The sequence below is a fragment of the Arvicola amphibius genome, chromosome 15 (genome assembly GCF_903992535.2).
Source record: "Arvicola amphibius chromosome 15, mArvAmp1.2, whole genome shotgun sequence".
NCBI lineage: Eukaryota > Metazoa > Chordata > Mammalia > Rodentia > Cricetidae > Arvicola > Arvicola amphibius.
Window position 1 is genome coordinate 40390591 of NC_052061.1, and position 288358 is coordinate 40678948.

The 288358-nt window shown below is 43.9% G+C and overlaps 3 protein-coding genes and 1 non-coding gene across 5 annotated transcripts; all 4 read left to right on the forward strand.

The window, feature by feature from the left end:
• Positions 1 to 3233: 3233 nt before the first annotated feature.
• Positions 3234 to 16729, forward strand: Nudt7 (nudix hydrolase 7). Of its 2 annotated transcripts, none has more exons than XM_038313127.2 (4): positions 3234 to 3350; positions 5958 to 6111; positions 12046 to 12204; positions 16067 to 16729. In XM_038313127.2, exons 1-4 carry the CDS (start codon positions 3259 to 3261, stop codon positions 16427 to 16429), a joined length of 768 nt encoding a protein of 255 aa, XP_038169055.1. In that variant the 5' UTR covers positions 3234 to 3258; the 3' UTR covers positions 16430 to 16729. The 2 variants fall into 2 exon arrangements, with proteins under 2 accessions (XP_038169055.1, XP_038169056.1); XM_038313128.2 differs by having other exon boundaries at positions 12046 to 12144.
• Positions 16730 to 69548: 52819 nt separating this feature from the next.
• On the forward strand, positions 69549 to 227116 carry Vat1l (vesicle amine transport 1 like). Its single transcript, XM_038312235.1, has 9 exons — positions 69549 to 69775; positions 92334 to 92463; positions 96755 to 96970; positions 131548 to 131690; positions 142145 to 142248; positions 144153 to 144208; positions 149012 to 149206; positions 224910 to 224993; positions 227018 to 227116. Exons 1-9 carry the CDS (start codon positions 69549 to 69551, stop codon positions 227114 to 227116), a joined length of 1254 nt encoding a protein of 417 aa, XP_038168163.1.
• On the forward strand, positions 169461 to 169522 carry LOC119802357. The gene has a single exon (XR_005283376.1). It is a non-coding gene; the product is annotated as a U7 small nuclear RNA (small nuclear RNA).
• Positions 227117 to 272569: 45453 nt separating the features above from the next.
• Clec3a (C-type lectin domain family 3 member A) lies at positions 272570 to 282248 on the forward strand. The gene is made up of 3 exons (XM_038312215.1): positions 272570 to 272684; positions 278519 to 278602; positions 281857 to 282248. The coding sequence occupies exons 1-3, from the start codon at positions 272570 to 272572 to the stop codon at positions 282246 to 282248; spliced, it is 591 nt and encodes a 196-aa protein (XP_038168143.1).
• The last annotated feature ends 6110 nt before the right edge of the window (positions 282249 to 288358 follow it).

Consider the following 288358-nt stretch of genomic DNA (forward strand, 5'->3'; position numbering starts at 1 on the left):
TTCCCTCATGGTCAAACACATCTAGTTCGCAGGCCGTTTGTCTCTGGGGTGTGCTGAAATACACGAGTTCAGAGGTCAGAATGATGTAGCCTCAAACCAGAGCTCTATGACCTCAAGCTCGATATTTTTATTTTCTCATCAGCAAAGGGAGGGTAGCAATACCATTGTAGAAATAACCTTATTCATTGTGCTCTGATGATTTTTTTCTCGCGTGTGTATGTGTGTGTATGTTGTATATGTGTATGTTTGCATGTGTGCCAGTGTAGTACAGGTGTAGGTGCATTTGGTGCCCTGAGATTGATGCAGGGAATCATACTCGACCATCTTCTACCTTATTCATCAAACAAAGGTCTCTCTCAATCAAACCCAGAGCTCATTGATAGTGTTAGTCTTGCTAGTGGTCTGGTAACATTTTGTCTCCACCCTCCCAGGTGAACCACTTTGCCTACCTGGTATTTATGTGGGTTCTGGGGACCCAAACTATGGTCCTCTGATGGAGGAGAGTTATCTGTCTATGTTACTTTCATTGGTTAATTAATAAAGAAAACTGCCTTGGCCCTTTAAGAGAACAGAAAATTAGGTAGGCGGAGTAGACAGAACAGAATGCTGGGTAGCAGGGTTGGGGAGACACTTCAGGCAGTCGCCATAAGTGAGTCACCATGATTCTCCTCTCTGAGATGGACGCAGGTTAAGATCTCTCCTGGTAAGCCACACCTCGTGGTGCTACACAGATTACTAAATATGGGTTAAAGGAAGATGTGAGAATTAGCCAATAAGAGGCTGAAACTATGGGCCAGGCAGTGTTTTAAAAGAATACAGTTTCTGTGTAATTATTTCGGGTGTAAAGCTAGCCGGCGGCCGGGCGGCAGGAAAGCAGCCCCCCCCCCCCCCCCCCGCTTCCTTCTACAGTCCTCACTATCAAGAGTTTCAACCAATGAGCCTTCTCCCCAGCATCCTGCTCTGAGAATTGGCACTGATGTGCGTGGAGTGCCATTATTGATATTACTAGGAGGCTGTGGTGCTCTTGGGTCGAACCCTCCCCAGATTCTCCTGGTAACTGCCCAGAAAAACCCCAGGGTGCTGATTTAGTGCTTTTTAAAAACCTTGGGAATGGGGGTTGAGGAGTTGACTGAGCATTTAAGAACACGTATTGTTCTTCCAGAACACAAGAGTTCAGTTCCAGAACCCACATCAGGCTGCTTATATGCCTGTAATTCTAGCTCCAGGGGAATCCGATTCCATTTTCGGCTTTCACAGGTACCTGCAGGCCCGTGGCACACATGCATACAGACTTACATTTATATACATAAACAAAATAAATCTTTTAAAATCTTGGGAACTATGGTACACCTGTTCCCTTAGCCCTAATGTGACTCTCATGAGTCATGAGTATTCTTGTTTTTATGAAGTTATTCTTACATCAAAAATAATAGACATGAATTATAGTTTACTACACTGATCCAAAGATGAACGTAATTCAGTTTTGATTCATTTTTATATAATGCTTAATATTACATTAAATCTTTAGATTTTAAGAGATGAAAAGAAAAAGAAAAAAGAAGTATAAAGCATGAATCTGGGAGGTGGGTGTGGGCTGGAGGGAGGGTCTGGAGGGAATAAGAGGAGTGTGGGAGGTAGATATGATCTAAATACATTGTATTCACGTATGAAATTATGGAAAAATATATAATAAAATTTAAAGTATATTATTAAGTATATGTGTCAGACACTATGCCTGCCCCACCCTGTGAGTCTCAGTTCCCACCAGTGTTCCTGGCACACTCCCTTATCTATCTCCATGTCAGTTGGTGGCACACACACTCCACCTTCCTTCTAAGCTTCTCCGGGCTTCCCTCATCTCTAGGCATCCCTCCTCCCTGAAAGCAGGTTCAGCCAGAAGACCTTAGCATCTGCCTACATTTGTTGAACTGCCCCCCTCCTTGGACTCAGCAGGTGTGTGCCTCTGGGTGGAATCTACCTTGCCCGGGACACTGGAGACACCAATACTGCCCATGGGAAACCCACATGTGAAAACCCCAGCTTTAGCCAGGAGTGAGGAGCTCAGCCTTGTTGTGGAAGCCCCAACTCTCCACCCAGCCACCTTTCTCCCTCCCTTTAGAGACCTCTGGCTTCTCTGTGTGGCTGTTTGTTTCACAACCCTCTATTCCTCTATTCCACGGATCTTTTCTCTGTGTGATCTGCACCCAGGAACTGCAGGTAGGTACTCAACGCTGGCCATCAGACCACTCTCTGCTCACATCTGAAGGAGATTCAACTCTCCTCTTGCTTCACGGGTGCAGAATCTTGATTTTTTTTTTTTCTTTCTTTTGTCCTCCTGGCCTGACTGACCATGACCTCAGAACAAGCTATCTGCCTCAGCCTCTCGGTACTGAGTTACAGCTGGCTCCACCATGCCTGGCATGCATCTTCACTTTAAGAAAAAAAAAATGTTGTAAAGGCAAAGGACAGATGCACGGAGACCGGGAGGTGAGTGAGATGGGAAGGCATTAGGTGAAATCCACAAAGAATCAATAAAAGGTTTTTTTTTTTTTTTTTTTTTTTTTAAATGTCACTGGGCTTGCAAGATGGTTCAGCAGGTAAAAGTGCTTGCCTCTGGGCCAACCTACCAGAGTTCGATCCCCAGAACTCACGGGGTGGAAGGAGAGAACTGATTCCTGCAAGTTGTCCTCTGACCTACGCGCATGCGAAAGCACGCACACGCGCGCGCACACACACACACACACACACACACACACGCGCGCGCGCGCGCGCGCACACACACACACACACACTGACACAGACACACAGAGACACACATAGAGACACACACAAACACACACGTGCAATTTTTTTCTTTTATTCACTGGTTTAGAGAAGCCCAAGCTGCCAGAAGCAATCAGTTTTAGTGTATTCAGCAATTTAAACCCTGTCAACTTGGTCTTAACATAGAGTAGGGAACCCCGATGGCTCCTTGGCCTGGAGAGGGAGGGAGGGTGGGTATCGGTGGAGGGGAGGGGAGGGAAGGGGGAGGAGAAGGGGAGGAAATGGAAATTTTTAAATATAAAAAATAAACCATAAAAAATAAATAAATAAACCCTGTCAACGCCAACTTCAGACCCAACTCCGCCCCGGACACGCCCACCAACAGGTCCCGCCCCTCCCGGGTCTGGCACAGTCGGGCTTCTTCCTAGGGTCCCGCCTTCGGCGTCTCCTCCTAACGTAGTCCCCGCCCCTCCCTAACCCAGGGCTAGGACAGTTATGCGCACGCGCATGAGAGCGCTTTGCTTCCTGAAGTCCCCAGCTACTAGAAGCAAAGGAACTGCAGGGCCGATGTCGCGACCTTGTGTCAGGTAAAGTCCTCCGGCTCCAGACACTGGAGCCTGACCTAGCCGGGTCCTGATCACTGCCCAGACCCGAGGCTAACAACCTGCCGAGCCATACTGCCGTTCAGGCTCCTCGAACTAGCCTCCCGGACGGCCAGTTGGGACTTTGCTCCTTCCTTCTGCTCCTGGGGACAGAGTAGGGGTTTCACCTAACAAGAGTCTCACCCAGGCAGCAGTGTCCTCCTGCCCCTAGGTCACAGAGCTTCCTTTTTACCAACCTGTGTCAGCCCAGTAACCTGCCTTCCCACAGCAGAACCTCAGAACCCCACGATGGCCGGACAGCCAAGCCATCAGCCAGACGGGGGTTCAAGTTCTTGCGTGGCTACTTACACTCATGATCGTGGTTCTTGCTTAAGGCACTGCTTCCAGCCTGTGCTCACATGATCCTGTTATTACCTACAGGGCTGTCCTGAGAAGTAAACACAGAGTGGGGGTGAGCCCTGATCAGAGCTGTTGCTCCTATTTTAATGGTGATAATCTTGAGACAGTTTCTAGACTTCCATTCTTTCCTGCTTCCTGTGGGCAGTTTGAGGGGTTCCTTAAAAGCCTCCTTGGGCAGAGTTCTTCCCGCCTGGCTAGCTGTCTTTTCTGAATAAAGGCCTGTGCACTGTGTGCCCGCTTTCAGTGACTTTTTTCCAGGACATGTAATGGGTTTGCAGGCAGCACTCTGCCACGTGGAAAGGGCAGGGGAGGTTGTGAGACTAAACCAAACATCTCCAGCCAATAGCTTGTTAAGGATGCACTAGTCATTAACAGTCACAACTGAGCGCCCCTCCCCCCACCCCATCCCCATGTGTGAACCGGCCACTTTATCATCAAGACTACCCTCAAACAAGTTTCTGGTGAGGACTCTGAGGCTCCAGGAGATGATGTTATTATTGTTTTCCGTATGTAGCCCAGGTTGGTCTCAAAATTTTGGCAATCCTCCTGCCTCAAACTCCCAAGCACCGGGATTACAAGTGTTAGCCACCACACCTGGCTCCACCCATTTTTGAGATGAAATGACCCCCCGACTGACCCAAACAATCTGCTTCTGCGCAGTCACGCTACAGACTGTTGAAAGCTGACGGCCACTTTCTGCGACCGCCATGACGAAGTCGTCCTTCCGGCTGTGTATGACTTAAATGATAGCAGTTCCTCATCCTCTCTTGGGTCTGAAGGCCAGTCCTTAATCAAGGTGTCTGCAGCAACCACACTCAGAAGTCTCTGGGGCCACTTAGTTGCCTCTCCCGGCTTCTGGTGGCTTCTGGTGGCTTCTGGTGGCTTCTGGTGGCTTCTGGTGGCTTGTGGCAGCACTCTGGTCCCCTTCTCCGTGGGAGTCTCTCTGTAGCCTCTTCTCTTCCTTCAGAGACACCCGTCGTTGCCTTGGGAGTCCTGCCGAAACCCAGTCTTAACTACTCACATCTGCAAAGTTCCCCTTTCTGAGTAAAGTCACATCCCCAGGTTCTAAGTTGACATGAATGGGGCCACTGTCCAACACCCTGTGCAGGCCAGCAACACAATACGCTTGTCTGAGGAACCCAGAAAGAGCTACAAGAAAAGGCTGCCGTACGTGGTGAGGAATCTAAACCTTTGGCATAACCGGCAGTAACGGTTCTCAAAACACAGTCCCTTGGGCTGCCACAGAGGCTGCATCTTGACTCTGAAGTTAGATCAAGGGCTTCTTCTCAGGTCTCCTCAAAGTCTCTGAGCCATAGTGGGGGTGGGGTGGGTGGGTATATCCTGCAGAGAGCAGCCTTCTGCCAGATTCCATGGATGTGTGAGTTTGGGGATTACTTTTACAGGGCATCTGGGTTTGAGAACATGGCAGAAGGGCCAGGCAAGCCTCATAGAGACATTTTAACATGCCTGTCCTATTTGTGTGCAACTATAGTATTTCCTTCTCCAGAGCACTAGGGGCAGAGCCAGGGCCTCCCACACTAAGCAAAGGCTCTACTACTGAGCTACATCCCAAGCCCTCTTTTTATTTCTTATTTTGAAATGGGGTCTAGAGTTCAAGGTTGACCTTGAGCTCACCACTCTATATCTCCAGGATGCCTTGAATTTGTGATTCTCCTCCCTCAACTCCCAAACAGCTGGGATTATAAAGAAGCCCAGCTTACTTACAGATGTCAAAGTTCAACTATTACATGATGGGAGAAATGTCTTACCATACATAACTGATTTGGTTTGGGATTTTTTTTTGGGGGGGGTAAGGAGTTATGTATCACAGGTAGGCCCTGAACTCACCGTGTTGCTGAGGATAACCTTGAACGCTGGGTCCTCCTGCTCTTATTACATACATGCCTCACCTGGCGTACACTGAATTTTAAATTTAATTTGCCTTTCTAAGTGAACTTGTGTATGCAACTGTGGACTTGGTGCTTTTGCCTCTCTCATTCTTGCCAGCAACATGCAGGTTAAGTGCTGTGATTTCTGCCAGGTTATTGAAACACTATAATGAGACTCAGAAATGAAATCCAAGGCGCACATTCCCAGCCACCCCCCCCCACACACACACACATAGATCAGCAGGACCAGGAGCTTCCAGCCAGAGCTCTGTTTACTACAACTCTTGCCCTGTCTTCCTCTTAGAAACAAGCTGATAGACGATGCCAAGGCCCGCCTGAAAAGGTTCGATGTCGGGACCAGATATTCCCATCTATCCGCTAATAAATACTCTGTCCTCCTGCCGTTGCTGGTCAAAGGAGAAAAGCTGTACCTTCTGCTCACTGTCCGCTCAGACAAGGTAGGTGACATCTTGGGGACATCTAAAAACATACTTCTGTCACTTTGTCCCCCTTTCAAGGCTGCCATTTTCAAGTGGGAACTTTTGAAATCATGGCGTTGGAAGGATAGGGGAAACCATGGGATGAAATGAGATTTTGTTTGTTTGGTGATTTTTGAGATACAGGTTTGCTCTCTAGCCCAGTCTGGCCTTGAATTCGTGACAGTCTGCCTGTCTCTGCCTCCCAAGTGCTAACTTAAGTTTTAGTATTTGGCTTCTCTTCCTGCCCTCTCTTGGTGTGTACATGCGTGTTTGTCTCTCTGTCTCTCTGTCTCTCTCTCTCTCCCCCTTCTCCTCCCTTTCCTCTCCATAACTCCCTGAATAAACATTTAACATGTAAAAAAAAAAAAAAAGTTTTAGTATTTGTTTTTTAAGTGTGTGTGTGTGTGTGTGTGTGTGTAGACATGTATATTCCTGAATACAACCTACTTAGTCCATATTATGCTACTTATACATGTTTTAAGGGCTGTCCTTTGGTGTTGGATAACCAGTTGATGTGAGCTTCTCTAAGGAACGATTGTCCCCCCCCCCCCGACCTCAGTACCCCTTCGTTGCCTGTAGTTCTTTGTGTAGGGTAGGACCTCCTTCCTCTTTGGCATGTCTATTGGTGTTGTCCTTGTTTAGCTCATTATTTAGGCCATCATGTTGGTGACAGTTTATGAGGGTGTCCTTGTAATGTCAGAAACTACACTGTTGTTTGAGACAGTCTCTTATTGACCTGGGTCTCACCAAAGAGACTAGGATAACATATATGAATGTAATAACAATTGATGCAAAAAAGCCATGAGTTTGAAAGAGAGCAATGGGGGATTTATATGAGAGTGTCTGGAGAGAGGAAAGGGAAGGAATAGATGACGTAATCCTATTATAATCTCAAAAATAAAATAAATAAAAAACAAACAAAGCAACCCAGTATAGTTGGCACCTAAGGAATGGTGTCTAAAGTTGACCTTTGGCCTCCACATGCACACGTAGCTATGTGCACCCACACAAACACATGTATACCATACAGACAGACACACAACTTACACTCTTTACAGGGGGGGAAAGATCGTGAGCTCTCATGCCTAGGTCGAACTCTTTCTGATCCCAACAGTCTATGAAAAGTTGGTTTTTAAAAAATGCACTTGCTTGTTTCCAAAACAGTAGAACCCTTTCTAAGAGCAGAGTTCTCAGGAATTGAAAAGGTTCTTGTTCCCTATTAATTGGAGCCAAGGCGGAAGGCCACTTGAATTGAATTGGCATGCTCTGGGGTCTTTTTGAAGGGCTTTCAAAACATATTTTAAATCAAGTTCGTATTTTCTATCAAGCCAATGAGTCCTTGTGGGTGTCCCTGTCACCAGCTACTGTAGAATTGAATGTGCAAACAATAAATCATATTGTAGAGGTAAAGTAACAGGTTTTTTTTAAGTCTTCTGTAAGACAGGCTTCTGTAGACAGAAAATGGACCAGCCTTCCCCTCCCTACTCTTGCATCTGTCACCAATGAGAAGATGTGTGGGGCCGTAACTGCCAAATCAGATCCCGTAGAAGTCTCCACTTACGGCAGAGAGGAACTACCAATGTTTTCCAAAGACTTACCTAGGGCTGGTAGCATAGCACAATGGCAAACACTGCCCTAGTAGGCACAGAGCCCTGGTTCAACCCTCAGCACCACAAAATGAAAGAAATGAATGAATAGAAACAAAAAGCTTGCTAAAGTGGAGTCTTTGGCTATAGCAGCTAAATAAAGTGCATAATAGCCTCAGTCCTCTCAAACCGCTGCAACAGAATTCCTTATGCTGGATGGCTTATAAACATGAAACATTTCTCATGGCTGTGGGGGCTCCGAAGTTCAGTATCCAGGCATCTGCAGATTGAGTACTCGGTCCTGATCACTTTCTAACTTGTGGATGATGGTTTTTCCCTGTGTGCTCACAGAGTGAGCAGAGCAGTTGGTAGGCTCTAATCTCATTGATAAGGGCCTTGCTCCATTGGAATTTTCCAAGAGCCTCATGTCCAAATGGCATTACCTTGTAACTGAGGATTTCCACATTTAAGGAAACAGACATTCTGACCAGATCGGGCTGCTAGCTTTCCTTAACACAGCTCTGTCAGTCAATCCAGGTGCTCAAAACCCCAACAGGACGTCTAGGTTGAACTCTGAATATCAAGAACCGACTTTAGGGTCTTTCATTACATCCCCTTGCCTGGGACCAAGACACGGCTCCACATGCTGAAGCCTCAGCTCAAGGAACCGCCCTGTGGTTCTAGCAGGTGCACACTGCCGTGATCTTTGCACAGAGCGGGCAAGAAGCTGACCTAAGAGTCCTGCTGAGTCAGGCTCTCGCGGCAGATGAGTAGAGAGGACACTGGACAAGGTGTAGGTGAGGGTGTAAGAGAAAGTGGGGTGGCCACTTCAGAAAAGAGAATGGTGAGGGCTGCATCTTTCGGGGACGAGAAAGGAGGAAATTACCAGGATGTCACACATGGAGAGACATTGCCCTAAAATCAGAAAGAACTGGCGTCGGAGATGTGGGTGGAGGAATCGGGAAAGAGAGGGCCCTGTTCTTCTTGTGAGTGAACAAAAATTAATGGAGATGTTGAGATACATGGCACCGATGGTGATGGCTCTTTAACCATACTATGTTTTAGCAAGCTCATATTTATTTATTCAAATTTATAATAAATAAACTACAAATTTATTTATAAATTTATATACAGTGGGAGTGTAAATGTGGGCATTTTGCATCACCACCTATGTAGGGGAGCTAGAGGACCACTTTTGAGAGTCTCTTCTCTCCTCCCTTGTTATTGAGACAGGGTCTTTCTTGGTCTCATCTCCTCATTCCCCAGCTATAGAGTCCAGCGTTTTGCTCTTTGAGCTTCTCCCAGGTTGTCTCAAATCTTGCAGAATGATTGCTGACTAGTAGAGGAAACTTAAGCTTCTGGACCGCTGTCCTGTCCCTGCATCCCGTCTAGTTGTGAGAATTCTGAGGTTGCAGACGCATGCCATCACATGCAGCCTTGTGTGTGGATTCTAGGAATCAAATTCAGATCGCTGGGCTTGCATCGCAGACACTTCTCCCGGCTGAGTCATCCCCATGGCCCTAGAGACTCTTAAATAGATGGTGTGCTGATTAAGAACATGGCCTTTAGAATTAAACTCCAATTATAGCTCACTGTGTGAACTTTGTTAGGTAACTTAACCTCTAGGTGTCTTACCCTTTCTGTGAAAGTAGAATAATAGTAACCTAATGTGGTTTGTGTGCCCATTAATAGAGATCACTTATGATCTATACAAACAGAGGAATACTATTCAGCCATATTCAGACCTGTAATACAACATGGCAAAACCTCACAAACAAGATGCTGAGAGATACAGATGGTTGTTGTTGATTCTTTTACTCTTTACTCCTTTGAGAGGTCCACCACCCAGCTTGTTTCTTAACCGGCTTTTCTTAAATTATCCTGACTACCTTTTACCTCTGGGATTTTATCTCTCCCCATTTTTGTATACCTTTCTTTACTTCTTTCTCCATGGCTTGCTGTGTAGCTGGGTGGCTGGACCCTGAATGTCCTCCTCTCCTTGTTCTCTTACTCCCCCCCTCTTCCTCATTTTTTCTTCTATTTATTCTCTCTGCCTGCCAGCACCACCTATGCTTGGCCCAGCCTTGCCATTGGCTGCTTGGCACTTTATTAGACCTTCAGGGATTTTAGACAGGCAGAGAATCACAGCTTCACAGAGTTAAACAAATGCAGCAGAAACCAAAGCAACACAGCTTAAAATAATATTCCCCAACAGACGATCACACGTCTTGTGACTTCATTTACACGAAATAATCAAACTGGAAATCCACTCGGACAGAAAGCAGAGAACAGGGAGCAGAGTGGGGGGAGCTTAATGGGTGTGGTTTCCTCTTGGAGTGGGGAAAACACTCTGAAATATTAGGCATGGTTATACGTCATTATGGGTTTATTAAATGTTCCTGAATTGTTTGTTTTAAATTGGTTAATCATATTTATTTTACTTCATTAAAAATGCCTTAAGATACAATAACTTGTAGGCTTGGGATGTAGAACAATTGGTAGAATGCTTGCCTACCAAGTGCCAAGTCCTGGGTTTGATCCCCAGACTGCCTAAAACAGGGCATGGTGGCGCAAATCCCAATCACCGCACTAGAGAAAAGGAAGCAGGAAGACCAAAGGCTCAAGGTTGTCCTTGACTGCAGAGCAAATCTGAGGCCAAACTGAGACCCTGTCCCAGTGTTTTCCCACAAATCATAACAGCTTGCAGAAAAATTCCTGTGAAGCACATTCCCTGAATGTGGTTGGCACCCATAAAGGACTTAACAAACACATCTGTCTTTATAGTATCCTATAATGTTGTCTTTATAGTATCCTTTTGTTTAGTGTCTGTCTGTGTGTGTGTGTTGATGTTGTCTTTTAGAGGCATGTAGAGAAAAATTAGAGTTAATGGAGGTTCTCGAAGTTATTAATGTAAGGGGTGTGTGTGTGTGTGTGTGTGTGTGTGTGTGTGTGTGTGTGTGTTTGCATGCTTGTGGAAGCCAGTGGTCAACTCTGGATGATTTTCTCAATCACTACCTTGACATTTCCTTCTAACAGTTTGAGGTGGGGGTGGGGAAAGGACCCTTTATGTACTGCTGGTGGGAATGTAAATTAGTCCAGTCATTGGATGTCAGTTTGGAGGTTTAAAAAAAAAATTAAAAATGATATTCCATAGAATTTAGCTCTTCCACTCTTAAGTATTTAACCCACATATTTCAAACTAACAAATCACAGAGATACTTTTCCATATCAGTGTTCATTGAAGCACTGTTTACAATAAATGGAATTAACCTAGGTGCAATGTATATATGTTTGTGTGTATGTACATATATGAAATGTATATAAATGAAATGAAAATTGAAGGAAATTGAAGAAAAATAAAATCATACCATGTGCAAGAAAATAAATGCAACTGAACTTAATCATATACTGTTTTTCTTCGCTTGTAGTTCTTACATTTTATATAGACACATGAAATCATGCATATATGTGATATAAAAGGAAAAGGAAAACTGCTTAGGGAGACTAAGGGGACTACTAGGAGAAAAGAGAAAAGGAGACAGGGGGCACAGGGGAATTATTCTCCACATATAATATAGACATATAAACATTTTAAATAAGCAAAAACATCTAAAATATATCAATGAATTGAAATTAACAGTATTTTTATGAACATGTGAGTTTGCCAGACAACATGAGCCTGCATTCTTAGGTATGTTTTCTATGCAGTATTATTTTTATTCAAGTACATAAATTATTTATAAAGTTAAATTATTATTTCCTTCATGGATATTTTCATGTTCTATATGTACCAAATGTTATATACTGAAAAATCATAGCTAGCGGATGTGTGGCGAGATATAAAAAGTGGAAGGTATATTACATGAATAAATAGTGAAGTTTAATTTGATGTTAATATTGAGTACAAATATTTTTATAGGTTTATGAACTAGGAAAAGACTACGTAAAATATCTATTTCAGATGGGGAACAATACAGAGAATTTTCTAAACAGACATTCCCTAACCTTTGTAATAAAGTTATTAGTGTAAGATAAATTTGTGTATGGGGGTGTGTGTGTGTGTGTGTATGTATGTACGTGTGCACGAGCCTGCTTGTGCAAGCGTGCACGCACACCATGCCACTCATGTGAAGGTCAGAGGATAACTTTTGAACACCACTCTTTTCCTTCCACCGTGTGGGCTTGGGAGTTTTTTGTTTGTTTGTTGTTTTGTTTTGTTTTTAGGATTCAAGGAAAAGCATATCTTGTTGAGTTAGTATTTGTTGAATGACTACATAGTTCTCAAACCGAAATCTCACTTTATAACTCTGTTGTGACAATCCCCCAGCTGAGACGGTCACCCGGAGAAGTCTGCTTCCCTGGAGGAAAGAGGGACCCAGTGGACACGGATGACACAGCCACTGCTCTCCGTGAAGCCCAGGAGGAGGTGGGGCTGCATCCCCACCAAGTGGAGGTGGTCTCTCACCTGGTGCCATATCTGATTGATGTAAGGATAGTCACCAGCCCTTCTGAGCTCCTAAGGGATTCTACGTTGGTTCACACGTAATTCCCAAGAGCACTATGCACAGAACCAGGATAACTGGGTCCTTGTGTGGACCTTGTGTGCCCTTCATTGAGCTCTGTGGCCTGGGTAAGCCCCTCTCATTCCATTCAGAAAGAGGGGAGCTACCTCAATGATTTTCAAGCTGGGGGCCACGGAACAACGAGTGTACTCAGAATTGCCCCCACTCGTGTTCAGTTCACATGTACTTTTCTCCAGTACACATTTATTTTGAGAATTCAGTTGAAAAACAATATCCTATCATGCAACATACTAAATGTTATCTCTTTGGAGGGGAAGGGGCCCAGTGTTTGCTGTTTACTCTAATGTCAATCGTTTTGGTGCACACCTTGGGATAAGGAGCCTTCTCGTCAAAGAACTAGGGGGCTTTTTCTCCTCAGCCTCATCCGCATTTGATCGTCAAATCTCTGTGGCGCTTGGGTCTGTGATTATTTCCCACACTCCATCTTATCATGACCCTGGCAGATTTAAGCTCTACTGGACGTCCTTCAATTCAGGTACCTCCTGGCAAAGGTCTTCATAAAAAGACTTTATTTTTATTTATGTTTATGCAAGTGTTGGTGAATGTGCCCTCAGGATCCTTCAGAGGCCAAAAGATGGTGTCAACTCCAAATTGGGAGCTGGAGGTTATAGGCGGTGGGGAGCCACTTGATACAGATGCTGAGTACTCGAACTCCGGTCCTCTGCAAGAGCAGCATGTGCTCTTCATAGCTGAGCTAGCTCTCCATGCCCTGGGCTCTCGTAGTTAGACTAGGGTCACCATTTGGGAGGACAAGATCATGTGACAAGCTGTCTAAAAACTGTCAGTGTTTGTCACCACATTCCTGTGTGAGTCAGGACCTTCTTACCAGATAAGCCAAACAGCATCTGCAAACCTGGAGCTGGAATAGCCGGTTCTCATTGGCTAGCAAAGTCACTGTTGTGCGAACAGACTTTAGGATTCACTGGTTGGTTTTAATCTATGTATCAGCATTATTTGATCAGTATAAATGTACGATAGCCCTTTAAATTCATGCCCAGAATGATGACAGATTAGTAGTCATCTGTTCTCATGGCCTCGATCCCAGCATCTTCCATGGTTAATGCCTGACACAGCTGTGGTGTGTTGGTCACAACTGGGAAACAATGTTAGAACATTATTATGGAGCTAAACCCACATGCTCTTTACTACTTTTCCTATTGTCTTCCCTTCTGCCCTTGACCCCATCCTGCACACCAGATTGTGTTGTCGGCTCTCCTAGTCCTTGTGACAGTTTCTCCTACTGTGCTCATTTTGACTGTGCCTTTGGTTCAGCATCCTTGAGTGTGAGTGTCTCTGATATTTTCCTCATAGTTGATAAATTTCCTCATTGGTGCCATAGTTTGGGTGAGGAACACCACAGGATAGTGTGTCCTTCTCATATAACCACAGAACTAGATAGAGATATTTTAAATGTTCTCTGCATTGGAATTTCAGGCAAAATGTATATTATAAAGCAATACTGCCACCAGTGCCTAACAGTTGGAAAACCGGAGGGTTAGATTGTCTTCTTGTTCCATTTTGCTTAAAGTCTCAGTGGTACTGGGTTGTAAAAGGCAGTGAGACTGAGCCCATCCTTCTTCGTGGAGAATATTTGAAAAGTAGAAAGGACACCTTTTGGAAAGAGTCAGTATGGAACAAGCTGGTGACCTCTCCATAAATGCTTGCTGAGTGTGTGTGTGTGTGTGTGTGTGTGTGTGTGTGTGTGTGGTGACTGAGACAGACAGACACGTGGAGAAGAAATTAGAGACAGAGAGAGAGAGACAGAGAGACACACAGATACAGACAGACAGGGAGACGTGGGGACAAAGAGAAGAGAGCATGAGAGGGGGCAAAGTGGCAGCTGTTTCCTCTTACTTGCATTTTCTAATGATCTGATTTTCAATTAATCCCTGCAAATCCTCCAACACGCTTTAGGAAGTTTAGAACTCCATTGACTCGTTGAACTAAAGCAGTTCAAAGTCTCTCAAACCAAGGTAGCTTCGTTTCCACAATCCCAGAAAGTTAATGAATTGTATGTGGGTGGTGGGAATAATGGAGTTCACAGATGCCTCGGGCCGCTTTCTGCTCGTCTTCAAAGATATCAGCTAATCAACTAATAGGGCATGGTGGTTAATTTTAAATGTCAAATTGCCACAACCTAGAATCACCTGCGTGAATTATCTAGATTAGATCGGCATGTGTGTGTGTGTGTGTGTGTGTGTGTGTGTGTAGGGGCATTTCAGTAGTTAATGGATGCAAGAGTGCTCAGCCCAAGCCCACTGTGGGCAGTACCATCCCCTAGGCAGGGTGGTCTTGGGCTGAGCCAGCAAACTGCATCACCATGGTTCCTGCTTCACTCTTTTGGCTGTGAAGTGAATTCCTCGCTCAGAAGTCATGCTGTGTGGATTAGTAAGCAGTCCCTCCTGTGGGTTCCTGCCTCTATATCCCTCACTGAAAGACTGTGAGCTAGGACTCTGAAACAACCCTCTCTCCCCAAAACTAACTTTTGGTGACTTCTTTTTTATCACAGCAATGGAAATGAAACTGGAACCTAGAAGGGAGATTTAGCTCAGTTCAGAGTTCTGGAGGTTTGAGCCCATGGCTAGTTAGCTGTGCTTTGGGAACTGTAGTAAGGTACCTCATTCTGGCATACCCTATTGGGGGGTTCCCTTGAGGCCTCTTTGTCCATCCTTCCCTCCCACTCTGCGTTTCTGGTATCCAGCAGTTCTCTGGGTAACTGGAGCTAGCTAAAGCAAGATGTCACACATAGAGGGGCAGAAGTGTTACACGGTCTCCCTGTAAAGCTGTCCTCCACCGGTGGCTGCGGTTGAGCCTGAGACCCTGGCTCCGCATCTCTAGCTGGAGTGTACTCCACAGCACCCTGCCTACTTTCTTCACCAAGCTGTTGCTCTCCCCGCAAAGCCCCTCAACAGTTTCTCCTCTAGCACATTAAGAAATTGCTTGCACCTCAATGCTCAGCTCACTATCATCTGCTCTGGGAAACCCATGACCTCCAAGAGTGAGCCTTTGTGCAAGACCCAGCATGGCTGGGACTCTCAGTGACCTATGATCTAAGATTTATTACCCTATGGCTATTTATGGTCTATGTTCCCCTTGTCTCCTCTCTAGGCAAAGATTTGTTATTCACCATGGATACAGTTAATAGTCTAACCTGAGTCCATTCTGAAACCCTCTTTGGCTGCCTCCCTCCATGAGAGGTCCCCACGGGTCTGTATAGCCTTCTCTAGACTCCCCCCTCACTGTGTACTTCCTTCTGGCTTACCCCAGTGTCTTCCTTGTGACCCAGGAGCTTCAAACTGGAGATTGCATCTATGCTCAGTCCCAGCCTCTCTTGCAGGCTTTCCAGTAGATAGACCTGAAGACGCTCCATCCAGCAGAAATTCTGTCATTTTGCAAGCATTCGTGCTCATAAATAAAACTATCTCTTCACAAAACAAATATGTATGCTACAAAAATATCATTTATAAGCAATGGTATGGCTTACAGTTTTGTGTATTTCCCCTAAATACATGCTGATAAGACATCATACCTGTTTTTACCAAGAGGAAAATGTGTATGACATCATTCCAGATGCCAACACAAGTGGAGCATCTCTGTTACATGGGGGACAGGAAATTGTGTCAGGAACACCCCTGTCCCCTGGTTCACCTTGTCCCATGTATCATAGCCTTGGTCTTTCCTCTCCTAGCAGCGACAATGCATTTAGTCTTGGAATCGGTCCATTGCTGCACTTCGTAATACGTGGATTTTGGTTTCTGCTTTCAGAATGATGCACTGATAACCCCCGTGGTGGGTTTTCTAGACCACAACTTCCAGGCCCAGCCTAATGCTGATGAAGTTAAGGATGTGTTCCTCATGCCTTTGGACTATTTCCTGCACCCACAAGTCTACTACCAGCACCACTTCACACACTCTGGCCACCATATCGTGATTCACTGCTTTGAGTATACAGACCCCGAAACTGGGGCGAAGTACCTAGTCAAGGGAATGACTTCAAAACTGGCAGTGCTGGTTGCCTTAATTATCTTGGAAAAAAGGCCCTCCTTTGACATTGAGTTTGATCTCAATGACTTGATACCGTCTTGCGAAAAGACCTTCCTTCGTAGATTTTCTTCAAGCAAGTTGTGAAGACGTCAACACCCGAGAGAACATCCCAGAGGTTCCGGCGTGAGCTTCTCTGCTCAGAACAAGAATGTCAGCAAGTGGAACCCGACAGGTGTGAACAATCTTCCTGCAGTGTGCACAGAAAGGGTCTTCCTGCTTTCCAGGTGCCTTAAAAAAAAAAAAAAACTAAAACACTAAAAGTCTTTCAAAACTGGAATATTGCTTTCACAGGGCAATATAATTTTACCCACAATGCCAATATCTGTAGCTATTTTAGGGGTATCTGGCACTTAGTAGGCACTTAATAAATCTTTGTTGAATATATGACTGTGCAATGCTTATATTATTTTAAAGTATTTAAAATACATTTTACATCCATCATTTGCCATGATAGAAATTTCTGGCTAACCATTCAAAGCTACACAGGTGGGACAAGGGAGATAACTCCACCAACATAGTACCTGTCTTGCAAGCATAAGGACCTGAGTTCAATCCCCATCACCCATGTAAAATGACTCAGGTGGACATGTACATTTATAATCCCAGAACTGGGACACAGGACCAGGAAGCTCTGAAGCTTACTGTTCAGGCAGCCTACCCTCCTTGGCAAGTTCTAGGCCTGTTTGTTTGTTTGTTTGTTTGTTTGTTTTTAAATGTTGGCCGTGTCTGAGGAGCAACACCTAAGGTGGTCCTCCTCTGATCTCCCACACATGTGCACACATGTGTACACACATGCACACACTTTACCTTCCCTTGATTCTATGACAGTAGAGTTTAAGATGGGACAGCAGACCCCCCAGGACCTTTTGCCATTAAATGGGCCCCTGGGATTTAGTTTGGGGTAATGTGATGTAGGGGAAAGATGACTTTGCGGGTCACATTCAACTTAAGAGAGAAGACAGATCTCCTGGAGCCCCACTTTCTGTCTTCCATGAGCTACAGCACGGACCAACCATGACCAAGTAGATGCTGGGAGGCCTGGCTATCTCTGTGCTCCACAACATCACAACATGGACAACCCCCCCCCCACACACACACACACATGCATGGAAGGTGCACTGTCTCTACCTGACCTTATCTGGAGACTTTCTCTAGGCCTGGATGCCTGACTTATCGCTACTATGACCCTGGATGCAGTTCCCTGCAGAAACTTTCCCCATGCTACCCATATGGTAATTAGACATGTAGTGGGAACATTGCAATAGGTCCATGCTTCTAGAGATGATAACTGTGACTTGTACTAGGAGCTTTCTGATAGGAGTGTGCTGTTTAATGCAAATTAGGTGATTCCCCAGCTACCACCCCCAATCCTATATATTCCCCCTGCTCTGGAATAAAGTTGAACAGACGGACTGAAGCTGACTCCCAGAGAGCTGACTCTGTTGTGCTCGCGGGCCATATAAAGCTCTCTGTCATTGCTTCTGCCTCTATCCTCATGGACCGGTGGTCAACAGGCCATGAGGAAAAAGGGGACCTCCCACAGGTAAATGAAGAAATTTCCTAAGGGAACGGCAGAATGCAAAGACTGGTCAGCTCCTGGCTCTCCGAGTGACTCTGTGAAGCAAATTGAGCAGTTGATGGAGGTCAGTGATGGAAGCCAGTAATAAAATCCTGTCATCTTTCTGATTGTAATTTTGGGCCCTTTCATCGCAGTATTGCTACAACCCTAAATAATATACTCTAATACTTGAATATGACAAGATGAGTATCCGCCCAAGCCCAAGGGATTGCAAGCAAGATTGACATCCCAGCTCTGAATCTTGATGTGAAAATTCTGTGAGGTGCACAGAATGTCATAGGCACAGGAGGAGGCAGGTAGCAGACACCCAAGCAGCTTAAACAGACAAGCAGGTGAGGCCTATGTGCCTCCAAATACATCCAGCCATCTCCCAATATGCCGATGGCTAATAAAACACCAATTTCCAACACAAACCCTAAATCAGAGAGACAAGCATTCCAAACTGCCTTGAGATCTACTGCCTTCTCCATGGTCACCGGCATACAGCATGCTTCAGTGCCAGCAGGGATTTCTTTGTTTAATTAGGATATTAACGGTGCCAAGGTCGGAGAGGCTGGTAGGTGAAGCCCTATAACCACAATGCTACGATGCTAATTTCACATCCTACTGAGTAGTATTATTAGATTTTCATAACTATAGCTGGAAACCTGATGCCCACACTAAACAGCGCCAATCTGTGAGGGAAGTGTCCATTGCTGCTGAGGTTTATTTCTCACCCCCACCCCCAAGCTGGCAGAGGCAAATACCCAGTCCACTGCTTTATGCCCATAAGTGTTTAAATGGTGCAAATCTGGATCCAACCAGGAAAGCAGATGTTGGGTGATCACCCCCATTAACATTCTGTAACTAGCCCTGCATGAGCAAGCCAGCGCCATTTCTGAACAATCACAGAGGCATTTGCAAATGTGTATTTACAATCTGACAGCAGTGTAATTGCTGGGAAGATGCCTGACCTCTCTGGCGGTGCAGAAAGCCTCCCTTCCCACTGTTTGTGGATGTGAACTACGCAGGCCTCGCCTGCTTTCTGGAAAGAACCGGGGCAGCTGAACTCTGCAGCCTGAAGACACCACAGTTAGAGGCTGGCTCTTCACTGAGAGCTGCATGATGGTGCTTGTCTTTTGTTAATTACAACTATGTTCAGGGTTCTAATTAAATATCCATTCTAGATGAAATCAAAAGAAGGTGTTGGGGGCTGGAGAGAGAGCTTAGTGGGCGAAGTCTTGCTGGGCAAACCTGAGGACCTAAGTTCTATACTTAGAACCCATTTGTTTTTAAAGCCAAGCGTGGTGGCACTGGTTTGTAATTTCAGGGCTAGGGAGACGGGAGCAGGCAGAGCCTCCTGAGGCTCACCAGCAACCAGCATAATGAAATGGGCAGACTCCGAACCACTGAAAGACCTTGTTCAAAATATAAGGTGGAGGACTGGGGAGATGGTTCAGTTGGTAAAGTTTTGCTGCCCAAGCATAAGGACCAAGTTTAGACCCCCAAAATCCATGTAAAACTTGGGCATAGCAGGTACAGGTTTGTAATCCTGGTGCTGTGGTAGAAGCAAGTGGACGCCAGGGGTTTGCTTGAAGACCTTCAGGTTTAGTGAGAGACCACCAAAAAATAGAACATTAGTGATTACAAAAGACATGCTGAGGTCCATTCCTGGCTATCCACGTGCAATCATGTGGGATGATTGCACCCGAACACACATCATCACACCATGCCCATAAACACACAAAGATGGATGGCAATCACATAAGAAATGATGCTCGAGGCTTTCCTCTGTCCTCCACATACATGTGCCTATGTGTGAACACATATACATGTTGCAGGGAGCCGCTTGTTGGTTCCTGGCTGCTCAGCAGCTCAGACCCAAAATAATCACACAAAAACTGTATTATTTAAATTACTTCTTGGCCCATTAGCTCTAGCTTCTTATTGGCTAACTCTTACTTCTTAATTTAACCCATCTCAATTATTCTGTACATCACCTGAGGTCATGGCCTACCAGCCAAAGTTTCAGTACATCTCTCTCTGGCAGCAGCTTCATGGCTTCTCTCTGACTTTGCCCTTCTTTCTCCCAGCATTCAGTTTAGTTTTCCCTGCCTACCTAAGTTCTGTCCTATCAAAAGGCCAAGACAGTTTCTTTATTAACCAATGGTATTTACAGCATACAGAGGGGAATCCTACATCACACACACAAGCACACGTGCGCACACCCCCACACACAATGGCAAGGTGCAGATCTCAGAGAGTCTACACTGCTACTGACCAGATCAGACAAACCTCAAGTATAATAGCAGTCACGAGCACACGCTGCTGAAGACCCTAAAACCAGGAGGACCTTGCCTTTCTTTGTGTATCCTGTCATGATTGTAATAAGAACCATCGGTTGAAATTGATGCAGACACAGAAGAGCAACCTTGTTTGCCAAGTTATGGAATGAGCCAATGTACCCATTGACAGATGAATGGTCAAGGAAAAAGTGGTACACATTAAACCGTTTTATCTAGGCACACAGAAGAATGAGATCGTGCCATTTGTGAGAAAATGGGTGAACCTGGACCGTGTAACTGTTAACAGAACTACGATTCAGAAAAATGAATGTCATGTTTTCCGTCATGTGACTCTCATGGGAGTGGAGGGGCAGGGATGACATAAAAATAGGAAAAAAAATAACTAATACCTGGTTAGTTCTATGTCAGCTTGACGTGGGTAAAGTCATCCGAGAGGAGGAAACCTCAACTGAGAGAATACCTCCATAGAACTGCACTACAGACAGGCAAGCCTGTGCGGCATGTTCTTAATTAGCGATTGATGGGAGAGGGTTCAGCTCATTGTGGGTGGGGACACTCCTGGGCTGGTGGTCCCAGATTTTATATAAGAGCAGATTGAGCAATATCTTCAAGTTCCTGCCCTGTTTCAGTTGCCGCCCTGACTTCCTTCGATGGTGAACAGTAATATGAAGTTGTTAACAAAATAAACCCTTTCCTCCCCAAGCTGCTTTTGGTTATGGTGCTTCCTCATATCAATGGAGACCGAACTAAGACAGGAGAATATTTGGGAACAGGCAGGGGACTAGGAAGAGAGGAAGGGGACTGGGTAATGCATTCCCTTCAGGCTTGCCTGTCTGTAGTCCAGTTTCATGGAGGCATTTTCTCAGTTGAGGTTCCTTCCTCTTTGATGACTTTAGTTGCATGATTGGTCAGAGAAAGTCATAGTACATTTAAACAAAAATTGCATTATGAAACCTGTTACTTCATGCAATAAGTATGCATTAGTCTTTTATTTGTTTTGTGTGTGCATGTGTGTGTGGTTTTGTTTTTGGTGTTTTTTTTTTTTTTTTTTAGAAAAAGATCAGAAAATTAGTACCTCAGACCACAATTCTTGAAGAAGGCACTCATTGGCCCACCATGGTCCCATGCCAGAATTCCAGGACTCTGTGATATGCAGAGTCCAATGTGTACTGTTCAGATAACTCAAAATATCTCCTGTCTCCATTTTCAGATTTCATAAGTGGTTCTTCCAAGAAGATAGCCTCAACTCTGTATTTCTATAGCCCACAGCACTGGGAAAGAAGAGGGTAAGATACCAAGTCTGACATTAGGATGCTTAGGAGTGAGTACCACCTCCATCAGCACCAGTCCATGACTTAAGCTTGTTTTCCATTCCCTGCCGGCTTCCCTACAACACAGGATGAGCGTTCCATTTAGGGATGATGTCCTGGTTGACTTCTCTGTTGCTGTGGGAAAAAAAACAGACCTAAAGCAACTTAAGGAAGAAAGGGTTTGTTTCATCTTACACTTTGAGGTAACACTGCATAACTAAGGAAGTCAGGGAGGGCAGGAACTCAATGGAGGAAGCTGGAGGCAGGAACAGAAGTAGAGACCATGGAGAATCGTTCTTACTGGATTGATCTCCATGGCTTGGGAAGCCTGAAACAACTCAGGACTACAGGCTTGGTGTGGTACTATCCATAGTGAGCTGGACTCTTTCCACATCCATCATAAATCAAAAATGCGCTCTGCAGACTTGCCTACTGATGGAGGCAGTTCCTCAACTGAGGTTCCATTTTCCCATATGACTAGCTTGTATCTAACTCGCACTGATGTCAAGGTATTAAATAAACCAATATACGTGGGATTCGGAAGTTAGTCAGTAATTACTTTCTGGTTAGCTACTAAGTATGGCTGTTGTTTTGTGGTCATAGGGTTAAACCCAAGCTTTCATGCTTTCTAGACAGGCACAGAACCATTAAACTACATCTCCAGCCCCACCACATTTTGCCCAGGCTGGCTTTGAAGTCATCCTACAGTCCAAATAGGTCTTGAACTTGCCATCCTCCTGCCTCAGTCTCCAAAGCAGCTAATTATAGTATTGCCATAGCTATAACATAAAACAATAGCAATAATCACTGTTATTTCTCTAGTTTAAAGCTGCACCATTTTTTCCTGCACTCGGGCTTCTAGAACTTTCTCGGTGCAGAGCCCTTCAGACCTCAGTAATTTCTCCAAGGTTCGTCTAGGTGAAAAAAAACAACAAAATACCACATAATAGTTGTGTCTATTCTACAACTCCACCCTAACAACTTCGTAGAGATTTATGTTCTACTAGTTTGACAGCCATTTGACAAGGTGGCCCACACACACTGGCAGAAAACCACTGTTTTCCATTTCAACTTTAACCACAGGGGTTTATTACTTACAAGTCAACAGAAGGTTTGAGTAAGTGGTGTCCTGTGAGGGGCAGAACTCAGATTGGGGATGCAGTGCCAGCTTTCAGGGGACTGTGGCGACGACGCTGAGGTGGGTGGCTGAGGGGGTGGCTGAATCCTGGCCAGTGGGAAGGTGGTGCTGATAACGGAGACTAAGATTTATTCAACATAGATAGTAATCGTCACTTCTGTGTCCCTGTGACAAAACACCTCACCATTTAAGAGAGGACAGATTTGTTTGGGTTCCTGGTTTCAGAGGGTTCTAGCTTATTGTTACAGTGGAGAAGGATGTGGAGAATGCTGGTCCAGGCCAGCGCAAGAATATGACGGATGCTGTTCATGTGAGGGCAGATAGGGACTCAGGAAGAGCAGGCATGAAGGGGCAGTTGAGTACAAACGCCACTGTCCCTCTTCCCTCCCCTCACACTGTGATCTGTTTCCTCCAGGTAGGTTCATGCTCTCCTGAAATAGCACAACTGGCTGGGGAGTTAGCATCCAAATAAACCTGTGGATGCTTACATGCCCAGCCTTATGACTTTATAACTTTATTGAACCCTTACACCATTTTTTTTATATAGCAACTATCAATATGGTGCCTATTTTCTGATGAGAAACTGCTAGTAGGTTATGGCCACAGAATTCGTGACGAGCAAAGCCAAATTTACAACCTAGATGTACACATTTCAAAGCTCATGTTCGTTCTATTCTGCTCACTTACTCCAAGATGAAGAGGGATGTGAAGGTTAAATTTACACTTCTCCACGTGTGTGAAGGAAACACATTGAGATGCTAACGAAGCAGAGAGGGTGTGGAGGTGTGGGTTTTTTTTTTGTTGTTGTTGTTTTTTGTTTGTTTGTTTTTTTGCCTAAATCATGTCCTCCAGTTTATTGCTGGCATTGCAAATGGTGAAATAAGTAATTAGCTAGGGTGGTTTTAATTAAAATGGAACATACCAATTAATAAAGGCAGTGCTGGCATACTTGCTAATTTCACATTTTATTCATCAGAGTTTCAGTTAAAGAACAGGGATGGGCTCAGGGTTAGAGAGATGGCTCATGGCTGGCAGCAAGGACAGCTTCTGCAGTTGACTGAGTTTGCTTGCTAGCACCTACACTGGTCAGGTCACTACTGCTGGCAACTCCAGCTCTGGGGCATCTGGTACCCTCTACAGACACTTTCATGAACACACACACACACACACATACACACGAGAGGTGGGAGGGAGAAGGGAGAGGGAAGAAAGAGAAAATTAAAAATTAAAAATATTTAATAAAAATGAACTGAATTTGAGCGGGGCGGTGGTGGCGCACGCCTTTAATCCCAGCACTCGGGAGGCAGAGGCAGGCGGATCTCTGAGTTCGAGGCCAGCCTGGTCTACAAGAGCTAGATCCAGGAGAGGCTCTAGAAACTACAGGGAAACCCTGTCTCGAAAAACAAAAAAAAAAAAAAATGAACTGAATTTGATGCAGAGAGGATGGAGGGTAAGGGGGAAGGCTGGGAAAAAAATCCAGAATCAGGGGCATCTCTCCGATGAGCGAGAAGCCTAGAGCAATGGAAACTCTCAGAAATCTATGAGGTTGACCTTAGCTAAGACTCATAGCTATGGGAGATATGGAGCCTGAACCAGCTATCTCCTATAATCAGGCAAGACTTTCAGCGGAGGGATTGGGACACCAACCCAGCCACGTAACCTTTGACCTACAATTTTCCCTGCCTACAACATAAACTGGGTTCAAGGTAGCACCGAAATTATGGGAGTGGCCAACCAACGAGCTTGAGATCTGTACCATAAAAGGGAGCCCACCCCTGACACTGCGTGGAAGGCCAGAACCCAGAGGCTGGACAGTCTAGAGACCTAGCATAGAACCAAACATGACTGGCAAAAAAAAAGTCAACGAAATGATTCCTAATGATATTCTGCTGTACTCTATTGCCTAGCCCAGTTGTCACCAGAGAGGTTTCACCAAGCAGCTGATGGATACAGATACAGAGATCCACAGCCAAACATTAGGCTGAGCTCAGGGAATCCTGTGGGGAAAAGGGAAGAAGGATTACAGGAGCAAGAGGGGTCAAGGCCACCAAAAGAAGACCCACAGGGTCAACTAACCTGAGCTCATAGGGGCTCACAGAAACTGAACCGAAAACGAGAGAGCTTACATTGGACTGACCTAGGCCCTCTGCACATATGTTAGAGTTGTGTGGCTTGGTCTTCTTGTGGGACTCCTAATAGTGGAGCAGGGCTCTGTTGACTCTGCTTTTGGGACCCCATTCCTCATACCAGTTGCCTCGTTCAATCTTAATAGGAAAGGAGGTGCCTAGTTTCCCTGCAACTTGATATGCCGTGAAATCTTCCCCCATCCCTTAAACAATGGGATTAAATATCTCCCGAGTAGTTGTTCCTTTTACCTTCATCGCCAGTGGGTTTACTGAGAATAACATAAGGTTTCAGTGAACTTCTGGACGGTTCCTCTACCACCCATTCCTGGTTCTCTTAGATGACCCGTACCAAGGGTTCCTAATGGGGACAACAGCTCAGGTCATCCGTGTGCACTTTAGCTGCCTCCCCCTCGTGCACAGACTTCATTGTGCTGTTCTGCACAGAGTATGACACACTCCATGTGTCGCTTTGTTCTTCTAGCCCAGCCCCTCTAAAAGGAAAGATTTCCATGCTGCGAGGACCCTTTGTATGACTTCAGGTTTATGTCAACAGCAAACCTAAAGGTCACTCTTGATTTGATGACCAATGGCCTGTGACTTCTTTGGACTTTCTTAAATCACTGCTCCAAATCCATTTGATTTCTCCGAGACGTTGAACTATACCAGAGACAATACATGCTTGAGAAAGGCTTTAGAGTGAGTCCAGCCAGCCAGACTTGGAAGGTCAGATGGTCAATAATTGGAGCTGTGTCTCTGCTCTAAGCCGGTAGTTCTCAACTGGTGGGTTGAGACCCCTTTGGGGGGGGGGCGTCACATATTAGATATCCTGCATGTCAGATATTTATATTATGATTCATATCAGTAGCAATATTACAGTTATAAAGTAGCAATGAAATAATTTTATGGTTGGGGGTCCCCACAACATGGGGAACTGTGTTAAAGGGTCGCAGCATTAGGAAGGTCGAGAACCACTAAGAGTCTAAGCAGTAGTTGCCCCGTTAGAGATTCTGCCACATAAGTCTGGAAGGAGAAGATCTATTTTCTGAAGCAATGTAAAGTTGTTCTTTTTAAAGTCTCACACTCAAGTCCATAAATTTTTATTTCATAGGTGTGGAGTTGGTTTGCCGTTTCCTTGACTCTCTTCCCTCTTCTCGTATCTCCAGATGTGCATCCTTCACTTCAACACGGCGCCGTTGGCATGTCTGTGGCATTTTCCTTTTCATATATTATTAACATAAAATTTTAAGTTCCTGATTATTTTTTATCTCCACTTAACTTCCGTGTATTTCTTGACTCTGGGCTCATGCCATTTCTTCGCACCATCCCTGTTTCTCTTTTACATCCGCTGTATTTCCCAGGCCCCGGAAGGCTTTCTGAGAAGGGAACTATATTTGTTTCTGCTCTGCTATCAATTTGTACAGCCCTGCATCTGACTGAAAAGAGTGGCCGCCTTGCAACATTTTGTGAGTGTTCTTTCTTTTCTTTTACTGTTTATGATTTCATTCTTTCTTTCTTCTTTTTTATTATTGATTTTATTGAGCTCTACATTTTTCTCTGCTCCCCTCCCTGGTTCTCCCCTCCCCTTCAACCCTCTCCCATGGTCCCCATGCTTCCAATTTACTCAGGAGATCTTGTTTTTTTCTACTTCCCATGTACATTAGATCTATGTATGTCTCTCTTAGGGTCCTCACTGTTGTCTAGGTTCTCTGGGATTGTGGTTTGTGGGCTGGTTTTCTTTGCTTTATGTCTAAAAGCCACTTATGAGTGAGTACATATGATATTTGTAGTTCTGTATCTGGGTTACCTCACTCAAAGTGATGTTTTCTAGCTCCAGTCATTTGCCTGCAAAATTCAAGATGTCATTATTTTTTTCTGCTGTGTAGTACTCCATTGTATAAATGTACCACATTTTCCTTATCCACTCTTCAGTCGAGGGGCATTTACATTGTTTCCAGGTTCTGGTTATGATGAACAAAGCTGCTATGAACATAGTTGAGCACATGTCCTTGTGGCGTAATTGAGTATCCTTTGGGTATATATCAAAGAGTGATGATCCTTTGTCTTGAACAAGGTTGTTTCCTAATTTTCTGAGAAATTGCCACACTGGCATCCAAAGGGGCTGTACCAGTTTGCACTCCCACCAGCAATGCAGGAGTATTCCCTTTACCCCACATTCTCTCCAGCATAAATTGTCATCAGTGTTTTTGATCTTGGCCATTCTTACAGGTGTAAGATGAAATCTCAGAGTTGTTTTGATGTGCATTTCTCTGATGACTAAAAGATGTTGAGCATTTAAATGTCTTTCAGCCATTTTAGATTCCTCTGTTGAGAGTTCTCTGTTTAGGTCTGTACTCCATTTTTTATTGGATTATTTGTTCTCTTGATGACCAATTTCTTGAGTTCTTTGTATATTTTGGAGATCAGACCTCTGTCTGATGTGAGGTTGGTGAAGATCTTTTCCTATTCTGTAGGCTGCCATTTTGTCTTGTTGACAATGTCCTTTGTTTTACAGAAGCTTTTCAGTTTCTGGAGCTCCCATTTATTAATTGTTTCTCTCAGTGTCTGTGCTACTGGGTTATATTTAGGAAGTGTACTTCCCGTTTTCTCTTTTATGAGATTCAGTTTGTTTGGCTTTATGTTGAGGTCTTTGATCCATTTAGACTTGAGTTTTGTGCATGGTGATAGATATGGGTCTATTTTCATTCTTCTACATATTAATATCCAGTTATGACAGCACCATTTATTAAATATGCTTTCTTTTTTCCATTTTATATGTTTTGTTTCTTTGTCAAAAATCAGGTGTTCATAGTTTTGTGTATTAGTATCTGGGTCTTCAATTCAGTTCCATTGGTCCTCCTGTATGTTTTAATGCCAGTACTATAGCTCTGTAGTAGAGTTTGAAGTCAAAGATTGTAATGCCTCCAGGAGTTCCTTTATTGTACAGGATTGTTTTGGCTATCCTGGGTTTTTTTGCTTTTCCATATGAAGTTGAGTACTGTTCTTCCAAGGTCTGTGAAGAATTTTGCTGCTGTGGGCATCCATTCTTCTGTGTTAGTGAGTTAAATAATTGTTCCAGGAAGACACATCAGCATCCTAGCTCTGGGGTCTGTGTGGCCTTACTTGAAATCAGTCTTTTTGAGTGTAATTAACTTAAGAATCTTGAGGAGGGTCCCAAGTTCAGTAACTGTCATCTTTATGAAAGAAAGAAGAAGGAGCCTCAAGACCCTGGGAAGAAAGTCACGTGAATCAGAGAATTCCAAAAGCCAGGAAATTCTGGCAGCCTCCAGGATCTGAAAGTGGTGACCCCTTAGGGGACTTGGAGAGACTTAAGTTGCTGCTGATGCCTTCATTTCTGACTTCTGGCCTCCAGTATGGAAAGATTATGGATTTTTGTCATGTGAAACTACAGAGTGTGTATTAACTTATTAAGACAAACTGTATGTTCACCTCTCTTTCTTAAATAGCTCCCCATTTATTGGTGCAGCTTTCCCCTCTGTCTTGGGATTAGCAAGGAATGGGCCTCTGTTGACAGTCTAGAGATTGGCATGCAGCCTAAACTCAGTTAATCAGGTTTAATGCCAAGAAATCCTCTTGGGATTAGAATCAAGTGGCACCAGGACCTGTTCGCCTGATGTCTGGAAGAGACAACAAAGTCAGTGACCAGACTGGCCAGAGATGGCAATCAGCAGTGTGTTCTGAGAGCCTTGGGATCTCCAGATGCTCTGAAGGCCCAGGTATTGCCATGGTTTCCATGAAACACACCTGCCTTTTAGGGTATAATTCCCAAACATGCATGCTTAAAAGGATTTGTAGACCTTTCCTCAAAACGCATATATGTAAACAAATACTCATGTGGGTTCGGTAAAACATGAAGAGAAAAGAAAAAGAAAGGCTAAATATAAGCAATGGAAGGACTGACGTCAGATGCTAGGCGTGAGTTACGAAAGAGGGCAGGAAGTTGAGATATACTCAAATGCTTCAGGGCTTCTGTTTCTTCTAATGACTTCCAGGCTCCCTTGCAGCTTCAGTGATTCTTGCTTTTGCAAGAATCATTTTATTTCCCTCTTTACATCAAAGTCAACCAAAACTCAAGTTAGAGACCACTTCTTCTTGATTTCATTAATATGTTTTTATGTAATTCAGTGACTTGAGTTACAGGCACAGGAATATTATCAGAAATTTATATCACACTACACAAGAATAGAACTTGAACCTAAATGTTTCATTTCTCTCCTTAAGAATGTCCTGCCCCAGATGAATGCTGAGTCCTGGTTGGGCAGAAATGATAATTTACTCTTCTCTTTTCTCTCTCATTTATGTCTACCATGAACACCAGACTTATTTCCTTTGAAAGACTGTATCTGTTTGAATCTGGTGTCTCATGTCCATGAGGCTTCATCTTCTGCATCCAATAAGCTTAGCAGCGAGTTGTCCTGACATAGGATAGGCATTTGTTTGTGTTACAATGGTTCCAATTATATTTTTCTCACTCTGCTGGATGTTTCCTAATGAAACGACAAGGGTCAAGTGAGGACAGGCTTATGCCAAAACCCATGGGCACTGAATTGGAAAATAGACTTATGCAAAATACAATTTGATGTGCAAATATGTATTTTTTGAAACAAGGTTTCCTGTGATCCAGGCTGGCCTTCACATCTCCTATCTATATTCCACTGCAAATCTGTTTATTCTGCCTGAAATTCATAACTAAATTAATCTCACACCTCCCATTCCCCTGCAGCATCTTCTCCTAGGCCCCACCATATTCCCACCTATGTAACTAAAGGTGACTTGAACCCCCTGAGTCTCCTGCCTCCACTTCCCAATGGCTGGGCTTATAGGGATACACCATCACACCATTATCTTGCAAAGAGAGAGCCTGAGCCTAAGACAAAGTAATGAAACACATGATAAACATAGGTATGAGGTTTGAAAGAATTTCCTGCGGTGGAGATATCCGGGCATCTGAGAAGCAATCAGGGGAGGGAAAAGGCAATGACTTTGTGAAGGAGACTTGGGGCAGAGGATGCAGGTAAGAGAGGGACTTGAACATAAAGAATTGATGCCAAAGAGTAGCGAGGGCAATTTTTAAGAGGAGGTAAGAGAGATAGCCTTGAGACAGAAAAACGGCACTAGGTTTTCAGGCAGAGCAGGTGGACCTTGCCTCTGGTGCTGCCCATTAATAAACTCTGTGACCCTGGAAAATAAATCTATGCTCTATGGCACTGGACCTAAGGCTCATTGTGTATAAAGTTAATCTGCAGTATGCCGTCTCTAAACTTCCACTGAAAGCCCATTCTGGATTTGCTCAGCTATATTTGACTACATGTGGGTGTATAGGCAATTGCGCTTAATGGTTTACACAGGAAAAATATGACCAAGACCAAAAGAAAAGAATACCTCTTTCCCCTGCCATTTGAAACTAGCAGTATGCCAAGGGTTTATTATATAAAAATACCATTTGGTGGGGTTAATTAAAAATCCTGACATTCAGAGCAGGGATTTGAGGCAGGAATGTGCAAGTCTGGAACTCTGGTAGCATTGGACGGCCCTCTAAACGTTGGCTCTTATTAAGTATAGTGTTAGGCATTAGGAAGGGGACGTTTGGAGGCCAGTGTTCCAAAGCCAAGTGCTGTTTGGTTTTGCACATTTCGTTTGAATTATAGCATGTTTAATAGGATTTAGCTGCGGTGCCTCTGCTTAACAATCTGTTTCCTTGGCAATGCAATCCCCAGTAGGGCAAAGGGCATATGGAAAGCACGGGCTAGTTGGTAATTTAGTAAGCAAAATAAAGAGGAAAGAATTTCATTCAATGTACACCTTTGTATCCTTGATCCCCCTGCACAAGAAGAGGAAAAGGAGGGCAGTATTAAGTTTGTGCTGGGTTCTTAATAAATGGAAAGCATTGTTGGTACTAGAAAACATTTTTATATGCTGCTGAGTGCTGTAAGAGACACCCAGACAAGTTATTCTATTTGTCTTCAAATATTCACCAGTATTCGTTCTGTATCTCCACATGCATTTCCCCCATCAATTCCGCCTCCGTGTCTCCTCTCTCCCCTCCAGCACAAGTTCAACTGCAATTCACCCACGTGCATCCTGTTCCTCCCATGCCCCAGTGGCACCTGCTCAATCCCCTCCCACCTGGACCTACACGTTTGCTAGCCTTCCTTCCCCAGAGCCTGCTCTTCTTCCCTGCACTTCATACTCCACTCAACACTCTGGGCCATGTGGCATCTTGTCACGCCTTGTGCCACTCCTGGGACGGTTGCACAGAAATGAAGTTTGACCTGTTTCTCCTTCTTACAAAATGTCATATCCTTGACCCTGCTTACCTCTGCCTCTTCCAATCTTGCTGGCCTCGTTTGCTCCTCAGCACTTTTGCAGTCAGTGTCCCCTCTCCCCAGAATGCTCTTCACTCATGGTTGGCACTGTCTCCTCATGTCAAGCATCAATTGTTTTTTTTTTAATTTTATTGATTTTTATTGAGCTCTACATTTCCCTCTGCTCCTCTCCCTGCCTCTCCCCTCCCCTTCAACCCTCTCCCAAGGTCCCCATGCTCCCAATTTACTCAGGAGAGCTTGTCTTTTTCTACTTCCCATGTACATTAGATCCATGTATGTCTCTCTTAGGGTTCTCATTGCTGTCTAGGTTCTCTGTGATTGTGATTTGTGGGCTGGTTTTCTTTGCTTTACATTTAAAAAACCACTTATGATTGACTACATGTGAAAATTGTCTTTCTAGGTCTGGGTTACCTCACTCAAAATGATGTTTTCTAGCTCCAGTCATTTGCCTGCAAAATTCAAGATGTCATTATTTTTTTCTGCTGTGTAGTACTCCATTTTGTAAATGTACCCCATTTTCCTTATCCATTCTTCAATTGAGGGACATTTAGGTTGTTTCTAGGTTCTGGCTATGACAAACAATGCTGCTATGAACATAGCTGAGCACATATCCTTGTGACACAGTTGAGCATCCTTTGATACATACACAAAAGTGGTATTACCGGGTCTTAAGGAAGAATATTGTTTCCTAATTTTCTGAGAAATTGCCACACTGGCATCCAAAGGGGGTGTACCAGCTTGTAATCCACCAGCAATAGATGAGTATTTCCTTTACCCCAACATTTTCTCCAGCATAAGTTGTCATCAGTGTTTTTGATCTTGGCCATTCTTACAGGTGTAAGATGGAATCTCAGAGTTGTTTTGATTTGCATTTCTCTGATGGCTAAGGATGTTGAGCATTTCCTTAAGTGTCTTTCAGACATTTTAGACTCCTCTGTTGAGAGTTCTCTGTTTAGGTCTGTACTCCATTTTTAAATTGGATTATTTATTTTTTTGATGACTAATTTCTTGAGTTCTTTGTATATTTTGGAGGTCAGCCCTCTGTCTGATGTGGTTGGTGAAGAACTTTTCCTATTCTGTAGGCTGCCATTTTGTCTTGTTGACCATGTCTTTTGCTTTACAGAAGCTTTTCAATTTCAGGAGGTCCCCTTTATTAATTGTTTCTCTCAGTGTCTGTGCTGCTGGGGTTATATTTAGGAAGTGGTCTTCTGTGCCAATGCTTTCAAGTGTACTTCCCACTTTCCTTCAATGAGGTTCAGTGTGGTTGGTTTTATGGAGGTCTTTGATGCATTTGGACTTGAGTTTTGTGCATATTGATAGATATGGATCTATTTTATTCTTCTACATGTTGATATCCAGTTATGCCAGCACCATTTGTTAAATATCAAGCATCAGTTTTAACTATACAATACATTTGTCTATGCTGAGAGAGTCTTACTCTGACATCACTCTATTGTATGTATATGCACATTTTAATTTCCTATATTCTACAAATCTGTTATTTTGAGTACTTATTCATGTTTCCCTTTATTGCTCACCCTACAGGACAATCTCCTTGAACAGGGCAACCTTTCATTATATTTTATTTTCTGTGAAGAATGTAAATGATCCTTAAATGGAAAAATGAGCTGGAATTTATTTTATGAAACTAGGTCAAAGTCATTTGCAACAAAGAAGCAACTCCTTATAATATTGAAATCTTATTAATAATTAGGGTAAACATTATTTCTTTACACTATGGCTTTTATTCTCACTCTTTAAAAATATATTAGCTGGGCCTGGTTGATATTGAAGTTGGGCTTTCTGTTCAGTTCAGTGGATCACTCATGTGACAGGCATGAGACGTGACTAGTCACTGGATGCCATGTTGACCCATTTAGAAAAAAAGTGATTTTAAAACAATGAAACATTTGTTTAAGGAAAAGAGTTTTGTAATTTGAAAATGTCCCTTTTCTTTTATTTAAAACTCTATCAAATATTCTATTATAGTGTTGTTTAATATATAATCTGTATTGCTATACATAAAGTTTTGTTTTAAAGTAGATATTAGCTAGATGTGGATGAACCTAAGAACTCCAGGGCTTGAGAAAGCTGTGGCAAGAAGGATTAGCACAGATCAGAGGGTGGACTTGGCTATTCAGGGTGGATGTAGAGGCAGTGTGAGCCCCTACCTCTAAAAGCTAAAATGATAGATAGATCATTCTCTCCAACTTGGGCAGATTTTATAACCTTTTGTGTATCATTACATTTTATATTTGTCAATGCATTTTTCTTGAACCAAAGATATTTAATTTATCCTCAGCCTTTGATCCTCCCTCTCTATTTGTACACAGTGGGGAAAACCAAAGACATCAAAGAACTTATGAAATGTTTTTTTAGAATTACAGAATATAGAAAAACCAATGTACCCATTATTGTCAAGTAATTTTTTGTTTGCTTTGTTATTGCTATTGTTGTTGTTTGAGATGGGGTTCTTTGTGTAACAGTTCTGGCTGTCCTGGAACTTGCTTTGTAGACCATGTTGGCCTCGAACTCACAGAGATCCACCTGCCTCTGCCTCCCATGTGCTGAGATTAAAGACGTGTGCCACATCTCTGGCAGGTAATTTTATATGTATCTTTGTCATTGGAAGAATAGTTGCCAAACTGCTAAACATTCCCAAGACAGGTCCTGGGATCATAACTGTCCTTTATGTTGTTTGGGGCTTAGTGGGTTTTTCTCATTTCCCACTTCCTCATTTTCCCAAAATGTTTATGCATTGATTTGATAGTCAGAAAAAAAAAAACTTTTAAAGACAGGAATTTTCAAATGTTAAAATACAGAAGGTCTTGGTATTTGAGTATGAAAGACAGAAGTTCTAACCTCTAAATTTAAAATTGCATAGCCATACATTCTGGGAGAAACAGTGCAAAGTGCAGGTTTCTGAACAGTGTGCAGTGGGGCTTACCATTCCAGTACTGTACCTGAGATCATAAAGCAGCTAAATTACAAAGCAGAGCAGCCTGGGGAGAGAGCTTACTTGGTAGAGTGTTTACCCAGCAAGCACCAGGCATTACAGCAGGCCTATTGATCTGGGATTGCAGCAATCAGAAGGTAGCATTAGGAATATCAGAAATTCATGGGCATCTTTTCCTCCACAATTAGTTTGAGAGAAGAAGCAGAGCGAGTGCTAGATCAATGTACATTATTGCGAATCTCCATCCTCCGTTATCTTCTTTTAGATGGCACTTGAGAATGGGCGTGGCCCGAAGAAGGCGTGCGCAGTCACCTGACCCATGTGGGCAGAGGAAGAAGGTCTTTAGAATCCGTGTTCCGCTGAAGTATGCTCTCCAAGTTTGCTGTTAGCAATCTTCAAAACAAGAAGAAATGCCTTGGAAGGCAACGGTTCTGATGGCTTTTTTAGTCATAATATTTTCTCCAAGTAATCGCGTTTAGCCACAGTGTAAATGTTGGTATCAGACACGTGAAGTGGTCAAGCGTTCACTTTATCAGATCTGTTCCTCTAGAGAAGCCCTCTCACAAAATGAAAGGAAACAAGAATTCAAATTCCGAATCCCGAATTCTCAGCGCCTGAATCCAGCTGAGGTGAGCAATTGTTTCACACATGGCTTTGTCTGTTTGGGTAACACCATAATGGAATTATCACGCATACGATCCCATGCTTCTTTTGTTCTTCGTCTTTCCTTGCTCCTTACCCATCCCCAACCACACCGTGGTACTTCACTGTGTCTTCGGTTCACACCTCTGAAATATAAATTGTCCATAAAGGAAAGATCTGAGAAGTCTGGGGCTTTCTGTGTGCAAAAATGATGCGTGGAGCAGAGTTCTTCCTCTCCGGAGTCTCTATTTTCATCGGTTAGTATACATGGGACAGAGCCATACTCTGAGACCGCAAATTGACCCCACACACGGTAGGAACCAACAAAGTCCAGGCATGTCAGAACTTAGAGGGGCCTCAGCTACAAATCGGTTATGAAGAGAACACGGGTGCCTAGGAGAATATCCGTCGAGGAGAACTATCAGCTCTGGGTAGAACCTGGGAGTAGGCAACACCTGTGGTGCAGCAAAGACTGTGTGGTGCTGGGAGTTTTCTCTGCTGCTTTGTAGACCCAACCTTAGCGGGTAAGTATCTTCCTAGAACTGCAAGTCTGAGCCCCTGAAGGTTCTTGTTGCTGTTCCCTTGTCTTATTTCTGCTGCTCACTTGCCTCAAGCAGTGTTGATGTATAGGCCAAGACCAGCAGCCCCTAAGACTGGCTCATTAAGAATGGAAACTTGAAATTATGAAAAGCGTCTGGTCTGCTCCTGTGGTAGAGTAGCTACATCTGCCGTGCGTGACATGACCGCCTGCATCGTGGAGAAGTGACAACCTGTAGAATATGGTGGCCCTGCAGTCCTGGCAAGGAACTTAACAGCTGATACCAGTACAGCTGATAGGAATGGTAATAAAAGCTGCTAACACTCCCTCTTAGGAGGTGGGGAAGGGCAACAGATCCTCACCTAGGATTCTAGACCTGCCCCTTACTGCACCTAACCGTACTCATCGTGGGAAAGGATGTGCCGGAGAACAGAGAAGGTGGAAGGTTGGCTGGGGGTTTGCAACCTTTGTCCAACTCTCCATAAACTGTCATTGTGCAGCCGTTGAGAGCGTTCGGCCATACAAGCTGCCTTTGAATCATCCAAGCAATGGCAAATAACCTCCTACACATGTCTGTTTAGCAAGTGGGGGCTTGGCTGGACCCTTCCTTCGGTCTGTTGGTGCCTTGGCTGGGATGAAGAGATGTTGCATCTTCCCAGAGAAAGCCATGTGACAGCTTGACAGTTTCAAGTGCCCTGATCTGAGCATATGAATTTAGAGTGTGACTAATTACGAGCGAGTATTTGAAGAAAATATAATGACTAAAGAGTAATCAGAACCTTTGTTGCCCAAGTAATTGCCTAAGCTAACACAAAACATGGAATGCATGTTTTAATTCTGCACATGGAACAGGCAACTGTGTGTCCCCGATGTCCTCTTCCACCCACTGCTATTGTAAAATGTGGTCTAAAGGGAAACAAAGAACAAACAAAATGAACAGTAATGTACATTTACGTAGTGCTTCGCTCTGCGGCTTCATCCCCTCCCTGCTAAACTCACTGTGTAGGCAAGAGTTTTCTTGTATTTCTGATCCGCTTGCCTTTACCTCCTGGGTGCAGGGATAACAGATGTGTGCCAATATGTCGGGCTTATGCAGAGCGGGGATGGCGTGCAGGGCCTTGTTCATGCTCGGTACATTTTCTGCCAGCTGAGTTCTTTCCTCCACCGCCTCTGGTTCTTAGTTGTTCTTATAATCAGGTACAAGACTGAAACAGCCCTATTGCATGCTGTAAGGTGGCTTACCGAATTTCAATGTTTCCCCAGGGGCATAAGGTTATTCAAATGAGGATTGCTGTTGCTAAATATTTAGTTTCTTGCCGGGCGGTGGTGGCGCACGCCTTTAATCCCAGCACTCGGGAGGCAGAGGCAGACGGATCTCTGTGAGTTCGAGGCCAGCCTGGTCTACAAGAGCTAGTTCCAGGACAGGCTCCAAAGCCACAGAGAAACTCTGTCTCGAAAAACAAACAAAAAAAAAATTTAGTTTCTTTTGGCCTCTAGGGCCAGGGACTCTAAGGACCAGGCCCCCTTTGTCCCTTACAGATACCCCATTCCACTGATATTCAAGTCCCTTATATAGGATTATAGAATTTGCACTTCATCCACCCAGAATCTCACAAGGTTTTTGTTAGAGTACTTACAACATCTGGTGACAGTCAATTTTAACTGCCAACTTGATCCAACCTGGAACCTCCGGCCAAGAGAGTCTCAATGAGTGTTCGTCCACTCATTGACCCATTGGCTCAGGGTCCTGTCTTTGGGGGATTATCTTGATTCTGTTCAAGGATGCTTGGTTATTTAGCTTGGTCTTTGTTGTTTGTTTTTTGTTTCTGTTTTGTTTTGGTACAATTCACAACCACCTTCTTAGGGGTGGTTACCACCTCTAGTGGGCTGGGCCCTCTCACACCAGTCATTAATCGAGAAAACAACCCACAGACCCAAAGACTTGTCTATAAGCCAGTCTAATGGAGGCCCTGTCTCAACTGAGATTTCTTCTTTGCCAATGACTCTAGTTTGTGTCAAGTTGACAAGAAAACTAACCCAGCCCAGAAGCCTCGAACCCAATGCATGTCTCACAACACCGCTGTCTGAGTTTCTTCTCCCAGAACCCAGTGCGGCTTGCATAGCCTCTGCGGTGGCAGTACAGACATGTCAAAGGAAACCATAGAAGTGGGGCGCTGCTCTGCCAGTTAGCTCCGAGAATTCTAGGCCACACGAAGTTCAGAAGACCTCTAGGGGTGATGTGAAGAGAAAGCAAAGCAAAACAACGAGCAGACGACAGAACAGAAACTGCCTGCCGAAGAATTCTCTCCTTTCCTCTCGTCACCACAGGCAACCTAACAAGGGCATCAATTTCATCTTCCAGTTAATAGCACATCGAGAGATAAGCTCACTAACGCGCTTTTTCATTTGGAACTCGAGACCGTGGATGTTTGCAGGGCACACCGCACAGCTAAACTACTGCCTCTGCTCAGCTTGTCCTGAGAAAATAACGTTGACTGTTCTTACACTGACGTCATCAAATAAATTCTCTTGGCTATGAAGATTTACTCGGACCTCCGGGATAGCTGAAAGCACACAATTAAATTATCTCAGTCTACTCACATTTTGCAGCAAACCATTCCCATTTACAATTTTCACCCTCTTGCTCTGCTGCTGAATCTGGCTGAGTTAATGAGAAATGAACCATGCTGTGTATTATTTATTCCTCAGATTATCCCCCAAACGCCCTAAAGTTTGATCAATAAAAATGAAACCTTCAAGGGGCCAACATTTCAAAAAAGCAATACTAAAAGCACTTGGAAGATACAATTCTCTTGGCTGATTTAAAGTCCAAAGAAATGAATCCACCCTCCCCCTTCCCACTGACTTATCCACAGAAACGGTTCTCCAAGGGGGATAACGATGAACGGCAGCAGACTCCATTTTTGAGAATCTGCCAGTTCAAGTGAGGACTCTGTTGATACCACAATGCTCTGAAGTAGGGAATCATAATCACAGCCACCAGTTCTGAAGACGTACTGGTACTGATCTAAAGCATAGATACACAGATTATTGCCCATATCCTGATTAACAATTAAAGTTTTATTAGCGTACAGTCCTGTAAAGTCAAGAGTTGCTACAGGACTTTGTTCCCTGAAAAGCTTAAAACATGAAAAAAGCCTGTCAAGTTTCAAGCAAAATTATATATATTTACTATCTTCAGTTTTGTATCCACTGAGGGGCCCACCAGGCTTCAATGGATAGTTATAAACCCCTGAACACATAGATGATACAGGTCAAACCCTCTGTGTTTTGGTCTGGAAAGATGACTTAGTGGTCAAAGCACTGGTTGCTTTTTCAGAGGACCTAGGTTTGTTTCTCAGCACCCACATGGTGGAACTCCAATTCCAGGGAATCTGATCCCATTTTCTGACCTTTACAGATACCAGGCATGAATACAGTATAAACACACGGGCAGATAAAACACACATGCAGATAATATAGCTAAATCTTAAAAAACTCTCATCGGTCTCAAACCAAAATAAACTGTCAGAAAGGGACTTGTAGGGAGAAGGGGTTAGCAAGACTGGGAAGGAGACCAGAGAGAGTGGGAAAATTACAGGAATATGAATGTACTTCAGACAAGTGTGAAGTTATCAAAAGGCAAATTCAATTAAGAGTTTAAAATGAAAAATATATTATTATTACTGTAATAAAAATACATCACTGTGGATGTCAACAATAAAACTATTCACCATCTGTCCATTAACTGAAAAAGCTTGCTAATCTCTCATCTAGATGACTTTCTAGACTTTTTATATTTCACCCTTAGTACTGGAGAGACGGCTCAGTTGTTGAGAGCTTACTGCTTCCACAGATGATCCAAGTTCAGTTCCTACCACCCATATCAGGTGGCTCACAGCCTTCTGTAACTCTAGTTGCAGGAGGTCTGGTGCCCTCTTCTGGCCTCTGTGGGTACTGCATAAACATGGTGCACATAAACTCAAGCAGGCACATGCACATGAAAAATGCTAAATATTTTCTTTAACCTTCATCAACACCAAAAGATTGTAAGATGCCTTTGTCATTCCTGTTCTACAAATGGTAGGGAAAAAGGCAGAGTTCTAAATTTCTCTAAGGAAAGGAAGAACTCAGTGCACTTCTTACTAGTTGTAGAATTTACACACTTAACGAATCTGCAGTGCTTTCTCCCTAAAGCTACTACTCCATGGCCCTTCCTCCCTTCCAGGTAAGATCTGCTGCCAGATATTCTTTTAATTCAGGCTGGGGAACCAAAATAGGAGCCTCCATCAGGTATATTGGTAGGCAGTGAGTGGCATGTAGGGGGAGCTAGTGGGAGGGAGGGTCCTTCTGTATTCCATGTTGTATAAATACCAGCCATTAGTCAAAAATCCTACCCATGACACAAGAGCTTTTCTGATCAAACTTTGTATTTCCTTTCTCCTGATCTCTGAAAATCTGATTAATTAGCTTGGGAAAAATTCAAGAATATCCCTATTGTTTCTATGCTACAAAACGTGTTGGTATGCTCTTTGCCTCTGGTGTGAACCTTCTTGGTGACTCATAAGACGAGTGAGTTCATCACTAAAATTTGAAAAACTTTATTATTGAAGACCTACTAAGTATGAAATTAAGAGACACGGGTATGATAGGCTTTACGATGCCACTCATCCAAATATTCAATGGCAAGCTGCTAATCCTTCAAGGGTCTATACCTTCATAACTTATTGAATCCTAAGTGTTTTCTAAATGTCCTTTCTTCTAATTCTATTAACCTACAGCTTTAGGGATTTAGTTTCTAGCACATAAAATTCTGACGGACACAGTCAAACCATGGCACAGGACTCGGCAAACGTACTTAAATTCACTGTCTTACCCTGATGCAAATAAGCCCAATAATCCATAAGGACCTATGGCACACACCTGGACTCTGAGAGGATCAGCTGTGGGTTCGTTCTGGTCTTTTATCATTCCCTCTGCATTAACAGAAAGATTCCCACACTACAGATGAGGACACTCACTAAGGCCACAAAGCTGGTGACGAGTCAGGGAGTGAGGTGGTGACCCCCCCTTTTAAACAAGTAATGCTTTAACTCTTCTATCTGATTCTGAACCTGAGTGCTCCCTGTCTTGCTTCTGTTCCTTTTCCTTGGACTTCCTAAATGCCTTTCTTTTCTATGTTTGTGAGATGTTCCTCAGCCAAGTTTCTAGAACCACATTCCTCGTCTGGTGTCTCCTCCCTGCATCTACAAAGTTACCAGCATAGAATGTGGCTTCAGGCTTTATACCTCTCTGTTACTATGGTAAGTACATACACTTGTGATTGAATGCTCTGGACTCCATCACTCTATGTAGGCTTTTAAACCTATCTGCAAAATTCCTCATAAAGTATCTTATGGGTTCCAGTGGTTAGGATTTAGCTCTTAGGATACAAAGCATGCATCGCTTAGGTCCCCAGTTTGGCACTTAGCTGATTGAGATTTTATGAATTTGGTGGGTGTCACAATTAATATATTCCCATCTGGAGATGATGTCATGGAAAAAGAAAGTAAATAACTTCACTGTAATCTATCATAATCCAATATTAACGAACATACCCCTAAGGTTAATTTCCAATGGACAGAAGTAATTAACCTTAAAGACTCCACAAAGGAGGAGAGCTGAGTTCTGAAAAACAAAGGTGATGAGAAACCTGGCAAGTGACCTCATCCTGGAGAGATGGTCCAAGAAGTGAGAACTGCTGTTCAAAGCAGCATCAAAGAGCACAGCGCTTGTACAAAGGCCACTTAGGAAGCCGAAGGAATCGGGAGGGAGAAGGTAGCTGCAGAGCCAGGGAAATCAGACTCACTGAGTCCCACGAGGAAAGGCTTTCGACATCTCCCTGAAGAGGCTGGGGGTTCATTCTGCAGATAATGAATAACCATTAGCAGGTTAAAGTTGGGGACCAACAAAACCAGAGCCGTATGGAAGAAAGACCATTCTGGTGGCAGCCAGGGGGGCTGTTCTTCAAAAGCTCAGCACAACTGACTTAACTTGCAGCTTAGTGCGTAGGTGTCCCGCCCAGTCTCTCCTACACACACCATCTTTGAACTGCTGGAAAGAAGGAAGAGAAGAGATGCCACTGTAGTCTGAGTTAGAGGGACAGCTATTCAGAAGCAACCAGAAAGCCCGTTGCTATGTCAATGCTTTTTAAACAGAGAAGGAGAAGGGGTACCAGAATGAAAGGGCATGGGAGCATCTACTCGGCATGCCTGGAAGGCCCTTTGACTCCTTCATGACAAATCGGGTCTGTTCTCTGCTCAGTGTCTCCAAAACTAGAAAGTCTGTGCTGGTGGGTAATCATCTGCCTGTGTGATGGATATCTCTAGACAGTTTGGAAGGTGAGCAGGACTCAGATGCATAGGCCTGTTCAGTCCTTCAGTTGTCTGAGATCAGAGGACCACTGGTTAATGCAGACAGGCAGCCTTGGCTTCTCCTGTCTTGTTAAGAGACAGAAATGACAGTGACTGCTCAGTCACTCACTACACATGCAGCATTCCCTTCACCTAATCGTTACTCTGGCATCAGGGCTAGTATTTTTTTCCCACCTCAGTGACAAATCAACCAAAAATACCTCGCATAAACATCTTCAGGGAGGAAGGATTTGCTTTGGTCCCCAGTTTCAGAAGGCCCAGCCCTTCCCAGGAGGGAAGGCATAGCAATTAAGCTCATTCACAGTACATCAGTGCCAGATCACGGGGCACCGTCTCTTTTGTCCCTCTTTTATTTCTAGACCCCAGTGCATGGGGTGGTGCCACTCATAGCCTAAGTAGTTGTTCTCTGTCAGTTAAATGCACTCTGGAAATGCTCAGCATAAAATACATGAGATAGACATTTGGCTCAGGGGAGCTTGTTTATCTGGCATATATGAGGCCCTGCGTTTGACCCCAGCACCACAAAATCAGTTAATAAAATGTGAGATACTTAAAAACCTCATTTGTATATCATAATGCAGGTTGTACCTCATTTACATACACACACATTTTTATAATGCCATATTCTACTAATATTTCTTGGCAGCATTTTCTGCTCTACTCCTTTATACTTTATTTTATTAAATGTGTCTGTGGCTTTTTCCAGCATGTTGGTCATCGTGCAGTAAACTGATCTAGTTGAAGCATTAGAGACAGTATGGCTGTTCCCATTGTTTTATCAAAGCAACTGAAGACTAAGTGACATGCTCGGAGCAAGACAAATTCTAGTATGGCAAAATCGGCCCTCTTTACCTTGTATTATACAGTCGCAGGGCCTCTGCTGGTAGGGATGATGCCTCAGGACAGCTAAAAAGGATGACAATGTCTGTTGCAGTGATTTAAAAATGCTAACTCCTTTTGTGTGATATTTGGTCGCACTGTGACACTCTAAGGCTGTTCGATAAAGTTTACCTTGAATCAGAGGCAGAGCCAGCAACTAGGTGACCAGAGAAGCCAGGAATTTGCATAGAAAGGATGCACCAGAAGGAAAGGGTGGGGACCTGGGTTTGGAGTTTCTTTTTGGTTTTGGGAGTGAAGAGTCTTGGGCCAAAAAGAAGGTCAGGTGGTTGCTCCTCGGCTTCTCTGATCTAGCAGGTTTTCACCGCTACATCTGACTTCTGAGTCTTTGATGGCAAATAAAATAATAAAGGCTTAGTCTAAATCTACATATCATGGCTGAGGCAGAACTGGTGCCAAGGGACCAGAAGGCTCTCCGGGTCTCAGTCTGAATGGCCTGTAGGGCACTGACTGTGGGGCTCTGGGCCTGTAGATGATAATTAAAATATCAGTAGATTCTTGTGCAGCATTAACTGACAGAAAAACATCAAATACCTTGTCTCCACATACTTAAAAGTGACTTCAGTATGAAGTAAAATTTCACATGCCATTAGTATGACATTTATCTTTTTGGTATTTATCTTAATTTTAAGTGTATATCTGTTAATGCGCATGTATGTTAGCACAGGTGCATTGGATCTCACTAAGCTGGATTTAAAGCCAGCCATGAGATGCCCCATCATGCCCCACGTCAGATCTTCTGCAAGAGCAGTATGTACTCTTAACAGCTGAAGCATCTCTCCAGCCCCATTGTAGCTAACATTACATGGCTAACTTTGAGCCAAATAAAATGTCACATGCTACCACATTCAAATGATAGACACACGAGTGCCCAAGAGGTGGTATATAACACCATGCCACCTGCACCAAATCAAGCACAGATGTTATTGCACTTGCTCAATTTTCATCTCTAAGTTGAAAATCAAAATTTAATCCATTTACTCCACTTTCTATTGGAGACCAGTGAGTTACTAACACCCATCCACGTCGATAGTTATAGTAAGGGTTAAAAGTGCAGAAGCCAAAGGTAAAGCTGTAGAAATGTCAATTCTTTGCTTGTTTTCCATTCTCTAAAAGTTCACTTTGCCAAGAGGCTGGAAAAAATGCCCCAAACTGTGTCTTTTTATTCAGGAAAACACACATGAAAGTCATGATCTTTGTGTTAAAAAAAAAAAAGAGACCTAACACAATAGGACACTGGACCAAAAGGGGGTTTAAAAACGAAACAACAACAGCAATAACAAAAAATAACTTCTTTCTTCCCAACAAGGCCAATGTGACTCTCTTGTCACCCAACGGACCAGCATCTTCAAGGAGGAGTTGGTCCCTACTAAGGGCACCTGAGCTGTCTGTGCCAAACCCTAGAGGCCCTAATCCTACAACCTTCCAGGCAAGAAAATCAGGGAGGCTTGACAGAAAGTGTCCTTGGTTGGCAAAGTTTGAGTCTCCATCCAGGCAGTTAGTTTTCCCAGAAAACACACTGCTGCTGGAGACCTAAGGACCAAGAGGGCAGCAGATTCGTGTAACGGGGGACAACAGAATGGGGAGTCCAGATTCCAATGAGGAGGGTCACTGTAGCAGACAGACCGCTGGGTCACTGTAGCAGACAGACCCTAGGTAGGTATTGGAGATGCCAGAAGATCTGTACTATTCTTTGTGTTCCTCCACTGTCCTCACCTCCAGTCTCTGCTCACACAGCCCATTTCCTGTAACGCATCCTCCAAGGCGATCTTCTCTATAAACGTGTTTCTTACCAATATTGGGCCTTTCTCTGTCCCTTCTCCCCTTCCACATTTTCATCTCATAGCCCTTCTCTGGTGCTTTCACTCAACAGAAATCTAATTTCCAAGATTTGAAACACACGAAATTCCACAAGCTACATAGTTGTTAAGGGAGGGAACACAGTCTTGAACTGTATTCCACACCTCTTTCTCTGATATGAGGGAATTTCTTTTTTTTTTTAATTTCTTTTTTTTCTTTTATTTTTTATATTTAAAAATTTCCATCTCCTCCCCTCCTCCTCCCCCTTCCCTCCCCTCCTCCTCCCCCTTCCCTCCCCACCTCCTTCCCCTTTCCTCCCCTCCCCTCCACCCATACCTTCCCTCCCTCCCTCTCCAGGCCAAGGAGCCATCAGGGTTCCCTACTCTATGCTAAGACCAAGGTCCTCCCAACTCCCCCCAGGTCCAGGAAGGTGATCGACCAAGCTGAGAAGGTTCCCACAGAGCCCATCCATGCAGAAGAATCAGAACCCGGCGCCATTGTCCTTTGCTTCTCAGTCAGCCCCCACTGTTGGCCACATTCAGAAAGACGGGTTTGGTCGCATGTTCCATCAGTCCCATTCCAACTGGAGTTGGTGATCTCCCATTAGTTCTGTCCCACTGTCTCCATGAGTGAACGCACCCCTCACGTTCCTGACTTTCTTTCTCATGTTCTCTCTCCTTCTGCTCCTCATCAGGACCTTGGGAGCTCAGTCCAGTGCTCCAATGTGGGGCTCAGTCATTTTCTTCATCTATCGCCAGGTGGAGGTTCTATGAGGGAATTTCTTAACCACTTGGCCAGGGAGAAGCCTGAGGTTAAGACGCTGACCTTCAAAGTTGCAGGGCCAGGACTCAGTCCTGGCTCCAGTGTGAAGATGCAAGGTGCTTCTGGGTTCATCTTTAGCTTATCTAAATCATGGCATCTTGGAGATCCTGGTGTCATTTATTTTGGATAAGGATCAGAATTATATTATCTTCTTCCTGCAGGCTCTCCTTCCTGAGTTAATAGGACGGGCTCACTGAACTGAAATACCAATAGTCTTCCAGACTTAGTTTCCCTTTCTTGGAATTGTTCTGAGGTCAAAGGAAAGACTCCTAGGATCGTCTGTGGCAGGACGGTGGTCAAAATACTGTGACTCCCACCCTTCACTGGGCAAGAAGAACCCTCCTTCTTCTCGCTAATTCTTGATTGCTGCCTGTAGGCTTCATGGTGTCCTTCAGACAATGTGACAGGATGGTCCAGCGGATAAAAAGTGGTTCTATCATGGCCCCCGGGACCTCTGCAAAGGTAGGAGAGAACTAAGTTGTCCTCTGAACTCTACACATGCCATGTCACTCACGTCGAGACACACACACACACACACACACACACACACACACACACGCACAGAAGTCTGAGGCGCTCAGGACAAAGCATATCTCCCATGGTGGTCCCGAGAGCTGAAGTGAATGACACCCAGAGTCATCTCACAGCTGGTGGGGAGCGATGAGGACATTGAGGACAGGACCCACTGCATCCAGGCTGGGACTCACCCCACACCTTCCTCCATTCATCTGTTCTCTTCCTCTTTAGCTGAAGATTTAGAGAAAGCAAGTTCTCTCCTTTCACTCTCCTAAGTTCAAGGAGGTTTTAAAATTGATTTTTAAAGTTGGCTTACAAAGCAAGGCATTTCATCATGCCATTTTCATCCATGTGTATCGTTTTACTTCAATCACATTTACCCCCTTTCTCTTTCCTCCATGCCTCGTTGGTCCCTTTGCTTGAGAGAAAACATATAATCTTTAAATTTCTGAGTAGGGTTTGTTTCATTTAACATCGTGATCTCTAGTTCCATAAATTTTCCTGCAAGTGACATGATTTAGTTATTATTGGATGAACTCTACTGTGTATATATAATTTTCTTTATTTTTTCGCCTGTTGATGGGCTTCTAGGCTCAGTCCTTACCTTGGCTAATACGTCTATCACCACAACAAACTTAGATACGCCAGTACCTCTGTGGGGTCCTATCTCTTCCAGAGAGTGGCATCGTATGGCAGTTCTTCTTAGACCTTTTAGGGACCACCGTACTGATCTCCATAGTGGCTACACCAGTGTAAATTCATATCATCAATATGAAAGTACTTCCTTTCAAAGAAAAGCTTTTGTCTCCAGTCTCTCCCTTTAATATACCAACTTTGCCAAGCTGAAAAGCCTTTGCTCCTATGTTTCAAAACATCACAATCATGGGGTCAGACTACTCTTGCCAGTCAGCCTTCAGGGCAAGGTAGGGCCAGAGCTGGCACAACAATTCCTCTATATGCAAGACACCAGGCCTGTGGTCTCATGAGAAACACTGGACCTGGGACAAAATTCTCACATTCTACTCTTAGTTCTAGCATTTGCTTTGTACCCTGGAGTTAGGAGGGATTTGTGTACATTTGTGTGCGTGTGTCTGTGTGTGTGTATACATCTATCTGTCTGTGTACTGATGTAAATTTGATACTGCTAAAAGCCAAGACCCCATACTTTCAAATACTTTTCATATATTCTTAGTGTTTGTGACTATTTTATGTGGTGGGCTTGGGATTTGATCTAAAGTTAGCTGAACTCTGGGACCTATTCTCTGCTTGTATTTGTGAACTTTGCCACGGGTGTATCCCACCTCTACTGTTATTTTTTTTTAAAACACAACTACCTATTTTACTTCACTTTACTTATTTTGAGACAGAGCCTCATGTATTCCAGGCTAGCCTCAAACTCACTATATACCTGAGAATGACCTTGAGTTAATGATTCTCCTGCCTCTACTTCCAGAGTGCTGGGATTACAGGTGTGTATCACTCAGCCCGTTGTGCAGTAGTAGGGATCAAATCCAGCATCTTGCGCATGCTACATAAACACTCTATGAACTGTGCTACACCCCCAACCTCCCAAATACATTTATTCTTAAATGAAAAATATATTTCACTATAAAAGGAAACCAATGTTGCCTGCCACCAAAGAAGACAAAATGAGAAACGAAGCAGTACCATAAAAACATAACAGTTATTGCTGCCCACTAGTATGAGTTCCATTAATCAAAAACTAGGCAGTGTTCTCTACTGGGGAAGTCAAGTAGAGTTCAATGAAGAAACCATTAGCAAAGCTGTGAGCAAGGCTAAAGGACCCTAACAAGGAGCTGGCAACAGTGGGTGCCATTATCTACAAGGCTAGTCTTGGCAGATTTAGCAAATGAAAATATCAGATGTCTAGTTAGTTGGAAATCCAGAAATATATATATATATATATATATATATATATATATATATATATATATATATATTTCTGTTCCATATACTATGTAGAACCTAGTTATATTAAAATGACCAGTGATTTATTTGAAATTAAAGTTAACTAGTTTTCTAGTGCGTTTTTGACAACACTTACCCGGATGTGAAGAGAGTAGGTTAGAAAGAGCAGGAACTGTTGTTACAGGGAGGGAGAGCTGCCTTCTGGATGCTATAGCCTTCCTTAGGAGCCAGGGAGAACCTAACTGGACAGGGTGTGCAATGGTAGCATGCATCTTGAACTCTCTCGTCATCTAATCTTACAGCTGTCTGCTGGCATTTCTAATTATTTAGACAATTCTGAAACTAGTGAGTAAGTACACTTATTGGTCTATTCCAATTATTTCCCTGGAGACTGGCCTCCTGGGGGAGAAGAAATGAGTGTTACCTTGAGGGCAAATAGGAGATTCTCCCAAGCACCTGTTGGAGATCTGGGACTGAAGCCTCATCTCTCCTGGTTCTGAGTTGCCAGCTGCCAACTTGACACTTTAGCCTTCACTTAGTCAGAAGGCATAGAGGAAAAATAGAAGTATCTAGATGATGAAGTGTCGCCTAATGCCAGGACAAGGCACTGCCTAAATCACTGTAGACACTGTTAAATGTATATGTCCCACACTGGGAAGCCTATTTCAAGGCAAATGACATCAGGGATGGACTTAGGACCAAAAGATATAGAAACTTACCTTGGATGAAAAGCTCAAAATGTCTATTCCCAACCTCAGAAATTAAGATTAAATATAGTAGTCTCATAAATAATTTTTTAAAATGCAAGAATGTCCGTGATAGCATTGTCAATATTCTCTATCAAGACAGGACCTGCCTCTGTATTTTCAGAGCCCAGCTTCCCCCTTCATCTTCTAACTTGGCCCTACCCCCACTGAAGAGTCTGCTACATGGCAAATCTCACATCTGGTAAGTACTTGCTAATTACCAAAATCCTACCTGTATCTATTTATTGTATTTCCATTTCCCAACAATTCATGAGGGAAATAGAAAAGGAAAATGTCAAATCGACACTTTACAGTTCTAGTGTAGTGGTCTAAAATCAGAGTGGACTAAATTAAATCCTGTGTCTGCCTTTTAGTAGCAGATAAGCCTAGGCAATTTGCAAAGTTTTCTTCCTGTAGACGCCATGCCTTCATCTGTCCCCATTGGTGTCTGTGATTTTCTGCCTCCTACAAGATTAATATCTGCTACTTAAGAAGAAAAACTAGTTAAATTCGTTTTTGAAGATGAAAATCTGAACAGCAGATACAGGCTCTTAGGAGCATCTTTCCCTTGCTGCAGCTTACAGTAGACAAAGAAAGCCAGTGTGGAACAAGCCCCATCTTCAGACAGGAAGCCAGAGAGACTGGGTTGGGCTAGCTCAGATGTTTATGAGAACCCTTACAGAGATCTAACCATGATCCCATGAGAAATATTTCTTCCTTTTGAGCCATGAGAGGGAACATCTCCTGCTGCCCTAAAGAGGTTCTACTTTACACAGCCTCTTAATGGTTCCACACCTCTTCTCATTACACCATCCTGAGGACCAAGCTCGGAGGACCAATGATGTCTAAACCAGAGCATCAGACTGTACCTGCTAGAAGGCTACTTGAAACATGGGAGGAGAAGCTTTGAGCCTTTGGGGGTCATTACTATTCAAATCACCACAAAAGGTCTGCACAGTCAAGGGAAAGGAAAAATGGGGTAACACTTTAGAAACAAACCAAGATATAAAATGGGGCGAGGGCTCTAGACTTCTTCCTCATGCCTTGACTTCCTTCCAAACACTGTCAGAGGGTTATGGTTTTCTTTTTTCTTTTTCTTATCTTTTTTTTTTGTTTTTGTGGTGGTGGTGCTTGTTTTTAAATTGTTAGCCAAATCAGTAATAAAATGCAAAAGTCCCTTTGATCACCAATCTAATTAATTCACTTTACTGATCTTGATTTTTCTTCATTTCTTTTCTATGTATTTAAAATAAAATTTCCCCTCCTAACCAAGAGATAAAATTGAGTTGTGTGAATCATAAAACTTGCTGTCCTAACTAGCATTAACTGTCAACTTGACACAGCATAGAATCACCTGGAAAAGAGTCTCAATTGAGTAACTGTCTTTATCTTGTTGATCTGTGGGCACATCTGTGGGGGATTGTCTTAAGAAGGGCACAGCCTCCTCTGGATTGCACTTTTACTAAGCAGGTGGTCCTGGGCTCTATAAGAAAGATAATTAGCCATGACCAAGCCAGCAAGCCATGTTCCTCAATGATTTCTGCTTCTGATTCCTGTTTGAGTTCTTGCTCTGACTTCCCTAAGTGGCAGACTATGACCTGGAACTGCAAGCCAAATAGACCCTTTCCTCCCCCAGATTGCTTGCTTTGAGTGTTTTCTTCACAGCAGCCAAAAGAAAACTAGAGCACATGCCAGACAAATGCCCGTGATGGCTTCATCCGCTTGTTCAAAGACATTCCTGGGTGTTTGCAGACTCAACCGCAGATTATACTTTGATCGCTCTACTTCCTGAATTTGAATAGAAGACTCAAAACCAAATACCAAAGGTGGGTATTTCAACTCTCTCAAGGAAAGTGATTTCTGTGACCTTGAACTTATTGTAGGTCTCATTGTTGCTGAGGAGTGCCACCCTTCAGAAAATATAGAGGAGATATTTGGGAGCCAGGTATATATCTCAGTTTTGTCATGGAACTGCTTTGTGGTCTTAGGCAAGAGAGTCAGTCTCTCTGGATCACACACTCATCAAGTTGGGATAAAATCTTCCTGAAGGGAGTTCTGTAGAATGAAATGCAATAGCATACAAGAAGGACAGATGAATGTAGCTCTAACAAAGGGGACAAAAAATGTCACTTTCATTTCTCTGCATAACATCCAATCTACCAACAGCCATCCACATACCACAGACAACGAAAAATACAATCTACCTGCCGCACCATCCACAGGGGCTGCATCTGTGAATTCAACCAACTACAGAGCCAAAAGGTTCTTTGAAAATAATGACATCCACCCTTAATGCATGCAGATTGTTCTGTTGTTGCCATTCCCTAAACAGTATGGTACGGTCTATCTGCTTGTATAGCATTTTTACTGCATTAGGTACTAGATGTCATTTAGAGATAATTGGGAGCTTATGGGAAGCTCTGCCCAGGTAATATACAAATGCTATACCATTTTATACAAGGAGATTGACCATCTGGGAATTTCAGTAGCTCTGGAAAAGTTTAGAATCAGTTCTACACAGATACTGAGGGATGAGTGTGCAAAACAAAAGAGGGGGTGTGGTAGAGTGATGGCTCAGCGGTCAATGGCTTGCTGCTCTTGTGCAAGACATGAGTTCAGGACCAAGTACCCATGTCAGATGGCTTACATCCTTTTGTAACTCCAGCTCCAGGGGATCTGACTCTAACCTCAACAGGCACCTGTACTTATGTGGTGCGTATGCACACGTGTGCACACACACCCACGCATACATTTTACCAAAAAAAAAATGAAATCTGTGTTAATTCCCCAGACCATCAGAATGACATGAAATTCAACCGTCAACCCCCCTCTTACTGCTGAAAGTCTCAGAGACCCCCAAAGCTCTGACTCATTATTCGGGATCCTTCTGGTTTTGGATAAACCCTTGAAAGAGGAATTCTCCTGATGTTTAGATAGGTTAAGAACTGTGGAGCATGGGTCTCAACTTTATTAACAGCTTCCTTCCACAGCCATTTTCTTCTAACATCTGTCAGTCCTCCGAACACAAAGAGCTAAGCAAGGTCACCTGTCATTCATGGAATCTGGGTGTCTCTCTCAGTTTGGGACACGTTCTCAATGTCCAATCTGAGCTGATTGTGTCTATTCTCCAGCCGCCCAGGATTCCAACTTGAGAACCCTTCCTTCTCTAGGAACATTTTCCACCACGATGGAAATATCCAGGCCAACGATCATAACTCACTGGTGTGATTTAGTCTACCTTAATACGATAATTGCATTCATTGTCAAGACTAATGACTAAATCAGAATAAACTGGGGCACGTGCATATCTGTGTTACTAGGCAGCCACCAAAGAAATGAAAAGAATCTCTGTGCGGTGATTACTGAACACTTTTGAGCAGATATTATTGTATAGAAAAGCGAAGCCCAGGAGAGGTAGGCACAGAACGCTACCTCTTAGGGTAGGAGAGGAGAATAAAGAAAACGTGTCTATACACATGCTAATCTTTTCAGAAAGAAACACAAAGGAAAGACACAGAGCAATAAAGTTGGTTATTCCTGAAGGGTGAGTGGGAGCAAAAGGGTAGGAGAGGCAGAGAAGGGCGACCACTCATCTAGTATACCTTTTGTATAGTTTTGTTTCCTGGGGATACATTAATGATCAACATACCAAAAATAACATTAAGATTGTCACAGATGAGAAGAGCGGTATAATCGTCAGCTTAACATCGCTTTCCTTACTAAGGGTCAAGGTGAAATGGTTTGACATGTGTTCAACGGCTTTATTTATATTTTGGTCAAAATGTATCCTGGAACTCATGCCTTGCTCAGGGCTAAGGGTTCCCTATTCTAGTTTTATTTCCACTGCTGCGATCAAATTATCCTGACTAAAAGTGATGTGAAGGAAACGGGGATTTATTTCAGCGTGTAGTTCCAGTTTTCAGCCCATTACTGTGGGAAGTCAAGGCAGAGACTCAAACTGCTGGTAATAGCACGTCAACACAAAGTCAAGAGCAGGGAGAAATGCAAATATGCTCACTTGCTTGGTTTTACTCAGCTCAATTTCTCCATTTTTAGACAGTTCAGGACCCAGGGAATGATGTTGCCTACAGTAGGCTGGATCTCTGCTTAATTAATACAATCTTCCATGGACGTGCTCAAAGGCCAACCTAATGTAGACAATTCCTCAATGAGAATTCCCTTCCAGGTGATTCTAGCATGTGTCAAACTAACAAAGCTAACCATCACACTCCCTTTTCTTCAGTTTGGCAACAATTCCACGGCAAGGTAGAACCTTCCATCTAAGTCTTGTGGATCATGACTTATCACTACATATTATAAAGTAAATTATAATAATAATTTCCCTTTTGCAAATTCTCTCTAGTCCCTGCCTCTTTAGCTCTTGGAATTTTTAACTCTTTTGTCTCTTTATCCTAAAGGAGAAGGGAGAGTCACTTTTTGTTCATTAATTTCCCCTAGAAAGGGCAAGCCCCTAGAATGGAGACATAGGTTCACCTTGGATCCTGACCTGCCTAGGTTAAGCCCCTCCTCCCAAGCATCCAAGAGAATTTGGCTTTTTCTCCACCTTGTATCCTATTGCTAAGACACTATTATTATTATAATATTTTTGTAATGGCATTATTAAAGGAAGAGAGGAAAGGCAGAAATAATCTCAGCCCATAAGTTAATGGTTGTTGGTACTTTAAACCAGGCAAACTAAACTCTCATGCCTCTGCCTCCTGGAAAAACAAGCTATGGGCTTCTGAAAGCCAATTTGAAGACAAAATTCTGGTCAATGAAAGCGAGGATAGGCAGGTACTCCTGAAGCTCACTTGGGACCTGTGTGTCAGCTGGTGTGGTCCGAATCATACAACCTTTGAACAAGCCACTGAGCTGGGTCAAATGCACTGTCTAGAAGTACATAAGCTTTTATTTGTTCTGCCTCTTACAAACAGAGGCTGTATTGATATGAAGCATTATATACTACAGAGGACACAACAGACTCAGTTGGGAAACAGCACCTATAAAAACACTGCACATACTGCAACTGTTTGCTTCTTTACTAAAAACCACTTTGGGGCCAGGAAGATGGCCCAGCAGGGAAAGGCCCTCGTTACCAAGCCTGATGGCTTAAGTTTAATTTCTACAAGCTGCCCTCTGACCTCCAGATATAACCATGTCATGTTGCCCTCTGACCTCCCCACATGTGCCATGTCATGTATATACCTACACATATACAAATAAGTATAATTTCTAAATACCACCTGCTTCTTTCATCAACATAGCTAGAAACAGAAGAACTTTGTGGGAATTTTTCCCCCTTAAAACATGAACATTTGAAAATAATTATATTTAAATTGTTGAAAAATGAAAAAAAAACACAAAAAAGCATGAAAAAAATAAAACAGGACTCCAAAATATAGCTGCAAATAAGTAGTACAAATATCTGCAGGCATGGCCTATTGTAGGAAAGATCATATTCTTCCACTGATAATGTTTTCAAAGGTCCTGTGGTTTCAAAATATATGGACACACACAAAAACCAAAGCTCTTATTCCTACTCTGTGGTTTGGTGTATTTTAATTAATATCGCAAAGAAGATACTTGGAGCTAGAATGATCACGCACACCTTTAGTTGTCTCCTCAAAATAAATAGCTTGCTCGGTGCTGTGTTAAAAAATCCTGTCTTTTTGAGGCTTTGGTTTCATTTGCCCAAATTCCCTTCCCAAAATGCTTCTACCTCTTGACACCTAAAAAGGTGCCCCTATTTTGTGGATTTGTGGATTCTTTTTTTTTTTTTTTTTTTTTTTTTTTTTTGGTTTTTTGAGACAGGGTTTCCCTGTAGTTTCTAGAGCCTGTCCTGGAACTAGCTCTTGTAGACCAGGCTGGCCTCGAACTCAGAGATCCGCCTGCCTCTGCCTCCCGAGTGCTGGAATTAAAGGCGTGTGCCACCACTGCCCAGCTTATTTTGTGGATTTTTAATCCACAGGCATAACCACACTAAATAAGCACTACCACCACCACACACACATACACTTTCATGCTTAACAGCAAAAGAAGTCAGCACTTCAATTTGCATGCATTTGAGCCCGCTCTCTCCTGGTTCGTCATGCATAGAGCAGTCTTAAGTGGAGCCCTGTTAAGGTGTTGGTCTTAGGCCTTTTCCAGGTATTCAGATTGTGATGTTTAATCTTGGTTATCAGCTTGATCCTCTTGGGAAGAAGAAGCCTCAACTAAAGACGTTCCCCCCTCAGGTTGTCCTGTGACCATGTCTGTGAGGCATTCTAGGTTGCTCATTTATTTTGGAGGGTCCAACTCACCACTGGGAATGCCATCCCTACTCACTGGGCTGGGCTGTATAAAAATATATAGCCGAGCAAGCCAGAGGGAACAAGCCAGGAAGGAGTATTCCTCCACGATTTCTGCTCCAAACTCCTGCCTTGGCTTCCCCCAATGATGGTCTAGAAGCTAAAAAATGAAATGCAGCCTTTCCTCCCCCAGTTGCTTCTGGACATAGTGTTTATCACAGCAACAAAAACCAAACTAGGACAGGGATGGACACACTTGAGCTTGGCATGACTGAAAAAGACTTACAGTTCCAAGCATATGCCTCATTATGACATCCCATGTTAAGACTCAGAGGCCCAGAAATGCAGATGGAAAATCATCCCAAACAGACTCTACAAGCCATCTGTTTCTAATAGCCTTCTTGTGGGAATACTTCCTCTATGATTAGAGAAAGGTTGGCCACATAAATTTACCTGAAGCCTGTGATTTTCTTTAAAATTAATAACATCTTCATACCTTTCTTTTCTTCATTTGACATTAAAATTCTTTACTTATTTTTGGTTTTTGAGAATTTCATACATCGGTACTGAATTTATATGATTTTTGCTCCCTTCCCCCTCTATCTCCTCCTCTGTCCCCCAGCTCCCTCTCACAAATTCATGATTGCATCTTTTAAAATTATTATTATTACATATAGATGCCAGGTAGATAGATGATGATAGATAGATAGATGATAGATAGATAGATAGAGATAGATAGATAGATAGATAGATGATAGATAGAGATAGATAGATAGATAGATAGATGATAGATAGAGATAGATAGATAGATAGATAGATAGATAGATAGATAGATAGATAGATGATAGATGGTAGATATTAAAAAGACAGCCTGCTGAATCCATTTAGTGCTGCTTATGTATGTATGTGTTGAGGGACCTACGAGGCATCCCCTTCTCATATTGACGAGTCTACTGGTGTCAGTGTACTGGTCTTGCTTAGGTAGCCACACTGTTGATTTTGTGGATGCAGCATCTTTGTCATATGTAGAAGCAGCCTATCTTGCATATCTTGCAGCAGATGCCCTGAACCTCTGGCTCTAACAGTTTTTCTGCCCCTTCTTCCAGGATATGCCTCGAGCCTTAGGTACTGTTTTATAGATTATCAGTTGAGCCGAGTGGTGGTGGCGCATGCCTTTATTCCCAGCACTTGGGAGGCAGAGGCAGATAGATCTCTGTGAGTTCGAGGCCAGCCTGGTCTACAAGAGCTAGTTCCAGGTTAGGTTCTAAAAAACAACAACAACAAAAGATTCTCAGTTGGCAAGTTGTAGCTTTCTGTAATGGTCTGTCTGCTACAAGAGAAGCTTCCTTGTTGAGGGGTGAGATCTTCACTTAGCTATGAATATGAGGACGGGTGTTTAGAACACAGTTGGAAACTATGCTAGTACGGAAGAGTGGTAATTGTGAGTTTTCCTCTAGGATCCATTACCTTACCAGCCGCAGGTGTTTGACTATGTTTACAGTGCCAGACATAAATTTCCTTCTGCTGAGCAGGCCTTGACCTCCCCCTACAAGAAGTTCTTCTCTGTTAACCAAAGTCAATGAAAGCAGCTGCTTGAACAATCTTAGCTAATGGATGCCAGCTTTATTTACAGAGCAACAACTGTGGAAAGCCAAGATATTGTTGAGGATTCGCCTAGCACTCTTTCCTCTGTAGAACTTGGTATTCATATTACCACTATGATCAAGTCCGGTTTGTACCACTGTAACTAAAGAGCAAAACCAAAAACAGAGTCTGGGTACTGTTGTAATTTTAAAAAAGCAGGGTGCGAGAGAAAGATGCCATGCCACAGAGCTCAGGTAGAGGGGTTTTTCATTAGGGGAAAGTGAATGGGAAAAGGGGAGGAGAGGGGAGTAGCAGGAGAGAGGAGAGGAGAGAGGGGGAGAGAGAGAGGAGAGAGAAACTAAGAATATATACCCCAAGGTCAGGCCAGTACGGATGCTAACAGGTATCTTATAGAGTAATTTAATCCACAGATTCCTAGCTCAAAATTCCAAAACCGAGTACTCTCCTCAGTCGTCCTCCCCTGAGGGTCCCCTTGATTGTGTCACAACACAGCAGAAGTGGACAGGGAGAAGCTGAAGAAGCAGGCAAGGAAGCAGCCTTGCTTTATAGCATCCATGTCTTGTAAGAACTGGATCACAAGAGACCAGTATGGATGTGTGATGAGGCTGTGTCTCACTCTAGTTGCTGTCCAGTATCCTCGCCTCTAAGAAGCCTCAAGACCTCAACCCAAGCACACTGGGACCCATGAGCCCAGCACGTGAAGCTTTAGGGGAACACATCCAAACCATGTGTGAATCACAGTAAGCCCCTGGTCCTTTGCGTTTACAATCCCCGGGTCATTTCTTCAAATTTTCCTGCAGAGTCCCAGCAATCCCTGGGATTCTGTGAGCTTCCCGACATCATTTGTCCCAATAGAATAAATTTACTTTTTAAGGCAGGGTCTTGTTTGGGAGCCCAGGCTGGCCTCAAATTTCAGACTCTACTCTCTCCACCACAAACGTACTAAGGTGGCAGACATGTGATGCTATGCTTGGCTCTTCTTTTTCCATTTCTTTAACCTTACACCCATACTACAAAAAGCATCTACATGCTTTTTGACAAGGAGACCAGTATCCTTGTCAATACAATTTCTTCAATATATAGTAAAGAACAAACAGCATCTTCAACAAATGCAGCTGCCCAACCAAGACAGTCATGTGTGGAAAAAAGAAAGTAGGTGCTTTTTAAATTTTATAATACATATGTATGACTGCGTGCGGGCATGCCACCACACAGGTGTGGAGGTCAGAGGATAGCCCAAGGGTGTTACTTCTCTCCCTGTTGGTCCTGGGCATTGAACTGAAGTTATCAGGCTCAGTGTTTATCTGCTGAGTCGTCTCACTGGCCCCCACCTTTTTCAATGAATCTTTTTCTTTAAAGTGTCAGGTCAACCAGTTTTAATTAAGAGCCTCGTTTGATTAAAATTAAAAGTTAAGATACTCCATTATATTAACAGATCAGAGCTTAGCCCAATTGTCATCAGAGAGGCTTCCTCCAGCAGCTATTGGGAGCAGATGCAGAGACCCATACCCAAGCATTAGGCAGAGCTCTGGGAATCCCTCTGAAGATAGGAAGGAAGGATTGCAGGAGTTAGGGGTGTCCAGGACTCGAGGAAAGCAAGGCCCACAGAATCATCTAAGCCAGGCTCATAGGAGCTTACAAAGATGGAAGTGGCAATCACAGAGCCTGCATGGGCCTGTGACTACATCCTTTGCATATATGCTGTGATTGTTTAGCCTGGAGTTTTGTGGGACTCCAAACAGTGGGAGTTGAGGTGTTTCTGACTCTTTTCCCTGCTCTTGGGACCCTTTTCTTCCTACTAGGATGCCTCATTCAACCTTGATAGGAGAGTTTGTGCCTAGTCTTATTGCATCATCTTGTTATACCATGTTTGGTTGAATCCCCGGGAGGTCTGCTCTTTTCTGAAGGGAAGCAGAGGAACAGTGGATTAGAAAGGGAACTGGGAAGAGTGGAGGGAGGGGAGGCTGTGGTTGGGATGTATTGTATGAAAGCATAAGCAAAAATAAAAAACTTAAAAGTTAAGACAAAATGGTGTGCTTGGGTTCAGCGAAAGCTTCATAGCTAGAGAAGAGATTTTCGGCAGCAAGCAGGTGTAGTTACCACAAGATCTAGCCACATGGATTTCAGAATAATTGGCCTCTTGATAGTCAGCATATTTGCACTGTAAATCTTCATCTTGTTTGACCAAAGTATGTTAGGCATCGCATCAAGGTATCATTATTTCGACTTGCGCTGTGTTTTACTGCTTTGAAAATGTAATATTCAAGCGTGTTTTGCTTCTTAGCACAATCTGTTAAGAGCTATAAGCATAAGAATATTACAGTTGGTTTACGCCTGTACAACTGCTACAGCGATAATAACAGTTTAAATCAATACACTTGGGCAAGTGCCGTCCCCTTCCAGCCTGCGTTCCCCTGTACTCAGTGCACCCCTGGAGCTGCTGGCTTTGAACACCGGCTCCACTGCCTGCCTGAGGACTCTGGTGATGGGAATCTGCTTATTCTACCAGGAAGGCAAGACTAGAGTTCTAAAAACTACCCTTCTCTTCAGAAAGCAATGGTGAATACCTGATAAAGCCATGGTCCTCAACCTGTGAGTCACGACCCCCTTGAGGTTGACCCATTCACAGGGGTTGTGTATAAGGTATTTGTATTATGATTCACAACAGTTACGAAGTAGCATGAAATAATTGTATGGTTGGGGGGTCACCTAAACGTGAGGAACTATATTAAGGGGCCCAGCATTAGGAAGGTTGAGAACCACTGAGAGGGTCATCATAAATATCCCAGTTTCATTAGTGGCCATTTTGGATCACTCAAAAGCCTAATCCATACTACCTTCTGGAGATCTCTAGTAGAATCAAGAACCAGCCACCCACTTGTCTGAAAATGTGCCTGCTTCCTATTTTCTTTTATTCCAGATCTGACTTCTCCACTCTACTACCAATGCTTCTTGGGACCCACCCCAAGTCGACTTGGCCTCTACTGTTTGCTTTAAGGGAAACCTAGACCAAGACAGCTGCCCAGTAGTCAACACTACCCCATACTTCTACATTCCCTATGTGCAGCTGGCACAGCCTACCTGTATTTGCTCAGACCTGTCTGTCATACCAGTAGACTGACTTGCTAACCTGAGAAGCAAAGGTACAGGTAGCTGCCAGGAAAGCAACTCAAAGAGGGGAAGTAAGAATGTCTGATGCGTTAATTTTGGGTCACAGAGCCCCTAGCAGGGACATGGAAGCAAATGGATTTTTTTTTTTTAATCCAGGACAGGGGTTTGCTTTGTCATGACTCTGGAATCCTCAGGGTCGCACCACCATTCCAGAAGAGCTTGTCATAGCAATCTACACACGCTGTTAAATCAAACACTATAGACAGTTAGCTCCTGGGACTCTGAAGAAAAGTCAGCATCACTAAAGCCACACCTATTCTTGGAAGGTTCATGGGGTCGATATCCAGAAATCCTGAAAGAGTAGACCTGTCCCTTCTCCATCAGCTCAGAAAGCCCTTCTTCCCAATAAATGTATCCCAATTAGAAGCATTTGATTGCATATTGAAGAAAGGGGCTATGGTAGCAACGTGGGTGATATAGATGATTGATTGTTGATGTTTGTGTATTGAAAACCTCATCCCCGAGGTGATTGTATTGGGAGGTGGCTCTTTGGGGGAAGTGACTAAGAGATCCTCCTGAGTGGAGTGACTAACTGTGAAGGTTAGCTTTTTATTGACAACTTCTCATAACCCAGAACAACCTGAAAAGATCTTCAGCTGAGGAACTGCCTGGATCAGGTCGATCAGTGGGCAAGTCTTTGTGGGACTGTCTTGCTTATTATTTGAGGCAGGAAAGCCCACCCGGATGCGTGCAGCATCCTTTCCTCACGCGCTGGACCCTGAGCTGAGCAGTAGTAAAGAAAGCCGGCTGAGCAGAAATGGCTGAAAAGGAAGCACATGCCCATTTTATTCATTCCTCTCTCGACTGTGGATGTGATGTAACTAGTTGCTTTCAGTTCATGCTTTGATCTCTCCTCTGTGGTAGACTGTGACTTGGAATTATAAGCCAAATAAACCTTGTCCTGCCCTAGGTTAGTTCTGGTCAGAGTAACACAAATAAAGCTAGTGCAGTATCCTTATAAGCATTACACACAACATCCTTCTCCCTCCATCCTTCTACCCCAGAAGGAAGACGTTAGGGGGCCCCTGCTATGAAGCAGAAGTGACCTTCAATGAGTGTCGAATATGCAGCCACTTTCATCTTAAACTTCCAGCCTGAAGAAACATGATCTTTCATATTGATAAAATAAGCCCACTCAGCTTACGTTTTTCTATAATCCCAAACTAAGGCAACAGCCAGAGTGACTCAGGCTGCCTGGAGATAAGCCTGCTCAGCAGGGAGCTGTGTGGAAGCATGGAAACTTGCAAACTACATCATGTATGTACCTTCTGCCCGACACTGCTGCTCCTGGCTTAGGCTAGCGTCACCCTTTCTCCATGTACCACATCCAACTGCCTGCCTCGCTTCCCCTGTGGGCACAACTGAATTAAATCCTGAAGATAAAATAATAACTTTGCTTATGAAGGCCGAGGAAATACACAGGCCCACACAACAACGAAACTCCAAGTCCGTATCTTAAAGGCTGTCTCTTCTCAGAAGGGCAGTGGCATATTAAATTAGAATATGTCTTTTGATTTCTTGTCCTCTCTGAAAATATGAACAGTTTCTTTAAAAAAAAATGTTGTACGAGATGATTTAGGAGCCTTGCAACAATCAGCTTCAAATTTTTCAAGTGTCTTGAGTGGGATAGAAATGAAAGAAGCTTTGGAACTTATCCAAAGGACCAACAGTAGTCCAGGTTGGGGACACTCGTAGCCTGTATTGTCTTATCCATCACGATCACTTCCCATCAGTGGCATTTCTGCAGAGCGCCTTTGTGCCAGGTCCCTGCCAGTATGAGGACTGATAGGACCTCGAGCCCTAGGCTGGAAAGTCCCTGGAGCATCAAGTAGCCCAAGCAGCTTCTTTTGCCAACCAGAACAAAGACATTTCCAAGCTCATATGGACAGAAGAAAAAAAAAAAAACCAGAGTCTCACGTTCCCAGCATCTGAGGTTCTGTGGCTCAGAGTGAACACTTTTAACCGCACGGATGTACTAATTATTTCCCACTGAGAAGGGTATTTAGCAGCCTCTCTCCCTTCGTTGCCTGTGATGCCAGTTGTGACAAATAAAACATGTGCCCAGGCGTTGGTAAATGACCCAAGGAACAAACTTATCCCACCTGAGAATGATGGGCAAAGACCAGGGATTGCAAAAGGAAGCCATGTGGGCTAAATTTGGCTCACAGATAACGCTGTGTTCATCCGATGTTATATTCATAAGATTTTATAAATTTGGTACGCTTTGCATAAAAAGAACTCGATTCTTGTGAATGTCTAAACGCTCTGGCAATCCTAAACTCCCGTCCTTACCTGCCAATGGTGGCCGTTCGAGTCTGAGTGAGAAAGGTCCCCACAGGCTCGTGGGCTGAAGGCTTTGTTCCACCTGGCAGTGCTATTAGGGGAGCTGAGGAGGGAGGGCCTGGCTAGAGTAAGTGAGTGGGAGGCCAGGAATGTGCCGCGGAAGAGTAACCTGTCCTTTCTTGACTCTGCCTCCAGGTCACCGTGGCGCTGAGCAGCTCTCTTCCACCAAGACGTCCTGTCAGCCCACAGCTCAGAAATGGAGCCAGCACACAGAAGGCTGGGAAGTCATAGCAAATTCTTCCTCTAGAATACTTCTTTTCTCTTTGCTATTTGTCAAGCAACAGGAAAATGGACTGACACACCGAGGTCAGGTTGAGCTGATTTTACCCACCCCCATACCCCTGTTTGTCTCAGTCCCTTCCACTCCCCACTGCAAGAGCTGTGTCATTTGCCTCATAAGCATCCTGGTTCCAAATTTAGAGTGAAGTGTTCTCGAAACTCTTTGGCTCTGTTTTCTCTTCATAAACCTCTCAGAAATCTGAGGGCAAAGTCATGACACCTTCTTGTTGCCCTTCCATGGAGTCTGATTCTGAGCAAATACTCACAAGTAATTACGGCTTCATTTACCCAGAGCGCCCTTCCTCACATGGCACCCTGAGTTTGCCACCCTTGTGAACTTCAGTGGAAAAGGCCTGGAAGTTAAGGATGCGTGGATGAAGCTGTATTCCACAGCCCTAGTTGGGGGTTCAAGAATCACGCTGCACTAGGCTCTCAATCTACGCTAAAGAAAGCTGCCTCGCTGCACTTGACCCCTGTGTCCCCAGCTAATTCGACTATAGCCTCCCCTTTAACCCAGCATCCATCAGGATCCTAAGAGACCATGTACCACTCCATGGACTTCAGCAAAGGCTAACTTGGAGCCCCAACCCTTCCCAGTTAAACACTAAGTGAAGTAGTAGAAGGAATTTCTATGCAGGCTTTCCCCAAACTCAGACATCGATTCGGATTGCCTCTCTTAAATTTCCCTACAAATCTGGAAAGACAGCATGATCAATATACACATTTTGCGAATTAAACAGTAAAATACACACATACAGGAGGAGGGAGAGAGGGAGGGAGGGAGGGAGGGAGGGAGAGAGAGAGAGAGAGAGAGAGAGAGAGGAGAGAGAGTGATCATACGAGTTTTACCTGTGGTTACATGGCCAGGAAGGGGTAAATGAAACCAAGACTGGAATGTACAACCTGATCAACTCTAGGACCTAGGTGCTTTCCTTCTGTTTACCTTGGCCCTGTATCCTTGGAGCATCGCACCATGCGGTTTATATGTCATTCCCCAGAAGGAAGGCACCGGGCCCTGTTCATGAAGCAAGTAGAAAGTATTTATTATGCCTTAATCAGCTATTGTGTGTGAGAAATGATAACTTGGAGCTTGTCACGTATCTCATACAGTTTTTTTAAATGCTTGCAAATTAGTTATCTGATTCTCATTTCATGTGCAAACTGTCTCAACATCTCTGAGCCTAAAATTCACACAGGTGGGAACTGGAAACACTGGGATGTAAATGGTGTCTGTGATCAACGTCAAGTGATCAATGTCCATATTTTACAAATTGGGAAATGAAGCAATACAGATTAAAAATCTTGCCCTGGGAAGCTGGCTCCATCCTAAAGTTCCGAACACCAGAGCTCAGATACCTCCATCTGTAACTCCAGTCCTGAGGGAGAAGACAGGTAGATACCCGGAGTTTACTGGCCAGCCGTTCTAGGTCCGTGTTCAATGAGTGGCATTGTCTAGGGAAAAATATTGAGTGAGGAAGACATCACACCTTGACCTCTGATCTTCACGTACATGCACATGCACCTGCATGCAATATACACACACACAAATATAGATTTTTAAAAAGAAAGAGTGAAGGGCCAGGGATAGAGTTCAACTGTGAGGAGCACTTGCAGAGTGCTAAGGGGACCCACATTCGATCGAGAACCCATATTGTGGTTCACAATCATCTATAACTCCAGTTCCAGGGGAATCTGATGCTATTTTTAAACCTCTGTGGGCATGAAACATGCACATGGTGCACATACCTACATACAGGCAAAACACCCTCACATAAAAAATAAAACACATAAATCATCCCCCCCCCCCATTTTTCTTTAAGAAATGTTAAGGAACTTGGCCATAGTTACACAGCTGCTTTGTTCAGTGCATATTAAGAATGTAGAGACTTGATAGCTGGACCGGTGGAGGGATAAATGACTGACAGATGGTTGAAAAATATTTCTTGCCCACTTTATGTAAGCTCTGTGAATAGGAGGTACTTGCTAAAAGACAATGTGTGGGATTCCTGTCCCTGAAGGATGTTTCCCATCTCCCAGAAATTAAGCCGTTTAACCTCAGAAAAGAAAAGGCCAAGTGTGCCCATCTCGCAGTCTCGGCTGTGTCCAGATATTACAGCTTCACACGGTCATGACTCTGAGAAAAAGCCAACAAACTGGATACTGGCCAATAAAATAATAACAGAAACAGCACTCTGCAAAAAACCCTGGCTCAGCTCAAACCAGACATGTCAGGGAAATAAGAGAGCCGAGGTAGCTGTAGGATTGTTCACCCAAATATGTAGTGTAATAGTCTGGAAAGAAAGAGAAAGAAAGGAAGAAAGAAAGAAAGAAAGAAAGAAAGAAAGAAAGAAAGAAAGAAAGAGAGAGAGAGAAAGGAGGGAGGGAGGGAGGGAGGGAGGGAGGGAGGGAGGGAGGGAGGGAGGGAGGGAAAATAGTTGAATTCAGAAAAGAATTCTCCCCAGATCTGGTTTCTATTGGATCAAGAAGTCAAGGTTTTATTTGCTTCTGAACCTGGATTTTACATCCCTAGTCAGTTGCCATTATTCACAATGATCTATATCAAAGTACTTTGGGGAAACACATCTCTACACAGCATTTGGAAGAGGCAGACAGCATTATTGTGTGATAATTCATAGAAGAAATCACACAGTCTCACACTAGGGGGAAACCCTCCAAAATATGCAGAAGGGGAAAAAAGAAATCACTCAAAAATCATCTTATAGCATGAATGAGGTTTCAAAACCATAAACTGCTTCATTTGAATTTCCTCACCTGGTTCTATGTGGTGTATTCTCCTCCACACTTGGCCCACCATGTTTACCAAGCAATACAAAACAATCAATAAAAATCATCTCTCCATAGACAATAGTTGCTTGTGAATAAAAGGGAAAGAAAGCAGGTAAAATGGTCCCGATTTTAATCATTTCATGATCTGATAAATAGAGACCTAAAGTGTGCTTCTTAGGACTAGCACCTCCAAGTTATGAGAAAAGAATAGGGCTTTCTTATTCATTTCCTTCATTAAACTGCAACTGAATACTATGGAGATAAAAACATGAAATAGGACAAAATATATCTTTGGGACTGGAGAGTAGCAAGCAGTTATGAGCTACTATATGGGCTCTGGGAATTGAACCCCCAGTTCTATACAAGAGGAGTAAGCACCCCCTCCCACTGAACTATCCCCCAGCCTCTATATATCTTCCTAAGGATGCTACTGACCTCCAATGGGCCAGAATCCAGTCTACTTTAGTCACACCCTCTTGTAGGGTTTTTCCAGTAAAGTGACAGAGTCCGGGGAGAAAGTTAGAGCTCAGTTATTAGTGATAAGGGGAGAGATGATATTGGGAGTAATAGTAGGACCTTCCTCAGATGACCCTATGGGACGGTAGATGGACTGTATGGGGAATAAAGAGAATTTCCAGGCTCCTTTGCTGAAGTACATCACTTAAATAAGTTTGGCTCCTGAGACTTGATGCTATTTTCCCCAAAATCACTCCAAAACATGTTTTCTTAAATGCTTATTTATTATTTATTTATATGTATGTATGTATGTATGTATGTATGTGTGTCTATGTGCATACATGACCATGTGAAGGTAGCTGTCCACAGAGGCCAGAAGAAGACGTGAATTCCCTATAGCTGGAAGGACTTATGACTGTCTGAGGTGGGTGCTGGGCACTGAACTCTGGTCTCCTGAAAGAGCAGCAAGTACTTTTAACCGCAAATCTCTCCTCTGTAAAACAGGGATACTAGTTCCCAAGGCACAAACTTATCCTGAAGAGCACCTATTGTGATTTATGTATAGCAAATTATTCTAACGGGATAGAAGATGCTGCAGTGGAGTAAACCTGATTAAAGAGTGTATCTGGATGCACTGATCACCATACAAGTGGTGTATTCCTCTAGAAACTAACGGAGCCATTTTAAATTATTTAGCTAATCATTTATAAACTAACATTAATATTGTCTCCATTTTATTTCCTATATACTTTTACCCTCTGAATTAAGAAGAATTTGTTTCTAACCTAAATCAATATACAGCAATTGGACTAGACTGTTAGACTTCACCTGACGCTCTGTTCCTCTCCAAATGATTTAAATTCTCTCCCCCATCTTCCCTCTCCCTTCCCTGTTCCTTCCCTCCCCCACATACACACACATGCACTCACACAGACATGCACACACTCACATACACGCACCCGCAGGAACGCATGCACAGTGTGCTCTTTTCCCAGAGCCATTTACAGTTCAGAGCTGAGTGCAATACCCCATTGTACCAGCCGCCGTACAATGACAATTTTTGACATTTCCCTTTTTGGTAAGGTGCTTCGCAAGGGAAGCACTGAGAGAATGTCTGGAATAACCCATATACGACAAATAAAAGCTGACTTATTGTTTACGTGGAGATCTGCCAGCACAGCTCTTGCCACATTCTACTGGGGAGGAACCACGTTACAAATGCTTACTTACGTTGTTATATAGGACTCAAAGGACAGTATTCTTCTCCAAGTAGCTCAAGGTGTGGTGTGTCCCTTCTGGGTTGTTATCATTGTCAGCTGTCTACCAGATACAGTCTAGGGTTTTTGTTTTCTTTTTAAACAGCCAGAAGACTCACTTGTAGGGAATAATTATCTTCCATTTTACACACTATATAAGACAAACACCATCTCCCAAATACGCAGCGTGTGAACTACAGCATAGGTTTACTACCCTTGAGTCAAAGAAAAATGCTTAGAAAGCAACACAAAGGGCCTTGGTGAAACAGAGATATTAGAAGTCCAAGAAAAGAGCAGGCTTATTTAAAAATGGCACCGAGTAATCTTAATCAGGGGCAGAACTGATCTGATCCAGTTCAACAGACACACGTGGTGAGATGCTAGGAACATGAACCTGGAGTCAGTTTCCTACCTTGTCCAAAAGAACTGAGGTATTAGATATGCCGAGTCACTAGTGACTCCATTTCCTTTCTGTAAGGTGGAAATGATCGTTTTTACCTCACAAGGTTATTCCCAGAATCAAATTGTATTATGCAACGTCTGGAAGAGCAATGTTATTAACACCGAAGTCCCTCTAACTCAACGCTACTCTGTGCGTCGAGTGACAGCCTCCCACGGAAGCAGCTGAAGTTCTCAGCCTGGAGAGCCCCTCTGCCTTGATACCTAGGGCAGGATAGAGCAATCCCCTCCAGGAACAGCTCTTGGCCAGTAGTTCACAGAGTTTAGTGAGTAAATAACGACTTCCCTGCTTCTTGGATGCGACAACTCTGGGATTTATTTCATCCACAATGTATCCCAAAGGTCTCCCGTGGTTTTAACCCCATCACCCGTGGCGGTAATTTGCTCTTAAAGGCATCCTGTATTGGCTTCTAGCATTTTACTGCCTCACTTCCCTAATTTATAACCAAAGCTTCCCGGGATTACCTCCAAAATAAACCATGGGCATTCCAACTCTTGTTCCAGGATTGAATCCGGCCTAAACACACTCTATTTCACAATATGAAGAGGGCTCTTAGTTGAGTTTGCGATAAAGTTCAGTTCACTAAAGGGGACTTTCTGTTCTGCGTCCATCTGCCCTCTCCCTCCCATACATAAGCATTGCCTCAGGAGATACCTGTGCCCTTTATATCATTTCCCCATGCCCGTGCGCTCATCTCTAGCTGCTCTCCACATTTCCAGGGGCTCATCCTCTCACCCACAGCCCCCTCATAACCAACATTAGCACCCCCAAATGCAATTCTGGCTTTTGTATCTGAAGCTTTTAGTGGTTCCCTGCATGATTTGTAATAAAAGTCACGTTTCAGGGACCAGCCTCAAATGTTGCTTCCTTGCTATACGGCATTTTCTAAATTAATCATTGATGGGGGAGGTTCCAGCCCATTGTGGGTGTGCCATCCCTGGGTTGGTGGTCCGAGGTTCTAAAAGAAAGCAGGCTGAGTAAGTCAAGAGGAACAAGCCAGTAAGCAGCACTCTTCCATGGCCTCTGCATCAGCTCCTGCCTCCAGGTACCTGCCCTGTTTGTTTGAGCTCCTGCTTGGACTTCCCTCAGGGATGAATTGTTACCTGGAAGTGTAAGCTGAAATAAACTCTTCTCCCAACTTCCTTTGGTCATAGTGTTTCACCATAGCAACACTGACCCTAACTAGGTCAGTGGATATGGGTGTTGGGTCTTAGGAAGACAAAATGTCACCTAAGACCTCAAAAGTAGAATTTACCTGAACTGAAACATCCATCTGATGAGAAATCGTATCTCTTTCCTTAAACCGCACAGGTCGACCAACTCTTATATCATCTTTTAAGGCAGCACAAATGACATGCCTGGATTGTATCTGTAGTTTGGGTTATTTTTTTTATTTTTTGAGAGGTTCTCACTATGTAGGCCTGGCCAGCCTGCTCACTATGTAGACCAGGCTACCCTCCATCTCTCAGAGATCCACCTGCCTCTGCCTCCCAGGTGCTGGAATTAAAGGATTTGCTCCTCCAGGTCCTGCAATTTTTAATTCTTACTCGTTTAGACTCATTGAAACAGGGTTTCTCTGCTACCTCCATTTCCCGAGTGCTGGGACCACCCACAGGTGCCACCACACCCTGCTGGAGAAAGTACACATTTTTCTATAAACTTTCAAAACAAAAGACAGGGTGTGTGTGTGTGTGTGTGTGTGTGTGTGTGTGTGTGTGTGTGTGGTGTGTGTGTGTGTGTGTGTGTGTGTGTGTGTGTGTGTGTGTGTGTGTGTGTCTTACAGGAGGTTCTTGTTCTTCTGGAGATCCCAGCAGGAACCAGACCTATTCTGAGACCGAACTGCTCAAAAAAAAAAAAAAAAAAAAAAAAAGCATAGGTCCTAAGAACTATCATAAGGAAGCCTCAGGAGAAGTCCAGATGGAAAAGACTGGTCCTGGCTTTTCAGAGCCCTGGTTGGGATGGATCTCTAAGTTCCCGCACCTCCCTGCCGTTCCACTCAAAACCAGCAGATGGTAAACAGCCCAATTTCCCGGCTATCCCGCCTACCACTGCCTACCCGCGGGAGAGGAGGCAACCTTGTCTAGCGGCAGCATCCTCCAGGCCCAGACATTCATCTCTGTCCATTTCAAGGCGCCAGAGTCTGTGCCGTATATACCCAAGTATTGAGCCCACTCCAGGGGTTGGGGTGTCCAGGCAGCCGCTATTGGTGTGTTTTATTCAAGAGTCTTGGGGAAAATCCGTTTTGAAGGTTGCGACCAAGAGCCTGATTTGGGACCCCCACAAAAACTGGACTTGGGGTTTGGTTTGGAGCAGAAGGAAATGTGAGGGCGGGAGGTGGGGCGCGAGGGCGCGGCTCCTCTGAGGATTACGGCGGAGGCGGTGGACCGCGGCTCCGCTCACAGAGGTTGCAGCCATTGCTCTGAAGAGCATCCCACATTCAACAGGAGGAACCTGCGGGAGAGAAGCCGCGACCCCCCTCACAGCCGCAGCCTGTGCGCCCCGCGGCCCCTCGCGCGCCATGGCCAAGGAAGGCGTAGAGAAGGCGGAGGAGACGGAGCAGATGATTGAGAAGGAGACCAGCAAGGAGCCTGCTGAGGGCGGCGACAGCTCCCACCGCCTCGGGGATGCCCAGGAGATGCGCGCTGTGGTGTTGGCCGGCTTCGGCGGGCTCAACAAGCTGAAGCTCTCCAGAAAGGCCATGCCGGAGCCACAGGACGGCGAGCTCAAGATTCGCGTCAAAGCCTGGTCCAGTATCTACGACTTTTTGGGTTTTCTCTCTTTTGCGCGCTGGGCGCTCCGGGAGTGGGTGGGAGAATGTAGGTTGGGGATCCTGCCCAGGTACCCAGTACCCACAGGCAGTGAGCGCCCACTCTACATCCACACTTGGCTCTCAGTGCTCCCCCACCCCCAGCGCAAGCCAGTGGAGCCTGGGGAGGATGCTCAGAGGTGGCCCTTCTCCCCACATCAGATGTAGGGTGACAGGAAGGATAGTGGCTCCCAGGACTTGAAGTCCTGGAAGATTGCGTTGTACCCCTCTTGCAGGACAACTCAGTCAGCTGCAACACTGGGAGGGACGTAAGGGTGGGAATTGATCGTTTGCGTGGTTTAAAAAATAGCAGTCGCTGTGTTTGTACTGTTCCCGGTGCTGGGTTTTTTTTTTTTTTTTTTTTTTTTTGGAGTTTTACATATGCGATCCCATTTAATACTTCCTGAGACCCAGTAAGTCAGGTACCCAGCTTTAGAGGTGAAAAACCGGAGACTCAGAGGGAATGAGTGACCTGCCAATATCACTCAGATGCCACTAAGTGACCTGGCTGGGACTTGACACTTGATCTCTTTTTTCACCTCTATGCATCCCGATGGGGCTGAGGACAGCTTTCAAGGCTGCGTGCCCCACCCCCACCCCTTGTCCGTTTCTTTCCCCGGACTTAAATGAGGAAAGGAACTGAGAATCAAGAGCCTTAACCAGTCTCTAAACTGTGGAAGGTGAGGCCAGGGATGCCGTCTACCTACCCCCCCCCCTCACTCCCCACCCCTACCCCAGACCCATACTGCATCTTCTGCTTTTCCTTGTGGCTGGGAAAATCAGATCGTGTTCTTTAGGTACTCCTGAGCTGCTCTCAGAAAGAGCCCACACTCTAAGAGACTGGGGAGATGTGCCTAGACCAGCTGGGATTCCTCTTAGTGTACAAGTGTGAAAGCTTTCACACTTGGGGGCACTACACCACCATGCCGCTGAAGTCAAGTGGAGTGGGGACTTCCGGAACTGCTCACTACACTCAGCCTCCTATACTAACCCCAAATCTTACAAGGGCTGTTGGCTGGGTTTCCTAAGACCCTGGGGTTCCTACTTCATAGAAACAGCAGCCGACTCAAACCTCCCTAGGGTTTGATCTGGAAAGAAGGCCAGTATCTGCCAACCCATCTAAGGGCAAGAAAAAGGCAAAGCCCTCCCTTTGGCCCCTTCACCACCTTGACAGCAGGCAGGCTTTATTTGCCAGATTAGGAGGCAGCTGAGCCATGATCCACGGTTAGCTCTTCATACATGAAACTGGTCCTGCTTGGCTTTAATCACGGTTTGCAGGTTTCTCGGGTGAGGGGAGGAATTCAGGGAAAGAGAAGCTTCCAGCCAATCTGGGGATCTTGTACAGTTCTTTCCATTAACTCTTGGGAGGCCAAGGTGATTGATCCCAGCAGGCAGAGGTTTTACCTGCCCCTTTCACCAATAAATGAGCAGCATCCAGCCGAGTTGACACAGCACATTTTCTAAGTAAGTGGTGGTTGATGGTAAATGAATTGAGGGGGTAGATTGGGGGAGGGTTGTGGGGGGTCATCATTTTTCTTTTATCGTTAATGGAAGACCACCTACCTAGTATAATTAAACCATATGTGAATAACTCCTCCTCCTTAATGACCTCATCAAAAACATTATGCAGCTATGCACAAACATTTATACACAAGTGTGTGTGTGTGTGTGTGTGTGTGTGTGTGTGTGATTTATGAACTTTCATTCACACTGAAGATTGAGGACTAGGATTCAAAGATATATGAAGAGAGTAACAGGGCCACAAATTCAAGAAAAGAGCTTTAGCTGCAGTCTGAGTAAGTCTGTGTTCCCCCGCCTTCTGCATTCAGTAGCCCTGTGCGCACTACAAGGAAATGCCTGCAGGAGAAGGGACATTTTGAAGTAATCTCAAGATGAAAGCCAGAAGGTGATTTTTTAGAGACGGACATACAAATCTGCTCTTGAATGGAGCCACACACGTGTATGCATCCACACACGCATGCCCACATGCATACACATGCATGCCCACATGCACATTTACACATATGTATACACACATGCATGCTCACACACACACCATACACAAGCACGCATGCACACACACATGAACACGTGCACATTTTCACGCAGGTACACACACACATGAGCACACACATAAGCACAACTACAGAAGCCCTGCTTCTTCAGAAAGCCACACAGACCTGGTCTGGACTTAGACCATAGTATGGGAAAAAGCACCAGATTGATTTTTTTTTTTCCTTTCACCAAGCGAGAAGCAGAATTAATCAGTTTGCAAGGCCACCCTGGAATAGCTAGTGGAGATGGCCTGCTGGGCCTGTCATCCTCTGCTGGGCTGGGATTGGCTGGCTAACCAGGCCCATTGATTATAAGTTTCTGCCTTGAGAGCAACATGACTCATTCCATGTTTTTATGAATCAACTGAGGCCTTGTGGCTGAAGGTCCCCCTTTCATCTGCTCTCAGTTCTTAATGGAAACCTTTTTGTCATCAAATAGGATGTTCTTTTTTTTTGCTTGGAAACAAAGCACAGCACATCTGAGCTGGTACTATTTAGACCTGGGACAAGGGCTCAAGTTGGTGAGTCTATAATTATAAAAGAAAGAGCAGGAAGAAAAGCTTGTTTTATCTCATTTACCCTCTAATGCACTGATTGGTTGGGCAGGTATTGTTCGTACAGAACAAATTGGGTATTGAGGACATTGGGTGACTTGTCAAAAGTGTCACACAAACAGTAGTCAGGATCTGGATTTGAGTGTCCTCGGGGCCTCTACACTTTCCCTTTTATTCTGTTTTTGTGACCCTCAGAAATACCGCAGGAGATGTGATTGGCCTCTCTAGACCGTGACATCTACAGCTGTTTCCTTTGTTTAATACATATGGGTCCATTGTTCTTCTTATGTGCGACTACGGGGACACTTTTTGACTACTCCCAGAGCAATATTGTTGGTTTTTCTGGAAATTAAAGATGTGTTCCAGTGCAGCTTAAAAAGAGCCACTGCTTGTCTCTGTAGCATTGGAAGGACAGAACGTTCTGCCCTCTAAAAAACTGTCAGCTGATGGGAGACCCATTTCACAAATTTTGCATGAAGTGGGTGTGTAACAGTAGGTTTAATGCCCAAGCAGCAAATGAGTGTGTGTGTGTGTGTGTGTGTGTGTGAGAGAGAGAGAGAGAGAGAGAGAGAGAGAGAGAGAGAGAGAGAGTCTGTGAGTATGTGTGTGAGGAGTGTGTATGAGTATGTATGTGTGAGTGTGTGTGTGTCCTTTGAAGACAGGTGGACCTGAGTGTATACTTAAGCTTCTACTCCTCCTTCTGTGTCCTTGGTGAGCTTGTCTCACTTTCTACAAGCTTCCCAGGGTTCATCTGCAAAACATGGACGGTACAATGACCCTTGTGGTACCAAGAGGACCAAACCTGAGTTCTAGCTCAGCTCGTTCCTTGCTAACTGGATACTATAGACCAGGCTCCTTGGGACCAGAGACTAGTACAGAGAGTCTTTTGCAAGCAGTTTACTGGGGAAGTTTGCAGTCAGGGCAAAGAGGGCAAAGCAAACAGGCCAGGGCAGAGAGAGCTAAACAGGCTATGGTCTCCGTGGGATCCCTCTGCAGAGTCGGTTCCTCCCAAGAGCAAGAAACAGGGTAAGCTTTTTGGCCACTGGCTGGGCTGCTAATGGAAGCGTGGGCTCTCTTAAGCAGAGGTTCTCATACAATGGAGTACAGTTCTCCAGGAAATTATGAATAGCCAGCATCCCCATGAGGGTTCTAGATGAAGCACAACCTCGCTCCTTGGTTGGCATTGCTGATTAGCTACCCTAAACCTAAACAGAGGACTGGTTTGTATAGTGGGGATGGTTGTGATGCCTCCTTGACTAGTACTGTACTGAAGTTGAAATGAGGTCAACCACGCAAGCCCTTTATATATAATTAATGGCTAATAAATGCTTATTGGTTTTGGTTACCCTCGCATCACTACCTTATGGAGTCTTATTATTCAAGCTAGAATGGTTTTGAAAGTGAAATGATTGATAATTATGCTGGGATAGTGGGGCCCAATTGGAAGGATCCTAGTCAAACCAGGGTATGTTGCTCTCCTACCTGATAAGGGTCTGATGACCTATGACCATGTTGCCATCATGTCTTTTGAAAAGGAGCTGGCAAGGTCTGAGGCTGGTTGGAGGTCTCTAGGTTGAGCTGTAGGAATGTGTTTAAGTGGCCATTAACAAGCCTTGTCTAGTTTGTGGCTCAAATTGGCTTGTGGCGGAAAGTCACTAATGGATTGGGGACATTTATTTTCTCAGAGTGATTTACAGCAAGAGGCCATATGAAACTGTTGGAAAGAGACCAATTGGATGAAAAATGGCTCTGGCTAGTCATGGTCCCATTGGCTGATCTAAAAATGGGCTGAGGGCAGGCCACCCCAGAAGCAAGCCAGCAGATGGGTAGAATTCTAATATGTCATAAGGGCAGGTAGGAGACAGGGGAGGAATGTGCACTCACTAAACAGTTGTTATGAGCCAGAAATTGAGTGCATATATAGGACAACAAGGTCAATGTCACTGACTCTGTTTTAAGGAAGACTTGTCAGGACTTCAGACTTCTAGGTGGAAAAGAGATAGAACAATTCCAAGTCCATATTGCTCCTGGATTCTTCACTTTGGGGAGCCAGAGAATAGAAAAGCATAATGATAAAGATCGAGAGAGGGAGGAGGAGGAGGAGGAGGAGGAGGAAGAGAGAGAGAGAGAGAGAGACAGAGACAGAGAGAGAGAGAGGCACAGGCAAACCCATAACATAATGGGTAACATAGAGAAAGCACCATGAGTGGTTTTTATCCCTTTGAGACAGAACTGATAAGACTCAAAATTGTATACTGTCTACCCCCACATGGTGTTTGTATTTGTTCCACTTCCATTTCCTCTATGCTTCCGAGGTACAAGATACCTTGAGGATAAAGTTACTGGCTGGTACCGCTGATAAAGACCACTCATGCCGATTAAACCTCAGAACCACTCACGGGAGTGGAGCTCTTTCCTTTGCTTCCTCTGACTAACTGGCCACATTGCAAACTCTGACAGCTGGAAGACAAGATGTCCTAAATTAGTATAGCACTAAACTGTCACTAGTGAGGTTGACGGGATGAAATACAGTCAATGACATGCTCTGAGTTTGTGCAAGTAAGCAAATGGAGTCCATGAGGTTTAATGACACAGCTGTTCATAAAACTGAGAAATTATGCTTAGAGAACTCAAGTGCCCAACTCGGAAGGTGCTCTGACATGGAAACTGGGCTACAGAGTTATGAATCACACTGTGTTGAGTGAACATAGCAGGGTTTGACATGGAAAAGGTGATGCTGTTCTGAGTCATAGTTAAGTCTCCTTTGGTAATGAGCAGACACAGCTCGCTAGCTCAGGGGTCATTCTCAACTACTAAAGTTTGTGTTTGTTCATTACCTATATCCTTGCTAATGAGGACTGGGGACAGTGACGGTTCCTGTTCACCCAATAATAGAATGGAAATTCGATGGTCGTTCTGTTTTGTTCTGTCTGGAGACAGGTTTCACTAAGCATCCCAGGCTAGCCAGGAACTTGCACCCCTCCTGCTTCGACCTTCCAAAGTTTAAATATGTGTGATCATACCTAGTGTAGACATCTCTGCCTTCCAGCAATCTGAATAGGTAGCAACATAAAACTGTCATTTATCTTTTCTCATCGCTGTGACCAATGCCTGACAAAAGCAGTTGAAAGGAAAAAAGGTTTGTCTTGGCTCTGAGTTTGGAAAAATAGTCCGTCATGGCAGGGAAGACATGCGCACTGACTGGAGAGTTTATGGTGGTGGGAGTTTGCAGCTGCTCACATGGTGTGGATCAGGAAGCAGAGAGTTTAGAAACGAGGTTATAGTCCTGAAAAACCTACCGTCCATGACCCACCTCGACCAGCCATGTGCAGACCCCAAAGGTTCCACAACCTCCCAAAATAGCCCCACCAGTGGGACGCTACATATTAAAACACATGAGCCTATGGCAGACATTTAAGATTTAACCTATCACACAGTGGCTCATCTATCACATGTTCAGCCCCATTATTTTAACTCACTGTTTATAGGGAACCATCTTGTCCCTTTGAGACTGTTTTGATTTCAACTCAATAGGGACACTAGGCTGATCCTTTATCCTTCCTCTCTCTCTCTCTCTCTCTCTCTCTCTCTCTCTCTCTCTCTCTCTCTCTCTCTCCCCACATATATTCCTTTCTTCTTGCTCATTTTTACATTATGATTTAAAAAAAAAACAGCAATGGTCATCATAGCATAGCCCAGTAACAGAAGCAGTAACTGAAAAACTTTACAGTGGGTGGTGAACAAGATTGAGAAATTAAGATCTGTAGTCATCTTTTATGTCAAGTAGGATTCATCCAACTGGAAATAGTTTCACTGAAATAAAAATGAAGTAAATTGTAATTAGCTTGACAATGCTATTTAGAATGTTGTAACTTGCTAAAATCACTAATCCTGTCATAACTGTGATTATGTTTTGGTAGCAAGTATATCTAAATTTTCTGGGAGTCAAAGTTATGGAATTAAAAATAGTTTGGGAGCAAGACAAAGTACCTGAAGGAAGAGCTGGAAGAGAGGCCAATGAGTCTACTCAGAACGAGCTTGTTCTGACCTACGGATGTGAAAGAGCACTTGGATAGCATTCATAAGGCTCTGTTTCAAGGAGGAATTATCAGTCCATTCATTCACCCTTTAGAAAGTACATCTGGAGATGGTTGGTCAACGTTCTTTGGTATGAAAGCAAGGATAAAGATAAGCAAGAATCAGTTTTACCCACACAAGGTACCTGAGCTTTGGTTACAGGCAGCCACAAGTTAGTATTTTGCTTTGCATTTTGTTGGTCACATGCATTTAAGCATGAACTTAGTGCTTGCTTTACATACAAAATGAAGATGAAAGCTTGCAATATCTGACTAATGGTAGCTTTCCATAGACAGCAGAGCTTAATTATAGAGACACTAGTCAGAAACCAAAGGTATTTCATGATGGCACGGGCAATAATGACTGGCAGTTGTGCCCACCATGCCCCCTACTTGCAGCATCCTTTTGGGATCAAAGTTCATTAGGCACATCATCTTTGGATTCCATCCCCACTCTGGAAGGATGGTAGCACAGGAATTAAAAACCATATTTTCCGAGAGGATAATGGGACTCAAAAGTTAGGTGGAAATGCTGAGAAACTCTTGTGGATATGAGTTCTGATTCTAACTTCACCTCACAGTGATTGTTTGATCCTAAGCAAACAGAACTTCCAACTAATCCTGGCAATAATGCCCGATTTTAGGTGCTAAGAAGGTTGGAAGAGTCTGTGAAAGCCATTGTTTGAAGTTAATTTTCTCATTGCTATGATAAAATACCTAACAACAGTCAAATTAAGGAAGAAATGTTTCTTCTGGCATACAATTTGGTAGGATGCCTTCCATCGTTGTAGGGAATGCATGGTGGTAGGGTCAGGAAGCCAGCTGGTCATGTTGCAGAGGCAGAATGAACAGGAAGTGAACCCATGACATAACACCTCAAGGCCCACCCCAAGTGCCCACCCACTTTTTCCTCCACCTTCTGAAGGTTCTACAACCCTCTCACACAGCACTCTTAGCCTGGACCAAGTGCTCAAACACATGAGCCTTTGGGGGAATATTTCATATTCAAACCATAGCGGCTCTCAAAATATCTTGCCCATAATAGGTGTTCAATAAAGGTCATTTTTCCTTCCTGAGTTTCTCACATTTGAATTGCTGTCTCCTGGTTTTGATCCACATTGGCAGCAAGGAGCAGGAAGTTGACTTTTGATCCTTATTCCTAGAGTTGGAAATAGACCTGGCTTGCTCTATGAGTACCATCACCCTGGCCCTTACATAGCCATCCATGGGTAATGGTAGAGATTCTCTGACAGTTGAGTATGCATAGACAATCCATCTTTGAGAGTGTGGTTCACTCTAATTCAAAGGATTTCAAATCCCATGACCTTTGGGTGGATCAATGGCATCCAATGCTAACAACAAAGCTCACCCAGGCACAGAGAAACTGTACCCCCAAGTTCCTAGCACTTCTCTTTACTGAAATGAATTCTTTTGACATCTTGGCATTTGTCGTAGAAGAAAAAGTTTAATTAGAAGCTAGAAGAGACTCTTCATAGGAAAGGGCAGCAAGCATGTAATCTCAAATTAGTTCCTCTGTGTGTGATCTCATACAGGAAATTGGTTGGAGTCATGGCATTGAGATTTTATGTTTGAAGGCTCGGGAGAGAGCATCGATGCTCCCATGAAAGGCTCTGCTTCATCTCTGAATGTGATATTGTCTTCATAAGAGCATGCAGTCCGCTTCTGCTTTTAATCTTCTTCTGCCAGTGACCCCTGACTCTTCTAGTTTCAACCTCAGCACTGGCTGGGAGCAGGGTAAGCCAGATAGCACTTTCCCCAACAAAACCCCGTTAGCAAGCTAAAGCACTGGGTCTTGTTACTCTCAATTTTCTAATTGAGTGTGGTCCCCAGAGCTCAATGGAAGATAATCATCCCTTATTCGGGGAAGCATCATGATTCATATCTTAGAATGTCACTGCGTGCAAGCCTTTGGTTATAAATATGCTATATTTGAAGTGAAGTGGGCGTGGATGTAAGCCCTGCTTCCAATCACCTTAGAAACTTGCATTAACTATGGGATGATGATAGACTTCTTTGAAGCCTCAATTTGTTCATATGTAATAATGGGTATAACAGTAGCAATGGGGGACCATTTTTTTGTGTATGTAAGGTTAAAAAATAGACGATGGTGGCTTTGGGGGTCATTCAGTTGGTAATGTGCTGGCAAGCCCAAGTCTGAGGACCTGGATTCAGCCCCCAGCTTTCAGCATTTATGAGGAAGAGCTGCATAGATGCTCAATGGCCAGCCACTGTAGCTTACTCACCAAGCCCGAAGTCCTAGTGAGAGACTCTGTCTCAAACAACAAAACAGCCAAGTAACACAAGATAAAGTACACAACACCTGGAAAATGTTACCCAAGATTGACTTCTGGTTTCCATACATAGAAGCATGATGTGGATATCTACCCACACATGCCCCCACACCTACACCCACAATGTACACACACACACACACACACACACACACATAGTGTACCTAAAGTACTTAGCAGTGATACTGATGTATGCAATATTTGTAGATTTAATGATTTTCTGAGATATATTTATGTGTCCCAAAGACATTATTGGTGTGGGAGAGATGCAAAAAAAAATACATTAGAAAGTCCCCCAGTAATCCATAAAACTCTGTGTGTAGTGATAGAGATAAAACCTGGGACCTCACGCATGCTCGACAAACGAAAGCTTAATCATGATGGAGCTGCTTCCCTAGCTCCTCAGAAGGTTTTCTGGATGGAGCCCACCATTCAGACACAAAGTGTCTCCCCCCCCCAAAAGGTTACAATATCCTAACATCAAGAGTAGCCTAGAGCCTGGTCTACAAGAGCTAGTTCCAGGACAGGCTCTAAAAAAAAACTACAGAGAAACCCTGTCTCGAAAAACCAAAAAAAGAAAAGAAAAAAAAAAAAAAAAGAGTAGCCTAGGCAAGAGGCACCAAGAATAATTCCTGAAGGAAGAGCAAAGTGAAACCCAGACATACCGTGTTCCTACTGCGCACTTGGGCCTGAGTCAAGCTTAGGAACCTTCAGAGGGGAGAGCAGCCTGTTCCTTCCTGACCTGTGCCTTTGTGTCTCATTTGTGCTGACCATTGTGATGGGCCCCTGCTCTTCTCGGCTCTGCTCTCTTCCTTCTTGCCTTTTCATACACTCCTTTCACCTGAGCTAGCTCCTGCAATGAGCTTCCATCTTGAGACTGGCAGAGGTATCAACCTTGAGATTTGGCTGCCTGGTACAGGTTTTAGTAAGCTCCAGGACAACAGAAAAGGCTTTTCTTCTGATTTTCAAGCAGCAAGGAAAGAAGTTGATTGGTCATTGCTTAGCAGCCTCTAAATCTCTCTCTCCACTAGTCCCCGAAGGGATAAAGAACTTAGGCTGTATTTACGTCTCTCATACATTGGCCTAGAATAATAGGACTGTGTGATTAACAGCTCACTTGGAATGTGTGTGTGTGTGTGTTTATGTGTGTGTATCCTTATGTGAATGTATGTGTAGGGGGGAAGAGGTAATAGATATTCCAAAATCAATAGAAAACACTGCAGAAGATATGAACAAGAACCACAAAGGATATGTAAACTTACACATGCGTGTGTGTGTGTGTGTGTGTATACAACTAATTTTAAAAAAGGTTGGGGTTGAGATTGTAGGTACACACCACCACGCCTCACTAGGACAGACTGTCCATGCAGGAAAGATTGGGGAGATCAGAGAAAGGACTGGAATGGCAACCCTGTTCATTCCATTTTAGGCTCTTAAAATTCTTATTTCAAAGTTATTAAACAACATAAAATTAAGACTTTCATACCTATTTAGTAACCTTGGAAATTCTAACACTACCAATAACCAATTATAGACCAAGTATGGGCTTGGTTAATATAGACATCTAATAAGTATTCACAGGAGAGACAAATAAATGATTGACTCTAATGGTAATAAATACAGCTATTGTAACATCTAGTAACACATTCAAGATAAACGTAGCTTTAAGCTTCCCTCCCTCATCAATAAGAATCTGGGTCTATCTAGCATTTTTCCCAAACAAGAAAGGTCATCTCTCCTAAGACCTGCAGCTGGTGGATCTTTGAGTAAGGACTGAATGAACCCCCGTGGAAATGTTTTCAGGGAGTTTTATTTCTTCTTAACACACCGCGTTACCTTGGAACCCGAAGTTACTTCCCTGCTCTCTAATAACTACCTTCTCTGGGCTGTGACTTCTGAGAATGCTCTGTAATTTTCTCCCTATTGACCTCTGTGTCCACCAAGTGTTGGAGACCAGGGTTGTCAAGAGAACCCCGGGGGCTGCCTCTGATAACTGTTATTCCGGGAGCACTTACTCAGGTCTCCCTCAACGCCTGTGTATCAAGAATGGAATTTGGAAAGAAACGGTATTTCTACGACTCTGTCTCCATCTTCCTATGGACACGTTAGCCCCCAATCCCCACTCCTCAATCTTCAGACAGTTGGGTGTGTTTCCTATGGGGTGTTGTATGGGTGCTCAGAAATGTAGTTCTCCTGTTTTGTCCTTTTAATTATGACCTTTTTCTGTCACCCTATTTTGTCCCAATTGTCCCTGAAGCATCTAGATCATACATCTATTTGTGTCCAACTCCCACTGTTTGAAAATAACTTAAGAATGCTAACGTCATTTCCTTATCATTCATGCATTAGTCATATTATTACTGTATCATTACTAATATCATAAAAACCTCATGGAATCCTTTCTTTGTGTCACAGACACTATTCTGAGCATTCTGTAGCGATCTCTATGACACCAGATTAAAAAAAAAAAAAAAAAAAAACGAGATCAGAGAGGTGAATGAATTTGTTCAGGATCTGAGCTAGGGATGGAGATCAGGGGTAGAATGCATCCTTAGCATGGAGACCTTGAGTTCGAATCTTAGCACTACACAATAAATAAATAATAATCGCCCAGACAATAAGACGGAGAGCTTAGTTTTAAGACGAGTGTGTCTGTCTCCAGCATCCAGTCTATCCCTCTTTATGCACCTATGATTCTCTGGCCTGTCATAGGCACTAGCCCCTGAAGTGGGAAAGCAGCTTGATTGGTAGCTAACACAACATCCATACATCATAGCTGTCTTCATTCGAGCCTAGATTCTTAGGCCCATTTCTTTCCCCTCAAGAAAAGGTAGGTTTAAGGAAATTGATACACAATGGGCAGTGCCCCGCCCCATGCAGGTAGTTTGCATTCTGGGATTCATGTGAACTCTCATGAGTCTCTCTCAGTACACTCTCCCTAGCTCCCTCTTTCTTCTCCGAATAGTTACTCATCGTCTTTGGTGGGAGAAGAAAAGCAGGCCTTGCCTAGGATCAAAGAGAATTGCTTTTTCATTTATCTCTGCTACCTCTAGTTCAGTCAGCTAATGGAGAGCTATTAAGCCCACCGTTCCTATGATTGGTCTGAGTGATTTTGTAATTGGATTCTTTTTATCCTCCCAGCAAAACTCACAGAAATTGTTCCGTTTGGGGATTTTGTCATACACTCTGACTCAACCTTCATTCGGAGCTGGAGATGCTTCATGCAGGGGCCGATGCATCCTCCGCACTTCCTGAAACAGCAGCTTCAGTTCTGAGGGCTTCCCTGATGTGACCAGAGGAACAGCCAGCACCTCTGGGTTGCTAGGAAATAGCCAGCAAAGGCCATCATCACCTCCTGCCTCCTCCGAGCAGCAAGGTCTGTGCTGTCAGCCAGCCCCTTGGTTCCTTCCTTGCACCGTTTGCTCTTCTTTTCCTAGTCACACTCGTTCCTTTCTTCAGCAAAGCTGGGCTCGTTCACTCCTGAATGAAGAGCAGACTTCTTACGTCACTGTCGCTGAAGGCTGTGTCAATCCAGCGTTCTCTAGAAAACAAGTAAGCTGGGTCCATTAGAGAGACAGAGAAAGGTCTTGAAAATAATGTTTTCCTGTTGACGTCCCCAAATGCCTCCTGCTTTCTACAGATGATCTCCGCTCTCTTCACACTCTGCTCCCTCACCCTCTTCTTCTTCCTCCATCCAACTCCCCATATGTGTATTTCCACGAGTGTTCATGGATACAAGACCTTGGTACAGAGTCTTCCTCTCTTCTCCATCATATACATTCATTCATCCATATATTTATTTTGAGACAGGCTCTCTTACTGACAAAGAGCTCCCCAATTTAGCTATACTGGCTAGCAAGCAAGCCTCGCGCCCCTTCTGTCTGCCTCCCTGGTGCTGGTATTACAATGGTTGCCCTGCTCAGCTCTTCACAGAGGTCCTGGAGATCTGAGTTAAGGCACTCACGCTACGTGACAAGCAGTTTTCCAGCTGAGCCATCCAGATGTTAAACTCTCTTCTTGCTGTCTGGTCTTTCACATTCCACTTTCCAGGGGTAAACCTTGGCCCTTTCCAACGCAGTCAGTGCAGAAAGCCTTTGATTTGCTTGGTTCTCCTCCTTCCCGTTACCCCAGTGTACACCCCAGGCTTCAGTCCAAGCAGAGCTGAGGGATAATTTTATTAACCAAGAGAAGAAAGAAAAAGGGAAAACCAGAAACTCTCAGATGTCTTCCCATTTGAGTCTCTAGTCGGAGAAGTGTTGTTTGCAAGCCTTTGATGTACCCCGTGCTGAGCATTTTTTGACAGACACACTTCTAGAGCTGCTAATTATCCACAGGGAAGGCAGGAGCATCATGATCCTGCTACTGCCTCATTTTTAGCATAGTTACACCTAAATATTAATGAAACAACATTTGAAATTCCGTTCTTTAGTGCTAGGGTTTGAATCTGAAATGTCTCTATCAGGCTCATGTGTTGACCCCTTGGTCCCCAGCTGCTAGCACTCTTTTAGGAGGTTCTGGAAGCTTCAACTGGTGGGACCTAGATGGAAAAAGTCAGTCTCTTGGACTTTATGTTCTTAGTCCCCAGTTTCTTGCTTCCTTGCTTCCTGTGTGCCATGAAGTGAACAGCCTTCTTCTCCGTGCTCCCACTACCATGCTAGCCTGTCTCTCTCCTTGCCCAGAATCAATGGAGTGAGAAACTGGGGAGTGTGGGGTCTTAAATGTTAATCAAAATGAAACATTCCTCCTCCTAAGTCAGGTATTAGGTCACAGCTACCATAGCAGTGACTACTGTATTCAGTCACGGTGACCACATTTTAAGTGTTTGATAGCCACATGTGTGTCCCATGGCTACTATCTTGGCTAGCCTGTTCCCATCACCCTGGGAAGATACAGACACAACTGTACTAGTCCTTACCTCTCTCCATTTGTCCTACTGTTCAACAGTTTTCTTACACATCTTTCTCACCAGCAGCAATGTCTTGGGACATAACTGCCCTACGACAGCAAAAGTGGACTGTTTCTATGTGGGACTCTTTGGGCCCTCTGTGGCTTTATGGAGAAATCAAGCTGGGGTCGCTCTGAACCTTTTCCCTCTCCATGGAGAGGTGGGCTAGGGATGAAGGGTTTGAAGAATAGAGGCGAAGAGCCTGCCCAGCCCATTCCATCCTTTGAGATACACCCACCCCCAGTGGGACAAGGGGATAGCTACTTTCTCCCTGCTAGCCATGACCCTTGGATAGCAGCTTCCTATGGAAATGTCACACTGTGTAGTCATTTATTTGCTGAGCTCTGAACTCCTGGGAAGCCCAGATGTCACTGTCAGTGTTGTAACATCATTGCCTAGCCAACCCCCAAAACACAGAGGTCTGCTGAATGTAGATTAGATGAGAATGAATGTTCTGTGCCATCATCTGCTGCCAAGAACCCTTCTGAAGCTCATGCCTTGGTCAGAAGAAAACATGGAACATAGAGATGTTAACCTTTTCAGCAACCGTCATAGGAATGAATACCATCTGCTGCTCCCAGGGGTTGAGTAGCTAAATAACTGCAAGTCCCCCCGAATCAAAAACATTAGTCTTGGCATCAAGGGGAGCTTATTTGCGCCGCGCTTTGCTGTTCCTGTTGAAAACTGGCTCTGGGTATTTACATTCTCAATATGTCTCTTCGGCTATTTTATTACATGGTGAAAATACTCCTGAAGTGTGTCTTGGATGCTAATTTAGACAGATGATATGAATATATTTCCTTTCCCAGACACAGTAGCAATAAAGAACTCACACAGCTATATCCTTTGATAATAGCATCCATCATCACTGTTCATGTTATAGAGAAAGTGATCTGGGTGGGGCAACAATCCCATCATTTACTAATAAGAGAACGATAGGCTATGCAAACATGTCAGATGGATCAGGGAATTCCCTATATATCATATGGATGTAAAGGCTGTTTACTTAACAATTGTGAATAGTGAGAGTGAGCAGAATTATGTGGAGCCAGACCTCAAGGGGACTACCGTCAAGAGAAGTAGAAAGAAAGGGGCTGGGCCATCTAAAACACACTGTTTGCACCCTTTATGGGATGTGGGGCTACTCTTTGGCGTGATTCACTAAGAATGGTTCTGGCTGCCCTCACAGAAGATGCTATTTGGGTTTCCTATACAAGGTGTCCTTGCTTTGTGCATAATTTTCCTTCCAAAAGCAAATGATTTTCACAGTCTTGAGATATCAAAACAAGTGTTTAAAAAGCCAAGAAAGAAAAAAATGTGAGTAAGAGTTTTTTGAGATCAGTCAAGGCTTATTTTCCTGGGCATGCTTATGCCATCAACTGGGAGTAACAAACAGGTACCCAAACTTCAGTTCTTTTTTTTTTTTTTTTTTTTTTTTGGTTTTTCGAGACAGGGTTTCTCTGCAGCTTTTTTAGAGCCTGTCCTGGAACTAGCTCTTGTAGACCAGGCTGGCCTCGAACTCACAGAGATCCGCCTGCCTCTGCCTCCCGAGTGCTGGGATTAAAGGCGTGCGCCACCACCGCCCGGCTCAAACTTCAGTTCTTAAGAAATGAAATGAATCAAACATTTGCTTCTCTGACCCTATCTGGATTGGAGTTAACTGCTTTGATGAGCATATTATCAGTAAGATAAGACCATAATAATGAGTGGCTCACTTTTTCTGCTGTTTTTGCTTGGCCAGAGCCTCACATCAGATCTGCTTGGTCCTTCTCATTGTTGGTGGAGGCTGTCCTAGATGGTGGGGCCCTTGTTGTCCATTGGGTGTCAAATTCCACATGGAATTTGGAGATGTTTCCCTTGATGCCAAATTTCCACAGTATTCTGTGACCTTAGCTTCCTACAGAGGTATAAAAAGCACTTGGATATGATTTAATATGGATTTTAAAAATAAACATATTTTTGTTAATTTTTTTTACATGCCCACCCCAGTTCCCCTTCCCTCTCCTTCTCCAGCCACCCTATCTTTTCCCCCATCCACTCCTCAGAGGGGGTAAGGACTCCCTTGGGGAGTCAAAGAAGTCTGGCATACCAAGTTGAGGCAGAACCAAACCCCTCCCCCATGTATAAAGGCTGAGCAAGGTATCCCACCATAGGGAACAGACTGCAAAAAGCCAGTTAATGCACCCAGGATAAGTCCTGGACCCATTGCCGCACCCCCCTCAACAGATCAACATAACCGTCACCCACATTCAGAAGGCCTAATTTAGTCTCATTCAGTTTCCCCAGCTGTCAATCCAGAGTCCTTAATATGGACTTTTACCCCCAAGAAATATGCAAATTCTGCAAATACTTTGGTGGCGCTGCATGCTAAACACTTTCTGTTTTCTTTGTCCTCAGTCTCTGCCCCTTTCTTTGTTCTTTGATCTCTTGAATTCCTCACTTTCCTTTCCTCTTACTACTTTACATCCTTAATTAATGGTGTTCTTCTAATGTCAGGTTTTACATAATTAGTTATTAGAACATGTAAGTCTTTCCGTCTCAGGGACCACCACACAAAGACACCCTTCAATATTCACAAGTAACAACTGCTCCAGGACCATGAAGGGGTAAAAGCCTTAAAGCAAGTATTTCACCACAGCTCTTGTCGTGGATCCTACCATGTGTCACCAGAACATTATTTTAGGGCCCTGGTCTTTATTCATCCTGTTTCTGGGAGTAATGACTGACAGCTCATAGCCAGCCCATCACCTTCTACAGAATTAATTTCAGGAGAAGGGATCCCCATGTCCAAGATCGATCTCTTTCTCTCTCCCTCCTTCTTCCCCTCTTCCTCTCCCTCCCTCCCTCCATCCACGCATCCCTTCTTCCCTTCCTCCTCTCTCTGCAGCTCTCAAGCTGTGACTACTCAGGACAATCTCTTGTCTTGACTAAGAACTGCTAAAAGAACAGGAGTGTTCATGGATTCCGAGACCTCTGTATTAGTACATCAGAAATAACTTCTCCTCTGCCCAAGCCAGCTTTTCCTCAGATGATCCAACCATTGTTCCCTAGAACACTTACTATCAGAATCACACGAATCTCAGTCTTGGAGTCTGTTTCCCCATGAACTTGACCCTTGATGCCCTCTGTGTGTTATGAGAATGGTGGTGGTCGCTGAGGCTCACACTCTGGAGCACTTGTGTGAGAGGCATTCTGTGACACAAGTACTTATCACCACTGCATCCACACCAGCACCTTGGCCTAACCCCCAAGGAAGTCAAACCACCCCCTCATGTAGAAGGGAGAAAATTAAAGCAAAGGGGTTAAATATACCTTTGGTGATGGCAGAGGGTCTCGGGAACTCTTCTTTGATAAAACATTTCGGGCATCTGTGTTTTGACTTCTGTCTAGATTCCCTCTCAGCACATACCTGGTGGCCATGTGAGTGTGCTGCTTCTATGCAGCACAGAGGTCCTCATCATACTCGGTGAGATTTTAGGAGTTTGGTCCTGTGTGTTTACTCTAAGCTTCCAAGACCAAGCATACTGCTTGGTAAACATCAGGTGTTTCACATACCAGATGCGGAGGTCCAGTCTTTGTAGTTGGGAATGCTGGGAGATATCTTCCAAAGGAAGGAAGTATGGAGATTCTGGGTTCATATCACTCACATCTTGACATTGGGAACTTCAACAGGCCCTCATTTTGTTCTTTGTAAAATTGGGATAATATCATTATCCCTAAGCATTACTTATGGATGTTGTAGAAAATAAATGAAACCATATGTATAAACCACTTAGTCTTGGATGCAGTAAGTGCCTCATAAATGTTATCTATCATAATCACTGGCCATTGTTGGGGGAGGTTGCTTGTTCATTTCCCATCCACCCAGACTCCCAAAATTACATAGAAATCTGTATTAATTGCAATACTCTTTGACCATTAGCTTAAGCATATTTCTGGATAACTCATATCTTAAATTAACCCATTTCTTTTAATCTGTGTATCACCATGTGACTGTGGCTTACCGGCAAGGTTCCAATGAGCTCTGGTGGAGGCGTCTATCTCCTGTGGGAGGCTACTTGGCTTCTCCCCGACTCTGTCTCCTCTCTCTCTCTCTCTCTCTCTCTCTCTCTCTCTCTCTCTCTCTCTCTATTTATTTATTTATTTCAGCCTAGCTTTACCCTGTTAAGTCATTGGTCGAAAGCAGCTTCTTTTTAACCATTGGCAATAAAACATATTCACAGCATACATCACCTTCCTTTTCTGTCTAAATAAAAAGGAAGGTTTTAATTTTAACATAGCAAGAATACATATAACAAAGCATTAAGTACCATGATGCTGAGGTCAACAATCTTCACTCCATGGTTTTTGTTTCCATATTTCTAACATCATTGCTTTGTCTGAAAAAATAATGTTTCAGCGGTGGATGATGGGGCTTGTTAGTTTGTAGGCTTAGGTTTTGTGAAATCACACAGGGAATTCAAGGAAAGAGATTCCAGTAGAAAGATGTGTGAAAAACAAGAAATTTAGAGAGGAGAAGGCATGATGGGGCACCAAATTGTTCTCTTAAGAATATTTCCACTTACTTTTAGGGAGCAACCATTTGTTGGAATAATTTATTTGCCCATATTAAAAGTGTTCCCTGGGGCTGAAGAGATGACCCTGTACTGTAGTTAAGATCATTGGCTGCTCTTCTTGAGGACCCAGGTTCAGTTCCCAGCACTCACATGGTAGCTCACAGCCATCTGTAACTACATTTCCAGGGGATTCAGCACACTCTTCTGGCTTCTGTGGATACCAGAAATTCACAAGAAGATGGCTTAGTGTTAAGATTGCACACTACTCCTGTGGAGGACCCAAGTTCAGTTCCCAGAACCTGTATTAGGTGGCTCGCACCTGCCTGTAACTTCAAGTTTGTGGGTTTCCTTCCCATGCCTCTAGTCTCCTCAGGTGCCTGCTTCATTTGCACATACGCACAGGCAGACACAAACACATACAAATAATTAAGAATAAATCTTTTTCTCAAAAAGAATAGTTCCTGCTTGGATTATGAATGGCCACTCTTCCAATATTGGACTTCCCTTTGGCACACTGAACTGCTGACAAGTGGGAAGGAGTAAGGAGTTATATGTGCTGCCCTAGGGCGTGCCAATTCCCCCAGAGTGACTGCTGGAGAAGTTTCCATGAAGAGGTAGCATACTCAGGAGGTTGGGAAGATGGCTCAGATGATAAGAACACTTCTACAAGCTTGAGAACTTGAGTTCAAATTCCATGGTGCCCATGGAAGCCAGATGTGACATCATACATGATTGTGACCTCAGCACTGAGGGAGGCAGAGACAGGAGTATCACTGGGGCTTGCTGGCTGCCAGCATAGTTTCGAATTCAGTGAGAGACTCTGTCTCAAGGGTATAAACTGGTAAACTAGATTGTGATAGAGGTGGCCACCCAATGTCCTCTGGCCTCCATGTAGGCATGTGCACATGTGCATACACTACACACACACACACACACACACACACACACACACACACACATACACCTGCCACATGCATACATAGTGGACTGCATTCTATAAAGGCTCAAGTTTATATTATGCTTGAAGTCAAATCCTTTAATGTTTTTTAAAGATAATACTGGCTTAATCTTTGTATCTCTGGTTTCCTCATTTGGAAATGGGTACTGCAGTTCATTGCTCATGGGAGTATTGTTGAGTTTAAAATAATCAAACAAAAATCCTCAGTACAGTCCCTACCACAAATCAAACTCCTAACAAACTCAAGTTATCTCTGCTTCAAGAAGATGTAGAGGATTCCACGGATACATGTAGTCCACTCCCAATATTGGTCAGGTCTCTTGTACCGGAACAGACCCTGAAGTGCTTGTCTCCCGGGGAACAGGGGCATTCCCCATGCCCTGATGGAATAACCGAATATCTCAGTGTGGAAACAGTAAATCTTAACTCTTCTCACTGAGAGTTCAGGAGCACGGATCGCAGCTCACAGCCACTAGGTCCGCTTCACGCCGAAGGTGACTGGAGACGGCCCTCTTGAGCTGTGTAATGGGCATCTAGCATGAAGCCTTCTCCGCGGTGGCTGTTTTCAAAATGGCTGAGTGGTTGTTTTCTGGCATTTCGCCATCTGGGTCTCAGAAAACCACAAGTTATCGCACAAAGGGAGACAGTGAGTTGAACTGTGTGTGGGTGAGGTGGAGTGCTTGATTCGAGACACAGAAATTCTTTTTATTGTTGTACCGTGACTTAGAACAATGGACCTTTTCACAGAAGCGAGGTTTGTATGTAGTTGATGTTGTCCCGTGTAAGCTCTGGAGCAGTTTCTTTTTTAACACACCCCCTATTTTATTTTAAAAAGAGGGGGGAGGCTTCCTCAAATGTTCATACTTCTTGCCTTCTTAACTGAAAATGAGCACTCTAAGCCTGATGTTTCTTGAATATGTTCTATGAAGCTGATGCCATGTTTTGGGGCTTCACGATTCATTAATTTTCACAATAAGCCTGTGGGTGCTGCCTAACCCTTGCCTTCAGATGGGAAACCTGGGAGCAGAGAAGCCAAGTTATTTATTCAAGGTCCTATAGTTAGAAGTGATGGAGTTGAGATTTGACCTCCATATCCCCAGATCTTTAAGAAACAGGACTTTTTGTTGGAAAACAGTTTGAAATGACAGAAATGACTATTTAAAAACATCAAAGTAGAACCCTTGGAAGTCTGAGCATCCACTTCAAGTCTTGGAAGTCTGAGCATCCACTTCAAGTGTTCCCATCATTCTGGTGTTGGAAAAAGGTGCGCTTTTGACCTGCAGTGCAAACGTCCACATATCCATGCCTGGTCCTTTGTTTAGCAGGCGTTCTTGAAGCACTTTCTTTATGGTGTGACTGTGGGACCACTGTGTGCTAGGAACTATAGAAATTAAGGAGTGTCATAAGGCTCACAGTTGGCTTCCAAAGGGCTCCTTACAAGATCCGTCACCTGAAGCAAGTTGGGGACCTCACTTCACACACAAATCAGGAGGATCCCGAGAAAGTGTCGACTTTTAAACCCATCCTTCAAGGAAATCATCCTCTTTGCCTTCCTCCATCCTGTATGGACGAGACCAACGAGTGAGAGCAGGGACGCAGGTCGAGTTAAAGTCAAAGAGGCCTTTCTATGTTCAAAATCAGTCAAGCTTTCTTGCTTGGCCAGTTGCTAGTGGACCTTGGGTTAGATGGAATCATTTGTTTAGCTAATGGAAATGAGAAGCTTCTAAGGACTGCATCTCTTGATACAAAGGCGTGTTTTCAATGAGATGTGTTCCTCTGTGCAGTCAGCAAATGAAGTTAAATGCATCGCTAGATTGAAGCCAACGTACGCAAAGCCACTGGGTACATTGATGGCGTCAGTGAAATTGAGCATATGATTTCCTGTGACTATGACTTAGACATAAGTTTCATGACTGTCTCATTTTTAAAGTAATGAGTTAGCCAAAAATACTCTAACTTCTTGTACTGGATGGTTTTGTGTGCCAACTTGATGCAAGCTAGAGTCATCAGAGGAAGGAGCCTCAGCTGAGGAAATGCCTCCTTGAGATCCAGCTGTAAGACATTTTCTCATTTAGTGATCAATAAGGGAGGGTGTAGCCCATGGTGGGTGGTGCCATCCCGGACTGTAAGAATGCAGGCTGAGCAAGTCAGGGGAAGCAAGCCAGTAAGTAACACCCCTCCATGGCCTCTTCATCAGCTCCTGCCTCCAGAATGGTGTCCTGTTTGGGTTCCTGACCTGACTTCCTCCAGTGATGAACAGCAATGCTGAAGTGTCAGCCAAATAAACCCTTTCCTCCCCAACTTGTTTTTTGGTCATAATGTTTTGTCACAGCAATAGAAACCCTAACTAAGACACTTCTCTCGTCCAGACTGGACTTAGATTCTGTATTCTCACACCTCTGGGGCCATCCTTTAATGGCTCTTCCCTGAGCCACATTCCTCCTGTAGGAACTAATGCAGTCTCTTGATGTGTCCCGTTCACTATTACTGGTGCTGCTTGAGCACAGTGCTGGCATAAACAAGTGTGATGATCGAGGAGAGGTGGTGGGTTAGTTGTCTTGAACCCTTTTAAATCAGATCTCCTTTCTCTTTCTGTCTCACAGATCGACCAGTAGCCATTGTGTCTGGCTCCTTTCCATGCGTCTGTTCATAACCGCGCCCTAGTATATTTGTTCTCTTGGATTAAGTGCTAGAAAGTCTAATGATCAATCTAGTCACTATGTGTTTTCAGGATAAGCGTGAACAGACTCTGAGGGAGGATAAGGGGCCAAATTAGAGCGTGAACTGCAGCGATCTTCAGTGCCAGGAAAGCATTACTTATCCTCATAGAGATAATTGAATTTTGTTTTATTGCTGATATCTAGCTAAGTGGCATTACTATCAGGGACACTTTGGCAAGAAGGAATTTTTTTTTTTTTAACAAAAGGAAGGAGAGGAAAGGAGGGAGAAGGCGGAAGGCAGGGGAAGGGAAGCAAAGGCCAGAGTGATGCTCTGGGGGGAAATCTCATCTTGAATCTCTTCCTTTCTGCTTGCTGTCCACAGTGGTTTGAACTTCATTGACCTGATGGTGCGACAAGGGAATATTGACAACCCTCCTAAGACGCCCTTGGTGCCAGGATTCGAGTGTTCTGGGATTGTTGAAGCTCTGGGGGACAGCGTGAAAAGCTACGAGGTAAAGTTTTAAGTCTGACGTAAGCAGCAGTAACCATCTAGAATCTGTGAGGAAGTAAAGCTACGCAAGACACATTTGAAATAGTAGCAGAAATGTTTATTTTGTCATTCTGAGCTAGATAACATTAACCATGTTTGTAATGATAGGACTTTCCAAAAAATCTCATGACTTTATTTGTTTGCTTATTTTTAGGATTTTTTCATATACTATCTTCGTTGCTCTTGGCAACAGTTTGAGGAAGTGGGCTGGACAAGTCTTATTGTATTCCTTTTTCATATTTACTTTATATAGCTATTAAGACTATTTGGTTTTGTAGTAACCAAGTGCACAGTCCCTTGCTCCATCTACAGCTGCCCATTCCCACCATCTCAGGCCTAGCAATCAACTACAAAACACAAAAGTAAGGGGTGTTAATTATTTTATAATATGGTTCCTTAAAGTATTTACCTGGTTGATACCTTTTAAGTTATCATTTACAAATCATGAACCACTTCAGGAATGGATAAGAAAAGGGTTTTAGATTTAAAAAAACTACTTTAAGTCAAGGACTCTCACCCTGACAATGGGATAGAATTGGTGAGGGATTAATGGCTTTGGGAAGAGGGCAACACGTAAGTGGTTAATTACATTGTTCTGTTTCATTCACATGTGATATTCTCCACAATCAAACATTTTATTTTGAAAAAAAAATGCATGCATGACTCTTCCTACTGTCTTAATACAAACTAAATACAACTTGGTTATTAAAAACTGAAGCACTGTGTCTGGTAAGATGTTATTTGGTTAAAAGTGTTTGCCATCAAGCCTAGTGACTTTGGTTTAATTGCTGTAACACACGAGGTTGAAGGGGAGAACTACAAGTTGTCCTCTGATGGAGGAGAGTTATCTGTCTATGTTTCTTTCATTGGTTAATTAATAAAGAAAACTGCCTTGGCCCTTTAAGAACAGAAAATTAGGTAGGTGGAGTAGACAGAACAGAATTGTGGGAACAAGGAAGTAGAGTTGGGGAGACGCTTCAGGCATTCGCGATAGGAGTCTCCATGCTGCTCCTCTCCGAGATGGACGCAGGTTAAGATCTCTCCTGGTAAGCCACAACTCGTGGTGCTACCCAGATTACTAAATATGGGTTAAAGCAAGATGTGAGAATTAGCCAATAAGAGGCTACAGATAATGGGCCAGGCAGTGTTTAAAAGAATACAGTTTCCGTGTAATTATTTCGGGTGTAAAGCTAGCCGGTGGCCGGGTGGTGGGACGCAGCCCCGCCGCTTCACACTACAGTCCTCTGACTTCCACATGAGTGCTGTGGTACACACACACACATACACAAACACACACACAATCTAATGAAATACTGCAGCAACACCAGCAACATAAAATTGAGGATTTTGGCATCTGAAAACTTACTACAAATCAAATTCAAGGTTTCTCACTCATAACTGGTATCTCAGAAGAAAGGCAGGGAGATTGACATTTAAGAACACAATATACCCAGCTTTAGAGAGCAGTCATCTTTACTCTAACCATAGTACATACAGAGAGAGAGAGAGAGAGAGAGAGAGAGAGAGAGAGAGAGAGAGAGAGAGAGAGAGAGAGAGAGAGAGAGAGAGAGAGAGAGGAGAGTAAAGGTTCTTACTATTCCCTCTGGTTCAGAAGGTACAATAATCAATCATTCTCTGTGAGGCTAGAAAGTAGAAAGTAGACACAGACCCCAGATTTACATCACCAAAGCCTAAGTCACAGTTCCTAGAATCTAGTGGTCTTTACCCATGTTCCCACCCTCACCCCAATATTACAAAAATACATGCAAGGAATGAGTGGAGATGAACCCTGTAAAATCCAGTGCCATTATTCTCTTCAACTTAACCTTCAGCCTGCAGCTTATCCTCACCCCAGTGGGAGCTTCAATCTACCTGAAAATACGGAATGTTCTAAATGCATGTTGAGGGATGTCTGGAAACCTCATCCCATTTAGCGATGCTTCTGTCAAAGATGTCCTAATGACCAAGGAGAAGAAAGTTTTAGCAGAATTTCAGCTACCCTGGTTTATCTGATTCCCTCATCACTAAAATAAGGTGGTTAAATAACTCATTTAGAAGATAGGTTGGCTACTTTATGAGGTGTCATGCAAGGAAGGAGGCTAATTGAACCTGGACTCTATGGCCCCTGAAAGATTTTAATATATTGGCTATGAAGGATAAAAATGTCTTGAAATAGGGAGGTACACATGAATATGCATCTTTGGGGATGCTAGGTTTTGTTTCATGGGAAGGGAACTTTAATTTCCATCAGATTCTAATTCCAGAAACCCCTCCAGAAATGATAAAATATATTTATGTTTAAGCTTGAAACTGAACTATGTCCATCAAAGTGGAGGACTACTTCTAGCCAATATTCAATGAGTCCAGGATTACTTCTAGACTTGAGAGATGAGAAAAAAGAAGGCAAGTTTAGATCAGAGCCACAGGTAAGTCTGAGCAAGGACTGCTCACTGTCTAGACCAGGGGGACTCAGAGACAGGAGAACCTGTTTATGTTTAAGCCATTTAAATCTCCAGCAAAAAGGAAAGATGTAAGTAGCAGCTACTCCTCTGTGTCCAGCCCTCATCATCATGGTGATTAATTGTCCTCTCAAATCAAGAAGACTGCATTGTTCCTATTGCTAGCAAGGCAAACCAGGGTTCAGTGACTCAGAGCTCTCTCAGCTCCAGCAGGGATGCCCTGACATTGGGACAGAGATGTGCAGATTGTCTTAGAACACTGTAGATTTGGTCCCCATCTGTATCATCTAACTGAGCTCCTCTTAACCCAGATCTGATAGGTTCCAGGATAAACACGAAAGTCTTTATAGACACTGTGACAGCCACACACTGAGTTTGCAGCAATCTTATCCTCAAATAAACAGAACTGTCTGGTCTTACGAAGCAGACTACTGTGGAATCTCTTGGACCACATCAACCCTTCCACACATGTAAAACATGATCTTCACTCCTTTGGACTAGTGTCCGAAACATTGCTATGCTCACACCATCAGCTTAAAAGTTTATTTTCTCCTAAAATATCCCTTCCAGGCAGAGTTGCCTACTAAGCCCCGCCACCAAAAGTATTTTCCACCTGCAATTTTCCAGAGAATGTGAACACTTTAAGAATATGAACTGTAACTCATTTACCATTGTATCACTTGTGCTTGGAATTCAAGGCCAAGAAGGAGCTAACATAAACAATCATGGCAAGAGAGCAGTGTGATATGATGAAATGATGTATATGATACGTGTGGAAACAGACAGCTCTTTGTCTGCATGACCTCAGGGCAGAGACATAATGCACCTTCAGTATCAACATGCACGTAGTGGGGCTACTACCCCAGAAAGCTGTCATGGAGACTAAATAACTAATATAATATGAAGGTTAGAGCTCAGTATAGAATTGATTTTGCCCACAAATGGGTTTTTCTGTTATAATCAAATATGCAAATACAACAACTTCTCATGAAGCAGTTTCTTTTAACTCTGTATTTCCAAGGGTGCTTGGCTATGAGGGCTAAAAGAAGCCTTAAAGGAAGGGCATGAGGTTTGGATGAATGACAGCTGGGGAAGGGGAGAGGAAAGATGTGCATCATCCTACCTTTGTCAGGTGTACTGTACTCTTCAAGCCTCTGCTATCACCTAAACAGTCTTCAGAATCCTAGTTGCAGAAAACAAGGATATAGCACAATTAGTAGAATGCTTGTATAGCATGCACAAGGTCCTCGGCAGTGCATAAAACCAGACATACTGGCACATACCTAAAACGCCAGTTCTCAGAAGGTGGAGAGAGGAGGATCAGAAGTTAAGGTCACCTACAGCTACGTAGTAAGTTTTAGGTCATCCTAGAGAGCATGAAACTGCTTAAAAAAGAAGGAGGAAAGGAAATAAGAGAGGAGGTAAAGGAAAAGAAATAGGAGTATTATTCTAGAGACAGATGAGTTTTTCCAAATTCATGGCTGTGAAGAGGAGACAATAGAAGATAGGTAGTTAGGAAGCCTAAAAGCTCTCAATGGCTCGTTAAATAATCATATGATTTCTAGAAATTTACTGGAGAATTTACTGCAAATATATAGACATGTGATTGTTGCATCCAAAAACAAATATGAAAACCAGAAGGACTTCTACAGATTAGGAGAAGCAGCCTATGCCAGCTATGTCAGAGAAACACTGAGCATTTTATGTACCACGGACAGCTCCCGATGAGTGTGGTCCTCCTTCATGCTCTATCATGAGTCAGTTTCCTTTAACTCTGTATTTCTTTATTCCCAGATTGGAGACCGCGTCATGGCATTTGTCAACTACAATGCCTGGGCTGAGGTAGTCTGCACACCAGTGGAGTTTGTCTACAAGATCCCAGATGACATGAGTTTCTCCGAGGCCGCTGCTTTCCCCATGAACTTCGTCACAGCATACACGATGCTCTTTGAGATTGCCAACCTCCGGGAAGGGATGTCTGTGCTCGTGCACTCCGCCGGAGGTGGGGTGGTAAGTTTGCTGGCGATTCTGTTTCTTTAAGGTCATGATGGCACAAATGGAGTTGAAATTGACATTGTGATTCTTACATGGCTTGTCATTTGTAGGAATAATCCACAACAGAGTTGGCATTCACATTAGCAGCAAAAGCCTTTATTGATTGTTGCAGTGAGGGTAGGTTGAGCCTCACAGATGGTGCCTCTGGGACTAGGATGGTCTCAGCATGTCATGTGAGGACACAGTGGTCCCAGACAGTTTCTATAGAGTGACACCGAATCTTGGCATCATAATTAAGTGCTGTGTTGATTATTATGAGATACCTACACATGTCATATCCCACTGACGCCATACAAAATGCCAAGAGAGCGATGATGTCCTTTTCAATTAATTCCAGTGCTTGACATGGTCCTTAGAGTGACATTCTAATCCACTTGTGCGCTGGCATGTTTTCTTAAGTGAGAAAAATGCGGACAGAGATTGATCTGTCACACTGAGAATTGCACATGAAACTCAGCACACCCAGGAGAGTGATCGTACATGGGAGTATTCTGTGTGCAATCCTTCAGACACATCTTTGCTGAGTGGGAAAAGTGAAGGAAATCAAAAGTTCTTCTATATAGTTCAGGTACAGTGGGATTTTTCTTCCATAGTTTCAATGTGTCGTGGTGTGTATGTCCAATGCACACTGTCTGTCCTTGACATGGACAAATACTAGGCTTGACATGTTCTACTGAGGCTTAACTGTGACTTTCATCTCTCTGAGGGGAGGTGGTATTACTCACTAACTCAACAAAGATTCATCAAGCACATGCCATGCTCTAGACTCTGTGGATGCACAGACTTAGAAGGGAAGGCATGATCTAAGAGAATTTGAGAGGCTTCTAAGTTGTGATTCTGTTTGCTGGCTTCAGAGATGAGTTCTTATGATTTCCTCTAGCTCAGTTTCAGTAGAGGTTTCATTAGTATTGATTGAAAAAACCCTTGATTTTTTACAATTACCAGAATTTTCTAAAGTGTAAAACTGTGCGTGTGTGTGTGTGTGTGTGTGTGTGTGTGTGTGTAAGCCAGAGGTTGACACTGGGTCATGAGTTGTCTTTCCTAGTCATTATCTATCTGATTTTTTGAAATAAAGTCTGTCACTGAACCCAAAGCTCCCAACTTATTGAGGCTGGCTGGCCAGCAAGCCCCAAGGGTTGCCCTGTCTCTACCTCCCCTGCACTGGGACAATAGGTACCACCACACCTCTCTTTTCTACATGGATGCTGAGGATGAGACTTGGGTTCTCATGCTTGTGTAGGATGCACCTTTCCAGAGTCATTTTCCCAGCCAATGAAGGTCATTTCTGCATTTCCTTTCTAAGAACACAAGCTCACATCCAAAAGCAAGGGCGTGAAAGTTTCAGAATGCTTTGCAAACGGATCTTCAATCCCCTTCACAAATTTGCTGATGTCTTCTGACCATGAGTAAAGATACAATAAAAACTAAATGTCCCTGAGAAAAGAGAATGCTTTTGGTTCCAGCAATCTGTTAACCGCAAGCAAGCCGTTTAGAATACTAGCATTTATGGTCTTGGTGTGTTCTGCATACAAAGTGTGGGGTTTCTTTCGCATTGCCAGCTGAAGAACCTGTCCTTACGGTAATGCTGGCTTCAGTCCCACCAAGGGTCAGTGTGATGGTTCATTACACTTACTTGCCAACTTGATTGACTCTGGGAACAACTAAAATGCAATCTCCTGGGCATGACTAGGACTTTCTTTGTCAGATCGTTTTACTAGGGAAGGCCACCCTAAATGTGGAAGACATCTTTCAAGAGCCACCCAGATAAAAAGACACAGAAGCAGAATCTTTGCTTCTTGCCTCTTTGGCTCCACTCTTGCTGGCAAGACTATCCATCCTGTTGCTGCAGCGTTCCTTCAATGATAGTAGAACCAGTTTCTCCAGGCTTCCAATGTGAGCTAAAGACTAGTAGCTCTTAGTAACCTTTCTGACCTTCAGCCTCAGACTGGGACTGCTGAGATGCCCAGTCTTGTGGTCTGAGCAAACCAGTAAGGCATTCCCCTGCGGTCTCTGCTTCAGTTCCTCTCTCCAGGTTCTTGCTTTTGGCTTCCGGTGCCAACTTCCCTCAGTGATAAACTGCTACCTGGAAGTGTAATCCAAATGTACCTCTTCTTATGCTGCTTTGGGTCAGAATGTTTTTATCATAGTAACAGAAAGCAAACCAGAATGGTTAATTTGCATATATTATCACTGAATTTTGTTTTCCTCTTTCTTTTGGTGCTGAGAACAAATAGAAACATATCAAGACTGTTTCTCATATACGAAAAGAAATTCTGGGGAATTTACCATAATTTTTATTCTGCCTTATTCTGGGCTTGCAGATAGTATCAGTGATAACTAAAATGAAAAAAAAAATGGCAAAGGAATTAGAGAAAAGGGACAATAGGAGGAGGAAAATGAGTTAATGGGCATTACGCAGGCTGCGATGTTTTAAAGCTTTGTCTGAGATGGACAGCAATTTTCTCTCTGGGCTTTGTAATAGCTGGTGAAAATAGGGGAAAGGATCATTCATGCAAGCAAGCTATGTCTATTTGATGGAAACACACCCATTAGAGAGGAAAAAATCCTGGTTTGGAGACTAAATGGCTGTTCTTTGGCTTCTCATAAGGAACATATGTGAGAAAGCCCTGAGAATCCTCATGAGGGCTGCTTCAGGAAGTGTAATATTTCCACCAAGTCTCCTATGCTGCGCTCCCAAGGCTGTCAAATAGTATTGAAGTAAAATAAAAAATTCAGTGAGAGTCTACACACTGAGGCCAAGAGGATGTGGTCTGGCTTCATCTTTGGACCGACTTAAAGGTGTGGTTCAGCTACCTGTCTCTCCAGAGGGAAGACTTCTTGAAGACCATTTCTCCCAGATAAGATGGGTAGGATCAATGAAGCAATTCAAGGTCACCATTAAAGGAAAGAGTGTAGACCAAGCACATACTTACACACAGAGATAGTCATCTGAGCTGAGCAGGCTTGACAGTTTTGCAGAAAGGAAGATTGGGCCTGGGGACGGTGGGAACCACCTCCACCCCATATTGTAGAGATGAGTGAGTCCTCCACGTTGGAACCAGAGTCCTCCCAAGACAATGGCTGGTGACTGTTCATATGGTCAGCGACCCCCTGAGGGCAGTTTCACCCGCATTGTCTATGACACTCTTGCAGAGGAATGGAGGTGCTCCCCATCACTGTCATGGCCACCCTGGGTACAATTGTTGCAGTAGGCAGAACCATAGCTCCTGAAGACCCCTGAGTCTCTGGCCCCTTTGAGTGTGTCCCTTCCAGAGCAATGGGAATTTCACAAATTTGATTATGGTAAAAGTCTTGAGAATGGAGAAGTTCTCTCAGATTGTGACTGTTCCCAAACAAAACATGAGAAAGAAGCCAGAAGAGGGAAGCAGAAGAGCCAGGGGGAGGGGTTAAAGATGCTTCCACGTGACTTTGCTGACAGAGTAGGCTATGAGCCAAAGACAGCAGGTGGGTTCTAGATGCCGAGAGAGACATGGCATCTAGAGCCCATGGAAGAGAACAACTCTGCTGACACTTTGGTTTCAACAGAGTGAAATCCATTTTGGATCTGGGATTTCCAGGGGCACAATATAAGAAAGACATGTTTTGGGAGTTCCTAAGTTTGCACTAATTTGTCACAGAGGCCATTTTTCCTGGACTGCCCCCACACAGTGGAGATGCCACTATGGCTTCACAAAAGCCCAGGAAGCAATAGAAGAGTTAAAATTTGTACCCTACTCTGGGTGATCCTAAACCTATTCTTTTCCCACTCAATAAACCAGAATGTTAGAGCACAGGGCATTCATTCTCATGCTTCCACGTACTCAGGACTTGGGAGATGGCTCAGTCAGTACAGTGCTGGCTCTGCAAGCATAAAGACCTGAGTCTGATCTCCAGAACCTATACTAAAACTAAAGCCAATGAGGCAGAGAAAGGCACATTTGGGGGCAACCACTCTACACTACTTGAAAAGTTCCAAGTCAGTGTGAGACTCTGTTTCAATAAACAAGGCAGACAGTTCCTGAGGAATGACCTCTAGCCTCCACATGCATGTACACACGTGTATACATGTACATACAATCACACACAGAGACACACAGGCACTCCCATACACACACCATTTAGTGAATTTTCAGCGATAAGCACAGACATTTCAAAAGCTGTGAGACTGTGGCCAGGCATCCTATTCTAACTTGATATTGATGTGATGGTGAAGATTAAACCTCATTAGGATAAAACTGCCTAACCTGGGTTTCTGTAAGACAAGACTACAGTCTTTGCAGCACCAAGATTTCTGTCATCTTTGCAGTAAAGGCTAGGGTGGAAATTTTGTATATATCTCACAAAGAATGCCAACCTTAGCTGTGATTTTCTAGAACTATAGTAGGGCATTGAGAACTAATTCAGACCAGAGCAGGATGTGTTGTCGTTGTAGTGGCCCAAATGTATCCACTGCCCCCATCAAAGCTTGGATATGTAATTTTCTCAGACTGCAGCATGACCAGATGGCCTGAGATGCTAATGCGCCTAATCAAATCTTGAGAAACTGGTGGAAAATTGGTCCGTGAGTCTTTAAAATGAAAGCAACAAAGTAAGCAATGGTGTGGGACTCCTGTGAGGACCTGTGTGTGCTTTCTTCCCCTCTCATCCAGCATGCCTTCTTGATGAGCCTCCTGAGTTTGGGCATCATGACTCAGGTGTGCTCTGTCTCTGGGAGTGGCATGATTGTGACTGGGTTTTCTCCCCGACTTTCCTCATCAGAGCAGTAATCCCCTGGCAGTGAATGCCATGACCATTTGATAGATGCAGGAGCTGATGGAGAGGGGAGTGAGATAAGAATAGCAGACACATATTGTGCACCAAGCCTCTTGACCTTGTGTTTCGTGCTCTTGATGCTCTACCATCTGGGTCCTAGCATCAGAGAGATAAGGTGAGAAGGGTTGATCTCATGGACATCCTCAGGAAAGGACTCCAGGAAGATGGTGCTAGATCAACATCTTCCTCCCCTACACCTCCTCCACCCACACTAACCTGCTCACTCTTCTTACGTCTGGGTATTTTCGAATCCTGTTTCTTCTTTCCAGAATGATCTTTTTGCTTAAGTCAAATGTCACCTCCTCTGAGAAGCCATACAGCAGTCCGTGTCTAGGTAAACACTTTTGTGAAAGATACAGAAGAATCCTTATAGCTTTTTCCTTCGTGCATGGGTTCATCTGAACAGCATTTCACAGTTTGAGGTCTTATCTAGTAGGAAGCATGCATGGTTGTGTGGTCAAAAAACCCTGGATTCAACCCTCAGCTCTGTATTTCAATAGCTAGATGATTGTGAACAACTTAAAACCTATAAAATGAAATGATCGTGTCAATCTCGTGGCATAATGTGAAAGGGAGAAAAACGGGGTTGTCATTATTCCTGAAATGCAGTCTATTAATTTTCTAGAGAAATAGAGGGAAGGGAAAGGGCAGAGATAGAGGAACAGAGGGAAAGACGGTATAGTAAAAGGGAGGAGGTTGGGAGGAGTGAAGGAGACAGAGACAGAGAGGTCAGCATTTATATTTATATTCACAGTACCAAGAAAAATCTTAGACCCAAAGCAGGGGCTGACTAGCTTATAACTTCTGGAAAATATTTTGTTTCAAACAAGGGTTTTCTCTTGTTCGTGTATTATACTTTTCAAGATATGCAATGGGATTGGCACTTCACCTCTACCCAAACCTAAAAAATTTAATCACAAATCTTTGTACTAGTTTAGATCAAAGCTAATCCTTCAAAATATCTAACCAGGACTCCTAAAAACTGACAAGGTATTGAAAATAAAAAAGCAAAGAGCACGTAAGAAACTGTCACATAGTAGAAGAGACTAAGAAAACAGGTTATATGTCTTGGCATTAGACGTATCTGGGAACAGGGGATCTCAGTTGAGGAATTGTCTTTAACAGATTGGCCCATTGGCAAGTCTGTGAGAGAATTTACTTAATTAATGATTAATGTTGGAGGACCTAGCCCACTGGGTACAACGCCCCCCCTGGAGAGGTGGTCCTGGGTGATATAAGAAAGCAAGCTGAAGAAGTCAATAAGTAGCATGGCCTCTGCTTTAGTTCCTGACTCCAAGTTCCTGTCCGAGTTTCTGTCCTGATTTCTCTAAATGATGTGTTGTGGTGGGGAAATGTAAGCTAATTTGCTTTGGTCAGAATTTATTAAAGCAACAGGAAACCAAACTAGGAAAACATGGAAGTGTAATATGGTACCCTAGGTCAGTTCCTGGAATAGAGAATGTGGCCTGATGGGAAAAGTGATGAATTTCAAAGAAACTCTGCAGTTTAGTTAATATGATGTTAATTCCCTACTTCTGATGAATGGACCCCAAAGTGTAAGTCATTCCCTTAAGGACAGCAAGACAATGTTTATCTAGAGAGTCTCTATACTCTCTTTTCTACCTCTTTGTGAAGCTAAAACTGTTCCAAAGTAAAGAGTTGGAGTAAAGACAGACAATGCCAGCTCATGGATTCTTGGCTAAGGTAAATGAATTTTCAAGTTATTTATATTTCTCTAGCCCTGCCACACCAACCTCTCATTTTTCCTAAGCAAAAGGATGTTTTAGAGAAAACAGAATGCAGCTAAGTCTCCATCAATACTGGCTTGAGTTGCAAATCAGAGACTGGATGAAGCACCTCCAACTCTTCCCTGGAAGAGAGTGAGGTTTTGTGCATGGGCTCCTAGATGAGACACTGTGAGAAGAAAGAGAAGAGAAAGAAGCAGGGTGAGAAAACCTGATCCTTCCATTGGTCTTAGAAAGGAAAGTACTGTCTAACTTTCAGAGTTAACTGGCTAAAGTTCAATGACTACCCTCCATTCATTATGGATGAGGTATCTCTCAGCATTATTCAAACCCTTGAAATGAAGCAACCACAAAAGGAAAGGCTGAGTCTCTACTGGAGCATTCTAAATCTTCATGTAGGATCCCATGGGCTCAGGAACTGGTGGTCCTCTCTAAATGATGAATGCATGATTCTTAAGCACGAAACCTTGAGAACATGAAGAAAGAACCTCAGTGTGTTGAGGAACTTAGATGTATAGGGTAATGCCTTCATTTCTTTTCTTGTTGCTCGGATTAAAAAAAAATCTAGACAAAAGCAACATAAGGGAGAAAGGTTTTTTTATTTGACTCAAGTAAAAGGGGACTGTCTATTGTGGTAGAGATGTCATACAGCAGGAGCTGGAAGCAGCTGGCACCTCACATCCACTATCAGGAAACAGAATGATGAGTCTGTGCTGTTATCAGTTCCCTTTCTCTATTCATACAACCTAGGACCCTTGCTGGGGAATGGTGCCACCCACAGTGAGTGAATCTTCCCACCTCAATTAATGCAATCAAGATCATTCCCCATAAACATGCCCAGAGGCGTGTCTTCCAGGCGATTCTAGGTTCTGTCAAGTTGACAGGAGGCACTAACCATCACAGGAAGACATCCCATCTCAGCAAGAGTCAGTTGTGATATAGGACTTTTTAAAATCGTTTTTATTGGGCCATATATTTTTCTCCACTCCCTTCCCTTCCTCTTCCTTCCCCTTTTACCCTCTCCCATGATCCCCATGCTCCCAATTTACTCAGGAGATCTTGTCTTTTTCTACTTCCCGTGTGGATTATATTCTTAGAGTCCTCTTTGTTGTCTAGGTTCTCTGAAATTGTAAATTGTAGGCTGGTTTTCTTTGCTTTATGTCTAAAAGCCACTTATGAGTGAGCACATTTTATATTTGTCTTTCTGGGTCACACAATATAATGTTTTCTAGATCTATCCATTTTCCTGCAAATTTCAAGAAGTCATTGTTCCCCCAATGGTTGAAAGTTGATCTTTATGAAGATTTCAACTCATCATTGTTGGAGGGGCAGGGTAGAGCAGAGATCATGTCACAGCAGCCAGGGAGAAGAGAAAATTCTCTCTGTGGAGATGTCAGCTTCCAAGAGTAATTTATTGAAAACAGAACCATGATTGATCATGGAAGTCACTAAGATTGACCCAACTGCTCAAGCCTACAACCTAAGAACTATGGTTAGTTCTTCTCTGACATGATGTCCTTTCAAAATCCTATGATTCATTCATTTGTCCACTCATGCATAGATTGTGAAGATCGACTCAGTTCAGGATATTCAATTATGCACTAGAAATTGAACAAGCAGTAAGACAGATTCTCCTCTTTGGATGAGAAATTCAATAAAGCAAAAGTGGACATTAATCAAATAACCACATAGATAACTCTGCTGTGGGCTTGAAAGATATACGTGCTACCATGAGAGACCTGGGATAGAGTCTGGTGTAGAATCAGGAAGCCACTTCCTTGTGGGTGTGCCATTTCCACTCCAATCTCAGGATGATGAGTGAACCGGACCGTGGTGGGAACAGAAGAACTTTGTGGAAAGTGCATTTAGGATGAGATTCATGAGGGTAAGAAGCCCAGAGGCTTTCATGAGAAGTGTGTGTGGGGGTATGCCTTCAGTTGAAAAATTATAAACAACAGGATTTTTCCTGTGTCCGCCACCTCTCTTCATCTGTCTTAGCTTGGTTTCTGTTGATGCGATAAATATTGGGGCCTAAAGTAACTTGGAAACTTGGAAAGGAAAAGTTCCTTTGATCTTACAGGCTGCAGCCAACTGTTGCTTCCCTAACACCATCCATTCCCTGCCCCTACCATCGTGTGGGCTTCATGTAAGCAAGGGAAGACTAGAAACTGCAATGATCTAAATCATTCAGGTTCTTGGGATCCCCTGTCCCTGCCACCTTTCTTCCTTTAAGTCCTTGTGTCTAGTTCTTCTGCCTCCCAGTCTGTATTTATCAGGTCAATGATTGATTCTGACCTTAGTACTGGAGTCAGACAGTCTGAGTCAAAAGCCCAGTGATTTGAGCAACTACTTAACATCTCAGTCTCTTTATTTATATAATAGGAATCAAAACAATGCAGCAATCACTCACAACCCCTCTATTTATGCTAAATGAGCCGACAATTGAGAGGCACTTAACTCAGAAGACCAGGCATAAAGTATTAGCAATGATAAAGTGAGGGTCAGTTTACCTCCTCCCATCCCTTCAACCCACAAAACTCATATCTCATTATCTTTGTGCGTATTCCCTGCTTCATAACGGCTGTAAATACTTGTATACCAAGAAGCTCATCATTTTAAAAACATTCTAGATGAAGTATTTGCTAAGAAGCCCTGCTACTGAATTGATCCCAGAGGGAAAATAACATCCTCAGAAATCTTGTCAATTTTAATCTATTAGGCATTTGGGGGGATTCTTGTTCATGCCAGCCAATGTTTTTCTAAGAGGTTTTGCTCTGCATCTGGTGTATATACTAGGTGAATGAGATCCATTTTCTTTTTCTTTTTTTCACATTTTGTCATTGAACGAGAGATCCATTTTCATGATCTCTGTGCCTGCGCTTCCCATCACCCCTCCACCGTCCCATGGCCCAGCTCTCCTGTGTCCTTAGTCCTTTCCTTCAGGGATCTAAACAGCAGCTGCATACATAGAGTTAAAGAATTGGAAAGAGGCAGAAACATCACCACCTTCTGCCAATCGCTAACTATACACTAGACGCTTTGTAACATTTGTTTATTTCCTATGATTTTCTCTCTGTTGGACTTTATGTAACATCAAGGAAAAGAGAGGGTGAACTCTCCGTTTGAAATCCCTCTGTTCCTGTTTTATCTTCCCAGCTGCTTCATCTGTAAAGTGTGAGTGAGATTATTGCCAGCCCTCACAGTTACTGGGGAGCCTGTATCAGCGCTTGTCATACCGCCAATGCCAACAAAAGTTTAGCTGGTTGTAATCTCCCAGACAGGCTAAGAGATTCAATAATGTTCCCAAAGTTATAGAGTTAATTAGTCAGAGGGTCAAACTGATTCCAAATATCCAGGGCTGGGGATTCCCACCACATGTCTGCGCCCTTGACATTGCTCCACACCAAAGGCCTCAGAAACACCTACGTCTCTCTTCATTTTTTTCTCCCTAACTCACTTTGTGCCATAGAATAAGGGGGATATTTCTGTGGCGAGACACTTGGTCCCTAAGGGCCTGTAATGATAGGAAGCAGAACTGCTAAAATTTTAAAGAGAACAAAGAGGCTCTGCCATGTCCTTCATGAATAATTGACACCACCAGGATTAACTGCATCTTCACATCAGCAGAAAGGGCCATGACTAGGGTTAAGATCTCTTTTAACTGCCAACACTAAGAAACAAGCACTAAATGTCCAATATGCTCCTCAGAGATGTGATGGAACAGGGTCCTTATTCCCCATCCTCAGAAACATCTGATGATGACAGCTAGGATGGATTTCTTATGCCACCAACATGCTTTATATTAGATAGGTATTAATTACATTGGATATATAGATATTAAACACACTAGATAGACATAAAACACACTAGATAGATATATAGATACATAGATGCATAGATGCCAGACAGATAGATAGATAGATAGATAATCTAAACACATTGCTGACATAGGAGATCATATATATATATGTATATTATATGTATAATATAATGTATTATATTATATGTATAATATATGTATAATATATGTATAATATAATATACATATATATATATAATCTTCTAAATGCTGTCTATGTAGGGCAAAGCCTTGCTTGAACTCTATTCTATTTGTTTTTAACTCCTGTACATAAATCATTATCAACTTGAAGAACTATCTGTATCATAAATATTGTAAAGGTTGAGTTTGGCCTCAGAGGCAGCATCCATTCACTCAATATTGACTGAATAAATACATCAGCTCTTGAAAGTAGACATACTGAAGTAGATCGAGCCCCATAATTCCCATTCATTGTCTGTGAGACAGAAACTACTACAGTTCTGTTTTAGTAGAGGAAACTGAGGCTAAACAGGTGCCTTGGTTGCTTGATGTTACATTGTGCTATTAATCAGAACTGGTTTGTGAGCTCTCTGTTTAAGGATTCCAAGTTTTAAAGTGTTTGGCTGTTCAGATGAGGAAGCCATACAGACAGAATCCTTGTTTCCACTCAGAGTGAGATGAGATGTCTTTTTGTTTTGGACACTCTTCTATGTTGAGAATAGTCTGGTCCTGTCCAGGGGCAAAGAGATCCCCAGGAGGAGAGAAGATTCAATAGATTATTTCGAAAGGACTCTGATAAATTCAGTGCCTTAGCTTACCTGGACCATAACATTCCATCTGAAATTTAATCCTCAATTGCCACGTTCACAAAAGCAAGAACCAAACATTCCTTAATTCCTGCATCTTGTGCATTGAGCCTACATCAAGGTCATGAATGTAACTTGGTGAATATTTGGAGAAAGCGTAAAGAAATCATAAAAATAACACAAATGTCAAAAAAAAGCAAACAATCTTTTGTAACAAAGAGTCCAGATTCTGAAGCCAGATTTGGAGTTCATCCTAGCTTTTCTAGTTTGCAAGTAAGACCCCAAGCAGATTGACTTCTTTCAACTTTGTTTCTTCATTTGTAAGAATGTAAGCTATGTTTCCTGGTTCTCATGTGGTATTTTATGAGAAGGATTTTGTAGTTGGATTGTCATGCTCTCTAGCACACAGGAAATGCATGTGTTAGCTGCTGTTAAGAATAATATTACCAGCACAGCAGCATCATCCAACTATGAATACTCAGTGGTACCCTGGCATCCACAACCAGGGGTAGATGAGTAGTAAACAGCACAATCTAAGGGTCACTAGCTTTTGAAAGCTAGAACCAAGGCAGATAAGATTAATCTTGCCTCTTTTTATGTATCTTTCTTAAAAGCATCTGTTTAGGGTCCTCTTGGATTAACAAAATTGTCTCAGGTGCGCATTTCCAAACATCAATTTCCTTCAACACAGAGGAGATCATTAAACTTTAGGAAAAGTTAGCTTCGTAGTTCTAGGCCCTTGAACACATGCCATGATCTTCAATCAAATGGATAAGTCTTTTCTGGGTTTATACCACCCCAGGGGCCCATCAGTGCTCCCAGTAACACACCTGAAAGGTCACAGTTGCTTTTCAGAATATCATTACCTTATTAAGAAAAAGAATTGGATCAGCTAGGACTGAATGAGATATGTAACAAGTGACACCCTTTTCATGTTTGAGGCATTAGTCTAAGTTCCAGCTGACATTTTTGGGCTGTTGACCTCAGTCCTAGATTCCATGTTTCCTAGGACAGCCTCTCGTTATCTTGGCTACTTCCTCCTAAGCTACTCCAGGGTAAATTCAAGTTGTCCTTTCCAGTCATGTTCTCCTTGCTCAATATATGGTTTGGCCCCTAAATTACACACTGGAAGAGGAAAATGAAAATAGAGGCCTCCCTTTCTCTCATGCAATCCAGAGTTGTCCCTACCCTACACTCATACATAACTCCCTAACCGTCCCTAAAACATTTCAGCCTGTTTCTTTCTATTGTGCCTTCTCATTTCTTTATTCCCCACTCCTTTTCTGTTCCTTCTTCTTTCTGCTCATTTCTATGTCTGCCTTACACTTCTTTCTCTGCATCTCTCTTTCTTTTCTTCTCTTTTTTTGTTTCTTCTTTTTTCTTTCCTGCGTCCTTTCTTCCTTCTCTTCCTCTATCTTCTTTTTTCTTTCTCCTTGTCACCTCTCCTTCTCAATTATCAAGTGAAGCATTAGACATAATTGTGGTGGTGTCTGGATATTTTATATTAAGCAGCCCTTCTGAGAACTAAAATCTACAACACAAGTATATACCGTTCATCACTGGTAGTAGTAATAGGAACTGGTGGGAGGAGTAAAGATTGATGGGGCTGAAGCATACAGGACATGACCTCATTCTCTAAGACATCGCACATGACTGCTTATGATCTAAACTGGGAACTGCTGTCTAGGATCGGAAGGATATAAGGGAAGAAAGGAATAAAAAGGACAGAAATAGAGTATTAAAAGAATGTCTACCAACACAGGACCTGGACATGCTGTAGAAACTTAGCAAGTATGACAAAGAACAGGAGAAACAGAAAGGAACAATAAAATGGTCTGGCACCTGAGTTCAAGGAAGCCAAGCTGAGAATAGTACTGTTATCCTAAAATACATACGGAATCATGTTAAAATGTTGAATAGCTATTTAGTGCATGGTTGGCATTTTTTTTTAAATATTTCTTTATTTGTTATGTATACAATGTTCTGTCTGTGTGTATGCCTGAAAGCCAGAAGAGGGCACCAGACCTCATTACAGATGGTTGTGAGCCACCATGTGGTTGCTGGGAATTGAACTCAGGACCTTTGGAAGAGCAGGCAATGCTCTTAACCACTGAGCCATCTCTCCAGCCCCCATGGTTGGCATTTTTATAGGAGTTTGCAATTAGGGAGGGATGGGGAAAGATGGATGTGAATGTGCTGGATCTGGCCAGTGCGAGAACCAAGTAAGTGATTTTGAAATGGATACATTCCAAAGTCCCAACAGCTTTGGAATGCTCCCAGAACAGTGAGAGGAAAGACTGAATTCACAAATCAGGCATCTAGGGCTATATCTGTCTGTTGTCATCATTGTGGTACTCCTGACAAGTCTTTTTCATCCCTCAACCATATATTTCTTCTATAAATGAGTTATGCCAGCGTGTCTTCTACAAGGTGAAGTAGACCAGCTGCTGCTTCTGTAAACTGAGGTAGACCAGATGCTGTTTCTGTGAGGTGAGGCTGACCAGATATTGCTTCTGTGGGGTGAGTTAGAGGCTGTTTCTGTAAGGTGAGACAGTCAAGATAGATGTTCTTTCTGTAAGGGATAGCAGATGAGATAATGTCTTCCATGAGGTAAATGTGATACTTAATGAAAAGTGAGGTATACCAGATAATTTCCTACAGTCCTGGTTATCTTCATTAGTGGTCTGTTTTTTCTTTGGGAGGCTATCTTTAATTCCTATGTGAAAACTACATTATCTATTAATCTCTTTACTGCTATCCCTTTTACCCCCACTGTGACTCCATTCTTTAAATTCTTAGAATTAAAAAGATAACTAACAATTGTCATTAAACATTCAGCCTCTAGAGACTGTTTGAATTAGAATACTTGTTTTTATGGCTTATTTAGCTGTCCTTTCTTTTTCCATGTATAATATAGTCACTATTTTTTCACTCAAAATATTGTGAGATTTTTTTTAATGAACCCTTTGGTGAAAAAAAATCGAAGAATGCCTAGCACACTGTACATAAACATAAACTGTCTAATAAAATTATACTGAACGCTATGATGTAAGATCGAGAACATTCTTTGGGATCAAGGTATTCATGGCCTCTAACTGTTAGGAGAGTTTTGATTGCTGATGACTGCAGCCCTCCCTGGGAAAACCTTTGAAAGCAATGGAACTATATTGTGAGAGATTTCTGCCCTTTGTTAGCGAGGGCAGCCTACGTCTAATCACCAGTCCTCTTGCCTCAGAAGAAACAACTCTGAAGAGCTAGCTAGTCCAGTCTCAGAGCTCCTCTGGCAGTGGGCTAGAGAACCTCTCAAACATACCACGGCTTAGCGTCTCCCTCTGCCCAGTCCTGCTATTTTTTAACCAATTTACACTTATTCCTCTGCTCTCCATTCAGAGTCCTTTCCCAGGAATCCGGACTACAAAAATTATGACGTTACTCTATTAGGCACCCTATGTATGCCCCATGAAAACTGCCTGATCCATTGATACCCCTCAATCAGTAACCTCATTTAGATCTTACTACACGTCTCTAAGATCTCTGGTTTAGAATATCAACACAGTCCACAAGTCTGCTGAGCATACAAAAGAAATTATTGAATTCTAATGGATTGAATAAATGGGTGGATCAAGAAACTGTTGATCTCTGAGCCATTTTGGCCTCCTTCAATGTATTAAATTGACAGTCTGATGAACCTTTTAGTTATGTGTCTGGTACAGAAGGCCTCCCTGTACGATTGCCAAGCCCCAGAATTCATGAGAGAGAAGAGGAGGTGGAAATTTACTCCTCTACTGCCCAAAGACTGCCAGCAATGAGGGTAAAGATCTTCCATGTGCAATGAGCCAACAAGGATGGAATACAAATAGGCACTCCTGCTGATTCTGGAGTTTTGTACGACTATCTCCCAATGTTTCTGAGAAACATATTACTGCTGCGTACAAGGCCATTTGATTTGATGGTTGAGTTTTACATTCACATAGTGTGAGGTTTGAAGTTGGAGTTATTGTAAACTCAATTTAACCTGACAGGGGCAAAAAATAAAACAAGCTTGCATGTATAATATCTACCTCTTTAAATCCATGCTGGCAATTCTAATAAGATGACTTTCAACACTACTGTCAAAAATAGCTAAGAGAATGTTGTGTGCCAGACCCTTCACTGCCTACTTAGTATGTATTACCTGGGTTTTTCTCATTTTACAAATGAGTAAGCTGATATTTAGAGAACTAAGAAAGGCTATAAATCAGCAAATAGTGGAGCCAGAAATTGAACCTTCAGCTGCTAAGTAGAGAGCCCTAAGCACTCTCCCCTGTTACCAAATGAGCAAATACATTCATTACTAAATGGCATGGTTTTGTAACTGTGATTGGTCTCTAGTATTTTCTTCTTCCAGGCAAAACTGAACCCAGGCTCTAAAATGAAGAATATAAACATTAGTGAGACATAATGGCACACAACTGTAATCCACCAAGCAGTCACCTGCCCTTTAAATACCCTGCTCGTGAGAATTGAGATAGATGTTTAGACCAGAAGACAAAGGCAGGGCTTCTTGCATCACTGGGGGTGGGGGGGCTGGGAGCTGATCCTCTGAGGATAAGCAGCCTGAGTTCGGCCTGGCTTTAAAATATGGTGATTAAAAAGGCAACTCTTCCTCATTTCACTTTAATTCAAATACATAGTGGTGTCCAAGCTTGAACCCAGCAGAGGAAGCTACCTACCGAGGTCTCTCCAAATCAGTCTAGTTTCTGTTTTCCATAAAATACTGTCTGAGGGTGAATAAACCTGAGTCCACTGAAATGCATTTACACAGATGGAGGCTGTCAAGGGAGCATGTCCAATACAAGACCTTGTCGAGACAAAGGTTGGAAGATAGAGGCCTTGAATTGAGATGGATGCCGGGTCTGCGAAGGACACCAATAAGCAAGTAAATATGTGGACAGAGTGTGGGTAGAGCCAGTGGGACTAGTCAGAGGAAAAACGGTCAGTTAATTGGCCAGTAATAGATAGCTTGCCTAGCATGCACAGGGTCCTCTGTTCTATCTCTAACACCTCAGAAAAAATAACTAATTAATTAATTAACTAAAAATTAAATATAACTACTGGCAAAATCTCCTAAGAAACACTTTCAGAGAAGAGTTATTTGTTTTGGTTCATGGTTCTGGAGGGTTCTAAGCACGGTTGCTTGGCTCCATGTGTTTACACAGAGCATCATGGCAGCAGGAATGCATAATAAGAAACAGTTGTTCAAATCAAAGTAGAACAGGAAGCAGAACAAGACCAGTAGTGGCTAGAGATGATTTAGTCCCAAGAACCCATCTACCCATAGCCTCGTTTGTCCAGCAAGGCCCCATCTCCTAAGGTTTCCAAAACCTCTCACAACTGTGCCACAAGCTGGGGACCAAAGATTCCCATAAAGAACCATTAGAAGTCATTTCAGAGTCCTACCACAACACATCCGTGTCCACACTGAGAGATAACACTGAAGCAAGGCTGATTACTGGTGTGCAATTGGTGCCTGCCCAGGGCAGGCTGGAAGTGTGCCCAGGACCACACACACACACACCCCACAAATGCCACATGGGAACTGGGGAATCAGTTACTGAAATTCAGGGCTCTCAATGGAAGAGCCATGAACCTTGCTTTATGTTCTATATGATCTTTCAATGGGATTCCCCCCTCCCTACGGAATGGAGTTGTGTTTTTCCATTTTCTAGACTTTCCCATATTTCCCAACTCATCCCTTACTCCTGAGATTAATTTGCAATAACTATATGTACCTATATTTTTAAGCTTACAATGCATTTGGAGGGGGAAACTCAAGCTCTTGAATTCATGTCCCATGACCAGTGAAGGGTCAAAGCAATTATTTCTCCCTTTAAATGCTCTCTATCACCATCTTATCTCTAGCTCTGCCTTTCTGTCTGGGAACTTTCTAACTGTGTTGACTTTTCTCTCTTACCGCATTATTGATGTACCTTGGACATTCCTTTTTTAAATTTCTATTTACTATTTTTCATCTTTGTTTTTGAGACATGATTTTGAGACATGCCCTGTTCTGGTACATCCTTTTGCCTTGGAAATGTTAGCACATACTCCCACACTTGACCCCCCCCACCTGGAAAATTGTATTTCTCCTTTAAATGTTACCCCCTCTTAGAAGCCTTCCATGCTTCTCCTATGCTTCTCCTTCCTCTGCACACTCTACATTGCCTTTCTAATGTTGTCCTCACCAGATTCCATCTGATTACCCATCCATTCACTCATCTGTTTGTCTACACATCGCTACACCCATTCATAAACCTACCCATCCATCCACCCATCTATATATCCACGCATATGCCCATTTATTCACTTACCTTTCAACCAATCCATCTATCTACCCACTGAGCCATCCATTATTCACTCAGATAACCCACACATTTATCTATCAGCCCATCCACCCACCAACAGCTATGCATTGGCTGCCTCTCTATGCTAGGTGAGATTATTGTACAGTTTCCCATCAATCTTCCTGGATTTTATGGATTTTCTTAGACATCTCTGTGCTTCCAGCAAGTAGCACTGTGTATATAAAGGAGGGAATAAGCAGCAAAGGTTAGATCACACTAAACTGATGAACTTCACCTGTTCTAATTGGACAACATCTGTGTGATGGTAATGAGCATTTTAATTACATGGCAGCAGATACATTAAGTATGAGGAATTAGCAAATGAATATGTTAGCATCAAAACCCAAGCCATATGTAGACAGTTTCATTATTTGAAACAGCTTGTACACCATTAAGCCGGTGACCGTATTTGATTTCCCACTACCGAAACATATTCTTCAAAGCAAAAATGCCCCCTGGTGGGCTCTACTTTATCCCTCTGTAGACTAAAGAGATGGAAATTTTTGTTTTAATGCCCCAAATCCTCTCTGTTGAACTTTACTCAGTCTTTTGAACTCAGTTTCCTGCTGGTCAGACTGCTGAATAAAAATATAGGACTTAGAGCTGGGGATATAGCTTGCTGAGTTTGTCAAGGACAGACAAGGCCCTGAGTCTACTCACAACACTACAGAAAAATATAGTCATTAACTAAAATTAAATGAAATACAGGAATCAACTTGAACAGTTGGCTATCTCTCCTAAGGAAACTATATTCAAGAGGTTGGGAGATGGTTCAATGGTTATATTCTTACCTTGCAAGTATGAGGACTAGAATTTAGATACCCAGGACTCATATAAAATGTTGGGTTGGCATCTCAATCCAGCTGAAATTCCAACCTCAGAAGTAAAGATAGTAGAGCCCCACAGCAAGTTAGCTGACAAGACTACCCATATCAGCCAGATCTGGAGGGATGCTTCCTCAATGAATATGCTGGAAGAGCAATTGAGGATGATTCTAAACATTAATCTTAAGCCTCCATATATATGGACCCAAGGCCATGCATGCCCATCTCTCTCTCTCTTTCTCTCTCTCTCTCTCTCTCTCTCTCTCTCTCTCTCTCTCTCTCTCTCTCACACACACACACACACACACATACACACACGCACTCACACACAAGGGGGGAATAAAAAATCCACAGACAACTCCTGTTGACTCAAACATCGGCATTTGCAGTCTGTCAAGTAATATACTAGACACAAATTGTATGTCATTGATAAAACCTACCTTCTATAGCAAACAGAGATGTCTTCACAAAGATACTTAGTGAACTATGGTTCAAAATAGCACACATGATTCCTGGTAATACATGGATTTATTCAAAAAAATTACAGTTTAGTCATACAATAGAATTACCCTGCAGCTATTAAAATGATGGTGTTAACATTTGTTTATGATCCACCAAACTACAACATAGGCTTTGAAATCAACAAAAACTACATTGAGGTGCACCAGTGGCGTTTATCAGGGTTGCAATTCTGTGGGTAAGCAAACACATTATCAGAAAACAAGAATGTAAATCGCCAAAGGGGCAGAATGTTTATCTCTGACAACCAGCATTGTAGCTAATGGGTTTTTGTAGCCTTTGGTGTTTGGGAATGTAGTTCTTTACAAAGGCAACAAATATGGGTTGCTTTTGTAACGACACTTTCCTGCAAAGAGCTCAGTGGAGCCCAATGTAGATCCCAAACATAGCACTATGGTGCCTTTCATTCTTCCATGTTTATACATAGCAGGAAAAATTACTGATTTGCTCAGAGAGTCTCCTGTTCTGAGGAGCCATGGCTTTCTGTTATACTATTTACTTTCTAAGAATAAAGGTCATATCAGAAACAGAGACTATAGTGGTTTGTATTTAGTTCTTTCGTTTATTGTAACCTATGGATATTTAGAGTCCAAAGCAATGAGTGTATGTTAGAAGACAGTGGGACCAATAAGAATCTCATTATCTCTCCCTGGGTAGCTCGGTGTTTCTGATCAATGGTCATTGCGTGTGTTGCCCTCATGCTATGTCAGTAGTGAACTCCTAAATCTGTGTGGTTTGGGGGGGTGCTGGAGATCAAACCCCGAGCCTTGCATTTGCTGAGCAAGCCCTTGACCATGGAACTACATCCCAAGCCCCTAAAGCCACATGCCCATTTGACTTCATACAACCGGATACATTGGTCTGCATGTCCATCAGAGAACAGACATGGTTGGTTTGAAAGTGCAAGGTTTCGTGTGAGCCATTATGCTGCAAATAAAAGAGAAACTTGTGGAAGCTGTTGGTTACCTGAGTGAGGTCTACCTTCTGGACTCTGTCATGCACCTCTGTAAAAGGCCTAGCCTGGCCAATAAGCAGTTCTAATGTTGATGACACCACCCAGGAAGCAGTCACACAACTTTTGGTGTCATTATAGAGACATGAAGTTGTGCTATGCAAATGACACTCTCTCTTCTACATGTTTAGTGTCACTTTAATCTTTCTGACGCATCTATGTGACACAAATTCTATTACCCAAATGAGGCAGTTATGAACACTGAAATACCTAGAACTTCCGATGCTCCACTGTGCTACATCCAGGAGAAGTATCACCTTCCAGGTCATTATTTACTGACCATGGAAAGAGGTGAGGGAAATAAACAGGCTCTGACCCAGAAACAGAAGACACAGGACACAGGATTAATGTAGGATGCAGAAGAGTAACTGTGAGGGTACAGCACGCGCAAGCCTGTGGTTGTGTGCCATGCTTCCTAGAAGCACAATATATGGTGAGGCTGTCTATAAAACACCACAAATAAGACTTCTGAGATAGGAGAGTCACCTCAAGAAAGAATGGGCTAATGTGGGAGGTCATTAGTTTCCTATCTTGTTTGATTTGTTTCCATCTTGGAACCATTAGAGGAGGATAATGAGTCAGGTGGCTCTTCCTAAATAGGCAGGAGATTGGGCTGGATGCCCCAAGAGCATTTTCAAGGTTCACAACTTCCAGTCTGTGTTCTCCACTCTCCATGTTCTCCCTTCTTGGGCTCCTGGGTGGGAGACAAGCCCGAGTGCTTGATCCAAAATCTTCTTGAAAAGATAGGATAGGAGATGAAGTCTTTTATACGAATATTAACTGGTGCCAGGCAATGTGTTGAGCCTTGTGGAGGACGATCACCTTCCCACCTACAGCTGCCTTGAGAAGGCCATCATAATCACACACATGGGCTCTGGCCCATGTGTTCATGTTCATGTGATTTGCCACCCAGGCTAGTAAATGTAGTGGCATATTCCTGGAGGTACTCTGTCCCCAGAACAAGCTATTTAGTGTTCCTGGGGTCTAGCAGTTCCTGCAGCAGAAAGTAGACACCCAGTGCATGACCCACTGGCATGTGTAAGGCATGTAGTTTACTGTGTAAAACATAGACACATAAAATCTGTGGGACACTGAGGAGACAGAGGAACAACGTTGCTATACAGAGATGGCAAAGAAGGGAAGAAATGAAAGACCGTCATTGATTGAGTTATTCATTTATCTGCTCCAAGTTTTATGAATAACTTCTATGCTGGGACTCTAGATCGGTGGTTTTCGACCTGTAGGTTGTGACACTTTTAAGGGTCAAACACCCTTTCACGGGGGTCGCTTAAAACCATCAAAAAGCACAAATATTTACATGACAGTTCATAACAGTAGCAAAATTACGGTTACAACAAAGTAAGTTTTATGCTTGGGGGGTCACCACAACATGAGGAACAATATTACAGGGTTACAGCATTAGAAAGGTTAAGGTCCACTGCTGCAGATAAAGGGGTGTCTTTAAAATAAAGAAAGGGTGCCATTGCTTAAGTAAGGGAGTTGGCTTAGTAAACAATACTAAGAATGTCTACTAAGAAACAATGCTAATTTTGCTCATGATGTCTCCACAAAGAATTCCAGTTAACTTTGAAAGTTTCTCCTTAAATGACACAGCAGGACAAAGAGCTTCAGGCACACTTGCTGGCCTGCAAAGAGAGCCAGTCTGAAGATGAAGGCACAGAAAGATGAAGTGGCTAGGTCTGAGCCCCAGTAGGGAGCCTTATCTGGAAACTGATCTATGGCACCTCAGTTCCCTCCAGAACTAACTGGTGAACTAGTCTGATCTGGGAGCCTCAGATGTTACCTCCAGCAGTGACAGGTCCTGACCTGCCCTACTCAGAACCTCCATCTCAGGATCTGAAGTCACAGCGAAGAGTCCCCATGACTGATCTGTGAGGGCTGGCAGGGACAGAGCAACAGTCTGAGTTGGAGAAGATCACGGCCAGCGCAGGAGCTTTCAAATGAAACGCGCGGCACCTCATGGGAAAGTGTTGAAACCAGCACTGGCCTCCAGCTGGAGCCAACTGCTCTGGTTAATGAGACGCCTTCAGCAAGCGCAGGCATTTGAAGTAGGGCAGAAGGCGGGTTGCCGAGCTGTAAAACCCCAAGGAAGAGCATCTGATCTCTGCCAGGCACTATGGCAAGGTGGCTCACAAATCCCTGTGTTTAGAGAGGAGGTACTGTGTAGGCTGCAGCCTAAAGTAAGAGAGGCAAGCTTGTGTTTCCTCTCAAGGTTCTACACCTCTGTGTCTGGTGTGTTTGCATGTTTGCCTGGTGGGTTACATCCAGTTACCCACCGCATGTATCCAGCCATCTGTTCAGAGTAACCAGGCCGCGTCCCTCAAGCATCGTGCTTTAGATCCAAAGATCAGAGTCTCACTGAGGCTCTTCCCTCCTGGCCGCCCTGTAAGTTCTTTCTCTTTACTCAATATCAGAATAAAAGGATGGCCCAATTTGCCAGGACACTTCTAGTTTCTATCTATTGATCAAGGAAAATTAACGACAGTGTTTTCCACTTTTCCTATTTCAAGGATAAATTATACAGTGTACTTGATTACCTTGCCGGACTGTAATTCAATTTGGTTTGGATTGAAAGAGATGCATTTATTAAAAACCACAGCTCCAAACTGGGTACAAACTGCCATTTGGCTGGAAACAGGAACCTGGCATCCCCACTATGCAAATACAGCCGTCCCGGAAATCTGTCCAGGTGCATCATTTGGAAGGTGGCCAGCCTGGAAGGGTTCTGACTCTCTGTGATTTAGAGTCCTGTAAGGGGGCTTTGCCATCTGGTGGGCTGGCTGTCCCCTGGCCAAGATTCTAGCAACATGGTTACTAAGAGTCCAACTTCAAGCAAAGAGGCAGTCTGTGAGCTATGGGTCTTCCTGTGGCTCTGCACAACCTGCACTACCTGGAGAGTATTGCTGACCAAAGACACAAGTCTTGATGTGATGCCTATAAGGATGGGTTAATAGGACTGTTGTGTACAGCTGGGCAGGCTATAGACAGCACAAAGACACCTGCTTCCTACAGGCAAGCGAAGACTATCCTTACTTCAGTTGCCCAGACTCACACCTCTGGGGGTACAGGGTTATCTTTCCAATTCACATCAAATTCTAGTAGGATACTGCTTCAGAGTGACCATGGTTATAAATGGAGCCCTTCCGATCTAGCTAATTACCCTGCAATTAAAAATTGTAGGTCCCAGAGTTCCTTAGAAAAAGCCATTTAACCTGGAATGACTAGACCGGAGATCAATACAAAGAATGGGATCATGCTTTGGATAAGAATAAAAATCTTGGAATTCGCTAAGCTTCTGCTTGGGGTGTGCCCCGTGATGAACAAACTCTCCTGCTGCAGTAGCTTCCCCAGCTCTGGAGCAGTAAGCACTTGCTCGAGTTGAGAACACTGAGGCTCAGGGGTGTGTGCGTGGCTCAGACATGTATTCTCAGCACTCAGGAGGCTGAGGCGGGAGGATTGCTGTGAGTTCCAGGTCAGCTTGGGCAATGGTATGAGATCTAATGTTAAAAAGAAAAGAAAAGAGAAGAAGAAGAGGAGGAGGAGGAGGAGGAGGAGGAGGAGGAGATGGAGAAGGAGAAGAAGAAGAAGAAGAAGAAGAAGAAGAAGAAGAAGAAGAAGAAGAAGAAGAAGAAGAAGAAGAAGAAGAAGAAAGATGAGTGTAAAGGCATCAGTGGAAGAGAAAGAAGATGCTAAGGTGGAGAGGAGGGCATTGGGTAGGGCTGTGAGTGAGTGTCTGAACAGAGCAGAAGATGCTAACCCTTTCAAGAAACTCTGGGAAGGCATCCCAGAAGAGGTGGTTTGGGAAAGCAATGGGGAAAAAGCCAAAAGCCAGCAGCTGTGGTTTGAATGTGTAAAGCACCCCGCAGGCTTATGCCCTTTGGTTCCCAAATAGTAAGGAGGTGGTGAAACATTTGGGACTGAGCGCATAGATGGTGGAGGACATCATCCATCTGGGGACAGGCTAGTGACTGTTAGCGCCTGGCCATGCTTTCACTGCTGTTTCCCCGTGTCCTGCTCCAACATCCTGTGAGACCTGCTGCTACATGCCCCTGCCACTACAAATAGGGCTGCTCCAGCTGGCATGCCTCCCTGGCCATGTAGGACTGTAGTCTCAGAGGGGAGGGGAGGTAAAATACATCTACCTTTCTTCAAGCTGCTTTGTCAGACATTTCATCTCAAACACAAGAAAGTGACTAACGATAATATTTCTGAGGCATCTGCTCTGGTCTGACCCTGTGTCAATCATAGTATAAAAGAAGTCACCCTTTTTAAATCACATCTAACCCCATGAGTTAGCCATGATCATCTCCGATCTAAAAGGCAGGGCTCTGAGTCTCAAGTAGGCTCTACATGCCTAAATTCAACCAGGCAGTAAGAGTTCAGACAGTAAGAGTCCAGGAAAAACCCATGCACCGAGAGTCCAGGAAAGATTTAGGCACTGAGAGTCCAGGAATCAACCAGGCAGTGAGAGTCCAGGAAAGACCCAGGCAGTGAGAGTCTAGGAATGACCCAGGAATTGGAGCCAGGAGCTCCATCTTTTTAAAAAAAAAATATTGTTTTCACCAGCTTTGAGAGTTGTATACATGAGGATGAGCTAGTATCGACATTTATAGAGCATGTGGGAGTCTGCACAGCACACAGCAGGCTGTGAGGTTCACCACTTTACCCCTTAACCTAGCGCCTCAGCAATGAGCTCAGAGCAGTTTGGCTTGAGAAAAACGTCTACTCGCCGTAGTGTGGCATGGAAAACGTGAGCAAATGCCTACTCACCCCAGACGGAGCACCAAAGCCGAACCAAGGACACAGTTCCAGCCGGACTTAGCTTGGCAAACCATGATATCTACTGGGGTTACTCACAGGAATATGGGTGTGGAATCTAGATGACTCTAAGGGAACTAATGGAACCCCTGAAAAGCCCACCACATTACAGAAGACTGTATTCATGAAAACTGCATTCCTGGAGCTCCCCACATGACCCGGAAGCAGCTGGGCTGGCCAAGTTTTCTCTCCCCAACAATTGTTAGTGCTGATATAATTTTGGGGCAAGGCCCTGTGACTCTTGTAAGTTTCAGGAAATTCCTGAGACCTATGAGTTTTGTTTACTTCCTGGGTTTTTTTTAATGCTCTCTCTCTTTTTTTTTTTTTTTTTTTTTTGGTTTTTCGAGACAGGGTTTCCCTGTAGTTTCTAGAGCCTGTCCTGGAACTAGCTCTTGTAGACCAGGCTGGCCTCGAACTCAGAGGTCCGTCTGCCTCTGCCTCCCGAGTGCTGGGATTAAAGGTGTGCGCCACCACCGCCCGGCTTTTAATGCTCTTTTTTAAAGTTCTGTTCAGTTATTGTGTATGTGTGTGCGCATACCATGTGCATGTGTGTGCACACATGCCGTGTGCATGTGTGTGTGCGCATGCCGTGGTGCAGTTGTGGAGGCCAGAGGAGAACTGTGGGAGTTAGTTCTCTCCTACTACGTGGGTCCTGGAGATGGAACTCGGCTCTTCAGGTTTGGTGGCAGGCACTTTTTCTCACCAAGCCACTCCTTCCTTCGGCTTCCTGAGTCTTACAAGGCCCTCCTTTCAGGAGGAAGTATTTCAATCCTGAGAAAATAGCTTCAGGGAAGTCGTATTAGCAATTGGTCCATTGAGTTGGAGCCATGTAGGAGCTGGTGGCAAACTCAAGGTACAGATTCTGAGGCTACAGCTCAGGTAGCTCAGAGGCCACACACCTCCAAAGGATGAGGGCTTCACGCCCAGCACCTGGTGCTAAAGACTTACTTCCTCTTCCTGTGTCTGAGTCACAGAAGCCTATGTCTGTCATGTCCTACTAACAGGATCCCACACACCGAGCCCACCGGCTATGACCTTGGTTAGGCAAAGAGGAAGTGGAACGTGACGAGGTTATTACTGAACACAGTAGAGGCAGGAAACCATCATGAAGCAGTGGATCCCAGCACTGCTGCTCACTGGAATCCCCAGGAAACTTGGGAAGGATTCACCAAGAGTCCAGCTCTGTTTGGATTTGGTACAGAACACCTGCCATTCTGACCTGCTGGGTGGGTTTCCCGGCTCCTCCCCATGAAGCAGATGGTACTTATTTATTTGCATCCAGAGTTCTCCACGTGAGCTGCATCTGACTCCTCAAGAAGGTTTGTTGAACTCAGGCTGTGGCGCCCCATCTGGACAGCTCCCCTCCTGAAGGTCTGTGTGAAGCCTGGGAATCTGCGTTTCAAGCGGCCTCTGTAAGAGGAGGATGGCTGATACTAATTCTGAGATGTCATATAACCAGTAGAAGAGGAACTGTAACAGGCTGACAGCACCTACCAAGGCTTTGCAAAGAATGTGTCTGCTGCTTTGGGGGGAACTGAAAAGGGGGGATCGTGTTGTATAAACCTCTCCTTAAGATGTATGAACAAATGTCTACTCACCCAAATAGGGACCGACTGACAGATTCGAGTCTCGCTTGGTGAATCAGTGAGTTTATTTGGCTTGCTCACAGGAACTCTGAAGACTTGGGTACACTGTTGGAAAGCTCTGCCATAGGATGGGTGATGGCTTCTCCGCAGCTGCCTGTGCTGGCTAGTTTATATCAACTTGACACAAGCTAACATTATCAGAGTGGAGAGAGCCGCAACTGAGAAAATACCTCCCCAAGATAAAGGTGTAGGCAAGCCTGTAGGGCATTTTCTTAAGCAGTGATTGATGTGGGAGGGTCCAGACCATTGTGGGTGGTACCACCCGTTGGCTGGTGGTCCAGGGTTCTATAAGAAAGTAGGCTGAGCAGTCATAGGGAGCAAGTCAGTAAACAGCTCCCTTGCATGGTCTCTGCATTGGTGCCTGCCTCCAGGTTCCCACCCTATTTGAGTTCCAGGGCTAACTTTTTTCAAAGATTGACTATGGACGTGGAAGCATAAGCCAGATAAACCCTTTCTTTCCCAACTTGCTCTTGGTCATAATGTTTCCTCACAGCAATAGTAACTCAAACTAAGATACTACACAGGTGGAGCCCCACCCTCTCCGATTCCCTTCCAACTTCTGTATTCTCTATCACTCAACAGGACCATGTGCATCGGGGTAAAATTGGGGGTGGGAGAGAGTGGCTGCAATAGCAAATGAGAATATAGGGGTGTTCCAGGACCCATCTTACTACAGGGGAACATGCAGAGGCCCAGTCCTGGAGGTCTAGGTTAGTCACAGCTGCTCTCATGGAGATGGTAATGGTTCTGCAATAGATCCAGGTTCATCCCAAGCTGTTCAAAAAACCCTTGTCCTGCATTCTTCACTTTCTCCCTTTCTTCTGAGCATTCTTCACTTTCTGCCTCTCTTCTGCCTTGACCATGCACCCCTGTAGCTTCTTGCCATTGATTGAAATTCTCAGTGCCCACCTGTTACAATCGGTGTCACATTCAGGCCAACAGCTTCGCAACAACACAGCAAAGGAAAAGAAAAGCGGACTGGTCCTTAGAGCATCGTGGGTGAGCCCATAGACTATCCTTTGCCACTACTAGTGGTAAGACACAGAGAGCTGTCCCCAAGGTGGGATTTGAAAATCATGTTCTTCCCAGAGTGGAGTGGACTGAATTGTTGAGCAGCAAAATACAGCATCCATTGGGAAGTCCCAACATGACAGTTTGTATTATCCTATAAGAAAGGCATAAGGATTGCACGAGCATCCAGGGCTTTGTGATACAGCACACAGTGGTCTTTGCAAGTCTGTGCCTCTGTGCATTGATGAAAGGGAAAACATCGACCTACGGTTCTTTAGAATCAGTCTTCCCCCTCCAGTTCCTCCATGCATTTTCTCAGTCCCCTCACAGGTTCCTTCTGCTCAGTCTTTTCCATTCTCTGACCACGATAATGGCCTGTGGTTTCCACAAACTGTTTAAAAGGGCAAACGACTTTCTAAGGAGCTAAGCGGGATTCTATTTTTGAGATGAACTCAGAAGTGGTTATGATGCCGATAGAAACTTTTTTCCCTGTCTTCTCTTTTTGCTTTGCTTTTAAATGGTATTGGGGCTTGGACTTAGGGCAGCCGGCATGCTTGGTCTTGAACTCACTCTGTATCCCAGGCAGGCCTTGAACTTGCAATCTCCTTGTCTCAACTCTCAAGTTGAAGGCCGAGTTTGATTTTCATTGTCTTTAGGAAACTTCTTTGGAGAGACTTTCTAGGGGTCAGTTGAAGAATGAGTTAGTGTGAGCAGAAGTCTTAGACAGGAATAACCTTAAAAGTCATCCATTTTAAAACTGATGGATTGGTTACAGGAGTCGGGGTGACAGGAATGCTTTGAACACCTGGCTTATTATGTGTATGCTGGAATCCTAACTCCAGCCCTCGTGGTTATACAGCAAGTGCTCTTAGCACAGAGAGAGTAACTTGTCCCCAGCCGCATGACACATTTAAGAACACATAACATGGTGGGAGTCCTTTTTCTCTCTCTAGTCTCCTTCAATATCTGTACACTCCCCAATGCACACCTCTTATTCTCCGCATAAGTACAGAAGCACAGGATGCCATTGGGCCTAGACCACAACTCTACTTGGAATTGGTACTCTTCCCTCATGGTTGTTGGCTATGTCATTGGACTTTTAATACTGCATTGACTCTATCCTTAGCTCTTTCCCCCATTAAAATGCAAAACCCAAGAGAGAGGAAACCAAACTCTTTCAACTTTGTAATTCAGGAACCTCTCAGTGGAGTCAGCAGGCAGGCATTGCAGACATAGCTACAGGACTGAGTGAGCTAAGGAAGCTGGAGGCTGAGGTGTAAAGGATGATGAAGAATGATCCTTAAGAAATGACAGGGAAGAGGATACCAAGTGACTATATGCCCAAAGGTCATATGCCGAGAAGCTGATAATGTTCCCTAGGATCAAAGCCATAGTTCCAGTATATGAAGAGAAACAAGACTGAGAGGTGGGTGACAACTGCATTCTAGAGTCCCTTGTGAACTGCTCATTCATTTTTTGAGTGTGTCATTGAGTCTCTAGTGCTGATCCTTGTTAGAGAAGAGAGTTTGTTGGGTCCTGGCCGCCTGGCTAGCTTAGACCCAAAATAACTACACAGAAACTGTATTAATTAAATCACTGCTTGGTCCACTAGCTCTAGCTTCTTATTGGCTAAGTCTTGTATTAATTTAACTCATTTCTATTAATCTGTGTATTGCCACGTGGCTGTGACTTACCAGGTAAAGTTCCCAGCATCTATCTCAGGGAGCTCCATGGCTTCTCTCTAACTCCGCTCTTCTTTTTCCCAGCATACAGCCTAGCTTTTCCCGCCTAGTTCTGTTCTTCCGTGCCATAGGCTCAAAGCAGTTCTTTGTTCATTAACCAATAAAAGCAATACACAGACAGAAGTGTAGGTGTGTCTTCTATCTATCTGATGATTTCATTGGTTAATTAATAAAGAAACTGCCTTGGCCCATTTAATAGGCCAGCCCTTAGGTGGGTGGAGTAGACAGAACAGGAAGAAGGAAGTGAGGTAGATGCCTCAAGCAGTCGCCACGCCTCTCCTCTCTGAGATGGATGCAGGCTAGAATCTTTCCCGGGAAGACACCACTTCGTGGTGCTACACAGATTATTAAATATGGATTAGTCACGATGTTAGCCAAGAAGAGGCTAGATATAATGGGCCAGGCAGTTTCTTTATTAACGAATGAAATCAACACAAACAGAAGACTCTCCCACATCAAGAAATATCTCCCACACCAGATCCTTAATCTCAGTGTCGATAAGATCATGTCTTCAGTGCTCACTGAGTGACTTTCCAGAATTCCTCTGGACTTCCTATTTCCAAAACTATAGCTAAAGATTGTTGCTTATTCAGTAGTCAGTATAGACCATGCCAAAGGCTGTAGTGATATTTCATTTGTATTTTAGTAAATAAAGCTTGCCTGAAGATCAGAGAGTAAAACAGCCCCAGTGGTCAGCCTTGCAGACCAGGCAGTGGTGACACACACCTTTTATCCCAGTAGCCACACTACTTTGCCATAGAAACCAGGCAGTAATGGTGCACACCATTAATCCCAGCCCTCGAGAGGAATATGAAATGGGAGGAAACAGCTCCCAGACCTCTCATTCTGAGATTCCTGGAGGCAGAATCATCATTTTGAACCGAGGTAAAGGTAAGAGCCAGTAGCTGGCTGTTTTGCTTTTCTGACCTTCAGGTTGAACCCCAATATCGGCCTCTAGATTTTTATTAATTGTGCCACAAAAGGCTAATCCTGTGTTCCTCTAACCATTTGTTTAATGTGCCTGGCTTTTCTACAGTAAGATCTTGCTTTGTGTTGCCCGTGGGGACCTGGAATATTTCCTTACAGTTGTCCCAGATTTCTTACTCTCTTTGTTTTGGAGTGTGTTGGGAAGCTCCAGCAGCCTTGTGATAATGGACTAGAAACCCTGAGACCCAGCTCTCCAGAGCAGAGCAGCAAAACCTTTGAGACTGAGGTCAAGGACCACAGCGTCTCCAGGACTCTCAAGTAGATGTGTCTAATCAGAGACCCACAGGTTGCATGCATCTGAGGATAATTATGAACGCAGTCAAACACATCTCTAGAAGATAACATCATACTGTGATGTCAAAAGACTGAGCTACTAAAATGTTAGGTCCTGCGTCAGCAGCCTGCATGGTCAGCTGGACAGGAGGAAAGACTAATAGCAGCATGGGTGACCATAGATTCCAGACAGGCAGCTTTGGTCCACGACTTTGGTCCATTTCCAGTTCTTCTCTGAATGCCCGTTTTGAGGCTTAAATGGGAAACAAAAATTGCTTTGGAGTAGTTTAAGGATTTAACAAAGCCTTTAGTGCCTGGCACATGGAGGGACAAAAGGGAGCACAGATGCCATTACTGCTGCATTGTTAGCTGTAAGAAGGGCAGGGGTGCTTGGAACAGAATGCTGGCGTGCCCAAGAGGGAAGAAGAGTCGATTAAAACAGGCATGCATGCACATATCTCTATACCGCTGCTGCCAGGGGCATGGATTGTCTTGCTCATTTTATGCTGTGGGTTTGCAGGTAAATTGCAAAATCCTTTTTATTGGGAAGTCATTCCATCTCCCACGAAAGTTTATTGAGTTCCTGCAATTCCTTGACTGGTTGGAGAAAGGAAGAATGAATGAGCTACTGATTTTGCATTACCTGGGGAGTGAGAGAAAGCAGATTTCCTGTAACTGTGAGGTAGAATGCTTAAATACACAACACAGAATGGTATTTACTTTAAAAAAAAAAAAAGATCATTGAGATCTTCCAGGGTCGTTCGCCATCTCAGTGAGTTGATGGGAAGCTAAAAGGCTGTGAACAGTTGAATTTATGCTATCTAAGCTTTGTTACTTACATACTATATGTTATATTATACCATAATGATATTATACATCCTACTTAATAGTATACAGATATTATTAAAAGAGTCCTAATTATCTATTGCTCATTGAGTGTTCTTCTACAAGTTTTTAAGACTGCTCTTAAGTCTATCTGTCTGTCTTATGCATGTACACAAGGGTGTCTGAGGAGTCAAGAAGAGAAAATCAGTACATACTCTTAACTGCTGAACCATCTCTCCAGCCCCTAAATCTTCTATATTATACATTAATTATATGTTTATTATTTATGTATATAACACTAACTGCAAAAATTATTTAATATCAATATAATTATACATTGTTATAATTATATTGTGCCATACAATATATGTCATCTGCATATATTGTTCCTTATATAATACTCCTGTTACATGATAGAATTAAGAGTCACGCCTATATGTTAATTTCAGTCAACAACAGGTCTCATGTGCAACCATAGTCCCCTAATGTTGTAATGATTCTACCATTTTAGGTCTGTGTTACGCTACAACATCATGGTGGGAGCGCATTGTAGAACAAAGCTACTCAGACCATATCAGTCAGGAAATAAAAGAGAGAAATGAAAGTCCAATGTGCCAACATCACCTTCAAAGGCCACTACTAGTGACAATAACACGAAATCCCCCAGTAAGCTCCATCCCAAGGTGTTACCACCTCTCAACCGTGCTGCAGACCAGGGAAAAAGCCTTGAACACACACATTTTAGTAGATTTTTAAATTCAAATTATAGCAGGATTTTTTACAGAAGCAGCAATCAAACTAAAGGGAGACCCTTGCAAATGGTCCCTAATCTAAGATGGTGGGCATCCTCAAAAGAGGGGGAAATTTGTACTCAAGAAATCGGTAGAGGGAAGACGATGTGAAGAGACAGAGGCTGTGTGTACCCATCTACAGGCCAAGGAGAGTGACCTGGACCAAGAATCTCCCTCATAACCTACAGGAGGAGTCAACACCTTGATGTGGGGCCAGTTCTAAACTTCAAGAAAAGCAGTTTCTGTCATAGTCGTCATCCTGTGTGTTATGTCACTTTTGCAGCCTCCGTCACAAACTGATTTAAAGATCAGTCCATCTGCACGGTGACCATGAGTTGCGTTTTGGGTCAGATGAATTTGATATGTTGTTTGGGGGAATTCACCAGATGGAGACAAATGTCACTAGCAGTGAACTAAACAATGGGAATTTGCCCAAAGACAGAAGGAAGACAGGGCTACGGAGATGTTAAAGGTAATTCTAACTTACTCTGTCACTGCTGGGGTCTGCTCAAGCCATTATTCCTCCAGAGATGTAACGAAGGCTGACATGTCAAAATAAGTTGACAGAACAGAATAACGGAGAGTGGAAATAACTGGCATCAGGAGTCCTTGGTTTGAGCCCCAGCTACACCTCTGAAAAAGCTGAGCGGCCTAGACCTTCCTGTGGTCCTTTACCTCATCTTATAAGACAGTGTTTGGGGAGGAGACATGGGCTGATCTTCCAGCTCTGCCACTCTAGGGATCTCTCCATCTTGCCCTTAATTGGGATTGGCGATAAGATTACATTTCCATAAACTGACCCGCCAACTTGAATTATCCACCAACATGAAGACATGAAAATAAGATGATAAGCGGAAGTGACTGTGACGGATGACTGGGAGAAAAACCGCCCTCCTTAAAATGGGAAACGAGAGGCTCGAGAGCGAGGGCCATTTCTTCTAATGCATCTTAATTACCAGCAAATTGGGTTTTACTGGAAAGTTTTGAGATGCACATGCTCACATAATTTTGTTCGACGTCTGAAACGTTGACCGTGTCGGTGCAGGAGATACAAATCACCCCCCTCTTAACTGCATCTGAAATCCCCTTCTAGACCATTTACCATTTAAACCACATGCTGACCTTTTCTTTATTTGACTGGACATCTTTAGCCCTGGATATAATAAGCCCCCATGGGGGAGAGATGATTAAGATTGAGTATCTAGTCAGAATCACATTTTTTCCCAGGTCTTCAGTCTGCTATAATACCTCATGTAGCCCTTCCCTATGGGACACTGTCAGTCAGCCATGCATGCTCTACACAACATGCTGAAGCTCGCTGGCTTTGGGCTTTGGTATAGTCATGGGACACACTTGACTCATGAGGACACCCCGAATGTGTCAGAGATACTCCTACAGAAGCAGTCCTCCACCAAGACTAGGTGGAAGTTAGTTGGGTAGGCTCTTGATCATGAGATATCAAAGAGGCTGAGCTCTGGGTGTCCATGGTAGATATGAATTTGGTAACACATGAGCAGTCAGCTCTTTTTTGGGTTTATTTTTCCTTTGAGGTGCCATATGTTGTTGAACTGAATCACTGGGTTAAAACATCTTGTTTCTCCTCTGGGTCTTTTTGTGTGTATGGGGGATATGTGCATGTCCATGCTCATATGTGTATACAGGAGCGTGTACACATTTGTTCTTTGCAGGGATTCCTGAGGACAATCTCACATGTTGTTCGTCAGTTTACCATCCACATTTCCTTTGAGAAAGAGTCTCTCATTGGCCTGAAACATGTTCGATTGGTCAGCCTGGATGGCTATCCATCAAGCTTCAGAATCCTCCTGTTCCCACCTCCCCAGCACTGAGGTTGCAAGCATGCTCCGCCATGCCCAGCTTTTTGCTTTTCTTTCTTTTCTCCTCCTTTTTCCTGAATGTGAATTCTGGGCACCAAACTCAGGTCCTCAGTCTTGCAAGCCTTGCATTTGAAGGATGTGCCATCTTGCAGACTCCCCTTTGGGGTAGTAACCCTGTTAGTATATAAGATTATCTTACAAATAAAACCTTTATATTGTAGTGTTTGCTCAGAATCTGCTTCTGAGAGTCAAATAAGACATCCTCCAAGATTCCTGTGGAGTAGATAGTGTTACTGCTGAGATGCAGCTCAGCATGGTTAAATAGTAGTTAAGTTTAGTGCTGGGGCTATCTGGCTCCTGTTGACTTTACACCCACACAAGTGGTTATCAGCCATGGCAGGTTTTGTCCTTAAGGAGATAATGCTGAAATGCCTGAACATGAATTGAAACTCAAAAATGTCAGCTCTGTCAACGTTGCGAATTTCTGCCTTCTGCCCAGCGATACTGACTGTTAGATAGTTTAGATTTATTAAGTGCCTATAAGTGTCATAATGTGTGCTATGTCCTTGGCCCATGTTACGCAACACCTCTCTCAGAATGGTAGTGTTCATGTGTCATGTAACTGCTGTGATTAACATTGTGTGTGTGTGTGTCATTTCCAGGGTCAAGCTGTGGCCCAGCTATGCTCTACTGTCCCCAATGTGACCGTCTTTGGGACAGCTTCTACTTTCAAGCACGAGGCTATCAAGGATTCTGTGACCCACCTCTTCGACAGAAATGCAGACTATGTGCAAGAAGTAAAAAGGTAAGGGGCGGCTCTGCAGATCACCTGCTCTTTGCTTGAGGATCACGAGTAATCGTTTAGAAGATGGCTAATTGTGGGGCTAGAAAGAGGGAGATGAGGGCCATTGACTGCTCTTGCAGAAGATGGCCTTTCTGTTAGTTTCCAGCCCCTCATGGAAACTCACAACTGTCTGTAACTCTTTCAGGGATCTGATGCCCTCTTCTTCCTTCCTTGGGCACTGCACTCATGTGCTACACATACATACATTTGAACAAAGCAAAGCACTCATACACACAAAATAGGAGTAAATCTTTAGAGGATGACCAGTGATAATAATTATAGTAGACACAGATTGGAGGCTTAGTACTCGCTCTGGGGTTGGCGCTTCACATGTGTGTTTAGCTCATCAAATACTCTCAGCCTCCCTGTTATGATCCCCAAGGAAGGAGGCAGTCTTTAAACTTGCAGAATGGATGTGTTAATGTTATATTATCTGCCACTACGCTGTCTTGACATGTGCAAGTCTAAACCTCATTCATTTGCGTAAAAAGCTCAAAGTAGATGTTCATCTGTAAGGAGATTCTGGTACCCAGTCTCTTTGTATTAAGGTTCCATCGTCATCCCAAGTCTTCTGTTCCTTTGGTTCTAGGTAGAAGATGGGAAAGTAGTAATAGGCCATGCATTTGAGGTTTCCATTGACCAGTCCTGAGATGAACATCCGTATCCTGCCCAAATTTGATGCTACTATTCTGGGTCCCTGGCCACACTTCACTGAGAGCAGACTGAAAGTCATCACCTAGTTATATAAGCAGGCAGACCCAGCCTTCATGGAATGATGAACAGCAGAGCCTCAGTTCATACCTGGTTCCCTGGCTTGTGAACCCATGTGTTCAGTGTAGAGAAGGTGACTTCTAAAGAGTAGAACGTGAGCCATAGTTACCCATAAAGAGAAGAGAGCCTGGAAAAGGATGTTTTAGAAACAGGGATAGTTGCCTGCATACCACCCAAGTGAGTTCAAAGGCTCAAGGGTCAGGAAAATATTAATAAAACTCCAACAGGGATGTCTGACTATATAATCTAACTACAGTTTACCTGTGTGTCCTCACGGGGAAATCTCATGGAGAGCCCAGATGGAAACACCGCCGTAGATAGAGTGTGTGCTTCTCTTGACTGCTGCCCAGGGTGAACCAGTCTCATGTTTTCAACTGAGAGCTCCTCAGGAAGTCAGTGGTGTCCAGGAGCTGCTATTTTTCTCTTTTCATACTCTAACACTAAATTATAAAGCCTAAGTGGAATTAGTCACCCAGCCAGTGCCAATGATAAATGAACATTTTTTCCAAGTCACAAATTAAGATGAAAAAAGACAAAGCTGTTTATTCAAGCAGAAATTTAGACAAGATTTAGACTCTATCAAGTGGGGTATTTTTTTAGAGAGGAAGTTTTTCTGATGGGTATATTTTAAAATTTTGTTGGGCTGGGGTTCATTCATTAAAGTACTTGCTATGCAAGCATAAGGACCTGAATTCAATCCCCAGAACCCAGGAAAATAGGAACAGTAGCACATATGTGGAATCCCAACACCAGGGAATAGAGAGAGGAAGATCCCTGGGGCGCCATGGCCAACCAGACTAGTCAAATATAGCTCAAGGCTTAGTGAGAGACCCTGTCTCAAAAACTAAGGTAAAGTTAGGTGGTACACACCTTTAATGTCAGAACTTGGAAGGCAGAGACTGGTTTTGTGAGTTCAAGGCTACCCTGGTCTACATAGTGAGTTCCAGTCTAGCCAGGACTACATAGGAAAGACCCTGTCTATAAGTTAAGGTGTATTGAAGTGATTGAAGAAAATATTCAGTGTCAACCTCTGGCTTCTACATGTGCACATGTGTGCATGTACACACACACAGAGTATATGTGATGTATGGATGTCCTAATGTTTCCAGCAAGACATAAAAGGTGACTTTTACCTAAAGTAAAATACTAGGTGTCCACCCCACCTCTCAGAGATTCAGACATTACAGGTAATTTTAAAGAATTCTATTTGTTTAGTTCACCTACTTTTAACTTGAGTTTCTTAAGCTATGGTCTGAAATAGAATGACTATTGTGTCTTCAGTAATCTTTTCTTTAACCTCCATAACTGATAGTTTGGCATTCATCTACCTACTGCTTAACAAATACATGTCGGGGGACTGAGATGGGACTGGATCTGTGCCAGAGGAGAAGAGCCAGCAGCAACCAATCAGAAAGGCTCTATTCTTATGGAGTTTGGAATCTAGTTGTAGGAAAGGAGATGGGGGAAAAAAGGAAATTATTTGAAGAATACATTGGTGTACACTGTTCATATACAATCTGGTGAAGAAATGTAGGTTGCTAGTGGGGAACTCAGACACAACAGTGGTCTGCATGAGAGTTTTGGCTGAGAGTTGAAGGATGAGAAGTTGTGGGGGGAAGCATTCTGGATTGGGGGAACGTCATCGCTAAGGTGCTGTGGAAACTGTGGGTTCTGGAAGGAGACCAGTGTGGCTGGTTATGGAGAGCAGGAAGAGCAGAAAGTCAGGACCCCACAGCTGTTCCCAACAAATGGAAACTCCTAGCCAGGGGCCTCCTGCCGGCCCCACAGCTGTTCCATCTCCTCAGCCCCACCCTACCCTGGCCCAACTCGGAGCCAGAATCAGTGGTTTCTGCTCTCAGGGAAGTAGAAGGAAAGAGCGCAAGGACCCGTCTCATTCCCACCTGCCTTTAAGGTGGCGTCCAACAGCGCATTTTGAGTAGAGACCCAGAGAATATGGGAAATGGCTGTGGAGCCGTGACTGCGAATCGAGCCTCTGCCCAGAAATCTTGTCCTCGGGAAGTAGTCCAGGAGCAAGCTCAAAGCCAAAGGCGCAAAGCTGCCGAGCCGAGCTCTGCTTCTGCACGGTCGTCAGCGCTCAGCATATGTTGACAGTGATTTATAATAGGGCTGTCTATAACAGCGGTGATCAGATCCAGCCTCCACTGTCAACAGAAGGCGAACGGTGCAGGGAGGTTTGCTGCACCACACGCGTGTCTTATGCAGCCCCTAAAAGCAATGATATGAAGGCTGCATCACAAAAAAGAAAAGATGCCTGTGGTGGAATTTAAGGGAAGGAAGCAGAATGCCAAGCTCCATCAGCACTATGGTCACAACTTGATTCAAATTCTCTGCTCATAGGCATGTAGAGTGGAAAACACTCCATCACACACATGCAGTAAAGCACTGTGCAATCATTTCTTTCTTTGGTGTTTTCCCTATAGACATGGTTACAGTAATCTATGTATGGTGAACGGCCAAAATACAATCAAACAAAATCTCCTGCAACAAAACTCATACAGACCAGCCAATTGGAGGGCATCTTTGGAATTCATGCTAAGCCAGAAAAGAAACTAGAGAAAAAAAAGGATTTCTTTTGTAATGCATGTGTTGTATATGTGTGTGTGCATATACATGCTTTTGTATGTTCAGGTGTGATCACACATGTGTGTACATGCATGTAGAGTTCAAAGGTCAGTGTTCAGGAATATTGACACCTATATTTGAAACTGGGTCTATCATTGGTCTGGAGCTCCCCACAGCTAGATTGGCTAGCCAGTGAGTCCAGGCATCCTCCTGACTCTGTCTCAAAAATACTGGAATTACCAGCTTACTCACCACACTTAGCATTTTTGTATGGGTTCTGGGGAACCTAGCTCTGTTTCCCATGCTTGTGAAACATGAGCTTTTACAACTGAGCCATCTCCTGAGCCTAAGGGGAGAAAAACCAGCTCTGAGATAGACTTGGTCTTTGCATTGGTTTTCATATCTGTCGGTAAAATGAGATAGCAATGATGGGAAATGGACCAAACAGTTAGAAACCTTGAATCCTGTGCAAATGACTCAAAGGCCTTCAGAAATAAAGAAGAGAGGAAAAAATTCAGAGAGAAGGGCAACACAGCCTCATGCCCCCCTGGGAGGATTCCGATCACTTCATCAGGAAGGGGTGTTGGAACAAACCTCAGGGGAGCTGGGACAAGGCAGGGCAGGTAAGAACAGCCATGTTTGGTCAGCCTCTGCTCACTGAGATGACCATTTCACAAGCACCTTGTACAAACGAAAAATCACCCCCTTCACAGATGAGAAAACGAAACATAGGTGCAGATTTATCCTCCAACCGTGTGGGCTCAGTTTTCCCCAACTCTTTACGGTTTACAAGATGACCTGAGGAAACATTTGAGCTGGGAGAATGCATCCATCGACTGGAGTAATTTCACTGGTGTGGAATTTGGTTTCATTGGCGTGGACTGCCACAACTAATTGCACTGTGCGCTGCACATTTTATATCTGTCCTATTTATTGCCATCAATTATAGCTCAATAAGGCTGCTTATGGGTGCCTTTAAAGCCAAACACTTGGTGGAAATGGTACATAATATTGTTTAAGGCCTTTTATGTTCATGCATTCATGTTTTATTACCTTTTTATCGATGCCTAAAAAATGTTATGCAAACACAAGGGTGACCAAGGCGCACATAACCCTGTGTCCTGAAATATCCAAACTACTAGTCGCGGTTAATGTAATAAGTCATTGCATCAGCACCAAGTAGGGACAGTCAGGACATTTGGGAACACGCAGAAGTGATATCCGACTGAAAGTCCAGAGCACACACGGGAACTCACTTTCCGGCCTTTGCAAATTTGATGATGTGGGCACTGCCCTTATTTCTTTAGGGAGAAGGCAAGGTACAGAAGGTTTAAATAGTGTTTACATACCTACACGCACTGGGACTCACCGCACATGGCCTGCTTCCGAAGTCTAAACTGTCTACCATCTATGCTCACTCTCCCTAAGGCAAGAGGGGTGGCTCACCCCTGGGTCCATCAGGGAACCAAGCTATTCAACTTGAAGGCTGTGGCTATATGAGATACTGAGATGGCAGAAACAGGTTGGATCAGGGCTTGTCAATCTCAACAGTGTGTATGTACACTTGGAGTCCTGTGGTTAGAGGCCATCCCGTACAATGGTACTTATTAGATGTAGTTAGCAGCTACCTGCCACATCTCCCAAGTCACGACAATGTGGAAACCTCTCTGGATATCACCCATGGGGAGCTGTGAGCAAACCGCTCCCAATTAAGCAACCTCCAATTGAAATGATGGGCATGCTAATTACCTGGATTTCTTTGTTCATTCTGATTTGTGTGCATGTGCCAAAATATCACATTGAGACTCATAAATAAATGCAATTGTTCCTTGTAGAAAAAGAATGTGTTACCTGCATTTATTTATTTATTTATTTATTTATTTATTTATTTATTATTGGAGGAGCATGTGCCATGGTCTTCATATGGAGGTTAGAGGACACTGTGGAGGGAGTCAGGTCCTTTCCTTTCACCACGTGACTTTTCTGGGCTCAAACTCAGGCTGTCAGGCTGATGATTGGCACCTTTACCTGCCAAACCATTTCTCCAACTCAAAGATGTAAAAATCTTAAACAGAACTTCTCAGCTATATAGAGGAAGCTCTCAGAAGTCCTCAGATGGAGTTAAAATTGGATTATGCTAAAAAATCTAGGCTCCTTTGCAGATTCAAGGCAGTTAAGAGCTATTACGTGAGACGGGCCTATGAGACAGTCTGGCCACGCAGGCAGGAGAAGTGGGAAATGGAACTCAGGGGCCAGGAACAGGCAGCATCAAAGGAAAAGAACAGGCACTGAGGAGCTAGCTGAGTCCATAAAGCACTTGTCTGAATGAACATGAACATCTGAGTTTGATCCCCAGAACACACATTAAGAAGCTGGACATGGTGGCACATGCTTGCAATCTTAGTGTTGCAGAGAGGGAAACAAGATTCGTGGAGCTCATTAGCCAGGCAGCCTAGCCTGTTTGGCAAGCACCAGGCCAGTGAGGAGCCCCAGTTCTCAAAATCCAAGTGGACTGTGTCTGAGGAATGATGCCTCAGATTGACCTTCGGCTTTCACCCAAGCCTGCGCATATAGGTGAAAAATAGAAAAGAAAATTAGACTTGGTGACCAGTAAAACACACAAGAGGAAAGATACTTCTACTTTAGCTGTTGTGGCCTTGGGAGCTGTTGGGATATCCTTTAGCACGACTGTGAAAACCCCAAGGATTACACGGAGTAGACCCAGCTTGCAGTCACTAGCTGGGTGACCACTGAGGGCTGGCTCTAGAAGATGGGGAGCAATGCTAAGCAAAAGACAGACTAAGGAGCACCAGACCTAGAGGAAGAAACCCAGCACCCACTGGAGGGCTGCAGTTTGGACATATAACTTGAGTCTGCAGACCCAGGGTAAGGGTAAAGCCAGGAAGTGTGAGCTCAGAAAAAGCAGAATGTCCCTCTTGCCTTTGGTAGCACCAGCACTTAGCACAGTGTCTGGCCCATGGTAGATGCCAGATGACCCTCCTCCATCACTTACTCAACCTCTGGTGAAAATTTCTGAGAATCATATTGCTGGGAGAGATTAGGGACATAGGTCCTGAGGTGACTTCTAGAAGGGATATTACTAAGTATATGTAGGAACTATCAGTAAGTGTGCACTTCCTGAGAAGCCCACTGTGCAATAGCACTTATGCTTAGCATACTGAGGGAAGCCTCCTGTGAGAATCTTGCTTGCTGTGCACCAGATACCTTGCCTGGATCCCTGTAAGAAGCCCACTGTGTGTTGGGCATCGTGCCCAGCAATTATAAGAAGCTTAATGTGTACTTGGCACTATAGCTAGCGCTATAGAAACTGCTATTTCCCAGGCACTGTGCCCAATACTCTGTAAGAAGTCTATTGGCTGCTGGGTGCTGTGTCCAGTCTCTGGGAAAAGCCCACTATGGGCCAGCCATTCTGTGAGGAACCTACTGTGCAACAACCATACTGAAAGTTATGGCACAGGTCATAGGTCAAGTTCTCAGGTCACAGGTCAAGTTCTTAGGTCACAGGGGATCTAGAAAAAGAAAGCTCAGCAGAAAGCCGAGGGAAAAATAAGAAAGGGTTACTTCCTGGCAAGGTTTAAGACTTTCTACACAAATAATGGCTCTCAGGGAGCCTCCCCTGACCCAGAGAAATTCTTTCCCTATCCATGTGGATGGAAACCATAAAGGGACCAGGAGTGGGGACAATAGAAGAATGAACTGTGAGGTCTTGGGTCAGCAATTCTAAAATATCTTGCTGCTGAGTCAGCCCAGAGGCCCTGGGCTGGAGTTGCTAGTATCTTAAATTCATGGAGATTTGTGACAGCAACAGAAAACAGACAGAAAGAAACATGTCCTTGGCCCTCAGTCCATCTGTTCTGCTGCATAAGTATGTATGCACAGACAGTATAACACCTTTAGAAATAGGGACATTGGAAATGAGGATGGGCCTTGGGTCTCTCAGAGCTGACTGCCTTTGCTGTTGATGGTCCTGATGATAATGTCTTAAAGAAGATCAGCCAAGGAGAATGGCAGTGGCCAGGCCCAACCTAAAAATGCTTCTGGATATGTGTGTGTGTGTGTGTGTGTGTGTGTGTGTAAAAGGGTCTCAAGTAAACCATAACTATCTGCAAACTTGCTACATGACCTTGAACTTCGGATCCTCCTGCCTCCACCTCTGTGCTATTGGAACTAAAGGTGTGTCCCACCACACCTGTTTTATGTGGTGATAGGAATCAAATCCAAGGCTTTGTGCACGCTAGGCAAGTGGTCTGCCAGCTGAGTCCTATCTCTAGCTGTGGAGCTGGAAGATTTGCACTAGACCTAGCCCAGTTTGGTTTGGGTAGGCTCCATGTAATAGCACTCATTTGTTTCATCCTAATGATAGGGGGAGATGGTGATAGTCTTTAATTTTGAAACTCGTCCATGAAGAAATGTCTCTACCCTCAAAAGGAGCAATGCACAAGAATACTCCTTCACCAAGACAACTGAAGGATCAAAGGAACAAATTGTATCCATGTCTGACTTGACAAACCAAGAGGTTTGGGGGTTTTTTTGTTCTTGTTGTTGTTTTGGTTTTTTTTTTTTTTTTTTTTCGGGGATGGAGGGAACATTACTTACAGGCACTTTGGTAAGCCATCACTTCCAAAACATGGTAACTTATTCAGGCTGCCACATCACCATTTTCTTCCTTCATCAAATAAAAAAAAAATGGTGGCTCTGGAGTCACAAGAGTGTCATGAGACACAAATAGCATTGACTTGACATTCCTCAACCTGGGGCATACATAGTAAATGCTCACGAGTAAATCATACTCCTAGAATGGTTACGGCCATCCATCCTCCACTCTCATGGCTGCTAGTAGTCCTGTCCTCAAGACTATATCTTGAGTTGATATCTGGACTGGGGAATATACAATCTATGTGTCTGTGTTTGTGCTAGTACTGAGCTGCTATTATTAATACAGTTCTGAGATATGATATGAAACCAGGTATGGTAATACCTCCAGCACAGTTCTAAGGGCTATCACTGCTGTTCAGGGGTCTTCGTACTTCCATATAAATTTTAAGACTGTTTTTTTTCTGTTTCTGTGAGCAATTTCATTGAGATGTTGATCGAGATTGCACTGAATTTGTGGGTTACTTTTGATAGGATTTTCATAACATTGGTATTTCTCATCTATGAGCATGGATGGCCTCTCCATCTTCTGGTGTCTTCTCCATTTCTTCCCTTAGTATTTTAAGCTTTTCATTGTCGAGGCCCTTCGTTTATTTGGCACATTTGCTCCGTGTTATTTTAGAGGCTGTTTTGAATGGAATTGTTTCCCTAATTTCTTTTCCATTATTTTCTTCAATAGCATATAGAAAGGCCACTGAGTTTTAGATAGTGACTTTGTGCCCTGTCACTTTGCTGAAAGTGTCTCTAAGGTCCTTTTATTTCTTTCTGATATCATATTGCTCTGGTTAAGTCTTCAAGAATAATACTAAAATAGAATAGGAACAGTATACACCCCAGCTTAGTTCTAATATTAGAATTCTTTGAGTTTTTCTCCATTTAGTATGATATTGGCAATAGATTTGTCATAGATCACTTTTATTACATTAAGATATGTTTCTGTCTTCCCTAGTCTCTAGAGATTTTAAGTTGAATTTTGTCAAAGGCATTTTCTCCATCTACTGAGATGATCCTTGGGGAAATTTCTGTGATGTGTTACACTTATTTATTTGTGTGTGTGTGTGTGTGTGTGTGTGTGTGTGTGTGTGTGTGTGTGTGTGTTGAACCATTTCTGCATTTCTAGGATAAAGACAACTTGGTCATGATGCATGCATGCTGTCTTTGATGTGTTCCTGGATTGGCTTGCAAGTATTTGGTTGTGCAATTTGTAGCCATGCTCATTAGGAAGATCAGTTTATAATTTTATTTTTTGTGTATCTCTAGCTGACTTTTGAAAAGGGAATTATGAAATAGACAAATGGATGAAACTGAAAATAAAACAGAGTGAGGTAACACAGGTACAGAAATATGAATACAATGTCCTTCCATTGTGCACACCCTAGCATCCAATATTTAAATTGTGTGTTTTAACTTGGACTATCTGAGGAGCCAGCAAAATAGAAAGGAGCCATTTGAGTATGGGCTTAAAGGAGAGGGGATAGCAGAATATAAATGATATGAAAACAAAGAGGGGACATCCTAAGGGTGGGAAAATTAAGCAGGTATGGTGTGTATATGGGTGGGGGACTTTGGTGGTCACCTAAATGAAGGGCTGTGAAAAGCTATAAGGAAACCTCCAGACCAGCCTAGCAGCTCCGTTAACTTGGGGACAATATTGGTTTTCTGACTCTTTTAGTACCTTGGACAGCACCCCACATAGCGGCCATACTCCTTTAAAAACAATGTTGGCTGAGGGACTGACAGGACTGCGGGAAGCCTGGACCACAAATCTTATCTGTTTCCTCATTGCATTCTCCCCACAAAGAAACGCATTCACTCCACACTGCAAGAGAGAGCAAGAGCTAAGGCTTGGAGAATTTGAGTGAGCATCTTGATAGGAAATCTGGCTCCAGTTTCCTCTTCGTTATTCTACTCCAGACTTGTTCTCAGGAGAGGTATTTTGCTGCCTCAAACTTTGTGAAATGCTTGTATAGACAGTGCCTAACTCACAGTGGTTTGGTCCAGGACTTTTTTTCTTTGCAGATGGCATTCATAGACATTATATTTAAGATGTTGAGAGTTCTTCCTGGGCTACCAATGTGTTTTGTAATATTCTCCCGTGATGCTAGAGGTGGCGACAGTGCCAAGGCAGCCATGTGACTATGGGAATAAACCACTTTCATGCTACAGTGTACCGTCCTGTTTGGCTATGTTAGGTAGTAGGTTAGATGAATTCAACAAAAATTTCACTTGAGATATGTTCAGCTCACAGAGGATGTATCAAAGGTATCTGCAATAAGTCAGGGGTGACGGTAACTGGACAGATGGTGTTAGATGCGACATGGAAAGGAAAGACTTGAGAGTTTGCTTCCTGATACCTATATCATTTTTCTTTGTCTCCTTCTGTGCAGGATCTCTGCTGAAGGTGTGGACATTGTTTTGGACTGCCTGTGTGGAGATAATACTGGCAAGGGGCTCAGCCTCCTCAAACCTCTGGGGACCTACATTTTATATGGTGAGTGTATGCACAATGGACTAAGATCAACAGTAACAGAAAGCACCCCACTGTGCTTAATATACTGGGTAATGGGAAAACTTGGGAGTGTCTAGATTTTTTTAGTCCATTTATTATGTTGATACTACTGTCATAAATTGTAAAACTAACTTATTAGCCTACTTCCCTATTCCCTACACTGTCACATTTAAATAGTTTGCTTTGTATGAAACACAGTCTAACTATATAACCGTGGCTAGCCTTGTACTCATAACCCCACTGCCTCATCCTCTTCAGTGATAGGATTACAAGTGTGAGCCACCATGCCTGGCCACATCTACTATGCTCTTGAGTGTATAGGAAAGTTAGAATTAGAAGCAAATTTTCTTCAGCAAAATGAAACTTTTGTGCCTGACCTTCTTGTCGTCACACACACACACACACACACACACACACACACAGACCCACACAAATTGAAAAATTGGTCTCCACAAATCTCAAAGGGTATATGGAGAGACAGAGGCCATCTTCCAAAACAGAACATTGGGGTCTCTGATGTTTGAGATTCCTAAAACCTCTGTGTCCTGTTCTTGCAATAGAAATTAAGCCTTAATTCTGAGTATATTCAAAATCAATGCTCTTTAGAAAAGAGATGTTTGAGAGTTATAAATATCTTCTTATTGTCAGATCATTATTAAAAAAAAGAATTGAGCTCACCAAGCAGGCAAGCAACACTCCTTTACTGACATTCTGGTCATTTCTATCCTGACCACATATTTCCCAAGAAGTAAATTATTGATTAATATTATTGATGGGAAAGCCTACAAGGGTCAATAGCATTAGAAGAACACCGGATGTGACTAGCAGAAGGCAGATGGACAATTTATTCATCCCTCCTTCTCATTAGCCAGGAGTTATATTTTTGCCTCAATTTCATGATGTCATTTGGGTGAACTTCAACTTGATTATCTCGCAATTATCCAAGTAATTACATTGATCACTTGGTTACTATGTAGTCAAATTCTGGTACTACAATCCCTGGGATTTATCACCCCATCAATGATAAAGGGATGATTAACTTATTGGAAATAGTTTAGCAAGACCAAATGGCTAACTTTGAAGTATGCAATTGTTTAAGTAGATGATTGTTCGCTAAGGAAAATTACACTTCCAAATATCAGATGCAGCAAAGTCTGTGGAGAGGGGCAATGCTTCAGGATGCTCTCGACATTGTCAAGAGTTTCTTCCTCCCACCCCATCCCCACTAGGAACCCTGCAAAGGGGCAATTTCTCTCTGAACATCTCAGCTTCTCTTTCCCAACTCCACCTCCATCTGGCATCTGAGTGTCACTTGGCCCAGTTGTCAACACATAGTTTCCAATAGGCTTTTCTCTAATGTTTTAGGTTTTGTTTTGTTTTTTAACCTCTTTGCCTATACCCCTTTGGAGCTGACAAATAGTTCCACATTCCCCAAACCTCTGAAACGTTCTTCTCTCCTTTGTCTTCTCTGCATCTCATTTTTTCTATCCATCCAAGTTTCCCTCCTACCCTTTAGTACCCAGCCCAAGTCAGAGTCCTAAGCCCCTCACTTGCTAGGAAGTCAAATTTGGATCCATGTAGTGCCTTCCTACAGAAGTTCACTCCTTGTTTTCAATAAACAGAACCAAAATGTTTCATATTATTAAAACATTGGACTTGTCAATCACCTTTTGTTACATGCCTGGTTTTCCAATGAAACTAAGAATTGATGACAAATGTTCTACTTTGTAGCCGATCCAAACACCTCTACTTTTTCCAAGACTGAGCATGTTGTTTGTAAACTTTTGTGACTTGTGCATAAATGGAACACCTCCCACTCTCCTTCTATAAGAAAATATCTTGATTTTCATGAACAATTACTTGACTTGGGAATCTTTCATTTGCAGGTTCATCCAACATGGTAACTGGAGAGACCAAGAGTTTCTTTAGTTTCGCAAAGTCGGTGAGTATCCACGCCTGTCTACTAACTGCTGGTTAACGTTCATTTGCATGGTGTGAGTTCCACCTAAAAACATTGGTCACCAGGCAGTGGTGGCACATGCTTTTAATCCCAGCACTAAGGAGGCAGAGGCAGATGTATCTCTGAGTTTGAGGCCAGCCTGGTCTACAGAGTGAGTTCCAGGACAGCCAGGGCCACACAGAGAAACCCTGTCTCGGGAAAAGCAAAACAAAAAAACAAACAAAAGACATTGCTCAATTGCTCAATTGCTGGTCTGCCATTTGCATTCTGCAACCCTGATAAATCTCATACCCATTCGCTGCTAACTGCACACAGGCAGGACAATGGCTCGAAAGGTGGTAGTGTCAGTGAAATTTTGAAAAGCTTCCTTTTTACCTTAGGAGAGATTGGTTCAAGCATCTGTCAAAAGTGAACTTAGAGCTACTGCACTCATTGCTCCCTATAGTAGACAGGCTTTTATTTTGATCATTTTCTGGCCAGGTTTCTAAGGGCACAGTTGATTTCTGTGTCCCCATCCCTACTGTGTTGGAGACTGGAATGGGAAACTCCTAACTTTAATAATTTCTGTGTACATGATGACTTTGTCCACTACTGAAGAGCACTATCCCTCGCTGCGCCTGCTCAGATGGATATTGCCACAGAGAACTATCGATATGTGTTAGAATCAAGCAAATTTAGGTTTGGGCTTTTGTTATTCCACCAACTAGAGCAAGGGACTGTTATTTCTCACAAGTGTTCAGCTTCTGTCCCTGTGCTCCCTGTCTCTGGTATAGTCGGTACACCAGATAAGCGTTGTAAGAGTTTCTTTCCTGGGGAGATGTAGATGGCACACACACACAGACACACACACACACACACACACACACAAAGCCCTGATAGCAAACGAAAGTATGATTCTACCAGAGTTCACTCTAAGGAACCACTGACCTTATTGCCCTTACATATGGAGCATGGGTGAGGAGTTACTGGTAGGAGTGTAGGTGACTCTAAAGCAGTTGCATTGGCAAGTTCATACCCAGCTGGATGATGGCTTCCCCTTAGCCACATAGACAGAATCCTTTCCTTTAACTTTCCCAAGATTATGCTTGTCCAATACCTCCTGAGACCACTGGGCCACATGCCATTAGGGTAAAATTGCGTTACAAATGACTTAGAGGAGCATCTGGAATTTCAGGTGTTGATCCGATGATCCTCTCCACCCTCTCCTTTGAGGGAATGCCAATAGTCAACAAGCCTGCTCAGGCTCAGGCACGGGCACTCTGGTGAAAATGGTAACTGTTTTGCTTAGAGAACCAAGTTCTACAACAATAAGTATGACTACACTGACATTTTCTGAGCATCTACTGTGGGTAGCTCTCCAAGACATAAAGGGATCACAGTGGATGCGACAGAGGTGTGCAGGACCCCTTGTGGCTCCTACGTTTTATTAAGGAGAGAGACCCAACAATAAGGAAATGTGTTAATAACCTATTGGGAAGGCCTATCCAACCCCAAAGGAGAACATAAACAGGACTCTGGAAGACGGCAGGATGAGGTAAAGACATTGTAAATGGGCTGCTGAGAGAACCAGGGAAAGGACATTAGAATCCACTCTCCATAAATCTCAATGGAGTTGTAATGGTCACATTTTGGAAGGATTTCCCCATCTCAGTTAACCCAGTCTAGAAATTCCCCCACAGACATACCCAGAGATTTGTCTCAAAGATGATTTTGGAGGCTGTCAGGTTGACAATCAATATTAAACATGCCAGATATATTTGTATGTGCTTTATGCCGACACTGACTACCCAGATTTTACCCTCAAACATCTGGTGAATCAGGAAACAGCAATATTCCTTCTATACATGAGATCAGGATTGTTTGCAAACGGGGCTTTAATAAAAGTGTAGGTCAAGAATCCTTTGAACTTCAGTGCCTATAGGAACAAGGATAGAGCCTACTGAAGGATACTATCTACTGCCGGTCCCTGAAGACAGCTGTTTTGTTGCTATGGATACAATTTGTGTGACGCTGAAAGTCTGCTCTGAGGAATCATGCTGGTTCCAAATTACATACAACCGTAAAAAATGTTTTCCTTTTTCTCACCCTTAATGCCCAATCCCAACACAGAGTGCTAATGAAATAATCACAGTGTGTCCATGATAGGGAGGTATTTATAACAACACAGCCAGGATGGAGGTTCAGTTTCCTCTTTCTCAAATGAGTACCATTATGCTCTGGAGCTGAAGGTTGTGAATAAAAGCCCAGAGGACCAGGTCCACGCAGGCTGATTGGTTAGAAGTAAATTGAAGAGGTTTTCTGAGAAGTGCTACGCTGGCTTTGCTCCAGGAAAATAATACTACTATGCAATCAAGAAAGGCACATTTAGAATCATATAGAGAGTTCTCACTCTGCTCTCTTAATTATGTTCCATCTTAAGATTTCAGCAGAGTGACTTCTTTAGGCTTTGTCAGACTTGCTGTTCGCTCTTGGTCCATTACAAGGATGATTCTTATGGATGAAGTTAACATTTAGAGAGCAGCCTGACTCCAAATTCCAATCTCTAGCTCAGTAAATTTGAGAGAGAGAGAGAGAGAGAGAGAGAGAGAGAGAGAGAGAGAGAGAGAGAGAGAGAAAGGAGAGAGAGAGAGAGAGAGAAAGGAGAGAAAAAGGAGAGAGAGAGAGAGAGAGAGAGAGAGAGAGAGAGAGAGAGAGACATGGCTTTTGGATAAAAGGACAATTAAATTTGTTTATGCTTATAAATCATGGGGTATATACACACTGCTGTAATGGCATACATCTAATATGAGCACATCTACTTCTTATGACAACCTCCCCCTCCCCAAGGTATGGTAAGGAAATAGAACACAGAGTTAGGTGAATCGCCTAGTTACACATCTAACATGTGACACTCAACCCTAGAAAATTTCCAAGATTTTAAGTACACTTGTTTAATATTGTATTCGTGTGTGTGTGTGTGTGTGTGTGTGTGTGTGTGTGTGTGTGTGCACCTGGCGTGGTATGCATGAAGAAGTCAGAGGACAACTTGCAGAAATCAGTTCTCTGCCCTCACCATGTCGGTTCCAAGGATCAAAGTCAGGTTACCAGGCCTTGGGGCAAGCACCTTTACCCGCTGAGCCGTCTCTCAAGCTCTTAGTCACAGCTGTGCGGTGTCTGTAGCATCAGCTGGCGTGCATTACACAGCCATTCACTGAGGCCCTACAGATGTGCAGGTATCAAGCTTAATCATGGGTTTCAAAAACTTAGAGCTTTTATTTTGGGACATGTATGCTAGGAGAACAAGAGAAGACAGTTTGGAAACAAACATGAAGCTCTTCTGCAGGTGCTGCCACGTATGGCGTTATGTGGCACTGGAGTTAATGTGTGCAAGGTACACAGTCCACACACTGAGCTACACCCCCAGCCACATCAATGGGATTCTTCACTGAATCACATTGAGCAGAGCTGGGGACGGGACAGCTCAAGAAGAACAGTACATTTGACCATAAAATCTTTGTCACATATCAAAGGCCGAACCCACAGGAGAGTCATTTACATAGTCCCACCCTCTTGGATTGATCACTCCACTCCACACTGTGCTCTCTCCTTGACTTAGCCTTCCTCTCTCACTACGTGGCCAGGAGCCTTGTCCTTATCCTCCCCAGCTTGCCCTCTTTAGGAAAAAGAAAAAGAGTGTCCTTGCACTCGTGATGGTCACCTCCACCATGTGCTCAATGCTCTGGTCCCTCTGTAAACTTCCCTATTTTATGGCTCTTTCATCATCCCCACAGTCATTCACAGAGCTCAGTGTTTTACCTTGAACCTTCCTGGAAGACATCAGTGCATCCTCTCGGCCTAGCCAGCTGAGCAGGATGACGTGCAGAGAATAACGGGGAGTGAGGTGCACAACTAGGATCTGCTCCAGAGTCGATGATCCTGATCACACACTTACTGTTTTAGCAAACTGTGGCTTCAAATAGACAGAGAAACCTAATCCAAATGAGTGGGTGAAAAGAGCTTCAGAATTCAGATTGGTAGGGGGAGGGGAGACCTCTTTCCAGATCTTGGAATATTTACAGATAAAGATATATACATATAAAAAATATATTTTATCATGTCTGTGTGTCTGTGTGTGTGTGTGTCTGTGTGTGTGTGTGTGTGTGTCTGTGTCTGTATCTGTATCTGCATGTCTGTATGTATTAAGACAGGTTCTATGATAGCCGAGGCTGTTCTGAAACTCACTGTGTGGCTGAAGATGGCCTGGGATTTCTGATCCTCCTGCCTCTGCCTCCAGAGTTCTGGGATTACAGGCATCCATCTCCACAATGCTCTCTCTATGTGGTTCCAGAATTTGAGCACAGAATTTTGTATGGACCAGGCGAACACTATCCCAACTGAGCTACATTCCCAGCATAGACAGTAATTTTCATGTCTCTTTATGATATCATGTTAGCACGCAAAAAGATTTGACTTTTGAAGCATTTTAGAGTGGGGATTTTAGAATAAGCAATGCCCAGCCTTCTCTCTCTCTCTCTCTCTCTCTCTCTCTCTCTCTCTCTCTCTCACCTAAAACCCTCTCACAGCATTGCTTGCTGTCTAGCATACCCTCTCTACACTAACAGAGGCTGTGGTTCCAGAAACAGATGCTTAAAAGACGCCAAGACTGCTTGCTGGTTCACCAGAATCCACCCACTTTCAACCTTGGCTTCCATGGAGCCGATGATATCCCTATGACATAAGCAATGAATGCTGCCCAATGTCGCCCCATCTGCAGACTCCGTAACCTAGACTCTCCTCTAATTGCAGTGGTGGCAGGTGGAGAAAGTGAACCCCATCAAGCTGTACGAAGAAAACAAAGTCATCGCAGGATTCTCACTCCTCAACCTGCTCTTCAAGCAGGGCCGCTCGGGCCTCATCCGGGGAGTCGTGGAGAAGCTCATAGGGCTGTACAACCAGAAGAAGATCAAGCCTGTGGTGGATTCTTTATGGGCCCTGGAGGAGGTAAGCGAGCAACCTTCTTGATTTATTTCTAGGACTTGGGGTGTTCATGACAACCATTTTTCTCCAGGTTTGTTCTAAACAGAAGTCCTACAGTAGGTAAACCCAACCTTCTGACATCAAAATGCCACCTTGTCACCTACCAGGTTCACACTCAAGAAGTACGCAATTGAGCAACAAGAAAATCACCAAAAAAAAAAAAAAATCTCATAACCTTTTAAGTGGCCTCATGATTTTCTGCTGGACTACATTCATTGCTGTCCTTGGCCACATGTGGCCCACAGGTTTGGCATACCCGGGTCATGGTGCTTTAGATATAAGGACCACTTCAAGTTCCCAAGAGGCTTTTAAGCTATGAACCTTTGGCACTCATACACGAATCTTTGATTCCCAGATAAGACACCAAATTTGGATGGACACACCCAATGCACCTTGATTATGTAAGAGTGTGCACATCCATGAAAGTTAGAATGAGTATTGTCACTGTATGGACACCTAGGAGGTCAAGATCAAGGGATCTCACAAGTGGACATGGTTTCTATGACGACACTGGATGTCTGGTGCTCCTTTGAGACAATGTCAGCTGTCGTGAGAGACTCTGTAGTTTGTATTGGTCTTGGTCTGGTGGTGTTGGTTTTGTTGCTGGTGGTGTTTTGTTGCTGATGGCAGATCTGCCTAAAGTTCTAGTGCTTGAACACATTCTTGAAGTGTGAACAAAATAGCCTTCAAGGATGCTGAAGTGGGAACTGGTTGGATTGGTTCATATGGTACTCAAGGGGGAAGGGAGCCTTAAAAAGTCTAGAAATCCTTTGGGGCAAGAGAAGGGCGGAGCATATAGGAAGCCAGTCATGACGGTTCCTGGTGAGAATGAAGGAAGCATGTAGCCTGGGTCTGGAGTGATATTTCAGCTCTCTCTCAGTCATGCGGCCTAGCTGAGGAAATGCTTGCTTAAGTTGGCATGGGTTGTGTTGTTGGTTTGCTATACATTACTTTCATGAATGAGGTACCTTATGGCAGAAGTGCTTGATGGATGGATGGGTGTTTGTGCATGAGGGATGTGTGTGAGTATGTGCACACATGTATAATACCCTCACCCATGTATGCAGGACAGACTTTAAAATTAAGTGTTTTCCTCAATCACTCTCCATTTTATATTTTGAGACAGTCACCCACTAAGCCTGGAGCTTGGCATTTAGGCTAAACTGCTAGCCTACACTGCCTAGCTCGGCCTGCCTCCCCTCTCCCAACTCTAGTACTGGAGTTTCAGATGGACACCATCATACCTAACTTTACATGGATGCTGGAGGTCCTCGCTTAGTTCCTTATGCTTGCACAGCAAGCATGTAGCTTACTGAGCCTTTTCCTCAATCCTAGAATAAGTGAGTCACAGAAATCTTCGCAGCCTAAGCTGCAAAAACTAAGTTCTATGAGTCAGAAGTGTGTGTGATGGATTTGGGAAAGGGATAATCATGCCATCAGATTAACTGTGAACTTGAACTATACCCATTTATATCAATCTAAGATTGAAGTATCATGGACAGCCTTAAAAAGAAAAGAAGAACCATCCAAAGTCCTAGTTTGTTGTGATAACCAAAATCAATATTCAGTACAGGATATTCCTATATCAACCTAGCATAAGCAGAAGACAAACTGCATGTCCACATTCCAGAGAAGGCTAATGCAGCTAACGTTCGACTTCCTTCCTTCCTATCTTTTTTTTTCTATTGCGGATGCTCATTGTGATTCAATTTATTGCTAAAGTAAATCAGACAATAATGTGTTCTTTGTCCTGTGTAATTGCCAGGATGGTTAGCCTGTTGTCATCATTTTATTGAAAATCTTTTCAGTTTAATGAATCGGATATCAGTATGGTATTCATAGTGGTATGCCAGAGAAAAACAGAAATAATCAGTACACAATCTCATCCATGTGGTACATAGAAGACTTAGGTGTAACTCAGTGCCCAATAGGACCCAGCAAATCTGGTAGCTTATGAGAATTAAAATGCAAGAGGAGGTTCAAATGGCCCCAGGAGTTCTCCTAGACACTATGCCTTACTCAAAGAAGTGACAGAATCTCTGAACACCTCCTGAGTAATTACTGTGTGCTCAGTTCAGGGGAGATGCTGGAGATACAGTGAAGAAGAGGTGGACAATATCCCTGGGTTTTACAGGATAGTCTATATCCAAGGAGTATGAAGGAACAGAAAATTCTAAAGTAGGCAAAAACATGCAGAGAACTTGCGGCTTGTGCTAAGCTCTTGGGAGGGGGTGTGTTAGCTACGTTTTCATCACCATGGCCACACTACCTGACAACGTGGAATGATAGTGTCACTTGGGTTCACAGTTTCAGAAGCTTCCTTTCTTTTGTGGAGGGGAAGGCAGGGTAGAGCATCTCAGATCATGGTGGCGGAAGAATGTGGGCTTGGCTAATCAAGGAAGCAGAGAGCAGTTCCAGAGCCAGGGCCTGCCTTTGGGGACCTTAATTACCAGATGAACCCAACCTCCTAAAATAGCACCACTAGCCTGGGAACAAACATCGGAAATACGGGCCTGAGGAAGACATTGCAGGTTCGAGTGACAGCAGGAGGAAGTGGGGGGACACAGTTCCCACAAAGACGTGTTTCCCAAACTCTTTTCATCATCTCTAAGGACTTTTTTCAGACTTTTCCCCCCTCCATAAAATTTTAATGGTGTGTGTGTGTGTGTGTGTGTGTGTGTGTGCACGCGCGCACATGCACGTATGTGTGTATGTATGTGTATGTATATATATTAAACATGTATACTTGTGCCTTATGTATTAAAAGAGTTATTTTTTAGCCTCCAAGATTCTCCTTCCACTATTTAGGGCATATGGTGCCCAATGAAAGTACCTACTATAGAGTGGCCAAATAAAAGGGGATCTCTCTTGGAGTAGCATACTTTGAGGAGGTCCTTGAAGGAAGTAAAAGCCTTAAGCAAAATGATTTCAGACCAAGAAATGCCCCAAACAAAAAGATGCTAACAGAACATCTCAGAAAATTTTGTATGTGAAGTATTCTGAAGCAAGAGGGAATGGTTCGAATAGAGCCTAGACAGGGCATCAAAGACCAGAAACTCTCCTTTACTCCCAGTACTGTGAGGGTCTGCTAGAGGGTCAAGTTAGGAGGGGTTGCTTCCTGGTTCTCAGGGTGTGATCTGCTCAGGGTAAACTGGAGTTGTTAGCCAAGGTCCTAGACAGTTAGGAAATCCAGGAGAGTTCAGGGCAACTGAGGAATGGGAAAGACAAGCTGGTAGCAGGCCAGCAAGCCTCCTAGTAGACAGCTGTGCTTCCATGGGCAAGGTTTAAGAAAAGGCAACTGAACTTGCCATCACCGTCTCTTTAGGGGACTGGGGAAGATAAGGGCACACTGGTGTACCAGTAGGACTTGATAGAAGACGGAGTCCACTCAGGTTTCTGGGGAAAAGGTCTAGCACTAGCTAGCAGCAGGAAAGCCATGACTGGCAGCTCTCTTGACTGAGATATGTGTGAAGCTAGAACTTGGAACATCTGGGATGTGACCTTGAATCTCTAGGTTTCCTTCCTTCCTCACACCCTGAGCTGTACAGGCTGCTCAATGGTGATTTGAATAAGAACGGTCACCATAGGCTCAGATATCTGAATGCTTAGTCACCATAGAGTGACACAATTTGAAAAGATTAAAAGGATTAGGAGGTGTGGCCTTCTTAGAGGAAGCATGTCACAGGGGGTAGGTTTGGGGGTTTCAAAAGCTCGTACCTGTCCTAGGAGATCTCTCTCTCTCTCTCTCTCTCTCTCTCTCTCTCTCTCTCTCTCTCTCTCTCTCTCTCTCTCTCCCAAGGAAATTCTCAGTTCTGTGTCTGTCTCTCTCTGTCTCTCTGCCTAAGGAAGTTCTCAGCTACTTGTGTGTGTGTCCATACTCCCTGCCCTGATGATCATGGACTAAACCTCTGAAAATGCAACCAAGTCCCAATTAAATGATTTTTCTCATAAGAGTTGCCTTGGTCATCCTCACAGTAATAGCACGGTAATTAAGACATCCTCCCTTCTACATACTCTCTCCTGAGTCTCTCTCTCTCTCTCTCTCTCTCTCTCTCTCTCTCTCTCTCTCTCTCTCTCTCTCTCTCTCTCTCTCTCTCTCTCAGAGACAGACAGAGAGAGAAAGAGAGAGAGAGAGGCTGGAATCCAGTCTAAATCTCTTTCTTGAGATTAGTCAAGTCCTGATCCACTGTGCTTCTAACCATTTTCTCATGCACCATGCATCCACCTACCCTCGTGCTCCCAACCATTTTCTCATACTCCATGCATCCACCCACCGTCTTCCACCCACATTTCAGCTGCTTCCAATCTTCTGGTCTTTAAACCCACCCACACCTCCCCTCCTTGAACCTCAAGAAGCAGTTGCCTCCTCTGCATTAAATATACACCCTCCCCATTATTCACGACTTCTGTGACCTATGCAGAGAGGCCTTCTCTGGCCCTGCCTTCCAAAGAAACCACCTCTGCCCTGGTCACTGACTCCTTTCCCACTGTTTGGAGGTTTCTGTTGCATTAATTAGTGATTGATCAGCTTGTGCATTGACTCTTGCCTTGCATTTACTAGAAGGTAACCCCATGGGAGGAAGACCCTGAATATCTGTTTCCAGAGAAAGATAATACACATAGGCTTGCAGCCTCCAACGCCTGACAGATTGGATGCTCAGTAAACACCATATTGTATGGATGAGTCACTGAGCCCAGCATCACACAGAAGCATGACACAGAAGGATAGCACACTGGCTATGTTTAATAATAAATACTTGACGAGCAAATAGATGAGCAGGCGAAGAAACAAACAATCTATCCTTTCTCAAAGATCTTTTCCTAGAACCAGCAAGTTGTCTCCGTGTCTACCAGCAAGTAAAGGATCACAGTTTTAAAAGAAGTAGTGGGGCTGGTGTTGTAGCTCAGCTGCTCAGCATCTAATACACAAAGCACCACATTTACCAGGAATGATGGTGTATGCCTGTAAACCCAGCACTCAGAAGGCAGAGGCAGGAAAATTAGAAGTTCAAGGTCATCTTGGACTATATAGTAAGTACACAATACCTTGTCCCAGGGACAGGGGAGAAGAAAATAGAGGAGAGGAGGAGGGGGCAAGAGAAGCCATAGCAACAGAAGCTATAGTAGATGATCCAGTCACCAGTAAAACAAAGGAACTGTAATCAATGTAGCAGGCTGGCCCTCCACAGAAGGGAGACAGACGGCGGCTGCCTGTTTGCCAACAAAGCCTCCACAGCCACTCATCAGTGACACCCACCAACTTTCTGAGGGTTCTTTTCTACAATATTTACAGACATCTGTTTAGAGCTGCAGTTGGGCCAAATACAGTAATTTATCAAGCCCACGCAGCTCTTGTGGGCTTAAAGGGAGTACAGCATGCTTATTGCTTGAGAACCTTCAAGGATGAACTGTAATGATTTCCCTCCTCCCATTTGGTAAGGGCTTACACGAAATTGCTTCTCAGACCAGCTATGTAACTCCATTTATAGAATAGAAAGCCCAACGGGATTAAAAGAAAATTTTCTTGGGCTCTCTGAGCCCTCAGACAAGAAGATTTAATAATATCAGACACGATTAAGGGTTCTTTCTAGCCATCTGTCTGGGACTCTATTGTAATTTTAATACACAAAGCAGAGTGGGGGATACTGTAGTATCCCGTTTGCTTTCAGATGCTAAATGTACAGTTGCACTTTATATTGTGGGGAACAAAATTGAGCTGGCAGTTTAAAGCTGGAAAGGGGACAACACGTTTGTGTTTGTCACCCAAGCAGCTGTTGTTTCCTTGGGCACGAGTGATGCTTATGTTCATAGTGAACTTGACCTGCTTTGGAGTCACCATGGAAACAAGCCTGTGGGTGTGTCTCTGAGAACAGTTCCAGAAAGGCATAACTGAGGAGAGAACTCCCACCCACCATGGGCAGCACCATCCTATGGCCTGGTATCCTGACTGAATGAAAACGGGTGTCAGCATTCATCCGTCTCTGCCTCCTGACTATGGGTGCAATGCAACCAGCCGTGCCATGCTCCTACAGCCATGCCTCCTTGCCATGATGGACTGTACCCTTGACTATAGAGCCAAAATAAACTAGTTTTTCCTTATGTTACATATGTCAGTCATTAGGTCACGTAGGCCAGAAAAGCAAGTGGAGACAGGCCGATCCCTGTAGATTATTAGCCAGCTAGCTCTGACTAATATTATAGCTTCTGCAAATCAATGAGCTCCAGGTTCAATGGGCTCATAAAATAAGGTGCAAATGATCAAGAAAAAAACACCCAGTGTTGACCTTTGGCCACACACACACAAACATATGAGCACACACCTCCAGGGACATGTATACACAGCTAGATCAACACAAACATATGCGCCCCCCCACACACACACACTAGAATAAATGGGACTTGGTGAATTCTAAATGGATAGAAGTCATTTGGTTGATGTCGGGTGTCACGAAAATACTACATTCTGCAAGGATGATGTGAACAATCACAGGCGTGAATAAGGCAGGTGAGGCAGAGAGAAAGCTCCAGAGTGAACATGGGAGGGCAAATAAGGTTTAGTGAATGGATCCAAATCATAGACAGCTTTGCTGCCTGGCAGAAGATTTGGAATTGGCTTCTGACGAATGGGGTTGCTATGAAAGAGAATGACACCATTTCATCCTTAGTCTAGTGAGGCTCAACCATGATCCCAAGGCTGATCGGTGTGTTGTCATGTACCGGAAGTGAGACTTGCTGTAATCTCAACACACAGGAGCTGATGCCAGAGGAAATATGAATCAAGGCCAGTCTAAGCTCCAAAGTAAGTTCCATGGCAACCTGGTCTACAGGCCATGACCCTGTCTCAAAATAAGAAAATAGAGCTGGAAAGATGGCTTATTAGCTAAGATTACATACTGTCCTTACAGAAGACTCCAATTTAGTTCCTAGCATCTACATCTGGTACAACCACCTGAAACTAAATTTCCAGGGAATCTGACACCGTCTTCTGGCCACCAGTGCTACCTGCACAACCTACACACAGACACATAGATACACATGATTAAAAACAATGTAAATCCTTTAAGAAGAAAACATTTTAAGAAACAATAGAGGTAGTACACCACCTATAACCCTAGCACTTAAGAAATGAAGATATCAGAGTTTGAAAGCCAGCCTTTGCTGTGTAGTAAGTAGGAGACCAACCTGGGCTCTATATGAGACCCCTGTTCATAAAAACAAAAAGGAGAAAACACCAATATCATCTAAAGGCTATGTGTCTAGACTATATCACTGTAGATTTTACTCCTCTGCCAGTTAACGGCTCACCAGGGGCTGTGTAAGATCTTAATATCTGTATATATGTGCACATGTATGTGGGTACCCATGTTCATGAGAGCATCTGTGCACACATGTGCTTTTGGAAGCTGAAGAACAGCTTTGTGTGTTATTTCTCGGGTACTATCTACATTTTATTTTAAGATAGGGTTTCTCAGGAGCCTGGAAACTCATCAAGTAAGCTAGTCCACATGGCTAGCAAACCCCGGGGATCCTCCTGCCTCTGCCTCACTAGCACTGAAATTTCAAGTGCAAACCCCCTCATCCAGCTTCTTTGGATAGGCTCTTGGGTCCTGGGGATCTAGCTCAGGTCCTTGCACTACCATCAGTGAGCATCTTAGAGGCCAAACTATTTTCCCAGGCCTCAATGGATTTTTAAGTTCTCCACTGAAGACACCATGTATGGTATCTTGCAACATGATTTTAGCAAGAGGCTGGCTGTAGTCTCCCATATGATATCACTATTCACAGGTGGCTCTTTACCTTTTAATTAAATCACATTAAAAATGCAGTCTCAGCCGGGCAGTGGTGGCGCACACCTTTAATTCCAGCACTTGGGAGGCAGAGGCAGGCAGATCTCTGTGACTTTGAGGCCAGCCTGGTCTATAAGAGCTAGTTCCAGGACGGGCTCCAAAACTACACAGAAACCCTGTCTCAAAAAACAAAAAACAAACAAACAACAACAAAATACAGTCTCAAGTACTCAGAAGTCACATGTGGCCAGTGGCTACCATACTGGACAGGGCGTGTTTAGAACACGCCCATCATTGCAGAATGGTTCCCTACAGCTGGTCTATGTGATGATGTCACCTTTCCGCTTGAAGGCAGGGAACAATTTTTCTCTGCAGCCTTCTGCCCTGGTTGCCTCTGCGTCAATTATGGTAATTGTGCCCTTCCCTGGATCTCTTTCTTTGCTGTGGTGTCATGAAGGTCACTGCCCAAACAGAGTCACTTATTTGATGTGTGTGTCCTGAATCTCTCATTATGCATAACCTGCACTTTAGCTCTGCGTAGACAGCCATGGCCTGAATATATTTGTGTCTTTCATTTGAAGCCAATACGAGCTCCAAACAGACACAGGCTGTCTAAAGGCGTGAATGGGAGGAAAGAAAGGCTAGATGCTGAGTTTTGTGGGTGCTTTTCTATGCCATGAGACAAGAGATTACCTGGATAAAAGGGAGATTAATATGGGGAAGCGATTAAAGAAGACTGGCAGAGGGGACAGAGCTGGCAGAGGGTTAGGGTGATTGACAGTCCTAATATAGATATAGGTTTCAACTCTTACACTAGACCTGGACATTAAGAGATGATGCAGTCAACTTATAGAAGCAAATGCCCAGATGAAAACTAGAAGCTTCTGTGAGAAAGTTTACAAACTCAGATGTTAGTCTTATTTAAGGCATACAGGAAAATCATGTGTAGTTGTTCCCAGAGAGCTGAGACCCACAGCCATGTGGGGGAGAAGAGGACTGGGTAACTCTGCCTGTTATTATATCTGGGAGATTCTAGATGTGCCAAACATTGTACAATATGCTTAGTGTATTAACTTGGTTAAACTCTCCAGTAACCTGAAGACCCAGGGAGCTGTTATACTCATCTGTAAGACCACAAAAAAAAATGAGCTTCTGGAGAGTTTCATTACCCAGAGACCCTGCCTTTAATTGAATTTGCAGGACATTTGAACCTCAGAGAAATCTAAAGTATAGACATTGTTGGGGGGGGGGGAGGCGATGAACAAATTCACTGCACAAAAGAATGAGCTAAATCATCCTATTAGGAATCAGCACCGAAAGAGTCTATAGACCACACACTTTGTGGAGGCCTTAACATTCATTTAATCTTCACGAGGACCCTGAGTGGTGGTTACCATGACAACAGCTGTGACACAGATGAGGACTGGAAGCATACAAAGATAAAGTCTCTGGAGATCACAGAGTTTGTATATATCACAGCTGACCATGAGACACAGAGAGCCTGACTTTGAACTTGGGGGCAGGTTCATTAACTTCTCCACTGTGGAGGCAAAGGCTATCTTGCCCCTTCCTTCAGTTGGCAGTCAGACTCCAAGACGCTATCCTTAGGCCCTGTCATTGGGTATGCAGATGGTTACGACAGGCTATTATCATTGGTCACTGCTTGCTACCAGGGATATTTACAGGGTTAGACCCAGGGCTCATTGCCAGTCTTTCAGAAAGCCATATCAGTAGTGTAGTGAGGGCCAGTCTGACTGGCAAGGGCCAGGGAGGGAATCTGTAGGTAGGGCAGTCTGACAGCCACCATGAGCCTGCTGCTAGGCAGCAGACAGAGTAAGTGCCTGGAAAACATCCATCAGGAGCCCAAGGCTGGAGGAGGGCTGCTTAGAAAGTGGATTAGGAATTCCCTGGGGTGAAGGATTATGAGAAGCTGAGTGGGACTGCTCAGGGGCAGGATTTCTTAGCAGAGGGATAAAAGTGTTCAACAGTAAATGGTAATGGTAATTGGGCAATTTTGCGAATATTCTAGCAACCATTGAGTTGTATGCCGTGAATGGATGAACCATGTGATACTTGAATTATATCTAAATCTATGATACAGATATGATAGATAGATAGATAGATAGATAGATAGATAGATAGATAGATAGATAGATAGATAGATAGATAGGTAGATAGGTAGATAGATAGATAGATAGACAGACAGACAGACAGACAGACAGACAGACAGGCAGGCAGGCAGACAGACAAAGATGGTTAATACTGATTGTCAACAGGATCTAGAATCACCTAGGAGACAAGCTTCTGGGTATGTCTGTGGTGGGATGTCTATATTGGGTTAGTTGAGGTGTGTAGACTACCTTTAAATGTGGGCGGCAGCATCATGGGTTTCCAGACTGAAAGAAATCAATGAGAAAATGAGCGGAGCACCAACATTCACGGTTCTTTGCTCCCCGACTGTGGATGTCATATGATCAGCTGCCTCACATGCCTGACACCAGACCTTCCCTACGATGATGGACTGCATCTCCTTGAACTATGAGACCCACCCTACAACCATCCCCTATTTCCATGCACACCCCCCCGGTCACATGTGTTCTGCTACCCACTGTGCATCTGACTGCCCCGTGCTCCTAGTTGTCCAGCAGACCAAATAAATTACACAGCTCTGAGTCAGCTCACTCATCTATGTGAAGCAGAATCGCATCTCCTCAGAGACGTCCATATTGTAGCTGGTGAGACAGCTCAGCGCGTGAAGGCGCTTACCTCCAAGTCTAACATCCTGAGTTCCTTCCTGCTAGAAGAAACGAACCAACTCCTGAAAGCTGCCCTTTAACAGCTATATACCGTGCATGTGCACACACACAAATAAGTAAGTCAAGAATAATCAAAAATTTTTAAGATGTCCACATCTGTCAGGAGACTGAGGCTGGAGGACTGACGACCAGCCTAGGCTACATAGTGAGTTCTGGGCCAACCTAAGCTATGGAGTGAGACCCTAAACCATTGACATATCAAAGATCAGAGGTTACTAGGCAAGGTGTCAAGCAAGGAGCAATTAAAATAAAACCAAACCAATGTCTACTTCCAAATCTCTAATCTTTGAATATGCTACCCCATATGACAAAGGCACCTTGTAGATGGGATTAAAGACTTCAAAATGACTCTGTATTGCCCAGTTAGCTCCAGTGTAGTCACAAGGGGCCTTGTAAGAAGGCATATAAGGACCAGAAAGATGGAAGGCACTTTGATACCACAGTCAGAGGAAGAAAGGTGATTTGATGTAGGACAATGAGTCCAGGAATGGGAAAAGACTATAGAAACCAGAAAGGGCAAAGACCCAGCGCCTCCAGGAGGCACACAGCTAGCTCGAGTGGTTTTACTACACAAAAGCCTTTATACCCAAATGGCTGTAAGAAGATGAGTGTGTTGGCTGAGACCCCTGCATTTTCGTGGCCATTTGTTTTAACAGAACTGGAATCTAAAGCACTAGATGTCCCAAAAGCATCCAGAGTAGGTCCCTGCTCCATAGCCGTCTCTGAACTTTGGAAGCAACTGTGCCTGAGGCCTGGATTATAACTTTATAAGAAGGAAATAAAATCAGAAGAAGAGGGTTGAAAAGAAGTGAAACCTGGGTCTCTGTGACAGCCTAGCTAAGGCCAAGGAGCTGGAGAAAGAGACAGAGGAGGCAGACACATCCATGTAGAGCAAAGCATTTCATCAGGCTAAACGCAAAATGATGGGGAGGTTGGGGGCACTGACCTTGAGAGAAGGGAGATCAGATGGGATAGTAGGAATCCCCAGCCAGGTGTGCAAGTGTCCCCATTGCTCTACCCTCGGTGGATGCCTGTACTCTGCACTTCCTTGGTCCATGCTGGAAATCTGCTCACTGCGCCCTTCCCTTTTTCTTGTCTTGCTAAAGAATTTCTGGTCATTTTAGAGATGATATAAGCTCCTCTGTCAATACCTCAACCCTGAGTTGGGAGCTTCTGCCTTCAGACCCCAGGGCCTCACCTCCCTCACCAACCCTTTCGTGGACCACTGCCTGTGAAAATGGAGAGAGCAACGGTCACTCCAATTTCTAATTGGAAAATTTAAATGGCCTAATAGACAAAGAGTGCTCAGCCTATTGTTGACACAGAAGTCCTTGATGCTGTCAAAGTGTATTGCCATTGCCACACCACTACAACAGAGTTCAGGTATCAAGGTGCCAAACAAGGAGAACTCCAGAGACTTCCAGGGCTTAGGAGCATGCCTTTTCATTGGCCCGGTGCATCATCGCCCATTCAGACCTAATCCAAACAATTCTACCAGCACCACAGGCCTCACTATATTATCCACAGCTTAACACTCCTGTTTGAAGTCCACGGGCTCAACTTGGATACATTCCTATTATGAAGAAAACAATTATCTTTTGCTTTTGCCCCTGTCACTTGGTGGAAAATATATCGTGAAGCTGGTCTTCTTTGCAAACCAGAAATCCAGTAGCCAGTTCCTGGATGCGTTTTTTTTTTTTTTAAGCTCTAGAGCTCTATTCTGCTGATGCCAATAGTTAGAAATGTTCTCTTTGCCTTTGGAGATAATAGAGAAGTCATTTTATATATCCTACTTGCAAGAGAGCAATAGAAATCATCTCTAAGTATTTTCCAAGGTATCTACCGGGGTAAGCTATGCACAAACGTTAATTGATTCACACGGCTGGATGGAAGAGCTTGCTGTGCAACAGGTGAGGCGTCCTTTGCACCCCAGCACCGACATTCACAACAGAGGATGCAAGGGTAAAGGCCACAGCCTGGCAGCTGAGTGTGCTGTGCAAAAGTTCCGCTCCCATCCTTGGGAACCCATTTACAATTCTCTGAAACTCCATAGGTTTCCTCCATTAGAAATGGAGATGCTTGGAGCTGGAGAGATGGGTCAAGAACTTGATGTGTAGCATAAGAATGAAGTTTGAACCCACATTTTTAAAAAGCCAGACACAATGATGAACTTTTAATCCCAGTGTTGGAGAAGACAGAGCAGGAGGATCCCTAAATCTTGTTGGCCAGCCTGGCTGACTGAATCAGCACACTCCAAGTTCAGTGGGTGACTCTATTTTTAAAACTAAGGTAGAGAGTGATCACACATGTCCTCTGGGAAACGGGATCAGCTGTTGCTGTTCCCATTCTTTAGAAAAATGAGGAACAGGGAAATAAAGTATTGGAGGGTAACAGCTAGAAAGTAGGAGGGTTGAATTGAACAAAACAATCTGTTGATTCAACAGCTTATACTATTTATTTAGGGGTTTGCCCACAGATAGGAACATGTCTCGCATGAATAGAGGGCTTTGCAATTAAAATTCAATTCGTTATAGATTCCGGGAATTAGGAAATAATTAAAAACAAAAAAACTGTGATAATTATAGGAACACAACAGTATTTCCACTTCTTTGGTGTGTGCTGTGTGTGTGTGTGTGTGTGTGTGTGTGTGTTTCTACATACTTGTCCACATACATGCACATGGAGGTCAAATGTAAGGAAGAGATTTCTGCAGGTGGGCATGACCCAATTAGCCTGATTCTATAGCTAAAAACTGTCAGGGACCATAGTCCTAAAAGATAGCACCTCTTCAGACCCTGAATAGCTGACCCCCCTGCACGGGTACAAAAACCTAGCAGGCAAGAGGGAAAGAACAATTCAACACATAATTTATGGATCCAAAAGGATGGGAAAGTACTATAGTGCTATGGAGTATAAAAGGCTGAAGAGACACACTTTGGTGTCTGAATTCAAAGGGAAGATTCAGGACTAGGTCTCCATCTACCTTCTTCTAAGTCCTGTCTCTAGTTCCCTTGTTCTTACCTGGGCTTCGCTCTGTCCTCTATAAAATGAAGATAATGGTTGTGTCTTCTCAGTGGAGATGCTGTAGTAATGTCCAGAGGTGATGAGTATAATGTTCCTGGGGCCTTCGCCCTCCAGAAGGGAGGAATGGGAACACAGCTTTCTCTGACGCTGCAGTTGGCCCTTGTGTGGCAGTTTCCTCTGAGGTGCCACCATGGGACCATGGGTGCTCCTGCCTTATGTTGCTCAGTTGTTGCCAGAGGCATCTGTGGATCCGCGCTGGGAACAGGAGCTCCTTGCAGCACACATGATAAACACATGCTGCTGTTTGCCTTTCTCCTCCCTCAACCAGCCAGTCTTTGATTACTAAATCGTCAGCTTATTTGGGGAGGCTCTGCCAGGAAAGTGCCATGTGTCTGTTAGTCATTTAATAAGCTGTAAATGAGCAGCTTCCCACCAAGTCTTGGAGGGATGGTAAAGTAACAGGAGCGGGCTGAAATTTGATGCTGGCCCCGAGCCTGCACAATGCTGAGTCCTTAAATACATTAACTTTGTCTGATGCATGTGGTCCCATTAGGAAAAAAAAAAAAAAAAAACAATTCTTTATCCCATTTTACTGGCAAGAAAGCAAAGAGAGAGGCTTATAAGACCTGGTTAAGGTCACTCTGCAGAGTAGTAGAGACAAAACGTGACTCTCAGGTTCACTGTCTCCTGAGGCTGTGCTCCTAACCAGAACACAGATCCCTTCTAAGAGTAAGGATGCCTTTGTCCTGAGCCCTTCTCTCTGATTCTCCCAAATCCTTTATTATTGAAACATCCTGGCTCAGGGCTGTTTGGAAGGGAGAGAGAATGGCTTTCATGACCCTGGCTCATCAGCTCCTAATTTCACTAATTGCAGAGGACTTTTTATCCTAAACCTTGGTTTTTGCATCTGTGAAATGGGAATAACCCTTGCTCTCCCTGTGTGTTCTAAAGCCTTTTGCAATCAATATACAAGTTGTTGACAGGGTGCTGGAGGATATCAGCCAAAATGTGGGGCAGGTGAGATGACTCAGCCGGAGGACAAAAGCATGTAGAGCAGGTGGGGTGACTCAGCAGCTAAGGGCAACAGCTGGTTGCCAAACCTGATGCCTGAGTTCAAGCCCTAGGATCCACAAGGTGGAAGGTGAGAACTGACTCCCACTAGATGTCTCTGACTTCCATGTACCTTAAAAATGAGCGTTCACATGCGTGCGCACCCCCCCACACACACACACGAAAGAGAGAGAGAGAGAGAGAGAGAGAGAGAGAGAGAGAGAGAGAGAGAGGCACACAAAACAGTGTTAAAAAGAAAAATTGAAAACTACAGCAGGTTCTTGAGAAAACCTCTCCCACTTCTCTTTCAAATGTCTCATTTTGATGGTTTCCCTAGAAACCTCACATCCATATGTTCACTCAGCAGGGAGCAAGTAGATGAGGACAGGGACATGAAGATGAACTCTGAAGGCTGTGACTAGGAGGTCCAGCCTAGTGACTCACCTTAGCCCCCTGTGGCTGCAGGAGCTAAGCCTGCATTCCAGATGAGACAGGGACGGTGGAGATGAGAGCTGACGCCTCAGCCAAATTTGCTTCACCCCAGAGCCAGGACTTGAACCCCCATCACCCTCACCCCCTTGGCCTCACCCCCACTTACTGCAAGTCACCAGCTGCTTGCTTTTGTTTTATCTCGGGTCTTTGCTCCCCAGCTGGATATACTCCAAAGGAGAACTTTACTTTCTGAGTTCCGGTATGCATGGCTGTGCTGGAAAATGCAGAGGTCACAGTAGAGAACAGTCTCACCCTCCCTGTTCATAGCCTGTCTTTTGTAGAGATGAAGGCCCACAGTGAACCCGTAGAGACAGCAGGACAAGTGTTACAGATTTCCATTATACAGATTTTCACAAAGAGAGACGGACAAGGATGATTTATAAAGCAATTGAATTTAAGGTCATTTTATTCTGGATAGTGTGTGTGTGTGTGTGTGTGTGTGTGTGTGTGTGTGTGTGTATACATGCAAGTGTGCATGTGCTCTGCTTTTGTGGCTACTTTCCTTTTTCCCTCACCACCATTTTTTGCAGCTTAAAGAATAGCATGTAAATACTATAAAACTACAACGACCAGCATTTAGCAAATACTTTCAAAAAGCATTAGAGATCACCCAGAATTGCACCATCCTAAAGAAAACAAGTTCTTGTTTCAATGGAGCCCACTCCCGTCTTTATTACCGTACATACATTTTTATGATTCTTTCCCCCTCCCACCATGGCTTGAACTGTGGGTGCCCGGGTCTTCTGCTGAGTCTGTATGAGCAATTTAAGAGTCTGCCATGATGCCACAGAAGGGACATGGGGTCACAACTCAGTGTTGTGTTTGCTTTGGACTAGCATTGTCAATAGAGCAAGGGGAGGACCTAGATTTATCGCTAAGGTCATAGCTGCGGGAGAACTAGACAATAATATAAGGACTTGGGTTGAAGAGCATATAGGAAGAGCAGAGCCGAAAGGGTTGGGGGTGGGGCTGGAGTTGTGACATTGAGAGCCTGGAGCAAGCTTGTGCCTTCCTTTGCAGCTTACCTGTGGTTTACAAATGATGGTGCATTTTCTCTTTTTAGGCCTTTATAGTCCAAGAGTCATTTAGAATAATTGTCACTTAAATTCTATCAAATGCCTGGCTTGGATCTGCTGACCAGTTCCCTAATCCAAGCAAATGGAACGGAATCCGTTCAGACAACATAGGGCCAACTCCACAGCTTGCAAGCCATCTGAACTCCCTCCACGGCCCCTGCCATCCATCACCAATTAATCTCCGTCTTTTCCACTGGGTGCATCTTACCGCTGGATGACTCCCAGCTCAACATTCCAGGCAACATCCACTTCTACTTGGAATGGATCTATTAAACGAACCACACTGGCCATCTCCACCCCTTACCACACAAGGACAAAAGCCCGTATGTGTTCTGTACCAATGCAGCTGTGCTTAGACATGTTCAGTCCACAGTTGGTTCAGTTTGCACATATGGAACCAGGACATACAGAAGGCTGATGATATAAGTATAATCCACCAAAATTTTCTCAATTAGAAATCAAAAGCATGCACAACCATAGTTGTTACTGGTTGATGGGCCCATCATACTCCTCTCTTTCTCTCTGTGTTCTGTTCATCTAATAAAAGCAAGGGCCATGGATAAAGTTGGAAACGCATGATGGCATTCCTTTCTGTAATTAACTCCACCTGTGCGTGTCAGGGGACACCAGCAATCTGAATTATTTATATAATTTATCCTACTTCCATAATAATAACATTGTGTAATTATCTCAATAGATGCCAGGGCACTTGATGAAATTCAGCTACTATTTCTCATTTAATTGCTGGGTTTTGATTTTTTTTTTAAACAATGAGCGTGATAAATGTTCTAAAATGGAAATTAAAGCCAAGATTCTCAACAGTGCTGTATTTGGTGTAAAGGCATGAGACCCTTAAAAAAACTACACGCAGCTAAGATGGTCCTCACAAGAAGAAGCTCTGATGAATAAACAAACCCATCAAGAGATAACGAGACTGTGACGTTGCCCTGGCAATAGAATGTTACTCCTGCATGGTGGATCCTTGCTCTAAGTCTCTTTAAGAAGAATGTGTCTCTGTTCTGGGTAGATGTACCGCGCGTTTAATTGCATGTATGTCTACTAATAAAGAGAATGTGGGATGAAGCACTAAACTAGAGGGTCTTCCCTTGTAAATTTTGGGTGCAAAACCACCAGTATACCACAAGGCAGGGACACAGAAGATGTCTTCTTCTCTCCTGTGAAATCTAAGCCCTACCTTTGGTTTATACTTCTCTCTTCTTTTTTTTTTTTTTTTTTGATGTTAATCTAAGGCTTAAACATATTTGCTATGTAAATTAATTTTAGAAATAGACTTTGTAGAGAGTAGTTAGCATATATAATTCTGTATCTCTGAGCCTGGTGTTCTCTAAGAGTGAGAATTAATCTGTTCACACTTTTAGTAGCTACTAAAAATGATAGCGCTACAACCTACTGAAGACTTGCAAGCCGACCAACAGACTGACCCAAGGAATAGAAAAATTGTGGAAAAAATAAGCTCAGCTCCCAATGTCTCACAGAAAAATGGCAACAAACCATATATAGTCTTTGAGGTCCTGGTTTGTGAGACATCGGTGTGGGCACTTTTAGAAGCAATCACACGATGCCGGTTTTCAAAAAGACATTTAATGCATAGAGAGTCACAATAATACCATTCAAACCCCACTTCTGGCTGGGTAGTGGTGGTGCAGGCCTTTAATCCCAGTACTTGGAAGGCAGAGGCAGGTGGATCTCTGTGAGTTCAAGGCCAGTCTGATCTATAGAACGAGTTCCAGGACACCCAAAACTACATGAAGAAACCCTTTCTTGAAAAACCAAACCAAAACGAAACAAAACAGACCCTTCTGGGGCTACAGAATTGACTCAGCAGTTAGGAGCACCTAATGCTCCTGCAGGTATCCTGATTTCAGTTCCCAGCACTCACACAGAGGCTCACAACCACCTGTAACTCCAGCCCCAGGAATGTCCTCTTCTGACTTCTGTGAGCACTGTACACATGTGGTGCATATACATACATGCTAACACTCACACATGTACAAGAATATGTAAATTTTAAAAATTCTACCTCTACTTGTATTCTTTCATAGTACTCATTTTATTCCTAGTATTAATTGGTTTGTTCTTTTATCATGAATCATGCCAGCGGTTTACCAATGTGGTTTACCTAATTCATCTACCTATGTCTAGGATTTGATTGGGAGGAGGAGGAGGAGGAGGGAGGAGGAGAGGAGGAGGAGGAGGAGGGAAAGAAGAAGAAGAAGAGAAGAAGGAGAAGAAGAGAAGGAAGAGGGAGAAGAGCAAAGAGGAGAGAGGAGGAGAGGATCTCCGGAGGGAGAGGAGGAGGGAGTGGAGAGGAGGAAGGAGAGGAGGAGGAGAGTGATTGAGGCGTTCGGATGTTATTCTTGTCTTCTCTTCTCTTCCTACTTCCTCCTCCTTTCTCTTTTGAGAAATGGCCTCACTGGAACTCACTACGTAACCCAGGTTGGTCTCCAACTCACAGAGATTCACCTGACTCCACCTCTTAAATTCTTGGATTAAAGGCGTGAGCCACCACACTGAGCTTCACTTTATTCTTAATGGTTTTCACTTTTAATATTGTTCCCGGCTTATAGCTCTGTTTTCTGACTTCTTAGGCTGGCATAGCAAAAGACCATTGACTGGGTAACTTCAACAATAGCAATTTACTTCCCACAGCTCTTTCTTGATGCTGAGAGTTCAGGATTGAGGTGTCAATTTGGTACCTGATGGGTATGTTTTCTAGATTGTCCTGGCCAGTGGGACATGAACGGGAGTACGAACCTGGAAGAAAGAGGAATGAAGAGACAAGAGACAGAGAAATGGACAGCAAGTCTGTATTCTGATCAAGCTGCCAACTTTATTTTTTCTCAGGAGCATTGTATAGCAAAAAGACAGGGGGAGGGTGGGATGCTGGAATGTCATTGATCTAACTGGAATGTCAGGTCTGTCTGGAGACATCCCTAGCTGATAGGAAGAGATAAGGAAATGCTGAGGGTCTGTAAAATGTTTACAGTGGGACATGCTAATCACTTTTGGTGCCTAGGATCTGCAGGTCGCAGGCAATCTTAACTCACAGGGAGATAAGGGTTATCCTAGGCCCAGAACTTGCCCTACAAAGGCTTCTGAATAGCTTACTTAATTTGTGACTAAGATGGCTATAACCAGACTCAGGCCTTTGCTCTCAGCACTAAGTGGTTGCTTTCTCCCTGCATGTTTGTGCAGAGGGGAAAGAGGAAAATAAAGTTCTATGGTGTCTCACATTAAAGGACGCTAATGCCATCATTAGACAACTTCCCCCATGTTCTCATCCAACCTTACACACCTCCCAAAGACCCCCCCATAATAGCATTGCTCTTTGATGGCATTTACGGCTTCAACACATGGATTTGGGGAGGACACTATTATTTAATCTATAACACTTCTCAAATTCCCTCAGGAAAGACTTACATCAACTTTTCCTTCCTAATTAGTATAAGGATTTAGATCAATCTTTCTTTGTTAACTAATATCAAGACTGGAGATAAGTAAATGTGATTTAAATATTATTTAGCTATATAGGCTACCCTTCACTTATTTTTAAGATACTGTTCTTTTTCAATTTATATATCATTACCTGTCATTTTTTTTTACTAACTTTAAAACAGCTACCTCCACTGAGCATCTCCCTTCCACTAAACCTGGGCTCAGCACCAGAAAAATCAAAGTATTCCCCCAAAGAGAGTGGTTGCAAAGTAAGCAGAGGAACAAATAGAGCTTTTGCTCCAGTGAGGAGAGAGGCTCTTCAGAGTGACTGATGGCAAAGAAGGGAGCATCTGCTCCCTTGTGCAGTTAGAAAGACCCTGTGAGGCTATCCCCCAGTGTCAGTATGGGGGGCAGGCTTTGTTTATACAACTCTTGTCGACAGTCTATGAAGACACTTGATAACTTCTGATGCTCCAAATCTAGAAATAATTTTCTTATGGTTAAAAAACAAAACAAGGAGTGTTACAGCTCTTTTAGAATTTGTCTAGCAGGTTTTCTGGCTCTTGCCGGAAAACCCCTCCAAAAAAAAAAAAAAAAAAAAAAAAAAAAAAAAAAAAAAAAAACAAGGTGGAGGAAGGAAAGGAGGGCACTGGTAGACGCTACTCACCATCACTGGAAGGAGAAATTGAAGACAGAGGCACATCAGGAAAGATAAAGTAAACCTGATGTTACTTTTTCTGCCAAGATTCTAACCTTATAGGTTTCTGCACTTAAAAATCTGACAAGGAGGGCTACTCAGATAATTCCTGCAAAAACCGTGAAAGGTAAATATGGGATCCTTCTGCCTACCCTGTGGAGTTTATTTTTCAGTTCAGGTCTGTGTTTCTGTCTTTTTCTGCTTCTGGTTTCTGTGTGGCAGCCATTTTCTCAGCGTCTGCTGCTATCCTATTATATATATATATATATATATATATATATATATATATATATATATATATACATACACATACATACATACACACACATGGTTGACTTTCTTTGTCCAGGCCTTCAGGCTTCCGTGCATCATAATTCCCTGCTTGTAGCATTACATGCTGTTTAGGTTTCTCTGTACCAATATCCACCCTCAATGCTTTGGAGCAGCGGCTCGCCCATGTTTGTGCTCCCTTCAATGTTGTTATAGGTATGTCACAAGCCTCTGGTGAGCGAAAGACACTTCGGTACTTTTTTGAAAGATCATCACTAAAAGTTGTCAGCAGTGCTGGCCTCTACTTCTCTCCCCTGCAGTCCCTTTTGTTTGTTTCTACTTAGGAGATACGGGCTCTGTTATCAGCTACTGTTCATATCTCTAGGACAAAACAATGCCTGACGACAACAACAGGAGAGAAGGGTTTGCCCTAGCTCACAGTTGCAGGGGATTTAGTCCATCGCAGAGAGGAAGACATAGTGGAGCAACTTGGCCCAGGACATCTGGAGCTTGCAGTAGCAGGTGTTCACATAAAAGGTAGCCAGGAAACAGAGAGCTTGGACCAGAGCCAGAAGCAAGTATCATTCAAGGTCTGCTCCCCCAGCGACCCACTTCTGCTATGCAACAGTCCCCAAAGTTCCACAAAGTCCTCAACAGTACAGCTGGATAGAAACAAAATGTTCAAAAACAATCAAGCCCTAGAAACAAAATGTTCAAATGTTCAAACAATCAAGCCCATGAAGAACATTTCATAGTCACAACAGACTTACTTTTGCTAAAGTCTTACTTTAATTCCTTAATTTGTATTGCTAAATTTTTCCCTTTATATCACACATTACCTGTTGCATGGTTTGGACTCACATCCGTAATTCATTTCTCCACCCGCAGTTAGTATATAATGACTCTTAGTGTGCTAAAGATGTATTTAAAGTACTTCCTTAATTTACTCATCTAAATTTTATTAGTACCTCGTCTGGGTAAGGTAAGGGAGACGAGGCCCCACCAATGTCCCAGTGTGGAACTCATAGAGGGAGAGAAAATTGATGTGTTGATCCATCAATTAATTACTTTACAATGTGATGAGTGCTTCCAAAGATTCCTCATGGGCGCAAGGCATGATTGGTCTTGGGAGACCAGACAAGGCTTTCTTTTTTTAAAAAAATATTTATATGGTTTATTTAACTTTATTTCATGTGCATTGGTGTGAAGGTGTCAGATCCCCTGCAACTGATCCTCACAACTTCAGACAGTTGTGAGCTGCCATCTGGTTGCTGGGAATTGAATTCCAGGTCCTCTGGAAGAGCAGTCAGTGCTCTCAACCACTGAGCCATCTCTCCAGCACCCCCTCCCCCAGACAAGGCTTTCAGCACATCACAATGGCTAATTGTTAACTATAGGCCACTTCCTGATTATCAGTTATTAATACAACAGGACAGCCCTGAGACTGACATACAAATGTCAACAGATTCATCTTTAGGGTGTGTTTCGCCTGGAATGCAGACAGCCTGCAAGAATTCATTTAGACAATTATCCCAGAGCAAAAGAGGGAGGTAGAAGGAGGATATTCAGAAAAGGCTATGTTTTCAGAGGTAGCTCCTGCTGTGAGTGGCAAGGGCTTGATCCCAGTCCCTGGGGAGACATCTCAGAACTGTCTTCCAGGAAAACCAGAACAAGGAGCATTTGTTATTAAATGTTACTCCCCCTGAGCCAAAGGTGACCCCACAGGCACTAATTCTCTGCCTTTCTGGCCAAACTCTATGTTGAATAGGTCCCAATAGCAGTAGTTGCTTCCAAGATAGTGGGTTGGGTTGAATTTCCTTTAGCAGACGCAGTATAGAAACCTATGAAGATAGTTGCCCCTAGTGGGAGGCAGCAGAGAAAACTCCCAAGTATAAATACACACAGGGGTATGCTAATAACTGATTTAACGTAGGGCCCTTAGAAAGAGAGTCGTACTTGCCAATTCCCCTGGTGTAAATGCCCTTACCACTATGTCACTGAAAACACAGGACCGGGAAAGTATGCAAGCCGTCACTTCTCAGAGCTCACACATACCCAGTTCCGTAGGACTGGCTGATAATCTGATCTCTCTGGTGGTGGATTGGACCAGACATACGGCTCGCTTTCACTAGTCTCCTGTATGCAGAAATCCCAGTTATATACTGGTACAATATGACCAGAGGAAACAACCTTAAGACACTCCGGAAGGTTTCCATGAGGTCTTACTATAAAAATGAACATGAACGTAGACCCTCTCTCCCTGGCACCGGCCTTCAGGCTTCCCTGAAGGTCCATTTGTCTTTGGCCTGTGTGTCTTGGGAAACATCCTTGTGCCTCTAGTCCCTGCTTTGTATTCTCAGCAGTATGTCCTCGCAACAAAGAGACATAATTGAATGTTTACTTTTCATATTTTTTTCAGCAAGCTATAAGCTTCCCAAAGGCAGGGACAGACATGGTGTTTAATTTCATACTCACAGGCTAATTTGCTAGTTTGGTACATGAAACCTCCTCCCTTCTCCCTCTGTTTTGCTGAGTGATGCCAAATACAGTAATACCTTCAAGCAGAACAGCTTAGGTCCCCCCCAAAGCAAAAATTCATGTCCATGTTTTTCACCATCAATGATCTTAATACCTGCTTAAGGAGAGTAGAAGCAAAGAAGTAAACAGTATTATCTATTTTTATTTCACAAGAAGCAGGCACAGCATAGTAAGAAATTGACCAAAGCCATCTGGTAAGATGTACAAGATGAGGAAATAAGTTATACTTAAATCTTGCTTTAAAATCAGGTTGTAGCAATTTAGAGTCACCTAGGAGACACGCCTCTGGCTATGCCTGCAGCAGTGTTTCCAGAGAAGCATTACTAGAGAAGGGAGATCCATCCTGAATGGGGAAGAACTATCACATGATCTGAGTCCCTAGACTGAGTGTAAAGGAGGAAACACTAGCATTGCTCTCTTCTTACTGTCTGTAAAAGCAGTATGACCAGACAGATGCCTCTCTCTCCCATCACCACGGCTTATGTGCAGTAATGGACTGCACCTTTAAACTGTGAGCCAAAACAAAGACCTTTCCTTCTTTAGGTTGCTTTTGTCTGATAATTTGTCGCAGCAACAGGAAAGTAACTAAATCAATGGAGTTCAGCAGCTTCTCCAAGACCACTTGCTCAGTGGAGAAGCTGGCTTCTGAACACACATCACTGGAAACGGGCATATCCCCATGCTTGCCTTTGTCTCCGTCCTTTATCCTAGTCCTTCTTTCCTTCCCTCAGTGATCCTTAGAGTAGTTCTGATGCAAACGTCACAGACTGTCTTGGGACAGTCTGGTTACAACTGGAAGAAGACAGAGTCGCTGAGTCGCTATAATTTATACAAGTAGAAATGAGCAGGAGTCGGACAAGACAATATCTAACCTTATGTCTAGAGAGAAATGTTGAGATCCTAGTAGTACTGCATTTGGAGGTGAGGACAAGTGAGGTGAAAATCCCCAAGAACCAGCCTTTGGCCCTCATGGGGGTACCCGGATTTCCTCTCTGTCCAGGGGTCACTTTTCATCATCGTTTACTGGGGAGATGTCAGAGAGCTGCCTGATTTTTGTGAGCTCTTTGGCCATCTGCCCTTCTGAAACCATAGCTGCTCACTCACAGGGCGAGCAGTCAGAGGCTCTCACTGCAGCCCAGTCGCATGGAAGACATGGGATTACAGAGCAGAGGCACCGCTGTTCTAAAAGGGCCTCCTACCAGCTCTAAGTGTAGATTGCTCAATAGGCGGAGATTCTGTGAGGCAGTCATCCACTGGAGCTATTGTATTAAATACTAAATTATGTAAAGCTGTCATTTAAAATGGTTACTGAAATCAGAGGTAGCTAATATTTAAAACCCATTAGTCCTTCGTCTTTACTTGATTAGATAGGCTCTTAAGTTTATTTGCTTTATTTTGTCTTTTCAGTGGGAGTATAATTAACGGTGAGCTACTTCATATGCACCTACACCTTGATGGCATTTTTTTAACCCATGGAAAATGGCAAATACGACAATCAAAGCTTGATTTAGTATTTAGTAGTTTAATAGGCTTTGGAAAGTACCAACAGTTTGAGGAAATAGCTCAGTGGTAAAGCACTTGCTCAGCGTGTGGAAGGCCTTGGGTTCAATCCCCAGGACTGTCAAAAACAGAAACGGCAAAGAAGGAAATGTGAATAATGCAAATTAATCTTTAAAGGCTGTCTTGCTAAGCGATGAAGCTGAGATTCATTTATTAATAGAACTTGCTTGAGAGTAAGAAGTAGCTTTACTGTAGATCAGATATAAATCACATAATGCATTGAACTGCAGCAAGTTCCCCGTATAAGGAGGAATTGGATTGGAATGCAGCTCAGTTTGTCAAATCAAGGTTGGATGATGCCCATGGGTTGGCTACAGATCAAAGAGTTTGGCAAAAATCAACCAACGCGTCCTCTGAGAACAAATCAACTACCGCAGACTCGACCGGAGTGCTGTGTGTTGTGTTCATATTTGTAAATTGTCAAACACACATTTTCCAAGCCAGTAAAATTTATCACAAACTTATGTATATACATATAGGACCCTTTGGCTCCCAGAAAGTCAGTCGTTCAACATTTACTAGTGCATCACTGCCTGTGATCATGATCCTGAGAACTATTCAAATCTATTTAGGGGTGTGGAGGGGAGAAGTAACATTCATACGAAAATAGATTCTTTTTGTTGTGTGTAAAATATTGTTTAACGTGTGGAAAGATTACAAAAATGTCAGGTAGGTAGTAGACCCAGGCCAGAATCTTCAAGGGGTAGATACATTCTCAAGGGGTCACTAAGAAAGGCTCTGAATTTGACTGGATTTTGAGCTATATAGTCAGTTGTGGGTCAGCCTGAATATCATAATGAGGCCTGAGTAGAAAAAAATCAGATATATGGATGAATAGATAGACAGATAGGTATAGGTATATAGACAGACAGACAGACAGATAGATGAATACGTGCATACATACATACATAGAGATATAGATATAGGTATAGGTGTATACATATACATATCTCATATATGAATGGAAGTGTTTTATAATTGAGGATTTTTATATTTTTATAACTTGTGGAACTGTTGACCAAGAAATAGCAAGGCTCTGAAAGAATCTACAATGAAGATGATACATCTGTTTTTTTTTAAGTGTGCTGCCAAAAAAGATCTTTCTTATGTTGCATTGATTTTTGCCCATTTTCAAACAAGTCAGTCATATTTTCTGAGAAACCTCTTATCACTTCCCCCATTTTGTGGTTGCCATCCTGAGCAAAGAACACCCCCTTGATCGGTGGTGATTGATCTCCCAGCAACATTACTCATTCCCACAGAACATCTGGGCCACACAGGAATGCTAAGACACCCTGCTTTGATTTAAAAGAAATCAGCTTTGAGCATCCATCAGTGACTCAAAGTTTATAAGCCAACCACCAGAGCTTGAAGGGCTTAGATGAGAGATACTGTTGAAGAATCTACCCCCTTGGCTTAATGGAGACCTCAAAATAGAATCTAAGTCTCTCAGGTCCTATTGAAGCATCGCTATCTTAATGAAGGGCCAATTTGGAAGGCAGAGAAAAGAAAGGGGGACAGGAGGAGAGGAAAGTTAAGCTCATCTTCTTAGCTAGATGAGATACCAGGAGAGAAAGAGAAATAAAAAATGAAGGGGTTCTTAGTCCTCTTGAACTCCTGAGATCTCGCTGTTACCTTGGAAGGTATATCTGTGATTTATAATTTCAAAGATACTAGCTTTTTATTAAAGTATTATCTCTCATCATCTCACCTTTAATATTGGAAAATAAAAATTACTAGAGGGACTCGGGTCCCATGACAAATTTAACAGAAATAATTAAATTCAACCTATTTCAGTCCCAGGGATCTCTATTCAGCCTCAAATCATTGCGATTATGAAGGCACTTTCCAACAGAGTTCAGAGACTAAGCGATGCTGTGGTTTGGCTTGTCCATGGCTTCCATTAACACAGGGCTACAGATAAGGCTACTGAGAGAGTCAGGAAGATTGATACAGGCTGAACCAGATTTCTGTTTGTCTAAGCCAAAGACTGTCCCATCAAGCCCCTTGCCACTTTGTCTGCAATGAGTTTCTCTGAAAGTAGAAGGGATTGTTACAAAGTATGCTGTTTTAGTGAGTTTTCTATCACTGTCATAAAACACCATGGCCAAGGCAGCTTATAAGAGTGTTAAGTGAACTTTTGGTTTCAGAAGGTTAAGAGTCCATGATGGTGGAACAAAGGCGTGACTGTAGGACCAGCTGAGAGCTCACATCTTTATCCACAAGCACAGGTAGAGAGCCAATTGGGAATGGCATGAGGTTTTGAAACTTCAAAGCTTACCTCCAGTACCCTCCTCCTCCAACAAGACCATGCCTCCTAATTCTTCTGAAACAGTTTCACTAACCAGGAGCCAAATATCCAAACATAGGAATATTTGGGGCCATTCTCATTTAAACTATTATTAGTTACTTTTTTCCTTACTGGAACAGAACATCTCTCAGACACAAGTTCAGGTTTAAAGAGGGTACAATTTCTTCATGGTAAAAAGGCACGGTGGTGGGAGGTGGTCCCCACATCTCGGCAGATAAGGAGCTCAAGCTGGAAGTGAGATCAGGCTACAAAATACTCAGAGCCTACCTCTCAGTGATCCATTTAATCCATTGAGGCTCTGTTGCAGGAGCTCCTTCTGCTCCTTCAGCCAATAGCTGCTGAGATACGAGCCCATTGAGGCATGGTCTCTCCTTCTTTTAAAAAGCAGCCAACAGCCCTCTGAGCAATCAGGAAGGGAGCCTAGTCGCTGGAAGCGGAGCAGGAAGCCAGAGAGCGAGCGGAGGGCAGTTGCTGCTTTTTTAAAGGAGAGACCATGCCTCAATGGGCTGGTATCTCAGCAGCTATTGGCTGAAGGAGCGGAAGGAGCTCCCGCAACAAGGCTCCACCTCCTAAAGGTTCCACAATCTCCCCCAAAAAAAGTGCCATCGGGAGGAGAACATGTGTTCAAACACATGAGCTTGTGGAGGACATTTCATGTTCAAGCCATGACATACACTAGGTAACTGAGAGATTTGCCTTGCATTTGAGGTGATCTGCGGGTTGAAAGAATGCCAAACTCCTACAGTTCCTCCATGTCTTTGGTGGTGGAACCCCAAGTGGTAGACATCAACTGATGGCCAATGAAGACTTGTCTGTGCTGCCCCTTCCCATCACCTGAGGAAAACCCTGATTATTTGGCATCCACATTTGGTGGCAAAATAGGAAAATAGTTCCATTAACCTAAATTCTCTCTCTCGGTCTTAGTCGGGTTTCTATCGCCGTGAGAAAACAGTGTGACAGAAAAGAAACTTGGAGAGGAAAGGGTTTGTTCCGGCTTACAAAGCTTGAGTCGCAATCTGGCATCAAAAGAAATCAGAGCAGGTACTCAAGGCAGGGACATGGAGGCAGGGGATGATGTAGAGACCTTGGAGAAATATTGCTTACTGACTCGTTCCTCGTAGTCTACTTAACCGACCTTTTTGTAGCACCCAGGATCAGCAGCCCAGGGGTGGCACCACCCACAGTGAGCTAAACTTTCCAATCATCAGTCAGAAATATTCACCACAGGATTTCCCGTAGGCCAATCTGATGAGGGCATTTTCTCAATTGATGTTCCCTCGACCAAGACAACTCTAGTTTATATCAAGTTGATATAATACTAGCCAGCATACTATCAAAAAACACACTTTGGAGAAATTCATGTTAGTGTGTGAATGGCAGCTACAGGAATGTGAAGCAAAGGCATGAAGCAATATGATAATTGGCTCAAAAGAAAAAAACAGGGTTTCCTCACTAACCTCATGCCATCTGGCCCAACAAGTTCATTATTATTCTGTGGTTTCAGAGGCCAGCCAAAGGTGACACAGTGGGCCCAATAAACTTAATATGATTTGGTGACTGAGAAACATCTTTCTCGTGATGTCCCAATTAATGCTATTGGCATCCATGCAGGAAGTCAAGAATGATGATAGTTCTCCTCCTCAAGCACATAATTCAATCCCTAAGTTCTTCATTCTTCCCTCTGAATGTTTCATAAAGCTAGTCCTCTCTTGTCATCCCTCAGAAGCTGGAGTAATTGCCTTGGTCATTTTCCTTGCTAGACTTTTTGTAGACAGCTTGTCTCCTTGTTTCCTGTGCCCTGTCATTGTTGTAAGAAGGCTGCTTGCTCACTTGTTCATTTCCTGGCTGCCCAGACTCCTAGATAACCACATAGAAATTATATTATTTGCAATACTGTTTGGCTAATAGCTTAAATGTATTTCTGGCTAACTCTTATATCTTAAACTAATCCATCTCCATTAATCTGTGTATCGCCATGTGGCCGTGGCTTACCAGCAAAGTTTCAGCATGTTTGTCTCTGGCAGCGGCTCTATGGCTTCTCCTGACTCTGCTTCTATCTCCCAGCATTCATTTTAGGTTTTCTCACCTAGTTCTTTCTGCTCTACCCTATCACAGGTCCAAAACATCTTCTTTATTAAGCAATGCTATTCACAGCATACAGAGGGGAATCCCACATCACCTCTCCTTTTCTGTCTAAATAAAAAGGAAGGTTTTAATTTTAACATAGTAAAATTATATATAACAAAACAGGTATCATGCAAGAATAATGGTTACAATATTTATATGTACTTTATCATTTATCATATCTAAGGAAAGTTATAATTATAACTATCTATTGTTCAACTCCATCAAAGACTCCAGAAGGATATAATATTACCTAAGTAAACAGGAAGTACATTGTAAGCAACTTCCAAAACTCTAGAATTGACAGAGACATCTTGCTGCCTGGACAGTCTATATTGGCAGTTTGTCAGTAACTTTTCTGACAGACTCTTTACCATCTCACCTTTAGGTAAGTTCAGCAGTCATTTCTCTGTGGGTCCTGCATGTCCAGTTCATATAACATAGCAACAAGCAGTCCAGGCAAGAGCAGTTCCTTGCCCAAATGGCTAACAAATTCCATGAGGAGCCTCTTCAATGCCCATCTTTCTCTTGAAGTAATTGGTTCTGCCAGAAGCAGATGTGTCTCAGTCTCATGAAAATTCCTGTTATTAAAATATTTTAAATACCATATTCTAAAGGTCTCTGAAAGATTTGAAGAATACCAATTTAACTGAAATATATCTCTATATATCTAGAAAACCTAACATTACTAGAAGTTTGACTCTAATAGATGATTATCTATTAACCTATATTTCTTATATACATTACATTTTTAAATGAGCTGCACAAACACAATACGTTAATCAAGAGCAGAAATACATATACACAGTATAACAAAATTGACCTTAAGTTTGTATCAATAAACCAAAATCCATACCAATGTAAATCTCTATAGCATATCCCTCTTTAAATATAAACAAACATTTATAGACAATATTTGGGAATGTGGGCATTGTTCTCTCCAAACTGCTTCCTACTTTATGTTGGACAAAGTATTTTGGGGGGTGTACACGGTGACCTTTCTTCTCTCTCCAAAGCCTACATACATTTATCTAACACTGTGACTCATTTAGAGTTCTTTTATGTCAGAATCTGTCCTATTGTGAATCTGCAATTCTTTTCTGCCCAGGAGGTTTTCTTCTTAAAAACTTACATGGCATCATTGCTAGAATTAATATGGCCCTGACTGCTTACTCCGCTCAGTCCAACATGGCAGAAGTTTGTTTACTGCCTCTGAGATTACCAGGTGGGAGCCATCCTCACCACCTCAGCTCTGATAACCAGTTGGCCCATGCTGCCACCAAATAACTTGCAGCATGCTGCCCACAAATCCCATTCAAGTGCTTGGCCTCCTGAAAGAGCCAGAGTTTGCCCTGGCAGCACAGCCCAGAAATCGCCATTTCAAAGCTGCAATTTTTGCTGCTACTACTGAGTCAGGAAACATTCTCTTCAAGGAACTGTGCATCTGCTTGCTTCTAGCAAACAAAGCCCACCTGAGAAAATGCTTAACTTTGTTTTGTATATGTGTCTAGAATTCCTTTTTAAGCTTTCTCGGGTTTTACATGGATTTAGTCGACCATGTTGGCACACCAGTTTGTTGTATAAGGCCAAACAGCTTTTTTATAACCCATATCTAGTAATCTGTGTATCACCAAATGGCTGTGGCTTACCTGGTAAAGTTCTGGCATGTCTGTCTCTGGCAGCAGCTCCATGGCTTCTTCTCATTCTGCCTCCTTGCATGGAGTTGCCGCCAGAGACAGACATGCCGAAACTTTGCCTATAAGCTACCGCCACATGGCAATACACAGATTAATGGATATGGGTTAAATTAATATGTAAGAGTTAGCCAATAAGAAGCTAGAGCTAATAGGCCAAGCAGTGATTTAATTAATACAGTTTCTATGTGGTTATTTCGGGAGTCTGGGCAGCCGGGAAATGAACAAGCAGCCTTCCTACAACATTGTCATGGCCTCTGCTCTTCTTGTCTTGCTTTGACCAATACTAAAATGTCAGATCCTAGAACTAGCTGGGAGCCTAAGTGATACCCATGGTGCCCTTGGCTGTCTTTTCTACCTGACGACAGGTAGAAAAGGTCTTCCAATCATTTCTCAAGACCTACTTCCCTTCATGAAAATGAAGGTTTAAAAGTGGGGAGAAATGCATCAATCCTCCCAACTGAGCATGTCTGTCTTTTCTTACTTTATCCATCACAGGATCCTTCCCTCATTTATCTTGGGATTTAAAATGTGTGTGTTCCTGGTTAATGTTTGTTCACTAGAATAATTCTCTCCCTCCCTCCCTTCCTCCCTCTCTCCCTCCCTCTCTCCTTCCATCCCTCCTCCCCCTCTCTCACACACACACACATACACACACACACACACACACACACACACACACACGTGAGATTAGACTGATGGTTAAAATTAAGTTGCTCAGAAGGCAGGAACCATCCATCATTCCTATCACTCCTTCCTATCTAGCTTATTCCTTATTCAAGAGTGTCTCAGCTAGATAAGCAATTCTAAGGTGTCTATCTTCCCTTTTACTCTAAAATGCTCTGCTATGGGGAGATGGAAGGAAGTTATTAAAAACAGCTAACTAACAGTGAAAGACTGTAAGTCCCTCAGGAGTTTTTAAGGTTGGGGTATGTACATTCATAAGTAGTGTGAATGTGTATGCACATGTGTGTTGTGTGTACACATGTTCCCATATACTTGTGTGCATGTGTGTGTTGGAATACTTCATCTGAAGCCTGGACATATGTGGAAAAAACAGAAATCCTTTTGTGTCCCCTGATTTTTGAACCACACAGGTCCCTCGGTGATGGGTGTTGTACCTAGACTGGGATGATGTTTTGATGGGGAAGATTAGTTGAAACAAAACATTTTCCAATTAGCAGAAATAGAGGCTGGAGCTGGAATGTGAGCTGTTCTGTGACAGCGTTGCCAGGCAGCCTGTGTAAAATTAATGAGAAGTGGAGATATGAAGAACTTTTAAACACCTCCCTTCCCTGGCTTCACAGGGCTGAGGAGGATGAATATAATACTATGAAGTGGAAATTACCCCATGTCTTCGCATGGGTTTGCATTGCCTTCTCTGGTCCATTTGTTTTTACTAATGTTATATGCACTAAAGTGAGTCTGTAGTAAAATAGAGAAAGGTAATTGTGTGAGGGAAAAGAATAGCCATCAAAACTAAATCTTCTGGGTGTGCAAACCAAGAGACTGCAGTGAGAGCCCAGCAAGCAAGGGATACCTAGAGTGATGGCAAATCTTCATGGCCAACCTGACTAGCTTTAGCATCACCTAAAGAAACCCACCTCTAGGTTTACGTAGAAGGATGTTTCCAGAAAAACTTAACTGCAAGTGGGAGACACATGCTGAATATGACCAGTGTCATCTCTCGGGCTGAGTGAAAAGGAGGTAGTAACTGAAGCCTAGTTTCCATGTTCCTGCTTCCTGCTGTGGACCCAGCATGACCCCCTGCCTCACACTCCCCTACCTCCTTGAACTGCAAGCCAGTATAAGCCAAATGCCTCCTCCTTAATCACAGCAATGGGAAAGTCACCAATAAGCTGGTATTGCTAAAATAGACAACTATATGTCATCTAACGGAAAAGCAAACCATACCCACACAGAGCCGAAACTCTAGAAGGGAAAGCAAGGTAGTTGCTGCCCAAATTCAGTTCTAGTCAAACAAGACTTCATTTAGTTCCAGAGAACTTGGATTTCTACAAAATTTTAGCCACCCTAAATCCTGATTGCTTCCTGTTGGATGTAGTGTGGCATGTGGAGGTTAGAGGTGGAGGGAACCAGTAGGGAGGCAGAGTCCTTAGAAATGCTAGAAGCAACAGCCTGAGGAAAGGAAGAGGAGGAAGCAGGCAAGACTTTGAAAATGCCATGTTAGAGATTCACCAAGACAGAGCTGGTGATGGCAACAAGTGACTCCACACACATCACTGAGACTTGAAGGCACCCACTGAATTACACTCAGAAGTGTCTAAATGTGTGGGTGTATATGCATGATGTGTCTATGTATTGCATGTATATGAATATATATATAATACATAAAGTGCATGCAGGTACATAGTGTATGCAAAGATACATTCACCCCATTTGGTGAATTCAAAGTTAGCGCATTTTTCCATTGGTCTGCATTGGCAAGATCAGTCATCTGTTCCATCTCCTGCCATTTTTGATGCTGAAAGTGACCATCGGAAATCCATGCAATGAAGGATGCCCAGGTCAAATCTTCTCTGGGGGGAGACAAAAAGGACTGTCATTGATGCTAAGTGTCCCCAGACTTAGCAAGGAAGCAAGCTAGGCTTCTTACTCTTCCCCAACTGGTGCAAGTTAGAACCAAAGAATGCACTCTGATTGACCATGGAGTTGTTTTTTTATGACTAGTGTGTTGGTGATTCTCTGTCCTGCAATAAGAGATGCTGCTATAGAATCCCTGGAGTATCTCACAGTGGGGGTGAGAGGTGTCTGTAAATGTTATCTACAAGGACCCAAGAAAGAAAGACACACAGCAGGAAAGAGAACTCTTTCTCCCAAGGAAATTATTGTTTCCCTCTTCTGGAGACCATGAACTCTGTAATGAATTATGCTTCCTGCTCTGGTTGCTTTCTGTTGCTGCAACAAACACCATGACCAAAGGCAACTAAGGGGGAAGGGAGTTTGTTTTAGTTTACAGGTTATAGTCTATCATGGGAGAATCCACGACAGGAACTAAAACAGGAACTTAGAAGCAGTCATTACCTCTGACATCAGAATGTATTTAATAGCTAGCACAGTACAATAGCAGCTATAGAGGAATCCTGCTTGCTGGCTCACTCACTGGCTCCTTCTGGTTTATGCTTAGCTAGCTTTTTTGTACAGCCCAGGACCATCTGCCCAGGGAATGGTGCAGCCTACTGTGGACTGGACCCTCCCACATCAATTAATAAAGGCAATCTACCACAGACGTGACCACAGGTCAATGTGATCTGAGCAATTCCTCAGTTGAGATTTCCTCTCATGTGTGGCTCTGGGATATGTCCATGTTTACAGTTACATCTCACTAGGACACTTCCCCCTTCCTAAAAGAGCCAGAAACAAAAAGAGCCAGCATGGGTACTCATGGACTCATTCATGTTTCTTCTTCTTCTTCTTCTTCTTCTTCTTCTTCTTCTTCTTCTTCTTCTTCTTCTTCTTCTTCTTCTTCTTCTACTACTACTACTATTTCTTCTTCTCCTCCTCCTCCTTCTCCTCCTCCTTTCTTTTCCTCCTCTCCTTCTTCTTCCTTCTCCTCCTCCTTTTTATGGGTTAATTATTTGACATTTATTTATTTATTTTATGTACATTAGTATTTTGCCTTCATATATGTCTGTGTAAGGAAGTCAGATCCTCTGGAACAGGAGTTACAGACAGGTGTGAGCGGTCATATTGGTTCTGGAAATTGAACCTGGGGCCTCTGGTGCTCTTAACCACTGAACAATCTCTCCAACCACCTCCCTCCTTTTTTGAGACAGGGTCTTACGGTGTAGCTCTGGCCATCCCGAAACTCACTATGTAGAACAGGCTGACCATGGACTCACAAAGACCCGCTCCTAAGTGCTGAGCTTACAGGTGTACATCAACGCAGTAGGTTTATTTAGCACCTTTAAAGACGGGGAAAACGGCACCTGCACTGCCATCTTCATGAGCATGCTATGTGTGGTAAAAACATAAACAATGAATGCAGGGATGCTTTATGTACACACAGAAGCCTGTCCTAATCTGAAAGACTTAGGCTGGACTTGAGGTGTGAAAAGTTGTGACTGGACAACTCGAATTTAAGTGCTGGCTCTGTAATCTTGGCTGTTATTTATTTATTTATTTATTTATTTATTTATTCTATGTGTCTTTTACATCATGTTATCTTGATTCCGCTCATTTCCCCATCTATCCATTCACATTACTTCTCTGCCCCTGCACACCCTCCAAGTAAAACAAAATTTAAGAGAAAAATAAATAAAATAAAATAAAAAGGGAAAAACTCAAAAATCTCATCATGGATGTTGCAGTGTGACGCTGGAGTCATGCCATGTACCCCTTTGCCCATAGGTCTTTTTCTGCCAGTGTTCATCACAAAGAGTCATTGGTCTGGCTCAAGGTCTCTGGTTTCTACTCTTGGGCTCCTCCTGGATATTCTGGATATTGATGTCCTGTGTTGCGGAGATCCTGCAGCTTTGGGTGTGCCGGTCAGGTCCTTCTACCTGCTCTAGCAAAGCAAGGTTGGGTGGATGATGGGGCGGAGCCAAGTCATATCCTTGGGTTCAGGCCTGGGCAATTATGCTCTCATCCACAGGGTATCTCTGCTGTCTGCCCAAAGTGCAGGGCAAGCTTTCCAGTGTGTTCCTGCTGATCAAGGGTTCAACTCCCTCACTATCTCAGTCCACTCCCTTCCTCCTTTGTCTCTCCTCAGACATGCCTCTGCCCACAGGTCCTGAACCATTCTGTCTCTCTCTCCCATGAACCACCACACATACCTCTGCTCACACCAATGGTGCCCATCTGGCTGGTGCTGCAAGGTAACAGGTGGGCCCGTGTTTTTTCCCCCCGGAGTGCAGAGTGGACAACCCCAGACCTGCTTGTAGGTTTCCTAATCCCACTCAGGTTGCCCTGATGGTGTGCTGGGTGAGGCTTCCTCATCACAAAGAGATCACCCTAGTAACATGGCAGGCTGCTGGTTGGTGCATTTGGTTGCAGGGTGCGGGGTGGGGGTTTCTTTCTAACCTAATTGGGGGGAGTCCAGATTAGGGTGCCCGTGGCTGGCTGAGTCCCGCCCACTCATTTTTGTTTCTTCTACCCAGTCTTCTTACCCCTTAATTTCACGTCTTTTTGAACAGGTTCTTTGTCCTGATTTGACTACTTCTTTTGAGAGATCCATGCATTTGCATTTCTCTTAATCACCTCAAACCTACTTGAATAATAATATCAGAGGATTCTGTACCCTTCAGAAAAGAAAAAAAAATAATTTGATTTCCAATTAGCATCTCCTGTAAGAAGCTGCTGTCCGCTGAGTCCAAACCTGAGAGATGCATTAGTCAGTTGTGTGTGATGAGCGTGTCCAATTCCTGAGAAGGGTAACAGGCGGAAGAACGGGTGCAATTTGGCTCATGATTGCATAGGTTTCGGTCCACGGTCAGGATGCCCCCTTGCTTCTAGACCCACAGCAAGGCAGAGCATCAGATAGTGAGAGTACTACTGGCGTATGCACCCGTAAGTACCACCTCAAATTTAAATCACAACAGATACTGTATTAGATATGACTGTCTTCCTCTCACCCGTGTGTGTATGTCCATGTCTGTGGGTCTCTCTCTGCATGTACCTGTGCCACTAGGTGTGTGTGTGTGTGCACGCGTGTGCGCTTGCGTGTGCGTGTGCGCATGCGCAGACATAAAATCCACCAGGCTCTTATGAGGTCCTGGAGTATAAAGGCACTGTATTCCTGCCGAGCCACTCAGAGTCCCACAATTACAGTAATTACCAAGGCCAGCTCCAGCGCGAAGCAGCGGGGTTAGACATGTTTCAATTGAGCAGACAAAGGCACCTGAGCCACTGTAGGATGCGCTTCTTATTATGGGCTGCAGGGGAGCATTCTTTCCCTGCCTTGGCCTTGGAATGAGAAGAGATTAATTCTTTACAATGAAAAGACAGGCAGCTGCTAGAGGCTTGTCACAGCTGGGAGTGGCAGCGGCGAGGAGATGTGGCATGTGGCAGCCAGGATCATACTGACGCAGGGGGAAGAGGAAAAAGGCAGCCTTGAAAATAGGGGTGCAGGAGGGAGGAGTTGCGTTGAAGTTGATGGTGCTCTTCCCATACACCAGGCACTTCTGAGAGCTTCTCATTATGCTTGCATTCCCCCAAACTCCTGTTGGTAGATGAAGAAAGTAGAACATTGAGGAATGAAGTCTCTTCACCATGGAGGAACCTAGGCTCAGACTTGGCTTCCCAACCTGTGAACTTTTCACTACACACTACCCTTATGGTGTTGTCTAGGAACTGTCTGAGCTGCCATTCCAGGAGACCCTTATAAAAACACAGACTCTCAGACCTCAGTCCACGTGTATCTATTTAGAATCTTAGTTCATCTCTGCAGGTATTAAAGTCTGAGAACCACTAGGCTATCCCTGAAGGCCTCTCAAAGCCTGACCACAGTGGTGGGCTTTGGGAAGATTCTCCCACTCAAAGGCTTCCCCATGCAAGAGTCTCTAGGTCTTAGCATTCACAGGAGATCTGCAGACAGGGCAGCTATGGGTTTGCTGACCCTCACTGACAGGTTCTGGGGAGTAGGAACCAGACAGGAGCCCATAGCACCATTCCCTGTCCCTGGGTAGATTAAGGTTAACAAATAAATACACTTCCCTGTTGAAGGCTTGTTTTGTGCTCTACCTGCCTGTACACAGAGTCCCTTCGGCATTTACCAGAAGGCTTCCTCATGCCTGCTCACATGTCTTTTTCCTCTGGGACTTAATTTACCAGTCTGCAAAATGAAAGAGGTGCTCAAAAACATCCCCAAGGTCCCCTCCTGCTTACTTTTTACTCAGACTGCAATACACAGCTATTAAACTACTTTTGCTGTCCTGGCTCAGTACATTTGATTTTACCGGTGGACATGGGGGTGACCTGGGGGTTCTTTGTCCAGCCAGCCCTTCACCGTAGCCTAGATATAACCCTCATGATACCTGTGGCCTTCCCATATCCCTGTCTCCAAGCAAAGACAGGAAATCTATGTACACAGCTCTTAAACTAAACACACCCAAAGCTGGGTCCCCAGTCCTTTCCTGGCTATAGGGCTCTTCTCAGCTAACTCCCCTCTCTGAGCTTCACTGTGCATACTTCAGACAGAGGTCTGAGGGTCCTGCTTTCCCTAGACAGGTATTTGGATTCATACCTTTCACTCAGTCTTACAGTTTATAAAAATCTGAAATGGTTTTTTAGTATTTGCTACATCTGGTGCTTAGGATCTGTTGTCTTCCTGGTAGCTGTGGGCAGGATCTCTGTTTAGCATGTGTTCCTCCAGCATCGATATCACCACCTTCACTGCCCCTAGAAGGTGCCTTCAGCCCCAGCATACATCAAGCATTTTACGACTGATCACAGAAACCAGAAGATAGCACATTAAGATAGCCAAACCCTTCTCTTAGACTCCACCCCTTTTTCTCTTTCTTCTTCCCCTCATGCCACTCAAGCTAGCCTCTGAGACCTTCAGATTTATTTTTTTTATTTCTTACAGAGAAATTTTTTTTTCTTTCCTTAAGATCTGGGATCAACAAGTACCCCCCAAGTCTTGGGACGGTCAGCTCTACCTCCAGTTCTTTCATTTCATAGAAACATCTTCTTTGTGATCATGTGGCCATCTCCAAGAGAGGAACTGTGATGGGTAAAATTGTCTCTGCTTCTGTAATCAAAAGGAAACACACCTTCTCTTATGGTTTGGATGTGTAATGTCCCCAAGGCTCATGTTGTAAGAGCTTAGTTCTCAGCTTATGACACTGTTTTGTGTGGTCTAACTGCCCTCTGGAATTTTGATCTGACAGGTTTGAACTTGAGCTACCTTTATGAAATAATTATTATTTTGGTCTCGATCAAGTTGTTTGAAGCTTATCTCTAAAACTGGTCCAAAACACTTCATTCAAGGAAAGAATAAGGGAAATTAAAAAGGGCTTTTCCTCTGCTCAGAGTCACACAATCAAAAGGACCCCTTTCAGCTTCTGGCGTCTAGTGTCTGTCCCCCTTTGTTGCATCAAATGGACTCAGCAGGAGAAGAGACTAACACAGAACCATTTTTTTGGCCAGTTTCCCTTTCAAAAATCAGTCTCGCTTTTCCCTCGACCCCGAGGATGGCATAAACTCTAGAGGGAAGACTGAAGGACACTGGAAGAATAAAACAGATCTCAGAGCAGCAGAGCTGGTGCTGGGTCATGGAGTGCTGCCTTCAGAAAGATATTTAAAACAACTTATAAAGCCAGTAGCAGCTTTTCCTTCCTTTCTCTCGGCTTCTTGCCTTGAAAGACCTTAACCATGAAATTGACCGGATGCTGTGTTCAGTCCTTTGATGATCGGCGCTACATATCCGTTTGATCCTTCCCCACCAATGATCCATCATTAAGGCATAAGAGAGAAAAGCAACACTCACAGAGGTGCTGGTTAGGTACAAGGATGTGGCCAGGTTTTTTAAAAAGTATTCCAAAATTAAAGCTCAGGAAGCAGACTGGAGAAACAGCTTAGTTCTTATGAGTCCTTGCTGCGCTTCTGCAGGACCCAAGTTCAGTTCCTAGTCCCCATGTTGGGTAGCTCACAATGGTCTGTAACTCCATCTCTACTAAATCCAATGGCCTCCTCTGGCTTCTATGGGCTCCTGAACATATCAGGCATGTGCCTGCACATGCACACATGCACGCTCATGTGAACACACAATTTTAAAAACTCAGAAAAGTATAAGGCATGGTGGTAAATGCCTGTAATCCCAGAATTTAAGAAGTGGAATTAGGGGAATTACAATTTCAAGGCTATCCTTGGCTATATTGGCAAATATGAAGCTACATGTGGCTAGATGAGACCTTGTCCCAAAATAAGACTGTAACAAAACCTAAGGGCAGCTTCACAGGCCTCTCAGCACCACCCCAATTCCAAGGACTCTTGTAACTGCAATGTCTTCATCCAAGCGTTTGGCCTTAATCAGGGTTAGGATTCTGAGCATTCATTCTGTGTTGTGTCCAGACGTATAGCTTTATATACTCCTTTTATAGTCTGTCTGTGTGAGGACACTCTAGCTCCATGTGTGACCTGGAAGGGGGCTTGTCTTCAAACAAATAATTAAGAGCAAAGAAATCATATTTAAATGCAAGTCCCTCTTGAACCATGTCTTTTATGGGCCTTCCCAACATCAGTTACAAAAACCGTTGCATAGACTGTCTTTCTTATTAATTGCTCGAGAGAGAAGTCTGGAAAGCAAGAAATGTTCTGTTAAATGGGCGGTGAAGTCTATTGGATCCCTGCAGCAGAATGCTCTGTTGTTTTTATGCCAAGAGACACTGAAAGCTCTTTATGTGCACTCTGCGATCTCAAGATGGATGGAATGTGACATCTTTCTTGGTCTCCAGAAGTCCCCTTCCATCTCCTTCAGCTATTGGATTCCTGGCTCAGTGGTGGTTTTTAAACAATGAGGCCCTCTCTTGCAGGCAGGGACCTTCAGTGGGAGAAAGATCTGTGGCGTCTTTGAACACGGTAAAAGCAGTGTGCATGGCTTTAAGCACATGCAATTGCATTGTTCCCCCAGGGAGTGTGGAGGCATGCAGAATCCCCTTCAGCGTTCTGTGCTTGACAACTAAAGCACAAGAAACTGTTCTCAGTTACAGCAAACCAGAGGACACTTCAAATATGACAGTAAATTCCAGGTAGACGCAAAGAACCTCATTTTCGCAAATCATCCCTGTTTTTCAAGCCACTGATGCTTTCTCGAAGAGGGAAGCAGACAGGGTATCCGACAGGGGCTCTCAGTGATGGAAATACCCTACAGAAGGAAACAGAAGCCATCTTCCATACTCACAAGGTGGCAAGAGGAAGGGCACCCTTGTCTATTTTGCTGTGGAGGAAACACCTTGAGGAGAGCAGCTGGTGAATGGTACGAGAGGTGTTTGAAGTCAGCAAGAGTTTCTGAAACTCACTCTAAGCCATTCCTCTGTCTCACACAGTACACTCGGCTTCCTGCAGGCTTTTCTTTCCAGAAAGGGACCTCATCTCCAAATGAGACTCCAATCCACCCTGTGCTCCCAACTTCTTAATGGAATGAAACTATTAACCCAACCTACACCCCAAAATCCTTATTTATTTTTCTTTGCAGTGGGCATCAGAACCCACCCTTAGACCATGTTCATCGCCATTCTCAAAATAACACACTGTGTTCCACAGCCTGTCCGTTGTCTTTGGCCATATTCAACTTCAGTGGCAACTAGTGTGTGTGTGTGTGTGTGTGTGTGTGTGTGTGTGTGTGTGTGTGTTACAGAGGATTGGACCCAGAACCCCTTGTATGCTAGTCAAGTGCTCTTCACTAAGCTCCATCCCCAGCTCGTAATATTGCATATTCCTGACTGTTACTACCCCACAGTAGCCACCACCTCCTTATCCCACCATGGTCTTTGCCATCACTACAGTAAAGAGAGCCATCCAGAGTTTTGTCTGGCCTTGCCCTTTGGTGGCTTTCTACCATGGTAGAGTGGAATCAGTTTCCAGGGAAACCGTGAAGGTGTCACCTGGCTAAATCAAAACATAGCAACATATCCCCAGTCCTACTCCAACCTTTGAGATGGGCTCAGGACTCCAGCCTCAGGAGTATGTGCCTGACACCCAGAAAATAGTTTCTTATCTCGAGGTGTTCAGTGCCTCATAAAGAAAACTCTTTACTCTTGTTAGCAGGAGACACCCCCCGTCTCTCCTCTTGGCCTTAGTATAGCACCCTTGTCCAGTGGAATGGTCAGATGTAAAAGTCACTTTATCTTTCTCTCCCAAGGTGTTTGCCTTTCTAGAAACAGCAGGTAGGGAAGAGTGAGCTGGTCTATGACTTTGTATTCTCTCTGGCTTAACACACTGTAGTCAATATAATTTATTGCATGTTTGTGATGTACTTGACACCCAACTAAGGATCTTAAATTCCCTTGCGTTCAAAACCCAGTTCTTTTGAGTTAGATCATACCATCATCCCCATTTTCCTGGTGAGACCAGACGCAGCTACTCAGGGGCGCACAACAAGGCAGTGAGAGAGCCATGATTTGAACCCAAGTTATTCTATTCCCGAGGTCAGAAGACACTTTGTTTCCTTATATTACACCTCATAAGCATTGACTCCTAAAGTTATTCTTTCATAGGAAAAGTAGGGATAGCGCAGCCTCACATCAAATGACATTAGTATGCACAGGATGGCCACGTTGAAGGAGAAAGATCCTAGGATTTAATTGTATACAGCGCTTCTTAGCATAGCAAACCCGAGACCCAGAGAGAAGAGATTACTTCAAACCGAGGTCTTGCTTCCTAGATCTGCGAAACAACAACAGGCCACAGAGGATTAACTTTTACATCAAATTTTCTAAGATGTATTTTACGGAAGAGTAACAGATATGACACATTAAAAGATATTCAGAAAAGGGAAAGGAAGGGGATCAAATGCTACATTATGCTGATGTATGAAAAATACCAGCTACATGAAGTATAAACTAATTTTGTAAAGAAAGGACTTTTCATCAACCATTTTTAACAGGGATCTTACAGAAGAAAATTATTTATTTGTACGAAACACAGACTGTTGTACAGCGGGATCCTGGTAGGCAGCTATGGAGCCTGGCTCTGAATGATAACGTGCAGGCTGCTGTGGGATATGGAGAAAGTCATACTGCTAAAAGAAATGCATTATGTTGAAGGCTGATATGTGGTAGAGTTAGTGATAAAATATTAAAGTTCATATATTATGAGTAAAAACTCAAATTCCTCATATGCAAAGCTCTGTGAACTTAAACTTCTGAAATCATGTTTAAAAAAAAAAGCTATGTCTCTGGCTGTTAAAGTGCTTTAGCAGGTAAAGGCACATGCTGCCACGCCTGATGACCCGGACCCACGTGGCGGAAGGAGAGAATCGATCCTGAAAGTTGCCGTCTGATCCCCACACATGCACACCACCCCACTCGGGTTCATACATATATAATGTAATTTTTGAATAGCCGCATCTCTTCTGTGGTATTTTTGTATTGTCTGCCTGTTTTGCCTGGCAGATTAAGAAGGTCACTGTATATTATTGTACCGTGGGTTTTCATTTATTTGTCCATTCCTGGGCTATAACGTGACATGTGGTTTGTTATGTGTCATTGTTATGCTGTAAGGTGGGAGAGTTCTCAGGCAATGTATCCCACAAGCTTATATTTTGCTAAGTTCAAGAAGCACTAGCTAATGGAGCCAAATGGGTTTCTCACCTACAGAATGTCATGCCGAGACTGTCTACAGTGTTTTCTGAATTTTGGCTGTGAAGACTCCTTTCTCGGTCCTAGCTCATCCTCCACCATTTGGAACCCACAGTACAAGCACAATGTCCGGCCGCCTCCTACTGAGGAAGCCATCCTTGAGATGCAGTCGTTCATCATCAATGCTGGGCACAGTCCCCTAAGTTTCCCCTTCTCTTCCCCGCCCACCTGCATTCTTGCTTGCCTCCACACGTTCACAGAACTCCAAAAGGGCGAAAACACAACAGACGGCTTCTTTGTTGTTTGGCAGAAGCACGGCGTTAGCTCGTAAGACAATGAATACTGGGACTCAAATGTGGTAGAGCTGGACCCTAAAAGAGGTTTCCAAGGACTTAGGAAACATTTCCCCCTCGCAAATCTCTTTGGGTAAAAACTGCCACGGAACCCCACCTGACTGAGAAGGTTGGGAAGTGTAGTCCTCTTGAGTCTCCAGAAAGGGGAGGAAAGCCAGATACAAGTCCCAGGGTCTTCAGCTTCAGCCCCCATGTTCTCCCAGGGGCCAGGCGAAGGAACCTATGTGACCTGACAGTCCACTCACCTTGTCTGGAAGCATCTTTGCTCTACCTCTGTCTCCTCTGGTCACAGAGTTCCTTGCAGTTTATCTGAGTTCTCCATTTTCTTTTTTTTTTTTAATTACTCATTTATTTTGTTTACATTGTTCTGTCTGCATGTATGCCTGCAGGCAAGAAGAGGGTACCAGATTTCATTACAGATGGTTATGAGCCACCATGTGGTTGCTGGGAATTGAACTCAGGACCTCTAGAAGAACAGTCAGTGCTCTTAACCTCTGAGCCAACTCTCCAGCCCTGAGTTCTCCATTTTCAGTTGAGAAACTGTTACTTGGGATACTTAAGTCACCTGCGTAAGACTCTTTCAGCTGGCATTTGATAAACTAAGATCAAACCCTCACCTTGCAAAGACTGTGTTTACCTGGCAGGGCTGTTGGGGGAATCAAGGGAACCAGAATGTCATTCATCTAGTCAAATATTTATTAAACACCTACAAGTACCTAGTTGCTCTTCAGGATTCGGAGGAAGTGGTAAGATTCTGCCCACACAGAACTGAACTTCGTATAGCAATAAATAATAAGCAAAGAAATAATCAAATAATTTCTGGTAATGACAAGTTCTGAGAAGAAAACACGTTAAGGGAAAAGGATGGAGGGGGGCAGATAAAGACAGCAGACGTTACAAATTAGGGTGTCAAAGACAACAGGGTCTGGAGACAGCGAGGCAGTCTTAAACAGAGCCCAAGGAAGAGGAGACAGCTAGTGCAGACATAAGAAGGGAACAAGCTGTTTACTTTTAAGAAAACATCAGTGAGGCAAATGTGCTATGGTGGGAAAACAAATGAGGAAGTAGCAGTCTCTGTGGTAGGAGAAACAGGTGCATGGGGTATAGTTAGGGCAGATCAGAGGTGAGCCTAGAAATGATCTAAGCAGGACGGGAAAGATACTATTGTAGCATGCGAAGACAGGGATTCTGTTAGCCTCTCTCTCTCTCTCTCTCTCTCTCTCTCTCTCTCTCTCTCTCACACACACACACACACACACACACACACAGAGAGAGAGAGAGAGAGAGGGGGGGGGATTCTGGTTCCTTTGTATAGAATAGACTCTTCTAGAAAAAAAAGGAATAAGAGAAGCAAAGAGAGTTTAACGAAGGCTCGTGAAGTCATCCAGGCAAATGATGCTGCTAGCCTAGGTGCCAGAGGTGAGAGGAAGTACAAAGGGTTATGAGACTTGAGGAATGCTGGGAATTGAGTCACTGGGAATGCCGGTCGATTAGAAATAAAGACTGGGAAGAAGAAGAAACCAAGAAAAGTACTGGACTGAAAATAACAAACCAATAGTGGCTGTAGCAGATGGGTTGATGTCCCCAAAGATGTCTATGTTTTAGTCCCTGGAACCTGTGAATATATTTCCTTATGTGACAACAGGGACTTCACAGGTGTGATGAAATAAAGGATCTTGTGATAGGGGGATGATCCTGGATACCCAGGAGACCCACTGGAGTTAGGAGGTTATTGAAAGAGTGAAGCACAAGGCCACAGCAAGATGCTGAAAGCCTCGGATGGTAACCTAGGAAACGGACTTTTCCCTAGAGCACCCAGACAAAACGCATCTCGGCTGACATCTTGATTTTAGACCACTGGAAGCCTTTCTGTCTTCCTGCCCTCCAGAATGATAATAAATTTGTGTTGGTGATGGCCACTAGGCTAGTGGTGCTTCTTTATAAAAGCAGCTGGGAGTTGGTATCAATTATTTGAAACCTATAAAACACCACACAGTGACCAACCCTGGAAAACCAGGAATTAAAGCCAAGAGAACAGAAGGAGACAGGACAGATTTATTATCTATCTTTAAAATGGAAAAGTGCTTAACTGTGTGGTATCTTCTGTTGCATGGTCAGGCAGGAGGCATCAATTTATAGCAAGTCGTACATCTGATAATGGAGTGGTAGAAAAGTAAGTTGCAGGGCCAAGGCTATAGTGGGTGAATTTGCAGATTGGGACACTTCCATATCTGCTATACAGATCTCCCTTTTCTTTTGTCTCTAAAAGGGACTCGGATCTAGTTTTCAATCTTTAGATGAAGAGAAAAAGGTGTCATGGTGTTCTGATCCCCTCGGGGCCAGTAGACTTTCTCCAGGCAGGTCATTTACCTTTGCCTCTCCGAGTAGAATTCATTCCCCTTAACTAGGAGATCCCCTGGACCCAGTGAAGTGGTTCCCTGAGTGTATGACATCCCTGAAAAACTATGAAAGATTCATTCAGAGAGAGTAACATTTCCTTTTGGCTGTATGGGATCGGATCTTCATCTACTATGACATGATTTTAATATGGTCTATTGAGATTTTTATGAGTGCAATTAAAAAATGTCATTACTACTTATTATGGGTAATAGACTAAATTGGCACTTCAGGTAATAGAATCTATATTCTACACCTTCACAGTCTTTGGAGAATTAGGGCTGAGCTGACTATTTGGGCAGCCAGAAATTTTCCATGCCTTCTGGTAAGTGGGAATCTGAGTTTATTATGTCTTCCAGTGTCCATGCAGTGATGGTTGTAAAGAAGATCAACCCTTGTCTCGAACTGCAGACAGACAAAGACACAGAAGGAAGGGAGATGAAAAGTAAAGATTAGAAAGGAATGTGGGAAAGAGGTTCAGACTGGATCCTGTGCACAGGCATCATTAGAGAAAGGGTTGCTTAGGAATGTCCCTAACGGTAGTGACAGTAAGCTGGCTAGAATCTGAAGTTCCTCTATGACATATGACCTCTAAGCTATCTGAGTGACCATGAACTAATCATCCATTCCTTCCTCACTTTTCCCCATCAAACTGAAGTAGTAAGAGCTGTTTGTAGGCACCTACCCTGGGTCTACACAGAATGTGCTCCTCGATGGTCAGGACGGATGGTGGAAAAGCTCAGGCCCGACCTCCCAGTGCTGGAAGACTGGCCGCTGCGAGATTCAGGGAGACGAGCAAGCATAGCCTTCAGCTGAGTGCCCACTGGTGACCCTACCAGCTCCAGTGGGACGGTTGCAGCACAGTGGTCCCACGGACAGCCCTGGGTAAATCAAATGGGTCACAAAAAAAAAAAAAAAAAAAAAAAAAAACAAAAAAAAAAAAAAACAGTAGCCATGAATCTAGAAAAGAGCTGGAGGGATAAGGAGTGTTGTTAGAAATGGTAGGGAGATAAAGGGTGGGAGGAGAACATAATAAGAATGCATTACGTATGTGAAGGAAAGTATCAAAGAAGAAATTAATCAATAAAAAAAGAAAAGAAAGAATTGAGGGGAAAATACACTTCTGTGGTGGTTACCGTGAGAATGCTACCCATAGGCTCATATATTTGAATGCTTGGTCCCCAGCTGGTAGAAATGTTTTGGAAGGACTGGGAGGTGTGGCCTGGTTTGAGGAGATAGGGCACTAAGGATAAGCTTTCAGGTTTCAAAAACCGACTCCATTCCCAGATAAGTCTCTCTCTCTGTCTCTCTCTCCTTCTCTCCCTCTCTCCCTCCCCCCCTCTCTCCTGCTCCAGTGCCATGGCTGCCTACCTGTCGCCACTCTCCTCACTATAATGGCCAGGAACTCTACTACCCTCTGGAACCATGAGTCCCAAATTAAACATTTTCTTTTATAAGTTGCCTTGGTCAGGTGTCTCTTCATAGCAATAGAACAGTGACTAAGACAACTTTTAAAAATAAAGAGCATTGCTCTGAACAGGTGACAGGAGCCCTGATTTCATGACCAAGTCTGTTTGATGCTAATGACAAGCACGAGGAAAGCTATAGAAGCAAAAGTAGGTCTGAACCTCTGTCCAGAGAAGTCCACAGCCTCTCACATCTGTGAGCCATGATAAGGAAACCCAGAGAAGGGAAAGGGGGATTCTGAGAAGGGAATCCTGAACATGGATGGCCTGGTGTGTCTCTAGAGCCACTTCCCACTCCTGATGCAAATCAGATCCCTTCCTGTTTATGCTTACTGGGATGCTCAGATCCTGCTTCTGGCTGCTTCCTGTCCTGAGAGCCCTTTGCTGCCCTCTGGTGGTTCTTCTGGTCTTCGCCGACAGTAAGCAATGGCAGTAGCTCCCATTGCTGGCTGGAGTCTTCCTGCCTCTCCTAGTTAACTGGGGGCAAGCACCTATCTCCATCTCTCTATGACTGAACACTCATCACTCCTCTGAAACACTAAAGACTGGAGATTTGAGCAATGCAGAGCTGGGCGGGAGCCAGCATGCATTGGTTCCTCGGAGTCAACTGTACACATCAGTTGATGTTCCCCAGCTAGAAACCAGAAGACAACTAGCTACATCAAAGGCAACACACACACACACACACACACACACACACACACACACACACACGGGCAAGCGCTGCAGATCAGGGCTCCCCTACCTGAGACACCCCACCCTTACACTTTCACTATCACGCCCACGGCCATATTTCCACCTCGCCAGTGACAGCACCCCAGAAGCGCAACTCCAAAGCTCTACCTAGCAATCTCTGGTCCCTGACTTGCTTCCGAAGTGTTATAAAACCAAAGATTTGAGATTCTGTAGCGAAAAGATAACCAAAAGGCTTAGATAATAGCAGTAACCTGGAGGAGTGTAGAGGGTGTAAAATCTTTGCACTCAATTGACTACGCCTGATATCTTAGGGGGTGTCTCTTCCTCTCCTAGTAGTCATTACACCCTCAGAAACTGATGAGTTTCCAGAGCATTATAAATTTCAGACATTTAGCAGGGCCAGCACTAAAATAGCTCATTAAAGCGTATAGGCTGGAAGGAAGCCCAGTTCGTCTACTTTATATGCAATAATCAATTACAGCACATTTCTCCACAGTAGTTTCTGTTGCTTGCCTTCGAGATGAAGTAATGGAAATGAGATCATGAGACTTGCAGATGCTGTGGAATACATCGCAAATTCTCCAAGGCAAGAGAAAAAAACAGCCAATCCCCCCAAAGTCTGTGGTAATAGATGCCTTGGAGAGTTTTAGTAGACACATGAAAGCTTTGCCCAGTGGCTGCTCTACCAACCAGCTCCAAAGGGTGGGGTGTATGTGTAGTTCTGTGAACAGCCCTACTTGATGAAACTCAACCTGCTGCTGCGCTACCAACTGATTTGCTAGATTCTCGCAATTTGACATTGTGGATCCCCATGAGCTAGCATAAGGCAAGTCCAACATGCCCCTGTTTAGGGCAAGAGTTTATGTGGGGCTGGGGTTATAGATCTGTGATAAATTACATGCCTGGCGTGTGTGAAGCCCTAGATGCAATCCTCAGAACCATGCCCCCAAACCAAAAATCTAATATTCAGTTAGCTCAGTGATACATCCGTGCTCAACCTAACAGTGGTGTTTGTTCTCTGCCTTCAAGTCTTCCAGTATCTTCTAATTGGTGCTTCCTAAAGACAGTTCTGTTCTCCTCCAGTGTACAATGACATAGCATAGAGCTCAAACACAGAGTAGTCTCACCTGGATTCACCTAGCAAGAAGGTTTCCCCCTTTGCACCCTTCTCTCAGTGCCCCTGGCCACATCAAAAGTAAGATTTCAGTTGGGTATAAATGTTCATCTGAGCATTTTCCTCTTTCTTTTTAGTAAAGGCTACCCTAATCTGGCATAAAGTTGCAGTTTGAATCCCCAGAACGCACATAAAAATAAGCTGGATATGCCGTAATCACAGTACATGAGAGATAGCAACAGGGGATCTCCCAGGGATGGCTGGCCCACTAATCCAGTTTACTTGGTGAGGCTCAGGTCAATGAAATATTTATCTCAGAAAACAAGGTATGGCTGAAGACATGGTTCTGTGGACAAAGTGTTTACCGTGCACGAATCCACTGAAATCCATATGTGGTAGCAAACATGTATAGTCTGGTGCTTCTACTGAGATGCAAAAGGCAGAGACAGGAGAGTCCATAGAAGCTTATAGCCTGGCACATGCAAAGGTGAACTAGAGACTCCTTTTTCTCAAGGTGGAAGATGTGAATATCCTCTGACCACGGAATGCATACTGTGGCATGTGAACACCTATGCTCACAGGAAGAGAGTGTAGAGAGAGAGAGAGAGAGAGAGAGAGAGAGAGAGAGAGAGAGAGAGAGAGAGAGAGAGAAGAGAGAAGAGAGAGAGAGATTAAAATAAAAATGTTTAAAACAAGATAAAGGACAACTCAGGAATAAGAGCTTAGGGTGTCCTCTGGCTTCCTCAGGTACAAGCACATATGCATCTACATGAACATACACGCGCACAAGCGCACACATGCGCACACGCGCGCGCGCACACACACACACACACACACAATTGTAATGATCCCTCACAGTTCATCTAACAGGGAGCCCTAAATAGCGAGATTTATGGCAAACATGAGAGATTCCCAGGACCCTTATTCCCATCTTTAAGTCCTAGCTCTTCCACATCTCAGCCTTGTGACCTTGAGCAGAGCATGAGCTAGCCCCTTTCCTTTCCTCCTCTACAAAGCAAATAGAACGCACCGGCCTTGTGCAGAGTCGTGAGGATGAGAAGCAATAAAGCAGCTTGCTGGCTGCTGCTGGCGTGCTCTAAGAACTCAATAACCATCATCATTACCCTCATTATTGCTATTGCCTGTGATATTCAGGGCTCAAATACCTACTGCATCAACATCATTATTCTAGGTCTAGTCTGGCTTCTTAAACAGTTGTGGGGGGCTGTGTATCTAAGTGTTGGTGCCAAGACTCTAGAGACTGGTGAGGAAAGGGAAACAATGCCAGAAGATGGGACTGTCACTGGGCAGGTTTTTCCTGCGTCAATTAGGAAATGCTCTTCCAAACTGTCTTCATCTTGGGATAAGCTTGCATGAGATCCCAAGTGATAGAGAATGAGAAGACCGAAGATAGAATCCACATTGCACATAGACATGTGTGTTTATACAGATCAGATCATCTGGCTTTAGTACAGAGTGCAAGTTTAGACACATCCAGAAGCTACCAGAACACATCTGTCAAATCAATGGAGACAGAAGCGTTTGGTCCTATATCTTGCCCAATGCCTAGATTTTCCCTGCACACAGAAGGGCCCCAAGACTATGACAGAGGAAGAAGAAATATAAGGTGGGAACAAGAGAGAGTAATGGGAGGGGTGTGTCCTAAAAGCAGCAGAGGGAGCTATTTGGGGTGTCTGGAGAACTCTTTCCCTGGATAGACATAAAATTTACCCCTTTACCATAAAGTTCCAACAAAAACTGCAGTATGATTCCACCAAAGTTCACTCTCAGCAATCAGTGGGCTTATTGGCTTGCTTATAGAACATGGACAAGGGGCTACTAACAGAAGTGTGTGTGAGAGACCCCAAAGTGTCCTCACTAGAAGGCCGTCACTCAGCTTCCCAACCGCTCCATGCAAAGAGCCCCTCTTCAACTAGCCTATTCTATCCCACATATATCCCCTCCAAAATGTCTCTTCCCAAAGACCATGTTGCAGTCAAGGCCCCTCCACCTCCGAGGGAAAGATAGTCTCTTGCAGTCAGGCACTGTCTTCAATGAGATGGTGGCTGTTTTGCTTAGAGGCCTGCATTATACAATGGGGGCGGGGCATGGAGAGCCAACGTCTACAAAATGGAGAGGATGAAAAAATGGGAGGGTTGAGTAAAAATAAAGTATGAGAAAAATCTATGTATAAAATGCCACAATGAAAGTAGTTCCTTATGGATAAAAATAGCCAAAAACTGGAAATGTTTTCTTAAAAATAAGTGATTTAAGAAAAAAAAAGTAAGGCCAGGTGTCTTAGGCAGTGTTCTGTTGCTGTGAAGAAACACCATGACCATGGCCCATGGCAACTCTCATAAAGGAAAGCATCTCAATGGGGCTGGCTTAGCGTTTCAGAGGTTTAGTCCATTTTCATGGCAGCATGCAGACAGACACGGTGCCAGAAAAGCAGCTCAGGATTCTACATCCAGATCCACAGGCAGCAGGAAGAAAAAGGCACTAGGCCTGACTTGGGCCCTTGAAACCTCAGAACCCACCCGTAGGGACATACTTCTTCCAATAGGGCCAGGCCTACTCCAACAAGGCTTCCTCATCTTTTCAAATAGTGTCTCTCCCTGGTGACTAAGCCTTCAAATCTATGAGGACATTCTTATCCAAGCCACCCCACCAGACATGGTAATCCATGTCTGTAATTTCAGTACTTAGGACGTGGAGGCAGGAGAATCATGAACTCAGGGTCATACCCATCTACATAGTAATACAAGATCAGTTTGAGCTGCATGGAACCTATCACAAAAAAATAAAAAAAAAATAATAATAAAGTGTGTTTCCCCCACCCCCAGGAACTTCAGTCTCTATACCTTCCGAAAAACAGACCATTTATTAGGAAACATGGCCGACTGTTTCCAAATTAGAGAACTTATCTTTTCATTATGATTTTCTTTACAAAAGGAAAGTAGCATGTTTTTCTTTCTTTTTTATTGATTTTTATTGAGATCTACATTTTTCTCTGCATCTCCTCCCTGCCTCTCCCCTCCACCCTTCAACTCTCCCTCAAGGTCCCCATGCTCCCAATTTACTCAGGAGATCTTGTCTTTTTCTACTTCTCATGTAGATTAGATCTATGTCAGTCTCTCTTAGTGTCCTCATTGTTGTCTAAGTTCTCTGGGATTGTGGTTTGTAGGCTGGTTTTCTTAGTAGTGTGTTCTTTTTATAAATATTTAAACCAAAAGGAAGAAAATGAACAGAAACCTCCCTTATTCCCATCACTGGCAATATTTTTATGTGTTTTGCTGTTTCCAGAATTGTCTTTTTGTATAAGGATTTTGGTTTTACTTTTCTTTTGTTTAGGAGCTAGGCATTTGAGGGAACATGCCAATCATTCTGCGTAAAAGAATAGGAACTGCTTTTTGCACTCTTACAAGCATGTGCAACTATAATGACTTCAAAATTCTCTTAAGCCATGACAGCAATAGCATGTAGTCAGCCAGTCCCTATACCTGGATACCTAGTTTGCTTTTTCACTTTATTGGTATAGTTGCTAATATTTTGACTATGTCTTTCTTTTAGTTTTTTTTTTAAATTCCAGTTGGAGGATTATTTCTTTGGGACATGGTCTCAGAACTAGAACTACCAATTTGGAGGATTTTTAAAGAATTTGCATGGTATATTAAAGACCTTTTAAAAAAATGAACAAATTTTCTTTTTTAATTTTTATTTTTAAAAAACTATGTGTGTGTGCACGCACGTGCGCACGTGGGCTTGTATGTACGTACACATGTACGCAGGTGCCTTCAGAAGTCAGAAGAGGGAGTCCAAACCCCTTGAGCTGGTGCGTCAGGCAACTGTGAGCTGCCAGATGAGAGAGCTAGGAACCACCCTCGGATCCTCTGCAAGGTCAGCAAACACTCTTCACCCTAGCCGTCACAAACATTTGCTACACTGCCTGGAGTGGCTATGACTTGTTTCCTATTGGTGTGGAGGAATTGCCATGCACCTTCCTAACAACTTCTACCAGACTCTTAGCTGTGTGAGCCTCCCCATATCCACTCCCCATCTCTCTCACGACTCTAGATAGCCTGACTGGCTACTATCTACCAGCCATATGCACTCTACTCTGACCACCTATGGATCCTGCTTCAGAACCAGAATTTAATCTGACACATTACCCAGTCGCTAGGATAATGTCTCCTTCAACTATACCCTTAAGTTCCCTATATATTAGGGTTGGTTTGGTCTTGTTACCATGACAACACAGACCCTAGGCTAATAGATATTCTTCGTGCTTAAAAGAAAAGAAAAGAAAATAGCTTACAGGCAAGCAGGAAAGATACAAAGGAAACCATTTTTTTTTTAAAAAAAAAAGGGGGGGAGGGGGGTTGGAGTGTTACCATTTCCCCTTCATGTCCCTGCAAATGGGCAGGGATAATTAAACATTAGACCTTAGAGCCACCCAGATGCTGACGGGGAAACATGAGGCAGTTCCAGGACTGATGAGACCATCTGTTTCCAGTGCTAATTGAAACGAATGGAAATAAACCAAATTATCTCAAGATTTCATCTCTCCCTGACAGAGTCTTTCAAAAGATGGGTCACTGTGGAGAATCCTCTCCACCATTTGGGAGGATTACCTGACTTGCCGACAGCCTAAAAGGACCCCCCCAAACAGGGACTTAGTAGCACACATCAGACCTTGTCAGCTCTGCCTCCTCAAGGATCCTCACGCTCTCTCCCCACTGGACTCCCCATTTCTCTACCTGCCAGCATTGCTGCCCTCTGGAAACTCTTCCTGAAACCCCTCAGGGCTCCTTACTGCTCCTCACAGAGCCACATCTGCACAGTTCAATAGTGTCCCCAGGAGACATGGTGCCACCCCCAACTCCCATTCTACTGAGTCACCTACTCCCCTTCCGGACTCAGCTCTGAGGGTACACAGTTTCCTTTCCGGAAACGCCTCTCCACTCCTGAAACCCCAGTGAGCATGTCACTTTTCTCCAAGCGAATCATTTCCTCCCCTGGGCTCCCACGCCTCTTCATTCATTCTGAGAATGGAGCTCTTCCCACACTCTATGGGAATTGACGGTCTCTGTGGCCTCCTCCCTCCTCTCCCAGCCTGTGGGCCTCTCTGGGGTACGGCTTTGCAAGAATTCATCTGTGCGTGCTGCCTGGTTGAGAGGCGGTTGGCGTTTTCACCCTGGTGAAAACGAACTGGTTCGGTGAAAAGGCACATTCTTCTCTGGGGAGGTGGGAACAACGCTTCTGTAAGCATTGAACATGGAGAAGCCCCAAACCGCCACTCATCATCATAATCTGGCATAGTGGGTGAGCACTTGAGGATAAAGTCATTCTTATAGCTGTTACCAGGGAAGAAAGCCCGAAGTTCACATTTGTAAACCTTATGGAATTTTCAAACCATATTCAAAAGCATCAATAATGGAATATCGATGCCCTTGTTCCTCCTTCCCCTGCACTTGGGTACTGCCCTTCACCTTGTTGCCATAGTGTTTAACACTGTGTCTCCTTTGTTCCTGGTCCCCAGTATTTAGATAAGTCTCAGGTATGATATCACCCCCATCTACATGTATTTATTATTATTATTTTATGTACTATCGTCATTACATGTGTGTATGAGAGGGAAGGGAGGGAGGGAGAAAGATGCACACATGCCACAATTCTTGTGTAGAGGTCAGAAGACAACTCCCAGCATGAGTCCGGTTTGGGGAATTGGACTTCAGTTTCCAGGCCTGTATAATAAATGCTTTCAGCCTCTCCACCAGCTATCTCAATGGACTCCAGATATATATGTATGTATGTATGTATGTATGTATGTATGTGTGTATGTATGTATGTGTGTATATACATATATATGTATATATGTGTGTGTGTGTATATATATATGTGTGTGTGTGTGTGTGTGTGTGTAATCAAAGAGCTAGGTAGAACTCCCAGCTCTTCTATCCACTAGGTCAACAACCACAGCAGATCCATCTCCTTGTCTAGCTCTCATTTTCTCTGTATGCAAAGTAAGAGCAGCTGCGCTCCCTCTGTCACCCGGTTCTAATTCGCAGCAAATGCACTGCTTTGTGGCAAACACCTTCCGAACTTGCTCCTTTAGCTCTAACTGGCCAGTGGAGCCGAAGTCGTCATCACTGGCTTCTGAATTCACCGTGAACCCCAAGCCCTGGACACCTGAATAAGACTATACCTACCAGTCATCACAACTGTGGCAGCAGAATGAGGGACAAGCCAAGACCGGAAAAACAACCACCTCGGGGACTAAGCAGGAAGCTAAAAAAAAAAAAAAAAAAAAAAAAAAAAAAAAAAAAAAAAAAAAAAAAAAAAAAAAATCCCCCATAGAAAGAGGAGAAGGCCTTAAATTAGACAAAGCTTCTGACCGGTTGGCCGGAGACGAGGGCGCCCTGCCATAGGATTTGGCATGGGAGGCTATGGACTATCACTTGCAAAGCCAGCTCTGCCCTTTAGGATATATGAAGCAGGCTGTCTACGTCTTTAGAGTTTGCTCACACATCTCCCAACAGAGATTTTTAGGCTGTCCACCCCACAAGCTTGCTCTGGATCCTGTTCCTTAATAACTTAAAGTACATTTTTAAAAGCAGAAAAATTTAAATGAAGAAAATGAAAATTAGCTCTAATTAGATGAGCTGTCCAGGGGTTATCATTTCTAAGGTGTGACTATGTCCTTTCTATATGCAATTATTTACTTATCTGTAGATATAGCCAGATGTAACTATTCTGGTATGGTTGCCTTTTTTTTACATTTCACTTGGCAGAACACTATTTTGTGTTTTTAAATTTTTTTGCATTTATTTTGGTGTATGGATGTGTGTGCATGTGTGCACAACACACATACATGCATTGCATGACACTTTACATAAGGAAGTCGTAGAACAACTTTCAGGAATCAGTTCTTCCTTCTATTATGTAGGTTCCAGGGACTGAACTCAGGTCATCAATCTTGGAAGCAAGTGCCTTTGCCTGGTGAACCATCTCCTCAGTGCTGTTTTGTGTTTCTTAATGCAGGGATGTGTGTCCCTACTCACCTTTGGCTCTTACTGGCTCCTACTTCCTCCCTAAGAATGAGTCAGGCCCACCTCCTACAAATCCCATCATGCCCACCTCCTACAAATCCCATCATGCCCTCTGCTTCTAATACTTAAACTCATATCACAGTAAGGTTATTCTCATCATATCCCTTTGGGCTATGGGCTATTCTACCAACCCTGTGATTCTTTGCATCGCACACATCTTGTGATTCCCCCCGACTATCATATTATCTAGACCAGCCCCTCCAAACATAGGCAGGCAAGGTTCCACTGATGGGTCTTCTGAGGAACCACACAGAGATGGCGAGTGAGCTTAATTAACAATACAATATCCTGAAGGGTTCTTTCTGCACTGAGTGGAAATCTAATTATTTGATGATCGCACAGACCAGAGGCTGGGATCCAACTCCTCCTCTGCTGCCCTAGAACTGAAGAACTCGCCACTGTAACTCTCCGCTGGCTTCCAGTTTGGTGTGATGCTTAACCCAAGCGGTAACAAGCCCTCATCCGGGTGTTGATCTCATCCTCTCCAGGGATCTGGGCCGAAGTTACTGTCCTGCACCAGCTAGCTCTTACCACTTCAATGAACCCATTTCTATTAATCTATGTATTGCCATGTGGCTCTTGGCTTTACCTGTCCTTCAGCATGTTTTGCTCCTTCTGTGTCTCCTGGCGACTCCACTGACTGCCCTTCTTCCCAGCATTCTCAGTTAGGCTGCCCCACCTATACTTCCTGCCTGGCTACTGGCCAGTGAGATCTTTATTAACCAATGAAAGTAATATATAGTCACAGTGTACAGAAAGATTATTCCAGAGCAGCCAGGGACTTCTCCCCCCCTCTCTCTCTCTCTCTCTCTCTCTCTCTCTCTCTCTCTCTCTCATTCTTCACATGAATCAACCAAGCACAGTGCCTATCTCATGGTGGACAAGCACTATTTGTGAAATGAAGCAATGTTTGAATTCAGAAGTTCCAGAATTTCAGTGCCGTGGGGACATGTAGACTTAACAGAATCTAGAATCACTTCTGGCTGTGGCTGTGGGGGGTTACCATGAGTACGTTGATTGAGGTAGAAGATCTGCCCACTGTGGGTGGCACAATTCCCTTGGCTAGGATCCTAGTCATATATATATAGATATGTAAATATTTTATAAATATACATAAATAAAGATAGGGTACTGAACAGTAGCGTGTATTCATTACTCTCTACTCTTTAATTGTAGATGCAATATGACCTGCTATCTCTACTTCCTTATGACAATGGGCTATGCATTTGAACTGTGAGCCAGAATAAACCCTGTATTGCTTAAGTTGTTTCTGCCAGGGTAATTTATCATAGCAAAAGGAAAAGGAACTAAGACAATCAATCAGTTTATGACTCTTTCAGGCACCATGTGTGTGTGATTGAGGCTGTCTCCATTCTAAATTTTAAGAAAAAAAACTTTCTAACCAATGAGCATGTGAAGTCAGAGATCAAATGTGTTCTGTTACTGAGCATCTCCCAAGCTCTCTTCCTAGTCCCAGGGACAAAACAGAACCAAATCTCTGGTATATAAGTCCCTGTCCAAATTGTTACATGGGATTAAGAGGAGGGAAGATGCTGTTTTAAAACACATGTTCACTAACCACTGGGAAGGCAAATATGTATGATCCATTCCCATGATGCTTTAGTTCTGAAAGGGAATTGCACAGTAAGGTGGCAATTGGAAAAGCCTGGAAATTCATCAGTCACAACCAGAGAGTGTTGCCTGCAACTATACAGTAGAACCAAGAGCTCAGGACCACTCCCACAGCAGAGAAGTGTCTGGCCCTAAATGCCATAGATTGAACAGTTCCTCCTCAAAGGACAGAATAAAAGCAATGACCTAGGAAAATCAAGTGCAGGGGAAACCGTCCATTGGTGGTCCTGGGTTGCAATCCCAGCATCCTTTAGCCTTCAGGCCTCTTCTCCATTCCTGTATCATCCCCGGAGGCTTCCTACTCTCACATTGCAACAATGCCTCAAGCTCCGCTTGTATCCAGAGCTAGCTTCTCCTTCCTCCACCGGGCAAGCCATTAACCTCACTCAACTCCATTCTCCTTGCCACCCTCTTCCATGAGTGACAGAGACTCAAGAAGAAAAACGGAAGTATTTTTATGTCAATCCTAAGTGACAGCCTGACAGACTCCCACCTGCTTCATGGCACTGACGCAACAAAATGAGAGAATGCATATAAGGTGCTTTGTTTGGTGGCAGCACCAGGCAGGCGCCTGCCATGTGTCAGCTGCTATGATATACTGCGCAATATCCCCTGCCACCCAGGGACTTACCGCCCCTGCTTGTCCTTTACATTACCAAAGATTTGCTTCTGCTCTCTCCTACAGCTCCCTGGCAAGCAGTGACTCATGCTACTACTGTTTCTTCGGAGCCCAGGGTCCTCCCCATTCTTCCTCTCTCAGTGGAAGGAGCCAACAGAGACACCCCTCCATCGAAGCGGGGAAGGGCCAGCTTTCTGAAGGAGCGCCTTGTACAGAATTGCTTTGTTATGAATGCTTTTTGCACAGAGTCAGTCATCTCCACGCCACTTGGTCAATGCATCTCAATCCCCTGAAGTGCTGAAGTCCCCCTGTTCCCTGTAACCCAGCCTTTTGTCTGCAAACCTAAGGAAAAGGTCCACCCAAGTCTACTAAACTGTAGCTTCCAGTGTCTTTGAGGTTCACTGTCATCCCCTTCAAATATGACTGGCCATGTAAGAACGTGCAAGGCTTTGAAAGATTTTTGGATTCCTTACGGCGTGTGTGTGTGTGTGTGTGTGTGTGTGTGTGATCCCTCCCTTATTTTTGGGGCTCATGAATTTGAATACACTGGCTGGCCAGTGAGCCCAAAAGACCGTCCTGTCTTCCCTCCTCCAGGAACAGTTATAAGCATGAGCCATCACACTTGGCAATTTCACTGGGTCCAGGGGATTAAACGCGGGTCTTCGCACATGCGTGGCTGGTTCTTCGCCAACTGAACCAACTCCTTGGCCCTGAACTTCTTGCAGTTTTTAACCTGTCCACAAATTCTTCTTTTTGATAATTCCAGGTGAAAACCCTCAGACGTAGTTAGAAAAGATTCAGTTGTCCGTCTGTGAGCACATAAAACCCACGTGATCTGGCAGCAAGGTCGTCACATCCTTAGTAAGGAACTAGATCCCCTCAGGCAAAAATGCTCCATCTCTTCCCTGATTTGAGGAGTTTTTTCTTTTTCTTAAACATCCAGGGCTGGAGAGATGGCTCAGAGGTTAAGAGCACTGACTGCTCTTCCAGAGGTCCTGAGTTCAATTCCCAGCAACCACATGGTGGCTCACAGCCATCTATAATGAGATCTGGTGCCCTCTTCTGGCCTGCAAGCATACATGCAAGGAATATTGTATACATAATAAATAAATAAATCTAAAAAATCCAAAACAAGAATAAACTTTAAATATAGTCTCTGAGTTCCCCATTGTTTTGTGGAACTTCACAAATATCGGGTGCTCAGATTATCTTAACCTCCCATTCCCTAGATAGAACGATATTTTCTTAGGTTATCTCTGACCTTCCATTTGGCTGGGTGACAGATCTCAATCCCATCTTCAGGTCCCAGGTGAGAAATCACTTGCTCTCCATGGCTGTCTCAGGTTTTCATCCTCGGCTCTTCCCCAGACAAAGTACTTTCTGGTCTGTGCTCATCACATCCCCAACACCTCCCTGTGCAACAAACTCAGGGTGTGGCTTACTGTGTTATGTCAGGGTGTGTCCCTATCATGCATGAGGACCCTGGTTTGACCCCCACCACTGCAGTAGCAACAGTCAAAGATCGTGTAGTCTATATTGGAGTTCAGGACTTTCTGAGAAACTGCATTTCCAGAGAGGAAGCTCTTTGTATCTCTTTGTATTCTCCTTCCCTCCCCTGGCCTCACACACACTGGCATTAGCATTCATCGGATTCTTACTTCAGTTCTTCTCAACCACCCAAATCCATTGCCAATTAAACAAACATAATAGCCAAGTGTAGCAGAGCGCACCTGGAACACACCTTCAATCCCAGCACTCGGGAGGCAGAGGCAGGCAGATCTGTGTGAGTTTGAGGCCAGCCTGGTCTACAAGAGGTAGTCCCAGGACAGGCAGGGTTGTTGCACAGAGAAACCCTGTCTCAAAAAACTAAAAATGAAGAAGAAAGAGAAGGAGGAAGAAGAGGAGGAGGAGGAGGAGGAGGAGGAGGAGGAAGAAGAAGAAGAAGAAGAAGAAGAAGAAGAAGAAGAAGAAGAAGAAGAAGAAGAAGAAGAAGAAGAAGAAGAAGAAGAAGAAGAAAATGCATGACTAAATCAGTAATTATCAGAAGCAATACACTTGACAATTTTCTCCCAACCCTTTGCTTTCTTAAACAATAGGGCAGAATAAGAATGACTAGTCAGACTTATTATGAATTAGGTAGATTTCTGCTGCATGTCTGGCTGCACCTCTGTTTAATTCATTTGAACCTCTATATGACCACAATATATGCTTGACCAAGGGACACCATGCCATCCAGATGCTCATAACAAAAGAATGAATCACTCCATCCACGTGGTTCTGACTTGCTTTCTGTTCTTCTTTCCTTTTACTCTCTGTATGTTCCTGGTGTCTTCTGAGCCAGAGCTCACTACTAATGGCCTCTTGAAAATCCTCTTGAGGGGATTGGAGAGATGGCTCAGTGAAGTGCTTGCCACAGAAGCCTAGGGAAGACCTGAGTTTGATCTCAAGGACCCATATAAGAAGCTACACACAGTGTTATGTGTCTGTAATCCCAGCACGGGAGAGGCAGAGCCTGGAGGATCCGGGAAGCTAGCAGGCCAGGAATAATTGGTAAGCCCCAGGTTCAGTGAGAGACCCTGTCTCAAAGTACATGATAGAAAGTGATTGGAAGATAAGGTGGAGAATAACTTAGGAGGACTCCCAAGGTCAACACATGCACCTACACACAAGCACAATCATGTATATATTTACACAAACACACCTTGAAGTATTCCCACTAGCTATCCTATTGCCAAGTAGAGAGTAGCCTTAAATATAATAGCTAATTCATCACCCTGCTTTCCAAAATAATAGTCATCTGTATAAGTCCAAACAAGAGGAAGGCAAAGTGGTTGCTAGAGTACAAAATTTAAGGCAGTACTCACTTTCAGGTGCTAACCCTGCACTTGCATGGTTCTGAGAACAAGTTCCTCCTTAAATGTGGCTCCATGTCCTGCATTACCACAAAGATGCTCATGCAGCTTATTTAAGGAGGATATGAGGATTGCCTCAGTTTTGTTCCCTGTCTGGCAGGTCAGTCCATGGACCTGGCATTTCATATTTCCAGTCATTCTTCCATAAATCCTTGGGGCTGAGAATGGAAAGATGACTCAACAGTTAAGAGCACTCGCTGCTCTTGCAGAGGACCCATAATTGTTACCCAGAACCTATCTATCATGGCTCATAACTGACTGTAACTACAGCTCTAAGGGATCTCATGCCCTCTTCTGGACTCTATAGATACCTACATTCACATAAACATACCCACACACACATACACATAATTAAAAATAAAATAAGTATACTTTTTAATTTTCAGGATCAATCACTCTCATATCAGAAAGTACACAGCAGAACCGGGAAATTCGGATCCCGTGGGCACTTATCATGATTATTCGGCTCTCAAACACTCACTTTTGATTTCAAGCAGTCCTTTGTCCCTCCCAGAGATGGGCATGGTTAGTGTAGTGTCTCCCAGCTGGCTTTACTAGATGTGTCTTGTCGTTGTGGTATTCCTCAATGCTTCATTTTCAAAGCTTTTAATTTATCATCTATTAGGCCCAGTGATTCATAGTTATCCATCTTCATTTCTTTTCCTATCTTAGGTGGACAGTTTTTTTATTACTATTCACAACACAAGCCCAGTGCCATGGTTATTAAGTGATGTCATTTGTACCTTAATGACTTTGTGCCTTTCACACTGTTCAAAAGAAAATGGAATATTATGAAGCATTCAATGAAACCCCAAACAAAAGCTGAGCTTTCTATAGCCCTCATTGCCCAAGTATAAAAGAAGGAGCCAGTCAAGGAGTGGTGTGGAAATACGGGGATGTTCTGTCTGTATAATGCATGTTCTTATTCATCTCTGTTGCTGTGAAAAAGCACACACTGACAACCAGGGGAGAAAGGAATTTATTTCAACATACAAGCCCATCATTGTGCAACTTACAATGCCAGGTTACAGCCCGTCATTGTGGAGACATCCAGGTGTCAGGTGAAAGCCCATCATTGTGGAGATGTCAAGGTGCCAGGACCTTCAAACAGCTAGTCACAGCGCATTTGCAGTCAGCAGCAGAGAAAGAAATGCCTGCACACATGCAGCTTGCTTTTTTTTTATTGAGCTCTACATTTTTCTCTGCTCTCCTCCCTGCCTCTCTCCTCCCCTTCAGGCCTTTTCTAAGGTCCCCATGCTCCCAATTTACTCAGGAGATCTTGTCTTTTTCTACTTCCCTTGTAGATTAGATCTATGTATGTCTCTCTTAGTGTCCTCATTGTTGTCTAGGTTCTCTGGGATTGTGATTTGTGGGCTGGTTTTCTTTGCTTTATGTTTAAAAACCACTTATGCGTGAGTACATGTGATAATTGTCTTTCTGGGTCTGGGTTCCATCAGTCAAAATGATGTTTTCTAGCTCCATCCATTTTCCTGCAAATTTCATTATGTCGTTATTTTTTTTCTGCTGTGTAGTACTCCATTGTGTAAATGTACCACATTTTCCTTAATCCATTCTTTGGTCGAGGGGTATTTAGGCTGTTTCCAGGTTCTGGCTATGACAAACAATGCTGCTATGAACATAATTGAGCACATGTCCTTGTGGTACAATTGAACATCCTTTGGGTATATACCCCAAAGTGGTATTACTGGGTCTTGAGTACGGTTGTTTCCTAATTTTCTGAGAAATCACCACACTGACATCCAAAGGGACTGTACCAGCTTGCATTCCCACCAGCAATGCAGAAGTGTTCCCTTTACCCCAGAACCTCTCCAGCATAAGTTGTCATCAGTGTTTTTGATCTTGGGTGTTCTTACAGGTATAAGATGGAATCTCAGAGTTGTTTTGATTTGCATTTCTCTGATGACTAAGGATGTTGAGCATTTCCTTAAGTGTCTTTCAGCCATTTTAGATTCCTCTGTTGAGAGTTCTCTGTTTAGGTCTGTACTCCATTTTTTATCTGATTTTTTTTGTTTTGTTTTTGATGACCAGTTTCTTGAGTTCTTTGTATATTTTGGAGATCAGACCTCTGTTGGATGTGGGGTTGGTGAAGATCTTTTCCCATTCTGTAGGCTGCCATTTTGTCTTGTTGACCATGTCCCTTGCTTTACAAAAGCTTTTCAGTTTTAGGAGGTCCCATTTATTAATTGTTTCTCTCAGTGTCTGTGCTACTGGGGTTCTATTTAGGAAGTGGTCTCCTGTGTCAATGTGTTCAGCTGTACTTCCCACTTTCTCTTCTCTGAGATTCAGTGTGGTTGGCTTTATGTTGAGGTCTTTGACCCATTTGGACTTGAGTTTTGTGCATGGAGGTAGATATGGATCTATTTTCATTCTTCTACATGTTGATATCCAGTTATGCCAGCACCATTTGTTAAATATGCTTTCTTTTTTCCATTTTATATTTTTGTTTCTTTGTCAAAAATCAGGCATTTGTAGGTGTGTGGATTAATATCTGTATCTTTGATTCAGTTCCATGGTCTTCCTGTCTCTTTTTATGCCAGTACCAGGCTGTTTTCAGTACTGTAGCTCTGTAGTAGAGTTTGAAGTTAGGGATTGTGATACCTCCAGAAATTCCTTTATTGTACAGGATTGTTTTGGCTAGCCTGGGTTTTTTGCTTTTTCATATAAAGTTGAGTACTGTTCTGTCAAGATTTGTGAAGAATTTTTCTGGGCTTTTGATGGGCATTACATTGAATCTGCAGATTGCTTTTGGTAAGATTGTCATTTTTACTATGTTAATTCTACATATCCAAGAGCATGGGAGATCTTTTGATTTTCTGGTGTCTTCTTCAATTTCTTTATTTAAAGATTTAAAGTTCTTGTCATGCAAGTCTTCCACTTGTTTGGTTAGAGTTACTCCAAGATATTTTATGTTGTTTGTGGCTATCGTGAAGGGTGATGTTTCTCTGATTTCTTTCTCAGCCATTTATCATCAGGAGGGCTTCTGATTATTTTTTTTAGTTAATCTTGTATCCTGCTACACTACTGAATGTGTTTATGAGTTGTAGAAGTTCCTTGGTAGAATTTTTGGGGTCGCTTATGTAAACTATCGTATCATCAGCAAATTATGAGTGTTTGACTTCTTTTTTTCCGATTTGTATTCCCTTGATCTCCTTTTGCTGTCTTATTGCTCTATGACCTCAAGAATTTTATTGAATAGATATGGAGAGAGTGGACAACCTTGTCTTGTTCCTGATTTCAGTGGGATTGCTGTGAATTTCTCTCCATTTAAAATGATGTTGGCTGTTACTCCACTCATTCTTTAAATCCCAGATCAATTATTTCATTTCCATATTTCTCCCTGGTCCTCCAGCCAGGTCAAACTGCCTATCCACAGTGTCCTCGTGCCCATGAGCAGTGAGGAAATGGCAGTGTTGTGTCTAAGCTTGTGTATAAGTGCAGCGCCACCAGAGTCTCTTGGAGATACCACATGCCCATCAGTCTTCCCAGACCTATGTTTGAGTGTACACTTAACACATTTTGTTTGTTTATTTGTTGGAATGGGGTCTTACAGTTTATCCTAGGTTGGCCTCAAATTCATAGCAATCCTCGCTCCAGTAGATTTGATGAATGTCTTATGTGCTGATTGAAGTGTCCTAGATAAAACAGTAGCACATTAACCACGGCGCTGGAAGACTTTAAATGATGGGTGTGTCCACTGAGAGGTTTCAGACTTGAAGAAACCAACAAAGACGTTGAGACATCTACAAACCAGCTACAGTAGAAAGGTCTTGAAGGTGTGTGGGAAAGAATAACCATTACCATTACTGGGCTTGTAAGGGTCAGAGCCTGGTCCATCCACTAAGCTGTGTTTGTTATTTATGCATCCACTCTTTGAGACAGGGTTTTTCTGTCTGGCTTTGGAGCCTGACCTGGAACTCACTGTATAAATCAGGCTGGCCTCGAACTCACAGAGATTTGTCTGCCTCTGACTCCCAAGTGCTGGGATTAAAAGCGTCCATCCTCTCTTAATGAGGAAAAAAATTGTAAGAGGAAAAACCAGGAAAGGGAGATTTATCCAATGTGGTCACTCTGGGAAGAACAATGGGACTGAGCCCCCATCCCATCCCACAGTCCATCTCCAGGGTTCTGGAAGGAGGTTTGGGTTAAAGCTGAGGCCAGAAAAAGGTATAACCTAACTGTCTCGGTCCAGTTGTGGCCCCGTCTATCATTGTCTGAGCTCCAGGCTCTCCTGTATGGTTAGAGTTGTGGTTAGATGTCAGAACTGTGTGAAATTCCTTTCTGGGACACAAGCTTCCCTTCCGGTTGGCACCATGTTTGATTGTTTTTCTTTTCCCAGCATGACATTTCTAGGGGAAATTCCAATTCCTTGGGGCCACTTTGTTTCAATAGACTGTTAGCCAAAAAGAAGGACACAAACATCTCTTTAAAATATCTTTATGATTGTCAGGACTACCAGATGCCAGAGAGGGAGCTGGGAGCTGGCAATGGCTGCAGTCACAGAGACTTAGCTCCTGCCAGAAATCTGCCTCCACGGTTTGCCTCCACCAGGCAGGAATGACACGGGGAAGCCTCCGCTATCCCTCTTGTCTTCTGTTCTTCTGCCAGAGACTCTGGCAGAGGAATGAGCAAAGAGGTCCAAGAACGGACGAGAGGCACAGTATCTTGAGACCAAACAGAAGACCAAGAGTGCAATCCGTGAGCCAGCATGGCTGGGCTTCTGGAAACTTCATCTCTCCTCGTTCTGGTGTAGATAGAAATAAGCACGTTTGATCATAATTGCTCCACAGCTCCCCTGATCCTACATGCTGTGAGCCAATTAAATTTTCCTTGTGGGTCATGGCCTGAGTATTAAACACAATGGACTTCATGCAGAGCATAGCTGATGGCAGCAGATGAACTCTGCTAGGTTGCAGTGCAGAGGCTACACAAATCACCCGGGGACTCTGTGAGTAAGGCTACCTGCACACGATGAAGTAGCTTTAAACAAATTATTCTGAGAACCTCTATTAGGAGGCTGCGACCTCCATTAGAGTCTATGTTTAACCTTGGGTGCAACAGCTAGGGCAATTTGCATGGAGAATGGGTTTGAAGAACAAGAGTCTTGGTTGCTTTGGGGTCTGTGAAGAAGGCAGATACAAAAGATAAAGAGTCCCAGAATGCTGATCCTTCACCCTCTGCATCATCAGAACCAGGGACACCTGCCTGCCATTGGCCTTCCTCCTTCTGAGCCATTCACCTTCTTGTTCCCTCTCCTCTTCCTAGTCCTGCATCTCCAATCCCAGGGCCTGTTCAGTCTTGGATCCACATTTTAGGGATGATGGGAGAAGAAATCAATGTTCGCCACAGTACACTGTCCAACAAGGAAGAAGAAATTAGTGTTCACTATGGTATGCTGTTCAACAGTGAAGGTCAAGGATGACAATGGGGAGCTTTGTATGGATGTGCATCATCATTGTCGTCCCTTTGGTGACGTCAGACACCCTCACTCGTCACCTGCTCTGACTCATTCGTGTCTGAGATTGTCACAGTGAGCTATCTTTAGTTCTCACCATCCTCATGTCAATTACCAGGTCCTCACAGTCACACTACATAATCCCTGTGACACAGCCAGGTCTGGATGTCACATGTGCAGGGCCAGAGGCAAGAGGACAAACAGAGGCACGCAGCCTGTGAGTGGCTTATTTTCTCACCTCCTCAAGCCTACCTAAGCCACTAGGACAGGCCCTATGGGAGAACTTGGTTATCTTTCAGAATTCCAATAGAGGGCGCTGAGACCTCAGGTTTCCTCCTAAAGTAACTCCTGGTAGCGAACGTCTTCCTGGTCCTGAGCAGACAGCACATGATTTTAGTTTGGGCCAATCACTGTGCCAAATTCCTGATGTGCCATCCTGGTCACTCTTCAGAATGGTGGTTCTGTGAGGTGGACCTAACCTTGTGATGGACAGAGTAAGTTCCCCCCAAAGACATCTATATTCTCAACCCCGGAACCTGGGGTAGAGGGGGGAGTCACATGGCCTCACAAAGCAAAGGTGATTTCACAGTTGAAACTAGTTTAAGGATCTTGAGATGGGTGTGTTATCCTGGATTATCTTTAGGGCTCTGAGTAATCACACGTGTCCCTAAAAGTCAGAGGCAAGAAGGCTCAAGTTGGAAATTGGGGAGGTTCTACACTGCTGGCTTTGAAGATAGTAGTAGAGACGAAGGGATGCAAGGTTCTAGAAGCCGGAAAAGCCAAAGAAACATGTTCCTCCTTTGAGCCTGCAGAGAGACAAATGGTCTCGAAGCTAACTTGATTTTAGACCAGTGTGACCCACATCAGTTCCACGACCCTGAGAGCTACAGGAAAATGAATGTGTGCTTCAAGTACTATGCCAAAAGTAATTTGTTACGGCAGGCAGAACAAATACACGCGGAACTTTACCTACGCTTCGGGTGGGGGGGGAGGTGTCCCAGGAACATTAGCCGATAATGTCATATAATGAATTCAGGAGTCTGGATTCCAGCTGAGGTCCTGAGGCTTTGCAGGGCAATGCTGGGGTCCCCACAGGAATGGAAGGTAGTTAGTGAGCAAGGAACGCTGGACATGGGGTGACAGGGAACACTGTGGAGGTGCACTGCTCTTCCCTGTCATACATGAGCAGGTGACCCCCTCTCCACTGCCATGCTTTATTCATAACCAAGCATCATTCTCTCTCTTTTGAGTACATATATTCTTGAGGGTGTTGTGGAGTGTTTATCTTTATGATTAACCTGTTTAATAAGGAAAGGTGAGGGTCCTTCAAAGTAGAGCAGGGGCTGGAGAGATGGCTCCGCAGTTAAAAGCATTTGCTGGTCTCCTGGAGGACCTGAGTTTGGTTCCCAGTACTCGTGTAGGATAGTTCACAACTGCTGATAACTCCAGCTCCAGGGGATACAACGCCCTCTCTGGTCTCCAAGGGCACAGCACTCCTGTGCATACACACACACACACACACACACACACACACACAGAGAGAGAGAGAGGGGGGGGAGAGATAAAGCCATGAATTTAAAAATAGAAAAGTCTTTTTTAAAAAAGAGCACACTCATTGTACCTGGGGTTTGGAACTGTCAGATGGAAGAGGGAGTAGATAGCATAGGCATTGCTGTTTCATGCAGGAGGAAGACAAAACCCAAGGACAGCAAACAGTGTTACCAAGGAGAAGCAGAGCCAATTGCCTGTGTCACTATCTGCTTGGGTCTTCATCCAAGTAGTCTCATGAAAAACAGCCGGTTCAGAAAAGGCTCAAGTGACTTCAGGATTCGAAATGCTGGGGTGTCTAGATGGCACAACTCGGATTCCCTGCCTCCCACTGTGTGGATGGAAAACTAGTACCAGTGGATATAGCCTGAGAACTTCTAGAATGCCCAGCCCTGGGAAATCCAGCTGCTGAGACACATCTGGCTGGCCTAACAGCTAACAGAAGCTGTTGTCTCCCCCAGGGTATGGGGAACACAGCTCTGATTAGGAACAGATCCCTCCAGGCCACCCAGGAAGCACAGAGCAGGCCACCAAGAGACAGCCTGCCCCATTCCGGGAGGTGGGGTAGACACAGGATGGAAACCGAATGGGTGAGGTTCAGCCACATAGCATCCCAACCACTCGCTCCCTCATCTGTCCACTTAGGTATGCATTCATTCTGCACCTTATCATATGCTGACCTTCCTTTGTACTGGGGATTCCTGTAGGCACCCCGAAGCTGTCCATGAGCCATGCGGGGCCTCTGAGTATTTGAAGAGGGGCTAGTCCACTTGGGATACTTTGTAAGTTTGCAGGATACCTCAAATTCCTAAAACGCGGAGGAAACACACATCAATAACTTAATATCACTTTGAGTACATATCGAAATGAAAGACATTTGAATAGTGTCCCAGTTACAGCCTGTCACTGTGAAAACTATCAAGACCAAAAAGCAAACTTAGGGAAGGAAAGGGTTTATTTCAGCCCACAGTCCATCACTGAAGGAAGTCAGGGCAGGAACTTGAAGTAGAAATTGTGGAGGAACATGGTGTTGGATAACTCATAGATCAATACATTGCTAGCTTTCGCATACAGGACAGGACCACCTTCCAAGGGAATGGTGCCACCCACAGAGGTCCAGACCCTCCTGCATCAATTAACAAGACACACCCACAGGAGAATCTGTCTGCTCTGGGCAAGCCCTCAACTGAGATGCCCTTCTTAAGTTATACTAAGGAGTTGACAATTACAGCTAAGTAAGACAGAGTTGATAAACTACATTACTGAAGTTAATTTCAGTAGCTGCTTTTTAAAAATTTCTCCCTGTGAGGCAGAGGCAGGCGGATCTCTGTGAGTTCAAGACCAGCCTGGTCTACAAGAGCTAGCTCCAGGACAGGCTCTAAAGCTGCAGAGAAACCCTGTCTCGAAAAACCAAAAAAAAAAAAAAAAATCTCCCTGTGCCTCCTCAGAAAGCTTTTACCTGTAACTTGCTTCGTGTTTGTATTTAACTGTGTTATTCTATTGGCTTACAATATAGAGGTTAGTGTGGATGTTACAAGCCCAGGGATAGTGTTACTGTCACTGGCCAACCCAACTTGCCAGGACCCTACAGTCTCGGCCAGATTGTGAAGGTCAAATGTAAGAGGCATAGAACAACAAAGGACAAGTGCCCGGAAGAGCTCACAGCTGAGCTGTCCGCTGAGTTAGTGCCAGGACTGGGAAGCTCCAGGAGGCGATCTGGAGCATGCAGAGGTGCAGCAGCCAGCCTGCCGAGCTTCGGGCATATCTTCAGTTGTGGAGTAAAGTGTGCCAGAACTGAGGGCAGCATTTTCGGTCACTAGGATAAGAGACATTGCTCCTGGGGCAGCCAGTCAAGAGCGGAACAGTCCACTTGACAAGACACTGCTGAAACTTTGAAGTGTTCTACTAATCCCATCCAGAAGAGGACAAGAAGATAACTTGAACGTGCTTTCCTTAAGCCAATATCTAAATAACATAATCTGGCCTTTTAGGCATTTTCCACACTCCTCACTGAGATATCTTACACTCTTTTTTCGGTTTATAAAATAATTAAGATGTTTAAAAATGATTTTTAGGTGTGTGCATGTGTGTGTGTGTACACAAGGATGCCTGCATAGCACACAGTGTGAGCACAAGTGACCATGGAGGCCAGAAGAAGGCACTGAATCCCCTAGAGGTGGAGTTATAGGTAACTGTGAGTTACCGGATACCTGATATGGATGTTAGCAACCAAACTCTGGTCTTCTGCAAATGCAGCGTGTGCTCTTAACCACTGAGCCATCTCTCCAGGCCTAATTTTGCAAAATGGTGGCTTCCTAACTACTACTAAATCTCTGGAATCCAGCACATATTTCATAGTGACAGTATGTGGCAGTTAATACCACATTCAAGAAAGAGCAGGTCCTGTTGTCTCAGGTGATTTGTGCTCCTGGATTAGATGACACAAGCCTACAAGACCCTTCTCTTCCATGCCATGTTGGTTTCAAAAGAAAGGGGCATGAGGGAAGTCTCCTATTAGGGGCCCTTTTATAAGCTGATACATTGGCGGTAAGGTCTGAGCGCCATGCAGAAGTGTCAACGGAGGGCAATCTTGGGGTGTGGCCAGCAGAGCCCTGTAGCAGGTTTTTCCCAGACCCTTAGAGGGAGAAGCTGGCACTTACTTCTCCCGCATGGTTTGAGTGACAGCCAGAGGCAGACCTCTCAGATGCTTCCTCCTGTGTTTCTCATCTGTGAAAAGCTGGGGCAAACATTCCCTCAAGAAGCTCAGCATTGGATGAAATAGCACCATGCGTGCAAAATGCTCCACACTGTGCGTGATGAAGAATTGATCAAATGTGGTAGTCTCCTTCCTTCCGAAACTCTGCCAGTGGGGCTCCTGCACAGCCCTGGGAGCAACCATAGCAGAGCCTGGAGCGTCAAACAGCGTGACTGGGGTGGGAGTAATTAAATGACCTCTTGAGATTACTTCTGGTCCTTTATCCATTTTCCATAGACAGGACTTCAAGGCGATGTTTCATTTCTGAGAGAAATTTCCAGAAATATGCAGATTAAAGGCAGCCCTGCAGGCGACTTCCCCCACCCCCTCCGGCATCGTGATCAACTTGAACTTGTGAGAAAACGGCTCTTTGCATTTCCCTGGACTCCAACCTAGTACAGAAGCAGCTTAAAGCATATCTAACTGTGTCCTGTCATCCTGGCTGTTCCAGGTGCTGAGACAGGAGGATTACAAGCTCATTGCCTACTTGGACTTCAGACCGAGTTCCAGACCACCCTGAGAAACTTAATGAAATCCTGTCTTAAAATAAAATGTAAGAGGAAGGTTGGAGTGTAGCTCAGTGGTAGAATACTTGCCTAGAATTCACCATGGAGGGACTAGAGACCTGGCTCAGTGTTAGGACAGTTGCCTAGAATCTGCCAGTGTGTTAGTTGTTATGCCCAAATCCATGAAGTCCCCTCAAAGCTAACAAGGAAACCAAATCCCATATGTAAAAGCAAAGAGCCTTTATTTTAATCAAGTTTGCAAACTCGGTCTCTCCACGTGTCAATGTATTGGAATAACCGCAGAGAGCCTTGAGCTCAATTAGAATTGGGTTTTTATAGTAGTAAAGGTGGGGATGAGGGGTTTCTGAGGTTCAGGACCTCTGATTGTCTGACATTTGTCTAGGGGTGTCCTGGTGAATGTGTGCTGGCAGGGGATCCTATCTACAATGGTTGGAATGCCAGGCATTTCCTTTGAATAGTTTGTTCTTGGGTAGGAGTTTGTGGTTTCTCCTGCAGCTAGGCATTGTCTCAGGGTAAACTACTGAGACTCCCGGCGTCTTATCAAATGTATCAACTGCCCAGTTCTACTGGCAAAGAACTTTCTTTGGGTGACATGTCTATATTTAGCTTATTATGGCTGGCCCTCACATTAGTCAGGGTTTCTATTGCTGTCAAAAGACACCATGACCGTGGCAACTCTTATAAAGGAAAACATTTAGTTAGGTGGCTCACTTACACTTTCGGAGATTCAGCCCATTATCATCATGGTGGGGAGCTTGGCAGCATGCAAGCAGATGTGGTACTAGAAGAACAGCTGAGAACATCTTTCAATCAACAGGAAGTCAACTGCGACACTGGGTGGTATCCTGAGCATACTTCCTCTAACAAGGCCATACCCACTCCAGCAAAGCCACACCACCTAATAGCTACTCCCCATGAGATCACAGGGGCCAATTACATTCAAACTACCATAGCCATGAAGGGCTAGGGGTTTGGCTCAGCAGCAGAGTGTCTGGCTAGAAATTATAAGGAAAGGTCTGGCAGTGTGGCTCAGTTGTAGAGTGCTTGGTCAGAATTTACCAGTGAGGAAATAAGGACATAGCTCAGAGGTAGAGCACTTGCCTAGAATCTGACAATGAGGGACTTGGGATAGTGGTTAAGTGCTTGGCCAGAATCCACCATCAAGAGGCTAAGGATGTAGCTCAGTAGTAGAGCACTTGACTGGGATACAGAAGGTACCCAGGGTTCCTAATACCCAAAAGGAGCACTGTGAGGGATGTTGTTACCACCTTCTACTTCTACTACTTTCTACTTCTGAGGATCAAGGGAGAAATGCTGGATTTGAAGTCTTTCTGACCTGATTCTGAACCACACTTCTGTTCCCCACAGCCATGTAATCTCTGAGTGAATTGCTTATGCTCCTTAGCCTCAGGGTACTTACCCTGAAAATTGAGCACTCTATGTATCTTGCAAGCTAAGCATTATATATTCAAGGTAGGAGTATGTTAAATAGTTATTACCTCGTTTACCCCCTCCACAAAAAAAAAGGAGTGAACTTTAAAGTATTGGTGATTTCATAGGCTCAGGACAGAGTACTGGAAGCTGGGTATGATTTAGCTGGGTCCTTTGACTCCCACAAGGCTACAGTCAAGATGTCAGCCAGGATATGACCCCATTTCAAGGCTTGGCTGGAGAAGACTCGACTTCTAAATTCTTTTTTTTTTTTTTTGTTTTTTTTTGAGACAGGGTTTCCCTGTAGTTTCTAGAGCCTGTCCTGGTCGACTTCTAAATTCTTTAGGGGTAGTTGGCAAGAGGAGCTAAGGGTCTCAGCCCCTTCCTGACTGTTGGATGGTGTGTTATCTTAGGTCTCTTTCATGTCGGGACTCTATAGGGTATCCAAGCAATGAAGCATGCCTCACTGGAGTCATGACAATACAGATGTGGTCCTCTATAACTTAATCTTAGAAGGGGGAGCCCATCCCTTCTGCTGTGCTCTGCAGAAAAGCCGGTCCCCAGCTCCAGCCTACACTCAAGGGGAGAGACAATCACACAGGACATGACTCCCAGGAGGGGCAGAGAGCGACACTAACAACTATCTGTCACCACATAGAGCTTTTCCATAAGCACAGTGGGCCTGCTTCATGTGCAGATTCTACATCAGCAGTTTCAGCAAACCTTAAAGAGGAAATACTTGGGGGGAGGAGGGCATTGCATGAACATGCATGCTTTGATTGACAGAACAGCACAGAATCATGTTGTATTTGGTGTTAAAAGTGATCTAGAGTCTTAAAGGACTGAAAGTCTGTGGGGAAATTATGTAGATTCTATGCAGATACATACCACACTACTTTATAGACGAGCAACCACACATGTCGCAATCCATGAAGAGCGAAGAATCAACCTGCCACAGATGCCAGGGGGCAATCGCGGTACCTGTTGCTATGACCAAGTGTGAAAATCCTTCAGAAGTCCCCACGTAAATGGAATTAACCTGTTTGTTTCGCGGGATCAAAAAAAATTAGCAATCACGTGACACTATCAGTCTACAGAACAGAGATTGTTTCTCACCACAAAGTGATCAAAAACAAACAAACAAACTGCATTTGAAAGATGCATTATATTTATATTAAATGTTGATTTAGCAGCACACTATCACATAACATTATTTGGATGATAGAGTTTAAAGGCCTTCCTCTCCTCCACTTAGCTTCCAAGGTACACCTGCAAGCCTTCCTAGACATTTTAGAATATCTACATTTTTATAGAGATGTAAATAAACGTTCGCCTGTCAGGTTTTCTCATTTAGCAAGATTACAAAAGCGTTTGATCCTGCTGTGTCTCCTTTATAATTAGTGACATATATCTTTCTTTTCCTTAACGGCTATGCAACGTTCCCATTTGGTAGATGAATGTGAAAGCCATTGTTTATTTACCCATCCCTTTACTGTGACATATAAGCCGTTACAGGCTTTTGCCACGAAAAGCAATGAAGTCATTATCTTTTATGTTTTTCTCCCATAAATTGAATTGCGTCTCTGAAGTCTCAGAAAAGCAATTTGAACACAAACATTTTAATGGTTCTGTGAGTTTGGATCCAAATGAATAGAAGCCTTTGATTTTCAAATAAGCAAACAGTTCTCCATCAGCCACAGGCCGGATTCCTCACACACAGTTAACTATGTCTGGCTTTTTCTTTTTCTTTTTCTTTTTTAATGTCCTAGCATTTAGCCTTGAAGCAACATTTACTGAATATTTGTGGGCCGAAGGAACAAAAATATTTTAAATTCTGAGACTTTACGAAAAATATTTAGACTCAATCTATTATAAAGTTTTATAAATTGACCTTTGTGAGGCAAGAGAGGTTGCATTTCCGTTTAGATTTCACAAAGATGTGTAAGGCAGGCAGGCGTCTGTGGCTCGGTGTCTTCTCCCTTAGCCCCCACAGCGCCCCCTGCAGTTCACTTTCTATACAGCTGTGGAATGGAAGGCTCACAACAAACAGGGAGGTGTAGTACAGCCAAACAGTTTCATCCTGGCAACTAGAAATCATGCGGTTTAGCCCTGGTAACTGGTTTATTTGGCGAAAGTATGAGCCAGGGTTATGTAACATCTAACTAAGTGAGCGGGTCAAAAGCGACCCTCACAACTGCTTAACATTCAGTCTGACCACTCTGACTTTTAGTGTATATATATATTCTCGTTGTGAAAATTGTAATCTTCACTGTTCGGACCCACAAGACGTGCAGGAGAAGGTCAGAGTGTATGATTGACGCAAGGCGAATGTATATATTTGCGCCACAAAAAGTTGCTGTCTGGACCACTATTTGAGCTGCAGCGACCTCTGGTGGAAGGCCGGCAGATTGACTGTTCAGGCCCTTTTTCCAGGAGTCAAGTCTCAGTAATCAGCACTTCTGTCTCACCTTGTGTCTCAGGTCAAGGAGGCCATGCAGCGCATCCACGACCGAGGGAACATCGGGAAGCTAATCCTGGATGTGGAAAAGACCCCGACTCCGCTGGTAAGTGGACTGCAGAGGAACCCACCCGGCTCAACTCCAAAGGCAAATGGATCATCAGATAGTTGATGAAGAAGGAAATACAGGCAGTGGCCAGACTCTCAAAGAGCAGGGGTGATCAGATGATTCCAGAATGAGGGATTAGCCACGGGTTGAGATGAAAGTGGAGAAAGACAGGAAAATTGCTGGAATGGCTAGCAAAAGACCTTTTACAGTTGTGATCTCTAGGCTGCTACCAATGGGAAGACTTCCTAGTAAATTCTAAACAATACACTACATGTACCCAACAGAATGGTGCCCGCTGCCTCCGGATGCTCCTGCTGCTCCTCTTCAATTCACTCCCGTTTATTAGGACAAAACCCCAAAATCCAGGCAATCCACAAGAAGACAGCAAGTCAGAGTCACCTGTTCCAAAACTGGCTGCTTTGGGGGAGGGGTGGTGGTGTATGGTTAGCCCTCAATGCACCGATGCTCTGACTGCATGCCTCCAAAGCCTGGTGCTCAGTCCATTTACCACCTGGGAAAGTTGCTTTGGTCCCGTTTATGAGCTAGAGATTGACAGGTCCTTCTAGGCCAGCTAGAAAGGCCTTCACTGAGCGTGGCTGGCCATCCTAAGTTCTAGGTAAGCTAAACAAAGAAAGCACGGAGGTTTGTGGTTTTTAGATTCTTTACTAACAACACCCTAGTCTTGTATCGGTATCTGTCTTTTTCAAGAAAAAGAACTAAAATGATCCATAGCTCTCAGTCCAAGTGTGTATTTTCAGAAATGGCTCCTGTCTACTGTGGCCATAACATGGCTCAAGTGTAATGGCCGTTTCACTCCTTACAGAACAGTTCAAGGAAGGGACGCTTTTGTGACACAAGCTGCTGTTATCAGCGTGGAGATAGTTTTTAAAGTTCTCATGAAGTCACAAGACTGTTGGAGGGAAAATGATGGCATGAGGTTAGGGAGAGAGGGGCTAGGATCCCAGAACTCCTGTGCAAATTACATTGTGGCTTTTGTGAATAAGTCTCTTTTACCCCATCCATAGAAGGCTCTAAAGCTGCCCTGACCAGCTTATTTAAGTATTTAGGCAAAATAGTTGGTACTGGAGCTATGTAAATGAAAGTTCCTGTTCCTCCCAGTCCTGCAGCCATTCAGTCCCAAATAAACACCCAGAGTCTTATACTAAAGCATTTGGCCTATTGCTCAGGCTTATTACTAACTTGCTCTTACAACTTAAGTTCACCCATAATTTATGTCTATGTTTAGCCATGTGGCTTGGTACCTTTTTTCAGTAAGGCATTCTCATCTTGCTTCCTCTGAGTCTGACTGGTAACTGGCTCTCTGCCTTTCCTCTTCCCAGAATTCTCCTAGTCACCCCACCTATACTTCCTGCCTATCTACTGGCCAATCAGCATTTTATTAAACCAATATGAGTGGCAAAGCTCTACAGTGTACAGGAGCCTTATCCCACAGCAAAGCTATTTCACATTTAGAGGCACTGCCTATTTCCACGAACCCTTGAGATTCTGATGGCTCTTGGGCTGGGGTTACATCTGTTTGACCAAGGGGCAGAACCCATCAAATTAAGGCCAAATAATGCCCCCATTCAGACCAAGAGCTCTGCTCTGCCCCTGTTGAGTTATTACTCTTGCTTTCTGGAAATTGTTTTACCCTGACACCCAAAAGAACAAAAAGATAGTAAAGAATGGGTATTTGGAGCATTGGTGGTAGGGAAGATGTCACAGCCCTTCTAGATGGAAGACAGCATGAAGTCAAACTGAATCTAGGGCATCATGAGATTCAGGATGTATCCAATGAGATCACCTCCAGAGCTAACACGTGACATTAAAGGAAGCTGCAGGGCTTTAGTGGGTGTTAGTAAAGGGTATAGAAGGGGTCCTCAGAGGCACTTTTCTCTTATGTGAGTGAACACTCTGAAAAAGGTTCACCCCACAGTGCTTTGTCTGATGCCCAGGGATGGTGAGGGAGCAGGTACATAACTTCCATCATAACCTCCATCATGACCTCTGTTGAATTGCAGATGGCCAACGACAGCACAGAGACCAGCGAGGCAGGAGAGGAGGAAGAGGACCACGAAGGTGACAGCGAGAACAAGGAAAGGATGCCCTTCATCCAGTAAGCCCTCATGTCCGAGACCGTAGAGGATGGCCGGCAAGAAAAGGGCCGCCATGAGAACTCTCCTGCGCCCCTGTGAACAAACGCTGTAGTCCAGTGCGTGTCGTGTTTGTCTGCAGTCAGCCGAGCTAAGAAGCTGTTGATCACCGTTGTGTTTGGAATTCAGTGCCAATCCCATCCCATGCAGTATTGTGTCCCTCCCTGGTCTATGTATCACACTCTCCCCTCTCCCTCGTATCAAACCCATCCTTCTTCGGGTTCTTCTTCACAGTTCTAGAATAGCGTTGCAAATTAACACAAGACCATGGGGACTGGTGTCTGAAACCAGGCATGGGCAAGACGTTTGATTGAAAGGCGTTGTCACGGCGCCCTGTCCAGATCCCATTATTCTTCAGGCCAATGACACTCTGCCTGCCAGCGATCAGCTATGCCCCCAACTATGGCACTTGTCAGTTTGGCTGGTGGCAAGGGAATAGGCCAGGAGCAGCATCCACAGTCTTATAAACGCAGACTTCTCCAAGCAGTACTTTGTCACCCTCCAAGAGGAAATGTCTCTGCATTGGCCTCTGCACCTTAAGGTTTGAGCCTCCCTTGAACCCTGTTCCCTGGTTCTTATTCATAAACCCAGGGAGACAAGGCGTGGTTTCTTTCTAGGATAGAGATGGGTCAACAACATCTATCTGAGGACCAGCTACAGAGACCTCTCCTCTGAAACCATGTCTTATGAGCAGTCTTCTCTGTGGTCGCACACAGTTTATTTAAATCCTAAGAACACTCACCAGGGATAAGCCTGACTCAGACGTCATTAAACTCACCTGGGTTCTCACCCTCAACCTTCAGAATCACCATGGTTATTTCTAAGTTTCTGCCCCAGAAACACCTTCCCCAAGGAAGGGCTCCCTTGAGGACCACATTTGGGGTTGAGGAAACAATTGGTTTCTTTTGCCTTCTTGGAGCGTGTTTGTTCTACTGTGCAACCAGCACTAGGGATACAGTTGGTGGCTACCTAGCATCTGATGCCGAGTGTGTGGCCCTCTCTCCAACACACAGAACCATGGTGCTGACTTGCAGGCTCCTTAGAAATCAGGAGCCAGACTGCTTGATCACAATGCCCTGTTTAGTTTTCCAGCCTGAAAGAAACATCCTTGTCCTTTTTGATGGACTTTGAGGTGACAACAGTTACCTTAAAGGAAAAGGAGGTTCCCTCCCTCCACAGTGGGGCTCCTAATAGCTTCCTTCTAGCTCTTCTGCCCTAAGGGTTCATATGTCACTCACAAACTAAGCTAGTTCTAAAAGGCACCCATGCAATTAGCACCCTGAATTTATTTTGACTTCTGGAAGACCTAATGGGCTCTCCCATGACCTTGAGATGTTGTTCCAAGTTTCTTTATGTTCTTGAAGACTTTAAGAGGGTTTCTGTGTTGCCCACCTTCCCCACTAATAAGCTTTAGGGTGGACCCCACTCTTTCCTTACTGTGACTGTGCAAGTCACATGTGAAGATGAGGACAGGTACCACCAGCCAATAAGACAAGGGATGAGAATATAGAAAGAGAGTGCCAACCTCAGACTTTTTTTTATTTTCTAGCCCCGGGGAGTGACTAACGCTCTAGCATTTGGCTATCCAGAGAGATGATGGTCCTTGCTAAATATCAGATAATCAGTCATATTTCCACCATCACTGTGCTCAGGGGTGGGTAGATTGAGGACTACTCTCAAAGCACTATTACTAGCATGTAGAAACAGCCTTTTCTGGTCACTGGCCATAGGAGGCTTCTCCTTCGGGGAACATGGAACCTGACCCACATTCAGAATCCAGATGGTCTTGTCAAGTACAGCAGAGAAGCATAGAAAGTCATCTCTCCCCAATCATGGGTGACACATGAAAAACCTCTCCACTACTGAGAACACAGAACCTGAAAACTTGAGTGTGGCCAGCATCACCCTGAAGAAGAGGAGGGTGGGTGAGGGACAACTAGAATCAGTCAGGCACCCTGTGGACTCTTGTGTTAAGCACCTTCCTATCCCTCTCGTGATTGTTTCCTGGAGAAAGTATAAAGAGTGTCTCTGTTTGCCTTAAGGGAGCTGCAAAGGCTTCTGGGAAGGTCGAGCTTTATCGGAATGAGCCGAACATTGTCTAATGTGTCTGTGGCTTTAGAGCTTTCGTTATATTGTTATATTGTGCCTATAAAGCAAATTATGTTTACATAAAATTATAAATAAAATATTCAGCATAGCATTAACCTCTTCTGGCATTCTTTACTCCGCACAAATATTTGAATGAGCAGCCTCTCTGTGAGAACATAAGGAGCAGGTAACTGGGGGCAGGGCTAAAGACCTGAAAGAAAAAGAAGCTGAAATGAGACAAGCATTTTTTTAAAAGACATCTATCCCAGGCATGGTGGTGCACACCTGTAATCCTAGCACTGGAGTGGCAGAGACAGAAGTGTCAGGAATTCAGGGTTATCCTCCGGTAAATATTGAGCTTGGGGCCAGCCTTGACTACAAAAGACCCCCATCTCAAGAAAACAAACAGAATCTAAAAGTCAACGAACTAACAGAAAACTCATATTCTGATTACCTGGGGGGAGTGATGCAAGCCTGTAATCCCAGCACTTAAAGAATGCAGAGAATGGAAAATGACGACTTTGAGACTAGCCTGGGCTACATAGAGAGCCCCTGTCTCAAAAATAATTTTAATTGCATGCAGATGATACCAAACAACATAGCAAGTAACAATGCTGATAAGGGCAAGCATTTATGAGACACCTCCTGAATGCGCCTGAAAGAACAAGGAAGGCACTGTGCTAAATCATGGACTTTCCCAACAGTGCTGAGTAGGGCCTGGTATTGAACCCATGCATGGGCAGAAAGACCAAAGCCCGTGGAGCCTCAGTCATCTGAGGTCACATGGCTAGTAAATGACAGAGCCAGCACTCACAAGGTTCCAGCCGGGCTTTTGCTAGGGAGCACCGATTACACCGTCTCACACTTTAAACATTGCCACTGCTGGATCTCGACACAGCCTGCAACTTAGACCAGATGCCAAAGCCTGAATCAGGCCACGCCTCCTTGCAGGTTTTCTCTGGAGCAGAAAATTTAGAAGCAGCCTGTGCTGTGATTGACAGCTCTAGTTTATGGTACCTAGCACCTCCGTGTTATTTACCATGCAGGCTATGCTCAACTAAATCACAGGATGTGAAATTTCCCATTAGCTCTAAGAGATTATAAAAAGTCAAACCTTTCCTTTGTTCTGGGGCGGGGTACACGCATCCTGCCGCCTGGCTAGCTTAACCCCCCCGCAATAACCACACAGAAATTATTAATTAAATTACTGCCTGGCCATTAGCTCTAGCCTCTTATTGACTAACTCTCACATCTTTAACCCATTTCACCACAAGGTAGTGGCTTATGGGGAAAGATTCGGCATGTCTGACCTGTCCGCTGGCTCCATGGCAGCAGTCCCTGACCCAGCTTTCTTCCTCCCAGAATTCAGTTTTGTCTACTCCGCCTACCTAATTCCTGCCCTATCAAAAGGCCAAGGCAGTTTCTTTATTCAACCAATGAAAACAACACATAAACAGAAGGACCTCCTATACCACTCCTCAGAGGGATTTGGTCCTGAGGCTGATCTCTGAAGAACCTCCTCTGCACCCTCTACCCACCTACCCACCATCCTTCCCATAGCCTCTCTCTCTCTCTCTCTCTCTCTCTCTCTCTCTCTCGATCTCTCACTCACTAACTACCTCCCTCCCTCCTCCCTCCCGCCTCTATCTCTCTCTCTCTCTCTCTCTCTCTCTCTCTCTCTCTCTCTCAAGCTCTTCCTCTCCAAAACTTTAGAGGAAGTCTTTTCCTCCCCTTTAAGGCCTCATCACGTCCAGATCAGTCTCATCAGTCTCCAGGTATTGAGATGCTGTTTCTATCCAATGCTTTCCCTCCCACCATTAGTCCCTATGATGCCCTTGAGGCACTCTCATGCTAACAAACACACCGAAGGGAACAGGAGTGTCAGCATCCTTTGCAGACCACCCACTGCTATATTCCCTTTACAGCAACGATTACCTGATGCATTTCTAATCACTCTCCCTCATTGGCTAGAACTCCTTCAGGGATTCTGTTTCCCTTTGATCTCAAAGCTGTGTTTGTAAACTTGTTTTGCTTTGTAGTGACTAATGTGTGTGTCAAGAAGCCTAATTCATCACAGTCCATAGTCCAGGGAATCTCTAAATATTCTAAGCTTGCTTTTTTGGCTTCCATAGTTCTGCTTCCACTAACTATTCTTGTTAACTGAAGTATATCAACTTAGACCGTGGTTTTTGTGCTTAAGAGCTCATCCTGAGGAAGGCTCAGTACTATACTGATGTGGAACAATCTTTTACATTGTAAATATATATGACTCTCATTGGTTAATAAAGAGCTCACTGGCCTATAGCTGGGCAGGAAGAGGTTAGGTGGGAGAGGCAGACTAGGAGGATGCTGGGAAGAAGAAGGGAGGAGTCTCAGGAGTTGAGAGTGGGATGCAGAAGCAGGAGATGTACATGCCATATTGAGATAAGATACCAAGTTACGTGGTAGAACACAGATAAAAATATTAAGTTGTAAGAGCTAGTTAGTAACCAGCCTAAGCTATTGGCTAAGCATTTATAATTAATATTAAGTCTCTGTGTGGTTATTTGGGAACCAGCTGGTGGGACAGAGGTGACCAGCGGTCCTGAAGAAAATCTCTGACTATACTACACTGGGATCCTGAACAACCAGTGTAGTTGCCTGCTGGCCAATATAGACTTTCTATTGCCTGAAACCCATGTCCCAGCAGTCTTCTCTAGCAGATGCTCCACAACAGACACAGCTGATTCTTATCAAGAAAACTAAGCCCTTGGGAGCTGGAGAGATGGCTCAGCTGTTAAGAAGTCTTGCTGTTGGACCCAGGTTTGGGTTTTAGCACTGATATCAGGTGCTCAAAATCCCTTGTAACTTGTAACTCCGGAGGATCTGAGGCCTTCTTTTGACTTCTTTGGGCTTCTGCATGCAAATGATACACACACATATACTCAGGTGCACTTACTTACACCTACAATTAAAAACACTTTAAAAAGATAAAGCCGAGGGGCTGGAGAGATGGCTCAGAGGTTAAGAGCATTGCCTGCTCTTCCAAAGGTCCTGAGTTCAATTCCCAGCAACCACATGGTGGCTCACAACCATCTCTAATGGGGTCTGGTGCCCTCTTCTGGCGTGCAGGCATACACACAGACAGAATATTGTATACATAATAAATAAATAAATAAAAAAAAAAAAGATAAAGCCGAGCCTATTTACCATCATTTCATACCATCTCACAGAGACGCTCCTAGCCTTTGCTTCAACATTGTTGCTCCCAGTTTTGCACATCAGGGTGCCATTCATTTATTCTCGCCAGTTCTCTCCAGTGATTTGTATTCTTGCCTCCCTCTGTCTTCTAGACAATGAACTCTTTTCCGGGTTCTGTTTGTCTCTGAATTCTTCACAACATGTAAAGCAGAGCCATGCACACAGCAGAAGCTTAGTAAATATTTGCATCACTGAATGAATTCTCCTTTGTAATATTTGCTTTAACGGAGAGTGACAAGAATTAGAACCTGGGTGGGAGCATATGGTGTACTCTCAATCCATCTAGTTGAAAACTATACACTCCAAGTGTCAATTTGAAGAAGCGCTGCTTTCCTGCCTTACTAATTGGTTAATACCAAGGAATTGGTTGGCTGTCCATAGGTGATAGTTAATCTAGAGTGTCAACTTGATGGGATTTAGAGTCACCTAGGAGCCAAAGCTCTGGGTAGGAGGGGTGTCTGTGAGGATGTTTCCAGAGAAATTTGAGAAAGACCAGACTGAATGTGGTTAGCACCATCCCATGGTCAGGGGTCCCAGACTGTATAAAAAAGAAGAGCATCCATTTCTCTCTTTTTCCTGAGCAGACACAATGTGACCAGTTGCTTTCTATTCCTGTCATCATACCTTCCTCACATGATGTACTTACTGTACCCTCAAACCATGAGTCAACATGAACCCTTCCTTCTTTTGGTTGATTTTGTTCGATGTTTTGCCACAGCAACACAACTAAGAGCCAATACTTGTGTCCCCACACAAAGAGAGCTTTTTTTTTGTTGTTGTTCTCAGTTGTTTTGGTGGTTGTAGGAATTGAACCCATAGCTTTATACATGCCAAGCAAGTGCTGTGCAGCTGAGCTGCATTGACTTGGGCTCAGTAGCTGGGCATTTAGGCTCATTCAGCAAAGGGTTCCCCAACCCCATATATAGTGGTTCTTCGCATTGGTCTGATTTTCTGTCTCACAACACAGCCCTTTAAGTCACCAGAGGTGCTTGGCTCTTTCTTTCCCTTGGCCTTGAGTAGATTTCTCCAGAGTTGGAAAAACAGCAGTAATCCCTTCTCCCTTCCCGGGAAGGCTTTTGGAAAACAGAGAGAGGGACTGGCATCAGGTGTTGTATTAACTATGACACCAGTTTAGATTTTGAGCAAACGTTTCCAGAGGGTGAAGTGGTTGTGCACGTTTTCAAAGAGATTCCCAGGACTATGGACTGTGATGAATTAGGCCTTTGTTTTCATTGTGGCAGATGATGCCCTCTACATGCTGAGATTTATAGCCTGAATGTTACTTCCACCATGGAGTCAGTTATGCTAAGGTCTGGAGCCCTGTTATATTACCCACTGGTCTTAGTGAATGAGTCCGATCATGGACTTCTCTAGCTCTAAGGGGGTGCAGTTGGTCCTAAGGACCGCTAATTTTACTGAACTGATACGTAATTGGCCATATAGTTTAAGATGCAGGAGTCTGCCATTAATTCAATAAGAATGGGAATTAAAGGCCCACCCAGTGCTGTTTCTCCCAAACCCATAGTTTGCTTTATTTCATGTGAGAAATAAATGTAAGCCTTTTCAATTTTGTAGGACCATATCTGCAAGGGTATCTAACTGTTGTTTTCATTCAGAAACAGAAATGTATAATACCCCTGGGTCCTGATCAACCTGTCTACTTAGCTCAGAAAGCATCTGAAGAATCTGAAGAGACACCTTCAGTCAAATCATTAGCACTTTCTCACCAGGTAGTCTCAGGGACTTGGTAATAATGCTGTTATCAACCCCTAAGGCAGACCAGCAGGCATCAGAATAAGGGGAAGTGCCTAGGTTAAAGGTTTAGGCTATTAGGCCAGCGTCAGTCCCTTGGAATCCTCTAATGTTGATTTGGACTGTCCCCAGTCACAGCGAATTTCATCAGTCAATGGGCCGACAATCTGGTTATTTCCTATTGCTATGTATTGGGGGGCCAGGTACCTAAGCATAACCAGCAATCCTGCTTGATTTTTGACTGGGAATGATTAACTATCCCCAGGGTCCCTTCGTGTGACATAGAGTCTGATTTTCCAGGTTTTTTCCTGTTTCCCAAAGACCAAAATCTTTCTTAAGGAATTTTTCAGGAAGCCTTAATTTCACAATCCTTTTTTTTTTTTTTTTTTTTTTTTTTTTTGCAATGGAAACTCCCATGTTCCTGGTAAATAGGGGCTCCAGCCTCGGGGCATGCATAGAATTGTAAACTCTGTATTTCTATCTCAAAAGATAAACTCCCATATCTTTCCTTTCTCCAATACAAGAAGACACTAAAAGTTGGCATCAACAAGCAAAGGTCAAGATGGAATTGCTGGTCTATAGCTAGATTAGCTATTACCTCCCCTGAATCTGTCTCCCAGGTCCAGGCCTCAGGCTGGTGGGGATTGGACCATAACCCTCTATTCATATACCATTCACTGGACTCAAGGAGAAGTCGGTGGTGGTGGACTCGGCGGTCTGCTGGGTCTCTTGGATGAATAGCCTGTGTGGAAGACTGAGGGCCTGGGGTGACTTGAGAAAGGAATGGTTAGAGAGGTCTGTCGACGACTGGTCTCCGAGCTGGGGAAGCTTTGGGGGAAGTCTTCCAAACATAATCTCTTAGCGGGTAATCCCATCCCTATATGGAGTGCAACAGACCCAAAGCAAAGCAAAAGAAAAAAAAAAAAAAAAAGGAAGGCTTATCCACCCTTTGCCGGGTTCTAATGAGAGTTTTTCCTACCCAGAATTATGAGCTCTATATACATATTTATTTGTTTACTTACTTACTTGTTTGCTTATTTACTTAATTGTTTTTCAAGAAAAGGTTTCTCTGTGTCAGAGCCCTGGCTGTCCTGGAACTTGTTCTGTAGTTCAGGTTGGCCTCGAACTCACAGAGATCCACCTGCCTCTGCCTCCCAAGTGCTGGGATTAAAGGCATGCACCACCAACCCAGCACAATGAGGTTTTCAGTCTATCTAAGTTATGAAGTTTCAAGCTAAGTCTAAAAGTTTTAGCTATTAATAGAGAGGTTTTGGCTATAAAAGCAGAACCATTGTTGAACCCCATTGCTGGGGGAGGCCAAATCAGGAGACCAGTCCCTGGAGGAATTTTTAAACTATCGTTTTAAACTACCATTTAAACAGTTTCAGTGAGGAATGCTTCTACCCACCAGAAAAAAAAAAAAAAAAAACTTTGTTAAAAAGTACCAAGTACTTTTTTTATCCTCTTCTGGCAGACTGGATCTTGGTGAAGTCAGTTTTCCCAGTTTGCCAGGGTGTTGGTCTTGCACCCTCATACCTTCCTTGGCACAAGCCTGACATTTGGCTAAGACATCCCACACTATATAACACTATAAGCCTAAGTAAGTTTTGTGGCCCCCAGATGAGTAGCCTGGTGAAGGTCAGTTTCCAGAGTCCTGCCTGCGGTTTCTGGGAGAATGATCTTTCCCTCTGGTGTCCTCCATTCAATATGTGGGTTTGAGCTGTCCATTCCTTCTTTACCGTGCAGTCTCAGGCAGCACCAGGCCATGGTATGTCATCAAAATACTGATGGGCCTTCCTGGTCTTAAGGCCGTTTGTTGGACAGCCATCTTAGCAGCTCAGCGGTGGAGAACAGCAATTTGTAGGGGAAGCCTAATTGCCTGTAAGGAGGGACAAGATTTTTCTAATTTTCCTTTTTCCAATGGTGAGATGTAGCACCGATAATAAAAACCCAGAGACAGATATTGAGGTTCAACCTGAAGATCAGAAAAGCAAAGCGCCAAGCCACTAGAGAGCTCTTACCTCTACCTCAGACCGAGAATGGGCAGTCCTGCCACTACAGATTGAGACTCAGTGTGAGAGCTGTCTCCTCCTGTTTTATATTCCTCTCTAGCGCTGGGATTATAGGCATGCAATGCACCACCACCACCCGGCCTCTGTGGCCAGTTAGTGTGGCTGCTGGGATTAAAGGTGTGTGCAAGCACTGCCTGGCATGTCCGGCTGACTAGTGCGGCTGCTTTGCACTGATCTTCAGGCAAGCTTTATTTATTAAAACACAAATAACAGACCACAATAGTAAGAAGCCCTCTTTCTCTATAGATCATACCACGGACATGTTTGCTAGTAAAAGCACAGCAGCTGTCCGTGTATATGGTGGTGGGCTTTCCTTTTCCTCATCTGAGAGCCTGGGTCAGCGCCATCAGTTCTGCTTTCTGGACTGAGGTGCCTGGTTCAAGCCCAGGTCATCTCAGCTAAAGTACCAGCTGCAGCCCCCACATACTGGTTCTATCTTTCATCCTCTGACAGTCGTGGATGAGCACCTGTGAGTTGTCATCAGGCAAAAGAGTAGCAGGATTGATGGTGGTGGGTTTCTCAAACCAGACTCGAGGGTGGACCAGGAGTAGGAGCTGGTACTGGGTCACACAGGCATAAGACAGCTGGCATTCTGGTGTTCCTCAGAGGGTCTCGGTAGCACAGGATGCTGTGAGTTCTCCTGATCCATAGTTAAGTTGTCCCTTCCCTTTATCCCCCCAGTAAGCTAGCAGTAGCCACCACAGCTCTTAGACGGGCGAGCCATTGCGTGGCTACTGGGTCCTATGGTCTGGACAGCTGTGTTACAGGTTGTTTCCAGGACCCCAAGGTTTGGGTTAAAATCCATTTTATAATGTCTTTTGTTTCATGGACAAACAGGTGAAAAGGTTTTGAGACCTGCAGAAGTTCTGGGGGCATACACCGGAGTCAGAGCTGCTGCTTTCAACACCTCAGATGACTCTTGCTCAGTCTCCTCAGACCAGGTCAGGGGCTCGGTGCTCCCTTTATGCTGGTTTATAGGGCCAAGTTATTTCCACAAACCCTCATGTCCAGAGACAGCAACACCTAACTGCCCCTAGGAACTCTCAACCCTACCCTTAGTCTTTGGAGTTGAGATCTGATGGATGGCAGCATACCTACTCCTAGACAGGCTCCTTTTGCCTCCCCTCACCTGGTAGCCAAGATAGGCAGTCTCTGTTGGGCTTTCTTAGCTGACGTTTGTTAGCCCAAAGTCTGTAACACTTGGCAACAGTCCCTCAGCGGCCTTTTTATAATCTTTTCCCAGGAAACCTCTGATAGAAGATCAGGAGGTCAGCATTTAGTGTCTCATCAAGCAACTGGATAATTTTTCAATCACTGGCTCATGGAAGTTGCCTACTGTAACCTCCCTGTGGGTCTGTCCATTTAAAAGCAAAGATGGATTGACTGACCTCTGCCAGTGGTGGGGGAGGGGAGAGTGGGGGTGACTGAAGAAAGCATCTTTCAAGTCCAAGACAGTGTAAAACTGTTTCTCTGAAAGAATCAGACTCATGAGAACCAGAGGTTCCAGTCTTCTTCCCAGGCAGGAGAGGCATCTTCTAGGGTGACTGGGAGGTCACCAGGATGACTGTCTCTCCAAGCCACATAATATGGATAGCAATTTCTCTTTGTTTCCAAGATCATTGGGTTATTGTTTAATCTGGATGGGAGTAGCTGAACTGATTAGTGAACGTTATAGGAACCTGGTGCTGGATCAGTCCTGGGAGGATAGTTTCTGCCCATACCCTCGGGATCCTTTGTTGTCCATTTGAGAGATAGTCCAACTGTATCTTTTGGTTGGAGGCAGAACTTTTAGCTAGAAGATATTCTTCTAACAGAGGGTAGACATGAAAATTGTACTGGGCATCTGTAAGTCTGTGTCACCATCAGAGAAAGTGATAGGGTTTTCAGTTTATGCAAAAAGTCTCCCAATCAATTCTCTGTTCTTAAACATCTTTTTAGCTCCCTCTGGCAACTGGGATCTATTTAGACCTTTAAATTTTTCCAACTTTTTAATATCTGGGGCCAAATGAGTGACAAAGGAAATTTTATTTTAACAGCTGTCTGTTAATCCTTCTACAAAAGACCTAGCAAAAGTTGTTTAAAGACTCCGTGGTCAGTGTTGAACAGAAGAAAAAAAATCCATTTTACCCAGACTGCTGTGTTGTCCAGCAAGTGATTTCCCTTATCCAGCCTGGGGATAGCTTTTCTACTTTTTTCAGAGAATGATAGGTTCTGAGGTTTTCAATTATATGGATCATTGGTTGAAATGAAGACATAAGTCATGAAAGGAGTGGAACGCCCTCTTTTCCCTTTCCCTGGGGTCCCTTAGAGCAGGCAGAGGAGCTGAGGGAATGCCCACCCCAGGGGAACATTTTCCTCTTCCTATGTACATTCCACTTACATGGCACGGGCCCCTGGATGAGAGGCCTGCTCTCCCCGCCACACACACACACACACACACACACACACACACACACACACACATTGAGGTGGCCATGACTGTGAGCAGGAATGAAGTAACTAAACAAGCTACAGCTCTAGAGTGAGACAGGCAGGGTTTATTGATTTTGTTTTTTGTTTGTTTGGTCTTGGGATTCTTGGTTTTGTCTGTTTGTTGTTTGTTTCTCTGGGTGACCTGGCAAAGCCAAAAGGATTTGGATCCTCAACAAGAGGGGGCACAGGTCTTAAGTCATAGGGGAGGGGGTCTCACACCAAAGAAAACCATTGGTTAACAGAGGGAAACAGAAGTAAAAGAAACATATAGGAAGACAAAAGTATACACATGCACACACAGAGAGAGAAAGAAACACAGTAAAGACAACCAGAGGTGGCCACCACACATGCATATACCTCAACAAGGGGAATGCAGGGACATCTCACATGGATTCCAGGCACAAGATCACCAGCTGTGTCCTGCCTCTCCTGTGTCCAAACAGAAGGTGCCTTAACCAGACTTTCCTCCAGAGGTGACAGACCAGGCAACTTTCTAATTCATTTCCTTTAGGGTAGAGGTATCAGATTCCTCCAAAGCCCTGGGCAACAATTGATCAATGGGAGACTTGGGGATCCGGAACTGAGGTTGTGCAACCCCTAGGAGCTCCATGGCCACTGTACTCCTGAGAGTCCTGGTATCTCAAGGTCTGGTCTCTGGGTATCTCAGTGGAACCCCCAGAAATATTGTGAGGAATCCACCAGATAAGACTGCTGGGACATGGTGCGCCTTTCCTCAAATTGCTCATTTTGTGTTTTTACTGTCTCAGTGCGCTCCTCCTCATTATAAATCTTCATCAGAGTTAATACTAACAACCACACAACAAACAGAGTCTATACTAGGTAGGCTGTTTTGAGATTTTTCTCTGCCAATGGAATTAATACAAATCTCTTCACTTTAGCCTCAGACAAGCCTTTGGCAAAAAAAAAAAAAAAAAAAAAAAAAAATCTTTATCAAAATATCACAGGAACAATCTCTAGGCAACATACTAAAATTCCTCTCTGAAATATCTTGAGCCAGGCTCCCCACAGTTCAAATTTTCCATGTTTCTACTAGTATGTCCTACTCAACAGTGCTTAAAATGTCATGCCCAAATCCATGAAGTCCCGGCAAAAGCCAACAAGGAGACCAAGTCCTTTATGTAAAAGCCAAGAGCCTTTATTTTAAGCAAGTTTGCAAACTCGGTCTCTCTGCATGTCCAACATATTGGAATAATCAGAGAGACCCGAGCTCAGTTAGAATTGAGTTTTTATAGTAGTAAAAGTGGGGGTAAGTGTTATTCTTTTGGCTGTCACTTTAATAAGAGGCAAGCCATGCCCACTCCTGCTACCTCTGAACTTCTGTCACCATCTTGGAATTTCTTCTTACTGTCCCCTCTTGCGTGTACAGGCGTCTCTGTTTATCCCTGTCTTTCTCTCTCTCTCTCTCTCTCTCTCTCTCTCTCTCTCTCTCTCTCTCTCTCTCTCTCTCTTTCTCTCTCTCTCTCTCTCCCTCTCTCCTTTAATAAATGTTTAGCTTTATACCTATTTTCTGTGTCTATGTGCCTTTTACCCGCCGCCTGTTGGGAACCCACTGCCACTTGGCTCTCCGGGCCACATAGCCTGCCATCACTGCTCGGGCCACCGCTCTGGGACTGGCAGCTGTCTCTGCCTTGGGACTAGCTGCTCACAGAGTCTGCCGCCTGCCTACAGCAGCCGCCTGGGACTTCATAGCATTTAAAAAAAGAACAACTGTAAGGGGCTTCTGAGGTTCAGGACCCCTGATTGGCTGACATTTGTCTAGGGGTGTCCTGGTGAGTGTGTTCTGGCAGGTCATCCTTTCTACAGGGGTTGGAATGTTAGGCATTTCCTTTGGATGGTCTGTTTTTGGGTGGTGTCAGGTAATCTCACTTTGTGGTTCTTCCTGCAGCCAGGTATTGCCTCAGGGTAAACCATTGACAATCAGGCCCCCCATTTAAATTTATCGATGGCTGAGTCCTACTCTGGCAGGTGATAATGGTTGGAAGTAAAGAACTTCCCTTGGGTGGCCTGACCATAATTAGCTTGTGGCTGGCTCCCATAAAAGCATTCACTGCTTTCCTAACCCAAAGCACCTACTTCATTGGAATGCAATTGGCCCCTGTAATCTCAAAGGGAATGGCACTATCAGGAGGTGTGGCTTTGTTGGAGTGGGTATGGCCTTGTAAGAGAAAGTGTGTCACTGTGGGAGCAGGCTTTGAGATTTCCTATACTCACCACACCACCCAGTGTCTCAGACTGCTTCCTGTTGCCTGCAAGGTGTCAGACTCTCAGCATCTTCTCCGGCACCATGTCGGCATGCGTGCCACCATACTCCCCAATATGATGATAATGTACTGAACCTCTGAAACTAAGAGTTGCCATGGTCATGATGTTTCTTTAAAACGATAAAAACCCTAAGACAGTACCAGTGTCCAACTTCCTATAAAAAACAAACAAACAAGCAAACATGGTCAGGCTTATCACAACAATACAACAATTGGTCCCTGACACCAATTCTGTCTTAGTTGGGGTTTCTATTGCTGTGAAGACACTATGATTATGGCAACTCTTATAAAGGAAAACATTTAATTGGAATGACTTACAGAGGTTTAGTCCATTATCATCATGGTGGGACATGGTGGCGTGTAGACAGACATGATGCTGGAGAAGCAGCTGAGAGTTCTACATCTTGATCTGCAGGCAACAGGAAGTGAAATCTGTGTCACACTGAGCAAAGCATGAGCAAAAAACCCTTATGCCCCACCCCATAGTGACACACTTCCTCCAACAAGGTTACACCTACTCCAACAAAGCCATACCTCCTAATAGATCCACTTCCTATGAGCTTGTGGGGGCCAGTAACATTCAAATTACCACAGTGGTACCCTAAAGAGACTCCATAAGTTCCTAATACCCAGATCTCCAAAGCCAATCACGTTTCATTTTTACTCTTTTTCTGACAGTGTTGAGGTATAACACAAAACCCTGTATATATTTTTTTAAAAAAAAAAAAGCTCCCACCACTGAGCTATCTACACCCTGGCTCCCTCCCTATACTTCTGGATATTAGTCCATCAGAAGTGGATTATGGGCCAGCCAACCTAGCTTACCTGGTGTCTTCCAGGCCATGGAGAGACTTTCTTCTCATAGGAGGTAGAGAGGATTCCTGAAGATGACACCTTCGATTCGCTCCTACTGATACACGCAACATATACTGGGTACACACACCACATTACCCAAATTACCATGACAACAGATTCTATTCTAGTCTAGTTAAACACTTGACCCCCCCACCCCAAGTCTTGGAACTGGAGGACATTCTCTTGTTAATTAAACAAAGAAAAGACATTTGCAAGTTTGAGAATGATTTTAAAAGGCAGAGCAGCCTCCTTGGCCTCTGTATAAAACTTACAAAGCACTGAGCACTGGAAACGCACATCCCTGGCACTCGACCTGGAGCTCGTCTGCAGCAAGGCATGCAGACGTTTGGATTCGGACTTCTCCTGGCTGAGAAGACTTGCCACTGCATATAACTTAACACCCAGCTTTCATCTGTAAGAAACCCACTCTACTTGCCAGTTTTGAAGCAGATCCTGCTTCTGGATGTTAACTCTATTTTCTGTGGCCAGCCATTGCGATTTAAAGGCTGCCCAGACGTGGCTTCCACAGTGAATCATCAAGGCAGAAGTTTTGTTTTGTCCTCACCAGGAAAACTCACCTGGAAAGGGAAGCATCTGTCTGCCGTTTCTATAGTCCTTTTTCCAGCTGTCAGGAACATTGAGATAGAAACCTACAGAATCAACTTCTTACATGGTCCCAGGACCCAGAAAAGATTAAACCTAGTGCCACCCAGTACCATAGCCATGCCCTTTGAATTTTTACCTGAAGTTCTTGGAGGCATAGGAAGAGTCCTAGGGATCCTCGGTGCATTAGCTAATTTTCTGTTGCTGTGTTAAAACATCATGACCAGAAGCAATGTAGAGAAAGAAGAGTTATTTTGACTTTTAGTTCCAGATGAATAGGAGTCCATCATGGTGGAAAGGCATGGCATCAGGAGGTAGGCACAGAAACAAGAGGGGGAAGAGATCACATCTTCAACCACAAGCTCAAAACAGAGAGATTGAACTGAGGCTATGGATTCTCCAAACCAGCCCCCCCCCCCCCCCCCCCCCCATGATGTACATCCTCCAGCAAGGCCACACCACTTCATAACCTCCACAGGCTCACCCCTAATTGGAGACCAAGTGTTCAAATACTTGAGACCATGAAAAACACTCATTCAAGCCATTACACCCCCAAATCATCATCATGATGAATAACCAGTTAGTCATCAATTTCTGCAGGAAGGGCCATGGCTAAGTGTTCTGTGTGGTCTATTGAGTTTTCTCACCATTTAAGACTATATTTCCTAGAGGAATAAGCTAGGGCTAGGAGGTAAGTAACTTACCCTTGTTCCGTGGCCAGCAACTTGGGCCAAGAATTAGACCCCAATCATCTGGCTACAGAACCCACATGCTCAATCACCATCAACCCCTAAGATAAGTGGTCCCACAGAAAACAATAGCTTCATATTGCTGGTAGACTGCCACATAACATGTAAGATTCCCAGTTCCATTGGAATTTCAATCAAATAGATAATATTTTTTGGTATATGTCATAACAGTATATGAGGCACCTAATATCCAAAATGCAGCTGTTGGACTGGAGATGTGGCTCAGTTGGTAGAATGGTTGCCTGGCAACATACAAAGAACAGCAGCACTAATGGCACAGGCCTATAATGTCAGCCCTCAGAAGATGGAAACAAGGAGGATAAGAAATTCAAGGTCATCCTTGGCTACGTGGCAAGTTGAAGGCCAGCCTTGACTACACAGAAAATCAGAGTCTATCTTGGACTGCATGAAACATCTCAAAAGGAAAAAAAAACTTATCTAAATCACAATGTCACTAAACCCAACACATTTTTATTTATTAAATTTTGAGTTTATATCTGGTAAGACTCAAACCTATAACCAGAAAACTAGTGTAATTATTAGGCCACAGGATTAACAGTACCAGATCTGGAAACTTCTGCACAAATATATGTACAGATCATTTCACAGTCTTGGGTGGCTGGTGGGATGAATTTTAGAAAATTCTTTTTTTTTTTTTTTTTTGGTTTTTCAAGACAAGGTTTTCTCTGTAGCTTTGGAGCCTGTCCTGGATCTAGCTCTTGTAGATCAGGGCTGGTTCGAACTCACAGAGATCTGCCTGCCTCCTGAGTGCTGGGATTAAAGGCATGTTCCACCACAGCCTGGAATTTTAGAAAATTCTGTGGGGAATTAGGAACTGACACAGTTACCACACAGGTGTATACTGGATCTTATGAATGAGTCGGAGAAGGTAGAACCTTAACTCTCACATCCAAAACAAACCCCAAATGGAGCTTTCCTAGCTGTGTGACCTCCTTGCCATCACTCCCTTTTGATGAACCTCAATGAGCAAGGCTTGCTGCTTAATCACAGACCCCGGAGACAGAAATCAATAGAAGGAAATGGGTTTATTCAAAGCTGGTCCCGAAAAGAATGCCTCAAATCTCCCCATTGGTGCATTAAGGAACAAAGGCATTCTGTGGCAAAGGGTGGGGAGGGTGTGCACACCTGGGGTAGGGTTTCACATTCCATGGATTGTGCCTTCTTTCCACTCCTCTGGCAACCCCAGCACCATGGAATTACTCCCCCACGCATGGTTAACTATAATCCTAAAAAGAATTTCTCCTCAGCACTTCCTTAGTGGGAGGAAGAAGGCTAAAAGAAGAGATGGGGAACTGGGCACAGTTTCAAATGAATATCTGTTGCAGAACCTCTCCTGAGTCTCTCTGAGTTACTAGAGAAGATGGAGCCAAGACAGGAGTGGCCTTGTTCAGCAGACTGGGTGAATGTTATCCTTATAAACTAGTGCATACACTCAAAGGACAGCAGAACCACAATCACAACAGAGCTCTGGCGTCACATGAACCTTACTTTCTTTCTGTATAAGTGAGAAAAATTACAACAAAATAACTACAATGCTTGATTTGAGGTTAAGTTTTAAATTTGTTTGAAAGTGCTTAAAATGACACCTCAGATTTATAGGAAACACTAAATGAATGCTAACTTCTACTTGGAGTGAGAGAGGACAGAGAAGGCAAGGAGGAGAAACGGGAGGAGGAGGAGGAAAGGGGGAAAGGAAGGAAGGAGAGAATGGGATGGAAGAAGGAAAAAGTAGAGGAAGGGAAAAAAGGAAAGAAAAGAAGGGAGGGGAGGGAAAGGGGAGAGGAGGGAAGAGGAAGGCGAGGAGAGGGGAGGGAAGGGAAGGAATCTTGAGCCCAGTAATACCTCCATTAACCTTCATCCTAAATAACACATGGGTAAATATTTATAAAATGGCCATATGTTGTATTATAAACCAGTGGGTTTCATTTTCTTGGCCCAAGGTCAGTCTGTTCAATTAGCCCCTTGTGTTATCACCTCAGCCTACAGCTTGACAAGAGTCTTCCTTCACACTGAGTCACCAAACCATACTCTTCTCTTGGGATCACACAGTTTTAGGGGCATCTGTCAAAACTTCTTCAAACAAACTTCATGTATCCCATTGCCATTACTACCATTTTTTTCCTTGTGTCCCTAAGTCTGGTAGAAAATCCAGCCATACTCATACACATTTGACCACTCCACAGGGTATTTAAGTGAACTCCCAAAAAGAGTCTCTTTTCCTTCCTCCTGTGGTCGCATTAGCAGCCTCTTGGTTCCCCTGGGGCCACCTGAGAACGCAGGAATCCCATTAAACCTGGATATTTTTTAATTTGGCTTGTTGTGACTTGGCTTGATTGGGATTTTTGCATGGGCAGGGAGCTTGCATTAGGAAAAATTCCTAACAGGAAAGTCAGTTTAGAAGTCAGTGTGCACCACCACCACCCGGCTAACAAAATAATTTTTTAGGGAAAAAAACAATCCTCACCACGGAGGAACCAGGTATCCCATTGTGCCCTCCTAATTACATTAAATACAGGAAAGTTAGACAATTCAGATCAAGAGCCTGAGGCCATTAAGGGCAAAAGTTTAATTAATAAATATAAAGAAATCAGAATGGTAGGGTATAATGGGAATAGAGTAAGACATCAGGACTTTTCCTGTTGGGAGCCTTATGAGGAGAAAAGGTCCGTACAGTAAGACTAAGATACAAAGGGACACACTTAGGGAATAGCTCAGTGTTTAACTACTTGAGGAATAAAAATTGCTCTTAAATTGTAGTACAACACCTGCTCCCCAGAAGTCCTTTCCCAAGGCCAGACATTTGGATAAGGGCCTCCATTCACTCTGGGACTAGGGGAAAGTTCCTATTGCTAAAGCAGTCATTCTTCTCATTAACATATGACTGGTGCCTGTCGTCAAGGTTCCTCAGTCCCTAATCTCAAATCACAAGCCCATTTCTCCTGTTTAATCCTACGTGCAACTGTTGTGCCCAGGTCACAGAGTTCCCCCAAAACCAACTAGGAGACCAAGTCCTGTATGTGAAAGCAAAGAGCCTTTATTCTTACACAAGAATAAACTCAGAGTCCAACATATTGGAGTGATCGGAGAGCCCCGAGCTCAGTTAGGGTTGGGTTTTATAGTAGCAAAGGTGGGGGTGAGGGATTTCTACAGTTCAGGACCCTTGATTGGCTGACATTTGTCTAGGGGTGTCCTGGTGAAAAGCAACAGGTGTGTGCTGGCAGGTGATCCCATCTACAATGTTGGGATGTTAGGAATTTTCTTTGGATGGTCTGTTCCTGGGTGGTGCCTGGGTGGTCTCAGTTTGTGGTCTTTCTTGGAACCAGTTATACCTTAAGGTAAACTACTGAGACTCGGGCCTCTATTGAGCTTGTCATGGCTAGGTCCTATACAACTACAAAGTACAAAAAAGTGTATTCTTGCCAGGAGGTGGTGGTGCGTGCTTTTAATCCCAGCACTTGGGAGGCAGAGGCAAGCAGATCTCTGGGAGTTCGAGGCCAGCCTAGTCTACAAAGTGAGTTCTAGGACAGCCAGGACTGAGAAACCCTGTCTCAAAAAACAAAACAAACAAACCAACCAACAAACAAACAAAGATAAATTCTTTCTTCAACAAATGCTGCTGGCAGCCAGCCTTCCATCCAGTCCTTCCTCTCTGCTCCCCGCACTGACTCCACACATTCTCTTTAGGACCTGAACCCCCACCAAAACAGGTCTCCAGCACCAATTAATAACAGTCACCATCCTTGATTTACAACAGAATATAAAATCTCGATTTCTTGCTATTTATTATTATAACCTCAGATTCATAGTGAAGGGCCCAGGCCCTCACCTAGTCCCACCCCCCTCCGCTTTGGCAGCCTTAAGAGGCTGCAGAAAAGACCCAGCAAGATGTAGGCCCCAGACTTAACAAGACGTGCTGAGCCCCCCTCCCCCTCCACACACACACACACACACACACACACACACAGCTTGCCTGACCTTGCTCTAATTACTAGGAAGCTGGTAGGTGTCCTCTTTGTGGTAAGGAACCAATCAGAAGTTAGCTGGAGAGCTCTGGCTGTGCTTTACTGATAATAAGGGACTGCAGTACTGTAGCAATGGCCCTCAGATGGCCTCCAGGTATAGCAACCTTTCCGTAGCTGCAGCTGACCAATCAGCTCTGGACAGGTTCCCCCAGCCCAGAGGTGCGCCAATCCTGAGGCTGTTACTACTTAACTTGAAGACTCCTAGACCGCCCCCCTTGCTCTACCCCCAGTATATGCCCTGCCCCACTGCATCTCAGGGTTTCTCCTACTCCACCCACTATGTGGGTCGAACAGAGGATTCGAGTTAATTCGTCATTAAAAAGACTCTGCTTTTGCATGGGATCTGGTCTCTTGGTGATTTTGGAGCAGGGGCGGTCCACACTCTGGGTACAACAGTACAATAATAATTTATCATCATACATGTTCATGATCCAAAAAATAAACAAAAAGCAGCTTCATGCATGCACATGTGTGTATGTGTGTATAAAGCTGCAGTTGTGCCCAGAGCCTTTGCTCCGACACAGTGGATGGAGTAGGAGGGACCTGGACCCGGAGCTGCAGTGGGACTGGGTTTTTATCATAGTAGACATTGGGGTGAGGGATTTCCAGGTTCAGGACCCTGATTGGCTGACACTTGTCTAGGGATCTTGGCAAAAGGGGAATAGGTGAGTCCTGGGCTCAGGGACCTCTGGTCATCTTATCCAATGTTTGGAATACTTCCCTCCCCGGGTGGTGTCAGCTTATGGCTATCCCAGGAACCCCGTGTCACCAGTAAACTGAAGCTCTCCTAGTTTTTGACTGATTTTTATTAATGTCACGACAGCAGTGTGGCCAAGCTACTCTGGGTCCCACACTACAAGTGGCTGGGGGCCCAGAGCAACCCTTAGGAAACGCCAAAAGAATATTCTATATCTGTTGTACCTTAGAATCCCTAGCAGCACAAGGAAATACAGATCCATGGATTCCTTGGGGAGTCTGGTGTTACCTAGGAATCTGTATTTACACATGCCATGTGGTTTGCCTGTTCTTTCTGAAGGTTTCATTAGGAACTGAAGTCCTGTAGTGCAAATGAGCCTACAGGTGGAAAACCCCATCATTTCACAGTAAAGAACCCCACGCCTGGCTCTGTGGATCAAGGGGTGTGGGAGCACCCTGTCAGTTTGGGGATAGAAAAGAAAAACTTGCCGCCTCTGTTTTAAAATTATTTCTAAATTTTAATTTATTTTTTAAAATTATTTTTATTTTATTTTATTTCATGTGAACGAGTGTTTTGCCTGCATGTATGTATGCGTATTATAGGCATGCCTGGTACCCACAGAGCCAGAAGAGGAGATTGGATCCTCTGGAGCTGGAGTTACAGAAGGTTATGAACTACTATGGGGACAATGGAAATTGGACCTGAGTCCTCTGGAGGAGCAGCCAGTATTCTTTAACCATTGCATTCCTCTTTATAAATTTTTAGAATTTAAGAAATATGGAGATCTTGGGATGGGGAAATGGCTTAGTGGATAGAACACTTGACACACAAGCCCAAGGACCTGAATTAGGGCCTGCAGAACCCACGGAAAGCCAGGTACTGCAGGGCCCTACCATGCTCCTCCTGCAGCAGGATAAGAAATGAGAGACGGAGAAAGAAGAATCTCTGGAAACTTTAGGCCACACAGGCGTGACGTAAACAACAGTGTCTGAAACAAGATGGAGGAGAGGAGCCAAGACTCCTCTGATCTCCCTATGGGTGTCATGCTATCACATACCCATCCTGACTAGGGATACACAAATAAGCACACTCACACTCACATGTTTGGGGTTTTGTTTTTTAAAGCAGGGTCTCACTATGTAGCCCTGCTTGGTCAGGAGGTCTCTAAGGAGACAAGGCTGGCCTTGAACTCACAGAGATCCCTACCCCCATCTCTGCCTCCTCCTCGGTGCTGGAATTAAAGGTGTGCGCCACTACACCCAGCCCAGATTTTAAACATACACATGCATATGCAGATCTTATGATTTCAAGAAAAGCTTTTTTAATTCTACCTGAATTTCTATGGCAACATAAGTTCATTATTGGCAAAAGGCCTAGTGTAGGGATTACTGTGAAAGAGCCTTCTCATTCCTACCTTCAGCCTCACCCCATGACAAGGCACGGGAGAGAGGACATTCTAGGCTCCTTAATGAAGGGCCCCCATAAACAGCAGCTTCTACAGTCAGGATCAGGGCTTGAGCTTGGCCGAAGACTCCTGCCACCTAGTGGTTGTCCAAGGACTTGCTTCTAGTTTCCCTTTTCCTCCATGACACTTTTCAGTTGTTCACCCAAGTAAATGTCTTCCCAGCACCCAGTGTTGTCAAGCACTTTGATTCATCGCTTTGAATGATCTTTCCTACATACAACAGGGGTATAAGTCCGAAGCAGTTGGGAAGGAAGGAGGTATTTTCAAAAGATACTTCTCTAGGGGGCCCTCTCACAAAAGGTCATAGCTAGGAAGTCTATGCTAGATTCTCATGGGGTAAGTACATTTTTAAAACTCCAAAGAGATCTGGGTGTGGGGGGTGCACACTTGTAATCCAGATAAGGAAGGAAGCAGGAGGGTCCCTGCAAATCTGAGAGTCGCCTTGATTTATACAACAAGTTCCCAGCCATCTAGGGCTGCTCAGTGAGAGCCGTCTCCAAAACAAAACAAACAAAAACTCAGCTACAAGCTCCACAGATATTCCCTAGGTGCTGCCTAAAATACCGATATGGAACACAACATGGAGTAGTGGCACCAGAAGGTTCATAACCCAGTTCTCTATGTGTGCATGGCCGGCCGTGGCTTAATATTTAGTTTCCAAAGTGCTTTCACATCTGCTATTGCTTTTAGCCTTTTTTTTTTGCAACCACATGCAAACGTAATCTTCACCGTGCAGACGAGGACTAGAGACTCTCCCAAGGTCGTGTTCATTCTTCAGGCCCGAAAACTAATTCAGATATAAAACTGTGCCTCAAATCTAGGCTGTGACCAATTCCAAATCCCATCATTTCCTGCTTTCTTGGGCTGACCCTGGCCTGGGTCAGCTGTGAAAGGGTCACACGTTTAAAATATTTGCTTAATGAATATTTTAAGAACTACAGTTCTCAAAGCAAGGAGAAGGGACAGGTTTAGGGGTAAGTATGCTTCAGTTCTGTGTCTTCAAGATCCTCACACATCTCTGTTTTGGTTCATGTTGCCTTTTTACACTATTCAGCCTCAACCTCTCTCACAGCTCCCAGCAGTGTGCTGGGTTTGCTGGCAAACCAGCTCTCTGACTAGATAGAAAGAAAGGAAGAAAGGGAGGGAGGAAGGGAGGGAGGGAGGGAGGGAGGAAGGAAGGAAGGAAGGAAGGAAGGAAAGGAGAAGGCTGTGGCAGGTGGAAGAGAGAGACTATAGTTGGTTGTTTTTATTCTTTTCTCTGGGGGATCCACCACCCAGCTCCCAAATATGTCACATGGAGACTTACTCTTAATTATGAACGCTCTGCCTTAGCTTGGTTTGTTTCTTGCCATATTTTCTTAAATTATCCCATCTTCCTTTTGCCTCTGGATTCTTTTTCTTTTCTTTTCTTTTTTTCTTTCAAGACAGGGTTTCTCTGTAGTTTTGGAGCCTATTCTGAAACTAGCTCTTGTAGACCAGGCTGGCCTCGAATTCAAAGAGATAACACCTGTCTCTGCCTCCCGAGTGCTGTGATTAAAGGCGTGCACCACTACTGCTTGACTTGCCTCTGAACTTTTATCTTTCCCTATTCCATATTTTTCTATGTCTTTCTTTCCTTCTTTCTCTGTGGTTTCCTTATGTAGCTGGATGGCTGGCCTGTAGTGTCCTCTCTCCTCCTTTTCTCCTTTTCTCTCTCTCCTTTTCTTTTTCTCCTATTTATTCTCTATGCCTGGCAGCCCCGCCTAACCCTCTCCTGCTTAGTTATAGGCCATTCAGCTCTTTATTAGACCAATCAGGTGTTTTAGACAGGCACAGTAACACAGCTTCAACAGAGTTAAACAAATGCAAAAAGAATGCAACACATCTTTGCATCATTAAACAAATGTTCCACAGCATAAACAAATGTGACACATCTTCAACTAATATACTACAACAGGAGGGAGGAGGCCTGATGCTGCTGCTGCTGATTTGTATGATGTAAAAAGTTCCATGTTGGTCAGCTTCTTGTTGTCAATAATGGATTATGAGTTTAAGAAATCCCCCAATACTTAAGTATTTGGAATTTTGGGGCCAGTAAGATAGTTAACGAATAAGAGCCCCTGCCGAAAAACAATCCTGATGACCTGAGTTGTCTGGTTGATCCCTGGAACCCACCGTAGAACGATATAACTGACTCCCAAAAGTGGTCCTCTTACTTCCACACACATGCTGTGGAACACAAATGCCTGCACACACACACACACACACACACACACACACACAAACACACACACATGCACACACACACACACAAACACACACACACACACACTATACACTAATAATAAAATAATTTTAAAGGCTTGGATATTTGTGTTGGTTTTAGGTTTTGTTGTTTTGTTTTTTAACAAGGTGTTGAGATGCACCTCAGGCCTGTACATGGGAGACACATACTCTATTACCAAGTTACGTTCATAGCCCAAAGCTGTACGTGCAAGTATTTTTGAAGAAGTACCCAGACAGGCAGAGGAGACCTTCCCGGGAAGCAGGGGATCAAAGAAGAAGCAGATCCCCTCGGGTAGATCAGAACTCTCTGCGGGGATAGCATAGAGCAGCATATGAATTTTTCATTTTGTTTTGCTTTGTTTTAGAGGCAGGGTCTTGCTATATAAGCCCGGTAACTTTAAATTTCTGGCAATTCTGCCATGGCATCTCAATGTTGCATTTACAAGCTTGCACTACAACACCCATCTGAGGCTGTGAACTTTTGGCCACTGAAAATGGATTTGACAACCTAGACAAGCAGTTTGGCAAGCCCCGCCATAGTTCTTGTCGGATCCCAGAGGGAACTGTCATCTGGTCTCGAGAAAAGATCCTTCACATGGTCAGAGCTAGTGTGCTCGTCTACCTCTGGGACCATGGAAAGAGAGCCATTCATCTGTATCAAGTCATGAAGAATTCCTTTTCCACAGCGGAATCTTCTTAACTAGGAGAAAAATTATGTTAAGCAGTAAAAGGCTCCATAGCAGATAATAAACTGTACCTCACAGGTCACCATGAATACTCATTAGGAGCACATGGGATCGCTCCCAAACCATAAAGGACAGCCTCAGGAGGGAAGGCTTGGTTCCATTGCATCCTGTACTTAGAATACTCATCTGCACAAAGAAGAGCCAAGTGACGTTCAACACAGGGGACACACCGCAGTCCAAACTAATCAATGGCCTATCCCACTGTGGCCACCCCAAGTAGGAGTAACACTGTGTTTTTGTCATTCCTACCTGTCTCTAGGACTTGACAAGCGTCAGGGGGAATGGGCTATTAGCCCCGAGGAAACAGGAAGAAGCATGGTCCTGTTATAATAACCACAACCTAACACACTCAGCCCTGTCTCCAGGAGAGTGTGATTAATGTTTAATCAAGCCTTGTCAGTTACATGAAGTCAAGGGGAAATCCAATTCCCCCAGTGTGGCACTTTTCATTAAGAGTGGGATATTTCATTTGCTAAAAAGCCAGCACCTTACTTTATTAAGCAGTTGTGTCTATCAAGTCAAAAGAACATTCCTAGGGCAGATTTCACAAATAAAAATCCATGGGTATATTAATCAGGGTGCTCTAGAGAAACAACTAATAAAATGAATATATATGAAAATGTATGTATAGATATCTATAGATATATAGTCACATGTGTCTATAGCTATACATCTATATGTATAGATATATACACACATATGATGTATCTATAAATATATACATATGTATATATCTATATATGTGAACACATATATATGCTCATATATATCGATAGATAGATAGATGATAGATAGATAGATAGATAGATAGATAGATAGATAGAAAGATAGGTAGATAGATAGATAGATAGATAGATAGATAGATAGATGAAAGTAACTTACAGCTTACAGTCTGACTATTGCAACAACATCTGTGTCCTGATGGAAAGTCCAAGAATTCAATAGTTGTGCAGTCCACAAGGCTTGCTCTCAGCTGGTTTTTACACCAGAATCCCAAGGAAGGAGGCAGTGAAGAAATAGACTTGCCAGTGACAGTGAGCACAAGCTTCTTTCTTCCATGTCCTTTATACAGGCTGCCACCAGAAGGGGAGGCCCAGATTGAAGACAGATGCTTCCACCTCAAAACATTTGGATTTGGATTTAGTGGAAAGACCTTTCCGCTTCAAATGATTGAAAGAAAAAGTTACCCATAGGTGATCCAGCCACTTGAGGCTTAGTTAGTTCCAGATGTAGTCAAGTTGACAACCAAAAATAACCATTAACAGGGCAATTAGAAATTTGACTTTCCTATGATGCTTCCTGGTTGCTATAAATAATATTATGGAATAAGAGGCAGAGGATAAATGTATGAACTTTGTGTGTGGAGTCCTGCGTACTCACTCAATCATGAACCAGAGCCCCTCTCTTCCATGAGCTTTGAGACCTAGCACAAGCTACAGGCACTGTTAAGTTCTAAAGTAGGCAGGCTGAACTGTGTTGCAGAGAGAAAGCTCCCAATGTGTATGTCTGAGCATTCCAAGGAAGAGTGCTCACATAGGCAGAGGAGACCTTGTTGGAAAGGTGGAGACTCGAAGGAGAGGTAGACTCTCAGGTAGAGTCAGTGGTGAGCTGAGTGTGATGGTTCATACCTACTTGTAATCCAAATACTTGAGAAGGGGAGGCAAGAAGATCAGGAGTTCAAGGTCATCCTCAACTAGATGATGCGCTCAAGGCTGTCCTAGTCAAGTAGAAAAGGAAGAGCATTCAAACCAATGGGTATGAGACAGACCTTCATTACTGTCTCAGAGCCTTTGACTTTGGCCTCCTGGTTATCTTGCCAGGAAGTGGATGCTTCTCCATGGACAAAAATGTTCTGGGACAGTCATTCTGGGAAACTCAGCTCAGTGTCACTGAGTTGAGGCCACAGTGGTTTATGTTTGGGAAGTTGTCATTGAAATGAAGCACAGGAAGGATCTGAGGGACTGAAAGAGCTCTGGTTCTTGGATCTATGAGTTGTCACGTTCATTTTATGAAGAAAAGAAGTAGAAAACGGAATACTTAACAATTGAGGTAGCTTGTTCAACCTGTGTTGGACGAGACCACTTGTTGGTTCCCAGCCGCTTGCCCAGAAATAATCACACAAAACTGTATTAATTAAATCACTGCTTGGTCCATTAGCTCTAGCTTTTTACTGGCTAACTCTTATATTAATTTAACCCATTTTTATTAATCTGTGTATTTCCTCGTGGCTGTGGTTTATTGGCTAAAGTTTTGGCACATCTGTCTGCAGTGGTGGCTCCAAGGCTTCTCTCTGACTCTGCCCTTCTTTCTCCCAGCATCCAGCTTAGTTTTCCCCACCTACCTAAGTTCTGCCTTATCAACAGGCCAAGCCAATTTTCTTTATTTATTAATGGTAATCACAGCATACAGAGGGAAATCCCACATCACCTCTTCTTTTCTTTTAAATAAAAAAGAAGGCTTTATCTTTAACATAGTAAAATTACATACAACAAAACAGTTATCAAGCAAGAATTACAGTTATATCTATTTTATCTTTTATCATAACTAAGGAAAACTATATCATTACTATCTATTCTTTAACTCCATCAAAGACTCCAGAAGGATATAGTATTACCTAAGTAAACAGGAAGTACATTGTAAGCAACTTCAAAAACTCTAAAATTGACAGGAACATCTCACTACCTAGACAGTCACCCAAAGTTCTTTTGTATCGTTGGGATATCCATCTTCAGCTTACAGGCCCATAGTATCCAGTAGACTTTTCCACGAAGCAGAAAACTTCAAAGACAGTTCTGCCTATATTGCCAGTTTGTCAGTCACTTTCTTCTGTGCCCTGCAGAATGTCTAGCAGACTCTTTTGTGTAGCAGGAACCCAGAAGGACCATCTCACCTTTAGGTGAGTTCAGCAGTCATTTCTCTGTGGGTCCTGCAAGTCCAGTTAAGCAGTCCCGACAAGAGCAGTTTCTTGCCCAAATGGCTAGCAAACTCCATAAGGAGCCTCTTCAATGTCCATCTTCCTCTTGAAGTAACTGGTGCTGCCAGGAGCAGATGTGTCTCACAGTCATGAAAAGGCTTAAGTTCTTAAACATTTTAAATGCCCTATTCTGAAGGTCTCTGAAAGATTTGAAGAATACCTATCTAACTGAAATAAATCTCTATACATGTAGAAAATGTAACTACATGACTACAAGCTTGGCTATTATAGATGATTATATATTAACCTATATTTTAAAATTATACATCTTTTAAATGAAGTACACAATTACAACACCCTAATCAAGAGCAGAAATATACATATAACAAGATTGACCTTAAATTTGTATTAATAAACCAAGATCTATATCAATGCAAATTATTCATATCTATATCATATCCTCCTTTATATGTAATCAAGCATTTATAGACAGTATTTGGGAACATTATACAAGACTTAAATTCATTAGGATAGGATAATTATTAAAACATTTATTACATGTTTCTTGTTTGATATATTTGTTCTTTTTTTTTTTTTTTTTTGTTTGTTTTTCGAGACAGGGTTTCTCTGTGGCTTTTTGGAGCCTGTCCTGGAACTAGCTCTTGTAGACCAGGCTGGTCTCGAACTCACAGAGATCCGCCTGCCTCTGCCTCCCGAGTGCTGGGATTAAAGGCGTGCGCCACCACCGCCCGGCCCTATATTTGTTCTTATTATATATAATTTTATATTAGGCTTAGAACTCTCTTAATTAAACAAAAGGGGGGGTATTGTAGGAATTCCTACTGCCGGTAGCCTTTAAGTTACCTGCCCACTTGGGCGTGGCCTCTTATACTATTTATGCTGATATAAAGCATGCATTCAGCCTCTTTTCTGGCTGTGGGATTTGGTTGTTGTTCTCTGTTCCAGTAGAGGATTGTGACTTGTAAGTCTACCCCTAAATAAATAACCCTCTATTATTCTCAATTCTGAGCTAGTGTGGGATTTCTTTTAAGTGTCCTTCTTCAAACCTGTGTCCCTCAGGACATATGTAGCCGAGTTTATCTCTAAATGTAACCCAATACCAGGCTGTAAATTTACTTAAAACATTATGAGATGGCAGGGGAGCAGTTTTCTCATTTTTGTAATTCTATTGTACATTCTCAAGCATGTCCTTGAAGATGACAATGTCATTTGTAATGTCAAGAGATTGGGCGCATCTGGATGTTTTATTTCAATAAAATGTTTACTTCTAAGTTAAGAACACAATGTATGGTAGAAATCTTGCTTGGCATGTCTAAGACTCTCTCTGGAATTGAGCCTTTATACCCTTAATACCACAAAGAAAAATAATAACCCTGAAAACACTGATGGCAAGCATGGTAGCTCAAACCTAGCTCTTGGGGGAAAAAGACAAGAAGATTGTGAGTCTGAAACAGCCTAGGCTACCTTATCTCAAAAACTGAGAGAACAAAATCAGCCTGATGTGGCAGCACAGGCCTTTGATCTCAGCAATCAAGAGGCAGGTATATCTCTGTCTTCAGGAGTTTGAGGCCAACCTGGTCTGTATAGTGAGTTTCAGAACAACCAGGGCTCTGGAGGGAGCTCTGTCTCAATACAAAACAAAAAAACAAAAACAAACAAAAACAAAACCCAAGAGAACATTGGCATAATATATGCAAAAGATACAGAAAAACAAAGACAAAGAAATCTAGGCATTCAGGAGTACGACCATTATATTATTTTGATCCATTTCATCTCTCTACATCTACCGTTCCTCACTTCATGTGCTTTGCTTTATAAACCACTTTGACTGTGTCAGGGTGGGGTGAGGGTGGTGGGAGAGCTCACAAGATAACTCACCAGATAAAAACACTTGCCACTAAGCCTGAAGATCTAAGTCAAACATAAGCCCCACACGGTAGAAGGAGAGACCAGACCCCTGCAAGTTGTCCTCTGGCTCCACGTGCCATCCTAGCATGTGTGCATACATGCTCCTGGTGCGGGAGAATTGTTGTGTAGTCTGTCAATTATATTATAAATAAATGCTGATTGGCCAGGCAGAAAGTATAGGCGGGTCAACCAGACAGGAAGTAGAGGCAGGGCAAGGAGAACAGGAGAATACTGGGAAGGAGGAAGCCCATTTCCCCCAAGTCCTGCCCAGATCACCGAAGAAGCAGGATGTGATCTGCCCAGCTGATAAAGGTATTGAGCCATGTGGCTACCACAGATAAGGATAATGGGTTAATATAAATTGCAAGAGTTAACAAAATACCTGAGCTAATGGGCCAATCAGTTTATATCTAATGCAGACTCTCTGTGTGATTTTCTTTGGGACCTAGCAACTGTGGGAACTGGGCAGGACAGAAACCCCCAACAAGCCCGACCCACATGTTCCATGCTCCCAAACTAAATAAAAGTAAATTTTAAAGTGAACAAAAACACATATACTATGGATGACATTTCTAATTCTCAATCAATATCCTATCATGGTAGAATTTCAGTGGTGTCTGAAGATCTAATATAGTCACTCATTTTGAGTAATATTCTTGTTCGTTTAGTCAGTAAAACATTTCCTTTGCTGCCTCTTGGTAAATGCCCATCGATAGACTCAGACCTAGACTGCATTTGCTCTTTATTCCAGGCAGAGACACTCAGAGGCAAACGCGGCCTTTCTCGCAGGCAGTCTCAGCTATCTAGTATGTAGTTTGGAAGGTGGCTTCATCTCCTCATCCAGAACATTAAAAAAAAAAATCAGAACAAATTAGAAGTTTCAGGCCCAGTGAATGAGGGACTTTCAGAGATAGTAGCCTGTCTCCTGGACTTACTGTCTCCACACCCCCTCGGCCAGTTCTGGAAGCATTTCCTGTCTGGCTTCAACTTGAAGGAGCCCGTTAGCAGGAAGCAGCTGCCGCCAATGCAAACTGCCTGGCCCTCTGCAGCCTGGCGAGGAGCAAAAGCTCAGAAAGTCTCCCAAGATGAAACCTAGACACTAGCCAAACAACAGCGGCCCCTTCCCTGTTTACCAGGCGTCCCGAATGGATGTGCTGGTGGCTTCCTGAAAGGAAAGAAATGCTGATCTGTGTTTTGAGAAAAGAGGCAGTGTTTACAGACATCACTCCTTCCTCACCAGCCCGAAACACTCTCCACAACTTTCAAGAAAGATATAAAAGCCGATGTATGACTTGTTATTTTTTTGTTTTTAATTTAACTTTTAATTATCTTTTACTTAATAATAAAATGAAAAATAATATATGAATACATATAATCTATATACATATATTTATTGCAAATACTTAAAATTCTTATTAAAATGATTTTCCCTTATTTGTGAAAAAATATGACTTATTAAATGGCGTTGACACCAACTTCTCTGACATGCCCTCAATTCCAATGTTAACAATTCCTTTAAAAAGGCAAAAGATGCAAAAATTGAGCATTTACCAAACCAGTCTGTACAAACCTTATCACCAGCGAGGGAAAAATAGCTTGTCAATTTTCTCTTAAAAATAAGTTAATTTTCTCTTAAAATAAAAATTAAAGCCCCCAAATCATTCCCCTGATTGCATCTTTCCTTTTCTTTTTTTTTGGGGGGGGGATAATGAGAATTGGAAGGCTTTCTTTAGATACAGATGTGTGTGATAATGACATTCGGTGTTATAGAATGAAGTTACAGGGAGGAGCATACCTAAATCCAGCCTGACCCGTCCTCCTATTCTTATGTTTACAGTGGTGGACACAGGGGTCTACTTTGCCAATAGAGAGCTGTCCTAAATGTCACTACAAGGCACCCTGAAGCTTGCTGCATAATCATGGAAATGCTTAGCATTTCTGCATCTTATTTGGACCATGCCTGATTCTTTGGATCTTGCCGATACCCATTTGTATGGCACATCCTAACCATATTTGCATATCCTGCTTATATTTACATATCACATCCATATTTGTACATCTCAGATTTTAACTAGAAGGTAAGCAATGCTTACTTACAAAGGTGAAGGGAGGGGGTGGAGAGATGACTTAGCAGTTGGCTGTTCCTGTGGAGGAGCTGGGCTTCATTCCCAGCACCCACATGTTGGCTCACAGTCATCTGTAACTCCAGTTCTAGGGAAGTTGACACTTTCTTCTGGCCTCAAATACCACACAAGTGCCTGGTGCCTGCAGTCATGCACATGGTGCTTGTCCATACATGCATGCAAAACACTTACACATACAAAATAAAAGTAAACAAATGAATAAATATAAAAGAAATGTCAAAGAGAAAGAGCCAGTCATTTCCACACGTGGAAGAGACACAAGGTCCTTGTGCTCACAGATAAGCACTCACAAGGATGTTAAACACACAGTGTTGTCTTTTCAAAGAGAGATGCACAACCTGTTTTCTGCCCAGAAGGCTGGGAATGGATGTGGTTAATGTCAAGTTGGGAGCATAGGCCCCTGCCCCCAGGCCTGGTCTAGACTCCAAATCCCAGCAGGCCAGGTCCTGACCTCTCCCTGGGGGTGGGGTCAGGACCACTCTCCAGGGTATTTAAGTCATTCCCCAAAAGAGAAACACGTGGTCTCCCTTTCTTCTTCCAGGATGTCGCGTTTTTTGCAGCTTCCCCTTTCCCTCCTTGGGGCCACCCGAGAGCGCAGATCTCTCATTAAACCTGGATATTTCTTAATTTGATTTGTTTTGATTTGGCTTGATTGGGAATTTTGCGTCGGCAGGGAGCTAATGTTAGGAAATATTCCTAACAGTTAATAGTCTGATGATCTCTGTGCTATCTGTATGGCCAGGCCATATCTGGCTACCCAAGACTCTTGTCATCCTCCCCAGGCTTTTATCTTGAGTATCGTTTCTCCGTCAACCTATAGAAACCATTTTTGTGGAAGAGGTCACATGTACTTATCATGTCTTAAGCTTTGTTGTACAAGAGGGATTGAGTTAATCATCACCAGAAAACTATTTTCCAAATTGTGCTGTGATTAAATAAATGCCTAAACGAACTACCTGGGGTTAGACGCTTGAAGTTTGAACCAACACAAGCTACCGAGTTGTGTCGAACCAGACTTCCTTCTTGCCTTACAAGGATCAACACTCTGCTGGTTGTGATGTTTGCAGAGACCCACCCCACACACACATGAAAAACTTTCTGCCTCTCCTTGTGATTCACGTGAATCAGTCCTGGAAGCTGACCAATCCAAACACAATCCTCTTGCAGGAAAGTCACTGGCTAAAACCCTCTTTCCCATTGATTAGGATTAGGAGTAAGTACTGAGCACCCCACATTTCTCATTCCCTTTGCTGCAGTGATATTCACTATTGTCTGTTTATGCTAACTATGGCCTGAGTAACACTTTGAGTCCTTTATGAGTATGAGCTCCTTTGTGCATCCAACAATCCTAGATTTCAAGTATCACTCTCTCCTGTTTTGATAGATGGAGAAACCAAGATGTGAAGGGGTTGAGAAAACTGTCCACACCACAGCACAGACTGGATTTGGTTCCCAACAATCCAGTATAAAGTGTGGCTAAGCAGCAGACTAAGTGTCTTTCAATCAATCTACTTATATAACTTCTTTTCTAAGAAAACGGTTTGGAGAGATGTCTCAGTGCTGAAAATCACATACTGCTCTTGCAGAGGACCTTTGGAGGTGGGTTCCCAGCATCTACATCACACAGTTTACAGCCTCCCAGAATTCAAGTTCCAGGAAAGCCAATGCTCTTCTCTAGCTCCCACTGGCACCTGAATGAGTGAATGCATACATACGAACACACACACACACATGCACACACATGCACACACGTGCACACACACATGCACACACACATGCACACACAAGTTGTCATCAGAGATTCTATAACAACAACCTAAATGGACCCTTGCCCATGACAGGCAGAAACTTCAAACCAAGACGAAAACTAAGCAACGCCCCATCTATCAGTGATGAAATGGCCGTAGCTCTATCACTGAATTTACACCAATGAAGCACTAAGAAAAATCATTCACAGTCAGAAAAGTGAACCTGCCCAAGTTTCACGTCCCATCTTGTTGCCATCTTCCTGCTTCCAGTGCAAGAAGAGGCAGCAGACCGCTGACTTCCAAGGAGGAACAAGGACTTTATTTGTTGCTGGCACCTGAAGGTTGAAAACCCATTTCCACCGACACCAACTCCAACTCTGGGAAGCCCACAGAGGGGGATTGTGAAGGTCTTTCCACTGTGGTCTGTCTGTGCTCTCAGAGGAGAAGGTGAATACTGACTTATTTGTATCCTTTAACCGTCTTGGCAGTGCTACCAGGCAAGGCTCACCATAAATCTGAGACACTGGTACATCTGGGAAAAACATTAACTGAATGTTTGCCTTCCTTTAAAAATGAGCTTTCAGTGGAGTTGGTGTTTGGAGGATGGGAAGAGAGGATACAGGGTAGGGTAGGAAAGTAATGGGCATCAAAAAAAAATGGTAGTAGAAATCTGAATGTTATTTTAATAATGATGAGAGTCATTACATTCTTAGCAGCAAGACCACATATCAAATAATCTGGGTATCATTATTATATTGGTAATCTTCAGGGAATCTTTTTAATCTTCCCAAACTTAATGGTAAATATAATCCCCATATTGTAGGAATGTGAAGAACTGAGGGATTGTTCTAATAATAAACTTGTCCAACTCCCAGAGCCAGCAAAGAGGGAAGACACAATTTGACTCCAGTCTGTGTGAAGTCATTTGTGCCTTTGAACTACCCCATGCTGATGTGGAGACCGCGAAAAGGAGTGGGGCGTCTGGATATTTGTGGGCCAAGGACTCAGAGTCCCTAGCACTTCATCTGAGGGTCTTATAAAGTAGGCAGCATGGGAAGGTGCTAGAGGAAAATTTGGTCCTAAAGAGGGAAGAACTGGTTCAGGATGAGATCACAGTTAGAAAGCGGCCCAAGGAAGTGACTGCCACAGTCCCAAAGCCAAACCATGGACAGATATTACCTCATTAGCCAGGGTCATGGAAGAAACAGCATAAACAGCAGGTTTTGGTGAATTACATTGGGTCCTGCAATCTTCCGTGTATGGGGGGGAAGGGTGCTTCATATGTGTGCGTATGTATTGAGACCACAGGAAAGCCTCAGATACCATCTACTTATTTTTTCAGCAGTCTCTCACTGACCTGGAGCTCACCAAATGGTCTCCTGATGTAATGATATGCGGTGCAAGGTGGGACCGTGAACATCGTGGCGGGGGACAAGCATGCCTGAATACCAACACTTGGGCCACCCAGCCAGGGATCTACCCATTGCTCTCCGGCCAGAGCTAGGATTACAAATGTGTGCCACCGCACCCAGCTTTTTTTTTTTTAACCATTAAATTCTGGGGATAAAACATAGGTCCTTGTGTTTGCAAGTACTTATATAATGAGCCATCTCCCCAGCCCTGTTGCCAAGACAGAAAATAGTCATAGTAAAATGATAACAGAGATAGGAGGAAGCAGGAACAGAAGAAGGAATGCTTTTGGGGTAAAGCAGAAGCCTGTAGTGGTAGATCAGGCTTAGCCTTGCTGGGCAGCGAATTCTCTCCCTTAGGAAGGAAGGTTCCCAAAGAAGACTATCACCAATACAGCACCAGGGAATCATGTAATAGATCTGATGACTGTGTATCTCTCAAATGCGACATTCCATTTTGCTCATCTTCCTGCCCTGACTTTATCAGAAACTTCTACATTGAACTCTTGGGTAAACCCCAATCCCTTTCACCACTAGGTGAATGTTGTTGCTTTTTAGCTGAGTTCTGATTGTCAAAGAGCTTAGTTTGACCATTTATAAGTTGAAAAAAGAAAACTCACTATATAATAATGACTTCCTTTCTGGAATTACATAAAAAAAAAATCTGGACACGCTACCCAAGAAAACTGAAAAAAAAAAAAATCTAGCCTAGCACCTAAGATAAATGGAGGCTAAGTCACCATCATTCTACTTCAAAGCATCTTGCCGGACATGTCTCCCACATCACATGTTTATGAGAGGCCACTAAGCTAACTAGCCATCTGAGCAGGCATCAGAACGGAGTCATCCAACATGGCAGCCACTGGCCACAGGTCCTGCTGAACACTTGTATCCAATGACACCGGTTAAAAAATAAGAAGAGACCAATGACTCTGAGGGTGTAGCTTGTTTACATGGTAGAATGCTTGCCTGGTATGCAGGAAGCCTCGAGTTTCATACATCATAACCACACAAAATGGATGTGGTGGTATATGCCTGTAATCCTAGCACCGGGAAAGTGGGGGCCAAAGAATCACAAGAGGTCAGCCTGGACTACTAGTGACCCGAGGGAAGAGACAGAGAAAGAAGGAGGGAAGAAATCAGAGAGGAAGAGAGAGGCGGGGGAGAAGAAGAGAGGAAAAGAGAAGAAGGAGAGAAAAAAAAGCAATTTCTGTGTCCAGGACTGTAGTGATATTTTGTTTGTAATCTAACAAATTAAGCTACCCTGAAGATCAGAATGCAGAGCTAAACCACTAGTTAGCCATAAGGGACAGGCAGTGGTGGCACACACTTTTAATCCCAGCACTCCTGAGGCAGAGGCAGACAGATCTCTATGAGTTCAAGGCCACCTTGGGCTACAAAAAATGGATACCATCTAAAAGAGAAACAGACCTAGGTGGTGATAGCTCACACCTTTAATCCCAGCACTAGGGAGGTGGAGACAGGAAGGAATATAGTCAGGCAGAGAGAGGAATCAGGTGGGAGGAGACAGGAGAGAGAGGCAGTTTGAGCATGCAGCCCGAGGTTTTGTAGAGACAGCAGCAGTCTGAGGACTCAGTAGAGGTCAAAGGTCTCTACACTGGCTGGCTGCACTGCTTCTCTGATCTCTCAGCCTTTTACCCCCTAATATCTGACTCCGGGTTTTTATTAAGAACAATTAGAATTCGAGCTACACAGGATCAGTATGTAGTTGGAGATCAATACATGGAAGACAATTGCGTGCACAGAAGTATGTTTCATACGACGCAACACATACAGTACTAAGTCTACGAAGCTGGGTTCAGAGCGAGGGTGGGTCTAAGTGCTTCAGTTATGTGTGATGCCTTGGTTTTCCTTATGGAAGCAGAGAGGGAAGCCAGAGTATCCCACAATGCTCATCTGCTATGACAAAACTCTGCACAACTTTATGTGTGTTCTACTTTGCTTGGTCCTTCTGCAAGATGAATAAAGAAGCTGTGTTTTTTTAATGGTCATTGACCACTGTCACACAACTAGTGAGCTGTGACATCTGAAATATGCTCTCCTGCTATCAGAGCTAATTTTTATTTCTGTATTCCCATGTAGCCCAATCTCATAACCTCTTCCTTTCAACCCGTCGCTGACTCTTTTCAAAGTGTTGACATTCTCTGCAGTCACCAATTTGAGTCACAAACAACAGAAACAAGGTAAGTGGCCCATCTACCTAACGATCATTCTTGCTTTCATTTCAGCTTGGCCATGCCATCTCCAAGTTCAATCCCATGACCTTCCCTAAGTGATGCCCTTGAACCTCTGAACTCAGCCTTCAAACGTGTTCGGCCTTGAGTATTAATAGACGAAATCACAATGTGGCCGGATGGATTTGCTGGTTAGAATTCGAGACTCTGGAAAATAGCTTAGAGAAGGCTTTAAAATAGCAACTGGGGAACAAACACCCCAGTGACACAGGGTGGCCCAGGATGTGTGGCAAACAGACATTTATTACAGAAAATAAAGTACCGGTGACAGCTTTAAAATCCTCATCAAGACACTTTTTGTCTAAAGGCAATATTTTTATAATTCCTATTCCCTGTCTAAAAATGTGTGCTCCTTCTTAAATAGCCCTTTCAGAAGCCCAGGTCCAACCCAGAAGACAAGCTGGTTTCATCATTCTAATTAACAAAGAAGGAATTGTTCAGCCTCCAAGAAGAGGGAGGCTACCTTCCCTGGACGAAGTGGGAAGGGGATGGCAGGCTCATTCTCTTTCATGTCTGTAGTGGTCTTGATCTCTCTCTCTCTCTCTCTCTCTCTCTCTCTCTCTCTCTCTCTCTCTCTCTCTCTCTCTCTCTCTCTCTAAGATTCTGAGGGTGTTTCCAGGGTTTGGGGGGCAAGGACTCACTAAAGGGACAGGTTATGTCTGATGTCAGTTGTCATGTGTGGCAGGATAAAAATCTTCAGCTTGAGAGCATATACAGACTCAATATGTTCTTAGAGCTCTACCCCTGTCTCTTCTATTAGCCAATCATCTGGCAAGTTAGTCTACTTATTTTAATGAAGGGTTGGAATGAACTTGGAATCTCTGCAAGAAGGGAAAAAGGAGCTAAAGTTGGGTGCTGGAGCTAAGAACATTTGTTGTTCTTGTGGAGGACCCAGGTCTAATCCCAGCACCTATTAAACAGCTCACAAACATCTGTATCTGTACCCCCAGTTCCAGGGACTCCTGTTCTCCCCAAGTACCAGGCATGTAGACACATGCATGCATGTGCTGAGTAGTTTTGTGTCAATTTGACACAAGCTAAAGTCATTTGAGAGGAGGGAGTCTCAATTAAGAAAACGCCTCCTATAAGATCAGGCTGTAGGTGAGCCTATAAGGTATTTTCTTAATTAGTGATTGATGGGAGAGGGCCCAGCCCATTATGGAAAGTCCCGCCCCTGGGATGGTGGTCTTGGTTTCTACAAGAAAGCAGGCTGAGGTTTAACAAGAAAGCTACAAGGGGCAAGGCAGTAAATAGCACTCCTCCACGGCCCCTTCATCAGCTCCTGCCTCCAGGTTGCTTCCCTGCTTGAGGTCCTGCTCTGACTCCCTTCAGTTAGGAACAATGATGTGCGAGTGTCAGCCAATAAGCCCTTTTATTCTACAAGTTGCTATGGTCACGGCGATTCATCACAGCAGTGATGACCCTGACTAGGACACACATGAAAGCAAAGTTCCTACACACATAAAGTAGGATAAATAAATGTAAAACAAAAGCTTTCCAAAGTTCAAGCAGGGTTTCTGTCTGTGTCTGAGCACAGAGCTGAGCACCTGTCAGATATTCAGAGCCTCCCTGGGCCTCAGAGTGATGACCTCTTAGCAAGCAGGACTCCAAGTGCTAACCCACCTGTGAGTCTCATCATATTTATATTCCCCTGGTTATGGGCCTCGTTGCATGGAAAGTGGGGAGGGACTGGAAGGAAACAGAATCGCAGCTGCCTACCACAGGTTCCCAAGCATTTACTAAGCAAATGCTATACAGCAAGGATTGTGTCTAACCGAGCTCACTGACCCAGCCTCCAGCTTACAGATATCCAGTGAGTGAGCCGATGAAGCCCGAGTATCAGAGTGTGGTGTGAAGAGCAGAGTAGGGACCTCTCAGACCGTGCAGAGAAAGCCTGGGTGTGGAGGTGACACTGAATTCAGACTGAAAGGAGGAGGGACCAGCCGCGGTCACACCAGAATACACAACAGTTGAAGTTTGGGAGGGATGAGGTAGAAGGCCACAGGAAAAGGGTCTTGAAAGTCTCTGTGGGGGACATAGTCCATTGGTTATGATTAAAGTGATTATTAACTATAATTCAAAGTTGGCAAGCAGTCTTTTTGACTGGGTGTAGAAGGAACGGCGGACTGTAGCCCGCCACCCGGCTAGCTTTGCCCAAAATAATTACACGGAAACTGTATTCTTTTAAAACACTGCCTGGCCCATAGTTTCAGCCTCTTATTGGTTAATTCTCACATCTTCCTTTAACCCATATTTAGTAATCTGGGTAGCACCACGAGGTGTGGCTTACCAGGAGAGATCTTAACCTGCGTCCATCTCGGAGAGGAGCAGCATGGAGACTCACTATGGCGACTGCCTCAAGCGTCTCCCCCACTCTACTTCCTTGTTCCCACAATTCTGTTCTGTCTACTCCACCTACCTAATTTTCTGTCTCTTAAAGGGCCAAGGCAGTTTTCTTTATTAATTAACCAATGAAAGAAACATAGACAGATAACTCTCCTCCATCAACTGGGGACACCAGGAAGAGCTAGGGGAGACAGCAGGGGGGTATGTAAGCCTCATAAACAACTGTCGAAATCAGGTTTGATTTTTGAATTTAAAAGAAAGATCTGTTGTCTCAGCATAGCTGTGGAAGTGGAAATCACAGCACTTTATGTTCCGATGGTTATGGGGGGTGGAATGTTAGAGAGCTAATGCCACATGCAAGCATCACTTCCAGAGTTCTTATTTGGCCCGTTGAGTGGATGGTGAAGACATTATTGTGATGGGAAAGACAGGGTCAGAAAATGAAACTTTATTTTTTTAATTCACAGGACATTCATAGGGAAATAAAACAGAATTTAGTTTTTAACCATCATAGATTTGAAATGACGCTGATATTAAGCCAGAAATGTCCTGTGGGAAGCTAGACATAAGAGTTGGAGGGGTCAGATTCAATGGGTGAGTCCCTGACAAAGAGTCTGACTCCCTGAGAGGGAACAAGATTATAAAGCAAGTGAGTCTAAGAGATTGGAGCATCCAACAGGGATGGTTTAATGAACCAAGAGGTCAGATTATTGACACCATTAGTTAGGGTAGTATAACGATGGACACAGCCCTGCCCATTTGTCCACACCCATAGAATGGACAGCACAAATGGCAAATCCTCCCGGACACTATTCGCTGTCGACTTTAGTTCGTAAGTGATATACTCATTCATTGATTGTAACAAATTCACCACATTGATTCAAAACATTTCCAGTAGGAAAGAACTGTGCTGGTGGGCACAGGAAGGGTAGCAAGATATGAAGGAAATCTTTGTACTTTCTCCTCAACATCTCTCTAAATTTAATGCTACTCTATAAAAAATAATAACAAATTCTCCTGGGGCTGAAGAGCTGGCTTACTGCTCTTGCAGAGGACCCAGGTTCGATTCTTAGCACCTACCTGGAAGCTCACAACCTATAAAGAACAAAATAGCCTGATTTTGAGACCATCCTGGGTTACACAGTGAGTGTCAGGCCAGCCTGAGCTACATAGTAAAACCTTGTCTCAAAAAAAGCAACGTTCGGAGCTTGGAGAGATGACACAGGAATTAAGAGTACTTGATGCTCTTACAGAGGACCTGGATTTGGTTCCCAGCACCACATGGTGGCTCACAGACATCTGAAACTCCAGTTCCAGGGAATCCAATGCCCTCTTCTAGGTGTATAGACATACATAGAAGCAAAACACACATAAACATAAAATAAAAATAAATCTTTAAGAAATAATATATGGAGATGGGAATCAGTGGTAGAACATTGCCTAGCACATATGAAGCTTTGGGTTCAATCCCCAGCACTGAAAACAGAAAGCTAGCATTCCATTCCATAATTCATATGACTTATGCTAGAGGTAAGGATCTTCAGTATTTTATTCTGTAAGTAGAGTGTATCGATTTTTTTTATTTATTCTTCTCTCATATATTAAAACCCGACCACAGTTTCTCCTCCCTTCTCATGCCGCAGCCTCCCCTCACTTCCTCTCTCTCCTAGATCCACTCCTCCTCCATTTCCCTTCAGAAAAGAGCAGGCCTCCCAGGGACATCAACCAAACACACATAACAAGCTACAATAGGACTGGGCACATATTCTCACATTAAGACTGGAGAAGGCAACTCAGTAGGAGGAAAAGGGTCCCAAAAGTGGGCAAAAGAGTCAGAAACAGCAGGCCCCCTCCATCTGCTCCGACTGTTAGGAGTCCCACAAGAACACCAAGCTACACAACCATAACATATATGCAGAAGCACTTTGATTGTTGTTGAAACTCTTCCATTCTAGATACTGTCCTAAGGGCTTTATGGCTGTTGTCTCATTTAACCCTTGCTCCAGCTCTGTAAAGCAGGGCTTCCTAGCCCCACGGAGAAGGCAAACAGAGGTGTCACACACTGATAAATGAGTCACAGTGGGATGAGAAGTTTGGCCTGCAGTACACAAGCGTCCTCAACTGTCTACACACGGAGTCCCTGTTGGCACTAAGAGTTGGCGTTGTGGGTGACAATCCTACATTTTGCCGCACACATACAGTGCTGAGTTGCTAGGCTTATCCATCCACATGATCCTATCTGAGTAATAATGTGCTCTAACAAAGTGGCTGTGGATGATAGGAAATGGTGGGGAATTGGGTAGACCTCCTCACTCCTCACTAGCGTACAGAAAGGGGAGCCACTTCTTCAGATATTCCAGACCAGTAACACTGCACCAGGCTATCCACGCAACCCAGGGTAGCATCCAGAAGCTGTCCCTGGGTCTGATATGTTCCATCTTGATCACGCCTATAGATACGTCCTGTTGTAAAGAGGACCCTAAGAGAGACATACATGGATCTACACATAGGAAGGAGAAAAAAGACAAGATCTCCTGAGTAAATTGGGAGCATGGGAGTCACAGGAAAGAGAAGGAGGGGAGGGGGAAGAAAGGAGGGAAGCAGAGAAAAATGTATAGTTCAATAAAAACAATTTTAAAAAGACCCATTGTTTTTGGCAAGCCTATCTATTCTCAGTCCTCACTTTATTTTTGTATGTGTGCGTGTATGCAGTGTATATATGTGTGGACACACACAAATCTCTGGGTTCACACATGTGTGAAAACCTGAGATTGATATTGGGTGTCTTCTCCAATCACCTTCTGCATTATATATGGAGGTGGGTCTCTAGCTGAACCAGAACCTTGCATTCTAGCTAGTCCAGCCATACACATCCTTATTCTGAGGACTTCCTGTCGCTGTCTCTCCTACACTGAGATTACAGGTAGGTGACCAAACTCACTTGCTTTTACCTGGGTCCTGGTTATCTAAACTCTCATCTTCCTGCGTGTACTACATACAGGTTACCCACACCATCAACCTCCCCCTGCCCTCCCCCTGCATACACAGTCTTAAAACTGATATCCAGCTAAGAACTACCATAGTCTTTCATTAGCTTTCTCTTTTTAGTTCTAAAATATTTTATGTTTGTTATTTTTGTACATGTTAGGGCTAGTGTACACTAGTACAGGTACCTGTGGAGATGTGGGATCCCCTGGAGCTGGAATTGCAGTTGGTTGTGAGCCCCCAGATGTGTGTGCTCAGGGCCAAACTCGGGTCCTCTGCACGAACAGTAGGCTCTCTTAACCGCTGAGCCATCTCTGCAGCCCCATGTTATATTCCTCTACTTCTCAGATAATTCACTGAGCAGTGTGCACTCATGTACTTGGAGAAGACTCAAGAATGATGCTGGGGATTTACGAAATAACTGTTATTAATGCTTTATATTAATTCTTATGGATGCAATTACTATTTTCTTTTTAGTCTAAGGTGCTACTAGGAATATAATTTTGTATGTATGTGCGATATTGGGGATTGAGCCCACCCACCTTGTGTGTGTTAATCAAGTTCTTTACCATTGAGCTACATCCCAGTGTTTGTTCTGCTTGAAATCTTGGATATGTGAACATGGGAATGCGTGGGGAGGGTATTGAAAAGACAACTTTTGAGGTCAGTTCTTGTCTTCCAACTTATTTGAAACAGTGTCTCATGTTCTTTATTGCCATATACTCTGGGCTAGCTGGCCCTCTCCCTTCCAGGGATTCTCCTGTCTGCACTTCCCATCTCACCGTGGGAGTGTTGGGGTTACAGATGCATGATCCGCAGGATTCTGGACATCTGAACTCAGGCCCTCACATTGGGGTAGCAAACACTTCACCCCAGCTATCTCCAGAGCCCTCAGTCCTCATATACACTTTTTATTTGGGGACAGGTTCTCATTAAATTATCCAGACTGACTGGCTTTGAACTCATTCTATAGCCCAAGCCATTCCTAAAACATGTGATCCTCCTGCCTCACCCTCCCAAATAGCTGGGACTATAGGCCCGAACCACCAGGTACACTTTAGGAATACAATTCTTGATACATTGGCAAAACCTTAATAAAAGGCAACTTTATATTCTGTAACGACTTACTTCTAGGATTGCTGTAAGTCTGACCCCTGAACCCCAGCATAACAATGCAGATGCAGGAGGAGCATGTACACACGTGACTGTTCAGACACACCTGTTTAAATGCACAGAGGTATTGGAAATGGTAACAAATATCTATAATCCAGCACTTGGGAGGTAGAGCCAGGAGGATGAGAATATCAAGGTCACTTTTAGCTATAGAGCAAGTTTGAGGTAAATTTGGACTCAATGAGACTGCCTCAGAACTAAACTAAACTCAACTTTGTTTTGCGACAGGGTTTCTTTCTGTAGCTTTTGCTGTCCTGGAACTCACTCTATAAACCAGGTTGGTCTCAAACTCACAGGTCCTGCCTGTGCCTCCCGGGTGCTGGGATTAAAGGTTCATGCCACTACCGACCAATTTCAGTTTTGAAAAGAAAGATAAAATGGGCAGCAAATGAAAACTGAAGAACTGAGTCTGATCCCGGAGACCTACATGGTAGAAGGAAAGAACTGCCTCCCGCAAGTTACCCTCTGACCTTCACGTGTGTTTGTGACATGCTTCCCCATACACACACAGACACACACACACACACATGCAAACACAATGCATATCCAGGAACTTCCCTAACGGGGTTCAGGTTTTTTCCTTGGGGGGAGGGACCCTAGTATCACTTTATTTTCCGTTGCTGAGAGCTGATCCCAGCGTCTCACATCTGCGAGGCGAACACTGTACCACTGAACCACATCACATTTGGCAATTTGGACAATTTTCTTTAACTCTGAAAACTGGATTGGATTCATTTTCCAGACATTTAATATACTTCAGAGCTCTAATTATATATTGGGCCTTCACAGAGACCTCAAACTTCCCAGATCTTAATGTATACAATATATATCAAATATATCACACACACACACACACACACACACACACACACACGTTTTTAAAAAGGCAATTTTTTTCTTTTACTCAGATATACTCGGAAAAGGCAAATCAATCTGAAAATGCAAACAGAATAAAAATAAACGAATAGGATCCCAGCATGAGGTGTAAGAACAGGGAGCCTCCTTATGCCATGGCCGGAGGAATATTCCAGGCTTTCGTCAGCAGGCTTCTAGCCAACCTTGCAGCTCCTTTATATAAAGTCAGCCCCAGGCAGCCCAGAGCAAGATGTGGCCTCCCAGCCTCTCTGCTCCCTAGTTGCTCCTAGTTGCGCTGCTGACCAAGTGGCCAGACTGGCCTGTCCCAGAGCCATGGCCAGGAATGGACTTGTCATTTGTATCCTGGTGGCCAGCTTACTCCTGGATCAGACCAACAGTTACCCATCCAGAATGAAAGCCAGGAAACACAGCAAACGCCGCGTGAAAGGTAACGGGACTTGACTGCCCAGCAAAAACCCTCGGCTTACTCAGGCAGGGGAGGTGCAGGACAAGGTTCATGCCCAAACTGTGCTAGGAGATGGTCATTACACCGTGGGTGTGTGGCTTTGCAGGGGATCCGGTGACATTTGGAGTTTGCTATTTAAAGAAAACACGTGCTAGATTTTACTAATATTTTATTATTATTAAAAAATCTCTTATAATGCAAATAGTCTCTATTATGTGTCCTTTGTCCTATGAGTTTTGAGTGGAACAGTTCTGAGCTAGAGCTCACATGGACCTGAGGACACAGGGCTTTATGAATGAAGGGAGAGTAATACACTCATTGGCGGTGCCCTGTGATCTCCTGGATATAAATATATTCAAATATATTTGTAAACTCACTAAATCTCATTAAATAAGATGTCGGGGCAACTGGGGCTTCCTTTTGTCACTGATTATCCTGTGGGTTTATTTCCTCACCCCTATCAGCCTTGGGACAGCTGTTGAAACTGTGGATCTAATTTTTTCATATCACAGAGTACTGGATGTCTCTTTAATTTAAGAACCTGTCAACACAAAATCAGACAGAACTTCAAGATATTTTGACATGGAATTCACTCATCAAGCGTAGCTAGATTTGAGGTGGGTTTATGCTAGGTTAAGAGACAAAAATTTCGCAGCTGCAAAGAACCAAGATGATGAGACCGTGCCTACCTGTGGTAGAAACCAAAACAAAAGAGAAATGCAGCGGGCCCAGTGACATTTTATCTCAGGCTCTGAGTCATTTTCCTAACAGGGTGTCTCAACATAAATATTATAGCACTGTTTCCTTACCATTTTCACATTGTCCAGCGCAAAGCCAAGGTGTAATGGGTGGCTGACTCACTTGGGAAGTGCAGGCAGGAAGATAAGGATTTCAAAGTCATCTTTGGATAGGGAGTTCAGGGTTGGGCTACATGAGTTCCTATCTCAAAAAACCAAAAAAAAAAAAAAAAAAAAAAAAAAAACCAAAAAAAAAAAAAAAAAAAAAAAGAACAAAAGACCTCCACTCAAGTCTAGACTCCACATGTCACCAGTGGATGATGACTCCCCTTGTGGGTTTTGTTGTTGTTGCTGTTGCTTGTGGGTTTTTTATTTTGTTTTGTTCTTCTTCTCAAGGGCCATTTCCTAGGGGTATTTATGAAAATCTTTTCTGAGGGACATTTTCTTAAGCAGAGATGTTATCCCATATCAAGTATTTGCCTCTCCCTGCAACTCTTTTTGTTTGTTTGTTTGTTTGTTTATTATTTATTTATTTATTTGGGCAGGGTTTCTCTGTAGCTTTGGAGCCTGTCCTGGAACTAGTTCTTGTAGACCAGGCTGGCCTCGAAACTCACAAAGATCCGCTTGCCTCTGCCTCCTGAGTGCTGGGATTAAAGGTGTGTGCCACTACCGCCCGGCTCCCTGAAAACTCTTTAAATGAAAGTTTCAGATATTTCTCTTGAGGTAAAGTCTTTGACGGCCGGTGAGGATGGAGGAAGAAGGGAGAGAGCAGACACAGTGGCGTGGCATACTGATGAACCTCTCCCTTCTCTACTGAAGTCGCAACTGTGGGGAGAGGGTAAACATGTATATATGTGAGCTTCTTGCTCTTCCTAGCTCCCTCATTTCTCTCTCCTATCCTCAGGTCACCCCTGGCAGGCAGTTTATTTTAATCAGTTGCAAACACATCTTAACCATTTTTCCTGACTCAAAGTCTTTGCCTTCAGGTCTAATGAAAGTCAGGTCTACAAGAGGAAAAGTGATCGGCCTAGATTTGTTGGTTACTCCTTTTCCTACCCATTCACTTATTTTGTTTTTTTAAATATTTTGAGTACCTTTAAATAATGCCAACATTTCTAGGGTCAAATGTGAATGCCAAGGCCGGAGTAGTGACACATAATTCTAACCCCAGCATTTGGGAGGTCGAGGCAGGGGACCGTGGTAGAGCAGATTTAAGGGTAGCCTGGGCTTCATTAAGACCTTGTCTCAAAAACACAAAACTACCAACAACAAAAAAAGTAAAATCCACCTTTTCCGCTCTAGTCCTTACCCAGAATAATCTACTGCTAATAACAGTAGATAAATATCTCCCAGTTTGGCATTACAGGTATTTGGCAGGTAAATAAATTGGCTTCACGTGTTCAGTCTTGGCTAGCTATGAATAGAAGCATGTTTCCCTCATTTCAACAGCTGACTATGTTACCTTATTCTTTGGGGAGGCTCCGGCTTCATGGGTTCTTTCTTGGCAATGTTTATGTAGTTTCTAGCGTTCCGCATGAGACCTTTGTGCACATGTGTGTCCTTGTACTGAGAGACTGTGGCGTACCTTCTAGAAGCGGCATTCTCTGTGAATCAGACTCTCTAGTTGTCTCTTCAAATGACAGCACCATCTGTGCTATTCTCACTCAGTCGGACAACCCAACACCTTGCTGGAAATGTTTGTTGTGCTCTTCTATCCTGGGTCTGATGCCACACAACCGTGGCCACAAAAGAACAGGAGACCTTTTAAGAGACTCACAGTTAACTTAACTGCAACGGCAGTTAAGCAGCAAATACAAGCATTTCTCGAGTACTTACTTCACGGGTCTCAACAAATTACGTGTTACACTAATGAATAAAATATACCTTTTAGAGTGAGCTAGCTCCTCGGGGCATTCCTTCTGTTCATCCACCTGAGCAAGGGAGAAGGGATGCCACCAAGGCATCCAGGTGATGGCTGCCATAATGATCTCCCAGGAGCCTAATAGGAACACATGTGTCTTTGTGCTAATGATGGTGTTTACAGCTACTTATTTTAATAGAAAGAATCTGGAAGCTGAGCGGGAGAGAAGGGGGATGAACTGTGTCTAGCTGACAGCTTGTAAGTTGGAAGCAACACCTCAGAGGCCTTTGCAAACCTGGCCCTAGTCGCTGATGGGTTTGCATCCTAAATGCCCCCTTTATTTATTCCAGCTTGAGTGGTCTCACAGGAAAACATCTTTGGGTAATTATATTCCTCAGTTGAGCTGTTCAGGGCTTAAGAACTGACGTACAATGTCAAGTGAAACAGAGGTGGGGGAAGGGATGCTGAGTACCCCAGAAGGCAGTTTCCTGGCCCAAATGTGAAAACATCTGGCTCGTGAAGCACAAGTTTAAGGGGACAGAGAACTAAGATGCTGGACTTTATGCTCTCCCAAGAAATCAGAGACACAAAACCAATTGTCTTTCGTGTATGCCTGTGCATACATGTGTCAGTATTTGTTCACAAGTGTGCACATGCATGTTGAGGCCAGAGGCCAGTCTCATATCATTTCTCAGATGTCACCCACCTTAGTTTTTTTGTTTTTTTGTTTTTTAAGAAGGGCTTTTTCTTAGCCTGGAGTTCTGACAAGTAGGCTAGGCTGACTGGCCAGGGAGCCCCAGGCATCTGCCTGTGACTGCTTCTCAAACTGGGATTATAAACAAGCCACCATGCCTGGCTTCATTGGTTAACCTTGGGTTCTGGAAGGTCAAATTTGACAAACACTTTCCTGGCTGAGCCACCTCCCATCCCACAAAACTGAGTTCCTATATAGCAGCCCCCACAAAGAGACAGCTGGAGATGGTTCATAATCATCTTTACGTGACATCTCTGCCTAAGTTCATGTGCTGGGGACCAAGGAGGTAGAGACAGCTGCTTTGCAGAAACAGATCAGAAGGATGGAAGAGAGCAGGCTGGAAGCCAGACACCCACGCTTGAGTTCTGCGTCTTACGGACTGGGAGACATTCAGAGGGTGGATTCGGCTGTTTCTCTGCCCCCTCTTCTGTAAGCTTCCAGATGAGAGTGTCTATCTCAGAGACAGCAAAAGAACTGATCTCACAGCCTAATGTGTATGATCTTTTAATATATTCATGTTTAGTATTTGGTATGGCTTATCACAGTTCTTAGTGGTCACTAAGACAGTCTCCTTTCTTCTAGAATTTGGATTTAGCCCCAGCTACTCACTTATGTACAACTGAAGTTGTCCATAAACAATCATGAAGTTGTACAAACACAATCAGGAAGATTCTTTGGCCCCATCTAAGAACATTCAAGAATAAATAACTGGGGCTATCGATAGGGCCCTTGCCTAACACACATAAGATATAAGACCCTGGGTTTAATCTCTAATACCACCAAAGGGGTGTGTGTGTGGGGGGGTGAAAGATGAAGGGAGAAGAAACAAGGAAATGACGTGGATGGAGTACAAGGAATAAGGAGAAATAGTAGGTGGTGATGCTCCCATAGGTAAATTTTTCCCTGGTCCTTTATCACCCAATCCTGCCAGGAACCACTGCACCTCCATCATACCTTATCAGGCGCATAAGGCCCCAGGGTCAGGGAGGTGAGTCCTGGTAAATCTGAGTCCTGGCCGTACCCACCATGGCCTTTAGCTCATTACACTCACCCTCGTCCTCCATTAACATTCAAATAACATGAACCTTTTTACATCCCACAAAGTATATGCCCCCAGTACAAGCACCATTCATGTTCGGCGTCATGTCAAACATAGGGAGAATCATGGATGATAAAACCAAGAAAATTAAGTAAGTAAAACCCAGATGGTGCTCTGAAGGAAAACAGACGAGGTTTGGGGAAGGTTAGTAGTGGGGATGCTAACTTCCAGGGTTATCAGGAAAGTCTGTGCAAGATACAGAGATAAGCTTGGTAAGGAGAGATGAGAGCAGACACCATCTGCAAAGTTCCTACTAACCATGTCCCCCAGGTTCTCTTTGTGTGTTGTTTCCAAGGCACATTTGACTTGGCTTCATCAGAACCTCCACTGCCTTAAATTCTGCATTCCAAAACTGTCATTTTGTTTGTTTGTTTGCTTGCTTGCTTTTTACATCCTAATTGTGGTTTCCCCTCCCTCCTCTCCTCCCAGTTCTCCCCACCCCCATCCACTCTTTCCCCTCCACTTTTCTTCAGAAAAGGGCAGTTCTCCCATGGATAGCAGCCAGCCATGGTCTATCAAATTGCAGTGAGACTAGGCATCTCCTCTCCTATTAAAGCTGGATGAGGCAACCCTGTAGAAGGAAAGGATCCCAGAAGCAGGCAACAGAGTCAGAGATAGCTGCTGCTCCCACTGTTAGGAGTCCCACAAGAAGACAAAGCTACACAATTGTAACATATATGCAGAGTGCCCAGGTCAGTCCTATGCAGGCTCCCTGGTCTCTGTTAGTCCCTATGAGCTCAGGTTAGTTGTGGGTTTTCTTGTGGTATCCCTGACCCCTCTGGCTCTTACAATTCTTCCTCCACCTCTTCCACAGGATTCCCAGAGCTCTGCCTAATGTTTGACTGTGGGTCTCTGCATCTGTTTTTATCAGTTGCTGGTTGAAGTCTCTTTGATGACAATTGGGCTAGACACCTATATCTGAGTATAGCAAAATATCGTTAGGAATCATTTCATTGACTTTCCCTCCCAGTCATGTTTGGTTCTATCCTCGGTCTCTAGGTTGTCCAGTCTCTGGGTCCTGACCACCCAGCCAGCATCTGGGGTGGGCTCCTTCTCATGGTATGGGTCTTGAGCTGGATCAGTCATTGATTGGCCACTTTCACAATTTCTGCACTGCTTTTACCCAGCACATCTTGTAGGCAGGATAAATTGTAGGTTAAAGGTTATGTGGTTGGGTTGAGGTCCCAATCCCTCCACTGGAAGTCTTGCCCGGTTATGGGAGATGGCCAGTTCCTCTGCATCCCCCAATAGTAGGAGTCTTAGCTAAGGTCATCCTCACAGATTCCTTTTTAAAAAATGTATTTCCATTTCATCTAATCAATGTTTTCCATCCTACCCCTACCCCACTCAACAACGGCCCCCCAGAAAAGGATGGTGACTTGAAGTCTCAAGTTGAAAAGCTGTGGCGGGAAGTCAATGCCCTGAAGGAGATGCAAGCTCTGCAGACAGGTGAGACACTCGGCCACCAGAGTCTGCTCTGGAAGGGGAGCAGGCGAGAATCAGTCATTGCTAGGATTAAACTCATCCAGATCGCACGTTGAGTTCTGGGGTTTGTTTGTTTATCAAAAATAAAACAAAATGAAACAAAAGACAAAGCAAGATAAAAAAAACAAAAAACACTGACAGCCAGACATGCTAGCACATGCCTTTAACCCCAGGACTCAGGAGGCAGAGACAAGCAGATCTCTGAGTTCCGGGACATCCAGGTCTAGAGCAAGGGTGAGAATATAGGAGGCTCCATGGGGATCACTGGCCAGGCAGTCTAGCTGAATCATAGAGCTCTAGGTACAGCGAAATACCTACTAGAAAAACAAGGTGGAGCGCAATTGAGGAAGACACATGACTTTGGCCTCTGGCTTCCACACAGAAACACGCACACAAAAACACACAGAGAAACATGCACACAGAAACACATGCACAGACACACACAGAGAGAAATGTACACATACAAAAACACACAAAGAAACATGCACACAGAAACACATGCACAGACACACACAGAGAGAAATGTACACATACAAACACACACACAGAGAAACACAGAAACACATGCACACAGACACAGACACAGGGACACGCACACACATACCCAGAGATACACACAGACACATACCCAGAGACACACACAGACACATACCCAGAGAAACACAGATGCACAGAAACACTCATAGGGACACACACACAGGGATACACACACACACACACACACACACACACACACACACACGAAGATAATTTAAAGGTCAAGTCTTAAATACCTTCTGTTTGTTTGCTTGCTTGCTTGAGAAAGGGTCTTACTATGTAGCTCTGACTGTCCTGGAACTAACCATACAGACCAGGCTGGCCTCAACCTAACAAAGGGTGCTGGGATGAAAGGCCTGCATCACCATGCCCAGCCCTAGTTACCTTCTTTATTGGTGGGGAAACATCATGAAAGGAATACTAAATGACTGGAATGAAGCATTGCCTACCAGATGTTCACTGAGGGCCTTCAGGGAGCCCCTGGCTGAAACAGGTCCACAAGGCTCCACCCAACATGAGATGATTACTATATTGGCTAGGGCCCCAGCCTGCTGAAAGATTTTGTCTGGAGAGAAGCCCTCCTCCACAGCCTGCTAGCTGCACACACTTCTGGCCAGTAGCTGTGCTCTGAAAAGATGAATGAGTGAGAGCAGAATTCACAGGTCCAGAGCAGCCTGTCCTAAATAGATACCAGGAGCCAAGGTCTTACACCAGCTTCAATAGTGGAGTTCTGAGGGTCCCTTCAGGATGCCTACCTATTAAAGTTAGCACCGTGAGGTAGATGCAATCACAGCTTCTCATCAAGTAGTCATGACTCCCAAGCTAGTGTATGTTACCAAATCAGGATCACCTTCACCATATACAATGCTGCCTAGGAACAGGGTGATAACCCTCCTTTTACCAGCTTTCCAGGGATAACATAATTGGAAAGCTAAAGCAAGGGCAAAGGATCCTGTGTAATGAGAATAAAAGTTACTCTTTCTGTGTATTCTGCTTTATTCTGAGGGTCTCATGTTGAGCAGTATGGGCTCAAACTCACTACACAGCTGAGGGTGACTTTGAACTCCTGAACACTCTGCTTCCACCTCCCAAATGCTGGGGTTATAGCCATGTACCACCATACTAGGCTAATACCTGAAAATTAATTTTCCAGTATATATGTTGAATAGTCACTTTACACTGACTTCTCCAATAATTCATACTAAAATGTGAGGGAGGGAGACTTAAATCATGCTCCATAACTCTGGAGCGTGGCTCAACAGTACTAAACCCTTGAACTATCTGTGGGTTTATTTTGCCCTAGGTGACCTAAGCAATATTACTAGCCCGCAGTCCTCTTTGTAAGAAAACCACCATTCCAGCTGGGTATGGTGGTACAAGCCTTGGAATCCCAGCACTTAGTAGTTACAGGCTCATTCAAGGCCAGAGTCGGCTATAGAGAAAATTCCACATCAGCCTGGGATCTTTGTTAAGACTCTTGTCTTTTAGGGCATGGCTTCAGCTGAGTTGATAGAATACTTGCCTCACAAGCACAAAGCCCTGGGTCCCATTTCAGCACCACATACAAACCCAGGGTACGGTGACACATGCCTGCTAATGCCACAGAGGCAGGAGAATCAGAAGCTGAAGGTCATCCCAAGCTACATAGTGAATCTGAGGCTGTCCTGGACTACATGAGACCATGTCTACGACAACCACAATGAGGGCTGGCAAGATCGCTCAGCAGGCAAAGGTGCCTGCCACCAAGCCTGAGTTTGACTCCTGAGGCCCACTTAAAGAAAGGAGAGAACAGACTCCCGCATATTGTCCTCTGCCAAATGCACTGTGGCAGGTGTAGATACACATGCGCACACTCACACACATGCACACACACACACACACACACACGCACACGCACACGCGCGCGCGCGCGCGCGCGCACACACACACAGGTAGGTGGGGGACAGAGAGGGAGAGATCCTGTGTCAAAAAGCAAGCAAACAAACCAAAGTGGGGGGACACTTTTCTCATTGACTTTTTGTCTGCTGTTTTCCTTCCTTCCTCCCTCCAACCCTCCCTTCGTTCCTTTTTTTCCTTCTTTTTCTTTTTTGAGACAAGGTCTGTTTATGCAGGGCTGGCCAGCCTGGAACTGTAGATCCAACTGACCTCAAATTCATAGGTGAGCATTCTGTTTCAACCTCTCAAGGGCTACCCTTATAGGCATGTACCGCCACAGGTGGTTTGTGTTTGCTTTTAAAATTATTACGAAATCCCATTCCATTCTAAAAGTCCCAAGGAAACTCACCATGTGGTTCCTTACATCAGCTAGGCTACAAATTCTATCAAAGCAACCTAGGGCTTAAGGTTATGTTTTGAGTCTTTTGTGGGTATGAATTCATTATACACTCCCTAAACCCTTTGGGGGCATGTCAAGTTGTAATAATTTCTCTAAGTGTCAGCAAACTGACAAATGCGGATGACAAAACACCATATTTTCAAGCCAAGCCACCAAGCCAGGGGGTTGTTGAACTGGCGAGTTCTTATTATTATGTCTGGCATGAATAAAACCATCAATGGCAGCTTGTTACTGTCAACACATTAATCATGACGCAAGCATCTATCCGTGCTTGCTAGGTCCAGTATTAGGTGTGGTCGTACACAAAAGGCATCCTATTACATTATCCAACTTCCCCTCTTCACAGTCTGCCTTCGAGGCACCAAAGTGCATAAGAAATGCTACCTTGCTTCAGAAGGCCTGAAGCACTACCATGAAGCCAACGAAGACTGCATTTCCAAGGGAGGAACCCTGGCCGTCCCCAGGAACTCCGACGAAATCAGCGCCCTCCGCGACTATAGTAAGAAGAGTCTGCCGGGCGTCAACGACTTTTGGCTTGGCATTAATGACATGGTCACAGAAGGCAAGTTCCTCGATGTCCACGGATTCGCCGTCTCCTTTCTCAACTGGGACCGTGCCCAGCCCAGTGGCGGCAAGCGGGAAAACTGTGTTCTGTTCTCCCAGTCAGCTCAGGGCAAATGGAGTGACGAGGCCTGTCGAAGTAGCAAGAGGTACATATGTGAGTTTATCATCCCTTAGCAAGCCTCCTCCCCCCCCCCCCCCCCCCCGATATCCCTCCCAAGTAAGGCTGGTCATGATAAATAAGCTGGTACTCACCCTAAGTAAGCCAAAATTACATTGATTAAATGCAAGATTGCCGTGTCAGGATTGATCTCCATAGGTAGATAGAGTCAGACCGTGTTTCTACTGTAGCTCATTGTGGTGTTAGCCTTCATCTTGCAAATGGAATCAGAAAAGAAGGACCTGGACACGGTAAGCAAGGAACTTCTGAAAATGGTCTGCCAAATCCTTTTCCCACTCTCCTTGGCCATCTCCAGTGGATAGAACTGGCCTATTTGAAAAATATAATAGCCGTGTGTTTCTTCAAGACAGGAAAACAAGACTGGGCTGCCTGGAAGATTCCCCTTTAAAATTCAGTTGTGATAGAGATACACTTTGAGAGACGTGTCAGTGGTTGATTTCCCGGTTGTGTGACTATTGTACCGTGCTCTCCATGTTGTAGGGAAAAACTCCAGGTGTCTCTAATTGCCCACCCCCCGACACATAGTAGACTCAAGCAGTGTGAAGATTCTGCGGGTCTAACATGGTAGGCTTTCACGATATACTTCTTTTTCTAAGTATGAACACAATAAAAGAGCAGTTGAAAAACGCAGTGGAGTATACTGTCTTTCCAGCAGTATAATAAGATGCCTGACACAGGCATTTGTGAAACCAAGTGAAGTCTGTGCAGTTGTAGTCTTAGTGGCTCAAAGACAAAGGTTAAGCAGCCGCTGGGACTCGGCCAGCGGTGAGGACGGCAGACCATTAGCAAGAAGAAGTGGTAGCACCTCAAACCGGAGCAGAAAGAGATGGCAAGCAGCGTCTCCTTTCAACGGAGTGTCCCCAGTCACCTAGACGGACCCATCTCCTTAAGGCACACAATGTTTTTCAAAATTGTCATATAAGGGTCCTTGAGGGGACAGAAGCAATCAAACGACCTTCAGTTATAGTGTATGATAACCATATAAACCAACACTGTCATTTATTATTCTTACCAAGTGTGTATGGCTGGACGTGTGCTAGGTTTGTTTTGGCGCTGTCACCAAGAACACACATTGTGCCACATATAATTTGCTACACAAGGGCACCAAAAATGTCTCTCGGCAACAAAATTTTCAGCTCCGTTACAGCCCTTGAGACCACCATCAAATACGCAGTCTATTAGTGGTCAAAGTGCGAGGATGTATTTGGTTGATAAGAATGTCCCAAGTCAGAGATTCTAGGTGCTATCTTTCTGATCCCTAATTTTTCTAACATGCTGCTTAATTTCATCCACCCCGTTAGCCTATGCCCTTGCTTTCAGATGCCACAACCCCTGGTGGGACGTGGATCCTGTCTGCTATATCAGATCAGGGATGTCTGAAGAGGTTCTCATCTAACTCTTCAAATTCCCCACCCCTTCAAGACTGTCCCCCAAAGTGAGTCAGCACCTTTGCTCAATTTCTGCTCTCAGCATTCTGTAACAACTTCTAGTCAATGAGCAAGGCTAAGGCAGAGTTTCTGTGAGGGCAAAGAAATTAGAGAAAGACAAGGCAGGGCCCAGGGTGCAGTTAGGTGGGTAGATCGCTTGTCTAGCATGCGGAAGACCTGACCCACAGGAACAGGATTCTTAAGCCTATAATCCCAGCACTGGGGAGGTGGAGGCAAAAGGATTAGGAGTCCAAGGTCATCTTTAGAGCCATTCTAGGCTATGTGAGACCCTATTTAAACAACAACAAAAGAAAAACGCCTCTTTCCCTTTACTCACACATCCTTGCAGTCTCCTTTTATACATAATAACAATATTTTTAACTTTCTTTACATATATATCCCTTCCATTTTCATTATGTATTTCACTCTATGAGGGGCAATTTGTCATTAGAAGCTGAAAGTGGGGCTTAAATAATACTATTTCAGAGTCACACATGTGTGCAATTTTTTATTCAAACAATGCTATTTCCATTAAATTGCTTAACTAGATTTTATAAAAATAACTTCATTGCTTAAAAGCAGCAACATAAATTTAAGGCTTAGGGGAAATGGGTTTTTGCAGAAATAAACAATTCTGAATATATTCTGTCCTTCAAACAAATATTTTTTTTTCCTTTGTGAATAATGTCCTGCTCCCAAGAGCTGAATTACACAGGCTTAGAATTAAATTTTAGGTTTGGTTTTTTATTGCACAATAAAGCCCCAAATCTGATCAGTGTGGATGTGTTTATATATTGATTGCATTTATTTAGATTATGATACTTATATCAAACTGGACAGAATTTAAGAGGGAAAAGGCCTGGATTTGATCAAACTGGGACACTGGCATATCTGGAGAATAGTTTCAACTGGCCTTGAAGAGGCACAGTTTTGAGATGGGACACGGGAGATAGGAGTGGGCTTGGGGAGCAGAGGAGACTTTAAACATATGCAATTGCCATTATATTTGGTTGATCCCAGCCAGCCCGAATGTCATCCTTGTCTTCTGAAAGATAACATTAATAGGCTGCAGTAGCTAAGTCGCCAAAGTTCTCGCTTCCAGAAGTGAGTTCAGACCTAGAAAGACACACAAAAGTGTGCATCTGTAACCCTGTACTATGTGATGGAGGACAGAGTCGGGGCACTCTTGAACCTTGTGGACAAGCTAGCCTGGCCTATATGGCAAAGTTCCAGGCCAATGGAAGATTTTTGCCTCAGAAATGGGGAAAGATTCCTGAGGAACAACACTCAAGGCTGTCTTCTGACTTCCACATGTATACCGTGTACACCTGCATTTGCACAGACACATGCACACACACACACACACACACACACACGTGAGGTGGGGAGGGTGAAAATGAGAGAAGGAGAAAGTGAGAAAGAAATGAATTGAGCAAACACGAATGAACAGTACATTCCCATCGCACCCCAGGTTCAGTGCTAAACTTGACACAATTCTCAATTTTCATCAGAACAACCCTGGTAAGTAGATTTATTTTATCATATGGAAGAAAAACACAATGAGAGAGGTGACGGCTGTCCCAACTCACATGCTCAGAAGCAGTGGCCAACTCACTCACACCCTCAGCAACCAGGGAGGCTGTGACTTGGTGAAATCTGTCCCAACAGATGATGAGGAAGATTCCAATTCATGGCTCAGAATCCTCATCGAGGGTCCGGGCAAACAGGTGAGAAGACATTGACTCTGAAGCTGCTGTCCTTGACGTCTTTGCAAGGCCTGGGTTAAGGATTCCAGGACCCCATGTAGATGGCCAAGTTTGGATCCCCCCTACAAAGGTTGTGTCAGATAGGGTCATCCTTCCAAGGAGCAAGATAGCAAAGTAGCAGCAGTAGCAACTAGAAACCACAGCCCAATAGCGCCACCAGCTGGAGGAGTTCCCCTCCCCCCTCAGAACCGCCATTCACTTAAAGCGAGATCGTGGACTACTATGCTGTGCGTGGAAGGAACATCATGACGAATCAGGAGAGAGCAGAGGGAATGGCTCTTAAGGGTTTAGAAAGACTCATAAAGGTAAAGGATGGTACACATCCGAAGACAAATGTGTGGGCATCTCTAGAGAAAGTCACACTTTGTGGCAGTGACTGTGTACGTGAATCTGCAACTTCCTAAGTTATGGTCCCCAAATGATGTAATTTATAGTAAGCCTGAAGAATAAGGAAAACATAAAATTCAAGTAAAGTTTGAAAGTTAAATAAACATGTGTGAGCTGGTTTATTTCTCTGTCTCTGTCTCTGTCTCTGTCTCTGTGTCTGTCTGTATGTCTGTCTGTCTCTCTCTCTCTCTCTGTGTGTGTGTGTATGAATGTTCATGTGTGTGTGTGAATGTTCATGTGTGCCTAAGCATGTGAATGACTGTGGAGGTCAGAGTTCATCAGTTGACCTTCCTCGGTTACTATTCCAGTGTCTGCTGGTTTTATTTTTTTCCACTGAAAATAAGGTATTCCGCTTGCTAGAGCAGCCTGGGTGACTGGCAAGCCTCAGGCATCTGTCTGTTTGTACTTCTGCTGGGATAACAAACTGTGTTTCTGCTCTGATTTCTTTTGTTTTAAATGGGTTCCTGGGATCAAAATGTAAAACAAACACTTTACAAGCTGAAATATCTCCCCAGGCTGATTTATTTTTCTTCTCTTAAAAATTTATTTTAAGTGAAATATAAGCTGGTTTTAGAAGGTAGACTATTTAGGTTTAGGGACGAGGGAGGTGTACCAAAATGATCCAACTCAAGGTTACAAAAAGGCTGGCCCTAGGTTAGCACAGCTCATTGCTGGTGACATTCTTCGGAAAACAGGCTATCTGGGTTTATCGCCTGTGTTGCAGTTACTTGGCTCTTAGTCAGAAAAGAAACTTGATTCCAAGGTGAGGGGTTTATTTTCCTACTTAGGTTCCCTTGATTTCCTATCTTTCTATCCAGCCTCAGAAGAAACAGACCAGTGGTTCCCGACCTTCCTAATGCTGGGACCTTTTACTCATGTTGTGGTGACCCTCAGCCATAAAATTATTTTTATTGCTACATCATAGCTGTAATTTTGCTGTTTGAATTGTAATGCAATATCTGATATGCAGGATAGCTAATATGCAACCCTCAATTGTGACCAAGAAGTTGAGAACCACTGGAAGAGACAAAGGAAACGACAAAAGGCCAAGAGGCTAATTAAGAGATTAATTGACTTGTGCAGTCATTCTCATGACACTACTATTTAACCAAAAAATAAAAGTAAAAATAACCACCGAAGGTCAAGCTGATGTTCATGGTCCGTGCTGCAGCCTGAGGCCATGTGTACATAGCCATACACAGACATACACATACACATAGTTAAAAATAATAATAATAATAATAATTCAGGAGCTGGGGCTATAGCAAGGTTGGTAGTGTTTGTCTAGCAAGAAGAAAGTCCTGGGTTTAAACACCAATACCGCATTAACTGGGCATGCACAGTGTCATACATCAGCAACCCCAGCACTCCAGAGAGTGAGGCAAATGGATCAGAAGTTCAAGTCCATCTGTGGCTACTTAGTCAGTGTGAGGTGAACCTAGGATAGATGAGTCCTAAGTGTAGTTGATAAGTGGAAACCATGACATTTTTGGCCAACCTCTGCTGCATGGGAGCGAGGGTGTGGAAATGGGGAGTGGGGAACAGCAGAGGGCTTCGCTGTGCTGCAGGGTTGTTTCTGAGTGCAACTGCAAAGTACCTGCCTCAGATTTGACCATTTGTGTCTGTAGCCATCGCCATGTGTTGAGATGCATGGGATGCATCATAGGGGCATAGGCTAGAGGAGAAGTGAAGAAGAAAAGGGGAGGAGAGGGATTGATACACACTGGTGTCAGAGACTTCCTCCTGTAGGAGGTGAGAAATTGGAGGATCCTCAGCTGTGGTCTTTATCTTTACTTATGTGAAACCCCCAAGAAGTACTAAGTGGAGGAAGAAGGTATGAAGGGAGAGTCAAAAGACCACTAGGGATTGTAGATAAATTTGATAGCAGGAAAGATGGAGGAACAGACAGGATCAAGGGCCTAGGAGCCTGCTATGCCACAACAGGGGAGGCAGGAGAAGTTGAATTAGAAAAATGTGTAAGGAGTCAGAAGCGGAAAGTCCGCAGACCCAGAGGCAGGTGTGGGGGAAGGCCAATGGACTGAGCAGCAGAACGAGCAACCAGTACGTTATTGTATCCGTAAGACACCCTCTTTAGCATCCCTGATCTGGCAACTTTGGTCCTTCGTGGGGTGGTTGGGGATAAGCTCTTAGCTTCCTGTTTCTGCTCCCATGCCTGCTGTCTGCTGCCATACCTCCCTCCCATGATGGACTCTCATTCTATGGGACCGTCTTAGTTACTCGTTACTATTCTGTTGCTGTAAAGAGGCACCATGACCAAGGCAAGTTATAAAAGAAAGCATTTAAGTGGGGCTTGCTTACACTTTCAGAGGGTGAGTCTTGATCGTCATGATGGAGAGCACGGTGGAAGGCAGGCAGGCAAGCAGGCATGGCCTTGGGGCAGTAGCTGAAAGTTTACCTTCAATCTGAAAAATGGATGCAGAGAGAGGCCATTGAAGGGAGCTGTGAAGGTGAAGTCTGGATTGCGTTGGAGAGCCCAAGATACTGACAATGCCATAGCTGTGCTCC

What these genes read in the sequence shown, in the direction of transcription:
- Nudt7 (XM_038313127.2), top strand. Translation starts at nt 3,259, where the DNA reads ATGCGCACGCGCATGAGAGCGCTTTGCTTCCTGAAGTCCCCAGCTACT. An exon ending in ATGTCGCGACCTTGTGTCAG is followed by an intron (nt 3,351 to 5,957) that starts GTAAAGTCCTCC and finishes TCTTCCTCTTAG; the next exon opens with AAACAAGCTGATAGACGATG. An exon ending in TCACTGTCCGCTCAGACAAG is followed by an intron (nt 6,112 to 12,045) that starts GTAGGTGACATC and finishes ACAATCCCCCAG; the next exon opens with CTGAGACGGTCACCCGGAGA.
- Vat1l (XM_038312235.1), top strand. Translation starts at nt 69,549, where the DNA reads ATGGCCAAGGAAGGCGTAGAGAAGGCGGAGGAGACGGAGCAGATGATT. An exon ending in GGGGACCTACATTTTATATG is followed by an intron (nt 142,249 to 144,152) that starts GTGAGTGTATGC and finishes TTTCATTTGCAG; the next exon opens with GTTCATCCAACATGGTAACT. An exon ending in TCTTTAGTTTCGCAAAGTCG is followed by an intron (nt 144,209 to 149,011) that starts GTGAGTATCCAC and finishes CTCTAATTGCAG; the next exon opens with TGGTGGCAGGTGGAGAAAGT.
- Clec3a (XM_038312215.1), top strand. Translation starts at nt 272,570, where the DNA reads ATGGCCAGGAATGGACTTGTCATTTGTATCCTGGTGGCCAGCTTACTC. An exon ending in CAGCAAACGCCGCGTGAAAG is followed by an intron (nt 272,685 to 278,518) that starts GTAACGGGACTT and finishes ACGGCCCCCCAG; the next exon opens with AAAAGGATGGTGACTTGAAG. An exon ending in GATGCAAGCTCTGCAGACAG is followed by an intron (nt 278,603 to 281,856) that starts GTGAGACACTCG and finishes CCCTCTTCACAG; the next exon opens with TCTGCCTTCGAGGCACCAAA.